This window comes from Antechinus flavipes, chromosome 3 (assembly GCF_016432865.1).
Source record: "Antechinus flavipes isolate AdamAnt ecotype Samford, QLD, Australia chromosome 3, AdamAnt_v2, whole genome shotgun sequence".
NCBI classification, from domain to species: domain Eukaryota; kingdom Metazoa; phylum Chordata; class Mammalia; order Dasyuromorphia; family Dasyuridae; genus Antechinus; species Antechinus flavipes.
In genome coordinates, this window is record NC_067400.1 from 400,488,004 (window position 1) to 400,776,361 (window position 288,358).

At 32.8% G+C, this 288,358-nt stretch overlaps 2 protein-coding genes across 4 annotated transcripts; both read right to left on the bottom strand.

The window, feature by feature from the left end:
• Window positions 1–1,632: 1,632 nt before the first annotated feature.
• FAM171B (family with sequence similarity 171 member B) lies at window positions 1,633–90,488 on the bottom strand. 2 transcript variants are annotated; one of them, XM_051986055.1, is made up of 9 exons: window positions 89,891–90,488; window positions 89,547–89,735; window positions 25,526–25,759; window positions 22,434–22,526; window positions 18,830–18,988; window positions 14,749–14,919; window positions 11,858–11,974; window positions 6,848–6,971; window positions 1,633–6,524 (listed from the first exon to the last, which is right to left on the bottom strand). In XM_051986055.1, exons 1-9 carry the CDS (start codon window positions 90,057–90,059, stop codon window positions 5,171–5,173), a joined length of 2,610 nt encoding a protein of 869 aa, XP_051842015.1. In that variant the 5' UTR covers window positions 90,060–90,488; the 3' UTR covers window positions 1,633–5,170. The 2 variants fall into 2 exon arrangements, with proteins under 2 accessions (XP_051842015.1, XP_051842016.1); XM_051986056.1 differs by having other exon boundaries at window positions 89,547–89,983.
• A 21,141-nt stretch (window positions 90,489–111,629) lies between these two features.
• On the bottom strand, window positions 111,630–239,850 carry ITGAV (integrin subunit alpha V). Of its 2 annotated transcripts, XM_051986060.1 has the most exons (30): window positions 237,929–238,551; window positions 219,563–219,690; window positions 192,572–192,663; window positions 184,441–184,555; window positions 177,890–177,951; window positions 174,614–174,659; window positions 169,729–169,854; window positions 165,976–166,020; window positions 164,378–164,421; window positions 164,234–164,290; window positions 161,733–161,785; window positions 161,099–161,301; window positions 152,590–152,781; window positions 150,600–150,645; window positions 149,627–149,734; window positions 146,799–146,857; window positions 145,421–145,575; window positions 143,428–143,565; window positions 142,653–142,720; window positions 141,476–141,623; window positions 140,886–140,978; window positions 122,704–122,783; window positions 122,155–122,235; window positions 121,413–121,518; window positions 120,558–120,716; window positions 118,786–118,899; window positions 116,315–116,428; window positions 116,106–116,213; window positions 115,147–115,269; window positions 111,630–114,661 (listed from the first exon to the last, which is right to left on the bottom strand). In XM_051986060.1, the coding sequence occupies exons 1-30, from the start codon at window positions 238,156–238,158 to the stop codon at window positions 114,566–114,568; spliced, it is 3,189 nt and encodes a 1,062-aa protein (XP_051842020.1). In that variant the 5' UTR covers window positions 238,159–238,551; the 3' UTR covers window positions 111,630–114,565. The 2 variants fall into 2 exon arrangements, with proteins under 2 accessions (XP_051842020.1, XP_051842021.1); XM_051986061.1 differs by lacking the exons at window positions 111,630–114,661; window positions 115,147–115,269; window positions 116,106–116,213; window positions 116,315–116,428 and adding an exon at window positions 117,262–117,480 and having other exon boundaries at window positions 237,929–239,850.
• Between the last annotated feature and the right edge of the window lie 48,508 nt (window positions 239,851–288,358).

The following is a 288,358-nucleotide window of genomic DNA, read 5'->3' on the forward strand; positions in this document are numbered from 1 at the left end:
GAGTCATTATAAAAACAAGTTCATGGGCTCTAGCCTAAGAACACCTGCTTTCATGCATTTTTCATGTTACTGGATCAGAAATCTCACTTTTTATTTTCAGATTAAGTCTGAATAGAATGATTCCTATTAGGAAACGCCCAATAGGGACTTCAAGTAACTATGTAATTTACCATAGTTTCAATTTATTTTAAACAAAAGCTAGTTAGCATTTGACTAGCTTACAACTCAATTTATTTTAGATTTGACCAAACTTCATGGCCATGATCCAGGATTTTATGGTAATTTGGATAGTCAATAGAGGCAATGTCTACATATGTGATACAAGCTTACTTAGAAAACTATTCCAATTAAAGCCTTCAGCTGAACAGATTAGTTGAATCTCCCTGTGTGAAAAGATCATTAAGAATGCCTGACCTTCTGTGCCCAAAGGGCTATAAATAAATTCATGCGCATCCTTTGATTTAACAACACCATTACTAGGCATGAATACTAAAAGAGACTTTTTAAAAAAGTAAATGACCTATATGTGCAAAAAATATTCATATTAGCTCTCTTCTCAGGATGAAAAAAGAAGGAAATTGAGAGGATGCCCATCAATTGAGGAATGGCTCAATAAACTATGGTATGTATTTGTAGTGGAATATTGGTATTCTATGGGAAATGATGAACACAGGATCATCTCAGGGAAAAAAAAACCTGGAAAGTTTTCCATAAACTCAAGTGAAGTGAAATGTACTGTATACAAAACAATAGCAATGTTATGGGGGTTAACAACTATAAATGATTTTGCTATTCTCAGCAGTACAATCATCCACAACTATTCTGAAGTTTTTATGATGAAAAATCCTATCCATACCCTAAAAAGGAACTGATTGTGCCTGAATACAGATTGAAGCATTGTTTCTTTTTCTCTCTCTCTTTTTAATTTAATTTGTCTTGAGGATTTTTATTTTCATTAGGATGGGAGATCGATATTTTCTTTCACAACTTGACTTTATGGAAATAATTTACATAACTATATTTGTGATGTAGATGGGGATAAGGGTGAGAACTTAGAACTCAAAAATTTTAAAAAGAAAAGAAATATTTTTTTTTGTTTTGAATGTAATTGGGGGAAATAATAAATAAATTTTTTTAAAAGAATACCTTCCAAGTAAAACTTTGGTGACTGGTTGGACTGAAAGTTATAGTTACAATGATTTTTGAGTTACTGTGTACATAAGCATACACTTAGTCAATATAATCATTTGGTCTTTGGTCTGAAGAAGTTCAGAAAATAAGAGTCAAATTTCATCATTTAACTTTTGACTCTCTTAAGCAATGATATTTCATCTAATATGCTACCAATCTTTAATTTTGATATATTCCTAGTGAATGAATCTACTTTTCCAATCCCTATAATCTAAAAGCAATGATCAAGTTATAAAATGTAAATTTTGACGAAGAAAAAATGCAGAAGAATCAAATTTATTTAATAAGGATAACAAGTATATAAAAGTACAAAGTATATTTTACTTTTTAGGGAATGGTGAAAACAGAATAGATCAGAAATAATGGTAGGTATTTGTAATGAAGAAGGTGGAAATTCCCTTCATTTATTATGAGGTAATGTAAAAGAAAATGATGCATTACTAATTTTTTCATGTTATTTTATTATCTTTAATGAACTGCTTGACATTTTACAAATCTTCAATTACCAGTTTACTATCAATACAATATTATTTATAATAAATACACTGAAATGTGAAAAGACACTTCTGATAAAAATACAAAAGATAGAAACACTTAGAAAGTAGGATTCATAACATCAGTACCAGGTCTGAAATAGAAGGACAGTGAAACCTTTTTTTTTTTTTTTGACATGGGTGTAGTTGACCAAACTTTTATTATATGATTTTTTTATTATATGACACAGGCTTTTATTATATGATACAATTATGATGGGTCAAATAAAGGGACCCATGATATGTCCTGATCTTTGTAATAATGAGCCATATTGTAAGAGAGTTCCATCACACAAAATGTTTTGAAAATGATTGCCAAAGCAAGGAACTATTTTTTTTCTGAGATTTTGGTAAGCTTCATCATGCTTTATTGTGCATTAAAAAGGGCCTAATTCCCCATTCTACTTCAAAAATGTTGTAAAAATATATTTTATAAAGGCTCAAGATCATAATATGTATCAAAACAATACATATTGCTGTGCTTATTAAGTGGATCCATCAGTTAATTGAGGGATAGTTTATTTGTTAAAGATATATCTGAAGTATGTACAAATGTTCAAGAAATGTTAATAGTGTGTGACCAAAATTAATAACTCCCTGGAGATTTTCCATTTAAAATATTGAGAAAGTTTTAAGTATCATATGTGGGATTGACATTTTGTCATTTGAAGAAAGGGTAGATGGCTTCAGGTTTGTCTTTTTTTCTTTTATTTTGTTTTTTAACAGGAGAGTATGTATTGCTTTCAAATGAAAGCTTATAATGTCTTTATCATTAAAATGAATATATCACCAAGATCTTTAACAAAAATAAGCTGCCAAAATTTAAACCCAGAACAAAATGGGCAGGGTACCTTTAAGAAAAAAAAAGAAAGAAAGAAAGAAAATGCATCTCCAAAACAGATAGCCTTTCAAGAAAGGTCCTTGACTTTTTATCCTCCTTGCCCTTACAAACAAATGAACAATCTGAATGATAGTCTGCCTGGTGTGTCCTTTCAAAAAACTCAGGTCCTGAGTTAAGTTCACCCAGACAGCATTATATTGATACTTTGTTGCTAAAATGGAAAATTAGGTTTTTTTGTGTAAAAAAGGGAAAAATAATTCTGCTCAAATGATTGAATAGATGCAATTTTATGTATAATTTTAAACTTCATTCCAATATGAACAATCTGTCAACATTTATTAGATCAGAAAAAAATAAGCACAGAGAGTACAAGAAAGGGGAGTTAAATATTACCTACATGGAAAATTCACTGTTCCAACATGAAACATTAGATTTTGTCTTTTTTAAAAATTAGCTTTAAAAAAAAGAAAGAAAATTTCCAGTTGAGTGATGATATTTTGGCTAACAGAAAAAACAAATGCATTTTTTAAAATTTTGTTGTGTTCTTCTGATAAAATGTATTTATATTAAAGGCACTTCAGCATAGTATTAACTCCTTGACCTTTTTTCATGCTATAATCATTTAAGTTACTTGAATGCATCTTCCAAATCAGTGACAAATGATGAACATTCACTAGTTGTAGATGTTAGTCTAGTTTAAGTCTAAAACTTAAGTTTAAGGATTATCCAAGGCAATTAACACTTGAACTGGATGAAACAGTATCTATGATAAAAACCGATTCCACATGTTTTCTAAGAGCTTTGTTATTCAGGAAAATATATCAAAATAAAATTGTTATCAGAAAGTTGGTCAAAAGTGGAGATAAATCTGGAAATGTATCATCTTGGGACATGAGTTAATGTCACCCATTTCATTTAAGTCCTTATCCATTCTGCCATATTTTTATTTTGTTGGATTGTCTAGTCCATTCATATTTAAAGTTATAGCATCAGACCTCTGTTATCCTTCATTGATTTCCTTAGCATTGCTTTTATTTTATTTTTTTTAATTTCCCTTCCTTATTTTGTCACAAATTCAATGCTGGGTTGTTTCTCTATTTGCTCTAATGTTAACTGACATGATTTAGAACCAAGAAGTCAACAAAATTTGAGTTTTTTGTTATCTTAGAGAAAAGGAGATTCCAGATATTTTATTATCTCAGGAAATTTTAAAAAAGATCAATTTATGGTACTTAACATGGATTATCTAATTTTATGATGGCTGAGAACTGAATTAAAAGATAGCTTGGGCAAGCTACAAAACAGTTGTTCTATCATACTGCAGCATAAATCCTTCAAATAATGAAAGGCATTTTGATATGACACTTCTAAAATGGAGACATCATTTCAAAAATATTTTGGACTTCTGATGATTCAGAATGAAAATTCCTCCACTATTGTGAAATTTTTAAACACATTTGATGAATATCAACTAAATGTTTTGAATACATAACTAATATGTTAAGGATATTTTTAGAGTATATGGAAAACAGCATAATTTTTTCTGCTAGCCAAGACACAATATCCCACTCTGAGAAAATTAGTTTTTCCACAGTATTTCAAAAGATTATTTTCTTCTTTTAAATAAAAATTTCTAAGTTGAATTTCTTGTGTTCATGAAAAGCTTTTCATTGATTGAGACTATAACTTGACTATCTCATGATGGCTGAGTTTGAAGGAGTTTAAATAATACATTCTTTCAGAAACTCATTTTTATCATTGAGGAAATAAACATAGTAAAAGAAAACTTAACTTGAAATTGCTTGGAAAGAAACTCAATTTGGAAAAGAAATTCCATTTGAAACTGCTTGGGGGAAAGAAAACTCCTTGACATTTACCTCAATTCACTCATCAAGAGAAAAAGAGAAAGAATAATCATAATTGTTATTTTCAATTATCAAAATACAGGGCATTTCCCTCTCTAAGCAGATTCTACCAAGTAATCACTGATCCAACTTAGGTGAATTAGGGGTGGGATTAGTTTGAGGAATGATACACTATACATAGTGTTAATCACACTAAAGAAAATTATGTCTCACTTTTAAACTCTAGAATAATATCAGTCCAAAACATCTATCATTATATTTCAAAGCATAGGCAGAGAACAAGGTGATAGGGCTGTGGGCATTTTACAAGAAAGCAATGATTGCAGATGGAAATATTTTTAAATATTATGGATAGTAATTCCAGGCAAGGGTAACATTTTGGGAATCACTTAAGGAGCACACATTTGTCAGTCTAAGCAGAATGCCTGCAATATGAATACATTGAGGCTATTTTATAATTTGAACTTCCTCAAACTCATCACTAACAAAAGAAAACAATCAGAAAGTAAAAGATATTGGCAACAAAGCTTTCCTCAGTGCTTTTTTTTCTGAGTAGGAAATTAATATTGTACATTTTACATCTGTTACTCCTTTAAAATCATAGCTTCAGTTCTTACCTTGAACTATATATGTTACTAACAAATAGCTCAGCCTCATTTGCTCTTTACAGAAATCACATTCCATTTAACAAGAGTTAAGATAACTCTGTAGCTATCAGGTAAAGTGATAATCTTAATGGGTTAATTTATGGAAATAAGTGGTCTTTCCTCTCTCTTCTTCCAGATATTAGTTTTACTATCTTTTTTTGCCAATGGGGTTCTGCCTCTTTTTTTAGTAGGGGACATACTGGCTTCCAAATCTTCAGCTATGTTTTTTCTTCTTGGTGATTCTTCCATAGGCTGCTCCATGATTGTCCCACTCCCTCCATCTAGAATGTGCCTTAAAGCTGGATCCTCAGGAGAGCAAACAGTGGTTCCACTTTCACTGCTGCTGAGATCTAAATCTTCTAAATAAAGAATCTTAGGTTGATGCATGCTTTTGATGAATGTTTTCTCCCTCTCAAGTTTTCGATTAGAGTGATGCTCATTCATGTCAACTCCAGAGTCTAGACTGGTGTCATTACTTTGTGTTCTTCTTCCCTTTTTCAGATCTATAAAGGAATGCCTCACTTGAGCAATTGGCTTCCCGTCCAGAGAAACAAACCAGGCTCTGGGATGTGGTGAGGGCTTTCCTTTGGACAATTCTAATAGTGTCTGTTCTGAAATGCCTTGAAGTTCTGATGAAAATGGAGTCATTACAACAGCTTCATTCAATGTCCCTGGAACAGAGACTGATTCTAATAAACTATTAGAATATCTACTCCAGTCTGAAGTTTGGGAAGGTAAGCTTTGTTGAACTTCAGGTGTCACTTTTTCCTCTCTTGTGGCAGGGGGCTGCAAATGAGAATGTACTGGCATTTTGGGTAATGTCTGGGTATAGTTTTCTCGGTTTACTGGCTCCATCAGTTGGCCATAGACTACCTGTCCCTTTCTTGGCAAAGTAGCTGACTTAGCAGAATGTATCTGTTCTGGAGAATGAAAAAGGTCAGATGTTTGAAGGATAGCTATTGGCTGGCTGTAGATATGCATCAATTGTTCGGGTATATGAGAAAGCCCATATAGTTCTTCATTTACTGAAATATACCTGTTTTGTTCTTGAATATCACCTGTAGATGGAGAAACATTACTATTATTGCGTTTTGGTTGTACAGTCTGTCTGGATGTAGCATTGTGCTCTAAAGACTGACTTGAGTTTCTTGAATGACTTTTCTGATTGGCTGCCAAAAATGAAACTTCTTCATTGTAGATTTTAAAACTGTCCCGAGTTTTCACTGTAGAGACTTTGTCTTCAGGTTCTAACTTTATAGAATCCATTTTGCGAGGACTGTATGGAGAATTCTTAGAGTGGTACAACTGTAATCTGTCCTCAACTTTTAATGAACCCTTCACTGAACTTGCATGGTTTATGTGACTTGTTGATGTGGTCTGGTCTTTCTTAAGAACCTCAAGTCTAGTGGCATTTCTTTCCCTTTTATGTGATCCACCACATTTATCCCTATTTTGAGAGAAAACACAAATAATTGTTTAGAAGTACTCAAGTAAAAAAATCTGCTATTTAAATAAGAATCTTCAAAATAAGATATTTAGAAAATAATGAGTCATATTTGAATTATACAAATTTTATATTTTTTAAAAAATCACATATTAAAAAAGCAATGTCTTCATTATGCTTCTATTTTGCCAAAGGTCTACATTTACTGATATACTAAACATGTTGAAAGTAAAACAGGTAATTTAAAAAGTTTAAAAAGAATTATTGAAAATTATGTTTTTCTGAGTGTTTATTAATGCTCTCACATTAATCAATTTTATTCTTACCTGCAATAACAAAGAAGAACAGCAAAAAAGCCAATTAGAATGATGACTGTACCTCCCAATATGGCTGTGAGAAATACAGTGTGGTAGGCAGTGATATCCTTGGAAACTTCACTTACAAATGAACCTAAAATATTTAACACAAATATACACATGTAAAAATAATTTTAACAAAATATAATTCATCCAGTGCCAAGTTTTTCTCAATTAGACCATCTCCTATGACCTTAAACATTCCTTATATAAAGTTTCTCATCTAACTTTCTGTTTAATCTTTTACTATCTCATTTTTTCACAATTTTTAAGAAATAATAAAATAACACATTGACATATGTGTGTCAGTATAAGAATTACACTAATGTTATATTTAACATATTATAAAAATTAAATTAAAATATTATTCACTGAGTCAGATCATAACAGGAATTCTCTATTCAGAGCCCCAATAAATGCCATTTCACTAAGGGTTATAAATAACTCAGCCATACAGTAATCTTTTGAAAGGAAATGAACAACAATATGAATTGCTTTACTCTTCAAGGCTTCTGATCAAATATGGTCTAGTTGGTGAAATTGTGAATACATCCAACCATTCTGGAGGGCAATTTGGAGATATGCTCAAAAAGTTATCAAACTGTGCATACCCTTTGATCCAGCAGTATTACTACTGGGCTTATATCCCAAAGAGATCATAAAGAAGGGAAAGGGACCTGTATGTGCACGAATGTTTGTGGTAGCCCTCTTTGTAGTGGCCAGAAACTGGAAATTGAGTAAATACCCATCAATTGGAGAATGGCTGAATAAATTGTGGTATATGAATATTATGGAATGTTATTGTTCGGTAAGAAATGACCAAGAGGATGATTTCAGAAAGGCCTGGAGAGACTTACACGAACTGATGCTGAGTGAAATGAGCAGGGCCAAGAGATCATTATATACTTCAACAATAATACTATATGATGATCAATTCTGTTGGACCTGACCATCTTCAGCAATAGATGAACCAAATCAGTTCCAATGGAGCAGTAATGAACTAAACCAGTTACACCCAGCAAAAGAACTCTGGGAGATGATTATGAACCATTACATTGAATTCCAAATCCCTATATTTTTGCCTGCTGGCATTTTGGATTTCCTACACAGGCTAATTGTACAATATTTCAGAGTCTGATTCTTTTTGTACAGCAAAATAACGGTTTGGTCATGTATACTTATTTTGTATTTAATTTATATACTTTAATATATTTAACATCTACTAGTCATCCTGCCATCTAAGGGAGGAGGTGGGGGGAAAGAGGGGAAAAATTGGAACAAAAGGTTTGGCAATTGTCAATGCTGTAAAATTACCCATGCATATGACTTGTAAATAAAAGCTATTAAACAAAAAAGAATAATTACTCAGTACTCAAGTACTAACCAAGTTTGAGAAAGTCAACATTATCACCACATAAATCAATCAGTATTTATTTATTAAGCACCTACTATTTGCTTCATAGTGGAAGGCAGAAATTAATAAGCATTTATTAAGCATCTAGTATTTGTCATGCCTTAAGTTCTTTACCAATATTATCTCATTTTATCTTCACAACAACCCTGATAACTAAGTGCTATTATGATCCCCATCTTATAAATGTGGAAACTATGGCAGAGAAAAGTTAAGTGACTTGCCCAGGGTAACACAGGTAGTGTCTGAAACTGAACTGGAACTCAGCTCTTCCTGATTCCAGAACTAGCACCTTACCTGCTATCAATTAGCTGTCATCAATGTTTATCCAAACCAAGTAAAGACATATAAACTCCTCTGTACTGAAAATACTTACCCAAGTCAAGTGTAATAGAAAAATGGATTTCTTTATTAATAAGCAAAATATAGGGGGAGGAATGGAGAAATATGACATTCATGAGGCATTCACCTCTTGGCTCTCCTCCACCTGTGTTCTTAATTACAAAATTGAGGTAGTGACTTAATTTTTTTACATAATATGAAGGCTAACTATTCATCTACATAGAATCCCTAGCCCATTTAAGGAACTGATTTAACCCAAAATCTGGGATAAGAAAGCAGTGATCAGAAACTGTGTGATAAAAAGGGAAAAATAGACAAAACAAAGGGAATAACATATAAAGAAAGAAGAGAAGTAAGCATGTAGAAAAATGAAAATATATTTTATATTTACACCAGTCAGGTCCAATCCTTAGAAAGGAGAAAACTGGTCTATCTTCATTCAGGACTTAATAAATTTATTTATTTCTTAAAATTACATTTTTCCTTTAAAAAGACTACTTACCCTTGATATTATTTTAATCTATTTATTATGCTTAACACTTATTTTCAGTTTCAAGAAAATTTCTAATTTTGATAAAAGACAGATTTTGAGACAACTGACTTTTTCCCCCTCTCATGCTAGTTTATTTTTTTTTATTTTTTTATTATAGCTTTTTATTTACTAGATATATGCATGGGTAATTTTTCAGTATTAACAATTGCAAAACCTTTTGTTCCAATTTTTCCCCTCCTTTCCCCACCTTCTCCCCCCGATGGCAGGTTGATCAATACATGTTAAATATGTTTTAGTATAAGTTAAATACAATATATGTATACATGTCCATACAGTTATTTTGCTATACAAAAAGAATCAGACTTTGAAATAGTGTACAATTAACTCAAGAAGGAAATAAAAAATGCAGGTAGACAAAAATAGAGGGATTGGGAATTCCATGTAGTGGTTCACATTCATTTCCCAGAGTTCTTTCGCTGGGTGTAGCTGGTTCAATTCATAACTGCTCTATTGGAACTGATTTGGTTCATCTCATTGTTAAAGAGGGCCACGTCCATCAGAAATGATCATCATATAGTATTGTTGTTGAAATATATAATGGTTTCCTGGTCCTGCTCATTTCACTCAGTATCAGTTCATGTAAGTCTCTCTGACCTTTCTGAAATCATCTTGCTGGTCATTTCTTACAGAACAATAATATTCCATAATATTTATATACCACAATTTATTCAGCCATTCTCCAATTGATAGGCATCCACTCAGTTTCTGGCCACTACAAAGAGGGCAAGGCAACTGGCTTTTAAACCATTGGCTCAAATATAACTAAAGTGATGCTGAATGTATGAGCATTTCTATTAATACCAGAATTATTTTTAATTCAGTTATTAGAGTGTTAAAAGTATATGCACTGCAATATATATTGTTAGAACTAGTCAAGACCTTAAATATCACTTAGTTAAAACCTCTCCTTTCACAAAGAAAGAAAGGGCCATGAAAACACTGGCAGATTTCACAAGGTTATTCATCTGTTTAGTAGTTTAGCCAAGGCCAGACTTCAGCTTTCATTACTCTTCAAAGTCCCTTTCATTAGATTGTGCTAAATGTGGAATTAAAATAGAATAAAATAGTGGCGGGGAAAGCCTCAATTTGAGAGTCAGCATTCACATTTAGACTCTGACACCTACCAGCTGTATGACATTGAGCAAATCAGGTCACTCCTCTAGGCCTCTACATTCTGACAACTGTAAAATTAAGTAATTGGACTCAATGATTTCTGAGGTCTCTTACAAGTCTCAATCCTAGGGAGATGGGTTAAATATCCTCTTACTATGTAGTAAGTGCATATATAATATGTGCATTTGATAAACGCTTATTGAACTGTTGAACAGAAATGACTTTTCAAGTGACAAGTCAATATGAATGAATTGCTTTTATGTTTTTGCTTTTATGAATACTTTCAATTCCCACAAAATCATCTTACAGGGGATAAGCTGAAAGCTACATTTAAAAGTGAATACTAAAATAGAACTTTCACCTGCTTCAGAATACTGTATCTTCCATAATTTATAACCTCATCTTCTTTAAGTTGATTATTGTAAATCTGTTTTTAGTTAGTGTCATATTTGCCTATAAACCTTGCCTATTCCTCATGGTATTTGAATTAAAAATTAAATGTCTTGGATCTAAAATAGTAATAAAATCAAATGAAATATTAATTACTCTTTTCATCAAAATTTTATTACATTAGCAAATCAGGATTTGTGTATGGTCAGACAGCTGGGAAGACTCCATATTATTTTGCATAAATAAATACCAAAGACAATCACCTCCTGGGTTTGTATCAAATAGCTTTTTAAAAATGCTGACTTCAAATGATGAAAAGAAAAATTATCTCTTTTGATCACATTAGATTAATGGACAAATATCAACAATTGGGCTGATAACTGTTGGCCTCACAAAATAGTTTTTATTTTCTTTTGTTTTTTAGAAGAAATCAGATCTCCGCTATAATAAGCTGAATCTTTTATCTTGGTGTTTTTTCTGACTTATTCTTTTTATTGGAAAGAATGTCAATATAAGTAAGGGGAAAAATAAAACAGAATTTTTATTAAAAAAATTTATTGAAGACCCAGGAAAAGCCCTCTACTAACATATTATAAAATAATTATTTAGTGGAATACTTTAGAGATAAATTTAAAATCTTGGGTTTTTTTCTAATCTTAGCAATTTTAAATTTTGTTGTACTCTTTTTCATTACACAAGCAAATCTGAATGTGAGAAGGAATTTTTGTTTTTACTTTAAAACTCATAACTAAGTGAAATCTTCTTAAGACAGATGTTACAAAAGACTGACCAAAAGTAGAACAGGCTGCCTTAGGAGATTCAAGTGCCCCATTATTGGAGTCTTTCAAGCAGAGTTTGTATTATTATATTAATAATAATACAATTATTCAAAATAATGTTGAGGTCAGAGAGGTAGTTAAACCCAAGACAGAACTCAGGTCTACTTCAATTCAATGTCCTTTCCTCTAAATTCCAATGATTTTTTTTTAATGTGTAACTACACTGAGTATATTAAGTCAGATTATGTTCAAACTAAGATAATATTTGTTTTATCTGGATTCAAACAACTAATTTTTAGATTGCTTTATTCACGGTCAAGGAACAACCAACATGAACAAGTATAAAAATGATTTGTTAGCACTGAATTTCTCTTTGCTTTTTAAAGTATTACCTCTGCTTCCAGGAAGTGGTGCTGCAATCCAGTAGCCTAAATGTGGAGCCATATATGTCCACACTAAATGGTCATTAAATTTCTTGACCATTCCCAAGCCACGATTTGCCCAAGCACCTGGGAAAAAAAAACAAAACAAATAAACTATAGTTAGGTAGGAGCCTGATACAGAGCCTTTTACTTTTAAAGTATCTTTATAAAAATAATAGTTACACATATTTTAGAGTTGGTAGAACAAATATCTGAGATTAAATGTCATTTCAATATATCAAAACAGTTTTTTCAGAGTATTCTAAAAAATTCGAATTATACAACATGAATTTGGGAGGATTACCTCTAATTTGAAGCATTTATTCTTGGATAGATGAGATACTGACGCTTTGGGGAAAAGCTATGCTTTTTTAGCTATGCCCAAGAAGAATCCTATTCAATATCTAAATAGCATTTAAATTAGACCTATTTAGATGTCAGAAGGTTATAGATGCAGAGCTAATGTAGTTCAATGTGATGACCGCGTATTTAAAAACAGCTGGAGTCAGGAATTCAGGTTAGGGGAAAATCTTCGATTTTTATTCTTTGTGGAGGTGAAAAAGGATCGAGATCACAATGTGAGCAGCTGTGACAAGAAGCCAGCCAGCAGAGGTGAAAGGGGATCGCGATAGCAATGTGGGCAGCTGCAACAAGACACCAGCTAGCAGTCTCTTCCACCTCTCTCTCTCTGCCCCTCTGCTTCCACTCACCAAAATCATCATTTCCTATACAACACATCAGGACTTGCACAAAGAGTGGGGGGGGGCATTCTTTTTCCAAGCATATATATTAATAGAGTATGGTCCAATTACTATTTAGCCTCAAGTGCTTGGGACCTCAGTGCATCAACTTGAGCTTCAGCCCATTATAGTTCAACACTCTCATTTTACAAAAGATGAAACTCAGACACAGAGAGGTTAAATGACTTGCTCAAGGGGTTATAGAACTTGAAAGTATCTGAGACTGACTTTGAACTCAGGTATTTCTGACTCCAGTTTCTATGTTCACACATAAATGTTATTTATACACACCTGTCAGACTGGTTAGAATGACAGGGAAAGATAATGCGGAATGTTGGAAGGGATGTGGGAAAACAGGGACACTAATACATTGTTGGTGGAATTGTAAACACATCCAGCCATTCTGGAGAGCAACTTGGATCTATGCTCAAAAAGTTATCAAACTGTGCATACCCTTTGATCCAGCAGTGCTACTACTGGGCTTTTATCCCAAAGAGATACTAAAGAAGGGAAAGGGACCTGTATGTGCACAAATGTTTGTGGCAGCCCTTTTTGTCGTGGCCAGAAACTGGAAACTGAGTAGATGCCCATCAATTGGAGAATGGCTAAATAAATTATGGTATATGAATAATATGAAATATTATTGTTCGGTAAGAAACAACCAACAGGATGATTTCAGAAAGGCCTGGAGAGACTTACAGGAACTGATGCTGAGTGAAACAAGTAGGGCCAGGAGATCATTATATACTTCAACAACAATACTATATGATGACCAATTTTGATGGACCTGGACATCCTCAGCAATGAGATGAACCAAACCAGTTCCAATGGAGCAGTAATGAACTGAACCAGCTACGCCCAGCGAAAGAACTCTGGGAGATGATAAGAACCACTACACAGAATTCCCAATCCCTCTATTTTTGCCTGCCTGCATTTTAGATTTCCTTCACAGGCTAATTGTACAATATTTCAGAGTTCAATTCTTTTTGTACAGCAAAATAACGGTTTGATCATGTATATTTATTGTGTATCTAATTTATACTTTAATATATTTAACATCTACTGGTCATCCTGCCATCTAGGGGAAGGGGTGGGGGGAGAGGAGGGGAAAAATTGGAACAAAAAGTTTGGCAACTGTCAATGCTGTAAAATTACCCATACATATAACCTGTAAATAAAAGGCTATTAAAAAAAGAGACAAAAAAAAAAACCAACCAAATATATGTATGGGTTTTAAATAGAAAAAAATGTCATTTAATCATTTATGTTTAATTGTGGGTTTACATCTGTGGTTTTTGAAGATCTCAATAAACAATCCCTTGATGTCTTATAGGTGATGATTTGCTTCCTTGCTATGTTTTGTATATGTAGATAGATATATATATATATATCTATCTACATATACATATATATGTACATTTTATATATATATATATATATATATATATATATATATATGTATGTCATACATATATAAAACATTGTAAATATTTGTTTAAAGAGCCTAAATTTATTATTTTGCTTCATTCTGGTAATAAAATAAAGTACATATCTTTCTAAGCCCATTGATATCCAGTGGGGTTTTGCTGTATTAAAAGGGAGAGACAGAGACAGAGAGAGGTATATATATATATATATATATATATATATATATGCATATTTTTCTCCATAAATATCAGTGATAGAAGGAGACAGAGATTTAGTAAATTTTTTTGGGGGGGAGACAGATGTTGGAAATAAAATTTTTCTTAGATGTCATGTTATGTATTAACAACATTTAGCAAAAACTAAATGCTCAATAAATAGCTGTTTTTTTAAAATTAACAATTTGCTAACGATTTACAAAGCACTATACAAACAAAAAAAAATCTTATTTTTATATATTGAAATTTTTTTATATACTGAAATACTTTTATATATGCTTATATATTTTATATACTGAAATATTTATATATTTTATATACTGAAGTATTTTATTTTATATATTGAATACTATATTTTATATACTGAAAAATGATAAAATGTATATTATTACTGAAGTGTTATGCTATAAGCTATAACCTAATCTGTTTTAAAAGACATTTAGTGCTTCATATTTCTTAGCCTGTAGAGTCCACTTACCCGTTTTCATATCAAATGTCCAAGCAGGTAGAGCATCCCCTGACTTTGCAGTGGTTGGGTCTAGGAGGGGGAGAGTAATTTGAATGGAGCCATCCACATTTACTTCTTTTCCACCAGAGTATATATTCACACATATTGCAGCAAGAGGAGTCAATTCAATACTTTTAAAACCTAAAAACAGAAGACCTTTTTTTCTTACTTGGAGTATCAAACATTTAATGTTAAAGGCAATATGGAAAAGCAAAGCTAAGAACCAAGATATCAAATCCTTCTAATTTGTCAAAAGTTTTGTTTTTATTCCCAGTAAGTTCATACAAACCCAACTTTTATCCTTGCATTACAAGGACAAGTTTGCATAATATTTGATGATTTGAAATTAAAATGTTAAATTGCTAAATTCAGTAATTAACAAAAAAAATGGGCTATATTTGAAACCTGGTGAACCTCTCCTGATAGACTGCATCTTTTGATTATTTTACTACCCATAGAACTGATATTGTTATGTACTAAGATTTTAAATTTGAAAAAAGGGATTAATAGGACATTTGCCAATATACTAATGACATTCAACTGTGTTAGAAGTTTTTCCATATTTTATCATAATGAGACCTTTTAAAATATTGGAAGATACATATTACTTCTACACAATCAGTAGAAAATGAGTTTTCCTTCATTATTTCCCTTTAATCATTCACACTGTCAAACAGAATAACACCACATATGTCAAACATTAAAAATAAATTATGTGATATGATTCTTGAAAAAGAGAAAGTTTTCAAGTACCTGCACAGAGATGTTTACTCAGAAGCCCTTTATTCCAAAAATTCATTTATATTGAACAAAAATTAACTTTCCCACAATCAGAATTCTCAATCTTAAACAGTAAAAATCACAGAAAACATATACAAAATATTATTTATAGTTTTTCAACATAAAATAATGCATTTTCCTTTTTAGCTCAACTCTTACCTCTTTGGCTCAAAAAGGGAGCCAAAATAACACTATTTAGATCATGAAGTTTTGAATGTTTATAACACTCACAATCATCTATGACAAAAATACCAATCACGATTCAGAAAAAGAATCAACAAAGTAATGAACTAAATTTGGGTTTTAAAATGATAAATTAAAACAAATATAAAATACTATATAGCCTACTGGATTATGCATTTTAGTATTTGGTGAAGTCAGGTATCTAGCTCTAGGATTTTCTTTTTTTCTTTTTTTTTTTTTCTTTATTAGCTATATCTAGAAGTAGTTTAATGCTCTCCCTGAAGCATAGTTTAGGGAGACTGCCTTACCACAACTCTCAGATTATATGAACCTAAAGAAGAGGCAGATAGAAATAGAATGTAGGAGGGGAAATGAGACATGAGTAGTAGGTACACAAAGTGGAAAGAAGTGAAAACAAAGAAAGCCTGCATATCTAGTAATATGACTCTGGTATCTTTACCTCCTTCAGATCCCTTCAGATATATACCATTTTCTCAATTTCCTGAAGACTGTATTATCTCCAACACTAATTTCTTTATTTCACTAATTTACTTCGTCTATACATATACTTTAACCATCTTTATTCTTTAGTGCCATTGTTAGTGACATATTTGAGCTTAAGTTTGATGGAATATTATCCTTGGTAATAAAAAAGTTTGTTATTTTAGCCTTTGCTAAGCTTTTCCATTTTTCTTCTTTTGTTCTTTATCAGTTTTTTGTCTTCAATGTCTTTGAGATGATTCTGCTTAGTTGAATCTATACAAACTTACTTGTTTTTATTTGCTTTATGAGATGATACTTTTCATAATTATTTATTTTCCTTTATAAAATTTTAAGCTTATGTTGCAAACCAGTGTTTCCTTTAACTGACATCTCTCTGTATGCAAGATAATCAAGTATTTGATTTCTTTTAGTTAGGAGAAGTGTATACTGCAATTTATTCTAAAATATTACAACCCATTAATCTCAAGTACATATTAAAAAAAACATTTTAACTGCCGTATGAGATTTGGGTGAAGTTATTTCTATAGATCTACCGTCTCAACAATGCTATTTACCCCATCAAATTAGGCTGCAACCCATTTCTGTCTTTTTATCCTATGCAATTCCTGATCATGTACTTACATAAAATTTTACCAAAAGGTTGAAGGCCTTCATGAAAGTATTTTTTTTTTTTGCGTAATGCAAATTTACATAAAGTAAGAACTATCTACTCCTTTAAGACAGATGCTGCTAACTCTTGTATGATCCTGATTATGGCTCCAAAATATTAGAATTGCTTCTGGTTGCTTATAATATTTTCTCTTTGATTTAGGAACTCTGGAATTTGGACACAATATTCCTAGAAGTTTTCATTTGGGAATCCCTTTTGGAAGTGATCAGTGGATTCCTTCAATATCTATTTTACCTTCTGGATGTAAGACATCGGGAATATTTTCTTTGATAATTTCTTGAAATATGATCTCTTTTTTATTATGGCTTTCAGATAGTTTAATCATTTTTCCAGGAAGATATTTCATATTTTCTTCTATTTTTTTCTTTTTATTGTTTCTTGATGTCTCATGGAATCATCTAATGTTTCCATTTACCCAATTATATTTATTTTTATTTTATTTTATTTTTTTTTTGCTGAGACAATTGGGGTTAAGTGACTTGCCAAGAGTAACACTGCCAGGAAGTGTTAAGTGACTGATGTCAGATTTGAACTCAAGTCTTCCTGACTTCAGGGCTGGTGCTATACCAACTCCCTCCAATTATAATTTTTAAAGAATTATTTTCTTTAGTGAGCTTTTGTATCTATTTTTTCCATTCAGGCAATTCTGCTTTTTAAGGAGTTCTTTTCTTCAGTGAATTTTTGGGCCTTTTTTTTTTTAACTATTAGGCCAATTCTGATTTTTATGGTATTATTTTATTCAGCATTCTAAATTTCCTGCCTATTTCTTGATTTTTGAATTCTGTGGTTGGACATTGTGATTACTGCTCTCCTGATCTGCATTCTGATCGTTACCAGGAAGATCTTGATACCCTGCAGCCAAAAATACTAGTGCTGCTTTTGACTGCAAAACTGAGCAGGTAGCTTACTCTTCTGGACAAGTATTACTCCTTTGGAACTGAAACCAGGGCCTCTACTCCCTTGTGCCCAAACACAAGTGATCTTCTGCACACCAAAATTGTAATTCAGAACTGTTTATAGGCAATAAAGTGCCAATTAGCTCCAGCTCTATTTGGGACCAGCAAAAGGTAACCTGTAATATCTAACATCTTGCTGTCTCTGGATTGCAGATGTTGCTGCTGCCTTCTCCAAGGCCTGTGCTGGGATACTGCAACTGTGTCTGTTCCAGGCAGGCCTCCAACCTAGTATCACAGGCCTCCCCTGCTGACATTCTTAGTTATGTTAGGCTGGAAAATCGTCCCACCTCAATCTTTTGTTATTTCTACTACTTCAAAATTTGATCTGAAGAGTGTTATTTTAAAGTTGTTTAGAGGGGAATGTTGGGAGAATTCAATTGGGCTGCTGCTTATACTCTGCCATTTTAGTCTGCTAAGAGTGTTTTAATATTTGGGAGGTATGATTATTCTATTCATCTGTTATCTCTCATTTGTAGTATAAAACCAACCCATATTCCTTTCCAGTCATGCATTTTTTCTAACGATTTTTATATAGAATTTCCTTGGTACAAATTATAATTGGAAATGTGTTACAGCTTGCTTATAGCCACTAAGTACAGATTAGAATCTAAGCAGTGATGTCTGAGAAGTAAAAGATGAGAATAAAAAGAGAAAAAAAGATATATTTTCTTTCTTAAGGTACTCTTTGGGCATCAAAAAACACTGGAATTGAAATTCGCATTAATTTCAAATGGAATTATAGCAAGTACTATAGGAAACCAATTGTACTTTTAGATAAAAAGGAAGGTTGACAGAGACATCTTGATAATAGATATGGGATTCAAGAATATATGAATTGCTCAACTTCAAATGTATACCTAAGCATATCTCTGCATTTACTTAAAAAGTATAAGTAATTTACTTATATCTTTATAATACATTTAAATCCAATTACAATACTAAAAAGAACACTGAATACCTGATTTATTAAGAAGAATTCCTGTTGTGTAAAGAAAGTTGTCTACTTTCAGAAACTGTTGTAGCACTGTAAGATAGCCCGTGACATTATTAATATGATGGCTGCTGGGAAGTTTAATTAAACCCTTTGGAAACTGCACACTTGGTTGAGATTTGGCATCTGGGGAAAAAATTAATTTAGCAAACAATAAAATTAACAAAATAAACCATTGAGTTAGAAACAAATGTAGAACAATGACATAGATTAGTGTTTATATTATGAATCACTCTTCTCCAAAATTTCTTTTCTTCTTTATTATTCTTATTAATTAGGAAAAGCAATAGCAAATGCCTTCTAAAAATGGAAAAACAATCTTTCCTAATTCCTAATTCAATCCAACTCTATGTATCAATGCTTTCTGTGGTAAATGAACATAACTTGTAGTTTGGGAGTAGATGTACCAAGTATTAGAATTTCATCAATGTTGAGAACTCACAATGTGAAAACAAACTTTTTCCCATGTAGATTGTCAGTTGGTTTCTAGCTTACAGTCTTAGAAAATTGCCAGGAAGCACTGAGAAATGAAATGGCTTGTCTATGGTCCCAGAACTAATATATGTTAAAGGCAGTTTTTGAATCCAGGTTATTTGACTCCTCAAGTGACTCCCTCTCCCTCACCACATATTGCCTCTGTGTCTTATACTTATGACCTATAAATGATTACTCTTTCATTGACTTTTCTCAATCTCAGGTTGCTTCACTCCAGAAGCTTTATTTTTCTTTGGAAGCAATAGGGTATATCGAAGAGAAGGCTGGTCTTGGAATTAGGGAGACCTAATTCTGCATTTGACACATTAGATATGTGACCATGGCTAAGTCACTTAATTTCTCAGAGGTCTAGTTAATTGGCTAAAAATATCCATAACAAGAAAATCACCCATTTGTAGTGGTGAAGGGAAGTTCCCAGATTGTGTAATTGCTTTGATAAAACCACAGGCCCAGATTCAAACAAACCCCTAAACCTATAAAAATACCCAATTATATACATATGTGTGTGTGTGTATGTATAGATAGATAGATAGACACATGATGATAGATAGATAGATAGATGATTTTCTAAAACTATAAACTACAGACAAATTGACAATCTGCTTGGAAGGAGTTTTCACAATGAGTTTTCAGTGTTGATGAAATATCAATGCTTGCCCCAACCATGCCCAAACTGAAAGTTACCTTTATTTATTCTAGAAAGCACTAATATATGCACAATATATATATTAAAGGGAAGTATAAAACACATTGGAAGATAGCCTAAAGACATTTGGTCTGCCCAATGTAGTTAATCTAGCCAGAAAAAAAAAGTGTATTTGTATTGAAGAGTTATATATTTGTCATATGTATTTTTTTTATCTCTGATAAAAACAATAATCATTTTCATACTCAAATAATGACTAAGAAAGCAATTGGCTTACCTCACAAAGCAAAAACAAAGAGCTTTAAGAATCCTGCATGAAAAGCTAAATAATCAGGATAAGTAAGCATACATTTTTTATTTTATTTTAATTTTTTTAATATTTTATTTTATTTTATTTAATAATAACTTTATATTGACAGAATCCATGCCAGGGTAATTTTTTTTACAACATTATCCCTTGCACTCATTTCTAAGCATACATTTTTTAAAAGAAGATACTCTCCTATTTCTTGATAATGCCTGGCCTACATATCTTATAACAATTTCAAAATTCAATTTAGAAATACTTGTTTGGAACTCAGAACAAAGTTTACGCTGGAGACAGTATAACACGTGGGTTTTAAGTTTTTAAGAAAGTTCATAAAAGATTTTAACTCACAAATAGATTGGGCAAATAATTAATATTGCTATAGGAGATAAATACCATTTACCATATTGTTTCTATATGCAAACTCATTCTGATATGTACTATGGGACCTTAGCAACAGCTAAGTTTAGCAGTAGAAGAAGAGACTTTGTCTCCTTGCATAAGTTATAATATGGGCATGGGATCCTAATGACCTATAGTCAGGAAAGAATAAAAAAAGAAAGAAAAGAGTTTAGACATCACTAACATCAACAATGGGGGTGTCCCAAACTTTTAGAAAAATTAAAGGAGACTTCCAACTAGTTCTTCACATAATCAAGAGAATCATTTGAGGGTATGGCATTCCTAAGTAAAATATTTTAAAGACAGCATATGCCTCACTCAATGGTAATGGGAGATAATTTACATAGGAAAAATATCCATTTTGCTATTTAGAATATGAAAAAAGTTACGAAAAATATCTAAAAGCTTTTAACTTTTATGCTGAATTCTACTGTATGGCTAACTTGTATATAAGTTATTCCTCTCCTTTTTTTATTAAAATGAACATTTTATTTTAATAATATGGTATTTTCCCAATTATATGAAAAGATGGTTTTCAACTTTCACTTTTGTAAGATTCTGAATTCCAAATTTTCTTCTCTCTACTGCCATCCCCAAAACAGCATGTAATTTGATATAGGGAATATGTGTGCATTCATTTTTAACATATCTCTATGAGACATGTGAGGAGGAAAAATCAGAATAAAAAGAAAAAAAAAACCAAAAGAAAGAAAAAACAAAAGAAAAAAGAGTGAAAATAGTATGTTTCAATCCACATTTTCTCCATAGTTCTCTCTCTGGATGAGGATGGCATTTTCCATCCAAAGTTTACTAAAACTGCCTGAGATCACTGAATTGCTAAGAAGAGCTAAGTCTATCATAGCTGATCATCACACACTCTTGCTGTTGCTGTGTACAATATTTTCTGGTTCTGTTTACTTCACTCAACATCATTGCATGTAAGTTTTTTTCAGGTTCTTATGAAATCATTCTGTTCATCATTACTTATAGAACAATAGTATTCTATCACATTCATATACCATAACTTCTTCAGCCATTCCCGAATTCATGGGCTTCCATTCATTTTCCAATCTATATATTAAAGGGAAGTATAAAACACATTGGAAGATAGCCTAAAGACATTTGGTCTGCCCAATGTAGTTAATCTAGCCAAAAAAAAGTGTATTTGTATTGAAGAGTTATATATTTGTCATATGTATTTTTTTATCTCTGATAAAAACAATAATCATTTTCATACTCAAATAATGACTAAGAAAGCAATTGGCTTACCTCACAAAGCAAAAACAATGAGCTTTAAGAATCCTGCACGAAAAGCTAAATAATCAGGATAAGTAAGCATACTTTTTTATTTTTTTAATATTTTATTTTATTTAATAATAACTTTATATTGACAATATTGACAAATTGTTCATATCTTTTGACTATTTATCAACTGAGAAATATAAGTCATTCCTCTTAATCCTTCACCTGAACATTTGACACCTTAGGAATGGAGCCAATTTCAACTAACCACTTAATATTTATCTCACATATCATGAAATGTACACTATCATTGGAATATAGATTTTTAAATGAAGAAATATCTGTAAATATGTCTAATACTAATTTTATCTATTCTGTTTACTGGTTTCCTAGATCTAATTAATTTAGTTTATTAATAAAGAATTTTAATTGCATAATAATAAGCATATTACATAAAAATTGAGGCATATTGTACTTACCAGATGATTTTCCAGTAACTAAAACAGTATCTTCAAATAGCCATATATTAGCTTGACTTTGAGGGAACAGTGAAAGTGTCACTGATGAATATACTGTGAAATGTAACACATTTAATATATTTTATTAAGTGAGAAAGTTGCAATATATTTAGTTCTGTTCCAACAGCTCTGAAAAGTGTTGAACAGATCAAGTGTATGACAAGAAAGTCAGACAACTGTAAAGTAAGGAAAAACAAGAATGCAAAATATGATGAATGGAGGCAAAAAAGGAAGATGAAGGCAAAGAAACAAATGAAAATTAATATCATGGCAATATTTACTAAAATTTGGTAGTTTATTTTCTATGGTATGTAAACTTATTCAAAAGTATTTAAGGCATATTATTTGAAATAAGATTTCCTTGTGTGGAATAGATAAGGGACTAGACTTGAAACATGAAAACTGATTTCAAACTCTATACTTCAGACACTAATTAAATATGTAATTCTGGGCACTTAATTTACTCTCTCTACATCTCAGAATCTTTAACTGTTAAAAAAAATGGGATTGGACTGAAAGGTCTGGAAGGTCCAAGAAGAACAAAATTTAATTAATTTTGCACATAATAATCCTACAAGTACTTGAAGGTAGCTATCTATTATGCTCCACCTAATTCTTTCCAACCCATTCTTGCTATTAATTTTCCTATGGCATTTATCATTCTAAATACCCTCTTATGGATAATATCAGATTGTCAATATTCTTCCTAAAATATGGGACCCACAATACTCTATTTTTCCTAATCCACAAACCATATACCAGCACTCTGAATTCTGTTTCTATCGATACATCTTTATTAGGTGGGTGCTATTATCATATCCATTTTACAGTTTAAGAAATATAGATTAAGTGATTTGCTTTGAGTCACACAACTAGCAGATGTTTAAGATAATTTTAATTCAGGTCTTCCTGATTCCAGGCCTGCATCTTATCCACTGTATCATTTAGCTGTCTAAGCTATCCAAGTTATAGATATATTGAAATATCTACAACAACAACAAAAAAAGTTAGTCTCTTCAAGGTGACTTCAACTTTTTCTTTGGATTATCAAACCAGTTCTGAAATAATTTAGCCCACATATTTGGTTTGTCCACAAGGATAGCTCAGAAAATTATGTATAATATTCTGCTGAAATCTAGATATACTATGTCTCTGGAATTCCACTGACAAGTCTAGTATCCTTATCAAAAATAGAAATGACATTAGTCATGACTGAAATATTCTTGATCACCTCTTTAGAACATAGATTAAGAAATAGGAGGGAATTTAGGGGTCATCAAGTCTAATCCCATTTTTTTTTCACAGATGATGTAATGGAGTCCCAGAGAGATTACGTGACTTGTCCAGAGTCACAAAGTGAGAAAGTGATTGATATGGGATTATAGGAACTCTTCCTGATTCTAAGTTCAGCACTTTATTTGCTACCCCAACATGTTGGCTTTTTAGAGTTCACATAAATTATTTTTAGTCTGTAACACACAAGTTTATCAGTTAATTATATACATCTATTTTCTAATTATTTAAATTTTATTAATTATATCTCAACAAAACTCTGTGGTATTTATGGTCAATGTGAAGTCCTACACAGCTTTTGAATCTTAAATTCTGTCTGGTATAGTGTTTGGCCAAAGGCAGGTTTTCAAAATTGCTTTCTCCTACTCAATATCTGTTTCTTGTCCTGGTTGTTGCTGAGATAAAATGCAGCTTCTTTAACCTAAGTGGTTTGGCTTTTGTTTCAAAATCTTCTGAAATGAAAATGTAATTAAAATTTAAGTTAGGTAGTATGGTTTTTGTTTTAAAAGAATTTAGAAATAGCAATATTTCTGGCCCTATCCACTCAGAGTACAGTCATAAGAAAGAAAGAAAGCTTTCTTAGTGTGTTAATACTTATCTCAGCAGCCAGAATAATTATGTCAAATTAATAAACAACTTTATTTCATTATATTTATTTTTTACTTACTATATGACTACCATGAATCAAGTATTATAAAGTAAAAAAGATGATTATAGAATGTTTCTTATGTTCTTGTATGTATACATGCATTGTTTCCCTATTGTCTCTGCCACTGGAAAGTAACTTCCTTGAAAAACATGGGTGTTTTTTTTTTCTCCTTTTTTTATATACCTAGTGCTTAGCAGAGTACCTAGTATACAGCAGTGCTTAACAAATGCTTCTTGAATTGACTTTAAGGATCTTACACTCTAGTTGGAGGGGAAAAAACATAATTTTTATGAAACAATAATTGGAAATTTAAGAGTAAGCATATGGATTTTACTTATTATTTCACATGTTTCTAATCTCTCTAATGAAGAAAATCAACAGATGCAATTTATCACCTTTGTAACTTGTAATCTTAGAGAGTCGCCTACAGTTTTGAGTAGGTGAGTAACTAGTATTCAATATCACACAGCTGATTTCTGTTAGAGATAGAATTCAAACCTATGGGGTTTTTTTTCTTAATTCTCTATTATATCACAATTACTCATAATCAATCAAAAACAATATATAATTACACCCTACATTGTGTGGTACAGACTATAAATAATGAAGGAGTTTAGAGCAGATAGAAATAGATCAAGACAGGTTAGAGCACTGAGAGAAAACTTGATAGAAAAGAGAGACAAATGAACAAGGCTTTAAAGAATGAGAACAAATATATATATATGTAGGTTGAGAAGAACTGTCAGGCATTTGTACATTGTTTTTAAACAATTTTATCAATAACTTTTACCATATGTGCCCATGAATAGAAATTACTATTTATTGCCCCTATATGGACAATATTTTAAAATATCTACTTTCTCGTAATTAGCACCTACAACTGGCAAGTTTATGTGAACTTAATTGAAAGAGTTTTTAATGTCTTTTCAAAATAGCATTTAAATAAAACCGCAATAGAGGTTTTGCTCTTGTTTTACTTTAGACTGATAGTCAGTCCTGAGCTATTTAGGCTAATTCTTTGGCGTTGTATTCAGTTGACAAGAAGAGATGGCTTTCCAAAAAAAAAAAAAAGGGGGGGGGAGCTAATTAATAATATTCTTAAATGGCTTACTTGGCATTTTTCTGGTCTTCCAGGGTAATGGTGTTAATAAATAACCATCTTTGTAAGCGGTGATAGTCAAGCTGACACCTAATTTATAGGGAACTTTTATTAACACTGCTCCATTGTTTCCAGTTACAGTAGAATTTGTCTTTGTGTAGTTCACATACACTTCTACAATTGCTTGGCGTAGATACTGACGACTGATGATATCATTCACATGGACTTTCAGCAAAAATAGAGATACTAAAAGGAAAAGAGAAGTTAAATGTTAATATTGAAGTTTGTTCTATTCTGCAACATATGTGTTATAAAATACTATCCATAATTATTTCTTGGATTAGCATAAACATTAATTTTGGGGATTTGAAATGTTTCTTCCTGTGTCTGTTCATAATATATATTTCTTTCCACCTAACAAAAAAATTTGTCAAAACTGGAATTTCTTTTCAAAAGAGAAGAAAAAGTAATATGGAGAGAATGATATTTTCTCTCCAAAAACATGCAATTTTACAATATTTCAATGAACTTCATAAAACTGAGTCAAGTTAATTCCAATTTTTGCCAACAAAAAATAGGACATATTTTCACAGAAACTCATTTATTTTTGTAGTCTTAAAAATATCATTTGGTAACATTTTTCATAACATTAAAAGAAATTTTCTGAGTTAAGAAATCTAAGACTGTTGGCCTATGGTATAAAGGTAAGCACTGACTAATGCCAATGAATTGTGTTAAAGTGATTTGAATATTTGGGTGGATTGAAGTTATGGCCTTAATTCTTTTTTGGGTTTTCATCAGTACAACCAGTCTAGTCTACACTAACATTTTGGATAGCATTTCCTCTTATTTTCAGGCTAATAAAAAGAATCAGGGCAGGGTCTTTCAAACTTGCTGCTTCACATCTTCATTAAGAGAGGAGATGATTAAATTGATGAGTTTATTTTGCCTGTTGAAATATCTATTAGAATAACTGATGATGTGATTTATATCAATAAAATATTTAGGGTAGCTAAATTTTAATAAAAATTTGAAAACGGGTTTTCTTGGTCAGAGGAAACCATGAAAGATTATCTAATAGTATTAATGAAAAAAATCATTTCAAGTAGAAATTGGCTAGGGTACTCATAAATATGTCACTATGATATGGAAGCATCTCAATCTGAGTTTGTACATTCTTAATCTGAGATTCATAAGCTTTTTTTTTTAATTTTCTAATCAGCTTTCTTTTTTTAATAACTTTTTATTGATAGAACCCATGCCAGAGTAATTTTTTTTACAACATTATCCCTTGCACTCACTTCTGTTCCAATTTCCTCCTTCCCTCCCTCCACCCCCACCCCAGATGGCAAGTAGTCCTATACATGTTAAATAGGTTACAGTATATCCTAGATACAATATATGTGTGCACAACCAAACAGTTTTCTTGTTGCACAGGGAGAATTGGATTCAGAAGGTGTATATATAACCTGAGAAGAAAAACAAAAATGCAAGCAGTTTATATTCATTTCCCACTGTTCTTTGGGTGTAGCTGCTTCTGTCAATCCTTGATCAATTGAAACTGAGTTAGATCTCTTTGTCGAAGAAATCCACTTCCATCAGAATACATCCTCATACAGTATCGTTGTTGAGATATTATAATGATCGCCTGGTTCTGCTCATTTCACTTAGCATCAGTTCATGTAAGTCTCGCCAGTCCTCTCTGTATTCATCCTGCTGGTCATTTCTTACAGAACAATAATATTCCATAACATTCATATACCACAATTTATTTAACCATTCTCCGATTGATGGGCATCCATTCATGTTCTAGCTTCTAGCCACTACAAACAGGGCTGCCACAAATATTTTGGTACATACAGGTCCCTTTCCCTTCTTTAGTATCTCTTTGGGGTACAAGCCCAGTAGAAACACTGCTGGATCAAAGGGTATGCACAGTTTGATAACTTTTTGAGCATAGCTCCAAATTGCTCTCCAGAATGGCTGGATGTGTTCACAATTCCACCAACAATGTATCAGTATCCCTGTTTTCCCACATCCCCTCCAACATTCCGCATTATCTTTCCCTGTCATTCTAGCTAATCTGACAAGTGTGTAGTGGTATCTCAGAATTGTCTTAATTTGCATTTCTCTGATTAATAATGACTTGGAGCATATTTTCATATGGCTATAAATAGTTTTAATTTCTTCATCTGAGAATTGTCTGTTCATATCCTTTGACCATTTATCTATTGGAGAATGGCTTGATTTCTTATAAATGAGAGTCAAATCTCTACATATTTTGGAAATGAGGCCTTTATCAGAACCTTTGGCCATAAAAATGTTTTCCCAGTTTATTGTTTCCCTTCTAATCTTGTCACATTAGTTTTGTTTGTACAAAAACTTTTCAATTTGATATAATCAAAATTTTCTATTTTGTGGACAATAGTGATCTCTAGTTCTTCTTTGGTCATAAATTCCTTCCTCTTCCACAGGTCTGAGAGGTAAACTATCTTATGCTCTTCCAATTTATTTATAATCTCATTCTTTATGCCTAGGTCATGAACCCATGTTGACCTTATCTTGGTGTACAGTGTTAAGTGTGGGTCAATGCCTAGTTTCTGCCATACTAATTTCCAATTTTCCCAGCAATTTTGCTGGGAAATAATGCATTCTTATCCCCAAAACTGGGGTCTTTGAGTTTGTCAAACACTAGATTATTAAAGTTATTGACTATGTTGTCCTGTGAACCTAACCTATTCCATTGATCAACTAGTCTATTTCTTAGCCAATACCAAATGGTTTTGGTAATAGCTACTTTATAATATAATTTTAAATCTGATATAGGTAGGCCACCTTCATTTGATATTTTTTTCATTAATTCCCTTGAAATTCTCGGCCTTTTGTTTTTCCATATGAACTTTGTTGTTATTTTTTCTAGGTCATTTTGGGAGTCTGATTGGTATAGCACTAAATAAATAGATTAGTTTAGGTAGTATTGTCATCTTTATTATATTTGCTCACCCAATCCAAGAGCATTTAATATTTTTCCAGTTGGTTAGATCAGGCTTAATTTGTGTGGAAAGTGTTTTGTACTTTTGCTCATAAAGTTTCAGATTTTCCCTTGGCAGATAGATTCCTAAATATTTTATACAATCAGTAGTTACTTTAAATGGAATTTCTCTTTGTAACTCTAACTGTCGGGTTTTGTTAGTGATGTATAAGAATACTGATGACTTATATGGGTTTATTTTGTATCCTGCATAAGCTTTTTTTTTTAATTGTAATTATGTTCCAATGTGACTGTTTTTCCTTGTAAGCTCCCACATTTTACCTTATGCACTTTAAAACAATGTTCTGAAAAGATGTGCATAAGCATCTACCAATGAGATCAACAAAAGATTAGGGACTCCAGGTGTTAGAGAAGGAACACTAGACTTCGTCAGAAGTCATAATAGAAGTCCCTACATAGGATAATACAATTAGTATCAATTCAAGTAGAAATAAAACTTAAATCTTCATTACTAAGACTAATCTTTATTTAGGTGTCTAAATCTATTGAGTTGCAGGTATTTTGATTTAATACAATTATGGACAATTTCAATAATTAATTATGCTTTCTGGCTCAAAAGGAGCAAAATCATTCTTTTCAAAATGTATCTTAGCAACAAAGCTAAGTTTGCTTTTTTTTAAATTAGAAAAAAGTTTCACATTATTTAAAAAATATATATTTCATGAGCCTGGAAATAAGCTTCAGGGGGAATTTGATACCTTTAATTATTAGAAAAACTATTATGTGGAAGAAGGCTAGACTTACTCTGTTTTGTCCTAACAGAACAGAACTAGTTAACAGTTGCAAAGAGGCAAATTCAGATTCATTCAGAAAAAAATTTTTAAAATATCCTTGAAAACAGAGTTGTCCAAAAGAGGAATGCAATGTTTAGAGAAATAACATATCCTCAAGCAGAAGCTGGATGATCACTTAATAGAGTATGCTATACTGAGGGTTCTTTCCTATATGAATTGGTTTGCTGTTGAGATCTATTTCAACTATCAAATTTTCTGATTGTGTAAGCAGTTGAGATTTTATACTGACTGCTTATATTACAAGAGCTCACATTTAGCTGTCACCTTATAAATTATTTTCAGTGCAAAAACTATTTGAGGCATATGACATAAGTATCATTATTCCAATTTGTGAAGATCAAGAAGTTAAATCTCAGAAGTCTTATGGTTTATTCTTAGTAGTTTTTATCTATACTATTAAAATGTAAAATCCTTGTGAATAGATATTGTTTCATTCATTATACTTAAGTCCTTAGCCTAGCAAAGTAGCTGACATAGAGTAGATACTCAATAAATACATATTGATTGATTATATACACTTCATAAATAGCAAGAAGATGATCTCAATTTCCAACAAAATTCAGGGTTTTTTCCCTTACATCATGCTGTCTTACTAATGATAATGGTATAAGAGTAAAATGACTTCTTTCCCCTCTCCACCTTTAAAACCACAAGATAAAGACATTATTAACTATTTTAATCAAGGAATAACTTGCTGATACATTTTAAGTTAATTTTACTTATTTTAAATATTTTGTGGGCATAAAATATTTTTTAATTATAAGAGAATTGTTGTTTTTAATGAAAAAAAAAATATATCTTCCTGTCCTGCAGAAGATATGTCAGATATGTCAGCAAGTTTGTAAGAAAAGCCAAGCTCTTATTTTTTTTTTCATGGAGAAAAGAAAATGTTACATAAAACAACATCTCTATATGCCCATAGGAAAAAAAAACACATTATAGAGTCACAAAATGTTTAATATCATGCATAAAAGCCTGCTAAGTGCATGATAAGTGGTTCATTTAACAGAGTACCAAACCTGGAGTTAAGAAGACTCCCCTTACTGAGTTCAGATCTGACTTCAGACACTGACTAATTGTGTGTAACCCTGGGCAAGAAACTAACCCTATTTGCCTCAGTTTCCTCCTCTGTAAAATGAGCTGAAGAAATGGCAAACAATTCCAGTATCTTTGCCCAGAAAACCCCAAATAGGGTCCAAAAGAGTCAGACATGATAGAAATAACTTAACAACAAAAATAAAAGCCTGTGCTTTTTGAATCAAGTAAAACAATGAATCTTAGTTACAAAGTAAATTCAGAAAAAAAAAAAAAACAGATCATAGAGGATCCATAATCTGCACAGTCAGACCTTTACAATGAGGTTTATTGTTATACTTCTGGAAGCTATCCAGATATTCTGAGCATATCAAGCACACCTACTCCAAAACAAATATAAAAATTGCTGTGTAGAGTCAGATAAAAATGATCCTTGTCCTCCAGTTTATTATAATGGATAATCAAGATAGGATTATAACTGATTAATCTAAATAGGTCTTATGTATGAAAGATCATTACAATTTTACTATTTTGTGATGAGAAAAGATACCTATGAAAGAATTTGGAAAAGGTAAAGCTACAGAGCCTTATAAGCTCTCAATTCTATCTATTCTTCAAATAACTTGATCTTTTAAAAAAAATTGTCATTCAAAAACTGCTGGGAAAATTGAAATTAGTATGGCAGAAACTAGGCATTGACTTACACTTAATACTGTACACCCAAATGGGTTCATGATCTCAGTATAAATAATGAAATTATTTAAATTAGAAGAACATAGGATAGTTTACCTTTCAGACCTGTGGAGGATGAAGGAAGACCAAAGAAGAACTAGACATCATTATTGATCACAAAATAGAAAATTTTGATTACATAAAGTTAAAAAGGTTTTGTACAAACAAAACTAATGCAGACAAGTTTAGAAGGGAAGCAATAAACTGGGAAAACATTTTTACAGTTAAAGGTTCTGATAAAGGCTTCATTTCCAAAATATATAGAAAATTGACTCTTATTTATAAGAAATCAAGCCATTCTCCAATTGATAAATGATTAAAGGATATAAACAGACCATTTCCAGTTGAAGAAATGGAAACTTTTTAGCCATATGAAAAGATGATCCAAATCATTATTGATCAGAGAATTAAGACAACTTTGAGATACCATTACACACCTCTCAGATTGGCTAGGATGACAAGAAAAGATAATGAATGCTGGAGGGGATGTGGGAAAACTGGGCCACTGATACATTGTTAATGAAATTGTGAATGCATCCAACCATTCTGGAAAGCAATTTGGAACTATGCTCAAAAAGTTATCAAACTGTGCATATTCTTTGTTCCAGCAATATTATTACTGGGCATTTATCCCAAAGAGATCTTGAAGAAGAGAAAGGGATCTGTATGTGCAAAAATATTTGTGGCAGCCCTTTTTGTAGTGGCATGAAACTGGAAATTGAATGGATGCCCATCATTTGGAGAATGGTTGGGTAAATTGTGGTATATGAATGTTATGGAATATTATTGTTCTGTAAGAAATGACCAGCAGGATGATTTCAGAAAGTCATAGAAAGATTTATATGAACTGATGCTGAGTGAGATGAGCAGAACTAGGAAATCATTATATACATCAACAACAATACCATATGATGATCAATTCCGATGGAAGAGTCTCTATTCAACAATGAGATGAATCAAATCAGTTCCAGTTGTTCAATGAAGAGAACCAGCTACACCCAGTGAAAGAACTATGGGAAATGAGTGTGAACCACAACATAGCATTTCCACTTCTTCTGGTTTTGTCTGCTTGCATTTTGTTTTCCTTCTCGAGTTATTTTTACCTTATTTCTAAATCTGATTTTTCTTGTGCAGCAAGATAACCATATAAACATGTATACATATTTTGCATTTAACATATACTTTAACATATTTAACATGTATCGGTCTACCCGCCATCTAGGGGAGAGAGTAGGGGGGAAGGAGGGGAAAAACTAGAACAGAAGGTTTTGCAAGGGTCAATGCTGAAAAATTACCCATGCATATGTCTTGTAAATAAAAATCTATAATAAAAAAATAAAGAAAAAAATGTCATTAACTTGACATAATACAATTGGTTCATAATAAAATGACATCAAATTTATAACAATTTTAAAATGCAATAACATTCTTTAAATCACTATTTTAGTATTTTAAAAGTCAGTTTTAAAAACAAAGGCAATATTATGAGCTTATTCAGAACAAAACTTTTAAATAGCAACTATTTGTCCAATAAGTCATTTCAAAAGATTACTCCTAATGGAATTTTAATTTTTAACTTTAATCAACAAGAGAGAAACAATGAAAGAATATAAGCTGATGGGGCTATAAACTAAATGTATTCAAGAAAACTCATTCATTATAAGTAACATACATATTTATTATATGTTTGTTATAGTTTTCCTTTCATTTTTAGGCTTAAATATATTTTTCAGTAGACATAGGAAGAAATATATCCAAAAAATTTAAAAAAGAAAATGCAATTTTTTTTAGAAAGTACTATACACAATGAATTAATTTCAATGTATAATATAAGAACCAAATGGCACCACATCTAAAGTCTTAAAGGAAAAGATAAAGGAAGAAAAGAAATAGACAACAAAATTTTAATAGTAGAAAACTTCAGTGTTCCACTATCAACTCCAATTAATCTAATCAAAAAAAATTTAATAAGATAAGGAAATGAATACAATTTAAGAAAAATTAAATACAATAGATCTCTGGTGGTAGAATTCTATTAAAATAAAAGGAGCATACATATTCTTCAGCTGTACTTGGCCCCTTTACAAAAATTTTCCATGAGTGGAACATAAAAACATCACAAACTAATAGAGAAAAACAACAACAAAAATTAAATACAAACTTGATAATATATAATATATTATAATAATATATATAATATAATATAATATAATAATAATATAAAAGATATATTCACAAGAGAGCTACTAAAACAAGGGTTAAAAGTTAACTGGAGACCAAATAATTTAAGGCTAAAGAATTGGTAAATCAAAGAATAAAACATAGGGAGAGCAGATTTTAATTTTAAAAGTCAATATTATTTTGTTTGGCTGTAACCCAAATTTGATATGTTTTCTCATTGATGTTATCATCTTTAATTAATTAAAATAAATTAATCTAGGAGTTGTTTTATGTATGCATGTGTGTACATATTTATGTGTGTGTGTATACACACACACACACACATAAATATATACACACACAGATAAGCCTAATTTGATTTAAAAAGAAATAAGAGCAAACCAGGTTACCAATGTCAAAAATGCAAAAGGAAATTTTACAAAAAATGAAGAAATAAAATTGTTAGAAACTATTTTGCCCCTATATGCCAATAAAACCAACAAAACAAATGAATATTTATAAAAACAAAAATTGTTGATATTACCAGAACAAAATATAAATAATTTAAACAACACAATCTTAAGAAAATGAATTGAAAAATCTGTAAATGAACTTTCAAAGAAAAAACCCCAAGGCAAAATGGCATTAAAATAAATTATAGCAAACAATCAAAGAACAATTAATTTCAATATTACACATAGTGTTAATAAGAGAGAAAGGCATCCTATCAAATTCTTTCTATGACATAAATATGATCTTGATATGTAAATCATGGAAAAATTTTTTCCAGGTAAAACATGATTTATCTGAAGCATTCTTGCTGGATTTAACTTTTCTTTTTTTTAATTATCAAAGTTTTTATTTTCAAAACATATGCATGAATAGTTTTTCAACATTGACCCTTGCAAAACTTTGTGTTCCAATTTTCTTCTCGTACCCTCATCTCCTCCCCTAGATGACAAATAATCTAATATATGTTAAATATGGTAAAAATATATGTTAAATCTAATATATGCATACATACTTATACAATTATCTTGCTGCACAAGAAAAGTCAGATTAAAAGGAACAAAATGAGAAAGAAAATAAAATGCAAGCAAAAAAACCCCAGAAAGTATGAAAATGCTGTTGTGATTCACACTTAGTTCCCACAGTCCTCTTTCTGGGTGCAGATGGCTCTCTTCATCACAACATCATTCGAATTGGCTTGAATCATCTTGAATCATCTCATTGTTGAAAAGAGCCATACCATGGACAATTAAAAAAAAAAAACAAAGAAAGTTATAGACAAATAACCCTAATGAGCATCAATGCAAAAAAATTAAATAAAATTAGCCAAGAGACTACAGAACTTTTCACAAAGATTATACTCTATTACTAGTCCAGTTTAACATCAATAAACAGGGTTGGCTCAATATTAGGAAAATCATCTACATAATTTATCATATTAATAATAATGATCAAAATCATAATATATCAACAAATGTAGAAGAAAAGCTTTAGACAAAATAAAGCACCATTTTCTCTTTTAGAAAACTCTAGAAACAAAGCAATAATGGATTTTTTTTCCTTTATATGATAAGTAGTATTTATAATAAAATAACAGGGGGACAGCAAGGAAATGTTATCTTATCACTATGTGGTATAGTACTAGAAAAGTTAACTATAATAGTAAGAAAGGAAAAATAAAAAAGTAATACCTAAGCACAAACAAAGAAGAAACAAAATTTGCTTTTATACATGATATGCTTGATATTTAAGAGAATACTAGAAGGCCAACTAAAAATTAAACAATAATTTTAGTAAAGTTGTAAAGGTGTAAAATAAATCCATATAAATCATCATTTTCATAGTATAACAAAAACCAGCAGAGGCTTTAAGAAAAGAAGTTTGCTTTTAAAATAACTGTAGAATATATTAAACTCTTGAGAGATTATCTTGGGAGATCAAGAAAACACAGGAACTATATGAATTTGACAAGTACAAAACAAAATTTATGATAATAAAAAAGTCCTAAAAAGTTGGAGAAATGTTTGAAGACAGGTCAAATTGATAAAATAGAAGTGAATACTTATCAAATTAATTTTTTTATTCAGTGCAATACCAATTACGCTACCAAAAAATTACTCTGTAGAATTAGAACTACTTTGTAGAACTAGAAAAAATAACAATCCATTTAAAGAAGTAGAAGAGCAAGAATCTTAAGGGAAATAATGGGGAGAAGTTAGAAAGTAGGAGGCCTAGAAATTTCAGATCATAACTATAATACAAAGTAGGAAACATCAGAATGATTTGGTGCTGGTTAAAAAAAAAATAGGAGGCCAAAAAGTGGAAGAAAGTAGATATTCAGCATATAGTTCAATTGCCCTAGTAAATTAGTGATTGATGACCTAAAGGTCAAAGTTACTGATGTCACTATTAGACAAACACTGACAAAACAGTGATCTGGAAGAAAGATGGTTAAGATCAACATCTCACACCATTTCCTATCATAATCTCCAAATGAATTGATGATCTAGATGTAAAAATCAATTCATAAACAAATTAAAAGAATAAAAAATGAATTATGTTACAGAGTTATTGTGAAGACTGAGTTAGTACCTTGGATACCTTAAAATCAGCCAGAGTCAGGATAAGCAAAAGTCCTTGGTCTTTATTCTTGGTCTTTAAGGGTAGAAGTGAACTGGATAGACACAGGATCTCCACGACCTCTCCTCTTCATCTCCTGCCCAAAAAATGACCCTAGCTAGTCTTACTCTACCCCCTAGTCCCTCCAACAATTCTTTGTATACACCAATTATTGAGTCAGCACAGAATAGTGGGAAAGGCCATTTTCCAAACATATGCTTATAGAGTATTGTCCAATTGGTAATTAGACTTAAGTGCTCGGTTGTCTGACCTCAGTGCATCAACTCAAGAGTTTCAGACCTTAACAAGTTATGAATTAGGGAAGAGTTCATGAATAGATAAGTAACAGAGAAGATCAAAGAAGATTTTAAAAGACTATTTTGTTGCAGAAAATTAAGTTTTTTGAGACTTTCAGGGATGGAACCAAGATGGTGAAATGAAGTCAAGAAGCTGCTTGAGCTCTACCTTTTCCTCTTTAAAATCACATGCAATCAAGTCTCTGAAAAGACTCTGACTGAGTGAAAAAAATTTTCCAATTCAAGATATATTGGAAAAACTTCAAGAATGGTCAGTCTTACTGGGGTGAAAAGGGTGTTCAGTTCAACTCAGACAGACGCTGGGAAAGCCAGTGAGAGGATCTTAAAATTCGCAACTGAAACCCTTGATCCTGGCTCAGTAGAGAAGCATATCAGTGGGGCAGCCTCCAGTTCCATTTCAGAAGGTAAACTCTGGAAAACCAGACTGTTTTATGAAAAGAGCAGGCAAAGCTATTCCCTGAAGCCCCTTGGCTCCAAGCCAAGGCTCAGAGCTACACAAGAAGCTTGGGACAATGCCCCATTTTATTCCAGGAGCAGAGCTTGATCATAAAAGTAGAAAAAGAGGAAATAGCAAAAGAAAAGAAAATGAACAAGAAACAGAACAGAACTTTGATAACAGAAAGCTACTATGGTGATAGGGAAGACGAAAACACAAATTCAGAGAACAAAATGTCCAAAAAGGAAATCTCATAGAGTGATATGAATTGGTCTCAAGCCCAAAGAAGTTCTTGGTATTGCTCATAAAAGACTTTAAAAGGCAAATAAGAGTGACCAAAAAAAAAAATTCAAAAAAAATGAGAGCTGTGCAAGAGAAGGAATATGAGTCCTTAAAAAAAATACAATTGGCCAAGTTGAAAAAAAAATCCACTGAAGAAAACAATATCTCCAAAAGTAGAATTAACCAAATGGAAAAAGAGATACAAAAGCTAATTGAAGAAAACCATACATTAAAAACTAGAATGGGGCAAATAGAACCTAAGGACTCTATGAGACATGAAGAATCAAACTAAAAAGAATGAAAAACATGGAAGAAAATGTGTAATACCTTATTAGGCAAATAGCTGACCTGGAAAATAGATCCAGATGAGATAATTTGAAAATTCTTGCTTTACTTGAAGACCATGACCAAAATAAGAGCCTAGATAGCATTCTTCAAGAGAACATCAAGGAATACTGCCCCAATATTCTAAAAACAAAGTGGGAAATAAGCATTGAAAGAATCCAAGACAAGAGAAGACAAGAAAGAATCCAAGCTGCCAGACAAAAGTCATTCAAATACAGAAACAACAGTCAGGAATACCCAGGATCCATCTGGAAGCTTCTACAATAAAGGATCAGAGGGCCTGGAATATCATATTCCTAAAGGCAAAGGAACTGAGGTCACAAACAAAAATTAACTACCTAGCAAGACTGAATATCATCTTTCAAAGGAGGAGATGGAGTTTCAATTAAATTGATAGTTATAAGTGTAGAATCAAAGAGTTTCTTTAATTTATATTTCTCTAGTTCTTAATGGTTTGTGGTTATTAATGATTTTTCATATCACTATAGATAGCTTAGATTTCTTTCTCTGAGCACTGGCTTTTGATGTTCTTTGGCCACTTATCAGTTGAGGAATGACTAATAAATTTGAATGTATTCCTTTTATGTTTTGAAAAAGAAACCTGCATCAGAAGAAATTGTTGTGAAAATATTTTTTGAACATATAAAGTCCTTTTTATTTTCCTTGATATCTTTGGAGTAGTGGAATTTTGGGTCAGAGAGTACAAATAGTTTTATAGTTGTTTTATATATTTTATATAGTTTTTATAATTATTGGAATATATTTCCAAATTGCTCTCCAGAATGGTTCATAGCTTCACCAATAATGTGTCAGTATTCCTATTTTTACATCCCCTCTAGTACTTGTCATTTTTCTTTTATGTCATCTTAGTCAATTTGATGAATGTGAGATAGTACTTCAGAGTTCTTTAATTTACATTTCTCTAATCAACAATAATTTAAATGAGTTTTCAAATGATTATTTATAGCTTTGAATTTTCCTCTGAAAACTATTCATATCCTTGGATAATTTGTCAATTGAGGAATAGCTTTTATTCTTCTTCTTTTTTTTAAGACTGGTAAAAGCAGTTTATTATTAGCACTGAGAAGTCAGCCTTTGCTATGCATGAATAGAAAGACTGAATTCCTTGGTGGCAAGATCCCAACAAAGAAGTAAACTTTCTAGCAGAGAAATCCCGACAGAGAGGTATAAAGTCTTGTTAGGGAAATAGGTAAGAAAGATAAAGAAAGGGTAATGCTGAAAGAGAATATCATTCCAGCAGGCAGAGGGTTGCTGCTATGCATGGCAAGGCATGTTAGGTCCTCTGCCAAATAGCTTTTATTCTTAACAAATTAAGTTGTTTCCTCTATATTTTAGAAATGGAAATATACAGGAAAATTGCTACAAATATTTTTTCTTGCTTTCATGTTTTTCTTCTAATTTTGACGACATTGGTTTTGTTTATGCAAAAACTTTAATTTATGTGATAAAAATTCCCCAATATCTCTATTTCTTGTTTGGTTATACACTTTCCTTATTCATAGACTCAGGGAATTTCTTCCATGCTCCACTAATTTGCTCATGACTTCATTCTTTATGTTTAAATCATGTACCCATTTTGATGTTGATCTATATCAAATTTCTAACAAACTACTTTCCAGTTTTCCTAGCAGTTTTTGTCAAATAGTGATTTCCCCCGCTCTCAAATAATTTGGATCTTTGGACTTATCAAAAATTAGGTTGCTATGGTAATTTGCCTATATATATTGTGTACCATATTTGATCTACTGATCAACAATTCTTTTTCTTATTCAGTACCAAATTGTTTTGATGATTATAGTTTTGTAATTTAACATGAATTCTGGAACAGCCAGACCCATTACTTACCATTATTTCTTACTGATTCCCCTGATATGTTTAGCCTTTTGTTTATTCAGATAAACTTGATTATTTTTTTCTAGTTGTATAGAGTAATTCTTTGGTAGACTGATAGTGCACTGAATAAGTAAATTAATTTAGATGATATTGTCATTTTTATGATAATGGGTTACTGTATTCATTAACAATATTTTCCCAGTTATTTAGATGTTTTCATTTGTTTGAAAAGTGTTTTGTGCCTACATTCATATAATTCCTGATTATTTCTATTTCGCCAACAAATAGATTCCCAGGTATTTTGTGAAGTCTGAAATAATTTTAAATAATTTTTGCTAACTTTCGTTGTTAAAATATCAACATGTTGATGCTTTGTGTGAGTTTATTTTATATTCTGCAACTGTACTCAAGTTATTAATTATTTAAACTAGTTTTTTAATTGACTCTCTAGGGTTTTCTAAGTAAACCATCATATCATTTATAGAAAATGTGACTTATCACTGCCTATGATTATTACCTACTTTTCTTGCTTTATTGCTATAGTTACTCTCCTAATAATTTTGAATAATAATAGAAATAATGGACACATTTGCTTATTGGCAAAGCTTCTACATTATCCCTGTAACAAATAATGCTTACTCTTTGCTTTAGATAGATACTATTTGCCATATTAGAAAAAGCTCCATTTATTTTTATTCTTCCCAATGCTTTTGGCAGCAATGTGTATTGTATTTTGCCAAAAACCCTTTCTATATCTATTGAAATCAATATATGATTTTGTTGTTGTCAATTATGCTTATATTTTTCTTAATATGAAACCAGTTCTGCCTTGCTAATATAAATACATCCTTGTCACACTGTATGATCTTTGGGATATTATTGTAATCTTCTTTACAGTATTTTATTTTTAAAGTTTACATCAATATTCTTTAGGAAACTAATTTATGGTTTTCTTTCTCTCTTTTTCTCCCTTTTGTTTAACTACTACAACCAAATTTGTGCCATAGAGGAAAAATTGGTAGTAGTCTTTCTTTGGCTATTTGGAATTAATCATTCTTTAAATGTTTGGTAGAATTCATTGGAGATTTTTTTTGTTAGTTAGTGAATTAATAATTTGTTTTATTTCCTTTTCTAAGATAATATTTTAGTATGATATTTCTTATTCTGTTTATCTGGATAATTCATGTTTTTCTAAATATTCATGCATCTTATTTAATACATGATAGTATATAGTTGGGAAAATAATATCCAATAGTTGATTTTATTTCATCTTCATTTCTTGTACATTTATACTTTTTCATTTTTGAAACTGATAATTTGGTTTTTGTCTTACTTTTAAAAATCAAATTAGCCCATTGTTTGTCTATTTTACTACTTTTTCCAGAAAACCAGCTCTCAATTTTATTAGTACAATTTAAAAAAATTTTTCTTTTATATTAAGCTCTTATTTGATTTTCAGGATTTGTGCTTTGGTGTTTAATTGGGGAAAGGAAGTTAATTTGCTGTTTTTCTTGTTTTCTTTTTAACTGCATGGCCAAATTCATTGAACTGATCTTTCACTAATGTAAGCATTTAGCAATATATACATTACCTTACATATATCTCTGGCTAAATTCCACAAATTGGGGTACATTGTTTCACTGTTATTATTATCTTTAAATGAGATTATTGATTTAAAGGGAAATTTGTTTTTTGATCCACTCATGAATAAGGATTGGGTTGTTTAGTGTAGAATTTTAAATTTCTGCTTCAAAGATGTATAACTTAATGTAATTTTTTTTTGCATTATGTTCAGAAAAATTTGCATCTAACATTTCTGCTTCTCTGAATTTTTTTGTGAGATTTTTATGCCTTAATACATGTCCAGTTTTGGGGAAGGTTCCTTGAACAACTGAGAAACAGATAAATTCCTTTCTATTAATATTCAACATTCTCCAGAGGTTTTTGATAGCTAACTTTCTAAAATCCTATTCATCTTCTCAACTTCTTCATTGTTTATTTTATGATTAGATTCATCTAGTCCTGAGAGGGATAGATTTAAGTCTCCCCTCTAGCATAATTTTGGGCAACTAAAGCACAATGGGTAGAGTGGTGGGCCTGAAATTAGGAAGACTCATCTTCCCGAGTTCAAATTTGACCTCAAACATAACTAGTTGTATGACCTTGAATAAATCACTTAATTCTATTTGTCTCAGTTCCTCATCTGTAAAATAATCTGAAGAAGAAAATTGCAAACCACTACAGTATTTTAGCCAAAAAAATCCCAAATGGATCTATTTACTATATTCACCCTACCCCTTCATTTCCCTTTCCATTGTATAAACTCTTTATTGCATGACTCATTTCTGTATCATGTAATTCATAGATTTCTTGGCTAGGAAAAAAAAATCTCACTATGCTTTTGAGGCAGCTCAGTGCTTCAGAATCTAACTAGTTCTATGTCTCTGGGCAAGTCACTTAACCTCTATTTGTTTCAGTTTTCTTATGTATAAATGGGGACAATAAATATAACCTTACTATTCAGAGTCATTATAAGGATCAAATGAGATAAGTGTAAAGCATTTAGTATAGTGTTGGCCTCATTATAAGCACTTCATGGATGTTAGCTATTATTATTATATTATATTCTTGGAATTCTCATTCAGAATTCAATTTAATCCATTTTTTTAAAGGTTGTTGTGGAAGTGATTTGAAGGTTATCTGTAGCCAGATTGGTAAGTTCTAACCTCACCCTCAACTTCACCTTCCAATATCAGTATTTTTTTTCAAAAAACAGCTTATACTATCCTCAATCATAAAATAAGTACTGATTCATTTTAGTTAATGGTGCTAAATGAGTATGTTCAATATCTTATAAAATTACAATTTTCTTTCACTATGGGCTATTGTTGTTATAAATAAACTGATCACAACACCATAAGCTAAAAACATAAGGTTCCAGTGCTGTTTGGGTCACTTTGCTTACCCTACCCTATGACCACACCCTAATACCAGTCAAGCCCTTCTTAAATAAAAAAGTACAAGAGAGTATGGATGGAGCAATATAACTAATAAAACAGCTCACATAATCAATCTTGATCCTGTAGATTATATAATGAAATATTTTCCTCCTATCATGGTATGTGGCACATAGTGATTACTTAATAATCTTGTTTATTAGCTTAACTCCTACCAGAAGACAAGACAAAAACCACTAGGCATAATACTGCATCCACTGGGAGATGCAGCCATCTTATCAATTCTTTGTCTTTTACTGATTTTCTTCAGTACTATACAAGGCAAGATTTCATGTAGTTGAGGGAAGGGTAAATTTTTAGTGTAATTTTTTAGAAAGATGTAAACAAAAACATATTAAAAGATGTGAAAGTCAGTTACCCCAAATCAAACTATCACTTTGTCCTATGATAAAAATCTATAATTATTTAATTCTGATGGATGCATGTAAATGAAATATTTTGAAACCCAAATGAAAATAATACATCTCAGTTACTTGAAATGGCTTTTTAGCATTCAACTGCATTAAAAAAAAAAAAAAAAACTTTGCCCTAGTTCTAAATAAAAGTGAGAAGTGTAGTGTTAGAAGTATTACATAACACAGCAATCATGGAGACCCACTTAGAAAACTTCTAAGCAAAAGAATTCTTTTTACAATTGAAGCAGCTTCTACGCTTTCAAAAACTGAACATGTGCAGAATATAATGCCCACTGAAAGATATAGTTTCCCATTTTAACTAGAATTATATGAAGTATATTGTCTCGTGTGGTCTCCAATCACCCCATTATCAGCTTGTTAGATGGATGTTCTTTCTTCTCTTCTATCTACAATAAGCAAAGAGAGATGTAGGGAATTCAGGGAATTATGAAAAATATCATAAGATTTATATAAACAGTCACCCTCTCTCAGTTACCTCAGGAAAGTTCAATTTCAGGAAATATCAAATCCAGTGGGGAGAGAAAGACTTTAGGATAAATTCAAATAGATAAGTCGAGTCATCTTAAGCATCCTTTCCAGATGTAAAATCATCTTATTAGTCTATATATAGAAAAAAATGCATTAACTTGCATTCCATGTAATTACAACATTTGTTTTAAGAGGAAAACATTTTTCCCTGAAATTTTTTGTAAAGTGTAAAACTTTAAAATATAATAAATGTCTAAAATGTATATAAAACATCTTTAAAAATGAATTGGGAGTAGATTAATGCTTAGAGGCAATGGTGATCAAATAAACAACTTATAAAGCCCTGCATGAACTGGTCCCATTCTACTTTTTCAGTTTTTTTACAACTTACAGTTTCCTTATCCTCATACTCTTCAATCTAGTATCACTGGTCTCCTGACTGTGCTTTGCACATGACACTCCCTATTTTAACTCCAAATGTTTTCACACTTGTAGAACACTTATCATCCAAGCCTGGAAATAATTCTTGATATCTTGCCTTCTGAGTTCCCTGGTTTCCTTTAAGTCTCAGCTCAAGTTTCATCTTTTACAAGGAGAAATTCCTGATGCCCCATAATGCTACTGCCTTCCTTCATTATCTATTATTTATCTGATATATGTTTTCTTGTTATATAGATATTTGCATGTTGTCTCCCCATTGCATGATAAGCTACTTGAAAGTAGAGACTGGATTCAAATCTTTCTTTGACACAAACTATGTGATTATGAGCAACTTTTTTAATGGACTCTAGATTGTTCTTTAAGTGTACTAAGCAATGCTATAGGACTATATAACAGATAAATATTGACTTACAAATTTTGAGGGGAAATTTGTCTTTAATAGGGATTCCCCACCCAAAAGGAAGTCACAGGTTCATCTAGACCCCTATTTCCACTCAGTCTCCTCCAAAAAGTTAATAAGGGCTGACTACTGAGACATAAAGTTTTTGGGATCTGTGTCAGTTTTTAGTACAAATATCAATGAGAAATGGAGGAATAAATAGGATGTGTTTATATAATAACAAATAATATAATCTATATAAATATTTTCTGATATCAAGTTTAAATTTCCCTCTTTTCAATCCTGGACCAAACGGAAAAGTTCAAATACCTTTTCTATATCACAGCCCATCAAATTTATGAAATACAGGTCTATTTCCTCTAACAATATCATTACAAAATTCTCCACAGAATTTTACTCCAGTGCTTCAAAGTGACAGCTGTTCAATTATTTGAAATTCTGCTATCATGTTTTCCCCAAGTATTATCTTCTCCTGGAAAAATTTGCCCATCTGTTTAAGTTCTGTACATGTGAGTAGGACAGACAGAAGCTAATTTAACAGGAATCCAAAGCCCTACTTATTTTTCTTTCCCTTTTTCTTTCTTTTCTTATTCTGTTTCCCCTTATTTTTAGGTTCTTAAAAATCATCTTCAATAACTTTCTAAAAATTCTCCCAAAATACAAAAGAACTCTATTATACTTATTTTAGACATGTCTTAGTAGAGCTGCTATGTACATAGGGTCTCTTATTTTAGACTCTCAAAAAAAAGATATTGATGTAGAGCTAATTTTCTGATAGATCTTAGATAAGTCACTTGATTTGGCTAGTTCTCATGTTCATTAGTGAAAGAAAAGATTAACCTATATTATTTATAAAGTTTTCTTCTAGTTTTATAATTCTATGAGAAAAAAATACAAAATTAAAACACTTTATTTAAAAAATAAAAAATCTAAATGTTTAAATATCATAATCTTAAATTTTATTATTGTTTCTGAAAGTAAAATGTTAAGTAAAACAATTAAGTGATCCTAGAAAATAATATGTACAATTTAGCCAGCAATCATTCTCACAAGTCAATATTTGTAAAAGATGAAACATACATTTCATTAGGGAACATAAAAGTTCAACAAAATCATTTTAAAGCTTGACAAGAAAGGAAATGAGATACAGAAACTACATTAAAACTGATTAAACCTAATTCAATTATGTAAAAGTAAGTACCATATATACTCGAGTATAAGCCGAGTTTTTCTGCCCAACTTTTGGGCAGAAAATCCCCTCCTCGGCTTATACTCGAGTCACTAGATAAAACATGTGTAAATATCCCTTTTAATGCCCTCCTGCTGTGTAGTATACAGCGCGAGTGCCAACTGTGATACTACAGGGCTGGCCGTTGCTACGGTGATGTGGCTGTTCCTGTAGTATCACAGTTGGTAACTGGACTGTACACTAATGCTGGCAACCGCTCTATATACGTATACCGGCACCCACTCTCCTCCTCTGCGGGCACCGGTGCACTACCTAAACCTACTGATATAATAAGTTTTCCCAGATTTTTGGGTTAAAATTAGGGGCCTTGGCTGATATTCGGGTCGGCTTATACTCGCGTATATACGGTATGTAGTTTTCTCTTGGAATTACTCATCCCCAAAATAATTACAAAATTAGTGAATCATTCTTGTATTGGCATTCAGTTGTGAATGTGATTTTAAAAATTAGTTAAGCAGAATATTCAGTTATAGAATATTCTAATTCCGAGGTGTCAAATATGAGAATACCCACAACACTCCTAAGTGAAACTGGAATGAGGTTAAAATGTAGTTGGTATTAGTTTAACAAAATAAAATAAACTGTAGATAAAATTGTATTTCAAAATATGTGGCCCACAGGGATCCTTAGGTACAAAGCAGCCCCTCATTTCTGTTTGAATTTGGCACCATTGTACCAGTTAACTATGTGTTCTAATTAATTGAATGTAAGAAATGCTTTTTGTTTCAACTTTTGTCATTTTTTTTTATATAATATGGTAGGGTAGGCTTGTAATAGGATGGAAAGGATATGTGTGTATTATAGTTTGAGGCTCGGAGATCTCAAGCTTACTGGGCAATCAGACTAAATCTGGACTAACATGGTAAGGAAAAGGGGAGCATTTTGCCCAAAATGGGAGGAAAAAGCTCATATAAAAAGCAGATTAAAGTTTCTGTGCACATCAGAGTGCAAAGAGCCCATAAATCCCTGTAGCTTGATTTAGATAAGGATAAAGAGATAGTTTTTTTTAAGTGAAAAAAGTGCTAATTTGTCATCTCTGTCTCTTCTTTCCTTCCCTCCCTCCTTCCTCCCTCTCTTCTTCTTCTTTCTTCTTCTTCTTCTATTCTTCTATTTTTTCTTCTTCTATTCTTCAATTTTTCTTCTTCTATTCTTCTTCTATTTCTTATTCTTCTATTTTTCTTCTTCTATTCTTCTCCTCCTCCTCCTCCTCCTCCTCCTCTTCCTCTTCCTTCTCATCCTCCTCTTCCTCCTTCTTTTTCTTCTTCTTCTCTCTCTCTCTCCTCTAATACACAGAAAATTGAGTTATTTCACTTTAAGAAGTATATACAGTGAACATAATTTAATATTTGTTTGATAACTGTATAAATATGCATACATATATTGGATTTAAGATATCTTTTAACATATTTAACATATATTCTGTTATGGGCCAGAACTTGAAACAAAGTGCTAAATAAATGGAATTGAGGAGACAATGGTTGAATCTAGTTTAGCACTGATTTAATCCTACAACAAATAATGGTTTCCTAGTGATACAATGATTGATGTATACATACTTAGTGTGGAACATATAAGGAGGAGCTGTCAGGGCTAGAAAGGACAAGGGTATTAGAAGCTCTCGGAGGCTGAGACAGAGACAGATTCATTCTATCTTCCACTTTTATTATGGCTGGAGGCTCAAGCAGAAACCTTCGGAGTTTGGGAGATTCAGAAGCCAGAGAAGGCAGGCCTCTCAGAACCAAGGAGAGAGATAGGCCTCCAGAAAAACTAGCTGAGCCCCAAGTGAAGGAGACAAGACTTTGAAGGAGACAATAAAAGATTTGGGCTTTAATCCCTGGCTGCACTTGTGATTATTGAACTGAAATGAAGGCTGCCTCCAGAAACCCCCCAAGAAACCTGCTCTCAGAGAATATTGCATTTTAGAGAAGAATATTATAATATTGGATTACCTGCCATCTAGGGGAGGGAGTGGGGAGAAGAAGGGGAAAATTTGGAACAGAAGATTTTGCAAGGGTCAATACTGAAAGATTACCCATGCATATGTTTTGTAAATAAAAAGCTATAATAAAATAAAATTTAAAAAAACATTTCTTTAATAAAACTCAGCTAATTGCATATATGATGAATGCACAATAAATGATTCTAATTAGATGTACAAAAACTGAGCTATAATAAAACAATATAATGATAATAAATGATATTATTTCACTATGTCAAATATATTATGTCCTAGGACATATGTTAGAACATAATTTTTCAATGAATGTATTTTAAAATTACATAGTAAGTTTGTTTTCTTGACATTTGTCTTTTTAACCACCAAAAAAAGCTGGGAAAAAATATCCGATTGATTCAGAGTGCTAACTGGTGGTATTCTCTGGTTAATAGATTTTAATGTGCTCAAGTATTTTTATCTATATAAAGATTAGTGTCCAGGTTAGGCTGCTAGCTTTTCAAATGTGACTACTGAACCTGAGAAAGTATTAAAATTTCTCCAAAGTTTACTCTTTTGTTTCTGACATTAATTGTCAGATTAGTTTAGATTTAAAAAAAAGTTTTATGATGTGTTAAGAGCCTCAAAGAAAGACAACAATTAAATGAAGTTAGCTTAGCAATAAAAATAACAGCATAGGCACAATGAATTAATTTGCTGACTCAAAGTAGATATTAGTCAGGTAAACTTTATAAAAAATTTAAAATAAAATTCAGATATTCATATAGAAATAATACTTGCTTATTATATAGAAAGCCCCCTACCCATTCTCTTTGCAGACAAAATATATTTAAATCAATGAAGTAAAAATGGAAATCATTTAGAAGCAGCCAGACATGCTTCAGCATGTTTTCTGGAAACTATCAGCAATATTGCTCTTCAGCACTTCAGTTAAGCAGTTCAGACTATCCTGCTGTGAAAGTATTGGGGGATTTAAAATGAATAAGCCACCATCATTTTCTCTGGGCTTTTCAGACTCCTTTGGAAAATGCCAGTTTTTATCTGAAATCTAAGTAGAGATCTGAAGGGTACACTGACTCATAAGCACACAAATCACCCAGAATGAGGACATCAGTAACCCAAAAACACAGAGCATACAACCCCTCAGTAGGGTGTTTAATTTATGCAAACATTATGAAATCAAGTTTAATGCCAAGGCTATATTTTTTTTTCATTTTTTAAAAAATAACTTTTTTATTGATAGAACCCATGCCAGGGTAATTTTTTACAGTATTATCCCTTGCACCCACATATAAATTGAGTACTTAATTATAATAAGATGTTAATAGAAGTACATGACTTGGGGCCAGGAGGACCTGGGTTCAAGTTCTACCTCTAATTTTAACTACTGGCAAATTGATTTAGCCTTTCAGTATCCCCCAGGAAGCTTGATATGGCAGGGGTTCCTAACCTTTTTTTTTTTTTTTTCTGTCATGGACGCCTTTGACAATCTTGTGAAATCTATAAATCTCTTCTAGAAATGTTTCTTTTTAAATAACTCAAGTAAATGCTAAATTTCAGATAAAGGTTAGAAAAAATTAAAATGTCATTATGTGAAAAAAATGTTCTTGAATTTTTTGACATCTGTCAATAGATCAGTTAGAGATACCATGGACTAAAGGTTAAGAAGTTCTGGAAAACTTTCTTGACTCAAGGGAAAAGGTTTCTGCTTAGGCATTTTGCTCATTCCCCAAAATTTACATATCTAAACACCATTCAATTTCCATATATGTAAAACATTTCTTGGGAAGCCCTTACTCAAAGATTTTGATCAAAATATTTTGGAACACATATATTTATAAGCTCAAAACTTTTAAAAAGAAGTTACTTGTTTTTTTTTTTTCTTTCTTGATTTGTTTGTTTGTTTTTGAATGGGCTCATCAATAACTTGAGACAGCAATTTGGATCCAGGAAATGAGGGAACACAACAGGTACTGCTTAAAGTTACATACCCTTGTCTTTATTTAGGTCTAGTATTCTCCTTACACAGCCATAAATTCACTTCATAATTAAGATACAGTATTCCTATTACTATATATATGATATATCCTATATCACATATCACAACAACCCTTTCAGGATTTGTTATTCAAATCAATCTACCTACTCCTCAAAGTTCAATAGTGAAAGCCTAAGGCAGGAAGGAAAAAAAAACTGATTTAACAGGTGCAAAGATCTGGCCTTAGAAATTCAATCCATCCTTTTATTTCACAGGTGAGAAAGCAGTTCAAAAGAAGTGAAGTGATTCTTCCTACCTCCCCCCCCTTCCCCCCGCAGATAACTAGTTCTAGGTATCTAATCTAACCTTTCTGATTCCAAGTCCAGTGCCCTTTCTTCTTTTTAATATAACTGAATCTCTTGTTTTAAGACAAGATATTTGTGGCATCTTAATGATCACAGAATGTATTTTAGAGCTATTGTGTAGCTGTCTATAACACAGATTTTTGATCAAATAAACAGCAATATGTTATAGTGTAGAAATATTAAACTCCCCTAGCAAGGATCCCAAGTGCAGTCCAAAACAGAGTAAAATGTAACTGGTGATTGTTTAACAAAATAAGTGTAGCTACAATATAGATAAGGTTAAGTTGTAATTTTCTAAGTCAAAATACAACCAAGAAAGATCTGTTTCTATTTGTTTGACACCGCTGTTGAGACAGCTAGAACACCAGACCTAAATCAAATCCTACTTTAAATACTTAGTAGTTGTACAATCTTGAGCAAATGTCTTAATCTTTCAGTCTCGATTTCCTCATCTGCAATAATAATTGCCCCAATTCACAAGATTGTCTGAGAATCAACTGATGTAATGTTTACAAAGAACAAAGAGCTAGTGTTAAATTCCATGTTCAGCAATACATAGTAAAATCTAATTCAACTTTATCCTATTTCCCCTCCATAGGAATAAGGCTGTCAAAAATCTTTGCCAAACATTTAAGATGCTTCTACTAATTTTCTTTTATTCCCACTCAATCTTTTAATGACAGCTTAAATAGCTACTTAAATTACCCTTATGTATTGTAATGAGAAATTCAGAGGATTGTAGCAGGAAGTGTTGAGGCAGCTGGTGGTGTAGAGGATAATAGTGAACTGTTAGTCAGACCTAAATTCATATCCTATATCACAAAATCATCTCCATAGGCAAGCCACCATCTCTTCAGATTAGGTTTCCTCAATAACACCTCAAGGTTGTTGTGTATTGCATAATATAGACAAAGTGCTATATTAATACTAAAGTAATAATAAAAATTTAATCTTATGTGAAAATCATATTCCAATCTTATTCCAGAATAGATCTAATCAATATCCTAATCAGCAATATTTCTGTAAAATGATATAGTCTTATTAAAAAAAAAAAACTTCTACAAAGGCCTATCACCTACACCTTTGAGATAATTATAAAATAGAGAAGTAAACACATATACACACACATACACACACACACACACACACACACACACACACACACACACATTCTACCAAGACTATGCAAAAAGACATGAATAAAGGTCTATGAAAGAAGAAGGAGTTTAAAAACAGATCTGTTTTTCTCAAAAGGGAAAAAAAGTCACCCTTTAAAAGACAAGCTACCCAAAGGACTCCAAGCAGTTTTAGTTAGCCTATTTGGTAAGCCAAACTCATTCTGGGAAATGTTAAGATTTTGAACAAACAAGAAAGAATATTAAAGACTACTATTTCCAATATGCTTCTTAAAAGCTAAATTGCCTTCTCAATAAAATAAAAGGTATCAATTTGTGAAAACTTAATGTTGGAATCTGAGTAACTTGATTGTTTTAAGCTTTCAAATGCATCTTTCTTGTTTTGTTTGTTCTAATGACTACATTCTTTCTACATTATTTTAAAAGAAAACAGTAATTTTCTTGTACAAGGAATGATAATACCTGTCACTTACTACAAAAATTCATGGATTCTGGGAGAATCAAAAAAGAAAGTAGAGGAAATAAACAGAAATCAAGGCTTACTTAATGGGATTTTTAAATACTGAATTATCTTCCTTCTCTCTCATCTCCCTACCAGCTGCTAAAGTAAAAAAATGGCTTACAATAAGTAAGACTTATGTACTCACTTAATAAAAGTTAAATCACACACTTTTTGATTATATTACTCACTAATATACATATTTACATCATTTCTTGGTACCAAAAACATTCTCATTGTAGCCCAAAACAATATATTTATCTGAATGTTAAATTCTGTCCTAAGGTTTTTGTTTTAATTCAGATACCCATGCATTCCACAATGAAAATTATACTCCTTTTGATCTTTGCAAAGAACTAAACAAGAAATTAGTTAGGGAGAATAGATTACCATTGGGAGAGCTACGGAAAAAAAGATACTATAAATCTTGCCATATACTAGATAATATAACTGAGTAAATGAGAAGTACCAATTATATGTCAAGCACTGTGCTAGACATTATAAACATAATAGTTAAATCAATGGCACATATTATCCTGATTTTTTAATCTATCTCTCTAAGTGTTCCTTATTTAGCTTTTCATCTGGCTTTTCTGATATTTCTTATCTTTTAAAACTGATGCCCAGTACATACTTACATGTATACTCACATGTATATAAGAATATTCTCTCTCACTCTCTACCACTGCCCATTAGATAACATGATTTCCTATAGAGACTGAATAGTCCCTAATACATACTTGCTGGTTGATTGATAAGTTCAAGCCTGGTAGACAGTTCTGGCATGTGAACTTTGTCATTACTGATGTGATCCCCATTGGTGCAACTGGAAGAATTATGCAAGATTTTAAATTTTCATGTCCTTTAAAAAAGATTTCTTTATTAATTACAGTATAATAGCACTCTATCTTAACAATGGTTATCTAGTTTAGCATGGTGCTTAATAGTCTCTAGTTCAGTAATGTACTTAGTACTTAATATAGTTCTCCAAGATTCACATTTATGATAATGTAATTATAAGAAAACATATAAGCTTGGACAAACTCAGCCAGATGCAGAGCCAGAGAAGACAAGCAGACTGGAGGTCAGAGCTCAGGCCCTAAGCAAAGAAACTAGATTGTGAAGGAGATAATAAAGGATTTGGACTTTAACACCTGACTGTTCTTGTGGTGATTAATCTGCTGAAAGGAAGGCTGCTCCAAGACCTCCAGAAAACAAATAAAAAACACTACATTTTGGTGCCCAATGTGGGGCTAAGGACCTACATCTGTGACTCAGAAATTAGGGTAAGTACAAAAATAGACAAGAAGGAAATTTTGTTAAGGACTAAAGTATTGTTTCTGCAGAAATGGGACAAATGTTTAGAAAGAAGCCTTTTCCACCTCAAGGAAAATGTGTAGAAAGTTTAGTTAAACTCATAAAAAAACTAAGGTTTGATTGTAACTTGTATGTAGATCACTGAACTCTTTGAAATATTAAAATACACATCTCCTTGATTCTGTAAGGAAAAAGAATTAGATCCAGATGAGTGGAAATTAATAGGAGAGCAACTGTGTGAATACTACAATGACAATGGTCCTAATTTGCTTCCTAAAGAAACATTTTATACATACAATTTAATACAATTGGCTTTAAGGAATTATATAATTATTATAATAAGGAAAAAGAAGAAAGTGCAGGAGGAGGAGGATACTGACAAACTAGGTGAAAAGCATAAAGAATTAGACAAGAATGGAGTTAAATACAATTCTGATGAAATTAAGGAATGTGGTGCTTCACAGCAGGAGCCATTAGGGCATTGCCCATCCCCTGACCTATCTCCCTCAATTAACCCTTCATGGGTGGAGGGAGAAGGAGGAGGAGGAGGGGCAGTGACACCATCAGCACCACCCATACAGGAGCTTTGTCCATCCCCTATGACAAGATTACAAAAGGCACTAGTTAAAGCTAAAAAAAAAAAAAAAAAAAAAAAAAAAAGATAAGATATATCTGATTTAAAAATAAATGCATACTCTGTGATTGAAGAATTTGATTCTTCAGGTCAAGTCAGGAGAAGATACACTCCTTTTGATCTGGAAATTATCAAAGACTTTAAAAAGGGTTGCACTTTTTTATGAGGCTACATCATCTTATGTTAAATTGTTATTAGAAAATTTGGCTTATGAAATTTTAACCTCTAGTGATTGGAAATCTATAGCAAGGACATGTTTAGAACCTAGACAAAACTTGTGGCTTTTGGAGTACAGTGAGCTATGTAGAATATAAGCTCAATGAAATAGGCAAACTGGAGTTAATATAAAAATCATCTTTGACCAACTAGCAGGTAAAGGTCAGTGTGTAGACACTTCAGTACAGATTAATTACCCTTTGCTAACATATGAGCAAATTGCTGCTGCTGCTATCAAAGCATGGGACACCTTCCCAGTAATAGATAGAGGGCAAGCCTTCACAAAAATAGAGCAAGGTCCAAATGAACCCTTTGCTCATTTTGTGGGACATCTGCAAACAGCTGTCATATAAACTATTGGAGAAAATGCAGCTACAGGAATTATGATAAGACAACTTGCTAAAGAAAATGCTAATGAGGTTTGTAGAAGAATTATTCTGGGACTACACAAAGATGTTCCTTTAGAGGAAATCATAAGATGCTGTGCTACATTGGGCACAAATGCCTTTAATACTCAGGCTGTGATGCAGAACATGGGAAGACAGGGTCTCTCTTGGCAAGGGACTTCCAGAGAAACTCGTCAACACTTTCAGTGTGGCAAAGTAGGGCACCTGAAAGCTCAATGTAGACATAGAGACAGAGTGAGAAGTCAGGATGAGAGAACAAGACCCAAAACTCTATATACAAAATGCAACACGGGCTTTCACTGGGCCTCAGACTGTATATTGATCCAGAGAAATGAGAGGCAGGGTCCAGCTCCAAGACCTCAAACTAAAAACAGGTAGGCCATGATGGCAGCGGAGTTTACACTCAGAGTGTCTTTAGAATTTCAGTACTCTGATATGACCAATTAGCCAAAAAATAATATGAGGAAGAAAGGGATTACATGATCAATCAGCCAAAAAGCAATCAGATGGCAGAAAGGGATTACAACTGGGAAGAATACAGGCTTTTTAACCCAACAGAAGGGCAGTGTCCAGTGCAAGCAGCTTCAATGTAATTGCCAGGAGATCCAGAAAGTGGTGAATGGAAGGGACTAGAGAGGTTAACGGCTGGGGAGAGAGGGTTTGCTTGTATTTCTACAGATGGAAAAGGAATCAGATGGGTGCCAATGAGCACCTGGAGAGAGAGACAGAAAAAGAGAAAAAATCTCAACACAAAGGAGAAGACCTAAGAAACATCTGATACTGAAAGAGCATGGCTAATAATGAGACTGTCACAAAACTTCAAAACCAGCAGGAATCATTGGATTTCCTGAGATGAAAAATTGTTTATAAAACTATTGAGGGACTTCAAAATCTGCAGGAATCTTTGGCATATGATAAGACTGATACAGGACTTTAAAATCTGTAGGAATCATTGGATTCTCTGACACATGAAGTAATGGACAATAGAGTTGTTTTGGACTATTTCTAGGACTTATGGTTATGTATAATTGCTCATGTTGATTCATGTTGTTTGTTTGTAGTATCTCCCATGTTGATGGAATTATATATAACTGTTTCAAGTGAGACTCTTCAGAAACCGGCTAATCTGGTTTGATTCCCCATTTTCCTTTAGTTTTCATCTCCCTTCCTGAGATGCCAGGGAGGGAGTGATCACCTCCTTTATTTTTGGTGTTTTCACCCCTTTTTTGAGAAGTCAGGGAAGGTGTGATCACCTCCTTTTTGGGGTTCTCACCTCTTTGAGAAGCCAGGGAGGGTGTGACCACCTTATGTTCTAAAACAAAAGAAAGTGGGAGATGTTATGGGCCAAAACTCTGAAACAAGGATTCTTACAAGGTATTAAGTCAATGGAATTGATGATACATTGGTTATCTAGTTTAGCATGGTTATTGATAGTTCTCTAAACTCAGTATGATTGATTTAATCTTACAACAAATAATGGTTTCCTAGTGATATAATGATTAGTTTATACTCAGTGTAGAGCATATAAGCTGGGACTCAGAGCCAGAGAGAGACGACCTAGAGCCAGATTCATTCATTTCATCTCATACCACCATGAGGGCTGGCCTCCTGCACTTCCCCCACTGAAACCAAGACTCCAGAAGCCCTTTCTGAAACCAAGACTCCAGAAGCCCTTTAAGAAAGCTAGTCTGGTCCCCAGGCAAGGAAATAAACTGTGAAGGAAATAATAAAGGATTTGGACTTTAACACCTGACTATTCTCATGGTGATTACTCTACTGAAAGGAAGACTGCTCCAAGACCTCCAGAAAACCAAATGAGAACATTACAAAAGTCCCCATAGGGAATCTCCTAACATACTAGGCACCCTTTTCTAAAGTTCTTGACATTGTGGGACTACCTATAAAGCACATAGTTCTTCCACTGATCTCTCATTTTCTCTATATAACATTGTTTTCTACTCTTATATGCTAGATTTTTATATGATGCTAACTCTGTATAAGAACCTCTTTATGTCATGCATACTTCTTCATTGATAATATGCTGCAATTCATTCCTAGAATATGTGTCCATCAAGTGTAGATATCTGAGTGACTAAAATATGGCACTATACAATATCTAGTCCCTCAGGACTAATAATAGAATAATGATTTTTTTAAGATAAACTTTTGTTTCAGGAAGAAATTTGGGGTCACTAAAAGCTTTGTACAACTTCCCAAAGATAATCTGCTTTCCTTCCCTTAGTCAAACCTAGGTTTAGTTCATTCCCCATCCTTAGCCAGTTGAAAATAAATGCACTGACAGACCAGCTCTATGGACTAGCCATCTACCATCATTTTATAATCAGGAAAATAGGAATTCAACTTAAGTTCAATTCTTTTGAATGATTATGGATCTCATTTAGGGTATTCTGTAGAATTTCAGGGCTTTATTCAATTAGCAGAATATCATTTGCTAATAGGAAGATCAGGAGAACGTCATCATTTGCAAAGAATGCCTCTTGCATTTGAACATTCTCTATTACAATAGAAAATACCTTTGTCAAACACATATCTCCCTGTATCATGCCTACCTTAATAGTAATATTTAGAGAACTATTACATACTATTTTATTTAGAACTCTGTGGTTAGATCTTTCAAGGAATCATTTGTGATTTTAATATATTCATGGAATACATCTTGTTAAGATAGTCTTTAATGCAACATTTTGTTTGACCAAATAAAATGTTTTAAAGAAATAATCAACAAACAATAACAGAGTGGAATGCTAAGTTCAATTATAATTATAAAGATGAAGTATGCTATACAATATCATTTGCAAAAAGTTTTCCTGTTCTATTTTCATGCCTTAATCAAGAATACCCTTGGGGTTTATTTTCCTCAAAAGATTCAATAGAGATGGAAAAGAAGGAATGTATGTCAGAAACTGCTGGTATTATTTTAATTTCTTGAGTTCTTCCTCTTTCAAATATGTGAAGAAAATTGTACCATCATGGTTCTCTTTTGTGTATGCTTGCTTTAGATAAATTGCTCTTAGTTTTATGTTAAGCTTTCTCTCATTGTCTGTACAAAGAAGGGTTTTATCTATAATCCATAAGCTTTTTTGCCCATGCTTTTTTCCCTGAATTATCTGTAACATAAGCATAAGACTTCTCTTTACATTCTAAGTATTTTACCTCTCTTTTTTCTGACTCTGAACCATACTTTCCAACTTATTTTTCATCATCTTTCCTTACGTATACATTTGAATTGTTATAAAATATTACAATATAGCTTGATTTAAAGGCTATATTGATGTTTCCCTAAAAGTGCTCTATATACATTTTCTATAATAGATGGTGATGCATGGGATATAATTATCTTCATGGTGGTCCCTTGATAAATGCTCCTCATAGGCAGTGAAATATAAGGTGACTGGCTACACCATTAAATAATGATTTTTGTATACATGGAAAAAAAATAATAGGTGTGAAATTGAAAATTGATACCCCACTTCATTTTATATCAAATAATAATTATTGATCAAAAATAGTATATCATCAGAACAGTTAGGTGGCACAGTGAATAGAGCATAAGCCCTGAAGTCAGGAGGACCTGAGTTCAAAACAGATCTCAGTCACTTAACACTTCCTAGCTGTGTGACCCTGGGCAAGTCACTTAACCCTAATTACCTCAGCAAAAATAAAAAAGAGAGAAAATAGTATATAATCACTGGAATCAGTACTTGTGGATTATAGCTTGTATAGCTTTAGTAGTAGAGTTGATAAGAGTTTAACTTTCCTATTTCTCCAGGTTTTACTTGAACTCAATCTGTTTTACCTGAATAGGAAGAGGAGGGAAATGGAGAATGAGTCTACCTGAAATGTTCTGTCTGATTATAAACCTAGCACTAAACCACTTTGTTATAGATAGTAACCTGAAATAGGACTTTCCATTGAATGTTGTGCAACTCTGTGTTTTCTCCATTATCATGGTTTTGGAGATCTACTCTTGTGAGTCAGGTCAAATGTAAGCCTGCCCTTTACCTCTATAAGCCCACACTTACCTCTAAGATAGATCAATTATAGTTTATAGTTTAATGTATTAAAAAAAAGGCTACTCTGAGCATCAAAAGCATTCTTGACTGTAAGAAGAGTAATAGACCCCATGTATTGGCAATTGCTAGCCTTGCTAATAAATTGATCATGTTCAAATTGTGCTTCCATTTCTCTATATCATAGATCTTACTACCACATAGGCAAGTTTTTTATTTGTTTCTCCAAGGAAATTTTCCAATTAGCGACAATTTCCTTCTGTCTTCTGCTTTCCTTTATAGAAACAATATCAAGATTAGAAAGAACCAGTTCTTATAGGAATATACCTACTCAGTAACCTATATTTTTAAAAAAATCCTTAAAAACAAGGTTCTCACATATGCAAAAAATGTTTGTGGTAGCCCTTTTTGTAGTGGCAAGAAACTGGAAACTGAATGAATGCCCATCAATTGGAGACTGGCTATACAAATTATGGTGTATGAATGTTATGGAATATTATTGTTCTGTAAGAAATGACCAGAAACAGATTTTCAAAGAGGCCTGAGAAGCTTAACATGAATTGATGCTAAGTGAAATGGGCAGAACTGGGAGATCATTATACACAGCAACAATAGGACCATATACAATGATGAATTCTAATGGACATGGCTCTCTTCAACAAGATGGTTCAAACCAATTCCAATTGTTCAATAATGAAGAGCGCCATCTACAAACAAAGAGAGGACTGTGGGAATTGAGTGTGGACCACAACATAGCATATTCACTCTTCCTGTGATTGTTTGCTTGCATTTTGTTTTCTTTCCCAATTTTTTTCCTTCTTGATCTGATTTTTCTTGTGCCACAAGATAACTGTATAAATATGTATACATATATTGGATTTAACATATATTTTAACATACTTAACATGTATTGGACTATCTAGCATCTAGGAGAGGGGATAATTTGGAATAGAAGGCTTTGCAAAGGTCAATATTAAAAATTTATCCATGCATATGTTTTGTAAATAAAAAGCTTTAACAAAAAAGAATATCATATATAAAATAACAAGAGCTAAATTAATGATTATAGAGCATCTAAAATTTTTGTGATTACTGGCATTCTCCACCTTCTATCCATCCACTAATTCTGTCACTCTCATTGCAGAGTCATTAGGAAATCATGCTGACTGAATTCACTATAAATTTGTGTTCCATAATCTCAAATGGACCTTCACTAATTCAGCGAAATCCTTTTACAATTTATTATATTGACTCTCCCACATATCACAATATCTTTCACAAATTTCTTTAAACCTCCCATGGCTTTCCCTCCACCTACCCTCCAAATACATTGTCTCAAATTTTACTTGCTGAGAGCTTCCTTCTCTCCCTCCTTCCTCATTTCACATCACATAGATACCTTCTGCTGCTATTTCCTACATGTCTATCTCAATGAAGAAGATAGCTTTCTACATACATGCATAAGTGACAGTTTTCTATTCCATATTATCTAGCAGATTGTCCCCCTTTTCTCTGACTACTGATTATCATGTCTCCTCCATCCTCAAGAAACACCCACTAGATCCATCCATCATCATTTGCTATAATATCATATTTCTCCTCCTTTTTGTGGTTAAGCTTCTAGAGAAAGTTGTCTATTATCAGTGTTTCCACTTCCTCTTCCTTTCACACTCTTCTTAATTCTTTATAATCTATTTTAAACTCATCATACAACTCAGATTGCTCTCTCCAAAATTGCTTATGATCTCTTAATTGCTAAATATAATAAAGCTTTCTAAATTCTCATTCTTTGAGAACTGTCTTCAGACTTTGACACTATTAATCACCATCTTCTCCTTGATATTCTCTTCTCTTTAGGTTTTCATGACTTCCCTCTATTGATTCTATCTAATTTATCTCATACATTTATTATTTGTAAACAGTTGTTCTTAAATTGTCTTCCCACTAGATTGTGAACTCCTTGAAAGAAGAGACTGGTTTTGGTTTTGTTTGTGAATTCTGCTTTCTTTGTATTCTGAGAATTTAATATAGTTGCTAGTATACTATACAACTATAGTTAATATACTATAGTTGCGTAGTATTAAGCACTTAAATCCTTGTGGAATGACTGAAGTTTTTTTTTTTTTTAATCCCAAGGATTGCTATAAAGTCAATTTATTGACGATGATCTTTAGAAAGTATCTTCAGTCTGTTGATGGAACAATAATAAAAATCTTTCTAAAATACAAAAACTATCCAGAACTTACTTCCCTGACCTAGACTTAAAGAATTCAGTTAATCAAACAAGTGTTTATGGAGACATAAATGCAGTGTTTCTATGAAAATATTCTCATTTCATTTGTTAATTCAGCACCATCAAATTTTTAGTGACTGCTTGTAATCCACAAGATATGCTCCTTTAGGATATCTCCTCTGCATTATTCATCTTTGTAACTCCTCACCCTCAATTTGTCAGGTTCCCTGAACAGCACATTCTCTTCTACAAAATAAACCAATGAGTAGACAAAGAATACATGAATGCTAGGTACTGGTAATATAAAGAAACACAGTCCTTATCTCCAAGAGGCTTTCATTATTTTTAATAGTATTTTATTTTTCCAAATACATCCAAAGATAATTTTCAACATTCATCTTTGCAAACTTTTGTGTTCCAAATTTTTCTCTCATCCTCCCCCTTCTCCAAGACAGCAAGCAATCCAATATAGGTTAAACATGGGTAATTCTTTTTTTTATATATAACTTTTTATACAGAACATACACATGGTAATTTTTTACATTATCCCTTGCACTCACTTCTGTTCCGACTTTTCCCTTCCCTCCCTCTAGATGGCAGGCAGTCTTATACATGTTAAATATGTTAAAGTATATCCTAGATACAATATATGTGTGTGGAACCATACAATTCTCTTGTTACACAAGAAGAGTTGGATTCAGAAGGTAAAAATAACCTGAGAAGAAAAACAAAAATGCAAGTAGTCCACATTCATTTCCCAATGTTCCTTCTCTGAGTGTAGCTGATTCTGTCCATCATTGATCAACTGGAACTGAATTAGATCTTCTCTTTGTCAAAAATATGCACTTCCATCAGAATACATCCTCATACAGTATTGTTGTTGAAATGTATAATGATCTCCAGGTTCTGCTCATTTGACTCAGCATTAGTTCATCTAAGTCTCTCCAGGCCTCTTTGTATTTATCCTGCTGGTCATTTTTTACAGAACAATAATATCCCATAACATTCATATACCACCAATTTACCCAACCATTGTCCAAATGATAGGCATCCATCCATTTTCCAGTTTCTAGCCACTACAAAAAGGGCTGCCACAAACATTTTGGCACATACAGATCCCTTTCCCTTCTTTAGTATCTCTTTGGGATATAAGCCCAGTAATAACACTGCTGGATCAAAGGATATGCACAGGTTGATAACTTTTGGGGCATAATTCTAGATTATTCTCCAGAATGGTTGGATTCATTCACAACTCCACCAACAATGTGTCAGGGTCCCAGTTTTCCTGCATCCCTTCCAACATTCATCATTATTTTTTCCTGTCATCTTAGCCAATCTGACAGGTGAGTAGTGGTATCTCAGAGTTGTCTTAATTTGCATTTCTCTGATCAATAGTGATTTAGAACACCCTTTCATATGAATGGAAATAGTTTCAATTTCATCATCTGAAAACTGTCTGTTCATGTCCTTTGACCATTTATCAACTGGAGAATGGCTTGATTTCTTATAAGTTAGAATCAATTCTCTCTATATTTTGGAAATGAGGCCTTCATCAGAAGCTTTAACTGTAAAAAATGTTTTCCCAGCTTGTTGCTTCCCTTCTAATCTTGTTTGCATTAGTTTTGTTTGTACAAAGGCTTTTTAATTTGATATAATCAAAATTTTCTATTTTATGATCAATAATGATCTCTAGTTCTTCATTGGTCACAAATCACTTCCTCTCCTCCACAATTCTGAGAGGTAAACTATCCTATGTTCCGCTAATTTATTTATAATCTCATTCTTTATGCCTAAATCATGGACCCATTTTGATCTTATTTTGGTGTATGGTGTTAAGTATGGGTCCATGCCTAATTTCTGCCATATTAATTTCCAGTTTTCCCAGCAGTTTTTGTCAGATAGTGAATTCCTATCCCAAAGTTGGGATCTTTGTGTTTGTAAAACACTAGATTGCTATAGTTATTGACTATTTTGTCCTGTAAAACTAATCTATTCCACTAATCAACTAATCTGTTTCTTAGCCAATACCAAATGGTTGTGGTGACCGCTGCTTTATAATAAAGTTTTAGACCAGGTACAGCTAGGCCACCTTCATTAGATTTTTTTTTTATTAATTCCCTTGAAATTCTTGACCTTTTGTTCTTCCATATCAATTTTGTTGTTATTTTATCTAGGTCATTAAAATAGTTTCTTGGGAGTCTGATTGGTATAGCACTAAATAAATAGAATAATTTAGGGAGTATTGTCATCTTTATTATATTCACTCAGCCTATCCAAGAGCACTTAGTATTTTTCCACTTGCTTAGATCTGACTTTATTTGTGTGGAAAGTGTTTTGTAATTTTGCTCATATAATTCCTGACTTTAGGTAGATTCCCAAATATTTTATTTTATTTTATTTTTATGACAGTTATTTTGAATGGAATTTCTCTTTGTATTTCTTGCTGTTGAATTTTGTTGGTGATGTATAAAAAGGCTGAGAATTTATGTGGATTTATTTTGTATCCTTCAATTTTGCTAAAGTTGTGAATTATTTCTAATAGCTTTTTAGTAGATTATCTGGGGTTTTCTAATGATACCATCATACCATCTGCAAAGATGATGGTTTCCTCACCTACTCTAATTCCTTTAATCTCTTTCTCAACTCTTATTGCCAAGACTAGCATTTCTAATACAATTGAATAATAATGGTGATAGTGGGCAAGCTTGTTTCACTCCTGATCTTACTGAGAATGGTCCTGTTTATCCCCATTCCATATATTGCTTACTGACAGTTTTAAATATATGCTCTTGACTATTTTAAGGAAAAGTCTATTTATTCCTATACCAAGTGTTTTTATTAGAAATGGATGTTAGATTTTATCAAATGCTTTTTTCTGCATCTATTGAGATGATTATATGGTTTTTTGTTAATTTGGTTATTGACATAGTCAATTATGCTAATAGGTTTCCTAATATTGAACCAGCCCTGCATTCCTAGTTTAAATCCTACTTGGTCATAGTGTATTATCCTGGGGATGATTTTCTGCAATCTTTTTGCTAATATTTTATTTGAGATTTTAGCATCAATATTCATTAGGGAGATTGGTCTATACATTTTTCTCTGTTTTCAACCTACTTGGTTTAGGTATCAGTGCCATGTCTGTGTCATAAAAGGAATTTGGTAGGACTCATTCAATCCCTATTTTTTCAAATAGTTTATATAGCATTGGAATTCATTGTTCTTTAAATGTTTGGTAGAATTCACATGTAAATCCATCTGGTCCTGGGGGGGTTTTCTTAGGGAGCTGATTAAAAGCTTCTATTTCTTTTTCTAAGATGGAACTGTTTAACCAATTTACTTCTTCCTCTGTTAATCTGGGCAAGCTATATTTTTGAAGGTATTCTTCCATTTCATTTAAGTTATTGAATTTATTGGCATAAAGTTGGACAAAGTAACTCCTAATTATTGCTCTAATTTCCTCTTCATTAGTGGTGAGTTCTCCCTTTTCATTTTTAAGACTAACAATTTGATTTTCCTCATTCCTTTTTAAATCAGAAATACTAAGAGTTTATCTATTTTGTTGGTTTTTCATAGAACTAACTCTTAGTTTTATTAATTAATTCAACAGGTTTTTTTTTTTACTTTCAATTTTATTAATCTCTCTTTTTATTTTTAGAATTTCAAGTTTAGTGTTTGATTGGGGGTTTTTAATTTGTTCCTTTTCTAGCATTTTTAGTTGCAAACCTAGTCCCATGAATAGCCTTTTAATAGTGGCTTTTTTCTCTTTCTCTATTTTATGCAAGTAGGCCTCTAGAGATAATTCCCCTTATTACCGCTTTGGCTGCACCCCACACATTTTGGTATGATGTCTTATTATTGTCATTTTATTTGGTGATGTTATTAATTATGTCTGTGATTTGCTGTTTCATCCAATCATTCTTTAGTATAAGATTATTTAGTTTCCAATTATGTTTTGGTCTATTTTCCCCTGGTTTTTTATTGAATGTAATTTTCATCGCATCATGATCTGAAAAGAATACCTTTACTATTTCTGCCTTTCTGCATTTGAATTTAAGGTTTTTATATACTAATATATGATCAATTTTTGTATAGGTTCCATGAATTGCCGAGAAGAAAGTGTATTCCTTTCTGTCTCCATCTAGATTTCTCCAAAGAGCTATCATATCTAACTTTTCTAGAATTCTATTTACCTCTTTGACTTCTTTCTTATTTATTTTTTGGTTTGATTTATCTAATTCTGAGAGTGCAAGGTTTAGATCTCCCACTATTATAATTTTGCTGTCTATTTCTTGTTGCAGCTCTCTTAATTTCTCTTTGTACATATATGTTTAATATTGATATTGCTTCATTATCCATGCTACCCTTTAGCAAGACATAGTGCCCTTCCTTATCTCTTTTAATTAGATCAATTTTTGCTTTTGCTTGATCTGAGATCAGGCTGGCTACCCCTGCTTTTCTAACTTCACCTGAAGCATAGTAAATTCTGCTCCAACCTTTTACTTTTACTCTGTATGTATTGCTCTGCTTCAAGTGTGTTTCCTGTAAACAACATATTATAGGACTCTGACTTTTAATCCAGTCTGCTAACCATTTCCTTTTTATGGGGAAGTTTACCCCATTCACATTTATGGTTAAAATTACTAATTCTGTATTACTTGCCATCTTGTTAACCCTTGCTTATGCTTTTCTCCTTTCTTTCCCCCTTATCCCCTCCCCAGTATTGAACTTGTGAGCACCACTTGTTTCTCACAGCCCTCCCTTTTTATTATCTCTCCTCTACTTTAGAGTTCCTCCCCCTTTCTTACCCCTTTTATTCACAGTTCTGTATTTCCTTCTGCCTCACTTACTCCTTCCCTTTTCACTTTCTCCCTCCCACTTTTCAATGCAATAGGAGAAGTTTCATTGCAAATTGAATATGTTTTGTTAGAATTCTTACAAGATGCAAAGTCAGTGGAATTGAGGAGATAATGGTTAAATCTAATTTAGCATTGATTTAATCCTACAACAAATAATGGTTTCCTAGTGATGTAATATTGGAGTATACTGTGTGCAGTATATAATCAAGAAGCTCTCAGGGCCAAAGGGCACTCTGGAAGATTGAGAAGCCAAGATTCAATTGGGCAGAATGAAGGAAGACAGAGAAGAGGTGGCAGGCTGTCCTATGGAGAACACTGAAACCAAGATCCGGAAGGCCTCCAGAAAGCCAGCAGTGCTCCAAGTGAAGGAAAGAGAAAATAAAGGACTTGGACTTTAACCCCTGGGTGCATTTGAGGTGATTATTACATGGAACTAAAACTAAGGCAGCCTCCAGAAGCCCCCCCAAGAAATCTGCTCCCAGAGAACAAATATATTTTAGAGAAAAGAACATTACAATGTTTAATATTTTTCTCTTTAAGCCAATTGATAAGAGTGAAATACACAGTGTTTATCCCCCTCCCTTCTTTTTCTCAGATATAATAGGTTTCCTTGCCTCTTTGTGAGATGTAATACCCCCACTTTACCCTTTTTCTAGGACAATTTCCTTTCCACCTCCAGTTTCTAGAACAAATTATACACGCGTTCTTTTTATATCTTTATAACATATAGTTCCCAAGATTTCTTTTTACTTTTTTAGGTTTCTCTTGAGTCCTATATTTGAAGATCAAACTTTTTATTTAGTCTGGATTTTTCATCAGAAATAGATGAAATTCACCTATTTCACTGAATGTCCATCTTCTTCCCTGGGAAAAAAATGCTCATTTTGGCTGGGTAAGTTATTCTTGGATGCATATCAACTTCCTTAGCTTTTTGGAATATCAGATTCCAGGCCCTTAAATCCTTTAATGGGGATGCTTCTAGATCCTCAGTAATCCATATTTGGCTCCTCTATATTTGAATTGATTTTTTCTAGCAGCTTGTAGTATTTTTCCTTGGAATTTAGCCACTATGTTTCTTGGAGTTTTGATTTTAGGGTCCCTTTCAGTAGGTGATTGTGAATTATTTCAATGTCTATTTTACCCTCTGTTTCTATTACATCTGGGCAGTTCTCTTTGATAATTTCCTGGAAAATAGTATGCAAGCTCTTTTTTTCATCATATTTTTCAGGAAGTCCAATAATTCTCAGATTCTCTCTCCTAGATCTATTTTCCAGGTCTGTTGTTTTCCCAATAAGGTATTTGACATTTTTTTCCATTGTTTCTTTCTTTCTTTCTTTTTTTTTTTTTTTTTTTTTTTTTTTTTTTTGCTTGATTGATTCTTGGTGTGTCCTTGAGTCATTCAATTCCATTTGTTCAATTCTGATTTTTAATGAATTATTTTCTTCATTTACTTTTTAATATCTTTTTCTAATTGTCGAATTGAGTTTTTAAGTGAGTTGTTTTGTTCTATGGAATTTTTTTTTCATTTCACCAATTTTATTTTTCCAATTCACTGATTCTGTTTTCCTTGCAATTGTTTACCTTTTCCAATTCACTAATTCTATTTTTCAAGGATTTCATTTCCTTATCCACTCTATCTTTTAATGACTTATCCAAACCCTCTTGCCAAGCTTCCCTTTCCTTTTCCCGTTTTTCTTCTAGCTCTCTTGTGAGACCCTTTTTAAGTTTTTCTATGAGAGTCTTGTGTGTTGAGGACCAGATCTTATCACCTTTTGGGGATTCATCTGGAGACAATCTGTTTTTAGTCTCCTCGGGGTTAAAACTCTGCTCTCAAAAAAAAAAAAAAAGCAAGACAACAACAACAACAATAACAACCAAAAAAAACAAAAAACAAACAAACAAAAAAAAAACCTCTGCTCTCTATCCATATAGAAGCTATCGATAGAGCCCGTTTTGATTTTTTGCTCATTTTGTCAAAGAACAATCAGCAAACTAAAAAAAAAAAAATTGCAGTCTGCTTTTTTTGAGGGGTGGAGGGGCTGAATGATTTTACCAAGCTTCCTCTACAGACTTCAGGGAGCAGCAATGAGGCACTAGCAGGAAAGCAATGGTTGCACTGTGTCTGCACTCTGAGACTGAGAGCATGCTGAGACGCTCTGGGTGGGTATGGTATTTATAGCTTCTCTGCTGATCTACTGGCTTGCTGCCAGGGCAAATTATCCATACTATGGTAAAGTTCTCCCTGCAGAAATGGCTGAGCTCACTCCCCATCCCCTTCAGTTCTGTTCTATGTGAGCTGCCTTCTGTACTCTCACTGTCTGCTGCTCTGCTGCTGCCTGCCTTCAGTCTGTGCCTGATCTAATCATCCCCGCCCATGAGCAAAAACAGACCTTTTCTGGTGAATTTCAAGCATATCTTCTGTTGGTAATTATTTGTGGGTTTTTTCAGTCAAGCACTAATTCCAAAGCCTTGTTATGAAAAAATTTTCTGAGAACAAGACGGAGCTTAAATAGAATAGAATAGACGGAGCTGTGTCCTCTCCCCATCTTGGCCGGAAGATGGATGATTCTTTTAAACATATTTCTAATTCTTTAAAAAACATATATCCATATTCATCATATTGCACAAGAAAAATCAGATCAAAAGGGGGAAAAAAACTATGAGGAAAAAAAACCAAGCAAACAACAACAAAAAGGTGAAAATACTATGTTTTGATACATATTTTGTCTCCATAGTTCTCTCTTGGGATGCAAATGGCACTTTCCCATCACAAGTCTATTGGAATTATCTTGAATCATTTTGTTGAAAAGAGCCAAATCTACCACAGTTATCATAACATAATCTTGTTACTGTGTACAATGTTGTTTTGGTTCTGCTCACTTCATTTAGCATCAGTTCATGTAAGTCTTTCAGACTTTTCTGAAATCAGACTACTCATCATTTTTCATAGAACAATAATAGTTCACAACCTTTATAAACCATAACTAATTCAACCATTCCCCAGCTGATGAGGATCCACTCAATTTCCAGTTTCTTATCATTACAAAAAGGCTGCTATAAACATTTTTGCAAATTTTTCCCTCTTTTATGATCTCTTGGGATACAGACTCAGTGGAGACACTTCTGGAACAAAGGATATATATAGTTTTGTGGCCCTTTGCTTCTGGTTCCAAATTACCATTCAGAATAGTTAGATCATTTCACAACTCCAACAACAATGAATTAGTGTCCCAGTTTCCCACATTCCTTCCAACCTTTATCATTATCTTTTCCTGTCTTCTCAGCCAATCTGAGAGGTGTGAAGTAGTAAGGAGGCTTCCATTCCAATTAAAAGATAACATATACACATATATAGGCATATATTTTGGTAATGTATACAGAGCGGGGAGGGAGGGGGAGATATATAAAATACCAGCTTCAATAACTTTTCTCATAAAGATTATAAATAATGATTCTGTAGTTTTAAAAGATTTTGGAATATTGAGCAGTGACAATTTAACATCTGGTCCTGAGTCTTTAAAAGAAGGCTTATGGTATAACTGTTATTCTAGAAAGGCTATTAACTGTCATTGTTTAGGAGAAACTAACATGATTGAAAGAAAGAAACTTTTTTTAAATGTATTAAAATGCATAGATAAAACAGATGGAACTATGAACTCTTGTGAAGAAAAGTTATTTAAAAAATTCTTGTATAGTCTTTAAGGTGATTAGAAAATTTTAACTGATAATTGGAGAGTCACCTGTCATTATTATAGAAACACTGGGACAAAATGAAAGAACTATTTCCTGAGAGAAGTGCATTGAGTTCTTATATTATGAACTAATAAGAAGAGGATTCTTGAGACACTTTGGCTATAATCTTGAGAGAGGAGTGTTGAGACTGTATCCAACTGCATCCATCAGTAGCAGTGACTTTTTCATATAACTTAAGACTTTATGTTATTATTTATTTTACTATTCAAAAATTGAATAGGCAGTAACTTTGTTATATTTTTAAAACTAAGAAATCAGGAATTTGGGTAGGCATATACAAAAGTTAAGAACTGCTTAAGAGAAAAATATTAATTCAACTTATTAAATATATTTAATAAACTGGAATGGGAACTAATAGCTAATTGATTGATAGGAAAGATGGAATTTTATTCAGAAAATATCCATTTATGCTCCAGAGGATGAGAATTAATATAATAATGATTCAAGTAAATTGTTAGAAGGTAATTACTCCACCTAGGCTGCATAAAAAGTTATGGTCAATTCAAAACTCTATCAAGGGCAATGGGCTAAATTCCAAATAACTAATAAAGACTTTAAATGATATCAAAGTTTAGAAAGGGTTCAGTGATGCTTGAAAGGATTGAAGAAGAATTCATGGACAAGTTAGAGTTTAACTTGAACTCAAAATGAAAAGAAGGAAACAAGAATTTAAGTACTACTATAGGCCAGGCACTATGTTCAAGTATTTTATGAGTATTATTTCATTTGATTCCCACAACTCAGTGTAAGTGTTTTCCCCATTTTGCAGTTGGAGAAAGTGATACATATAGAAATTAAGTGATTTGCCCAGGATCACATAGCCAGCTTTGTGTGAGGCCATATTAATACTCAAATCTTACTAACTCCAAACCCAACGTTCTATCCCATTGTGCCATCTATCTGCAGTGGGAAAAGGCTGAATTCAAATAATCAGAGAGAGTGAGGAAAGGCATTACAAAATCACAGAATCTCAGAGTAGAACAGGTTTCTCCAAGATCTCTAAGACATCTCTTAAACAAACAGTCTCTCTATATTATCTGCAAGCTAGTTGTCAACCAGTCTTTGATGAAAGATCTTTGTTAAGAAGAGACCATTATTTATTCCAAGGTAAGTCATTATTCTACCATTGGTCAGCTTGAATAGGTAAATCATTTTACACTGAGATGAAATCATGTCTTTATAGCTTTCAAGTATTGCTTCTAGTTATTTCATCTGGAACAAAAAAAAAAACTGTAATTACTCTTTCACATTACATTCCATCATATACTTAAGAAATCTATATTGTCCACAGAAGATACTTAAGATATGTATAACATACATGTGCATGCATGTACACACACACATACACACACAAAGAATGTCAGTTCCATGAATCCAGGAACTGACATTTTATATCTCTGTAGCTCTAATACTGAGCATATGCTGGGTTCTTAAGCTACTTTATGATAGGAAAATGTGTTATACTTTTCTTTGTATTACACTTCCCTACTACCTTGTGGGATTCTGTGGGCATGGGTCATTTCTTTTTGTCTTTGTATCCTAAGAATCTAACAGTATCTGGCACAAATTAGGTACATATTGAGTGTTTGCTGATTGATTAATTCTTAATAAATAATACTGGGATAAGAACAACTTTAATTAAATTTCTAGTATGTATTAAATACTGTGCTAGGTACTTTAGGAAAATAGAAAGTTGAGGTAAGACGCCATCTCTGATTAGAATAAAACTTATAGTAGCACAAAATATAATATAAAGAATACAATTTGAAACTCATATTTGAGGGGTACAGAAAAATGGTATTTATGAGAGATTTACTGGAAAGAAATATTTATTATGAAGCATAGAAGGAAGTATCAACTAGGGGGGAAAGTTTAATTTAAGAGAAGATATATTAATCAGAGGAGAAAACAATATGCAATTTCTATTTTCAAGGGAAAATATTTCAGACAGGAGGAACCAAAATAAAATAAAAGGAGGAACCAAAAGATATAATGAAGCAAAAATTGATAGAATTTGGTAACTGATTAGATATGGGGAAGAAGGAAAAAGAGGAAGTAAGAATTGTCTAAGATATGAAGCCTGAATACTATTTTCTGATTTGGAGAAATTGGTTAAATATTTATTTATCTTGCCTCCTCAGGATTTTCCATAATGAGTTGTTCAAGTTATTCTATCACAGTGAAATATTGCATAAGCAAATATATTAAAAATAGAGCTAAAGATAAATATGCTCTTTCAAATTCTGGCCCTACATGATAAATGTTACTTTTTTTTTCTTTGTAAAATGAAAGGGTCAACCTAGATGATCTCTAAAATCTCTTAAATCTATGATCCCTTCTTGGTTCAATATCTAGGCTCCCAATCCTAACCTTCCCACTCTGGAAAGACTGTCAAGAACTACCTCTGTTAAAGCAGGAATACAAGAGGAAAAAGGAAATGGAAGACAGAACCAAGAAGACCAAAATATATCTGAAATATAGCATAGATAGTATCCTTTTTTGAAATATCAGCAATCAGAGCCAAGATGGCAGCATAAGAGCAGGAATTCACCTTAAATCTGTCAAATTCCTCCCCAACTTCAAAGTATAGTCTCAAAATAAATTGTGGGGTAGCAGAACCAACAATATTATGAGGTAAAACAAATTCTCAGCTCAAGGCAACTTAGAAAATTTGAAAGGAAAGATATGTTTCACTGAGGTAAGAGTAGAGTGTGATCTAGCTTAAATCTTGTCCAAGAAAGACTGCATCAGGCCTTTGAGAGTGCTGGATTCTGGAGCAAACATTAACTATTCAGAAAGAGATTATAGGGGATCTTTTTTCTGAAATTAGAAGAAAGACTTGTTTCATTGATACATATTTCTGGGTCATAGTCTCAAGGCAAAAAGGAGTACCACCACACTAGATTATAAAGTCACAAAGGAGATAGGCCTCTGGTTACAGTTTCAGGGAGGAAAAGAGTGCTTGTGAACATTCATAAATCAGAGAACAAGCCAGGAGAGCAATGGCCATATCACCTAGAAAGAAATAAAAACTTACAGAGGCTCAGAACTAATTCTAAAAACAGCAAGAGAAAAAGTCTGAAGCTTTCCAACATAGGAACAGAACCTAATTTTAACATAAAGTTAAAAGTCAAAAATAGACTGGAAAATGAGCAAAAAACTAAAACTAAAAAAAGAACTGAAGATAGAAAGTCATCATATTAACAGGGAAGAGCAAAACAAAAATTCAGAAGACAAAGTCAAACAGCTATATGCAGCACTTCAAAGAAAAATATGAATTGATTTCAGGTATCAAAAAACTCAAATAAGAGAGCTAGAGGAAAAATTGTGAGAAAAGGGATGCAAGAATGAGAGTAATGTAAGAAAACCATGGGAAGAGTTTATAACTTAGTAAAGGAGACACAAAAAATACTGAAGATACATTATAAAGCAAAACAGGCAAATGGGGCACAAACAGCCAATGAAGAGAAGAAATCTTTAAAAAGCAGAATTGACCAAATAGGAAAAGAACATATATCCTTTATATAGAAGAAAATAATCCTTTAAAAATTATAATTGGGCTGTTGGGAGCTAATGACTCCATGAGACATACATAAAGCAAAATCAAAAGAATGGAAAAAAATGGAAGAAAATATGAAATACCACACTGAAAATAGATCCCAGAGGAAGAAATTATAAATTTTTGGACTACCTAAAATACAATATCAAAGAAAGAACTCAGATATAATATTTCAGGAAATTGTTAAGGAAAACTACCTTGACATCCTAGAACCAAAAGGCCAAATTGAAATTGAAAGAAACCATCATTAATGTCCTGAAAGAGATCTCAAAATTAAAATTTCCAGAAATATTATAGCCAAACTCCAGCACTCCCAAGTCAGGAAGAAAATATTGTAAGCAGGCAAAAAAAAATAATTTAAATATCATGGAGCTACAGTTAGAATAATACAAGATTTGTCAGCTTTTACATTAAAGGATTAGAGGGCCTGGAATATGAGATTCGAGAAGGCAAAGGTATTGGAATTACAAACACGATTTACCTATATAACAAAGCTGAGTCTAATTCTTCAGGAATTAAAAAAAAAGATATTTAATTAAATAGAGGACTTTCAAGCATTCCTTTTGAAAAAAATAAAGCTGGAAAGAAAATTTAACTTCTAAATACAAGACTCCATAGAAGCTAAAAAGGAAAACAGGAAAGAGAAATCATACATGATTTGATAAAGTTAAACTTTACATTCCCAGATGAGGGGATAATATGTGTCACTTCTAAGAACTCTATCATTATTAGCAGTTTAAAGGAGTACACATAAAGAAAAGTCACATGAGTGAATTGACTATGATGATGTAATATCTTAAAAAAAATAAAATGGGAAAAGAGAATATACAAATGTGTTCTAAGAGAAGGGAGAGGTAGAATGAGATAAATTATCTCATATATTTCTGTATTCTAATTCTAATCATTAGACTGCACAATGAAAAGCTATATCAAAGAATAATTTATTATTTTTCAAAAGCTACCTTATTTTGCAAGGAAACCTGGGAAAGTTTACTTTGGTGCAACTACATTTTGAAGAATAGTCTAAATTAAAATATCTTGGCCCCAATCACATCAAAGTAAGAATTAATCACTGGTTTGTGGTAGACAATGGGAGTGAATGATTTCAAAGGGGTGGGGAGTAGCTCAGTATGTTTGTAGAATTTGCTGTTTGGAAAGATAGCTGACACAGATGAGAATAGAATGAAAGTTTATATGAGACATCAAATAACAGTTGGTCTGCGTTGTGTTCAAAATAGTTTCTTTTCTTTCTTTCTTTTTTTTTTTTAACAAATTGTGTTTAGGCTTAAAATTCAAGGAAACTGGAAATTCAGACAAAAAATTTCCTATAGTTAAGAATTATATATTGCTATAAGTACCACTAACATAACAAAAAGTGACATACATATGAGTGGGCACTCAAGTGATTTATCAATATGGACAACTAAGTCTGAAAAACACAACTTCAATTGTTCTACTAGACACAGATTTTACTGCTGGGACCTCACTCAGAGCTCTGGAGAAATTTATATATACAAGGAATTTTTGTAATTTTAAGCTTATTAATACAAGGTGTCTCAAAAATCTTGGTGTAGTTTTTAAGCTTACAAAAGTTTAAAGTATTACTTGTTGTTAGTAAAAACACTGAATTGATTTGTCATTTCCTTCTCTAGCTCATTTTATATAAGCCAGAGAACAGAGGCAAACAGGTTTAAAGTCACACAGCTAAGGCCAGTTATGAACTCAGGAAAATAGGTCTTCCTGACTCTGGGCTGAGAATTCTATCCACTGCATCACCTAAATGTCCCAAGAGAAAAAAAATTTTTTGAATCACTACTTTTCAGGTATGTCTAACTCTTTGTGATTTCATAATTGGGTTTTCTTGGCAAAAATATTAAAGTGGTTTGCTATTTCCTTCTCTATCTTGTTTTACAGAAGAGGAAACTGAGGTAAGTAGAGTTAGTGCCTATCCAAGATTATAGAGCAAGTATCTGAGATGGATTTGAACTCAGGTCTTCCTAACTCCAGTCCTGGTACTCTCCTTGAGAAGTCTTAATATTTATTATTTTTTTTTCTTTCATGTTACAATGCTCCCAAGTTCAAATTCAATCTCAGATACTAGAGATCTCTAATATCTCTCCCAGCATTTTTGCCAAGAAAATCAACGATATAGCATAAATTTAAATATTATTTAGTATAAGATGCTTTCTTATTTTAATATTTATTATTGATTTTATACTCAGAATAATATTCTGAGGAGAGTACAGAAGGTAATATTATTACTATCACATGTTACATACAAGGAAGCTGAGATCCAAAGAGATAAAGTCTTGCAGTTAGTGCAGTTAGTCAAATATCAGAGCCAGAACTCTCATCTTCTATCCACTGATGTTCTGCTGTTATTGTTGGCATACTTCTCTTACTGTTTCATGTGAAAATCAGAGAAGGAAAAAAAAACTGAGAGTCAATCAATGAAAATTCATTAATATTTGCTGCTCTATCCTGTCAGAGAAAGGAAAGAGGGAGGGAGGGAAGGAAGGAAGGAAGGAAGGAAGGAAGGAAGGAAGGAAGGAAGGAAGGAAGGAAGGAAGGAAGGAAGGAAGGAAGGAAGGAAAGAAGAAAAAGAGAGAGGGAAAGAAGGAGGGAGGAAGGAAGAAAAAGAGGAAGAGAGGGAGGGAGGGAGGGAGAGAGGGAAGGAAGAGAAAGAAAGGAAAAAAGAAAGAGAGAAAAAGGAAGGAAGAAAGGAAGGAAGGAAAGAAGAAAGAAAGAAAGAAATATGGAAGGAAAGGAGGGAAGAGGGAAGAGGGAAGAACTGATGGCTGTAGCTATTATTTTCCAAAAAGCAACCTGCCCCTAATGTAAGATATTTAAAAGGAGCAATTTTATACATTTTTATGTCTTATAAGTTTTATTTCAAAATACCAGGAACTCTGCAATTTTTTGTTGTTGGTGCTGCTGCTGTTGCTTTTAAATGAACTATATATTTTGAGATCTAGCACAAAATGCCTACTAAATATTAAAAGTATGGATTTCTTAGGTTCAAAATATTTAATGGATGTTAATGCTACATAAGGTATAAGCAAAAATGCATTACTGGAATAGCAAATTGGGATAGAGATGATAAGGCTAATAAATTGGGTTGCTGTTATTTGTCTTTGAGACGTCAGAATCTATTAGAGTGAAAATCAATTCCCCAACTGGAATTTCAAAAAAGTAGTGGTGGTGGAAGGGGAATATCCTGAAATAATAATAGCGTCCTCCCTAGAAAGCACAGCAGTTTTCATAAAAAACTCTTAACCTACCATGGCCCAAGAACAAAGGAATCCTTCATTCTACTATTTGAAACCAGATTTACAAAGATTTATTTTTTAAACAATAAAGAAAATTAAAATCTTCATTGAACTTTAAATGGAATTTTATTTCTGAAAGTCTAGATGGCTAAGATTTTGCAGAGTAGAGAGCACAGGAACAGTGTCAAAAGGGGAGATTAAATTAGAAATTAAAATCAAATCCAGATGATGCTGACTCAAAGATGTTAAAATCCCTAAGCTGTTTCTGTAGAACTGCTAGTGTTCTATATGCACTAAAGAAATGGCTTGGGATATATAATCTTCTCTAGAGACTGTTAAGAATCAGACTATATCCTCCCACCCCATCTGCTCAGGGTGACATTTATGTTACTATGTGGGAACACAGCATCTTACTTTCAGCTGCTGTTATTTATGGCACCTGAAATCTATTACATTATTGGATGAGTTGACTGCCAGAGGATCCTAGGGAAATTGGTTCAAGTACAGGAAAGCTTAGAAATTTCTGATATCATCTGAGGGTAACATGCATATGGAATAACTCAAGCCTTTTACCAAAAAGCATCTTTTACTTATTGACCTACTTTTGAAAACTCATAAGAAATTCATTTTTAAAAATCACAAGAAAAATTTAAAGAGTGACTGACCTTGTAAGTATCATCATCTCAATTCTAAAGTTTCCACAGTCAATCCTAATTTTTTTAATCTTTTGGGTCAAGTCCTTTACACAGTTGTCACAAAATCCACAGCTTCCCAAGTGACTACATTACACAATTTTTATCATTCTAGCATAAATGTTTGTAACCTATATTAATTTTGTTGTCCCCTTCCCCAATCTATCATTTATCTTCTGTTTGTCTTGAGATAGATTTTCATTTCACGGTATTATTTTTACTGACAAATAAACAGGAGCACTCAAACACTGTAATAGAGAAAAGGAGGAGGGAAAATATCTCTATGTAAGTAGTTTCCCTGCCCCTATAGACCTATCAGATTACTTTGTTCTATCTCATAATTCACAGTAAGTTACATTACCTCAATCTCTGTTCTTTGATGTCTCCAATGTATTCTCCTACAACTGCCCAGATCAAATGACTTAACAATTTGTGATTTCTTCTTTCCTATCTAAGCTACTTGTGGAATTGAGGCAATTTATATATTTATATATTTATATAATTTATATATTTCTAGCTATTTTTATCAAATAGTGAATTCTTGTCCCAAAAGCTTGGATCATTTGATTTATCAAATTCTAGATTACTATTATCATTTATTACTGTACATTGTGCACCTGATATATTGCATTGATGAAACATTCTATTTCTTATCCAACGTATATTATTTTGATAATGACAACTTTGTAATATAGTTTGAAATCTGGTACTCTTCCTTTCTTCACATTTATTTTCATTGATTCCCCTGCTATTCTTGACTTTTTGTACTTCAAGATGGATTTTGTTATGATTTATTCCAGATCTACAGAATAATTCTATAAAAATTTGATTGGTGCTGAATGAATCAATTAATTTAGGTAGAATTATCATTTTGTTATATCAGCCTACCTCAAATAAGTTCTTTATATTCAAATGTTGAAAATGAGACCTTTATTAAAGAAACTTGGTGTAAAGTTGTTGTTGTTGTTGTTGATTTTTTTGCAATTACTTTTTGCCCTTCTAATTTTAGCTACAGTTATCCTTTCACATTATGTTTCCCTCATTGTGGTTTTAATATATTATGGACTGGCATAAGAAATTAAATGGGAATTTTTGGAAGCTTTGTAGTAGTTGAAGATGTTACATAAAGGCCAAGAGATAACACAAAAAGTTTAGAAACCTATAAAAGTTTAGAATTGTAGAGCTTTTAGAATATACTTTGAGTATTTTAAAATAAAAGTATGTACTTTTAAAGTTAGACCATAAAGACCATCTAGACTCAAATAAAAGGCAAAGACAAAGTCTCAGTAAGAGTAAAATCACAAAACATACCAGCAAACTTTTTAAACCTCATTTCCCAACTATACATAATTTAAAAGATGTGGCTGGAATCAAATCTTTTCTTCATCAGTCTGGGGAAAACCAGAGTATAGGAACTCCTTCCTCCTGTACAGATAGGTAATGATTTCAAACTATATTACAAAGTTGTCATTATCAAAATAATATACGTTGGATAAGAAATAGAATGTTTCATCAATGCAATGTATCAGGTGCACAATGTACAGTAATAAATGATAATAGTAATCTAGAATTTGATAAATCAAATGATCCAAGCTTTTGGGACAAGAATTCACTATTTGATAAAAATAGCTAGAAAACTGGAAAACAGTCTGGCAGAAACTAGACAGAGACCAACATTTCACACAGAATACCAATATAAGCTCAAAATGGATACATGATTTAGACATGAAGGGTGATACTATAAGCAAATTGGGGGAGAATGGAAAAATTTGCCTCTTAAATCTATAGATATGGAAAGAATATATGACCAAACAAGAGACAGAAAGGATCACAGGAGGTAAAATGTATAATTTTGATTACATAAAATTAAAAAGATTTTATGCAAGCAAAATCAGTGTGGCCCAAACTAGAAGGAAAGCAAGAAACTGGGGAGGGCAGGATGGGTACTGAGAAGGGGAGATATTCACCAATTGAAAATAGTCAAAAGGATATAAAAAGGCAGTTTTCAGAAGCAGGAATCTCAGCTCTCAATAGTCATATAAAATGCTCTAAATTACTAATAATTAGATAAATAAAAATTTTAAAAACTCTGAGTTACCATATCATACCCAAGGTGAGATTGGCTAAAGAGAAAGAAAAGGAAAATAACAAGCACTCGAGCGGATGTGGCAAAATAGATTCACTAATGTACTGTTGGCAAAGTTGTGAACTTGTCCAACCATTTTAGAGAACAATATGAAACAACGTCTGTCTTTTGACTCAGTAATACCACTATGAAGTCTATACCCCAAAGAGATCAAAGATAAAGGAAAAAGATCCTATATGTACCAAAAGGATGCCCATCAATTGGGGAATTATATGAACACACTACAATGCTATAAAAAATGATGAGGAAGCTTGTTTCATTAAAATCTGTTAGACATATATGAACTTATCCATAACAGTATATACAGTAACAGAAATACTGTAAGGATTATTAACTGTAAAAACTCAGCTACCCTGATTGATACAGTGATCCAAGAAAATTCCAAAGGACTTATGACAAAAAATACCATCCACCTCTAATGAGAAAAATGATAAAGTCTAAGTGTCTATTAAAGCATTTGGTTTACACATTATTTTTTTTTTGCTTTTTTGACAATATGGCTAATATAGAAATATGTTTTATATGTCTTTAATGTATAATGGGGTATCACTGATTGCTTTTTCAAGGAGTGGGAAGAGAGAGAGAAAGAGAGAGAGAGAGAGAATATGAAGTTCAGATTTTTTTAAAAAAATAATGTTTAAAAATGTAATTTTGAAATGTTTTTAAAATAAAATACAATTTAATAATGAGAATAAAGAAAAAAAATAAAGAATAAAGAAAGAAATTAAATTTGTAAAAACAAGAGTTATTCTTGAATTCAAAAATGACCAATTGAAAAATGCTCTAAAGGTAAACAGGAAAAGCGAACAAACACTTTTTGTCTACTACATACTAAGTTCTGTACTAAAAGCATTAAAATATTATCTGACTTGAAATAATCACGCAATTGTTTTAGTAAAACTCCATGCTCTCAATAGTCACATTTAAAATTCTTCAAGTCCCTAATAATTAGACAAATAAAAATTAAAGCAACTCTGAGATTCTATGTCATATCTATGATTGTCAATGATGACAAAGAAGAAAGTGATAAATATTAGAGGAGCTGTATGAAAATTGGCATACTAATGCATTATAGATGAAGTGTGAATTCACCTAGACATTCTGGAAAACATTCCAAACTGCACTCAAAAACACAATACCTTGGACATAGCCTTTGATCCAGTGTTTTAATTCTAAGAAGCATATACTGCATACAGCTTAAGAAAAAAGGTACCCATATGTACAAACATATTTATGGTAGTTCCTTTCATAATAGCAAAGCTAGAAAATAACTGCATGAAATTGTCCACCTACCAGGGAATGACTAAAAAATTCATCACATATGAATGTAATTATTGAGCCATAAAAATGATAAAATGAACACTTTAAGAGGAAACTGAGAAGACATTTGAAATGATGCAGAATCAAATGAGCAAAATCTGTAAAACAATTCATAAATTGACAGTATAAAGGAAAACAATTTTGAAAGTCTTTAGAAATCTGATGGATGAAATGTCAAACAAAAATTCCAGAGTACTGATGATGAAACATTCTAACAGAGAAGAAATGGATTAAAAATGCAAAATCCAAAATATATTTTAATAATGATCAATGAGGAAATCTGCTTCATTTGATTATATATACTAGACATGAGGGTTTTTTTCTGTTTCTCACTTGTGTCAAAATAGGTGGAAGAGAAATAAATGCATGTTGAATGCAATAATAAGAGAATGTTTTTTAAACACATCCATATTTAGAGACAATTCTACCCATTAGTTATGATGACTAATTCTTCCCAGAAAAAAATTACCCTTCACTGTATCATTTTACTTTAAATTCATACTCTCTTAAAATTGCCTCAGACTCCATTTTACTCAAGCAAATAAAATTATAGCAGCATATTAAGAGATTCCAAAGTTCACGATTATTTAACAATACAGGAGTACATTTTGACAATTTAACTCTTACCTTCTTCTAGAATATTAAGCAAGGCTCAGTGAAGCATCAAAAGGAAGAAAACCAGAATTTTGCCAGACAGAAAATATAAAGTGTTCTGTTCACATCCTAACTACAATTAACCATCATCTTTCCCTCTTCCAAGTTCAAGTATTCCTTGCTTAATCTAATAGGGGGGAGAAAAAAACAAAGTTTGGGGATAACAATTGATCAAATTCCCTCCCTCCTTTTATAAAGCAGAAATTTGAAAGAAATTTCATCATCCTCAATTATTACTAAACCTCGAAGTTATTGTTCTTTACCCAGGGACATTGCACATGTTCCCATAAATTTTGTCTTGGACTTGAAGCTGCCAATCAACTGATCTTGTTTGATAATTTAAGGTTAGTTATTTATAGAGTTAAATTAATGTTCTACATTTTAGGAGATTATTTTCTTTTAAAAATTCTCTAAAATAAAATGTTTTTTTTTTTCCTCACGGAATCTTGATAATAAATGGTGACTATGATGACAAAATATTGGCATAAGTCTGTCACTTGAAGATTGTGTTTTATGGGACAGCAAGATGGCAAAGTGGATAGAGCATCAGCCCTAAAGTCAGGAGCACCTGAGTTCATTCAAATCTACCCTCAGACACTTAACACTTCCCAGCTGTGTTGTCCTGGGCGAGTCACTTAACCCCAATTGCCTCAGGAAAAAACATTTTACTCTAATACTTCATAGTGGAAGAAGGCAAGTGGTCCTAGATTCATAACAAATGGTTAACTCTTTTAGAAAGATTATGAGTATAATATCAACAAGTCATATCTGTATTGTGATTTCCAACATAAGTACAATGACATTATCACTAGTAAGTTACCATTTGATGAGGAATTCTTTGGGCGTGGCAATATACCACAAGCTATGGAGAGATAACTAATAGACATGTTCTACTGCTGTCTTCATTCTTAGATAACAACTCAAGAAAGTCCATAGCATATTTAATCCCTTTCCCTTTATTTTAGAGGACATGGACAAGAGTCACACAAGACAAAACAAGTAAGAATGAACTCTGATCTATATTACTGAAGGGAAGAATACCACATCAATAAAGTCATAGACTTACTGAAGAATATATATGAATGGATGGAATAAGATTTTATTGAGTACCTATTATATGCTAGGCACTGTGCTAACTGCTTTATAAATATTTCATTTGATTTTAACATCATGAATAAAAAACATCTTTAAATTGCTCAAATTTCTATAGGGATAAGTGAAATAATCATGTATTATCAAATTTGAGAGGTTCAAAAGGAAGAAATAAAGTGCAGGACCTTTTTTAAAGCATAAGTCATCAAAATAAATTTGATTCATTTTTTGTAACGACTGAAAGTTATTTCCTAATTACTTAGTATAGTATCTTATGTGAAATGACAATTAAATTCATTCACTCCAGGACCTAAAGGAAGGCATTTATAACAAATACATATTATCAACTACTATGTAAAAATAATTCCTAGTTACTATTACCAAAAAAGAAAAAGACATATGTATTTAAATAGCATAAACTCTAATATATCAATGTAGCCTAGGCCATATGTGAATAATATTATGTGAATAATATTATGTGCATATTTGTATTTATGCATATATACGTATATAGTATGTACATTTACATATATGTATGTATAGAAAGTTGCAGATTTGCCAATACAATTCCAGTATACAAAAAGAATCCTTATCATTATCAGATAGAGATAGTTTAGAGAAAACCTACATTTTTTATAAGCCAAATAATCACAGCATTTTCCTACAAATCTTGAAGGCCTATAAACAGGAATTATTATGCCAGAGCACTTATTTTAACAATACCTGATGGAAAACACTATAAATATTTTCTACCTCAAAGAATCTGGGCAAAAGTAGGTTTAAATAATTAGCCAAAGTTATGCAATTAGTAATAATGTTGATGGTGTCTGAACCTCAGGAAAATCTTAATAGAGAAACAACTCTCTTATTCAGATAGGATGACATTTTGTTGTGAAAACATTTGATAGGGGCAGATTGAAAACATTGAAAACTAATTATGAAAAAGGGTGTATCTCAAATTTAACAAGTCCTCACAGGTTTTTCCAATGTATTTTTTTTCTTAAGTGTATGAAAAGTTTATGATACAATTGCTGGTGACAAGTAATGATGATGGCTTTCTGCATGTTAGTCTTGGGAAAGAGGGAAGTGGTGATAACATTAAAAATCATCACAAATAGCAGTGTAGAATAATGGAAGGAATACTGACAAAAGTCAGGAGCCTCATAGATTTAGTCTCTGGCTTTAACATTATCCTCTTGATTAAGTCAATTATCTGTTAAGTAGAATAATAATGCTTACACTAATTTCACAGGGTTGTTGGAAAGAATATATAATCTAAAATGCTATATAAATGTGAGGTTTTTAATTTATCAGAATACCCATCTTAAATCTTTTATGCTTGGGACAAAGTATTTATTCATAATTTTACTTGTTTTATAATTTTGTAATCACATAAGGATTGATTGATGCGCTGTCACACATACTTCATTTATTTTGTTGTTTTTCAACTAATTTTAAGCTAAATACATACATATGTATATATATATATATATATATATATATAATCAGTTTTGATTTCTATAAATTCCAGACTTAGAAATAAGATTTCTCTGCAAAGTTGCTTCAGTTCTACTAGCATATGTTAAATGCTTGTTATGTACAAGATATTATGTTAGACTTAGGGATAATAAGACCAACAAAAGTGACTATTGAATATACACTCCTATATTTGGATAATATGGAGAGGGGTGTATATGCATATTTGTATAAACACAGAGAGAAATATGTATATATAATATATATTGAATTACCAAAGAAAATTTGTGACCACCGCTTTAGCACCCAGGATACTTCAGAATCAGCCGGAGTCAGGATAAGCAAAAGTCCTTGGTCTTTATTCTTGGTCTTTAGACGCAGGATTGAACAAGATGGAAGCAGAATCTCCGCAACTGCCTTCTCTCTCGTCTACCACCAAAGAGTGTGACTCTGGCTAGTCTTACTCCACCCCCTAGTCCCTTCTACAATCCTCTGTATACACTAATCATCGCGCCAGCACAGAATAGTGGGAAGGACCATTTTCCAAGCATATGCCCATACAGTATTGTCCAATCAGTAGTCAGCCTCAAGTGCTCGGCAGTTCTGACTTCAATGCATTGCCGCAATAGTTTCAGCCCTCTACAAAAATTGAATATGTGAAAATTAAAAATTAAAATGAAGTCACTATTTAAATTACAACATATGAAAATATTTTTTCCACAATGTACTAATGAAATGTATAATCAACAGTATAACACATGTAATTTTCAAGACTATCTTATTATAGTGCTAGATATAAAGAAGTTAGAAGTATGAGACACCATAGAGATCATCTAATCTAACCTTCTTTTATGGCTAAGGAAAATGAGGCTCAAGGAAGCAACAGAATTTTCCAAAGGTTACACAGGGAGTCAACAGTCAAGCTAATATTAGAATCCACAATGTCTGATTCTAAATACAGGTTTTCTCTTATACTATGCTGCCTCACCATTCCTAGGTTATTCTCCTTATATCTGAGGAATGAAGAAAACACCTCTAACAAAACTTCTCCAAATTGTCTTGACTTATTTCTTCCTCTACTTCCTTTGAATATTCTGGGTGATCTGAGAGAATAGAATGTAATTGTGGCAAATTCAACCAGCCCCAAAGCTGAACCTGGCTACCTCTTTATTTCTAGCAAAAGTTAGCATAATTATACAATTAGGGCTCTGTAAATTGGAAAAAACAAATTCATCTTAATAAGCAAGTATTCATTACTAGCTAGGTGAAAAATAATGTAATAATGTTTGTTAAAATAGTCCTCTTCCCTCCTTGGAGGAGAGAGATACATGACATACACAAATAACTGTAACACAAAATAACATATTTTAAACATATTAAAGAGATTCAAAGAAAATACTACCTATGTTCCAAGAGGGAAAATTATTTTTTGATTAAGAAGAAGAAAAAAGTTTCTTGGAACTTACAGAATTTGATTTATTCTTTTACAGAACGACTAGGAACTGAAATAAAATTGACAATTCTAACAATAAGGAAGAAAAAATTGGAAGCATAGGGACCAGCAAAAGTAAAGGCAGTGAAAAAGTGGAAATACAACTTACAAATTTGACAATAATATGGAGTATGTGAAAAGAAATATTATTTTAAGTAATGTGAAAGAAGAAATGACAGTGCTTTATATCTGATCTAAAAAGAGTAAGGTGTACAATTCCGTATCTTATTTGCTCCTCTTCTTACAGGAAAGGCAAGTCATCATAGCATGACTAAAAGTAGTAATGCTATTTTAAGATAGTATCATGCAATAGAAACTAAGTTTTTACTATGGAAAATTTAAGTATTCACAAACTATTTACAATTTATACATAATTCATTTCCAATATTACAACCATTTTTTTTTACTTTACCATTCTTTTATTTCTCAATATTTTAAACGTGTAATGAATCATGAATATTTATAGTGTCATTGTTTTCATGAAAACTAACCAGTGACACTAACTATAAACTAAGTTGCTAATTTTTCCACTATAGATAAAAACCTAAGACTGCTATTCATCACTTATTGATCCCCAATTCTATTTCCCCTTTCCTTCTTTATTCTGCCTAGAAGTGATCCAGTTTTTAGCTGGATACCCCTTGAAACAATAACAATATCAGGACTTCTTAACCTAGCATTCACACTCATTCATAATCAGTAGGCATGATGTAATAGAAAGAATCAAAATCTCTCATAAGAGAAATGGAAATTAAAATTCAGCAAATTAGCAGCTGATAAAACATAGACATGAATACATTAATATTCTGTGAATTTTTAAGTAGTCTAGAAACAATCTGACAGGATAACAAGCAAGTATCTCAAATGTCTGTACTCTAGCAAGTCCAGGGTACATAATCGGCAGTTAATAAAGTTTTATTATTATTCATTTTCTACATACCTGAATCCTTACTTTTGATCCAGAGATCCCTTGGCTAGACATATAACCCAATAAGACTAAAGGTAAAAAGATACAATATATTCCAAAATATTTGTAGCAGCACTTTTTATAGTAGCAAAAAAAAAAATTGATCAAAACAACCAACCAAATAACAAACCAAAAACCCTGGGAAAATGTCCATTGATTAATAAGTGGATAAACAAAATTTGGTACAATAATCTAATGGAATATTACTTCATTGAATGCAATAATGCATATGAAGAATAGACAAAGTTCTAGAAAGTTTTATATGAGCTCATAAAAATGAAGTAATCAAAATCATGAAAATAATATATGTGAAAATTACAAGAAAGGAAATAAAATAACAACAATAAAAACAAAACATGGAATAATTAAAACGACTGATCTTGGTTCAGAAGAAGAGATTATAAGACTACTCCTCCCTTCCTTCTTTTGAAGATTTAGGAAACTGTGGAGTATATTTGATTAATATGTTAATTTTGCTGAACTGATTTTCTGTCTTTTTCTTTTTATTCTTTGTTATAATAGTAGGGAATGGGAAGAGGTCTACAATCCATTCTCAACATTCTTGTATTTAATTTTCATGACTTCCAGAATTATCATGATTTTATTAGTAATGTCATTTTCACTTTCTCATAAAAAGAAACAAGTTTGCACAAGTTTGTAGAACTGCTGGTAGTCTAACAGGCTTCACTGCGCTTGCTCATCCTATTGTTGTAAAGCGCTCCCTATATATTCATGTCACATTTTCATTATTGCCTTTAAAACTCAAAGTTTTGTCTTGAAATTGTGCCTTCAGAAGGTAAATAAGCTCTTTGGGTTCAAAGGCCATCTGTGAAAAGTCAGTGAAGTAGCTTGATGAGAAAATAAAGATATTAAGCAAACTTCATGCTGAAATGTCTGCAGCTGCTATTACTACAATTTTGGTGTTTTAAAAAAATCAATAATTGGCTTTGTGAAAAAAAGGAAAGTTACCTGTGCTACTGGACATTTCATGTGTTATAAAGAATGAAAATTTTCTTTAATTAATGGATTTTTTTTAAAAATAAGATGTTAGCACAAAAAAGATCACAGAATTCTAGAGAATTGCTAGAAAGAAAAATGTTTTGCAAGTTACCAATTTTATTTCGTGGGTTATTTCATGGTTACTGTATTAAGGAAAGTACATGTTATCAGAATTAATGTCATTGTTACTATATTGGGTAAAGTGCATGTTATCATAATTAATGTTTTATTAAGAATTATCTGCAGTAAAGTATATTTTCAACTATCTCCATTGAAAGATTAGAATTTGGGGTTGTTGCAATAACCTGACCTTCTATTTTCCATAGATTCACCATGTCGATATCCCCATTTTTTACTTTCACACCACTTGTTGCGTTGATAGTTGAGGACTGATTATATTGAGAAGTAATATAAAAACAAGATATGAATTTTTTTTAAAAAAAAATCAGGTATTTTATAGCTGGAAAGATCCTTAGAAATAATCTATTCTATCTATCTCATTTTATGTGTAAAAAAATCTGAAGTCAAGACAAGCAAAGTTACTTACTAACGAAGTAGTAGAGTAAACCTAGAACCTGGGTCTCCTATATCCAAGCCCAATATTCTAGGCTTCCATGGCTTCCATGCCATCAAAGATGAAGGCTTAGGGTTGGGTTTTGGCTCTGTCAAAATTGGATAAATAACCTTGGACAAATCATTAACATCTCTGAGTTCAGTTTCTTCCATTTATACCATTCAGATAATAATAGATTTCTTAACTCAAAAAGAAAATTATGAGAATCAAATGAAATAATATATGTGAAATATTTATACATCATGAAAGTATTATGAAAATATTAAGCTATCACTCTTAGCTATCTTTCTAATATTATCCTTAATTATTCTTGCTCACTTACTGTTTACTCTGCCCAAATGAACTTATTATCCCATCATTTCCTATTTCTTTGTCTTTACTCAAGCTTTTCCTTAGACTGAAAATGTCCTGCTTTCTGTATGCTCTACCTTTATTTATTGAGATCTTACCTAGTTTCCAAACCCAGCTCAAAGGTGCTTCTTCCACAAAGCCTCCTCTGATCCTTTCAGATTGAAATGCTCTCTCTTGGAACTCATCTGATTTCATAATATTTTTTTTTATCTTCTAATGTATTAGTTATACCTTATTTTACATTTCATCTGTATGTGATCTTATCAATCCTATTAACACAAAAAGTTACTTGAGTACAGGAAATCTGGTTTAGCTATTGTCCACAAAGGGAATGAGTAAATGAACAAAAACAAACCAAAAAAATCAGATTAAAATTCAAATATTAGCATATTGTGGTAAAGTGAGGAAGGTCAAACAAAGCTGCAGATCTGTGAGTCACTTACAAAGAAACTAATGAATGAACTTGGCCATAGTTATCAATAAGATTTTGATTTTTTTTCTGCCTTATGTATAGCTATTAGCTAAAACTACAGATTCAAGATTTATAAGCTTTCTTCATAACTACCCCATATAAATATTTTCTTAGCTTTTGAAAAGAAAAAAAATTATTATTTTTTTTTACCACACAATATCATTCAAAAATACTTAGCATTTAAAAGTTATTACTAAAGTCAGGAGCCATACTTTCAATTATCTTAAGAAACATTAGATACCGCAAATATATTAAGCATAACGATAGCGATAATGTTTTCAAAGTAACAGTAGAGCCTTTATTTTTCCCCCAGAGGATTGTGATGGGGTTCTGTGATTCTATATTCCTATTATTAAGAAAGACATGAGTTGAATTACCCTTTGTTCACCACTGATTTAGAATTCTAGGGTGAAAAAAGAGAACCCTCTGGATACAACCACATAGGCCCTGACATCAATCTGCTGAACAGTTATTACTTTCCTTGTGCCTAATAATTCTAATCTTTAAATAAGATGCACTAATAATGTTATGGGGTTGCTAGTGATGTTTTCCCAAATATATTTTTTCTAGTGAGTCCTTACCAAAATACTTTTAAAAAATTTTAAATATGCACAGTAAAAATATGGAAATTTTAATAGTTGTTTATAAAATAAGCTAGAATAGTGAAAATCTACTTAGTTTTTTAACTACTACATAATTCTCCCTCTCCAAAAAAAGATAATTTATGGACAAAAAATGTCAATAATCAGTTCTTCATTCACAGACTCGGCTTTTTATTTTAAAGAGTTTTTAAATCTATTTCTCTTCAAAAAGCATTTCTGCATAGCGATCATATTTCTATCTTAAGACTCTTCAATTTTGTGATTAATGTTTCCCCAGAATATCTTTTCATTTGCTTTGATATCCCAGATACAAAGGTATCTCCTGGAAAAGGAGTATGGAAAATTCTATTAAACACATTTCTTTCAAGACATTTTAATTCATAATATAGTGGTTTTTAAAAATTAGATTTTTTGAGGCACTGTTACTATACTTTATGGAAAATTTTAAGGTTGTTTCATTCTATGCACAGAACTTTAACAAATTAAATCAGATGTTTCATTATTTTCAGATAGTAAACCTGAATGGTGTCCTTTGAGCATTCTTTCAAAACAGGACCGTTTTTCTATCTCTTTGAAACCTTAATTTTCTCATTTTCAACACCATTTATGAGGCAACAGAAAGAATAATACAAACCATCATCAACATCATCACCAACAAACCCCCACTGTAACACAATTCCTAACAGTTTCCATAGAAAATCAAGTCTAGCAAGACAGCATTGCAGCAATCGAAAAGTAAGGGGGTTGGGAGGGAAACGTGTTATTGCTAAAGGCGATTTTACTCCCGGCTTACAAGAGAGCATTAATGGATGTAAAAATAGTGAGAACCATAATCCCCTTAACTTCAAAACAGAAAAGTAACCCTCTTTCCCCATCTCCATCAAGAGAATGTTCATTTAAGTTCCCCTTATAAGTAAGAAAGATTGGCCTATACAGCTTTAAATTTAAGGCTCTGTTTTAGCTGGGAATGGGACAGAAGGGAGAATATTTTGCAATGTTTCTTTGCCTCTAGGATAGTAAAACACAGGATTTAGAAAGTCTGTGTGCGTCAGAATGGGAGAGGAGAATTCATTCTTGAGAGGCAGCGAGAATTTGGGAATAGAGGAGGGTGGGGGAAAATTTGGTTAAGGCAGCTATCCTCCCCCGCACCCCAAGACTGCAGCGCAATGCGTTTATCTTTCTCAACCACAGGGGAAGATCAGGGATGTGAACAAGCCAAAAAAAAAAAAAAAAAAAAAAAAGAACAAGAATAAGAAAGGGAAACTGGGAAATGGGGCGATGGATACAGAGCTGACTGATAAGCGTCCTGAATAAAGCTGAAGGAAGGCCACAGAAGAAAACCCAACACTCAAGACCCTACCTGAACTAGATAGGGTAGAGGATGCTCCGGGCACCTCTGGCCTGTCCTCCTCCTCCTCCTCCCGCTGCTGTTGTTGCTGCTGCTGCTGCCGCTGTTGCTGCTGCTGGATCAGGCTTAAGTCAGAGCGGCTGGGCTCTGCTCTAGAGGCTGCAGGGACAAGCCGCCCTTTCAGCAGCACTGCGGCCAGACCTAGAAGAAGAGTGAAGGGAAAGCTCCCGCAAATCCTCGACATGGCGAAAAGCCAGAGGGCAGCGAAGGCATATTGCGACAGAGAACAGCTCTCTGGGTGGAGCCGGTAGTGGCAGCGACAGCGGCCCGGCTGCCCGCTCCCCCACCTCACTGACCTGCAGACACTCGGAAGCCCGCTCTCACACACATACACAGGCACTCACACACCGAGGGAGAGAAACACAAACACACAAACCAAGACACGCGCACCACGGATCGGGAGAGGAGGAGGAAGCTGGAAGGGAAGAGGAGGGGAGGGGAGCAGAATGCTCGGAGCTCTGCCATGTGATGGAGGAGGGTGAAGATGGGAAGGTGAAGGAGGAGGAGGGCTGCTGCATCCTAAAGAACCAACGGGGGTTGGGATTGGTTGTTAGTTCTGAGGGACTAAGTAGGGAGATCCCAGTAAATATTTGCTATGACTATACTTTATTTATTTGGCTATTGTTTAAAAAACAAACAAGTTTTTGCCTATAAGAGTTATCCTTGGAACTGGAAAAGGCCCAGTGTCTCACTCACTTAAAAACAACACTAACAAAACTATTCCCCGACTTACAGGACAGAGAAAAGATGGACTGGGTTACACCACCATCATCACCACACCCCTATCCCCATCGCAAGAATGGTACAAATTCGTGCGATTTAAAAACCTCGTCCTAATCCGGTTGCTGGGTAACTAGCTCTAACTAGACTTAATATTCTTTTTTTCAAAGATCCCCATCCCAGACCCTACCATCTACCTTTAAAACATCTTTTTTTCTTCTTCTTTCTATTTTCTACTGGAGAAAAGGACAGCGGGAGCGGGGTAAAAGGAACGAAGCCCCACCATCTTCTATTTCACAACCTAGACGTTATCCTCGGGTTTTGAGCCAAGCCTTCTCAGAACTTTTTCAGTAGTCAAACAAGAAGCATTTATTAAGGGCCTATAATGTCCCAGACAATGTGCTAGGATACAAAGGGGAGGGGGGGAGGCATGGTCCTTGTTTTCAAGAACTTCATTGGGGTACATTTGCACATGTAAGTAAATTTAAAATATAAACAAAGAAAAAATTTCTGGATTAGGGGATGAAGAAGAGTAAACTGCAATAACTGAAGCAAGTAAGCCCTCGTGTAAAGAATGACAAACTGAACCGTTAAGAAAGCTAGGGATTCTTTGAGATTCGATAACGATAAACTTCAAGTGGAGAGAAAGAGATTTATGTTTGGACAACACTATGTCTTTTTAGGTTTAAATTGCAAAAGCTGAGACCCAGCATAAAGGGCATTACTTTAAGGTTTATGCAGCTGACTATTAGAACAGTGGGTCCCTTAGGATACTTATAAACGGGCCAGAGGAAAAACCCATCTGCCTGACTTGCTATAAATCCCCAAGGAGGAGCATTCTTTGAAGAGTTCAATCATGCATATTCTGGACATAAAACGATCATATTTTAGCTGCAGTGTGATTATAGCAGAGGCTAGTGGAAGTAGAGGACATTTATTTATTGGAAGGTAGATTAGATTCAGTTATTGTCATTTATTATGCCCAAACAAAAGAAAATAAAAACCTGTCTCTTTAATAATGATGGATGAAATGTGAGAATAGATGGAATATATATATATATACATATATATGTATATATATACATATATATATATAATATATGTATATATTTAGTTTAAATAATCCTTGAAAGGAAGTTTCATTTGAGAACAGTGAGGACTAGGTATTATATTAATTGCTTTGTCAGGAAAAATACAGACTAGCTATACCAGGCCAGTATTAAATTTGAAGCTTTGTGGTTAATTAACTATTAGGTTCCCATTCACTATATCATTTCTTTCCTGCCACCTCTATTTTTGCAGAATATACTTAGCACCAACTGCTTTAAAATCAAACTCTTGCCTCTTTCCTGAGGGTTGAACATGGCCCATGTTTTGGTGAAACTCGTTGGCAAAATGCTCTTTCTTTCCAATAGTATAATTTTCTTCCTTTTTGATGTGGTAATGAACTTATTTATTCCTGAGTGAAATACCAACCTACACTGTCACTATTAGTTCCTGAACAAATAGCCCAAGGAAATATAGTTGGCTTCAGCAGGTTTACTAAATTTAAACTAAATTATTAAATTTACTTTCAAGAGCTTAAATAATATTGTCATTGAGAATCCAGATAAGGCTGAATAGAAAATAGAGTCCAATGAAAGATTGGGAAGGGATGAATTGTGAAGGAAACGAGACCACAAAATACTTTTGGTGAGCTGATGTTGCCTGTCACTTATATAAGTAAATGAATGAAATTGGGCATCATTGGTTTCATCACAGCTTTGTTTCCTGTGTGTAAGCAGGAGGTATTTGGAAAAGGGAGGAGGGGAGAAGAGGATAAAGAGCTGAGCTGGTATATATACCTAGTGCAGCAAACCCTTATTACTCATACCAAGCTGGTTGTGTTGCTATTTCTTCCAAGTTACCTCTGCTCCTGGAGAGAAGAGAGGAAGAGGAAATGATTCCAAAATACTAACTGGCAGATCAGAAAAAAGAATAGCCAAGAAGATGTATGCATTTCTCTCTGTGTAGTGTCTACTTCTTGTTTAATTACATTGGCATTCTGTTTTAACAGTGGATTAATTCAGGAACTTCCCTCTCACCCTCCGCTTCAGTTTTCACCCCTTATCTGTAACATCACCTAGGCATCAGCATGTAGTAAATTCATATTATGGGCATATTTTGAGGTAAATAAAGTTGTACTATTCAAGAGGTAGCTGTAGTAGAAGAAAAAATAGAGTTTTCTGAGTGAATAGACATGTTTAAGTTTGAGCTTTGATATTTGCTATTTAATTTGGCTCAGGTCACTCTGTATCTTAGAGCCTTCTTTTCCTCATCTGGCATGCAAAGGATATTTGATTTCTTTATCATGAAAGTGGAACTCAAATACTACTTTATATATGAGACTTCCTAATACCATCAGTTTAGCTTTCTGTTGACTTTTTTAAATTTAAATGCAAAAAGAGAATTTTTTCATATACACACAATTGTATAAATGAAATTGTAAATCTCCATTTTATACTAGTTATCTTTGTTTTAAGTCTGCAAAAACATATATAGTCATGAACTGTGTTTCCTAACTACACTTCCAAGTACAGAATTACTATGAACTTGGAGTCTTTTACATCTGTTTTTAATGTTTAATGTTTATAGATATAATTGAGAGATACTACAATGGTCTAAGATTTGATGAAACCAGCACAATGTAATGTGCAAACATGAACATATAGCAAATCCCTTTTCATTTTGGATTCTAAATTAGATTTCCATTACATCAGGAAAAATATTTGTCAATCATACAGCTATATATTGTATGCCTGGCCTGAAAATTAAATATTTTTAATTATTCATACTAATTATTCATAATATAAATATAAAATAATATATAATATAAATATATAAAATTTATAATAATTTAATTAGAGGATGATCCTCTAATCTTGTTATATCTTCCCAGAAATTTTGTAAAATTTTGATGTTCACATGAGAAACAACTTGAAGAAGAGCCTTTAAATCAGTGTTTTATTCTACTAAATCTAACGGGAATTTTTGTTGCTGTTGCTGAACAATAAGCACAATGGAAACTTCCATCCTCTACATTTTTTAGGGAATTGTGTGATGGTTAAAAAATTGTTATATTGTGTTATATTACTTATGAAAGTCTGAATCATTCATTCTTATTCCTTCAAAAAGGAAATCCTTGGTTGAAGCATATCTTAATTATTCTAATAAAAGTTTATAGATAGGAAAGTAGATACATATGTCATGTTAATGTTTTCTGTCACTTCTTTAAAGTCTCTATAGATATCTTTTATTTTTAAATCACAATCATTTATGGAAATAATTACTTACTACCAACTCCTTGCAACAAAGACAAACATTTAAGCAAAACCAGATATTACATGATAATTACATCTGACAAGTTGGCTTTAATAGCCTAATATTTATGTGCTGTGAAGAGGGGTATAGTTTATCAATAGTTTTAGATCTTCTTTGATTTTCTAGCTTTTCAGAAAAGCTTCCTTCCTTTTTATTTAGATTATTGTAATCAATGTGTATATTTTTTTTTGGTTTTGCTTATTTCATTCTTCAATGAAAATCAGTTCATACAATACTTCCATGCTTGATAGAAATACACATACTTAATGGAATGAATGATCCAACAAAAATATCTAATAAATAGAAAACAAACAGATAGGAAGATAGGAGAATAATTTCATAATGAAGGAATAATAGGTAAATAAATTACTTGGCAATGTAAAGAATTTACAAGACACTTATCACAGTCACAGAGGATGCCCTTCATTGACTTGAAATTAATTAATCAAATTAATCAATTTGCATTAATCAAAATAATTAAGCAAGGCTAAATAAAATATAATTAAGCAATGTCTTTTGAGTGAAGTGGACTTTTAAGGTCAGAGTGAAGAGGGGGAGGGAAGTAAGGGTGAGTTCTAAGAGATTAGGAAGGAACCAGAAAAGGGCTTAGTTGAGAACAAACTCACTTGCTTATGTGAGCAGGTACATTGTAAGAATAGTTACATCAAAAAGTTGAGTCAGCTTTAGATATTCTAATTAGGACTATCTCAGGAATTGATCTATCTCTGTATGTGACATTGGAAACAGGATAGGTGGACTAAAGTTCTGATAATGTAGGCAGGATGAACTGATTGAAGTGCTTGTTCCATTTCAACATGAAACCATTGGGTTTTCAATTAAAAGGTTGCTGGTAACCTTAGGAAGGGAATTTCAGTTGAGTGTGTAAATTTAGAGACATTTATACTCCAAATGTTCATATGAACTATTTGTACCCAACCTTTGTACCCCAACCTTTGGTACATATTTGGTTTTCTGAGCTCATATTGGTTTGATCAGCCCATCTATGAACATACTCTATCTTGACCCCCCAACATAGTCATGTTATTTTGGTCCTCTTTAAGATCAAGGGACAATGATTACATTCATAACGTTGAGCTAAATTTCAAAAGGACTTCACATATGACAAGAAATTTGAAAAGGTAAATGTAAAAATATGTACTTGGTTTGCTCAATGCTTCCCATTGAATTATTCTTTAGACTTTTTCATTGTCTCTAGAAACTTAACTTCTTGCAAGATCAAATTCATTCTGAAATTTGCATCTCCTCAGTATTTTCTGTCCCTAGAGTATCGCCTTTCTTCTGATGAAGAGAGCAGAGGATGAACATCACTCTTCCCAGATTTTCTATTTAAGGACTTGCCAGGACAAACACCTCATCATTGTGTGCCTAATTGCAGCACTTCACCACGCCCAAAAGTTAATACGCTTCTTCCCCTCTCTTCTGATTTTCATATATATATATATATTATATATATATATATATATTATATATATATATATATATATATATATATATTTATTTATTTAATTCATTGATGTGTTCCATTAGATCGTGAATTTTTTGAGAGCAAGAACTATCTTTTGGCTTTGGGAGCTGTGTGGAAAATGGATTAGAGAGGGAAGGCAAGACTTAAAGATCAGAAAGTGTTTATGATATTCCAGGTGAATAGTAATGAGGGTCTAAAATAAAATGATGACCATCTGAGTTGAGAAAAGGGTCTAGAAAAGTTGTACCAGGAGAATCAATATGATTAGATAGCTAAATGGATATGTGGGATGAGCAAGAGTGAAATATAAAGATGACAACACAGTTGTTAACCTGAATGATTAAAATGATATAGAAATAGGGAAGTTGAGAAGAGAAGTTTGTAGGAGGAAGAGAATGAGTTCTATTTGAAATGCCCAGAGATAATTAGTGAGATGAGATTGAAGTTCATATGAGATAACTAGGAATGGATGTATAGAGAAGTCATTTTCATAGGCATAACAAATGAACCCATGGAAACTGATGGAATCACCAAGAGAGAATGCAGAAGAAATGAGCACCTGGGGCAGAATTTTGGGGTAAATCCCCAATAAGGGGGAGGACATAATAATCAATTAAAGAGATCAGAAAGGAATAGGCAGTCTAGTAGAGGGAGAACTAAGAAAGAAAGAGAGACACAGAGAGAAATAGAGACAGAATGTGTAATATCATAATCACTCAGAGAGGAAAGAATTTCCAGGATCAAAGGTGGTCACAACGCAAAAGACTGAAAAGATCAAGAAAGATAAGCACTGGGAAAAGAGATGAGTTGACAATGAAGAGATCTTGGGGAAGTATGGAGAGATCACTTTCAGTTGAGTAATGCAATTGGACAAACAAATTGCAAAAGTAGAAAAATAAAGAAAAAGGAGGAAGCAGTGACAAGGAGTGTGAATATCTTATTTTCCCCTGGAAAACAACCATAAAAATTATGAGTTATATAGGATGATAGTTTGAAGGAATGATATAGGATTTGGTGTAAGATGATTGAGAAAAGAAATTAGATCCACTTCTGTGGGAGTATAATAGAGAATCATTTAGGGAAGAGAGAAGAACTGGCTACTGCAATGAAGGCCCAGTCAGTATTTAGATAACATAATTTGTAACAGTTGGCATCATTATGATTCATCCTCCAAAGCCATTTAATCACATTTAAATAAGAAAGGAAATAAAACTCCCCTTTAATGTAATCAAATACTCAAGATAATGATATATTTAAAATTTTTATATAAGCATTTGCTATTGGCAAAAAAGCATCATAAATACTCATCACAGCAAGTACATGAAAAATAAAAATATATCACAATCTACATATAAACCTAGGCCAGATTTATATGAGTAGGAGAAGAGGGAATTCAGGGCTAGAATTTAGTAAGACACAAACTGCATTAAGAAGAAATCAAGGGAGTTAAGTGTAGAGGACAGTGCAACATTGAACTAGCAAATTCAAGATGAGGAAAGTAGAAGAGTAATCTGAGTAAGGATGAAAATCTGGAAAATTACTGAAAAATGGAAGAACTGAAGATTATAGTAAGGATGAAGAATAGGTCTAGAGGTAGTGGACATAATTAAAGATGGGATCACAAAATATTATAGTTATTAAAAGGAATTTCACATTCTCAGTAATGGAGTGTAATACTCATTGATAATATTGAGCTCAACCATATTGTGATCCTTGTACAGTCTTTGTACAGACACAGGACTCCACCCCCATTACAGACCAGTAGCAAGATCAAGCTCTCAGAGATGGCCAGCATAAAAATCCCTTCCCTGAGGCCTGCCAGTAGTGAAGACTCACCTCCTTAGTAAGCCAGCAATGACACCTGCACCTGGAGCAGACCAGGAAAGAGGATACTCTTCTCCCCTTCCAGTACAAGTCATTAGATTAGCACAAAAAAAAAAAAAAATCATAACACATGCATATGTCATATCACAGCAAGAAAGTGAAAAATAAAAATATATCACAATCTACATATAAATCTACGCCAGATTCATATGAGTAGAAGAGAGAATTCAGGGCTAGAATTTAGTAAGACACAATCTGCATTAAGAAGAAATCAAGGTGTGGCAGCCCTGTTTGTAGTGGCTAGAAACTGGAAAATGAATGGATGCCCATCAATTGGAGAATGGCTGGGTAAATTGTGGTGTATGAATGTTATGGAATATTATTGCTCTGTAAGGAATGACCAGCGGGATGAATGCAGAGAGGCTTGGAGAGACCTACATGGACTGATGCTGGGTGAGATGAGCAGAACCAGGAGATCATTATACACTTCGACAACAATATTGTATGAGGATGTATTCTGATGGAAGTGGATTTCTATGACAAAGAGACCTAACTGAGTTTCAATGGATAAATGATGGACAGAAACAGCTACACCCAAAGAAGGAACACTGGGAAACGAATGTGAACTATTTGCATTTTTGATTTTCTTCCCGAGTTATTTTTGTCTTCTGAATCCAATTCTCCCTGTGCAACAGGAGAACTGTTTGGTTCTGCAAATATGTATTGTATCTAGGATATACTGCAACATATTTAACATATATAGGACTGCTTGCCATCTTGGGGGGGGTGGAGGGAGGGAGGGGAAAAAAACGTAACATAAGCGAGTGCAAGGGATAATGTTGTAAAAAATTACCCTGGCATGGATTCTGTCAATACAAAGTTATTATTAATTAAAATAAATTAAAATAAAAAAAAAAGAAGAAGAAATCAAGGGAGTTAAGACCCAATAAAAGATAGTAACAATGTCCCAAAGCCCAACACAAGTCCACTGAGACAGAACAGGAGTAGAAACCAACTCTTAAATAAAAGTACAAAGTCATAAAATAGGTAGAAAAAATGAACAACAATAAAAAAAAAAAACATGAATATAGACAATGACTATAATGGCAGGGAGTATCAAGGCACAAACATAGAAGAAGACAACAATGTCAATATGGCTACATGTAAAACATCAAAGGAAAATGTAAATAAGTTTCAACCCCCCCCCCAAAAAAAAAAAACCCTTTTGGAAGAGTTTAAAGGGAATTTCAAAAAGTAAATAAGAGAAATAGAAGGGAAAATGGGGAAAAGAAATGAGAGTCAAAAGGAGTAAAAAACTTGATAAAAGAGAAATTAACTCTAAAAATAGAATTTTTTTCCTAGCTCCATAAAATATTTTTGGCAACTTGATAAGTATGATATTGAATAAGTCAACTAATTTAGGTATAATTGTTATTTTTATTATATTCGCTTAGTCTACCCATAAGTAATTGATATTTTTCCAGTTATTTAGATCTGATTTGATTTGTGTGAAAAGTGTTTTGTAACTGTATTCATATAGTTTATGATTTTTTTCTTGGCAAATAGAATCCCAATATTTTATATTATCTATATTTTTAAATGGAATTTCTATTTTTATCTCTTGCTTTTGAGCTTTGTTGGTAATATATAGTTGTCTATCCTTTATTTTCAAAGATAACCATGACGTCAGGGAGGTGATGCCATAACATTCAAATAAATTGGATTTGAGTGAGAGAAAGCTGTGCAAGGTCATTTGCCTCACTTTCCCCTCTGGAATCATCTGGGTCTAATGACAAGATATAGATCAAGATGTGTGCTGATGAAGTGGGAGACCTTGGCCTTTTTAAGCTAAGGATTTCAACAAGTCTTAGTTTGACTGAGGTCACACCTATTCAGTGATGAAGACAAGGTAGCATTTGAGGCAAAGAATCTCCTCTTTCACCTAGTCCAAAAAAATCTAAATAAATAAATGAACTACAACCTCTGTGGTAATATATAGAAATGCTAATGATTTATGTGGGTTCACTTTATATCCTACAACTTTGCTAAAATGATTAATTGTTTCAAATAGTTTTTAATTCTTTAAGTTCTTTAAGTATACCATCATATTATCAGCAAAGAATAATAGTTTTGTTTCCTCAATTCCTATTTTAATTGCTTCACTTTCTTTTTCTTCTCTTATTAAAAAGCTAATATTTATAGTACAATCCTAAATAACAGATAATGGACATCTTTGTCTTACCTCTGATGTTAACGGAAATGCTTCTAATTTATCCCTATTACATATAATGTTTACAGTTGGTCTTAGATAGATGCTACTTATTATAATAAAAGCTCCATTTATTTCTGTACTCAGATGTTTTTAATAGTAATGGGTGCTATATTTTGTCAAAAGTTTTTTCAGCATCTATTAAGATTTTCATATGATTTCTATAGGTTTTGTTATTGTTATGGTTAATTATGCTGATAGTTTTTCTAATATTAAACCCATTTGGTTCTTCCTGATTTATATGTAAGTAGCAATTTTGTCATGAAAGGAATTTTATAGGACTCCTTTGCCAATTTTTCCACATAGTTTATAAAGTATTGGAATTAATTGTTCTTTAAATGTAATTTAATTCATTTGTAAATCCATATGGCCCTGGAGATTTTTTCCTTAGGAAGTTGATTGATGGTTTGTTCAATTTCTTTTTCTAAGATGCAGTTACTTAAGTATTTTATTTCCTCGTCTGTTAATCTGGGCAGTTTAAATTTTTGTAAGTATTCACATTTTTCATTCAGATTGTCAGATTTATTGGCAAAATAATTCCTAATTATTACTTCAATTTCTTTTTCATTATTCGTGTGAATTCATCTTTTTCATTTTTGACAGTAGTAATTTGATTTTCTTCTTTTTAAAAATCAAATTAACCAAAAGTTTATCTATTTTTTTTTGCATTTTTCCCATAATATCAGATTTTGGTTTTATTAGTTCAATAGTTTTCTTATTTTTAAATTTGTTAATCTCTTCTTGGTTTTTCAGAATTTCTTTTTTGGTATGTAATCAAAGATTTTTAATTTATTCTTTTTATAGCATTTTTAGTTGTATGCATAATTTATTGATCTGCTTTTTCTTAATTTTCTTCATGTAAGCATTTAGAGATATAAAAATTCCCCTAAGTATTGCTTTAGCAGCATCCCACAAATTATTGTATGTCTTATTATTATCATTCTTTTTGATGAAATTAGTTTTTATGATTTATTGATTGGCCATGGCTCTTTATTACATGTAATTTTATTGCATCACTATCTGAAAAAAATGCACTTAATATTTCTGCCTTTATGCATTTGATTGTGAAATTTTTATTCCCTAATAAAATGGTCAATTTTTATGTAGTTTCCATTTACTACTGAGGAAAGAAAAAAGGTATATTACTTTCTATCCCTATTCAATTTTCTCCAGAACCCTAGCATAGCTAATTTTTCTAAATTTCTATTCACTTCCTTAACTTCTTTCTTGTTTATTTTATGGTATATTTATCTAGTTCTGAGATGGGGAGGTTGAGGTTCCCCAATAGTAAAGTCTTGCTTTCTATTTCTTCCTGCAATTTACCTATCACCTCCTCTAAGGATTTGGATGCTATTCTAGTTGGTGCATACATGTTTTATATTGATATTACTTTGTTGTCTATGGCACCAAGATGTGGTTTCCTTCATTGTCTCTTTTAATTAGATCTATTTTTGCTTTTGCTTTGTCTGAGGTCAGGATTGCTACAATTGCTTTTTTTTTTTTTTTTTTTTACTTCAGCTGAAGCAAAATATATTCTGCTTCAGCCTTTTAACTTTACTCAGTCTGTGTCTTTCTGCTTCAAGTGTATTTCTTGTAAACAACATATTGTAGAATTCTGTTTTTTTAATCCACTCTGCTGTCTGCTTCTATTTTATTGGAGAATTCATCCCATTCATATTTATATCTTTGCTAATTGTATTTTTCTCCATCCTTTTTGCTTGTTTCTCTCTGTCTCTGTCTCTGTGTCTATGTCTATCTCTGTCGGTTTGTCTCTGTCTCTGTGTGTGTGTCTCTCTCTGAGTGTGTCTCTCTCTCTCTGTTTCTGTGTGCGTGTGTGTTTCTCTCTCTCCCTTTTCATCCTGTCCATGTTCACAAGTATTTTGTTTTCCTCTGGCCTCCCTTCTATTAGCACCTCCTTTTCTTTTTTCCTTCTCTTCCTACTTTCCTATAAGATAAGATATATTTCTTTACCCAAATGAGTATGTATATTATTTCTTCTTTGAGCCAAATATGATGAGAGCAAGATTCAAACAATGCTTACCCTTCCCTTATTTATTCTTATTCCCTTATTGTAATAAATCTTTCATGTTTTTTCGTGTGATGAATTTGCCCCAATATGCCTCCCTCTTTCCTTTTCCTCTCAATACAATCCTTTTTTCTCCTCATTTTTTCCCATCACATCAAAATAAATTTTTACCCACACTCTCTTCTCCCAATGTCCTCCTTCTAATTGCCCAAATATACCATTCTTAAAAGTGACAGTGTACAAAAGAAAATCTACAAGGAAGCAAAAAAAAAAGATAGACGTTATGAATACAATATCTTCTATTATTACATATGCTTTCTTGAAGCATCTTTTTTACATCTTTTTAATCCTCCCTGATGTTCTGCTATGTGCTTAACAATGTTTTCTTTTTCTGCCTTTCTTTTTCTATTTTGTTTTTTATATTGCATCTAAGTTTTAAATAAAAAAATACAAAAAAGAAAAATTGATGTGAACTGACCATCTTTCCCTGTAAGGAAGAAGTCCAAATCCTGTAACTATAGGATAAGGTAAAATCATAGTCTATTATTAATCCATCCATCCTGTCTCCAATCTAGTCAACATCTTAAAAGACATTCACAACAACTAGTGAGACAACCTAAAGGAAACTTAGCTTTCCCAGACTATCTTATTACCATAAGTTAAGACAATCATAAGGTAAACTCTATCAAACATAATTACATACCAAAAAGAAGTCAACTTTCCCAGATTGTCTTGATTGGCGTATTTTTAGACAACCAGGAACTGGAGTGTCAGGTGCATTCCATCTAGCTCTTTGACCCTTCTTCTTGATTTCTGAGCCTTTATACCTGGGAAATCCCAAGGCTATATTTCCTCTATAAAAGATCTGCTTAAGATGAAGATCGTTGCTAAATTCTATTCAGATTAAATCCACTGTGAAGTACACTTTTTCTCTCCCTTATAGTGCTTTTTCCTTTAATGGTGTCTTTCTCCTTACTTTGATTGACTCTGGTCAGTCTAATTATATGCTCTCCCAACTTTATTTTGTATCTGTCATTCCTAATGCCAATTTTATCTCTTATTTTGTCTGTAACTCATCTCTTATATAAACTTTCTTCTTAGCAAAGAGAATGGCCATTGTAAATTTGTCACATGTTTATTTTGAACTAGTTATTGCTATCCTGAGCTCGTCAAAAACCACTTTGGAATTTCTCAAAAAAAGTTTATATATCATCACTAATCTTATTGAATATCATGTTGGTTTTTTTTTCTGTTTATGTTTCTTGTTGTTTTTGCTTCTTTTGAGTCTTGTATTTAAAGATCAAATTTTCAGGTCAGTTTTGGCTTTTCTTCAGAAAAGCTTGAAAATTCCCTATTTTGAGGTTATTCAAAGAAATTCCAATAGACTTGTGATGGAAAGAGCCAACTGCATCCAAAAAGAGAGAACTATGAGATTAAATATGGAACAAAGCATAGTATTTTCACCTTTTTGTGGGGTGGTGTTATTTGCTTGTTTTTTTTCCCTTTCTCATGTTTTTCCCCATTTTGATCTAATTTTTCTCCAGCAGCATGATGAATTTGGAAATATGTTTAGAAGAATTACACTTATAGTGGATTGCTCGCTGTCTAGGGAAAGGGAAAGAAGGGGAGAGTGAGAGAAAAAATTGGAACACAAAGTTTTGCAAAGGTGAATGTTATGAACTATCATTTTATGTAGTTAAAAATAAAAAAGTTATCATAAAAATTTCCTATTTTGTTGAATATCCATCTTTTATTTTGAAAGGTTATGCTCAATTATTTTGCTGGGTAAGTGATTTTTGAATGTATTCTAACTTCCTTTGTCTTCTAGAATGCCATATTCCAAGCCCTCTAGCCATTTAATGAAGAAACTTCTAAATCCTGGATAATTCTGACTGTGGCTTCTTGATATTGGATTTTTTTTTTCTGGCTGCTTGCAATATTTTTTCTTGACCTTGATAACTCTAGAATTTGACTATGGAATTTCTTAGAATTTTCATTTTGGGATCTCTTTCAGGAGTTAATCAGTGGATTATTTCAATTATTATTTTACCCTCAAATTCTAGGATATGAGGGCAGTTTTCTTGAAAGTATCATGCCTTTGATAATGCCTTTCAGGTAAACCAATTATTCTTAAATTCTCTGTCCTGGATCGATTTTCCAGATTAGTTGTTTTTTATGTCACATTGCAAACAAGTTATATTTGCTAATATATGGCAGCTTACTTATCCTCTCCACAGTTCTCAATTGTTCTTAAGATCGGGGGCAAAACCAAGATAGTGAAGAGAAGACAGGAAATTGCCTGAGCATAAATGGTATCTCAGTATAGCATATGTGCACATAGATAAGCATTTAATAAGGAACTTTTTGATCATATGATCAGAAAAGGAAAGAGGTCAATAACATAGAAAGAACAATTATCCAGGCAACTAGGTGGTGTAGTGGGTAGAGCACTAGCACTGAGGTCAGGAGGATCTGATTTCAAATCTGCTCTCAGATACTTAACACTTCCTAGTTATGTGACCTACCTATGGGCACGTCACTTAACCACAATTGCCTCGGGCGGGGGGGGGGGAGAAAAAACAAACAAACACCATCAGAAGAATAATTTTAGTATTAAAATCCTTAATTAGGATCCTGAATTATCTATTCTGTTTTTCTGGTTTCAGAATTTAATAACTTTCAATGAGGTTGAAGTGAGGAGGTTGTGTCAGTATGAATGCATATAATAAAAAAAGGCAGAAAGTTCCTGCCATGTTTAGAACTATCTTGGACTTTTTGGGAAAGGAATAGACTTTCTAAAAATGATCTTATTGAACCCACAGAGTTAGATAATATAACTAATAAAGGGTAATTTTTATATAATTATTAGTTATGGTTCTCTTTGAGAATGATGGACAAAGAATAACAATATAATCTTAACTGATGGGGCATTGCCTTAGTCAAACTGAGACCTGTTAAAAACCTTAGCTTAAAAAACATCCATGGCCATCTCTAGTGTTCCAGATCTACATCTTGCCACTGGACCCAGATGGCTCTAGAGAAAAAAGGTTGGAAACTTTGTATAGCTGGCCCTCATTTAAATTCTGTTCACTTGCATGTCATGGCAAAAGTTCCCTGTTGTCATGGTACTTTTCAAAAAAGAAGGACAAACGACACTATGTGCTAGGCACTATGTTAAGCACTTTACAATTATTATCTCATTTGATCCTCATAACAAAACTGAGGTGTTCTGTTATTTATCCCATTTTACAGGTGAAAAACTGAGGAAAACAGAGGTGAAGTGACTTATGACAAAATTTGAACTAAAGTTTTCCTGTCTCTAGGCCCAATGCTTTATTCACCTAAAAAGATAAATAAGAGATGAATTCATTACATTCTCAGTGCAGAGCAGTGTCTTTTGCATCTTCCTACCTATCGAGTTAAAGTGGAGAAGGTCACAAAAACAAATATCTGGAACAGGTGACTGGATGAGTGTAAATTGTTCAATCAGTTTGGCTTATACGTTTGAAAACAAAGGACAACAAAAATGATGGAAGAATTAGGAAAATATAGGTTCTTATTCAAGTCTTAGTAAATTTCTTTATTTTTCTAAATGAGATTCTGTCATAAATGATTCATCCTATTTTGTTATAGGTCATATGTTTAATTTTAAAGCATTTTTTCCTCATTTTTTAATGTATATGTGTATCCAATAGTCAATGACTGTGCTTATTCTTTGATTCAGTGTTTCTACTGAATTTGTATCCAAAAGAGATCATAAAAGAGGGAAAAAGATCTACTTGTGAAAAAATGTTTGTGGCAGCTATTTTTGTAGTAGTAAGGAATTGGAAAATGAGTGAATACCCATCAGCTGGGGAAGGGCAGAATAAGGGTTGATATATAAATGTTATGAAATATTATTGTTTTATAAGAAATACTGGGCAGGCTGATTTCAAAAAATCTGGAAAGACTTACATGAACTGATGCTGAGTGAGTGAGAAGAACCAAGAGAACTTTGGACACAACAATAACAAGATTATGTGATGATCAACTGTGATGGACTTGGCTATTCAATAAATAAGGTGATTCAAGGTAATTCCATAGACTTGTGATGGAAAGTGTCATCTCCACACAGAGAGAGAATTATGGAGACTAAATGTGGATCAAGGCATAGAATTTTCACCTTTCTGTTGGTTTTTTTTTCCCCTTTTGATCTGATTTTTCTTATCCAGCATGATGAAGATGGAAATATGTCTAGATGAGCCACACACATTTGGAACACAGGGATTTGCAGGGGTGAATGTTGAAAACTATCTTTGCATGTATTAGGAAAAATAAAATGATACTAAAATGAGATGTGTATCACAACATATCATTGTGAATTATGTTATCCATTACTTGGCTGCAAATCATTTGAGGGTAGGGACCATGTTTTAGCTAACCTTTATTTCCTTTAAGATTTGGTTCAGTGACACATGGGTTTTCTTTATTGTAGTTTGAAATTCCATTTATTTGGTGAAGTAAATTTTTTTTTCATTATGAATATATTCTTTCTAACATCCTTAGGTGTATACAAAAAAAGGATTTTTTTAAAGGAAATAACAGCTATTACTATTTGGCTTTGTAATCAGATATTCAATAACAAGTTTGCAGTTAGGTGATGCAATGAATAGTCCTACAATCAGGAAGATCCGCACTTAAATTTGGTTGAAGATGTATAGTAATTACGTGATCCTGAGCAAGTCACTTAACCTGTTTGCCTCAGTTTCCTCATCTGTAAAATGAGTTAATAGTACTTGCCTTCCAAGATTGTGGTGAAGACCAAATAAGGTTATTGAAAAGCTAAGTGCCTGGAACAAAGTATCACATAATTGTTTAGCTATTAATTAACCAGATCTTTTGACTAGAACCCAAGAGATTGGCATTTGAGTTTCATTTGACTAAGTATTTACCTATGGAACCTTAGGAATGTTATTTCATCTCTTAGGGCCTCTACTTACATAAAATTAAGGATCCAAATAATCTGTAATCCCTTTTAGCTCTAAAGTTCTAGGAGTCTATGAAACCAAATAAATAATGCACTCAGAAGGAACAAAGATTGAACCTATCCCACCATATGGTGATAATATATATATATATAAATGCAAAAAAACTCACATAATTGCAAAAAACCCACAAAAAACAAATAAAATTGATGTGATTCTACCTACTTAGAAATTATAGGATTTGGAATTTCAAGGGGTTTTATAAGTTATCCACTCAAATGCCTTTGTTTGTAAAATAAAGTAGCCCAAAGCAGTGAAGTAATTTGATCACATTTATTGTTTACTAAATAGCTAAATTGAAATTTGATCACTGGTGCTCTGACTTCAAATCCAGCATTCTTTTTACAGTAACCAAATTAAATTTATTGTAGTTGATTGTAATTTGATATACAATCTTAATTTTAGCATTCCCAATATCCCTGATGATGAAGATGTCTATTCTAGAGATCATATAGATTTTTTATTCCTTGTTTTCTAAATAGTATAGTTCTCCAGTACAGGCAAGATTTTATTTATTATGTTCATGGGATTCAAGAAAATAAATGAATAAACATAGCTATCTTCTAGGCTTAATTTTAGCCAGAACAGCTACATAACAGCTATGAATGATAATGTGGTTTTAGGCAATGTTAGCAAATGTAATTCATGCATAATTCACTGAAAGAAATTCCAATGATAAAAGAAAATAATCCATTGAACATCAATGGAAAGAAAAAGACAGGTAATTTAATAGACTGTGTTTAATCTCCTTTGAATTTATATACCCTGTTTGCATACATACAAAGTAATTTTATTTTAAAACCCACCTAATCTCACAATTTTAAATAAAATTGTATTTCTGCTATTTTGTTAGTCATTTCTTGATTTTATTTTGTCTTTTTTCACTTCCCCAATATTGGTTTCTCTAAATTAAGAGAATAATTAATAGACCAGAAACAATGTTAATAAGAAAATCTTGGTTGCTCGTGGCACCCAGTCTACTTTCAGGTTTAATATAAGCTTCACTAATGATCAAAAAACCGAAACAAACCAAAAAACCAAAAAAATAAACCACTTCATCTGCAAAATGAGAGGGTTGGATTAACTGCAATCCACCTTTAAATTCAATGAAGGGAAGAAGAGACAGGGAGGATAAGCACATTCTTCAGCATTATGATCTCAGGCTGTTTCCCCCCACCCTGGGAAATACTAAGTTCTTGTATACAGTTGATACATAATTGTTTATCCTTTTTCTTTATAAAAAAAATTAGGATATTCACTTAAAGGCTACCTAGATGTAATGACCGTGTTAGCACTCTGGATACTTTAGAATCAGCCGGAGTCAGGATAAGCAAAAGTCCTTGATCTTTATTCTTTGTCAAAGGGAGAGGAGAGAGAATGGACACAGGAATCTCCTCTTTTTTTCTACCGCCGGAGGTTGCCTCGCTTGTCCTCCTCCACCCTTTAAATCCTTCTCCCAATGTGTCTGTCCACCAACAAATCCAGCCAGCACAGAATGGTGAGGTGGGACATTTTCCAAGCAAATGCTAATAGAGTGTTGTCCAATTGGTAATTAACCTTAAGTGCTTTCTTGTCCAAATCTCAGTGCATTAACTCAAAGAGTTTCAGCCCTTTACATCTAAAGTATCTAGTAAAATATTATACTAATGAATTTGTCATGAGAAAATACATATGTATCCTTTTGCTTTCTTTAATATTTAAAACTATATAATATATAGGAAATGAACATCAGTGAATCAATCAAAAGATATTTATTAAGTACTTCCTATGTGCCAGACACTATGCTAAACAACTGGGAAACAAGACAAGGATAGTTCCTATCCTTGAGGAATTAGATGCGAAAAATTAGTTACAAAAGGGAGAAAATGAGTTATTAAAATCAAATTTTCTATTGCCTGTATTTTAACTAGGCAATTGATTTTTATAATCTTTTTGCTGTTGTCAGCTATGTGGAACAGTGGATAGAATGATACACTTTGGAATTAGGAAGACCTAACTTCCAATCTGGTCACGTGATCATAGTTTCAATCTTTGTTCCTTCTGAGTATAATCCTTTATTTGCTTCAATTTCCTCATCTATAAAATGTAGATAATCTAAAGCACCTACATCTCAAGATTGTTGTGAGAATCAAATGAAATAATAATTGTCTGGCACAGAGTAAGCACTGTGTTGTTTCATCATCACCACCACCATCATTATTATCATCATTACCTGAGTTTGAATCATGTCTCATGTGTGTGACCCCCAGTCAAGTAACTTATCTTTTAATTTCCTCAATTATAAAATGGGTATAGCAATATTATTTATTTCACAGGGTTACTGTGAGAATCAAATGAGTTAACATATGCAAAATGATGCAAACCTTAAAGAATTCTATAAATGTTAACCATAACAATTTAAGGTTTACAAAGTGCTTTGCACATACCATCTCAAATTCTATTTTTGGATTTTTTTTTTACAGCTGAAGATCTTAGACTTTTTTTCCTGAGCCTTTAGACAAGAGAAAAATACCTTGGGAGTCAGTTTGAAATTAAAGGATTTTATTTTATTTTTAAAGTTTCACACACAAGCCACTGAAAGTCTTTATATATTTGAATTATCACTAATAAAGTTCATAATTTGGGGAAGAGCAAGACAATTGAACTTTGTTACCTAAAAAGCATATTAGACTAATTGTCATTTTTCAAGAATTTCTACTGCTTTCTATTTTTGTGCTTTGGAGAAGATAAATAATTAACCTTTAGTCTAAGGCTTACACTTCTAACTGAGATAAAGAAAAAAATTTGATTTAAAGAGATAGGAATAAAATTGTAAATGTGGCTGTTTTAATGTTTTCTTATTATTCCACTGTCTCTTGAAATCATTATCAAATTCTTGCATTTTGATTCAACTTTATAAATTCTCAAGAACTGCTGAAGACATCTGAACTGTCAATCAAACAAGGCAAAATGAAAATACTTTTTTTTTCAACTATCATTGAATAGTTAACATTAATGGGCAGATAGGTAGTATAATGGATGGAGCACCAAAACCATGGTGAGGAAGACATATAAATTTGTAAGATTTATAAATATGGCCTCAGACACTTACTAACCATGTGATCCTAGGTAATTTACTTAACCCTGTTTGCCTCAGTTTCTTATCTGTAAAAATGAGCTGGAGGTAGAAATATCAAACCATTCCAGTATCTCTGACCCCAAGAAAACCCCAAATGGAATCATGAAGAGCTGGACACCACTGAAACAATTATAGCAACGAAAACTGAGACTTACTATACTTAAAAAAAAACTGAATTAATCTGTGCTAATGAAAATGGCATTTTGAAATTGTACTATACCATTTAAAGTTCGCAACTTTTATAGAAGTTCGCGAGCAGCACACTATTACAGCTTTAGCAGTACAGATGCATCAAATTCTTACTCAAAAAAAAAAAAATCAAAGCATTTGGTTTTGTATGTAGAGGTATTTTATTGCAAAGTTCTCAGGACCCAAAATGGATTTTTACAATAGGATTTACTCAAGTACACCATCATTAAACATCTTAAAATATATTTGGGGAAAAAAAATCAGGGTTCATTTCAACAAATAAACCTTATCACAAAGGTGGAAGAGGATCTCTGAGATAAAATGAATTTAAGAAACATATCACAATAGCCACAATGTAAGTTAATATCAGTAATCATTTTTCCAAACATAGCACTATAACTCATAGACCTCTTATCAGTATATTTTACTTTTATTAGAATAAATTGATATGATTGTTTTGTTAATTCCATGCTTTTTAAATTATAAATATTTCATCAATGAATATATTTCAAAAATTCCAAGGATAAGTTGATTTTTCTTTAATCTTCTATTATTGAACAGCTGGGGGAAGAGAGGAAGTTTAATAACTTTTTTTGTAGTAACAATGTAAATGCTATATATATATATATATATATATATATATATATTATATATATATATATATATATATATATATATATATATATATATTTCTTTAAAATTTAGAGGTAACTGTCTAGTTTTCCAAATAACCAATCTTACTCTTAAAGGTCAGTATGATATTGACTTTTAAAATCCTTATATATTTTACTTAATTTCTAAGGATTATTGTTATTTCCATGAATAATGATTTTATAAGAATATATTTTAAGATTATATGGTTTTTGTTTTATTTTTTTCTTCTCTTTATGGCCACAAAGTTACCATTTAGTGAATTACTGATGGCTCATTGTGTCAAAAGAACAGTGAAAATATAAAGACCAAGAGCAGAAGTGGCATCATATGCCCTGCCCAATCTTATTGTATAGTTACTATAGTTATACTTTGCAAACAGTTTGCAGAGCACTGTATCAATTTTTATCTAACTCAAATCACTGAGTTAGAAAATGAAAAATTTTATTTTCATGCCATACCCAATATGGGTTGTCAGAGTAACTAAACAAAGAAAATTGCTTTCTATAGTTTTTATGTATCAATTCAATTTGATACATGTATTTTCTAAGACGCCATAAGATGCTTTAAAACCACATAGAACTAATTATGCTCTTCTTTAACAGGTAAAACTTCCACTGAAACTAAAGGAATGTTATTTTTCCCTTTTAAGTAAATAAAAGATCTTTACTTTGTCAAAGATTATAGACTTCTAGGCTTATGGCTCCTATTTGTCAGGATATAAGTTATTAAGTAGTATAGCATTTTCTTTTTAATGCATTAGGTTGGTTAGAAATGATACCTAAATGCAGTCTAAAATCAACTTTCTGAATGGAACAAAAGCAAAGTTCTTTTGCCTTATAAGAACAGCAGAATCAGACTGTCAAAAGCACAATCTTTTATTAGATTAGAACTATTAAATTAATAATAACTTTGGAATTACCCAAGCCTTGTTAAATTGTTATATTGCACTTGAGAATAAAAAGTAAAAGATTCAGTACCTATCCCCCAAAATTTCAGTACCTAGTAAATACTCTTCATGTTGGAAGTCTACAAAGTCTTACTCCAAACCACGTCACCAATGAAAACATGTACTACAAAAACATGAATGAATCAGGCTTCTTCATTCTAGTATAAAATTTTCAATTCTGTTTCTTTTCCAAGAGAAAAGATTTTAATTTTAATTTTAAAAATTACCACAGGTAACATATTACTTTTATACTAGGTGGCAGTGTTGATGATGATTGGTTACCAAGGAGTATGATGCCAAAAAGTAAAAAAGAAAATAAAAAAGACATCTGATAATAACCTCTTAGCATTAAGTTTTGTACCTTTTGAAGAAACACCAACCGACACCAATTGGATTTGTGAAAACCAGCAACACAGTGCTTATCACTGCCATCAAACTTATTTTTAATTAGTTGGATAATTTTTAAAAATATATTTCAGAATTTTCTCAATTCTGGAAGTCTAACTTTCTGATCACACATTTTCTCTGAAAGTAAATATTACCTTAATCAGCATGATTACATTAATTTCAAAATTGAGGAAAAACTGATTCTTTTTTTAAAATGGCTATTAAGGTTTTTGTTTTTATGTTTTAAATGTCCCTAGAACATCACCAAAATTAAACCCTTAACAACTTTAAAAAAAAATAAAGGAAAAAGGAAAGGAAGGGGTAACACTAGTAGCACTATCAGTAAAAGTTTCTTATAAAAAACAAATTTTAAGCAAATATTTATACTTAAACTTTTAGGTCATACTAACTGTACCTTTATTGCCAATTAAGATTTTTAAACTCATTTTTATGCTATCTCTAAGAATCAAATTATAAGGCGTATATCTAAAATTGTAAATTACTCATTAACAAAGTAGCAATTTTTTTGGCAATACAGATATACATAGAGTGGATTGTTACAGGGAAAACTATATACATTCACATCATACTTTGGAATAAAAACCAATATTTTCATTCTTTTTCAACATTTGCTTCAGAAAGAGAAATCTATAAGTTATACATTTAAAAAAATTAGATTTGGCATTTCTTCACCTTTTTCATGAGTCACATTTATAGTTCTGGATATATTTCTTTTTTTTTTTTTTTTTTTACTACTATCTCCAGTGTTAATGGATCACTCAATCTTTGCTTCTATAATATTACAATATGCTTAAATTATAAGTACAGGCCAAGAAGAGAACAGATTGCAACATGTTTAATTTTAAAATTTCTGTGACTTTAAATGATGAGTGTATATTGCCACATAAAAGATTCAGTAGCAGTAAATAGTATCAATTATGAAAATGGCTAAAGTGACTGTTTGAGGGGTATCAGTAAAATTCAAGGTAGCTACATAGTGACAAGGCCTTAGGATATTTATCACAAATAATTTCTCTACAAAATATCAAGTTCATTCACAATATAAAATATTTACTGTACATGTAAGATCCCTTTTAAAATTGTTGGCAAAAAGCACTGCTCCAAAAATACATTTGATTTTAAATTCTTTTGCCAAATAATATGCTTATTAAAATTACATAAAGAACTTCACTAAGCAAATAATTTGTATAACCTCACCTATATGTATTTCTATTTTGTGAATATAGCCCAACATTATTTCATGTACAAAGAATTATTCAACAAAAAAAAGGAAATACTTTTGAGGCTTCCTATAACACTTAAAAGGGGGAAATGATACTTGATTTAAAAAAGAGAAATATTTAACACTGCATAATGAAGACCAAACTTTACAAATGGTGTTCAATTTTCTTAATCCTAATTGTGTCATCATAATGTCCTTATATAGGGCAATAGCAAAGTCAGAATCAGCTGATGATAAATATCATGTTCAGACCCTAAAACATGGTGAACATCAAAATCTCACTCTTGAAGAGTCACCACCTTAGGGATTGGAGAAAAAAAAAAGTTTCCTGCATACATAACTATCATTAAAATGCCTGGGAAATTAGCCTTACTTTTGTTTTTGTATGAGGATTTTAAAAAATTGCTTTCATAAACTATTACAGATTAGGAAAAACTGAAGGTTGTTTTATAACTAATCTTGACTCTAGGAAAACATTTTGTATTAATAATGTCTTACTCCAAAAATAAACTCACTGGTGAGCTCGGGTGGAGTGTGGGGTTGATTCTGTTTTACAAATAAACATTTCTGCTAAGGAGGGAAGAGCAAATTCAAACAAAGTAAACTCATTTCCATTTATCTGGAGGGTTTTTTTTTTTTCTGTAAGTTAGTTTCAAAATATAAATGAAAATGTAATTTAAGAAAAACAATCTCAAATTACAAAATTGACTGAACACAGTGAATAATAATAACAATAAGCAGCTACATCAACAATGAATATCTTTTCATTCATATTATTTTCACTTGTAATAGCCTGTTATTACTTCCTAAAAGTTGGTTAAAATGAAGTACCCAAATTACTTGCTCAGGAGCACATCTAATTTATTTAATTATAAAAATGGGAATAAAATTAATTTTGGAATGATGTTACTTTATAGTTTTCAGGAAAATGATTTTAATGTAGTTATTAAAATTCAATTACTATTTTAAAACATTTACAGTTAAACATGTAATGTTTTGCATGACTACAGATTGACTAAAGTGCTTGTCCTTCAGACAAAAACTTTTTTAAAAAATTAAAATGTAATTAAAAACAGAAGGCTCAGACATTTTTAGTGATTCTGACCATTATGTTTATAACTAGGCCATTTATAGTCTTTAGAAACATGACTGATGGAGTCATATAGAGTCACAAAAAGTAGTAAAATGAATTCAAATAATCTTGTAAGCCAAAGTCCACTAAGTTGTATGCATCCATTAGTAGCTTGAAAATCACCTGTAGTGTAATACTAATTAACAGTATGAATCTGTACAGAAGAATTGGATGCAAAGGCCCAAATAAATTCTTGTCTTAAAGAAAAAAACAAAAAATAAAACCATTGTAAGAAACAGTAACTACAAAAGCTGCTGGTTTTAAGATTTTCATTAAAACCATGTGCAATTCAAGAAATATCAGTCTGATGTGCATCAAACAAGGAATAGTCTCTTGAAATATGATTATCAAAATCACTAAATGATATTTATGATTTCCCCACATATCAGCATGTACATTATTAGTTGGATTAGAAACGTGGTTAATACAAGAGATGGTTCACACATATTGTCTCATTTTGTTGTTGGGTTATTCATCTATGCCAAAGGGTGTGATCAGCAGTGCAGTCATGGAGTGTTTATTCCTCTTGAGAGAAATTGAAATCCATAATGAATTTGGCAATTCTAAAGTTTAGTTGCATAAATTAAAAGCTGTTAAGCATCTGAAGTCCCTTCACCATTTTCATGAGGCTGAAGCTGTTCTCTTTCCTGTTCTTCTTGAGGAGGCCTGACCCGTTTAAAAAAACCCATCTATAATTTAAAGAAAAACCAAAATCACTGCCAAAATCAAAAAAAGCATTAAAAAAATTTCAAATGGACATATATTTGTTTTTTTTTTAAAACAATACTCTATTTATTGAATTCTTGTACTCTCATCTGCTTGTCTTGGCTTCAAGTTCTGAATAAAATCCTACTTTCTGAAAAATACTTTTAGAAAAAGCATTTCATCATCTCCCTTAAAGTTAGTTTTTTTCCCTTTCTGATTATATCAAATTTCTCCCCATCATTAGACTATGAATTATTTAAAAACACAGGCCTTTTTTGTTTGTTTATTTGTTTGTTTTCACGTATCCTCAGCACGTATCATTGAGCGCCTGGCATATTGGAAAAATTTTAAAATGCTTTTTGACTCATTTACTGACATTTAAATTATGTGACTTTTGCCTCATTAAAATGTCATCCTTATAGATTTTTCCCTTCCCACCTGCAACCCCTCCATAATATGTATTACTTACCCTGTACATTACAAAGACTAGAACAGCCAATAATAATAATCCAGCTAGAACTGCTAAAATGATCACCCATAAAGGCACTGGCATGGGTGATGGTTGAATACCCCAGGTAATATTAGTGGTAACCTATTAGGAAAAAAAATACAACAAATATAAGAAAATAATGGCATAAAAATTGCTTAAAGCTTTTCAATATATGAAGTGTGTTGGAAGTGATAGAAAGACCTCTGTATACCGACAGAATATACAGTCTTTTCTCTTTGGAGAAGGGTTTAAGACCTAAACAGGCATTTTCTTGGACTTAAACCACATCAAGTTATTTAATCTCTCTGAATCTACTTTTCCTTTTAAAAAATTGATATGATAATACTTGAATCATCTATTTCATAGGTTTATTTAAGGTGGAGAAGATCCTTTGTAAAGTATAAATATAAATTATTAAAATTAGAAATAGATTCAATGTGATTTTTCTCCTTCAACAGAGACTAGTAGCCTAGGAAAGAAATAGACTAGGCTTAGTGAGCAACTTGTAGAAATATCTAACAGTTTCACTACAGAACCACATGTACCCACACAGTTCCCAACTTTTTAAATCATCTTTAAAAGAGGTCCCAGGCACTTGTAAAAGTTGGTTTTATGTTGTTATATGGCTCTATATCACTTTAATTGGAAACTTAAAATGTCAAAGTATTTGCTACATAATTGTCTGCTACTATTGAAGCATCTGATCTCTAGTCCACATAATTTTGTTCACAAAAATATAAACTATAATAAAACATTACTCTAAAGTAGGAAAGGATGATCAAGTAAAGAGTCAAGCTTTTGTACTTGGAGGTAGGAAAAAATAACCAAAGCCCTCATACATATTATTGGAATTGGTCAACATAATTTCTCATTTAAAACAGTTCTTCTGCCATTTAGATTGTGTACATTGACTTCACATTTCTATACAAATTACTTACTAATGTAGAGTTGTGGATGTCATCAATTGGGAGATTCTTATAGGGGAATTCGATGACATTGAATGAAGCTGATGACTTCAGGGAGTATGAATGATTCTGATTTTCTTTCTATAGGGAAAATATTATTGAGATAATATCTTAGTTGTCAGACAATTTTTGTTTGAAAAAAATATATGTAGGATCAACATGAAGATGTTTTCTTTACTCACATTCATAAATGTCTCAGTCCACAACAGAGACTTTACATACAGTATCACACTCTTTCCCCTATCAAGGCGACCAACATGGCAGACAATCTTCAAACATTCAGCAGTTCCACATCCCTGCCAAGAACAGAGTTATTGAACTTTCAAGAAAACATCACTTTGAGCATCGTGCAAAAAAAACAAATTATTTAAAATTCTGAAAATTAAGGATTAAAATTTACATATAGAATAAATCCTATTATAATGAACTTGAAAAATAATTCCTATATGTACATATGTGCTTTTGCACATATGAGAGATAGTGGAACATCACTTAAACTAAAAACTTTGTTGTCTTTCCACATTAGGATGAAAGCTTCTTGGAGTCAGGTACTATCTTTGTGTTTTTGTTTCTGCTTCTGGGCTTAGTACAGTGCATAGCATATATTAACTGTTTAATAAATACTTATTGACTTGTTGGCTTAATCTCCTTGACAACTTTTCCTAAAAGTGGTTTTCATTACTTTAAAAAGAGATAGCAACCTGGGGGAGAGTGGGAGAGAAGAAGGTGTTTTCCAGATTATCATAGGTTTGTATACATGGTCCAATATCACTTATATTCTTATCAATGAATTGCGTTAAAATCTGTCATCTCTATTCAAATATATAGTTGGGGTAAAGCATGGAGGAACAGTGATATTACTAAGGGACAAAAAAATCAAGATTTCAAAAGAGTTTGACAGGACTCAAAATGATAAGCTGAAAAATAATATGATAAAATTTATTTTCTTAATAATATCACATACACACATATAGGTTTTTTTAAAATTTTACATGAGAATAAAGAAGATGTGACAACAGAAGTTCATGTAATGTTGTGGTTACATACAACAAGTTAAATATGCTTCAATATTATAATATACATATTAATAGAATTATAAATTTCAGATTGAGTGAAGTATGGATAACATTTTCTATATTCTATATGGAAACATTTATGGAATACTATGTCCAATTCTGGATGCCACAATTTAAGAGGGACATTGCCAAACAAGTATAGTGATAATGAATGATTAAAGAAATTTAAAGTGTTTAGAATGGAAAAGAGGAGATTTACAAGAAATGACATTTGAGATGTCATACAGAACAGGGGTCAGAATTTTTCTTCTTTGATCCAAAAGGAAGAGTTCCTTCAAAGCATAAAAAAAACCCTTTTTAATAACAAGAATTGCCTATAAATTGAATGGATTTATTGAAAAGAAGTTAAGTTTACCCATCACTGGAAATGTCCAAACAAGTTGGTTAGCCAGTTATTCGTTACAGAATCATTACTAAACATATGGGAAGCTGGGTTTAATTTATCGCCCACAGATACACCTTTAGGATGCAGCATGATATAGTAGAAAGAACATTGAATTTGGAGTCACAAAATATGACATGAACTTGAGTATGTTATTTATTAAAATGAGGGGATACACTAGATGACATCTTGGGTGCCTTCCAGATCTAATTTGTTATGATAGTGCGATCTGATGAATTTTTTTTCCAACTTTATAGATAAAACACATCATTGATGTTATAATCTTGTAGGCTAACTTAAAACAAGTCAAATTGGGATCACGGAATGATTATCAATTAGAGCTGACAGGATCTAATAAGCTATAGAGCCAAAAATTCCTGCTACATATAAGGGGGAGCTATTGGACAATAGTAGAGAAACTAGTATAAAATCCATATATTATAGATAACTAAGTGGAAAGAGGAAAAATGCCATAATGTTAGACACATTTTGTTTACAAATTTTGCCAACAAAAATATAGTTAATATTTGAATACCAAGGAGAGTTAGAACAGGAAAAAATGTGAGAATTGTCATAGTAACATTAATATAGGCACTTAGGAGTTATAGTGGGTATGGGTCAGGGATATGTACAGTCTTATATTTATATTAAGGCTTTACTTGATGAGATAAAGATGGTGAATAGAGTGAGATCTGAGCAAAATTTGTGTAATGGGCCAAATTCATTCTTTACCTACTTTTTGTGATTTCTCCTATTATATTTGCCCCCACCACCTAATACCCTCCTGCTACCCTCTAACTGTTTTTCAATAAGTCTTCCACTGAAATAAGCTACTTCAAAGAAAAACTATAGCCAGGAGAGTGGCCAAAAAGGAGTGTAAGAAAAGGAATATGGAATATGTGTTATAATAGTCTAGAAATGTTATTTTATCAGAAAAGTTAATTTATTTGATTGGCTACCAGGAAAATAGAAGGACCTGATAGTATTTATGACCATATTGAGAGAAGGAGCTGTCTTTGCCTAATTTTATATGCCTAGCACTTATCACAATGCCTTGCATGTAGCAGATGCTTAATAAATATTTGCTGAGTGAATATTATATTTATACATTTGCTCACAACTGCTAAATATCTGTTTTCTTTGGAATTATTTTTCGAGAGTAAAAATGAGTCAGCAAAGTTCCAAAAGTACTTACCAAAGTGTGTACATCTGCTTCATTGTGTGGTATATCCCGTCTACTGATGTGATGACTGCGGTCACCTTGTCCTAAATTTGTTTCATTTTTGTCATCTATCTGAGGAGCTGAAATCTAGGATTACATTATTAATAGTGATGAGAAATTGTGGTAATTGATGATATTTTATATTTAAATTTTGACACAGTAACTAAGGTTAGTAAGATCCCTTCCAGGTCTAAATAAAATCCATAATCCCATAATTCTATACAAAGGATCCCAGAAAAGATTAACAATTGGTAAACAAAAAATAGTGTCACATCATATTGTGACAAAAAATTTACTACTAGATACATGGCAAAAAAAAAATTCAGGAAAGAAAATAAAGAATATGGATGTACTATGCCTATAAAGATATCCTATAAGGGCTTTGCTGCAAGTAGTGGTACCTATCTGATATTACTGCTACCAAAAAGCTGAGAATGGTATATTGTTATGGGAGCCATCTGCTAGTGGCTGCTGGGGATCTAATTCTAACCAGCACAATAGACTGTGTCATGTGAGAGGACAATGATACAAGGAGATGGAGAGGCAATTGTAGTGAAAATCTCTAAACCTCTCTATTCCATTCTCAATAGACAATATATAAAAGTTGTTTTGGTTTTTTTTTTTTTTTTTTAAGTACAGAAAGGTTACAGCGTGAATCAAAGAGGTTTCTAGAGTTAGCCAGTTATACTCAGAAAGTGAGATAAAGATTACCAAAACATATATTTCTTTAATGTGACATGATTCACAGCTGTGGTGGAGGCCTTTTGAGAACTGAGCTGCCCCTTAAAGGTACAGTTCCCTTGAACATTTTTATAGACTTTCTCAGTTCCACACTTAAGTGTGGTCCTCAACATTATATCATTTGAGCTAGGGAGTTAAGAGTTTCAGTAGGGCTAAAGTTTATCATACCAAGTATGGCATAATAAGGTGAACCTCAGGTAGCAGAAGGCCACTAAACCACCTAGAGAAAACCAAATTGGCTCAGATCAGAAATGGAGCAGGTCAAAGAGTCCAGATTGTTGATTAGTATTGGGATCAGGCCCATGAATACTGTTCATGATTAAGCCTAGATGAGATTAGGAGAATCCAGACTTTAATAATAATAATGATGATGACAATGATGAATAATGTCCACTGAAGAGAAATAGATCATTCACTGAATCTTTCTTTTTTCATTATGATTAGAAAAAAATATAAACTTCTGGAATACCCAATAAAGGTTAGAACTTTCATACTGCAAACATATATTACATCTGGACTCATCTTAAGAGCCCTTTTCTTCTTTCTTTCCTTCAATCTGCTTTTCAGGATACCCTATAATAACTTGCTATTAGTTTAAATCAAAACAAAATTCTTCTAAGTCACCAAAAGTCAACATTGCCAAGAGCTCATTTTTATATTTTATCCAAAAGACACAGAATCCCTGACATCATACTAAGGCTCTGGATCAGTCCTAGCATATGTGGTGGGAAACAAGCCACAGACTGAGTCATTGACAAATACTTCTTGAGGCACCCTAGACAATCTGTAAAAGTATGGCTCCCTTGAGTTTTCTTAAGTCCAACTTTACTCAATTTATGAGAACAAACAACCCAACCCAGAATATCAAAGGCAAACAAAACTAGTTTTACTGAGTTTGTTGGTACATTAAAATGTGTTATTTTACCTTCATTTCCTCTATGTAATTATAAAGAGATATAGAAAAATTCCATTCTAATCAAGAAAAATTGAATTAAAAAAATTACCTTAATTTTTAATGGATTAATCTCCATATCTGAAGTACAGTTCATTGGTCCATCAACTTCATAGTGAAGGATATATAGCAAAGTATTGTTGTTATACTTGTAAGGCCAATGAAGATTTAGTATTGCCTTGCTGAATGAACTTGGACCATTGTTTCTCAGCTAATGAAAGAAAAACAATTAAATGTTACTGCTAAAGATGTCCTCTCCTATCCATCTTAAGATTAGCATTTTAACAAATACTTTGAATACTATTAAAAAGAATAAAGGCAGAATTTTCTTGATGATTTCAAAACCATAGTATTAATCTAGTCATATAGATGACTAATATCATTTAAAAATTCAACACTATTTGTGAAAACTTTTAAGAACTTTTTGGTTTTGTGGTTTTAGGGAGAGAAAGTTCGGACCTGCATTTTCATTGTTATAAGGATCACTTGTGGAGGTAATGCCCCTTACCAATACACATCAGCAAGTGTTCTGCATGAATCTTAGTGTTTCTGGAACATTTGCCAGAAGTCAAAGAATTAGTATTTGTTAAAAGTGAGACTAAAACTCAGGTTTTCCTGATTCCAAGTTCAGCTCTACACTATACTATGATGACTAAAATAAAATAAAATGGTTTAAAATGATATCTTTTAAAAACCATTTATAAAATCATATATAACTACTTCAACTACTAGAAAATGAAATGATTAATAAATCTAAGGATTCTGTGAATATTAAGTTTAAAGTGAACATGACAAATACATGAAACTGAACAGTAATGAAAAAGTTATTTTTTATTTCCCTACTGGCTAAAAGTAATATTAATTACCAATACTGATGACATTTTAAGGTGACTATATAATTGCAAACCTCATAGATGTGTTGCACAGCAGGCCCAACATCCTCTTCAGTCTGTGGATTCTCCTTATGCTCCCAGTTTGGAATAGGAAGAAAGACATGATCAGGGCTTGAGACTCTAAATAATGACCAAAGAAAATTCAAACTTCCCATGAATATGAGGATCATACCATTACTGTTTTTTTTAAGACTATCCTAATATTTTCAAAGAATAAAAAGGCCTTTCTCAAATCCTTTCTTCCCCCATTTCTATTGCGTGTACCTTTGCTCTAAGATTATATTCTATGCACACTGTATGTTTTCTCTACATGATAATTTGTACATTATCTCTATCATTAAATGGTAACCTCCCTGAGGGTAAAGTCTGGTTTATGTTTTTCTATGTCTTCTCAGAATTTAGCACTGTGTGTCACATACAATGTTTAATAAGAGCTTATTGGCAGAGAGATGAAAAAAAATGAAAGAATCACACAAAACTGCATTTATAAAAAATGTGAAACTAATATAAATTGGTAAATAATTTTAATAGAATAAACACATCATACTTGTGGCTGTTATGTTAGTGTCTGCCATTTTCCAAAACAGTGACTAAACACTCTTAGCATCTAAACATTCTAAAATTAACATATGTCATCTTAGGTCTGATTCTTTTGAGGGCTTCAACACAGAGGCCATTAGAATATCATCTCATGGAATAGGGTTAACATCTAATGTGAAAGCAAATATAGGGTTTATATTTTTTTAAATTACTGACCCTCTTATCTCAACAGCAGCAGAAATGGCAAGGTCAACTTGGTAAGATATCACTGGACTCATTTTATCATACAGATTAGAGCTAAAAAGAAAAAAAGAAAAGAAGCAGTTAGGCATTGAATTCGACATATATAAATTCTCAGTGACATATGTTCTGAAAACACTTATTAAAAATGAACATATTTCAAACAGCCAAAAAAATGTGTAAAGGATACCTGTGATTTCTAAATATATCATAACTATAAAAAACAATTAATTCCAACATTTTTCAAAAATTAAAAATAAACTCTTTCTAAACTTCTCCTTAAAGTCTATAATATAGTTCTCTATTAGTTAAATTAATGCATATTAATATGTATGTTTAATTAAATTTAGTCCCACAGAAAATTTATTCCCATTAGTTAGATTATATCTTCATTTATGTTAAAACCAAGACAATACCTATATTCTCATTTCTATACAAAATTAAGTATGTTAAATTTAATGATTTTATCACATTTTCTATGAAAACTATTAGGCATATACAAAGACGCTCCTATTATTTTCATACCTCTGGATTTGTAAATCAAATTTCACAGAAGTATCTATCTCTGACTGTTGATGCACACTAAAACGAAGACCAGCTAAAAGCTAGGGAGGCAGAAAAAAAAGATAAGATATAAAGATGAGTTAGCACCTAATTATTAAAATTTGCTACCAAATATAATTTTTTATGTTTATATTTTTATAGTTTTTTATGTTTTATATATCAACCAACTTAAATTTTTAAAAATTTGGCAATGTATTTGCTGGGAGAAAAAAGTTCCTCTTTATTACCATTCCATGGAAACCTCCTAATAATGAAAACAAACCAAACTGATGAACACTGATATTCTCTTGCAGTATATGCCAAATTCAACCTCATCAATTCAAAATCTGAATTTGAAAATAGGTTTGCTTTATCAGCCAATAATATTCAAGAATATTTTCTTTTTAAAATTCATATTATTGAGGGGGCAGAGACAAGATGAAAAAGAGAAGACATATCTTTACTTGAGCTCTCCTGGATGTTCTTCAGATCAATATCAAATCAAGTCTCTGAACTGGTTTGGAGTGACAGAATCCACAAATATTTGGAATGTAATAAATTTCTAGCAGAAAATATTTTGGAAGAACTTCAGAAGAGGTCTGTTTCAATCAGGCATGGGGAGGTGCCCAAGTGCAGTTGCAGAGCAGAGACCCAGGGCAGTGTGGGTTCTGCCAACCGGGTAATCTATCAAGAAGACTCTACAATAGTGTTGGCTAGTCTGTGTTATTAGAAGTTAGTTAGTAGTTAGTACATCAGCAGATTAGCTGTGAGACACCCAACACAAATACAAGAGGCAAATAGTGAGCCTCTGAACGCCAGAATAAGGTGGGGACTTGACCACACCTACCCAGCATAGTCACTGTCACTTGTAGAGGAAGCTTGGACAATCTCCCATTTACTCTAAAAGCAGACCTCAACCTTTTTTTTTTTTTTTAATGAGCAAAAAGGCAAAAAGACAAAAAAACAAAACAAAACAAAACAAAAAAAAAACAAACAAAAAAAAAAAAAAAAACCTCTGACCATAGATTGTTTTTATGGAGAAAGAGAAGGACAGACTTCAAACTCTGAGGACATTAAACGCAAATCATCTCCAGATGAAACCCCAAAGGGAGATATGAATTGGTTCCCATCTCACAAGTCTCTCTTGGAAGGATTCAAAAAGGATCTTAAAAGAGAGTTTGGCAGGGGTGGGGGAGGAGGGAAGAGCAAAGGAAATAAGAACACTACAGGAAAATTTGGAAAAGGAAACAGGAATTATTTGAAGAAAACTGCTTACAAAATAGATTTAGTAAAATGAAAAAAAAAAAACATATAACTCCTTAAAAATAGATTTGACAAAATGGAAAAAGAAAACAACTCCCTGAAAAATAGAATTTGTGAAATGGAAAAAAAAAATTCATTGAACAAAAAAACTCATTTAAAAATTTAATTGGCCAAATACAAAAGGAGCTAAAAATGGTAACTGAAAAAAATCACTAAAAATAAGAATTGAACAAATGGAAATGAATGACTCAATGAAACATCAAGAATCAGTCAAACAAAACCAAAAATAATGAAAAAATAAAATGCATGTTATTTTCTCATCTTCCCACTATTATATTCATGCTTTGAAAAAAACGTAAGAATTTATAACACCTGATGTCTTATCTACAGTGGTTCTAGGTTTCATTACTGTAGGCATTCTCTCCTCCTTTCAGATCATAACCCATCCACACCTGTTCATCTTACCCAAGTTTTCAGCTTCTCTGTGCTACTCCATAGATGCTTTCTTCAGAATATTTTTAATATTATGGGTGCCAGTGCAAGAAATCATAAACATTCATTAAATGCCTACTATATAACAGGCATCATTCTAAACAGTAGAGCTTTTGGACCACCCATCTCCTGTTATCTGTTTCTTGTTATATGAGGATCTCATTTTCTGTGTTGATTTTATATTTCTTGAATAATAGACTTTACTGTCAAGAATGATATTCTTCTTGAATATAAGGTTATTGTTGATAGTCAGTTGCAACCTATTCACACACAAGTTTTTCCAAAAAAGTTTGGATCACTTGTAACTTTTATTCTTAGAGAAGTGTTTCAAGATTCACAATGATAAATACATCCACAGAATAGGTCATTGGATAAGTAAATAAATATGTTATTTATTAATATAAATAGTTTCTGTGCTAAGTAAGCACTGGGCCTGCAAGGACCTCATAGAGTAGAAAATATTTGAACTACTTACATACAAAATATGTTGTCTGTTGTCTGTTGTCTGTTGAGGAAGCTTGGTAACCCCTCATTGCCCCAAAGCAGACTGCAACTTTTTTTGTTGTTGTTGTTAAAATGAGTAAAAAGCCAAAGCGGGCTCTAACTATAGATAGCTTCTATACTGAAAGAGAGCACATTTCAAACCCTGATGAGATTAAAAACAGTTTGTCTCTAGATGAAAACCCAAAGGTGGATATGATCTGATCTCCACTACATAAGGCTCTCATAGAAGAAATTAAAAAGGCTCTTAAAAGAGAACTAGAAGAAAAATGGGGAAAGGAAAGGGGAGCTTTGCAAGAGGGTCTGGCATATAAGGCATGTAACTCATTAAAAGATAGAATGGAAAAAGAAAACAACTCCCTAAAAAACATAATTTGTGAATTAGAAAAAGAAAATAACTCCTTAAAAAATAAAATTGGCAAAATGGAAAAAAAAATCCATAGAACAAAACAACTCATTTGAACTCAATTGGACAATTACAAAAATAAATTTAAAAAGTAAATGAAGAAAATACTTTGTAATGTTCTCTCTAAAATGTAATGTTCCCTGTTGAGGTTTTCTTGGGGTTTCTGGGAGCAGCCTTCGTTTCACTTCAATAACCACCACAAGTGCAGCCAGGTGTTAAAGTCCAAATCCTTCACTGTCTCTTTCAAAGTCTTGTCTCCTTTCCTGGGGCCTGGTTAGCTTTCTTAGAGGCCTATCTCTCTCCTTGGTTCCAAGAGCTTGAGCTCCTACCTCCTTCTCTGCCCTCTGAATCTCTCCAAATCCAAAGGTTTGTGCTTCAGTCTCAAGCCACCACAAAGGTGGATGATGGACTGAATCTGTCTTAGCCTCCAAGAGCTTCTAGTGCACTTATCTCTTCTGGCCCTGAGAGCTTCTTGCTTATATGCTCCACACTAAGTATACACCAATCATTATATCACTGGGAAACCATTATTTCTTGTAGGATTAAATCAGTGCTAAACTAGATTTATCCATTGTCTCCTCCATTCCACTTAGTACCCTGTTTCAAGTTCTGGTCCATAACATCTCCTTGTACGATTAAATCAATCATATTGAACCATGCTAAATTAGATAACTATTGTCTCTATCAATTCCACTGACTTAATATCTTGTAAGAATTCTTTGTTTCAAGTTCAGAGTTTTGGCCTATAACAATAATTCATTAAAAATCAGAATTGAACAAATGGAAAAGAATAACTCGAGGAGACACCAAGAATCAGTCAAGCAAAACCAAAAAAAAAAGAAAAAAAAAGAAAAAAAAAAGAAAAAGAAAAAGAAAAAAATTTTAAATATCTACTTAGGAAAACAATAGACCTAGAAAATAGATCTAGGATAAATAATCTAAGGATTACTGGACTCCCTGAAAATCATGATAAAAAAGGAGCCTAAACACTATTTTTCAGGAAATCATCAAAAAGAATTGCCTAGAAAGAGAAGGTAAAATAGACATTGAAAGAATTCATCTATCACCTACTGAAAGAGATCCCAAAATCAAAACTCCAAGAAATATTGTGTCTAAATTCCAGAACTATCAGACCAAGGAAAAATACTACAAGCAGACAGAAAAAAACAATTCAAATACCAAGGAGCCACAATAAGGATTACTCAGGATCTACCAGTGTCCACATTAAAGGATCAAAGGGCCTGGAATCTGATATTCTGAAAGGCAAAGGAACTTGGTATATGCAGCCAAGAATAACTTACCCAGACAAAATGAGCATTTTCTTCCAAGGAAGAAGATGGAAATTCAATGACATAGGTGAATTCCATTTATTTCTGATAAAAAAAAATCAGAGCTAAACAAAAAGTTTGACTTCCAAATATAGGACTCAAGAGAAGCATGAAAAGGTAAAAAGAACTCTTGAGAACTGTATTTCTGTTATGAGTATACATAAAGAATACATGTATAATTGGGTTTTATTATTATAATATAAAAAAGGATCTAAAGGTGAAAAGGAAATTGTACCACAAAAAGAGGAAAGTGAAGGTTCTACATCTCACAAACAGGCAAAGGAAACCTATTATATCTTAGGGGAAAGAAAGGAGGGGAATGAACATCTTGTGAATCTTAACTCTCATCAGAATTGGCTCAAAGAGAAAATATTAGACATATATGGTTTACAGAGAGACTTCTCTCACTCATTGAAAAGTGTGAGGGAAAAGTGAAAAGGGAAGGGGTGGGCTAAATAGAAAGGAATATAGAAATTGTAAGGCAAAGGTTTAAGAAAAGGATAGGGACTCAGAGGGAGGGAGAGATCTTAAAGAGGCAGGACTGTGTGAGGCAAGTAGTGGTCATAAGTAAAACACTGGGGAGAAGAGAAAGGGGAAAAGGAAAGATAAAAGTATAATTTGGGGTTATAAGATGGCAGAAAATACAAAATTAGTAGTTTTAACTGTAAATGTGAATGGAGTGAACTCTCCCATAAAATGTAAGTAGATAGCAGAATGGATTGAAAGCCAGAATCCTACAATATGTTGCTTACAAAAAAACATATTTAAAGCAGAGCAATATATACAGAGTAAAGATAAAAGGCTGGAGCAGAATCTATTATGCTTCAGGTGAAATAAAAAAAAAAGCAGGGGTAGCTATCCTGATCTCATATCAAGCAAAAGCAAAAATTGATCTAATTAAAAGAGATAAGGAAGAAAACTATATCTTGCTAAAAGGTATCATGGATAATGAAGAAATATTAAAATTAAACACATATGCATTAAGTGGTGTAGCATCTAAATTCCTAAAGGAGAAGTTAAGAGAGTTGCAAGAAGAAACAGACAGCAAAACTATAATAATGGAATATCTCAACTTCACATTCTCAGAACTAGATAAATCAAACCACAAAATAAATAAAAAAGAAGTAAAAGAGGTAAATAGAATACTAGAAAAAATAGTTATGATAGGTCTTTGGAGAAAACTGAATGGAGACAGAAAAGAGTACATTTTCTTCTCAGCAGCTCATGGAAACTATGCAAAAATTGACCATATATTAGGATATAAAGACCTTAAAATCAAATGCAGAAAGGCAGAAATAGTAAATCAGAATATTTCAGATCATGATGCAATAAAAATTACATTCAATAAAGGGCTAGGGAAAAACAGACCAAAAAGAAATTAGAAACTAAATAATCTCATCTTAAAGAATGAATGGGTGAAACAGCAAGTCATGAATACAATCAATAATTTTATCCAAGAGATGATAATAATAAGATAACTTACCAAAATTTGTGGGATGCAGGCAAAGTGGTAATAAGGGGAAATTTTCTATTTCTAGATACTTACTTGCATAAAATAGATAAAAAGAAGATCAATGACTTGGGTTTGCAACTTAAAAAGCTAGAAAAAGAACAAATTTAAAACCCCCAATCAAGTACCAAACTTAAAATTCTAAAAATAAAAAGAGAGATCAATAAAACTGAAACTAAAAACACTTCTGAATTGATAAATAAAACTGAATTGGTCTTATGAAAAAAAAAACAACAAAATAGATAAATCTTTGGTTAATTTAATTAGGAAAAGGAAAAAGGAAAATCAAATTGTTAGTCTCAAAAATAAAAATGGAGAATCTTTTTATCATCAACCAATGAAGAGGAAACTAGAGCAAGTATCAAGAGTAATTTTGCCCAACTTTATGCCAATTAATTTGACAACCTAAGTGAAAAGGAGGAATACCTACAAAAATATATATTGCCCAGATTAATAGAAGAGGAAATATATTACTTAAATAGTCCCATTTTAGAAAAAGAAATAGAACAAGCTATTAATCAACTTTCTAAGAAAAAATCCCCAGGACAAGATGGATTTACATGTGAATTCTACCAAACATTTAAAAAATAATTATTTTCAATAGTATATAAACGATTTGAAAAAATAGGGAATCAAGGACTCCTACAAAATGCCTTTTATGACACAGACATGGTATGAATATCTGAACCAGGCAAGATGAAAACAGAGAAAAAATTATAAAGCAATCTCCCTAATGAATATTGATGCAAAAATCTTAAATAAATTATTAGAAAAATTGACCATATTAATAACCAAATTAAGAAAAACCATAGGATTATCTCAATAGAAGCAGAAAAAGCATTTGACAAAATCCAACAGCCATTCCTATTAAAAACACTTGAGAATATAGCAATAAATGGACTTTTCCTAAAAATATCCTTTAGCATCTATTTAAAACCATCAGCAAGCATCATATGTAATGGGGATAAACTAGAACTATTCCCAATAAGATCAGGGGTGAAAAAAAGGTTGCCCACTATCACCACTGCTATTCAATATTCTATTTGAAATACGAGTCTTGGCAATAAGAGGAGAAAAGGAGATTAAAGGAATTAGAGTAAGTAATGAGGAAACCGAATTATCAATCTTTGAAGATGATATGATAGTATACTTAGAGAACCGAAGAGAATCAACTAAAAAGCAATTAGAAATAATTCACAACTTTAGCAAAGTTGCAGGATACAAAATAAATCCACATATATCATCAGTATTCTTATACATCACTAACAAAATCCAGCAGCAAGAAATAATTCCATTTAAAGAGAAATTCCATTTAAAATAACTGTGGATAATATACAATATTTGGGAATTTATCTTCCAAGAGAAAGTCAGGAACTATATCAGCAAAACTGCAAAACATTTTCCACACAAAATAATTGGAAAAATACTAAGTGCTCTTGGATAGGTCAAGCAAATATAATAAAGATAACAATAATACCAAAACTAATCTATTTATTTAGTGCTATACCAATCAAACTCCCAAGAAACTATTTTACTGAACTAGAAAATATAACAACAAAATTAATCTGGAAGAACAAAAAGTCAAGAATTTCAAAGGAATTAATGAAGAGGAAAGCAAAATGTACGTGGCCTAGCTGTACCTGATGTAAAACTGTATTATAAAGCAGCAGTCACCAAAACCATTTGGTACTGGCTAAGAAATAGATTAGTTGATCAGTGAAATAGGTTAGGTTCACAGGACAAAATAGTCAATAACTTTAATAATGTAGTGTTTGACAAACCCAAAGACCCCAGCTTTTGGGATAAACATTCACTATTTGACAAAAACTGCTGGGAAAATTGGAAACTACTATGGCAGAAATTAGGCATTGACCCACACTTAATACTGTATACCAAGATAAGATCAAAATGTGTTCATGATCTAGGAATAAAGAATAAGATTATAAGTAAATTTGAAGATCATAGGATAAATTACCTCTCAGACCTGTGGAAGAGGAAGGAATTTATGACCAAAGAAGAACTAGAGATCACTATTGATCACAAAATAGAAAATTTTGATTATATCAAATTAAAAAGATTTTGTACAAACAAAACTAATGCAGAAAAGATTAGCAATAAACTGGGAAAACATTTTTACAGTCAAAGGTTCTGATAAAGGCCTCATTTCCAAAATATGTAGAGAATTGACTCTAATTTATAAGAAATCAAGCCATTCTCCAATTGATAAATGGTCAAAAGATATGAACAAACAATTTTCAGATGAAGAAATTGAAACTACTTGTAGTCACATGAAAAGGTACTCCAAATCACTATTGATCAGAGAAAGGCAAATTAAGACAACTCTGAGATACCACTATATAGCTCTCAGATTGGCTAAGATGACTGGAAAAGATAATGATGAATGTTGGAAGGGATGTGGGAAAACTCAGACACTGATGCATTGTTGGTGGACTTGTGAATGGATCCAACCATTCTAGAGAGCAATTTGGAATTATGCTCAAAAAGTTGTCAAACTGTGCATACCCTTTGTTCCAGAAGTGTTACTACTGGGCTTATTTCCCAAAGGAAGAAAGGAGGAAAAGGGACCCACATGTGCAAAAATGTTTGTGGCAGCCCTTTTTGTAGTGGCTAGAAACTGGAAATTGAGTAGATGCCCATCAATTGGAGAATGAATGAATAAATTGTGGTATATGAATGTTATGGAATATTACTGTTCTGTAAGAAATGACCAGCAGGATGAATACAGAGAGACCTGGAGAGACTTAAATGAATGATGCTAAGTGAAATGAGCAGAACTAGGAGATCATTATACACTTCAACAACAATACTATTTGAGGATCAATTCTTATGGAAGTGGCTATCTTCAACAATGAGAGGATACAAATCAGTTCCAATTAATCCATAATGAACTGCGAAAACATTTTTACAGTCAAAGATTCTGATAAAGGCCTCATTTCCAAAATATATAGAGAATTGACTCTAATTTGTAAGAAATCAAGCCATTCTCCAATTGATAAATGGTCAGAGGCTATGAACAGACAATTTTTAGATGAAGAAATGAAAACTATTTTTAGCCATACCCAGTGGAAGAACACTGGGAAATGAGTGTGGATCACAATATAGCATTTACACTCTTTCTGTTAACTGTTTGCTTGCATTTTTTTTTCTTCTCAGGTTATTTTCACCTTCTTTCTAAATCCGATTTTTCTTGTGCAGCAAGATAACTCTGTGTGTGTGTGTGTGTGTGTGTGTGTGTGTGTGTGTGTGTACACATATATTGTATTTAACATATATTTTAACATATTTACCATGTATGGGACTATCTGCCATCTAGGGGAGGGTTTGGAGGGAAGTTCATTCACTGGGTATAGCTGGTTCTCTTCATTTTTGAACAAATGGAACTGATTAGGTTCATCTCATTGTTGAAGAGAGCCACTTGCATCAGAATTTATCCTCATATAGTATTGTTGTTGAAGTGTATAATGATCTCCTGCTTCTGCTTATCTCACTCAGCATCAGTTCATGTAAGTCTCTCCAGGCCTTCCTGAAACCATCCTGCTGGTCATTTCTTACAGAACAATAATATTCCATAAGATTCATATACTACAACTTATTCAGCTATTCTCCAATTGATGGGCATCCACTCAGTTTCCAGTTTCTAGCTACTACAAAAAGGGCAGCCACAAATATTTTTGCACATGTTGGCCCCTTTCCCCTCTTTAAGATCTCTTTGGAATATAAGCACAGCAGTAACACTGCTGGATCAAAGGGTATGCACATTTTGATAACTTTTTGGGCATAGTTCCAAATCACTTCCAGAATGGCTGGATATATTCACAATTTCATCAACAATGTATCAGTGTTCCAGTTTTCCCACATCTCCTCGAACATTCTGCTATCTTTCTCTGTAATTCTAGCTAATCTGACAGGTGTGTAGTGGTATCTCAGAGTTGTCTTAATTTGCATTTCTCTGATTAATAATTGTGATGATTTTCTTCTTTATTATAATATAATGGTTCTCTCTGTGAGCAGGTTTCTTGGGGAGATTTTCTGGAGGCAGCCTTAGTTTCAGTCAAAGGTTATAATCACCCAAATGCAGCCAACTGGTAAAAATGCAAATGTTTATTTTCTCCTTTCAAAATAGCCCTGTTAGTTGAGGTCTATCTCTCTGCTTGATTCTAAAAGCTCTTGCAGCTTTGTCCTTTGCTTCTGCCTCTGCTTTCTTCAGCCTCCAACCAGCCAAGTGGAAAATGGAATGAATCTCTTGCCTCTGAGAGAGGGCTTTTGGCTCTCGATCTCCCAGAGTGCTCTGTGTCTGTCCCAGCATGCTCCTCTCCAATCTAATTCAGCTGAACTCTCTCCAAGAGCCTCTGTCTGTTTCTTATATATGAGAGTGGGATTGTGGGATATCTCCCAGCGTGCTCTCTGGCCCTAAGAGCTTCAAGGTAGGTGTGAATACAGATATCTCATACTAAGCACTGAAATCTCCCAAACGTGTGAACTCCAATGAGTAAAAGTGTGAACACAAGCATTGTATCAATTAGTTCTACTTAGTACCTTGTTTCAGGTTCTGAGCCAAAACATCTTCTTGTAAGATCAGATCAATAATCTATCAACTCTAATGAGTTAGCAGTTTGTAAAGATTCCAACAAATAATGACTTGGAGCATCTTTTCATATGGCTTGAAATAGTTTCAATTTTTTTGTCTGAGAATTGTCTGTTCATATCCTTTGACCATTTATCAATTGGAGAATGGCTTGATTTCTTATAAATTAGAGTCAATTCTCTATGTATTTTGGAAATGAGGCCTTTATCAGAACCTTTGACTGTAAAAATGTTTTCCCAGTTTATTGATTCCCTTCTAATCTTGTATGCATTAGTTTTGTTTGTACAAAAACTTTTCAATTTGATATAATCAAAATTTTCTGTGTTGTGATCAATAATGATCTCTAGTTCTTCTTTGGTCATAAATTCCTCCCTCTTCCACAGGTCTGAGAGGTAAACTATGCTATGTTCTTTAATTTATTTATAATCTCATTCTTTATGCCTAGATCATGAACCCATTTTGACCTTGTCTTGGTGTACAGTATTAAGTGTGGGTCAATGCCTAGTTTCTGCCATACTAATTTCCAATTTTCCCAGCAGTTTTTGTCAAATAGTGAATGCTTATCCCAAAAGCTGGGGTCTTTGGTTTTGTCAAGCAGTAGATTATTAATCTAGTTATTGACTATTTTGTCCTGTGAACCTAACCTATTTCACTAATCAACTAATCTATTTCTTAGCCAATGGCAAATGGTTTTGGTGACTGCTGCTTTATAATGTAGTTTTAGATCTGGTACAGCTAGGCCACCTTTATTGTTTTTTCATTAGTTCCCTTGAAAGTCTTGACCTTTTGTTCTTCCATATGAATTTTGTTGTTATTTTTTCTAGGTCAGTAAAATAGTTTTTTGGGAGTCTGATTGGTATAGCACTAAATAAATAGAATAGTTTAGGGAGTATTGTCATCTATATTATATTCGCTCAACCTATCCAAGAGCACTTAATATTTTTCCAATTTCTTAGATCTGACTTTATTTGTGTGGAAAGTGTTTTGTAGTTTTACTCATATAATTCTTGACTTTCCCTTGGCAGATAGATTCCCAAATATTTTATCCTATCAGCAGTTACGTTAAATGGAATTTCTCTTTGTATCTCTAGCTGTTGGATTTTGTTAGTGATATATAAGAATGCTGGTGATTTATATGGATTTATTTTGTATCCTACAACTTTGCTAAAGTTGTGGATTATTTCTAATAGCTTTTTAATTGATTCTCTAGGATTCTCTAAATATACCATCATATCATCATATTACCTACTCTAATTCCTTTAATCTCTTTCTCAACTCTTATTGCCAAAGCTAGCATTTCTAATACAATATTGAATAATAATGGTGATAGTAGGCAATCTTGTTTTACTCCTGATCTTATTTGGAATAGTTTCAGTTTATCTCCATTACATATGATGCTTACTGACGGTTTTAAATAGGTGCTATTGACGATTTTAAGAAAAGTCCACTTATTCCTATACTCTCAAGTGTTTTTTAAAAGTAATGGATGTTGAATTCAAATAGATATCAAATGCTTTTTCTGCATCTATTGAGATGATCATATGGTTTTTGTTAATTTGGTTATTGATACAGTCAAGTAGGCTAATAGTTTTCCTAATACTGAACCAGCCCTGTATTCCTGTTATAAATCCTACTTGGTCATTGTGTATTATCCTGGAGATGATTTTCTGTAATCTTTTTGCTAATACTTTATTTGAGATTTTTGCATCAATATTCATTAGGAAGATTGGTCTATAATTTTCTTTCTCTGTTTTCAACCTATCTGGTTAAGGTATCAGTACCATGTTTGTGTCATAAAAGGAATGTGGTAGGATTCCTTCATTCTCTATTTGTCCAAATAGTTTATATAGTATTGGAGATAATTGTTCTTTAAATGTTTGGTAGAATGCACATGTAAGTCCATCTGGTCCTGGGAATTTTTTCTTTGGAAGTTGATTAATAGCTTATTCTATTTCTTTTTCTGAAATGGGACTATTTAAACAATTTATTTCCTCCTCTGTTAATCTGGGCAGCCTATATTTTTGAAGGTAGTTATCCATTTCACTTAGGTTATCAAATTTATTGGCATAAAGTTGGGCAAAGCAATTCCTAATTATTGCTTTAATTTCCTCTTCATTGATGGAATGTTCTCCCTTTTCATTTTTAAGACTAACAATTTGATTTTCCTCTTTCCTTTACCAAACCTTTACCAAAGGTTTATCTATTTTATTGTTTTTTTTTTAATAAATCAACTCAGTTTTATTTATTAATTCAATAGTTTGTTTTTTTTTTACTTTCAATATTATTAATTTCTCCTTTTGATTTCAGAATTTCAAATTTAGTATTTGATTGAGGGTTTTTAATTTGGTCTTTTTCTAGCTTTTTAAGTTGCAAGCCCAATTCATTGATCTTCTCTTTCCATATTTTATTCAAGGAAGCCTCTAAAGATATAAAATTTCCCCTTATTAACACTTTGGCTGCATCCCACAAATTTTGGTATGATGTCTCATCATTGTCATTTTCTTGGGTGAAATTATTAATTGTGTCAATAATTTGCTGTTTCACCCAATCATTCTTTAAGCTGAAATTATTTAGTTTCCAATTACTTTTTAGTCTATTTACCTCTTGCTTTTTGTTGAATGTAGTTTTTATTGCATTATGATCTGAAAAGAATGCATTTACTATTTCTGCCTTCCTGCATTTAATTTTGAAGGCTTTATGTCCTAATATATGGTCAATTTTTGTATAGGTTCCATGAACTGCTGAGAAGAAAGTATACTCCTTTCTGTCTCTATTCAGTATTCTCCAAAGATCTATCATACCTAACTTTTTAAATACATTGTTTATCTCTTTAATTTCTTTCTTATTTGTTTTGTGGTTTGATTTATCTAATTCTGAGAGTGCAAGGTTGAAATCTCCCACTATTATAGTTTTGCTGTCTATTTCTTCTTATAACTCTCCTAACTTCTCCTTTAGGAAGTTAGATGCTATACACTTGGTGCATGTATGTTTAGTATTGATATTGCTTCATTATCTATGCTACCCTTTAGCTTCCTTCCTTATCCCTTTTAATTTGATCAATTTTTGCTTTTTCTTGATATGAGATAAGGATGGCTACCCCTGCTTTTTTTTAATTTCATCTGAAGCATAATAGATTCTACTCCAGTCTTTTACTTTTATTCTGTATGTATCACCCTGCTTTAAATGTGTTTCCTATAAACAACATATTGTAGGATTCTGGCTTTTGATCCAGTCTGCTATCTGCCTCTGCTTTATGGGAGAATTCATCTCATTCACATTTATGTTTAAAACTACTAATTCTGTATTTCCTGCCATCTTATTATCCCCAGATTATACTTTTATTTTTCTTTTCCCTCTTACCCCCCTCCTCAGTATTAAACTTATGGGAACCACTTGCCTCACACAGCTCTCCCTCTTTAGAATCCCTCCCACCCGCTTTGAGTCCCTCCCCCTTTCTTATATCTTTCCCTTATTTTTTTTCTATATTCCTTCTTTTTAGCCTACTCTTTTCCTTTTCCTTTTTCCTCTCCAACTTTTTAATGAGGTGAGAGAAGTTTCTCTATAAACCAATTATATCTAATATTTTCTCTCTGAGGCAAATCTGATGAGAGTAAGATTCGCACAATGCTCCTTCCCCTCCCTTAATTTCCTCAGATATGATAGGTTTCCTTTGCCTCTTCATGAGATATTATTTCCTTCTTTTTACCTCCACTTTTCCCTTTTTTATGACACAATCTTTCTTCTAATTCTCTTTTTAAAAATATTATTAACAGTAAAATCAAATTATACATATGTTCTGTATGTATGCCTGTAACAGAAATACAGTTCTCAAGAGTTCTTTTTATCTTTTTATGCTTCTCTTGAGTCCTATATTTGGAAATAAAATTTTTTGTTTAGCTCTGGTTTTTTTCATTAGAAATAAATGGAATTCATCTGTTTTAATGACTGTCCATCTTCTTCCCTGAAGAAAATGCTTAGCTTAGTTGGATAGTTTATTCTTGGATGCATTCCAAGTTCTTTTGCCTTTCGGAATATCAGATTCCAGGCCCTTCGATCCTTTAATGTGGAAGCTGCTAGATCCTGAATGATCCTTATTGTGGTTCCTCGGTATTTTAATTGTTTTTCTCTGGCTGCTTGTAATATTTTTTCCTTAGTCTGATAGTCTGAAATTTAGCCACAATATTCCTTGGAGTTTTTATTTTGACGTCTCTTTCAGAAGGTGTTTGATGAATTCTTTCAATGTTTGTTTTACCTTCTGGTTCTATTATATTTGGGCAGTACTCTTTGTTGATTTACTCAAAAATAGTGTGTAGGCTCTTTTTTTTTTTTTCATCTTGACTTTCAGGGAGCCCAATAAACCTTAGATAATCTCTCCTAGATCTATTTTCCAGGTCTGTTGTTTTTCCAAGTAGATATATAACTTTTTTCTTTTTTTCTTTTTCTTTTTTTTTTTGGTTTTGCTTGACTGATTCTTGATGTCTCAATGAATCATTTACATTTGTTAAGTTCTGATTTTTAACGAATTGTTTTCTTCATTAACTTTTTTCACTTCTTTTTGTGAATGTCCAATTGACTTTTTAAATGAGTTGTTTTGCTCTATGGAAATTTTTTTCCATTTCACTATTTTTTTTAATGTGTTATTTTCTTTTTCCAATTCACATTTCAGGAAGTTGTTTTCTTTTTCCACTTTATCAAACCTTTCTTTTAATGAATTATATGCCTTTTTCATACTCTCTTGCAGAGCTTCTTTCCTTTCCCCATTTTTCTTCTAGCTCTCTTTTAAGATCTTTTCTAATTTCTTTTAGGAGAGCCTTGTGTCACGGGAACCAAATTCTTTCCTCCTTTGGGATTTTGTCTGAAAAATGTCTGCTTTTAGTCTCCTCAGGGTTGGAAATCTGCTCTCTTTCTGTATAGAAGCTATCTATAGTTAGAGCTTGCTTTGCTTTTTTGCTCATTTTTAAAAAATCCCTTGGGGTCTGCCTTCAGGGCAGGCCTCTGCAGAACAGGGACAGATGTACAGTAGCTGTCCTGCAAATGGGCTACAAAGAGCAGCTGAGCTGTAGAAGTGTGAGTGCCCTGAGACAAGCCCCACAACAGAAGTATGACTGCCCTGGACAGAGGCCCACTGTCCAGAAGTGTGACTGCCCTTGGCAAAGCCCCATGCTGTGGAACGTGGCTGTGCAACTATGCAGTGGTCATGATGAGTCACTCTTGGTGTTGGGTGGGTGTGGCCAGGTTTTGTGAAACTGATGTTTTGGGGTACACTGTACCTTTTGCATTTGTGTAACTTCTCTGCTGATCTACTGCTTTGCAACCAAAGCAGAGTAGCCAATGTGGGGTAGAGTCCTCCCTGCAAATTCTCCTCCCACAAAGACTGCACCCCTCCCACTCAGCATGCCTTAGCCTCTGTGTTCTGCCTCTTTGCCTGTGCTGACCTCCTCCTGCCTGATCAAGACAGACCTTTTCTGATGATCTTCCAGATTATCTTCTGCTGGTAATTTGTTGTACTCCCAATATTCATAGATTCTACCAGTCAAGCACTATTTCAGAGGCTGAATATGGTAATCAGTAGTAAGGGTAGAAAGGAGCTCAGAATGAAGCCTCTTCACCATCTTGGCTCCACTCCTCCCAGCCTCAGACTCTTAACATGTCCTAGCTGTGTGACCCTGGATAAGTCACTTAACCCCAATTGCCTTAGCAAGGAAAAAAAATAAGCTACTAGTTTATTGAACACAGAGATAACATGGTTATCTTGAGCTTTAGGAACATGGAAGATGATTAAGAATGGGACAAAATCTGAAGCAGGGAGATGAACCAGAATTAACTGCAATAAGCCCAGCATGAAAAAGTAAGATCCCATACCAAAGCAGTAATTATGTGAGTAGAATGAAAGAGATATACAGGAGAGTGGCTATGAAGGTTAAAAACAAAACAAAACAAAAAACCCAAGACTTGAAAAGAGTTTATATGTGTGGGGTGAATGTAAAAAAATCAAAGAAGATAATTAAGTTTATAAAATAACCGTTTGATGACTATGTGATTACTGGTTAGCCAAATGAAGAAATGAAGTTACCTATCATTGCCAGGTTTAATCTGTTATAAAGTATGTGATGTGAACAATGAAACAGAAAAAGGATTTCCTAAAGACAGTGTCCCAGAAGTTTCTATTTTCAAATGAAGCTTGTAAATGCAATCTAAACTTACTCAAAAGTTATTGGGCTAACAATTCATGAAAGACAATTAACCCTACAAGCCAAACTAAGACATTTGGTTAAAACATCAGTCTACTCAATTAATACTTCAACTGATTGTTGTCCATACAGCTGGAACATGCACTGAAAAATGACCTGTATATTAGACTCAGAAATGAATAAGAAGGAGAGTAAGCTGGAATGCATTTAAAAAACTGGGGTTTGGGGGCAGCTAGGTGGCACAGTAGATAGACTACCAGCCCTGAATTTATGAGCATCTGAGTTCAAGTCTGGTGAAAGAAAAAAAGAAAGAGAGAGAGAAAAAAAGAGTGGGGGGGGAGGGGAGGGGGGAGGAAGCGAGGAAGGGAGGGAGGGAGATAAGGAAAGAGAAAGAAAGAAAGAAAGAAAGAAAGAAAGAAAGAAAGAAAGAAAGAAAGAAAAAAAGAAAGAAAGAAAGAAAGAAAGAAAGAAAGAAAGAAAGAAAGAAAGAAAGAAAGAAAGAAAGTAAGAAAGAGAGGGAAGGAAGGAGGAAGAGAAGGAAGGAAGGAAGAAAAGAGGGAGGGAACAAGGAGGAAAAGAGGGAAGGAAGAAGGGAGGGATGAAAGGAAGGAGGAAGGGAGGGATGGAGGGAAAGAAGGAAGGAAGGAAGGAAGGGAGAGATGGAGGAAGAAACATAATATCCCCACAATCAAGATACTACTAGCATTTGTTGGAATAAGTTTTGGGAGATACATGCATTAACTTAAATGTTCTACCTTCTCTTCATTACAGTGAAGCAAAGAAAGAAAAATGCATAAGTACTATATCGTAGGAATGATGCTAAGTATTGGGATAAAAACACAATAAAAAAGAAAGACAATTCCTGCCATAAAGGAGCTTACACTTCAAATATGTGAAAACAACACACATGGGGTGTTGGGACAGGGACAGGGAAGATATGAAGACACTGACTTGAAGCTTGAAGTCATGATTTTAAAGTCAGGAAACTGAAAATCAGAAGCAGAGCCAGGTCAGGAAAGAAGATAAGTTCCAAGGGAAACTCACCAATGGGAGAAATAGTAGCAGAATTTTCAAGTGTAAAGCATGAAAGTACTAATTCTGGTCTCAAATAAGCAAAATTCAGCCAATAAAAAAGATTGAAATAAAAACATATTTAAAGAGATAATCTTTGATTCAATTGTGTTAGGAATTTCTTCTCCTTATGCATATTGCAACCCACTAGAGATCCTTGAGACACTGAGGAGTTAAATGATTTGTCCAGGCTCATACTGCTAGTAAATATCAGTTTTAGGACTTGAAGGTGGCACCTCTGAGACATATTAGCTAGGCAATATTTCTCTTCATTTTCCATCAGTTGATCTGCTTGGTTTCTATTCCAAGAACATCATATCTTCCCCAGGATAAGCCCATTACCTGAAATCTAATCATCATGGAGAGTGATTCCTTTCTGACATTCAATAACTTCTAAGTACCCTCAGCTGCCTCTCTATTCTGATTGGAGGGATGAGAAGCAGAGAAATAAACTCCTCTTAAAGTCTTCCTTTAGGAGACCCAGAACTTTCTAACTATGTTATTTTTTTTTATCATATTTCCTACTTAGTTTCAAATCCACTACCCCTTCCCAAACCTCCTATGTGCCTAGCACTGTGCCTGACACATAGCAGATACTTAATAAATCTTTAGTGACTATTATTGATAGACTTCAGGATCCTATTTACTATGCCAAGTTACTTTTCAGACATTCAGAAAATATTCTCTTGTTGTCAACTGTGATATTGACAAAAATGTTCTGCTCCCTCTTCAGCAAAAATAAATAAATAAATAATGTTAAACTGCAAATTAATAGAATTTAACTAGGTTGTCTTACTTTAGTTCCAGCTTTCATGGGATTTCCAAGGTCACATACTACTTGCCGTGTTTGATTCTCTGTCTTAAATGCACAGGACAGCCTTGATAAAGTCTACAATAAGACAAAGAGATTGAAAAGACACAATATTCAATATAAACACAGGCCACAAATTCTTTGAAGAACTTTACACTTAAATATTAAAGTTTTTAATTAATTTTCAAATTAATATTTAATGGAAAAAAACTAACATATATTCCTGTTGCACATGAATGGAATATTATAAGTCTAAGTTCTTTACAGAAGTCAGAAATATTTATTTAACTATTAATACAGAATGTGATAGAAAAGCTTGCTTGGTTCAGATATTGTGTTAAGTGGTCAAGTGCTTCTGCAAGATGTCAAAAATTGCATAACATTTCAGGATTGTGGACTGCTGGGCTTGAAGACAATTGTAATAGATAAGACACTTGACATTCTAGAAATATGTCCTTGGATAAAATAGGCATTGTATCTCTACAACTGCACTATGAGCATTAACTCAGAAATGTTAATCAGGCTTATCAGTGCATTTCAATGATTAAAAAGGAATTCTAGATTTAGACGCTTACCTCACTGTTACGGACACCACCTATGAAATCTGCCTGGGGAGGAATGGACACAATAAGCTCAGCCTCATAGGCTCCTTCCCCTAAATTCTGGGCATTAACAATCAGTGTCAGAGGGTTGTCATCACCAATATAGATCTTCTTTTGATCACTAGAAATGAATACAAATCCAGGTAGTAAATGAGAAGAACATGGTAAAACCAAGTCCATGGAGTAATCATTTCAAAAATGATTTGAGATGGTTTAAGAAAATTTGCATTTCAACAGAACAAGAATGTTATATAATGAATAGAAATATTAGTACTTTCCCCCATAATCAAATAAAATAACAAAGAAAATACTGATAAATCACCTCTTATGAGACTTTTAGCAATAATTCCTCTCTTTCCTTTTGTTCAAAAGCTTATTCTTAACCTTACCATTTTTAAAAAACACATTATATGATGTATACATTGTTCCTTCTGTTTTCAGTTGATTACAAAATATTTTAATTATATGACTGAAAAGAATAATTGGGGGGGGGGAGAAGGGAAGAGAGGTTATGATTATTTGTTTCCATCCAGGATTGGACAATCAAACATATATATAGTTAAGTGTTAAGGGCCATGCTTAGGTGAAGGGACAGGTCAATTCTCTGAGAGTCTACACAGCTGTGAATCATAACATCTGAAGGAGTTGCAAAGCAGCCTTTACTGACACAGGTATTGCTTGTGGACTGGGAATGAAATAAATTGGAGGTAGAGGGAAAAGGAAAGAGGTCAGACAATGCAACTGCCTTTCAGTCTCCTTGTATCATCATCATCCTCTTACATGAAGAGGTCTACTCTCCAGGTGTTAAACCTTCAGCAGCCATGGGCAAGTGGCTCCCATATTACAACAGTTAAGTGATCACACTATCAGTGAATCTGTAGCCTACTACAAATAAATTAGATATTTTTCTAAGTCAGGTGGAAGAGAATTCTGATTTTTTTAAACCACAAACTACTTTTATTTATGAATCTCTAAGATAGTTATAATAATTATTTTATATAAGCATATTAATTTTTATTATCTCTAATATATTAAGATCATGGAACTCTCAAATTACAATGAAGAAAAGTAATCTTTTATCAAAATTACTTCTTAAGAAATAGTTTCTTGATATTTATTGATTATGTATTTACATAGCTATAAAATTTACCTATGTACAGAAACTTCCAGTTTGGGTTTACAGACATTGTCTTCACCACAGTCCAATAAAATGTGAGCCTAAAAAAAAATAATGTTCAATTTATATATTTGAACAAATGTCACTATTTATATCTTTCTCTGGCATGTGCTTATAGTACAGTGGTAAGTCTGGGTAAATTATAGTGTCTATAAAATAAAGTACAAATAGGAAAAGACAGAAATATTTGATAAGCAAGCAAATAGTAAATTATTCTAAAATTATTCAAAACATTTCTTGAAAAATCTTTTAAATAACTGTCAAAAATCATGGGAGAAAAAACCCTTCCAAATAATAGCACCTTCAACATGATTAAACACACTAACAGTACTGAGTAAGAATATTTTGGGAAGATCTTATCAAAGCCAAATTGCTATCAAGAAATTTCCTTCTTTCAATTCCTTCTGTCAATAATTTTCCTTCGTTCATCTACAATTCATATATTTCCCTTATCGCTTTCCTTTTAAAAATTATTTTTCTTTTTATCATAAACCTTTATTATCAACAAACATGCATTTCAATATACAAACTAGAAAAAAGTTTGTTAGAGAAACTGAGTTTCTTTTACATAGTTTTTTTTCTTTTTTTTCTCAAGGAACACATACAGCATTTACACACATATATGCACACAAGCATATACATACACATATTTGCCCTAGTCTGTTTTGATCTGGTTTATAAAAAATAAAATGAAATTAATGTGTGCTTTAAAAAAAAGCCTTAAAAAAAGGTTGAACAAATATAGTACCTGTCGACTAATATTGGCAGGAGTGAACTGATTAAGAATGGGTTGCAATCCAGTCATATCAGCTGCAGTCTTGTAATCTAATCGGTATTCCATAAAAATAGTAATTGGAGTAAGCTTGTCTCTAAATTCAGATTCATCCTGGAAATGAAAATGACTATGATGAGTGGCAAAATATCCCCAACATCTAAAGCAAAATCCTACAGATGCACACTTCATTTACTTTTCATTTGTTTCTAACTATCTTATCATCACTTGTTTCTATATTCCAAAAACAAAAGCCAGAGAAATTCTGAATGTTCGACAAAAATTTGTTAAGCATCCACTATGTGCCAGACATTGACTAGGGACATAAAGGTAAAGGGAAAAAAAAATGGTCCCTGCTCTCTAGAAGCTTACATACAGTCTAATGAGAAAACATGCCAACAATTATGTCCGAACAAGATATACAAAGGACAAATTAGAGATAACCTCAGAAGGACGCTAGTATTAAGGGGATTCAGCAGGAAAGATTAGTTGCAGAAAGTGTGATTCTAGTTGAGACCTGAAAGAAGTCAAGAAAGTAAGGAGACAAGAGATGAGATGGGCAAACTTCTGGTATGAGTTGTTCTAGCCAGTGAAAATACCAAGAATCAGGAGATGGGATATCTTGTGTACTGTCACTGGTTCACAGTGTGTGAAAGGAATCAAAGTATAACAAAAATTGAAAGATAAAAGGTATAAAGAGTGTAAAAGCTAAACAGGATTTTACATTTGATTTTGGAGATAATCTGGAAGTATGCAAGTTTATTGAATGGGGGGGGATGATATAAGCTAACTCATGCTTTAGGACAATAGATTTGACAGCTGCATGAAGGATGAATCAAGATACAGAGTTGAGGCTTGAAGACTACTTCAACAGTACAGGCAAAGTGATGAAAGCTTTCATCAAGATAGTAATAGCATCAGGAACAAAATTGCTAGATTTGGGGCAGATGGTGCAGTGGATAGAGAACCAGTCCTGAAGTCAGGGGACCCAAGTTCATATTCAGTTTCACATGGTTAATACTTGTTCTGTGATTCTGGCCAAGTTACTTGACCCCCAATTGCCTCAAAAAAAATAAAAAAAAAAGCTAGACTTAAGTCAGGAAGTCCTGGGAGCAAATTCAGCCTTAGATAAGAGCTACATGACCCTGGGCAAGTCACTTTCATTGTTGCCTCAGTTTCTTTAACTGTCAAAATGGGGGTGATAATAGCTCCTTCCTCATAGAGTGATTATAAGGCTCAAGTATGATGATATCTCTAAAATATTTCACTTAATAACTAGCACATACTAGTAGCTTAATAAATGTATATTTCCTCCCTCAGTCCTTGTTTCAGTTAGAGATCATCAAAACAAAGGCCGAATGGTAACTTGTTGGGGATATTATTAGAAGGCATTATTCGTTAGATGTGAGTTGGGTAAAATAGTTCTCCAAATTTCTTCTAGCTCTGAGATTTCTGGCATTCTAGAAAGAGTAAGATGCCCAGAAAGAACAACTTCATTTAATAACAATAATAGCTAGCATTTATATAGCACCTATTATATAATCAGAAGGGAAAATACTCAGTAAATAGTCCTACCTTCAGTTTATTTTCTTTTTTAAAAAATTATTGCAATATGAAAAAATCTCAAAACTTATCATTTAAATAAAGAGATCAGAAAGTAAAACAAGAAGATAATACAGGTAAAATCATTGTTGTTGTTTTCCTTAGTTTTCAAAGAGGACCATGACATCAGGAAAGTGATACCATAACAAGCAAGTGAACTGGATGTGTGAGAGAGAACTGTGCAGAATCACCACCCTCATTCTCTCCTCCAGAGCCAATGGGGTCCAGTGGTAAGATATAGGGCAGGATGACTGGAGATGGCTACAAAGTATTTTGTAACATATAACATCTATAAGATATTGTTACATACTAAGAACAATGATATAAATCTTTTTGTTGTTGTTGTTTTGCTTTGTTTTGTTTTTACCCGTAGATATGCTGTAAGCTCCTCACACTGCATTTGACCACCTTTTGAAATACTCATGTTCTTTGAGTGTCCAGGTGATTTGTTATGGAGAAATAGGGCTCTCCTAATGGCTCCTTTTTGCTTCAGTTTATCTAAAAGAAGTTCAACCTGGAAATCTATGAAAGTCAACAAATAAAACATATTTTAAAAAGTAGCAGTCATTTTATACAGAAAATTTCTCATTTAATGATATACATAATTTTCTCTGGATTTCCCAGTAAACAGAATCCTTTTTTCTTTTAAAGTAAAAATTGCCTTCAAATTCCACAAAATAATAATATTCTAGATAGACAACAAACATTCTAAGTTTTAGTGAAATTAAATCTTTAACACTTCATATATTAACATAGTTTTGTTTTTTATTAGATCTCTGATTTTATCAAAGAAGAGAGATACTAAAGTTCTTCCTAAGGCAATTTGTAGTTTGAGAGTTGGCTGGGGTCCTAAGAGATTAAGTGGTTTGCTCAAGGTCATATAGGCAGTGTTTGCTAGAGATGGAAGCTGAACCCAAGTTTTCCTGACTCTCTTTTTACTATTCCATGTTGCCCATTTAGAACAAACTACTACTCCCTAGCCCCAAACCTTTCAAAGTGTTGCAGCAAACCAATTTCTTATATAAGTCAGGAAAATATTGATCACACAATTTGACTGTTCAACATCAAAAAAAAAAAAAAAAAAAAAAGACCAGCAATGTAAAAGAGATGCCAAGTTTTTTTTTTTTTTTTTTTTTGATCCAAACATGAAGGAGGAAGTTCTTGATAGAAGTAACAGAATAAGTTTCAGAAGTGAGTCTTCTATCACTAACACTGACAAAACTCATTTATTAACTTTAATAAATATTTATCTGATGTTACATATATTAAAAAGCTCAAAACTAAGTTGACTATGGTACTGAATTATTTAGCTATAGCATACTCTTACATTCTTTCAATTTAAATGAATGAAAATAATTTTTGAGAATATTGGGAAGAAGTGATCATTCAAAAAAAATCACAAAAGTTATCACTAAGCAGTATGACATAAGTTATATCTCTAATTTTTTTTTAACATGGTCAAAACATTTCCAGTTTTCAATAAAAGGAGATGTGTTAGGTTTATGGTAAAGCTTGAGTTTCACAAGCCCCCAAGATATTCTATTCTGCCTCAGGGTTTCTAGGGGCCATTAATACAAAAACAGGTGTTTAAACAAGAGGGATTTATAGGAAATTTAATGTAAAGAAATGCCTTTGTAGAAAGTTTCTCTAAATTGTACAAACAGCTAATTTAGTACTTATCAATTATAAAATACTCTATGACCCAAAGAGCAAACACAGTAATTTTCCCTTGCAGCACAACTTACTCAGCTTCTCCGGAAGCCTTCCTTTGCCATCAGCCTTTAAGCAGAATCTCACATTAAAACTGTGGGGAAATGAAAATTATAAGTGCTTTCATCCAATGAAGAGCTCGACATATTCTTTTTCAGTATCTATATCTCACAATTCTAATCCCCAATTTATATTATAAAATTTTAACTGACACCTTTATATATGTCCTGAAATTAACTTTAAAAAGTAAAATGTAAAATAATAATCCTTTCTAATTCAAACTCTTCCTATTGCCAATTGTCTATTTTGTTCCCCTTTTATCTTTAAAAAAAAAAAACAGAACAACTCATTTAAATCTCCTTAATAAAAGCATAGAGAACTCATAAAATGAGTACATTTTCTGAGGGGTATTATTACTATTATTAATAATAATAGCAAGTGTTTATATAATGCTTTAAAATTTGATACTTTACTTTACAATTATCATCTCCTTTTACCCTCACAACAATCCTGGGAAGTAGGTGCTATTATTATCCCTATTTTACATGTGAGTAAACTGAGGCAGAGAAGTTAAAGACCTTGGCCCAAATTACAGAGACAGTAAGTGTATGAAGCTGAATCCAGCACTCCACTGACCCTCTAGCTACCCTGTATTTAACAATATCAATTATTATTTTATAGTCACTTCTTGGTCTTCCTATAAGGCAGGAGTTCTTAATTTTTTGTCTTAGATTCCTTAGGCAGTTTGGTGAAACCTACTGACCTCTTTTCAGAAAAAAAAAATGTTTATAAATATTTTTAAAAATTGGGGATTTTAAAGAAAATTTATATTGAAATGAAGATATAATTTTTCTTCCATCTGGGATTACATAATACACCCCTCCCAAAAGTCTCTACATGGACCACACGTGAATAACTCCTGCTCTCCAGATTTTAATACAATTGGTTTAAAATGATTGTACATGTTTAACCTATATCAAATCACTTGCTGTCTGGGAGAAGGGGGAAATAAAGGAAGAAGAGAGGCAAAATTTGGTACTCAAAGTTGTACAAAAATGAATGGTGAAAACTATCTTTACATTTAACAACAACAACAAAAAAAATACCATTCAGGAAGAAACAAGTAAAATTAAATAAAATTAAAAAAAAAAAAGAACAGGAAGAAACTGAAGCCTAAAACACATGGCTAGGCTTAAAAACACCTAGGTACTTGTGGAAAATGATACTAAAAATGTTCTAGTTCATCAATCTTGTTACTTGTTCTACTTCTGAGTCATTGTAGACTGAACCCTTAACCTCACTTTCTAACCCTGTCTCCCATCATTACTGTGTTTTGGGTTGGTTTGCTTTTTTTAATCTCATTTATACTTCAGACATTATCTTCCATCTCAACTCCCAATCCCCCTCCTGACATTAGCTTCATTATACTACAACTGTGTTCCCTGACTGTGGTAACAGCTACAAACTGTTCTTCCCTCCAAAAAGGAGGCATTTCACTAAGCATCAATTGCCACCGACTCAGCCATAGCCCTTGACAAGCCCAGCTAAACTGTTTCAGTTTAACAAAGGGATGCAACAGAATATCTCTTAAATAGCAAGCTACCCAAGAGCACTTAAATACATGTTTATAATCATCAGTTACTTGATAGGCTGATGAACACTGTGCAGCTTCCTGGGAGTAGAGGAAGACAAAAGATACTTAAATGTGTTTGGAGCCAATGCCAACTAAAGATAACCAAAGATGAATATGAAGAAATTCTAAAATGATAATGTAAATCAAGGAGGATGATGTGATTCTATTTACAAAAAAAAAAAAAAAAAACTGTATTTTCACAAAATTCTTCAGTGACACTTTCATATAGTATAATGTAATAAGGTGGGGTTTTTTCCCTTAATATTTCTGTATAATTTCAAATCATCTATTTTTAAATCATTTCTTAATTCATGTGGTGTTTTTTTCCAATGGATATCAGAAACATAAGGAAAATCTAAGAATCATGATAGAGATGTAAAATGCTTAGCATAGTGCCTGGCACATCATAAGATCTATATAAATGTTATGTTATATTATTTATTTGAGGTAACAAAAAGAAGCTGTATCTCCCAAGATACATTAAGTGCTTCTTTAAAAAGATGATTTCAACCCAGGATATTTAATTATTACTTAGTATTTTAAGTTGGAAAGGGAACATAAGTAACTCAAATGCACTCAACATTTAGAGGATTTATATAAAAACAAAAATCAAATTTTATGATTTTATTGCTTGTTTCCTCTTTCTTTGGTCTGGACCTGTTATTTCATTAATATAAGAGGCACCAAGTATAGAAAATCCATCCATTAATGCAAACTAGCAACTTCTGGGAAACTTTTAGTCTTAAAGATTTTCTAGGACGCTGAAATCTTAAGTGAATGGTCCCTGGTAACATAACTGGCATGTGCCAAATATGCCTTTAATTACAGCTGCCAGGGAGGCTTATTTCTCAAGCTAAGAAGTTAAGTCAAGGTGGGCATTCACTGAATTATCTGCACTAAGTTTGACATCAATATGTTGAGCCCCCAGAAGGAAAGAGCTACCAAGTTGCTTAAAGAAAGGCAAACCAGATCAAGTTGGAAATGGATCAAATCAAATCAAAACATTTATGTCAATCAATAGAAGAATCAGATATATGAATTCAAGAGCTTTTGTATCATTTTCTTTGGAGATTACTTCTTTGGTCATATTATAGAACCGAAATAAAATTATACATAAAACATGTTTTATATTTTCTTTCCCTTATTCTTTCATTTAACTATTTTAACACATTTACCATCCTAATGAATTAACTATCATATTAATGCTTTTTATTAAACAAACATTCTTACCAGGAAACTTTGACATCTGTGCCAGGGAGTGGACAGGTCTTATTATCTTGATTTAGAATAGTGGGGTAAACTTCTAGGCCTGCATTTACAGTGATAACTGGTCTGGCTCTGTGGTGATGATGGTTGTGTTTTAAGGGGGAAAAAAAGAAAATAAGATAAATTGAGAGAAACTTTTAAATTTTATCTAGTTTGAAACACAGATGCATATGGATTATATTTCTTAAATGTGCTTAGTTCAGGGTGTCTTGTCTCCAAACAGGAGTCAAAGAGTTGGGATCTATAAACATCAATTTTTTCATAATACCCAAATTAAGATTATCCATATCACAAATCAAGAAGATCTAATTTTACAGCCTGGTTTACTAGGTATATGTAAACATAATCTCCTACCCCCCCAAAATGTAGTTACTAAGTAATACAAATGGAAAATATTAATAGAGCAGAATAGATATGGAAAAGTTTTTCTGATGACATCTTAAGACAATTCCATATGTTGAAGTACAGATGCATCAAAAATGTCCTAAATTGCAAAAGGAAAAAAAAATAGTTATGACATTAAAAATCATAGTATACAGCAACAGAATAGGAACATGGATGATTTTATTACTTAATTTCTCTAATAGGACTATTTACATTAGAACTACTTGAAATTTATTTCTTGCTTTTGCAGAAATATTTTTAATGCTATAACCAAATACAGAGATAAAAACAGAAATAAACCAATGTAAAAGTTTTGAAAAGAAAAAAGTAAAGGTCTGAACTGAATGACTTTTAAAAAATTTATAAGCCATAATTTTATTTATTATAAATACATCAGAATAACTAACAGCTGCAATGAAATAATGGATATCAAGTATTATCATTTATTTCCTCAGAGTTAAGCTGGAGTTCATGTATTACTAGGTATTTAGTTAGAGAATTGTCAAATGACTCTGGATCATCCTCTAAAAGAGGCTCCAGAAGACCTGCTCACCTATATAAAACAGCTCGGTCCACACCAAAAGCACCTACAATTAAATCTACAAAAGAATAAAACCAAGTTATTTATAAATTATGTTACTAATTAAAAAGAAAAAATGTCTGGCTAAAATTATTGTCAGATCATTCAAATTTATACTTCTGCACAACTTTATTCATTTCTTATTCCTGTACTCATAAAATAAGAACTCTGAAATTCTTACTTTTTTTTTCCACCAATGATGTCTTAACATTTATTTAAAAGGCAAATGGGGAAAACATAGAAGATTTAAATAATTTATCACAAAGTTTAACTTCTAGACTACAGCTTAAATTTACATCCTAGATAATTTTTTTTAAAAAATTCACATACAGCTTTAATAAGATCCTATAGGGATTGGATGATATAGAAAGGAAAGATATTGCTATCTGTGGTTTTCACCATATCATCATATCAAAGACTCTGACTCAAAGGAAAAAATAATTCACCTGTATGTATAACCTATTCTAGGAAACAAATTTCTAAGCAAGATTTTCATTATGAACTGTTATACTAGCTAGGTCCCTCACTTTATGTATTAAGAGATCAATTAATTTCCAATTCCTTAGTTATCTTACCAAAATCATGATTTTTAGCATTCAATAATGCATTTATTTTTAAAAACTAAACAAACATCAATAAAAATGGCTTTTTTCCATATAATTAAGTACCTGAGAAACACTAGGTGGCAAAATGAATACAGCATTGGATTTGGAGTCAAGAAGACTTGAGTTCAAATTTAGCCTTAAACATTTGCTAGCTGTGTGACCCTGGGCAAAACACTTCACCTCTGTCTATCTTGGTTTCCTCATCTGTAAAAAGGGAATAATAATAGTATTTAAATCTAAAGGTTATAGTGGGATCAAATGAGATAATATTTGCAAAAAAAAATGCCTTGCAAACTTTAAAAATGTTATGCAAACACTAGTAATAGTAATAATTACAATCATATTGGTTGGTTATTGTTCTTTGCTCTCAAAGAGGACCAAAATAACATCACTACTTTGTAGTCAAAGTACAACTGTGGCTAATCAGACGTATATGAGCTTGGAAAGTTCTACCATTATAACCATAACAAAAAGGGAAAAATTTACATGAAATTTCATATTTCTTTTAGGTACAGCTTGCTTTCCTTTTTAAAAATATCATAAATTCATTCTGTAGCTTTCAAAGCTTTCCTTATATATGCTTTTCTCTGTCCTTCCTTCTGATCTTTTTCTTAATATATATATATATTATAAAACAATTACATTCTTTTCTTTCTTTTTTGTTTTTAGGTGTAAACTATATATATTATATAAACTATATACATTACTAAGCTTAATTTACTTTAATTGTTTAAGTGGAATAAACTCAGAAAATTATTGAAGAACATTAAATTCTCCATTATATACATAAAAAAGACATGCTCTTCTGTTGCAGTTCTAGGTGGGAAAAAATTAAAGTTGTATAGTTAATTAGAATTAGGGAAAATATATATATATATATATATATATATAATTCTATTTGAATATCTCCTAATTATATGTTTTGTATATACATATATTAAGAGTTCTGTGTAGGTATATACATTTATATATGTATATATATAACTGCATATATGTGTATAAGATAATTTGATCTGTTTCCATAAACATACATTTTTAGAGTTGGAAAAGTCTTTAGAGAATATTGAATGCAATCTCCTTACTTTGCAAGTATAGAAACCGAGGCAAAGAAAGTTGAAATGTTTTGCCCAAAGCCATTTGACTAGTTAGTAATAAGACTGAGGCTAAAACCCAGGTACCCGGACTTTCAGGAATTTTTTCAAACCACATATATCATTATTGCTCTTCACAAAAATCACATGGAAATCAGTTCAATGTAATCACTTGACATTTCATTTTTACTATAAATCAAAATAGAAAACACTGATTCTACAGCTGATGTCACATATGTGTGCATGCTGTTTTAAAAGAATGCCCACCTGGGTATCCATTTTGATCTATATCTGTGGCTCCTTTCAATGAGTACCCAAAGCTTGGTGGCATGGCCCGAGCAGCCCACTGTCCTTCAAGGATTTGAGATGGTGCTGAATTTAAGCCTGTGGCTCTTCCATTGTAGATATAAACAATTCCTCGTTTGTCTTCTCCCCCATAAGGGGCAGCAATTGCAACATCTGTGAATAAAAAAGGAAGACAAGAAAGTTTGAGCATCTGCAAGAAAAAAAGTTATGGATAGCCATAAACCACTCTGGTAGATAAATACAACATTGAACTTGAGTGGAGCATATGCTTATTCAAAGTTGATGCTTCAGTTCAAATGAAAACAAACCATATCCCTCAAGCATCTTGTTGGTTTCTTGATAATAGAGATCAATCTGGCCCAGAAAAATGTTTCAACAGGATATACTTATGGAAAGGAGATAATTCTGAGGTACAGAGGTATTTTCTAGCTTTTCTAATTTGAAGCATCATAATATTTGCAATTAAAGCCTGATTTCAGCAATTAGAAACTCTTCTCTTTGGAAGTTAGGAAAGAACAAGGAATGAGATTGGCACAAAAGGCTTTCAAGCTAAAGATTGAACCTAAAACTAAATCCCACAGACAGGAACTCCCAGGAACCTCTCCAGAATTTTAGTATATTCTTTCTTTTTAAATTAATTTTAATTAAATAATAATTATCATATATTAACTTTCCTTCATAAAATGTTAAGTTCTTTGAAGGCAACAACTATTTCTACACACCTTGCATCTAACACAATGTCTTACATATAGAAAATGCTTAATACTCATCAAATCGGATATGACGATTCATCATCAATATGACAGGTTCTATGTATTAACTTGATCTTTTCTAGGTCAATTTCTGTACAAAATCAAGAAACAGCCAGCTATATTGGTGGTCTCCTGAAGCTTTCCTAGAATCATCATTATCCTTCTTACATTAACTTATGATAGTGTTTAGGCTTATGAATTGTTACATAGATATGTTAATGAACCTGAACTCCTAGGCACTCTATCTTATTCATGTAACTAATGATATTTCTATTTCTTAATTTCATTACAAACCAGATCAACATTAACATAACATGGGATGGACTGATGCTAAGTGAGATGAGCAGAACCAGGAGATTATTATACACTTCGACAACGATATTGTATGAGGATGTATTCTGATGGAAGTGGATTTCTCTGACAAAGAGACTTAACTGAGTTTCATTGGAGAAATGATGGACAGAAACAGCTACACCCAAAGAAGGAATACTGGGAAATGAATGTGAACTATTTGCATTTTTGATTTTCTTCCCGAGTTATTTTTACCTTCTGAATCCAATTCTCCCTGTGCAGCGGGAGAACTGTTCGGTTCTGCAAATATGTATTGTATCTAGGATATACTGCAACATATTTAACATATATAGGACTGCTTGCCATCTTGGGGGGGGGGGGAGGAGGGAGGGAGGGGAAAAAACGAAACATAAGTGATTGCAAGGGATAATGTCGTGTAAAAATTATCCTGGCATGGATTCTGTCAATACAAAGTTATTACTAAATAAAATAAAATTAAAAAATAAAAAAATAAAAAAAAATAACATGGGAGATAATTTCTTAAAACAAATATGCCTTATAAAAGCATCGTCTATATAATATTGAATATCCAACTCAAAGGGAGTCACAGTTATGGTTAGATTAGTCATATAACTAAAAACTAATTTAAAATGCATACCTTTAAGCTTGCTCACAAAATTTTAATGTGTTTAGGATTTCATCAGATTTAATAGCATTTTCTTTAACATTTATAATAGCAATTCACAGTCAAGATCTCAACATATTGCTAAAATTTTATCATGTAAAAACTACTTGCAGAAGTTACAGAACAGAGTTCTGTTACAGAGTTACAGAATAATTAAGTAGATTAAAGAAGGAGGATTACATTGATTCACATAAAAAAGGAAATTTCATTTCCTTAAGATGCTGCTTTGTGCTTTAAGTTTTGTGCATATTTCCAACCATCTTAATATGAAAGACACTAGGATGATATTCTACTTGAAGCAATTTCTATTATGAATTCAACATTAAGAAATGTCATAATGGATCAGACTAAATCATTCCAATACGTTAGCTCTAGCAATGATATTAAGGAGTATTCTGAGAGACCATGATTCTTCTGGATAATGTTAACCTCCAAAGATTAGAAATGCTTTCTTTAATATGCAATTCTGGAGCTATCATGCATAATAAAATGTAAAATTTCACTGAATCTATGCATTTCTTTCTAATAGATAATTTATTAGCCATTAACACAAACACGTTCTTTCCTCATTTGTCCAATAAATGTCTTTTTTTTAAGTTTCAGTAACAACCATATCTTTAAAATTGTTCTCTTATATATGTGTATGTGTGTGTGTGTTCTTTTATACATATTATTCTCTTATAAAGATAACTGGATATTAAATTTAGATAATTTCTTGCAATTGCAATTATACAAACAGGAGTCCATATCCATTCTATTGTGATTTTATATATATTTATCATATCTTTCTTTCTTTCTTTCTTTTTCTTTTTTTGCTAATCTTGAGTTCTAGTGCTGCTGTTGCTGTACTTAAGGCTTTCTTCACAAGAGAAATTCATTTATCTTCTTTATCCCTTTCTTGGGAATTTTGATTACAATTGCATTATCATATTCTCAGATATAAACATTGTGCTTTTGTACAAAGGTAGAAAACTGATGCATGCTTTGTTTTTAGTGTCCTTCCTTAATAATCAAATCCCACATCTATGTCTTGTTTAGCAGCAGCAGATTGGTCTACTATCTCCAACTATCAATCTATATCTTATCCTTGATACATGTGAGCAGTTCATCATTTCATAAATTCAGTTTTGATAACTTTCTCTAAAAGTGTTAGGAAAATACAATCCATAAAGTCACTCTTCCCTAATACAAGACTTCTAAATTCCAAATTTCTTATCTTCCTCTACTCTGAATACTTTTAATTATGAGTTCTATTGGTCCTATTGTCTTATTTCTTAAATCTGCTCTAAACAATTCTATTTAATTTATGCTAAACTTTCACAGTGGTGAAATCTTTGATACTATATTTTAAGGAGGAAAATTTACTTCTGACTAGTTTTGTCCAGCTACTAATTTATTAGGATAACTTTGAATACTAAACATCAAACAAACAACTTTCCTTCAAGGTATAATACAAGCAGGAGAGGGAAGGGAAGGAAGATTCTTTTTCCTTTCCTAAAAGTCCTGAACTATGCAGACTGATTGTACTTTTGACTTCTTTAGATTTTAAAATGTAATAGTTTATGAATATTGTTTTTCTGAATATTGATAGATTACAGGAAGGACTGGATAAATGAATTCATCATTAGGTATCTAAACAAATATTTCACTGTTACTATTATTGTTAATAAAAAAAATGTCCTCCTTTACCTTTATTCCTTTATGAATTGATAGATATCCTTGAACTATTTTCTAAAGCATAATGTTTGGGGTTTTGTCTGTTTTGTTGTTGTTTTTGTTTAAGTTACTAGTTTCTTACATATTGTCTCATTCTTGGTGTAGGGACAAAAATGTTGTTAATGTGCCTAATGCAATTCAACTCAATAAACCTTTATTAAATTGCCCATTAGATATAAAGAAATATGGTAGGCACTTGGGATATACAAAACGAAACTGTTCTTGACCTCAAGGAGCTTACATTCTGCTGGATTTCTTCCAGTACAATCAGGATTGTAGTTTTCGGACTAGCTCTCTGGAGGATCTCGGGACCAGCCTTGGTCTTAGTGGAGGAATAAAGTAGGCAGGAGAGTCACCAGGATGGCCAAAGATAGAATGTTTCTTCTAGTCTTCTCAGTCCTTAAATACCTCAGTATGATTACATCATTACATCACACTAATATGTGCAAACTAGAGAATCATTATCTCATCAATCACACTGAGTAGGTGCTAACTATAAGCACCCTGCTGTTAAGTATACCTTGCTGCAAGTAGAACACAGGTCGTCACACCCTCCCTGACTCCTCAGAAAGGGAGGTGGGAACCAAAGGGAAATAGGGAGCCAAACCAGATATTGTCAGTGATATCCTCTGAGCTGAAGGGTCTTATACCTTCCAGAGTTCTCCTACTATCTGCGGCCCTCTACATCTCCTGCTTTCTTTGGTTTTAGTTAAAACAGGTATACATAAATCCATCAACATGGGAGGTATTACACAAGCATATAGTAATATAACAAACAATATGAATCAGTATGAGATTATAAAAGATTTCCATAAGTCCTAGAAGAAGGGTATATAAATAACTATCGCAAATACACCTCTTTCAGCAGCTAAGAGGTAGTCCAAAACCAATCTACTGTCCATTATTTCATGTCAGGGAATCCAATGATTCCTGCTGGTTTTAAAGTCCTGCATCAGTCTTATTAACATTTTTTTTTTTTACATTCATGAGTCAATTGCCATAACTGTCATGCTCTTTCAGTGGTAGACACAGTTAGCAATGGAACCACCCAATGATTCTTGGGTCTTCTCCTTCATTTCAAAGGTCTTCTCCATCTCTCTCCAATGGTCAACGTGATTACAGTCTATTGGCACCCAAATGATTCCTTCTCTATCTGTAAAGATATAAGCAAACCCTCTCCCCCAAGCAATTACCTATCTGGTGCCCCTTCCATTCATCATTTTCTGGATCTCTCCACATCACTTGGCGATTATTTAAAGATAGTGGATTATTTAAAGATAGTGGAGCTGCTCACACTGGACACTGCCTTTGTTCTAGTTGTGCTGGGAGGTTCACCCACTCTATCACATTGTCTCCTTGATGAAGGACTGCTGTGGGTGCCTCTTTTGTAACAAAAACTGATATTTCCAAGGGTTTCTGAGTGACTCTTTCAACCACATTGGATAAAGCCAATTCAATTTCTCTCAAAGCCTCTTGAGCTTCTTTTGTAAGCTGGTGTGATGAGTTTAAAGCAGTGTCTCCCATTAAAATGTCATATAATGATTGTAATTGGTAGGTAGTTAAGTCTAACACTGCACGCATCCATTGGATATTTCCTATCAGTTTTTGAAAGTCATTGAGGTGCTCAACTTCTCTGTTCTTAAAGAAAGTTTTTGTACTGTAGCACCTTAGGATATACTTCATATCCTAAATATTGAAAAAAAGCATGTCTTTCAATTTTTTCTGGAGATATATGCAATTTATAGTTCTTTAATGTTTCTATGGTCCTTTGTTGACATGCTTCTAACATTTACTACTCAGGTACACACCCCAAGATATCATCCATGTAATGTAATAACATAACTTTTAGAAATGCTTTTCTTACTGGAGTAAGAACAGCAGCAACATACATTTGGCATGTAATAGGGCTATTTTTCATTCCCTGTGGCAAAACTGTCCATTCATATCTTTTACAAGGTTCAGCTAAATATTGGGCACTAAAAAGGCAAATCTTTTCATATCCTCCTTGTCTAGAGGGATAAAACAATCCTTAATGTCTATAACTCCAGAGGCAATTCTTTCTAAGCTAGAAGTCCTCAAACTACAGCCCGCAGGCCAGATGTGGCAGCTGAGGATGTTTATCCCCCTCACCCAGGGCTATGAAGTTTCTTTGTTTAAAGGCCCACAAAACAAAATTTTTGTTTTTACTATAGTCCAGTCCTCCAACAGTCTGAGGGACAGTGAATTGGCCCCCTATTTTAAAAGTTTGAGGACCCCTGCTCTAAGCAATTGAGTAGGAGATGAGAGTCCAGGCTGAAGAATTCCCATAGTTTCCATCTGTTCATTTACTTTTCTTAAAACAATCAACATCCTCCATTTTCTAGATTTCTTTTTTTACAACAAATGCAGGCGAATTCCAAGGACTTAAGAGAAGGTTGTAAGTGTCCTTGGTCAAGTTGCTCTTGTACTACATCTAATAAGGCCTGATTTCTTCACTAGTTAAAGGCCACTATTCTACCCACACCGGTGTATCAGATTTCCATTGGATAGGAACAGGTGGAAGGGTTGGCAGGCCTTCAACAGCAGCCCTGCCTAAAATGGCAAAGTACTCATTTGTAATCCTAATTGTTGTAAGATGTCTCTTCCCCACAGATTGATGGAGATTTTTTTCAACTACAAAAGGAATAAAAACTCCTGTTTCATCTTCAAATATCCATCTCAAAGGGGTAGCACTAACTTCGGCTGCTATTGATCCTCCTATGCCAGATATATAGGTGTTTGCCTTAATCTTTGGCCAGTGATTGGGCAGTTGGCACCTCTAATGACTGTATGATCTGTACCCATGTCTACCAACCCTTTCAATGGTATGACACTTATATAGATAGTGAGCATAGGATGTCAGCTGTAACAGCTGCAGTCCAAAGTTAAGTGTCTGAGGCCAGATTTGAACTCAGGTCCTGCTGACTTCAGGGCTGGTGCTCTATCCACCATACCACCTAGCTGCTCCTTGAGAAAATTAGGGTTAAGTGACTTGCCCAGGATCACAAGTGGAAGTGTTAAGTGTCTGAGGTCATATTTGAACTCAGGTCCTCCTGACATCAGGGCTGGTGCTCTATCCACTATGCCACCTAGCTGCCCTGCCAAAATGTTGTGTCCTTCTGGAGGTCCCTGTTCAGACACCAAAATGTAGTGTCCGGACTAGTTCTCTGGAGGATCTTGGGACCAGCCTTGGTCTTAGTGAAGGGGTGAAGGAAGCAGAAGAGCCACTAAGATGGTCAAAGGTAGAGTGTCTCTTCCAGTCTTTTCAGCCCTTAAATATCTCAGTATGATTACATCATTACAGCACACTAAGTATGTGGGAACTACAGAACCATTTATCTCATCAATCACACTGAGTATGTGCTGACTATAAGCACCCTCCTGTAAATATCCTTTGCTTTACATAGAACACCGGTAGTCATGCCCACCTTGACTTCTCAGGAAAAGGCGTAAACACCAAAGGGAGGTGATCACTCTCTCCCTGACTTTTCAGGAAGGGGGATGGGCACCAAAGGGAAATGGAGAGCCAAACCAGATATTGTCAGGGGGTTTCCTCTGGACTGAAGGGTCTTATACCTTACCCAGAGTTCCCCCACTATCTGCAGCCTCTATACAGGATGAAAATGCTGCTGCTTATTGTTTTTCAGTAATTTCAATTGTGTCTGACTCTTTGTGACTTCATTTGGATATTAGAATGCTTTGCCATTTCCTTCTCCAGTGGATCTATTCTGTTAGACCAGGGGTCCTCAAACTTTTTAAATAGAGGGCTAGTTCACTGTCCCTCAGACTTTTGGAGGGCCAGACTTAGTAAAAACTTTGTTTTGTGGGCCTTTAAATAAAGAAACTTCATAGCCCTGGTGAAGGGGATAAATATCCTCAGCTGCCAAATCTGGCCTGCGGGCAGTAGTTTGAGGACCCCTGTGTTAGACTATCAGAATTTAAGTGACTTGACCAAGGTCACACAGTTAGGAAATATCTGAAGCTGGATTTTAATTCAAGCCTTCCTAATTCTACACCCAATGCTTCATACACCGAGCCATCGGCTGCCTCCAGCTATTCATTCTCTTTAGGGGGGGAAGCAAAGAATTTTACTATATGTTTTTGCTAAAGAGAAAAATTAAGAGAGAAGTCAATTTAAAAAAATATTTCAAGAGCTGTCACGTTGAATAAAGAGTAAAGTTGTTCTATTTGGTTCCAGAAAACAGAATCAAGAGCAATGAGTGGAAGTTATTACAGAGCAAAAAACTTTGGCTTTATATCAGTGAAATGATTATAGGATCACATATTTAGAGATGGAAGTGACTTTAGAAATGATTTAGTCCAGCTTTTTCATGAGGGATGAAGTACTGGGATATTAAGTGATTGGCTAAGGATCATACGAAGTGTCTAAGGCAGGATTTGAATTCAGTTCTTCCCAACTCTAAATCCAGTTCTATTATATCATCTATTTACTTGAAATTAGAACTATCCAAAAGTGTAATAGATTCTCATAATAAGTAATGGATTTTCCATCCTTGGGAGTCTTCAGCAGAGCCAAATTGGCCATTTTTTTTTTTGGGGGGGGGGGATATGTAACATTAGAGACTCTGAGCCTAGGAAATTTTTCATTTTCTGCTAACTCAGCACAAGAGGGCACTATAGCTTAGTAGAATATTTATTCCATACTTTTTGCAGAGGACATTAATAATAGTAGCATTAAGCCCAACAACAAGTCCACAAACTACAGTATAGGAAGTATGTTTACTGATGACAACAATAATGTTACCAATGAATTAATCTGATAACATATTCCTAAGGGAAGATGACAATTCAAGAGAGTGACTTTTTAAAGTAGATAACTTAGAAGAAGATGTATATTTTTTCTGTAGTTTGTTTTTATCTAATATAATTCACTAAAGTTGTACTTTTTCTTTGCAAAGAAAACATCAACTACCATATCTAAGAGCTCTATAACTCTGTGGCTAAGCATGGCAAGTCAATAGCCAACAGTTCATGAATGATGTCTTACCATTGAAGCCATCCTGGTCAAGATCTCCCAGAGGGGCAATAGCACTGCCAAATCTGGCAAATATCTCAAATCCATTCAGCTTAATGATCTGAAATCCTCCTGAAGCTTGCTGCAGGCACATGGAGACTTGACCCACTTCCTGAAGTTTGCCATCAGATCCACGATCCATGAAGAGAGGGGCTCCAATAAACACATCTGCATAACTGTAAAGAATAATCTTTCAATATGCAGAAAATCTTGCATATCCCTATCAATAACCAATTTTCTACTTGTCACTAACTTATTGCATCCTTTTTGCATCTCTCACAACAATGATCTCTAGGGTGATCATTTGATGTTTGTGTCTGCCTTCAAGTTTGTGTTGCATCTGCAAACAATTCGTATAATGACTTCATTCTTTGATACTAGAAAGATTAACAGAAAGCAAACGATCTGTCTCTAATTAAGATTATAAATTGTGACCATCTTAAACATTTTTAAGATGAAGTATGTTTTACAGCGATGAAGGAGATAAAAGTATATACAGAAGAGGGTAGAAAAAAGACTTTAAATCAGTTTATTTAGACTTAATAAAATTGTTCATAAACAATGAAAGGAACTGTTTTGGGAAACATTTTTTAAAAGAAAAACTTACTCATCCCCATTAATGTCAGTGGCAGCTACAGAAAATCCAAAATATGCAGCCATCTGGATAACAAGATGAAAATGTATTAAAATTCCATCTAACATAGTTTATAGATGCCATTTTTGTCTTTTATTTTTCAAACAGAAAAAAGTATTTTCAAATATCTTCAAATCTTCAACCCCCTTCACTATTATTATCATTTAAAAAATCAACAATTTGGAATAAAGTACTTATTTGTTTTCCTTAATTTTGTGATAGTGAGAATGTGAGAATTCTAAATGAACTTCATTTAAATGTCTCTAAGGTTCTTCCAAAGGCCATCACATCCTATCATCAAAAATTACCATGAAACAACATCTATGGTAGATTTTGTTCATGCATGATATTCTTCCCTTTTACTCAAACGCTCACATATACTTCTTTTTAGTTGAATTGTAGAAGCTGGCATTTCTCACACAAAAAATAAACTTCTAGTAAAAAAAGTGGCAATGGCTACTTATTAGAAAATTTTAAAATGAATGAAAAGGATTTTTTAATTGCTATTTTAAATAAATTGTCTTTTGAAGAGAGGTGAAAATTTTGGTCCTCCTTATCAATGATTTTACTAGTTATTTTACAATTATATCATAATTAGACTCAATCCAGTGACATTCTCCCCCAAACCCACAGAAAGGGGATGTTAATTCCAAATTCCATTTAGATTGTTATAAAGCTAATGTCAACAGTATTTAATATGGTGACATTCTCAGTGGCCAAGAATATATTTATCTAATCTAAAATTTATTACTGTTTTAATGATAATTAATAATTTAATGACAATTGATGAATTTTCCCTATTTTCTTTTAGATTTTGTGATAATGCTATTATCTTAATTTTCTTCCTACCTATCTCAGCTCTCCTCAGTCTCCTTTGCTGAATCTTTATCAATGGCATGTCTATTAAATTTAAATATTACCCAAGATTCTGTCCTGTACCCTCTCCTCTTTTATCCATGTTACCTCTTCTGGTGAGTCCATCAACTTAATGAATTCAATTATCATCTCTATGTAAATGATTCTTACATCTATATACAGCATTAGTCTCCCTCTTATTTTCTAGTTCTAACTGTATAGTGTTAGTGTCATTACTGATGATGCCGATAGTTTACATTTCTCTACAACATATTATGGCACTGTGTTAAACACTTTATAAATATCATCTCATTTAATTCTCACAACAATCCTAGTGGTAGGGGCTATTATTACTCTCATTTTACAGACAAATAAATAAAGATTAAGTAAGTTGACTAAGGCTACATAGTTTCTGATGTCAGTTTTGAACTCCAGACTTCCTGATTCAAGGCCCAGCACTTTATGCATTGTGCTCCCAAGCTGCCGACTTATTGGATATTTATAGGTATCTCAAACTTCTCCCCAAACTTCCTCTTCTGAATTTCCCTATTACTATCGAGAGTACTATCATTCTATCAGTCACCCAGGCTCATAATATCAGTGTCATCCTTGACTGCTCATTCTCATATGCCCAATATATCTAAACAGTTGCCAACTCTTGTAATTTCTGCTTTCACAATCTCACATATGAACATTCCCCTTTCTCTACTCAAATAGTGACCCCTCCTGTTCAGCTCTTTGTCACTTCTCACCTAGAATACTCAATGTCCCCTAGTAATGAAATTCTTTGCCTTCTCACCCCCAACTTGTAGAATTTCTAGCTTCCTTCAAAATTAAGCTCATACACTTACCTTTTGGGGAAGGTCGTAATCTAAGTGTATGTATCTTTTATTTACCTAATAAGTTACATGTTATCTCCCTTATTAAAATTTAAGTTCCTTGAAGTCAGGAAATATTCTTGCCTTTCTTTATTTTCTCAATCTTTAAACAGCATGGGACACATAGTAAGCACTTAATGCTTGATGACTGAATCTTTAATAAATGTTAAAGGATTTATTCTTAAATTATTTGAATAATTATTGATTAAATTTTTTGTTTTATTTTGCTATTTTTTCTTTTAAAATTATTTAATTTGTTAATTCTGCAATGTATGTAATACAAATTGTTTCAAAATATCTTATATGGGAAGGGGAAATTTGATACTTTAAAATTTCTTTTGAATGAAATAAAAAGTTGTGTTTTAAACAACAGACAAAAAAGGGTGTATGTATTATGCAATGAACAAATAACATATTGTTCTAGATATGTATAAATGTATACTAAATTATCTCTATCAAGGCTCAAAAATTTTGCTACATAACAAATCAAGAAAATGATATTTTCCCACCATAGATACAAAAGGGTCTTCTGAAACTATTTTGATATAAAAAAAATAATAAGCTTTAACTGTCAAATATAGAATACTATACACTCATTATAAAAGTTGGAAACATACTTTTAGATCACACAACATGTTTTATATATGTGTGTGATTTTCATAATATGTATTTATACATATATACATATATTTATAGTATATTTAATATACATAAAATACAAAGCAATTTTAAGAGGCTTACCTGTTCTCCAGTAAAATTATACAAAGAAGACATATTTTTTCCATCATAAATATAAACCTGTTTAGGGTAAATGAAATTTCATGAAAATATGGTTTTAAAAATATTTTAAATTAGCCTAATTTCTATAAAGAACAATTTTCCTACCATTCCCAATGTCCTTGCAGCTCTTGGGACTCCAGAAACAAAGTCTGAAAAAAAAATGCAATTACTTTAATTACCGAAATGAGTAAAATTAAGTTTATGGTTAGTAGAAATCTGAATACTAAGAAATATTTTTACTTTGTTGTATTTTTTGGTAAACAGAAAAAGAAAATTAATATTGATATCTGATTTCTTGCTGTGGTTAAGGAGTCATATTCGAAGTAAAATCAAGGATTAGTAAAGTACACAACCAAATCTTTCTAAAACTCCTGAAAATAATTAGTGCATACTTCCTTGTCTTCGTAGGATCTAACTGAAGAGATAAGAAAGAAATACAATACATTAGGCTAAGGCAAAGTATTTGTACTTGAATATAAAATAATAAAGAGAAAATTGAGTAGAGAAATGCTGGGCAGATAGTATTCCAAATAAAGTAGAGTTAATAATTCAAGACTTTATAGAATAAATGTGAAGGAAGACTGAAGGGGATTAAGAGGCAAAGTTTAGGAGAAAGAAAAGGTATTACAAATATTTGAGGGAAAGAGTATATATGTAAAGATGTGTGTGGAGGGCAGGAATTAATAATTAACTTACAATTTTAAGAAAGTTAACCTACAAGAGAAGAATGTATGTGGAAATAGTATAATGGCTAACATTATGGAAAGGCTTAAAGTATCTAGCTGATTTAACTGTTAGGTTGCAAACAGGAGTAGAGCACTGGTAGATAAGCATAGTAGCCACCATGCAAAAAATTATTGCCAATTGTATTTTAAAAAATAAAAAAAGTTAGAAATTTGCATTAGGTTGGCAAACCTTTCATCTTTTAGGTAATCTGTATGAAGAGATTTGGGGAGGGGGCAATTTATAGAGTGAAAGTATGTCCCACTTCAATTGCAAGGGGCTCACTGTCTAGATTTTTCCCAAGAGAAGAACTCTCTAAACTAGATGTATGTCTATATTTGTTTTCTTTCAGGTTCTAAAATTCAGAAACCATCAGGGGAGAACATGTCTGCCCATCTCTTCTCCAAATATTTGGTAGTATGTAGCAGGGAATAATGACATTCCTACCTGGCAAAGGGTATCTAGTGAATTCTTAGTCTATAATAAAAAGGTCTTTCAGAATTAGTTTTGATGCATTTCTGACATAGTACTTGTTTGGAAATGATTACCCATCACTAAAAAAGCAGATTTTGAGAATCTAAACATAATAAATTTTAGGTGCATGCGCACGCCGCGCACGCGCGTGTGTGTATGTGTTTCTGTCAGCTGGAGATATACCACTTAAAATGTTAAACAAAGTAGTTTATATTTAAAGTCCTGGACAACAATGCCACCATAAATTCCTAAAGGTAGTAACATTATTTGAGCCTAAAGAGGCTTAAGAATTATTGTTTTGAGGGAAGACTAAAGAAAAATAAACTTAGCCTACATTTTTAAAAGCCTAGAATTACCTTCAATATACTAAAATGTATATTCTTTCATTATTTCATTGCATAATCATGATGTTTCTAAACCTATTTTCACCTCCACAATCTTTAGCCATCATGTATTCTGACAGATTAACGATTTTAATTATATATATATTTTTTAAAGCATCATACCTTCTATGCCATCATCATTGAAGTCCCCAACAGCCACAGAGTAGCCTAAACAGAAAACCAAATATAACAAACTATAAGATTTTCTGGGATTTTAATATAACTTTTAAAAATTATCTAAGTTCACTAATAAACTAATGTTTTTAATCCAATCAAAACAACTAAATGTATATTATGTATGTGTGTTTTTATGTAGGAAACATGAATTTAAGTAAGAGTAACTGCACTAAATACTTCAATAAAATGTACCTATTAGAACAACATATTATCGAACCACCTTAATTTTATCTATATAGCTTAAGCTGCAAGACCAAATTTATTGATCCTGACATAGGAAAGGGAATCACAGAGCTAAAATGTCAGATTTTCCATGATGCATACATTATTGGTTTTATCTTTTCATGTTCTTATATAGCTTTTTAAAGAATGTAAATTATGAGAGAGAATCTGATTCTATGTGTATGCTCCACTTCAAAACAAAAATTCTCTAACTTTTAAAAGGGAAAATATCTTAGTCAAAAAAAAAGAATAGATGAATATTAACTTTGCGTGGAATGAAGACACTTTATTACTTATTGGTTTAAAGATGCAATTTGCTAAAATGTACCAAGGACTACTAAGGCTGTAAAATATAATGTATTCCATACAGTGTTTTAAAAATTCATATTGGATGTCATTTCTAACAGTCCAAGACTTCATACAAGAAAACAAAGCAGAATTTAGTCCTCTTCTTATTGTGTAGTTATTGGTACATGGTAAGCACTTAAATGCTTGGTTAATATTTTAAATAATAATAATAATAACATCTAGCAATTGCAAAATCCCACATACAAAGTATTTACAAATATCATCTCACTTAATCCTTACAAAAATCCAGGAACATAGGTGCTATTATTCTCCCATCTCATAGATGAAGAAATGGAGGTAGACAGAAGTTAAATGGCTTACTAAGGGTCACATAGCCTCTATGTGTTGAAACCAAATTTGAACTCAGGTTTTCCTGACTATGGGTTCAATGTTCTATCCACTGTACCATTTAGCTGCCTTTGTTACAGTTATTAAAGGTTTGTCTCTACCAAAGGACATTAGCTCATCAGAACTCTAATGAACACACACATTCACATACATGCATTTGCATATATATATATATGTATATATGTGTGTGTGTATGTATACAACACACACAGAGCCAAGAAAAATACAGATCTTCTTAAGCTAATGGCAAATTAGTATTATTTTTATTTCATTTCATAAACATTATGCTTATTTATTTAATAATTATTAACACTTATTTCATAAGCATCATTTATATTTCACATTTCTATAATATAGTTTCTAAACTGTTATAACACCAAAATTAAAAATAAATAGAATAGAAAAAAAAATTTAAGCCAATATAATGTGAAAATCTGAGATGAAGGTAATCTCCACAATATCAATACTAAAATTTAATCAGTATTAAAAGAAATCTGATGAAAAAGTAGCAGCTCATATTTATGTTGTGCTTTTCAGGATATTTTTCTAATAATTCTGTGAGGTAGATAGTAAAAATATTATTGATTCTTTTTATACAGATAGAGAGGCCGAATCTTAGAGAGTTTAAATAGCTTATCCAAGGTCAAACAGCACTCTGTGTTCTTCACTGATCAAAAAATTTTCACAAATACATTAATAGTAATAATTAGTCATGTTGTACCCTCAAGTTATAAAATAATTATAGTTAGACCAAGTAATGCCATGGCTTTGATACTTACTTCTCACTGTCTATGTGATGTTACTTAAATCATTTAAGACTCCATGAGCCTCAGTTTCCTTATTCATAAAATTGGGGGGTAGGGGGGAAGAGATTAGATGATCAACAAGGTTCATTCCAGCTTTAGCTCCTATGATTTCCATTTTATAAAATGAGAAAATTGGAAGGAGAGAACAGCATCTTATTGTAGAGAGGGCATTGGACTTGAAGCCAGGTAAGATGCTAGCTAAAATTTCATCTCAGAAACTTACTAGCTATATAACCCTGGTTAAGCAACTTAATCTTACTGTGCCTTAGTTTCCTCATCTATAAAGTATTAGCAATTGGACATGATACCATATAAAGTTCCTTCTAGGTTTGAATCTATGATCTCATGATTTACCTATGGCCAAATAGCTTCTGTAACAGATTTTAAACTAAGTTATCTACTTACTCCAAGACCAAGGCTCTTTTCATCTTGTCATGCTATCTCTCAGTTCAATAGTAAAAAAAAAAAAAAATTGAATATTTTATATAGCATTAATAAATAACCTAGAAGAGAATGAAGTGATTTTTTTCTTCAAAATGATTCTATTTGATAGGCAAACAATTTATGAATGAAAGATAGAGATTGACAGATACACACTGACACAAAGAGCAAAAGAGCAATTGCATAAGATGAATGATTTTGGTTACATTAAATTAAAAAGGATTTTTACAAATAAAACAAATGTAGCCAAGATCATAAGAAAAACAGAAAATCAAAGGGAATCTTTTATAAATAATTTCTCACATAAAGGTCTCATATCTAAAATATATGAAGAACTTTGTCAGATCTATAGGAATGAGTCATTTTCCAATTAATAAATGGTCAAAGGATATAAACAGGCAATTTTCCAATGAAGAAATAAAAATGATCTATAGTCATGTGAAAAAAATGCTCTAAATCATTATTGGTTAGATAAATGCAAAATAAAACAACTCTAACTGGAATAAAACATTGGCTAAAATGATTGAGAGGGAAAGTGCCGATGTTGGAGAAAACATGGATAAACTGGGACACTAATTCATTGGTACTGGAATTGTGAACTTATCTATCCATTTTGGAAAGCAATCTAGAATTGGGTCAAAAGAGTTATTAAACCACCTATACCCTTTGACACAACAATACTACTTTAAGTCTTTTCTCAAAGATAATTAAGGAAAAGGGAAAAGAATCTAGTTGTTCTAAAATGTTTTATAGGAACTTTCTGTATAGCGACAAAGAACTAAATTTCAAGGATGGCCATTAATTGGAAAATGGCTGAACAAATAATGGTATATGATTGTGGTAGAATACAATTATGCTGTAAGAAATGATGAGTTCCATAAACTTAGAAGAACCAAATAAGCAAAACCAAAAGAATACTGAATACAATAACAGCAACATTTCTTTAAGAATGACTTTAAGGGGCAGCTAGATGGCACAGTGGGTAGAACACCAGCCCTGAAGTCAGAAGGACCTGACTTCAAATCTGACCTCAGATACTTAACACTTCTAGCTGTGTGATCCTGGGCAAGTCACTTAATCCCAATTGTCCCAGCTAAAAGCAAACAAACAAACAAAAGAAAAAAAACAGAATGACTTTGAGCAAATAAGTTATTTTGATTATTATAAATACTCAACGATAAAGGACATAGAAAAAATGCTATCTGCACTAAGAGAAATGATAAATAAAAGTACGAATAGCATAATTATCTATCTGTAAATATGTACACACACACACACATACACACACACACACACCTATTTATCTAATAGTAGCTATATCAAGGATTTTGGGGAGGAAAGAAAAAAAAGAAGGAAAAAAGAAATTTACATAATTGTATATTTAAAAAGAAAGGAATAGCAAGTTGTACATAAATTTATTTTCATGTGCAAACATCTTTTATATTATAATATCCTATGAAAATGTTTGTTTTATTCCACAAATTAAAAATAAAACAAATTTTGAAAAATTAGGTTATGTATTTAGAATACTTACCTAGGTAGCTGTCATCAAAAACAGCCTGAGCTGTCCGAGTTGCTAACTGGTTATTATATTTGATGCTATATACATGGGGGTCATATTTAGACACAATTTCTGCCACTTGATCAGAAATGAGTTGACCTGGGGGAGGAGGAAGAAAGAACATTGTGACTTTCCAATAGAATTTTACTTATGAATCTTAAAAAAAAAAAAAAGGAGGGAGGAGGGTTACCTATTTTTTTTTCTAATGCTACCATTAGATGATAATTTGTAACAGTACTTGGAATCCCTAAGTAAGAATCCTACTATTAACTTCTCAATTACTCACATTAAGGGAAAAAAAAAAAAAAAAAAAAAAAAACTTGAATTACTTTTAATTCTACCTATCAATGTCTGAGCAGTTTCATGAAGATAAATTAGGTATTTAAGGAATTATATGGACTTGTTCTGCTTCAGAATAACACTGGCATTTAAGGAAAGGGATATGGAATTCTTCAGGCTATTCTTCTATAATTATAATCAAAATCTTTAAAACTTAAAAAAGAACGTAGGATTTTGTTGTAGTTGTTGTTGGTGGTGATGGGGCAGAAATTTCCATAATGCCAGTCAATTCCAAAAAGTTCTCACTAAATGATTTTACTTGATTTTACTAAATGATTATATGCATAACCTCAAAAGGTAGTGAAAATATTACTATTACTATTATTATTTTCTGTCAGAAGAGCTCTGGCTCTAGGTTACTCCATGGAACCCAAGCCAAGTCCATATGAGTACAAACAAGTACAACAAAACCATATATGTATGTATGTATTTTTGTATAGGCACTTGATTTCTTAAAGAGTCAGCACCTAGAAACACCAGTAATTTCTCCATTTGTTTAATGTCAAAAGAAGTTATACAATTTATAGAGTTAATTTTTTTGTGTCTGTCTAATCAAGCTATGTAACCATAACATATGATACAACAAAGAGATGAAAGATAGCAAACACATTTATTACCATTTTCATTTATCACCATTTTATCATCCTGTGTTCTAGTAAGCCTCTCCCAAACTTTTACTGCTAATGACTTCCAAGTATTAATGATTTCCTTTTTATCCAGTATATATACAGTTTCTATTTATTTATTTGCTTGTTGTTTCCTCCATTAGAAAGTGAGTTCCTTAACAGGGACATTAATACATTGTTGGTGGAATTGTGAACATATCCAGCCATTCTGGAGAGCACTTTGGAGCTATGCTCAAAAAGTTATCAAGCTGTGCATACCCTTTGACCCAGCAGTGTTTCTACTGGGCCTATATCCCACAGAAATCTTAAAGAAGGGAAAGGGACCTGTATGTGCAAGAATGTTTGTGGCAGCCCTCTTTGTAGTGGCCAGAAATTGGAAACTGAGTGGATGCCCATGGAGAATGGCTGAATGAATTGTGGTATATGAATATTATGGAATATTATTGTTTGGTAAGAAATTATCAACAGGATGATATCAGAAAGGCCTGGAGAAACTCACATGAACTGATGCTGAGTGAAATGAGTAGGATCTGTACAATAAATAGATCATTGTATACTTCAACAACTATACTATTGAGATGAACCAAATCAGTTCCAATAGAGCAGTAATGAATTGAACCAGTTACACTCAGTGAAAGAACTCTGGGAGATGATTATGAACCACTACATAGAATTCCCATTCCCCTCTATTTTTGTCCACCTGCATTTTTTTTTATTTCCTTCACAGGCTTATTGTACACTATTTCAAAGTCTGATTCTTTTTGTACAGCAAAATAACTGTTTGGACATGTATACTTATATTGTATTTAATTTATACTTTAACATATATTGGTCAACCTGCCTTCTGAGGAAGGGGGTGGAGGGAAGGAGGGGAAAAATTGGAACAAAAGGTTTAGCAATTGTCAATGCTGTAAAATTACCCATACATATAACTTGTAAATAAAAAGCTATTAAAAAAAATAAAATGAGTTCCTTGAGGGCAGGTATTATCTTTCATTTCTTTCTTTCTTTCTTTTTAATCTATGGAATTTAGCAGTATGACTAGCACATGGTAGATACTTAAATGTTTACTGACTGATTTTCATAACAGAGCTCAAATCTTAATTGTCATATATTTTCCTATTACATCTACAATTAAGTCTGCTAATTTTTTTGAAGCACCAGTGACTTTCTTTCTTTTTACTAAAGTATTTTCTCATTCACAGAGTGAATTTTTGAAATTATCATTAAATCTTAGCCTCCATGTCATTTCTACTGCTGTTCCTAATAATAATAAAAACTTCACTGAACATTACATCAACAGTTGAGAAATCTCCTGAGTCCTCAGCATAGTTTAGATTTATAATGGGCAGAAAAGCACCTACAGACATCATTCAAATACTCACATTGTATTTATAAAACTTCAAACAAAATAATCCATCTAAGTTGATTTATTAAATATATCACCAGTTACTTCACACACATACAAAAAAGAAACAATTAATAAATAACTCTGATGGATAAATGCAAAATCTATCTTCCTGACAGTGTTTTGGCTCACAGGCATAACCATGTGACATTTCCTTCTCTCCCACAGCATGCCAGTCTGTTCATGTAGGCAGACAGAATGGAGGTGGGGGGAAAAGGGAGAAAGGAATGAATTTTTTAAAAAACTCATGTAGAAAGCTCAGAGATTTGTTAACAATTTCAGTAAATTTTAAAAATTCAAATCAAAATATGATAGTGTGGTTGGTTTTCTCTAGTAATTATTACCTGATTTGCATGTTTCATCTCTTTTCCACCCATTTATTTTCCTCATTTTTTTATTCCATTTTTCCTCTTCTCTTTCAATTTATATATTCTTTATTCTCCTTTATCTATAAAGTCTGAACCTATGATTGTCACTAGGAAACATCTGAGACTAGCATAAAAAAGGGTGGGGTGTTAAAAATGACTTGGAAAATGAAATAGGAAAGTTAAGTTGCCTATTCGTTTTACTTTTTAACCATTTTACATGGATTCTATTTCTGTTTTGTTTTACTAATAGTGAATTCACCTAATGGTAAAAGCTATAGATTCTTTAAATAGTATTTTTAAAAAAGAAACCACACAGCCCCATTTGATTAAGGAATAGCTAAAAAATTCTGATAATTAATATAATGAAAAGGAAGAATTCCAAAGAAGAATAGGAAAACTCATGTGAATTGATACAAAGTAAAATAAGCAGTTCCAGGAAAATAATGACTATAACATAATGTAAATGAAAAAACACAACAGCAGAAAAAGAAACTGGACATTGTTGGAATCTTTACAAACTGCTAATTCATTAGAGTTGATGTTTTGGGCCAGAACCTGAAACAAGGTAGTAAGTAGAACTAATTGATACAATGCTTGTGTTCACACCTTTACTCATTGGAGTTCACAAGTATGGGAGATTCACAAAGTAAACTTTGTAACTTTGTGAATTCACACCTCCCTTGAAGCTCTTAGGACCAGAGAGCACTCTGGGAGAAAACCCACAATCCTTCTCTCTCGTATCCCACAATTCCTCTCTCTCATATAAAAGATACAGACAGAGGCTCTTGGACAGATTTCAGTGGAATTACGCCAGAAGCCCTCTCTCTGAGGCAAGAGAGATCTATTCCATTTTCCACTTGGCTGGCTGGGCTGAAGGACAAACCTTTAGATTTGGAGACATTCGGAGGGAGCTCTTGGAACCAAGCAGAGAGATAGGCCTTTAAGAATCTAGCTATCCTGGCCCAAAGAAAGAGACAAGACTTGGAAGGAGAAATAAACATTTGCATTTTTACCAACTGGCTGCATTTGGGGTAATTATTGATCTGAACTGAAACTAAGGCTGCCTCCAGAAAACCTCGAGAAACCTTCTCCCCCAGAGAGAACCATCATCTTATATTATATTTAAAAGAAGAAAATCACCACAGGACATTGTACAATTAGTAATCCACCCAGGCTCCAAAGAAGAGACTTTAAAAAGCACCTCCCTCCTTTTCTTTTATTTGGAAAGATGGGTAGACTATGGATGTAGAACACAGCATATACTGCCAGACTCAGTTGATGGATTGATCAGTTTTGTTGAAGTGTTTCCCTTACCCCAACTTTTCCCCCCTTATTCTTTGCTACAGGAAATAGCTTATTGGGAAAGGGAGGAGAAGGAAGATAATATTCATATATAAAGGTGACATACTGTAATGGGCTGAGGCTTGAGTTGATGCACTGAGGTCCCAAGCACGTGAGGCTAAATAGTAATTGGACCATAATCTATTAATATATAAGCTTGGAGAAAGAATGGCCCCGCCCACTCTTTGTGCAAGTCCTGATGTGTTGTATAGGAAATGACAATTTTGGTGGGTGGAGGCAGGGGAGTGGAAAAGGAAGGGGAAGGAGAGACTGCTGGCTGGCATCTTGTCACAGCTGCTCACATTGCCATTGCGATGGCTCTTCAGCTCAGGTCTCCCTCTGCTAGCTGGCTTCCTGTCGCAGCTGCCCATATTGCTATCGCAATGTTTCTTGCCCATATTGCTATCCTTTTTCACCTCTTCACTTCAATAAAGATTGAAGATTTTTCCCTTAACCTGAATTCCTGACTCTGGCTGATTTTAAATACGCGATCATCACAACATACAAATAAAGACATCTATAATAATTTTAAGAGATCATGCAAGACAGTTCAAGAAAGCAGATACTTCTCTTGTTTATGTTTTCTCTTCCTCAGTGAACACTACATTTGATTTTAATGATTAATAAATAAAGTTTTCATTTTAAATAGCATTTTTTCATTTTCAAATAGAGAATATTTTAATACAAAAAATTGAAAAAATTTTGAAAAGACATTTTTAAGACAAAATAGGTTAGCAAAAATCAGTATCAGATAGTGAATAATTTAATTTACTTACCTTGCCAATAAAAACTGCCAGGACCTCCCAGAAGTACTCTGTCTGCCTGAGGGGGAAATGATGCAGAAAAAAAATTCTTTTAAAGGTTATATGTTTCAAATTAAAATAATAAAATATCGAGTAAATTAATGTTAAAATTAAAATTAATTCTACTCAGGTTGGATAACTGTCATTTTTACTAAGATATATTTTAAGAACAAAAAGGGAAGTAAAAATTAAACTCTCTTAACTCAATATCATTTGGCCTATTACTTTTCCCACCATGTCAAATATGGCATATCAAGTATATATGTCAAAATAAATATGGATCCTGTTAACTTGACTGTATCTGCTATTCTAACATAGGGGTTTTCTATTATTAAACTTAGATTATCAAGTCTGTGACTACAGAGGCACATTTCCCATCCTGATGATTATCAAAGGATCTTCATGCTTCACTGGAGGGAAACTCTTGTTGGTACCTATAGTAACAATCTGACAAAATTAGAGGAGAAACTAAAGAGCACATTTTTTTCAGAGTTGATTGTGGATAATCTATTGTGAAATTTCCTAGTCCTATTCTGTGGCTATTACAAATCACAGAAAATTAATTGAGTGTTTTAGACATAAAGTACTTACTTGTTTCAGCCTAAGATTTAAAAAAAAAAATGTGTGTGTGTGTGTGTGTGTGTGTGTGTGTGTGTGTGTGTGTGTGTGTGTGTAAACTAGGGGACAAATCCATCCCTAAATTCCAAATTATTTCAAGTTTAAATATATCACCACTGCATGACCAGATGATATTGGCAATGTTAATGTCTAAATGGTTCCCAATTAAAAATTTGTGAAGTTTGGCTTTAGAAATTATTTTTAAAAACTAAATTGAGCATTAGAGTTATTGTATTATGAAGTAAGAATATTTCTGGTTATTGTAGTGCTATAAACATAAAAATACATTAATCTCTTAAATGTAATTATTTTACTATAGTTAAAATTATTCACTTTATATAGAAATCTTATAGTTTGGATCATGAATATCACATTGGCATATGAAGTGAATAGAGAATGAATTATTTAAGTAATTAATTTGGGCAAATAGTATAAAAACTTCGTAAATGAAATGCAAATAAAAGGATAAGAACAAGATAATAATACTTTATTACATTTTTTATAAATGATCATGACACTGTGGTGTCTATTGTTTTAATTAATTTCACTTATCATAGCTTCTCTTTCCCCACAGTCTATAAAAAGGTCATTATCCTGCTTATTTGGTTTTTAATCAATATGTTCCCGGGTTATCTAGAGCATTAATTACTGCACTGGAATTTATTAAAAAAAAAAAAAAAAACACTTGAAAATTTGACAAAGAGAGAAGAGAAAATATATAAATAAAAAACATTTACGAAAAGTCTCTTTTTTGCTTTTTTTTTTTTTTTTTTTTGGTCTGGTTCTATAGAAATGTCCTGGTGAAGAACTCCCTGTACCAAAATAAATCAGCAATTATTCTGTAATTCATCACCTTAGAGCATTGCCTCAAACAATAAAATTAAATGGTTTGCATAGAGTGATATAGTGCACGCATACACACACACACACACACACACACACACACACACACACATAAATATGTGCATGCATACATATATATGCATACTTGTGTGTGTGTGTGTGTGTGTGTGTGTGTGTGTGTGTGTGTATACACATATCATGGTTTCAATCCAAGTTTTACTAAATCTAAGTCAGGTACTCTATCAACTACATTAAAAAAGTTACCCCTTCCCCAAATTAAAATATTTGAGAATTTAAAGTTTTAGAAAAAGATGAAATAACAGAATTGTAGAATTAGATAAATGTCAGACTTTTTGATAGAGGATTAGAGCATCTGTAAGTTATATGTAGAGATCCAGGATTTAGCCATTTCTGTTTGCCTGAGCTGGAGTAAAAGAGTTGCTCATGATTGAGAAGATGAGAAAACTAGGAGAATAAGGCATTTGAGGGAACCATCAATATGAATGCTGAAGCCTTTAATAAAATCGTAGGAGTTGGTAAGGAGAGAAAGATTGTGAGTCAAGTTTTAAACTCCTTGACATAGGAGGAAGAATGACTTTGGGGTTGATAGACAATAGCTACTGTGTTCCACATGAATGAAAATGATTAATAGATTGATTTTAAAGAAGAAAATGTTGCTAAGTGATGGCAACAAATAGAGAATATCAAAACTGGCAATGAGAGCAAGAAATATTCTGATTCTCTGACTAGGACCAATGTGTCATGGAGTATGAGAAGAAATCCAACTAGAAATGGAAAAGATGACCAGGATGGAAGGTCATTTAGATGAAACCAGGTCTCAAACATATAAAGGTTAAATTATTTTGATTATAATATATATTTTTCACTTGGTACTAAAAGACTCTCAAAGTCAACATAGTGTAATTAACAAATAATCAACCCATGGGATTTGGAATCTTTTACCTGGTTTCAAATCCTAGGCTGAAGATTGACTCTGTGATTATGAACAAGTCATTACACATCTCTTAGCCTTAATTTCCTACAAAATTAGGTATTTGGATTAGATGACCCAAGAGGCTTTACCAACTCTAAATCTATGCTCTTATAAGATGTCCCATAATAGATGACAAAAATCACAATTCACTGTATTCTGTTCTAATCATACCTTATTTATGCATTAACAAAATTACCAATAAAACCCCCACCAAAATAAAATTTGACTTGAATTTTTTAAAAATAATTTGTAATTCAACTGTTAATTTGTATAGTAATAATCACCTATCAGTTTCTGAGGAATTTATTCTCTAGGAAAACTTGTTCCATTTCTTCTTTTCCTCTCCTATAGCTTACTTATTTTACTGCTTATTATTACTATTTCTAAAAAGGGAAGAAAGAGAAAGAAATAAATTGAAATTCAGATTTGTATATTTTGATATTTAACCATTTTAATAATAATATAATAACAATAGTATCACTTAACTACTACTTCTTGGAGCTATGATTTTTGACAGTGTAAGTACGCCTCCCTATTTTATGACTTTGTAGATAGTCTTCAACAGTTGTGGCCAAAATAGCCTTGGTCAATGCCTTGATCAAAATATTCCTATACCTCTTTTCCTATAATATAATAATAGCTTAAAGAATTGATGATAGCTAAAGTTAAAGCAATTGAACAATTGTGCATTTCAATTATCCATATTATGTCTAATCTTATCCATTGTCATAGATAATAAAGCAGTAAGGTAGATTTTAATTTGATCTAATATTGAATAGGGACTAATAACTTACTTTTGTAAAATCAATGCTGAAGCCTCCTTGACAAAATCCCTGTCCATCAGCATCAATATTTTCTAGAGAAAAAAAAAGTTACATAAATCATAAGAAAAACAGCTCAGCCACAGTGAGAGGGTGAATGATCTGTTAAGGTATCCCAGGAAAGACAATAGGCATCAAAATTTTTAGAGCTTTATTATTGATAAGAAAAACAAAGAACCACATGGACCAATCAATCAAGAACAGGAATGAAAAAAAGCTATGATTCTTAATCCTCCCCTTTCCTATCTCACCCCCTAATTTTATTGTGTCACTTGTAAGAATTATGTCAACATTTAATCATCATAAATGCCAGAAAAGAAGTACTTAAAATTCAATTATATTTTCATATTTCTTGTGAAAAAGTTCCAAGATATACATCTAAAAGCTTATTAACCATCCAGAAAGACCATACACTTAAGTGGTTTGGAGTTTCAAGAGATGATCATCCAGTATGCAAATGAATAACCTCTGAATAGTTCAATGTAAAATAAGACTTAAACAAAATGAGTTCTGAGGGGCTAATGAGGGGCTACTTTTTATAATTAAATACTTCCATGGGACTATAGATCTAAAGCATGAAAGTCTGTAGATTTATAAACCTCAGAGACTATCTATTCTTCTCCCCTCACATTTTACTAAGGAAGAACCTGAAGCTCTGGAAGGTTAAGTGATTTTAAATCATTATATCTCCCTCAGTGTTTTGCAATATCTAACACATAGTAGGTGCCCAATTAAGTATCTGTTGAATTAAAAAATATAATTTTCTGATGTCTTTTCTGTCTTATACCAAAGAAAAAAAATTTCAGTAAAAACTCTGTTTACTAAAAGATCTTTATAAATAAAATAATTTTAGTAAAAATTGTTTAGCACGGTACCTGAAACATACTAGGTACTATATAAATGTTTATTCCCTTTCCTTCCCATTTCCTTTTCTTCCTTAATAGCAATGTATTTCAATAATAAATAAATAACATTTTTGCTGTAATATACTGTGTTTATATTTGAGAAACCAAAACCTCTTCTTCCCTTCCTCTCCCTTCCCTCTCCCCCCCCCCCCCCGAGGCAATTCGGGTTAAATGACTTAGGCAGGGTCACATAGCTAGGAAGTATTAAGTATTTGAGACCAGATTTGAACTCAGCTCCTCCTGACTTCAGGGCTGGTGCTCTATCCACTACATTATCTAGCTGCCCCACCTCATATGTTTTTAATACTTGAATCTTAAAAATCTTAAACACTCTTGACAATATAACTTTAAATATATGGTATTTTATTCAAGATATATTCTAAATTTTTTTAAAATGTTCCGAGATTCCTAATTCATTTTTAATATTAGTGATCTACTTCAATATTATTCATTTTAGTAATAAAGAGCATAATACTACTACTAATTTAAAATTTTTTTCTGACCAAAATGAACTAAGAAAAACATGGATTTCTAGAGTTTCCAGAACATGGTGAATCATTCTAAGGAATTTTGTTCTGACCTCAAGTCAACCATTGTATATCCTTTGTTGCAGTTGCATCAGGAGACTATTTTAGTCTATTTATGAAGACATTCTGCCCTGATTATTGAACTATACAATAATCGGCAGTGTTTGTATGATCTGCACTTTCAAAAAAAAACCCCAACACTTTCTTTTTCAAATTTGGCAGGTGCATATTAAACAAGAATACATATTTTTCAACATTTTAAAGGACTTTATTTTTATTCTTGAACTTTGTATATATATTTTAAGGTTTTCTGAATTGAATTCTACTCAAGATTAATATTCAATTTTTTCTTTATTATTTCACTAAAGTGGCATCAACATATTTTTGAGTCCCTACACAATGTAATAATCAAGGAAATGAACAACCACTTCAAAGGACACTGATGAGGTAATTTCTAAATAAATCCTAATACATCAGAAAAGGCTTAGAGGAAAGAAAAAAGAATTGTTTGTAAGAATGGAGCTGGAAAAATAATATTTTAAGTGTGTTTCAAGACTCAAGTCACCAAACCTGATCTATATAGAAGGGGATAATCTATATCTGACCCATACCTCTCCTTACCTCCAGTCCTTTCACCATAGCTCCTTACTGAATAATAGAATGGTCTCTGAGGCCATATAGTCTAATTCCCCCAACGTATGTACATTTAGTTTTAACTTAACATTAATCTTTACAGAGGGAAAAATCATCCCAAAGTAGACAGACCATTCTATTCTGGAATAGCTCTACTTGCTTGAAGTTTTTATTTCACTAACCCCTAAAATTCAACCTGTTTAAAACTGAATTTGTCATCTTTTTCTTTTAAACTTTCTCTTAGTGTTTTCACTAATATCTCAGTTACACAGAATCACAATCTCAAGATCATATTTCAATTTTTTTTTTTACTCTTGTTACCAGTCATTGATAATTTGCCTTTTCCTGTTGATTAAACTTCTAAGACATCTCTTCCATCTAATACTTTCTTTGCATTCATTTTGCCATCAATACGGTTTGGGAAAGTGAGATTGAGCCCCTCTTTCTATTCTCTCCTTCTTTAATCATTCATCCATACAGTTAACAAAATAATCTTCCTAAGGCAATCTGACCACATCATTCCCCCTTTCAGAAATCCAACTAGTTTTTATGTTAGAGGATAAACTACATGTTTTTATGCCTGACATTTCTGAACTTCTATGATCTGCTACCAATCTTTCTAATCTAAATTCATATTAATGTCCTCAAAACAACCTACATTTTAGCCACAGAGAGGAAAAAGGTTGACCAAAATCACATAGGTGGTCATTAAAAGAACCGACATTAGAACCCAGAGTCCCTTACATTCTTCTTATACTTCATATTATAATTCTTTTGTTCATTATAGATGAAAATATAGAATTAGTCTCCACTTTTGGCCCCAGGGATTGAGTCCTACTGGAAGGTATCATTTAAAGTCATACAGGTCAGAGAAAAACAGTTTTGCATTTACTTTCAGTTGTGGTATTTTTTTAATTTGGAGGTTAAATATATTATCAAAAACTCAACTCTTAATTGGCTTTACTTTTTTCTTTTTTTCAAAAAAAGTTTTCCTTCATCACCATTCTATCTTAAGAGACTACCTTCATGATACTCAAATAAAAAAAAGAGATAGAGAAATATGAAGGTCACCTTCAAAAGTCATTTTCATTCATCCATTCAACAAATGTTCCTTGAGAATCTACAGTGGACATGTGAAAGTCTAGGCAATTTCCTTCTACTAAATCTCCATTATCTCTGGTCCCTTTTAAAATTGAAACATGTGCTTTACCAAGAAAATTTTCTATGATTTGACATTCTCCCTTATGTTAAAAAAATAATAAGGCCAGGCAATGGATGCTTGTATATAAACTGAAATACAGTCTACGATCATTCGTCATGATGGAAAATAACATTCATGTATAAATAATCTGTTGTGATACCTCATTTTTGTAGTATCAAGAACTCAGATGTATATATGAGAATGTTTCAGAAAATTGAAGATTACTCTTTTCAGCACTAGAGCATCTTTCTTTTAACTTTTAGATGGAAGATTTCCATCTAAATTTAAATTTATTAAACTCCCTTAGCTTCTTAAGCAGAGAAAACCGAACATAATTTAACTTTTTTATAACATTCACCAATATTCCAAACATTAAATATTAGTATAAGGGACAGAAGACTGGACTTGGAATCAGGAAAATCTGAACAAGATTATGTGATGAGGATTGTGGATACTGAAGGTGGATCACAACATAGTATTTTCATCTCTTTTTTTTGTTGTTTGCTTTGTTTTCTTTCTCATTTGATTTTTCTTATGCAGCATAATTGTGGAAATATATATAGAAGAATTGCACATTTAACATATATTGGACTACTTTTGTCTGGGGGGATATAATAAGAGAAGGAGAAAAATCTGAAACACAAGATTTTGTAAAGGTGAATGGTAAAACTATATCTGCACATATTTGGAAAAATAATTCCAATTCTTAATCTGATATTAGGTATGCTTTCATGGGTGAGACATTTAATAACCAGGAACCTCAGTTAACTCACTTAAAACTAGGATAATAATAAAAGTACTGATTTCACAGGTTTGTTATGAGGATCAAATTAAATATTGTAGGTAAGATAGTTTTAGACCATAAAATACATTACAAATGACAAATAGGATGATGTTGATGATGATGATGCTTTTATGAATAACTGGGGTGTACAGATTTTTTTTGCCCCTACATTAACTAACTCCCAATTACTATATGTTTTAAAGTTCATATATTTCCTTTTTACATTTTTTTTTGCTTGTGTCTAAATAAGCTGCCCCTCCTCGAAGTCACTGATGTGCCTGATCCTATAGGGTTCTTCTAATTTCCTATTTCTAATATGCTACTGACTTAAGACAAGAAATAAAGATTATAGGAATTATGATAACAATTTACAACAGAGGCTGTAAAGTAGTAAAGAGCATGGCCCTAAAACACAGATTGGCTAATTTTCAATCTGAAAGGCCTTTTTATATTAATTCAGATTCACTCTGAATCTCTGAAGTTAGTGGAAAATGGACTTCTGGATAATGATTTGCTGTATCTTAAACTTATCAATCCCAGAAGATTCGAAACATAAAATGAAAGAACAATGACTAAATTTAACACTTGGGCTGGGAAAGGGAACAGACCTATAATTTCATTAATAATAGAGAATTTCTGGATAAGGAAATTCCCTTTACCAATGCATGCTTGCATTTCTTCTGCAACTTCTAGGCTTAGAGAGTGAACTAGTTCACTGAAAAGTGAAGTGATCCACCCAGAATCACACAGCTAGTATTTATCAGAGATGGGACCTGAACACAGGTCTTTCTGGCTTTAAGAACAGCTCTCTGTTGCCTCCCCCAAATCTCTACAAATAAGGTAACTCTATAGCCTATATTCACTTCAAAAAAGAACTAGAAAAGAGCCAGAAAGATGAACACAAAACTTAAAATTTGAAAACTGAAGTTTAAAAAAATTGACCTTGAAACACAATTTATCCACCTTAAATCTTAAGGCCTCATTCTGTGATATATTCTCTGATTTCCTAATTGAGATATCTCAGTTAGGAAAGTAACATTTTTATCACATTTAGAAAATGTGATAAATGATGGAAGAAGATACCAGTTTCTTCCTCATGAAAAAAGCTGAGCAGAGTAGTTGCTCTCTATTAGAAAAAGAACAAAACAAAGTAGATTAGAAGACAGATCAATAGATCGGGGGGAACAATTAACAATAATAACAGTTAGCATTTATATAGTGCTTCCTATGTGGTAGCAACTGTGCTAAGTTCTCTACAATTGTTATTTCATTTGATCCTCACAAAAATTCTGGGAAAGATACTATTATTATTATTCCTATTTTACAGTTAAAATACATAGCTAATAAATATAAGTCCAGATTGGAAGTAAGGTCTTCCTGATGTCAGACTCAATGTTATTCCCTCCCTCAAGACAGGGCCTCTTAGAAGGTTCTGACATGTGAATATAAATTGAATTCATATTTCAAGTTAGCATCAGAAAACTAATGACAAAAATTTCATCCAATAGCTATTATTTTGCTATTAAAATATATGCTGGGCTTTGAATATTCCTTTGGATCATTGTATCAGAAGAGTCCCACAGTAAGAAGAATATCACAGTTGAACCTACAAGTCTTAGTCCTACACATGACTTACAAGTGTGACAGTGGGCAAGCCTGTTTCCTTCTCTGTAAAAACAAGTACTACTAATTAAACTACCTTATAGGGCTTTTGCCCAGAAAATATTCTTCACAGATGCAGAATTATAAGTCATTTGTAATTTATAGCCTCAAAGAGTTGCTTTGGGGGCACTAAAAATGACTTGACTAGGGTTACATCACAAGGTAGTATCAAGGGAAGATGCATGTACCCAAGTCCTAAAGCTGGAACTCCCAACTACTATAACATGCTAGCTACCAGAAATGTGGTAATGGTTGTAAGAGCTAACCAATATTCACTTCATATATTTAACATAAAAGGGCAAATTGAAATTATGAGACTTTCTGTATAATGATAATTACAGATATGATTCCAAGGTCCCTAATTATATGAACTACTATTCTAGAACAGTTTCTTAAACTGTGGGTAACAACCCCGTATGGAGTCATGTAATTGAATGGGGAGGTGTGTGAAATTAAGACATTATCAGAAAATTTTTAATTTGTATACCTATTTTATATACCTATATACCCCAAGATCACATAAAAATTTCTTGAACACAAAGAATTCACAAGTGGAAAAGTTTTAAGAAATCCTGTTCTAGAGAGTAAGAATAAGATCTTCTTGAGAAAGCCAGACAGATTTGTCCACTGAATCCAGAGAATGATAGGATTATATTTATATACAGACCTTTTGACCTCACAGGAAAACATATTCAGCCACAATCTTTATACCAAATTCATTGTGAGCAAATATGCAAATTCTCACAAAATAAATTTCACATCCCTTTCTAAAAAATTGTTGCAAAGTATAAGAGAAGATTTTCTTCACATACTTGATCGACAAGGAGCATACTCAACAGTCTTTGTTCCATCTTGTAGAAAGCATGTTCCAACAGGTTCTCTCTCTTGTTTCAGTTCAGTCCTCCAATGATATAATGGAGCACAGGCCTGAAGCCAAAAAAAAAAAAAAAGAAAAAAAGAAAAAGAAAAAGTAATAGAACCGGTAAATATTAGTTTTATACACTATTAAATACACTATTTAAAATCAAGCAGGCAAAGCCACAATAAAGCTTAAACAATTTAGAATCACAATGAATACATGAGAATATAATAAATAAATGTCTGTAGAATATAGAAAGATTGAAAATAAGTACCTTTCTCACATCCTATTGAAAGGGATATAAATTAGACAAATAAGTATTACTTTAAAGAAGTTAACAGAAGTCATTTCCAAAAAAATTGTTCATTTTTTTTGCTCAAATGTTGAATTGAATTACAGACTAATTAATTTTTTCCTGTGAAATCTCTTTTATTTTTATTTTCAATAGTATTTTATTTTTCCAAATATATGCACATATAGTTTTACCATTCACTTTTACAAAACCTTGTGTTTCAGATTTTTCTTGCCTTTGAAGTCAGAAAGAGCAGAATTCAAGTCTGTTACTGACACATGCTGGCTGTGTGACTCTGAGAGAGCCTCTCTACTTTTAATTAGCTTAAAGACTAGAAATTACAAATAAATTGTCAGTCTTCATTAATGGAGAGAGTTTCTATGCCAGGATTTCCTTACACCAATAAATCTCATTCAAAAGGGAAAAAAATTAACATGGGGAAAACAGCTCTGTTAGCCATCAAGTTGAATAAGCAATGGGGTTGAAATTTAAGTAAGAAATGGAACTTCAGTAAAGACAGAAAACTGAACTACAGCTTTTACCTAAATAGATGTTTTTGTATCCTAGTAGAAATGAAGCCTTGGCAAAAAAGAACCTTAAACCATATATATGTAAGGTAATATAACAAATATAATTGAAAGGAAGAAAAAAACATATTAGGAGTTTATCAATAGGGAATGTGGTATAGAAAGACTATAAAAATTAAAGATTCATTCACCTAAATATATATGTTAAAATTTACTACTGCTACCAATATTGAATTACTTTCTTTTCTCCTGTTGAACATAGGGTAGAAATACTTTCTTGAGATGACAGTTTTGATGAATTATTAAATAGTTTATTTTGTTTGTTAGGGAAAAAAAGAAATTTTCTTTAAAATAAACTTGAATTTCCTGACAATAACATTTTTTTTAAATTGAGGTATTAGAAATGCAAAGAAGGATCAGTGTTATTTTAAAGACATTAAAGAATTCCTCTCCTTTTCTATTCTTTTATTAGAGATGCTTTTTGTTTCTTACAATTCATTGATTTACAATGTATCCCATTCTTCCTCAATAGTCTTGCTTTACCCCTGTATTTGCTGAAAAGTTTTATTTTTTTTCCTTTACAACTAATTCTTGCCTTTCATTTTAGATATATACATTTTATCATATTTTAAATGACACTCTCATGTTTTACATTGTTTTATTTTCATGACTGAGTATTAAACTTGATCAAAGACTTTTTAAAAAATCCATCTTCATATAATTATGTGATTTGGGCTATTATCTGAATATCATAATGAGAACTGTTGTAATTGTTCAAACATATTTTTATCCCTTGACAAAACTTCAATGTGGTAATAATGAATAACTCTTTGATATGTTGCTATAGTTTTTTTTTTTCTTGACCTATTAAGGACCATGCCTAAGTGAAGGGGCAGGTCAATTCTCCGAGAGCCTCTACATCTGTGGATCATAGCAAGGCAGCCTTTACTGGCACAGGTATTGCTTGTGGATGGGGAATGAAATAAACTGGGGACAGAGGGAAGAGGAGAGCAGTCAGACAATGTAACTGTCTCTCAGTGGGAAGATCAAACAACAGCAACTGCCTCTCAGTCTCCTTGTATCATCATCATACTCTCACATAAAAAGATCCATTCTATAGGTCTGAGTTAGACCTTCAGCAGCCACTGCCAGGTGGCTTCCATATCACAACATTGATCTTTATTCAAAACTTCTGTATCAGTATTTGTTTCATTAAAAAAAATGTTGAATATTTTCTGAGTTTTTGAGAGCCTCTTGACTAAAACAGGAATTAATTGCTCTTTAAACGTTTGATAGAATTTACTTATAAATCTATGTGGAAAAGTGATTTTTCCTCCTCTTTGGAACTTTTAATTTGGAACTTAGACATTAAAAAATGTCTTTTTTAGTATTATTTCCTGGGATTGTATTGTTTAAGATCTCTATTCCATGTGATAAGGTCTAGATTTAGGGAACCAAAATCAGATTAGGGTTTCTGGTGGTCAGGGAGGTGAGGATAAAGAGAGGATAATACTGAAAAAGAATATTATTCCAGCAGGCAGATCTATAGAAAATGGAGTTTTGCACTGAAAATGGAGTTCTCAGTGGACAGAAGGTCCTGGAAGCAAAGGGAGCTGCCAAGGTCCATCTGCAAAGACTTTGGTTGATGGAAGCTTGTGATATTGGGTGTCTTTGTGGGGGTTGGGAAAGCCCAAGCAGATCAGAACCAGTGAGGCTGGGAGAGCCCAAGTTGGCTCAGATCCAGCGGGGGCTGGGACAAGCCCGGATCTTCTATTGGAATTCAAAGGGATGCTTTTTGACCAGGATTTGTAATTGAATCATAGGCTCTGGCATTCTGGAAAGACAACTTGTCTGGGGAGGATATGCCTCAGCCAAGAAGGGCGAAGAATCTGAAGGGAATCACAGATCAGTAGGAAATACAGTTTCTTAAAGGGACCACAACCTGCTTCACATGTTTAGTAATTTGGATATTTTATATTTTCAAGGTAACAATTCTTTGTTTTACTACAATAGTTTTGAATAGTAGATTCTCAAAATTCTTTTCATTTTCTGTAAATAATGCTTGTTCTTTTAAAAATTTTTCTTGGTGATTTGGTTTCCTTCTCTTTTGTCAGGTTAATAATATGTTTATTAATTGCACTGTCTTTTCAAAGAACCAGCTTTTCTCTCCTTTCATATCAACTAGGCAATTTTAGTATAGGACTTATAGAGTACATTAAAATGTTACAAATATGTGATAACAATGCAATATAATTATACCAATATACTAGTATAGTATATTACAAACAACATTTTCAATTTGGAGTTTTGTTTTTTGGGGGCTTTTTTGTTTCCCTAAAAAAGGCATATTAAATTTGTCCAATGGCAAGCTATTCAAAGAAAGCCAGAGCAAATTATTTGAAAAAAATGCAACATGGTAAAAAGGTAAATAAAAATAAACCACAGAATGAGTGATGATATAAGGCTGTCAGAAGACTAGTTTTGAATTACTTTTAAATTTTAAAAGGCATGTATCATATCTGTGCTGCTCTTTTCTAATGGCAATACAAGTCTATTTAAAGGCAGATTGGCACTTTGTTCATACAAAACACATAGATTAAGAAAGGGATCAGTGAAGAAGTAATAGAAGGAAGAATAGTATCTTGAAAAATAAAAGTGATACATAATACCACTATTCTCTGCTGTGGTCAGACCAAATTTACATTTTTACATAGCATTAATTACTTTTTAGAAAGGAGAGGAACAAAGTGGAGTATATAAAAAGGAGAGTGAGCAGCATGGCAAGGGAACTGAAAACCTTTTATGGTATTATACCTCTGAAAACCATATTTACAATTGTATTGTTTGCTTACTCATTTCACTCATGTCCAACTCTTCATTTGGGGTTTTAATGACAAAGATACTAGAGTGTTTTGTCATTTTCTTTTCCAACTCATTTTTACAGATGAGAAACTGAGGCAAACAGGGTTATATGACTTACCCAGTATCATACAACTAGTAAATGTTTGAGGCCAGATTGGAAATTGAAAAGATGAGTCTTTTTTACTTCAGTCCCACTGTCCTATCCACTGCACTATGTAGCTGCCCCTAAAAATAATATAGTGGCAATGTTTAACTGGGAGAAGAGAAGGTTTAGGGGCAACATAATGGCTTGGTGTAAATGTGTAAGAGGCTGCCCTATATAGGAGGAATTCTTGATTCTCTGGAAGGTATATTAAGCATCTAACCTGGTAACTAACTTTAGCTATCTTAAATTTAAGAAAAGAATAAATAATAATGAGTAGAAAATGAAAAATAGAAGATATATAAGGAAAACTTTCTAATGATTAGAGTTGTTTAAAAGTGAGAAGAGCTTCCTCAGAAAGCAGTGAATTCCCCATATTTGGAGTTCTTCAAGCAAAGGAGAGATAGATGATCACAGCCAAGGACACTGTAAAGGGTTTTGCTATTTTAAGTATGGACCAGATGACCTCGGAGGTTCGTTCCAACTTTGAGATTCCATAAATTTATCAAACTAGCAGGTGAAGAAAGAAGAGGATTGAAAGAATTTTTGTAGTTCCTGAACAAAGACTGAAAAAAGTTTAAGATAGCTAAATTTAGATACAGAGTGGATGCTTACTATGCCTTCCTGGAACAGTAAAGATGCGACTAATTTTGTTACAAATAATACTTTTGCAAGTAATTGTAATTTTTTTAGAGGCCTAAAGATGTTCAGGATTCTGTTTAACCATGCTAAAAAATTTTCATGATTTCTTCCCAACCATATTAACTGTCATAGTTATAAAGAACTGAATGACAGTACACACCAGTAGAAAATAGTTAGTTGACATTCTTGTGAAAAATTTTTCTTGATTAGATATATTTTGTCTCCTTATTCCAAGCTACCAAACCCCATGTTACTAAACAGATCATTAGAGGGTGTGTGTGTGTTATGTGTGTGTTAATATATAGACATAAATGCAAAGATATAGATATGGACAGATAAGCTATCATAACTTCATTGAGTTGGAAGGGTTGTTAAAATAATCTAGTCCAATTCTCTCTCTACACAAATGAGAAAACTGAGATCTATAAAAGGCTATGGGAAGACCTGAGATTTGAATCCAGGCCTCCTGATTCCTTGTCTGAAGTTCCTTCCATTTGCTTTGCTACTTACCTTTTTAATAAAAATCTTTCACAAAAAGAGGGGGAAGGAGTGAACCACAATTTTCTTTTATTACTCTTTTGATAAAAGGTAGTAGTTAGATCAATTTAATGTTTGAAATTTTTTTTTAATTTTAATGGCTCCCCAAACTTTTCTTCAGTCTATAGCAAACCTCACTTCCAAACTCCACTGATGTCAATAAGAGTACTTACTATCCATGCAAGGCAACCAGTTTCAAAACCTCATTGAGATCTTTAACTTCTCCCTCTTACCCACCTAACATCTTCAATCTGTTGCCAAATCTTTACATTTGTATCTCTATAACACCTCTCACATTCATCTCTTCTCTCTACATTTACGTGGATATCACTTCAAGTTCAGGCCTCCATCACCTTTCAGCTGAATGACTATCAAAGCTTCCTATTTGGTCCACTATACCTAAAGTTTATAAATATTTCCATACATCCCCCCACACTGATAAATAAATTTTCCTTTATCTAATTATGTAATTTCCCTATTCAATAAACCCTAAAATAAAATATAAACTCCTCTGTTTGGCATTTAAATTATCTTCATAACTTGGCCCCTTCTTATCTTTCCAGTTCTTACACAATCCTACACAATCCTAGATTTCATGCATACTATGATATAGTCATACTGGAATATTTGCTGTACTATACCTATACTTCTGCAAATCCCTTTCAACAGTGGCTGTCTCTCATACATAAAATGTACTTTTTCATCTTTAGAATTTGGAATTTCTAGCTTCCTTCAAGAATTAGTCCAACTACCACCTTTTAATGAAGACTTTTTGACCCATTGCCCCCCCTTCCCCATTCTAGTGTACTTCCAAACAAAATCAAGGCACTTGCTCAGATTCACATGGCTAGTGTTATAGTCCAGAGTCTCTGATCCTAGGCCCACAACTGTAAATACGGCATCACCTAGCTGTCTTACATACTATGTAGATATGTAGATAATATATAAATATTGTCTTTTTGTTATAATATAAGCTGCTTTGAAGACAGGAATTATTTCAATTTTATCTTTGTATTCCTAGGAGTTAGCACAGTGCTTGGCACATAATGAAGATTCAATAAATGCTTGTTGATTGACTGAAATTGTACTTCCAAATACCTGAGGCCATATGTGCAGATATGATAGATTAGTAGAATCATTTTTTATTAAAGCTTTTTATTTTCAAAATATATGCATAGATAATTTTCAACATTCACCCTTGCAAAACCTTGTATTCCAAATTTTTCCCCTTTCTTCCTTCTGCTCCCTCTCCTAGATGACAAGTAATCCAATATATTAAACATGTGCAATTCTTCTATATGTATTTTCACAATTATCATGCTGCACAATAAAAATCAAATCAAAAAAATTAAAAATTAGAAGAAAAATAAAATGAAAGCAAACAATAAAAAAGTGAAAATACTAAATTGTGTTCCAATTCAATTCTCTTTCTGAATTCAAATGGCTCTCTCCATCACAAGTCCATTGAATTGGTCTGAATCATCTCATTACTGAAAAGAGCCACATCTCAGCTCTCTTTGTAGTGGCCAGAAACTGGAAACTGAGTGAAATGAACAGGATCAGAAGATCATTATATATTTCAACAACAGTACTATATGATGATCAATTCTGATGGACCTGGTCCTCTTCAACAATGAGATGAACCAAATCAGTTCCAATAGAGCAGTAATGAATTGAACCAGCTACACCCAGCTAAAGAACTCTGGGAGATGACTATGAACCATGACATAGAATTCCCATTTCCTCTATTTTTGTCCACCTGCATTTTTGATTTCCTACACAGGCTAATTGTACACTATTTCAAAGTCCAATTCTTTTTGTACAGCAAAATAACTATGGATATGTATACACATATTGTATTTAACTTATGCTTTAACATATTTAACATGTATTGGTCAACCTACCATCTGGGGGAGGAGATGGGAGGAAAAAGGGGAAAAATTGGAACAAAAGGTTTTGCAACTGTCAATGCTGAAAAATTACCCATGCATATATCTTGTAAATAAAAAGTTCTAACAAATATATATATACACATACACACACACACACACACACACACACATACACATATACACACATTTATAATGTATATAAAAAAAGAAAGAAAGGAAAGAACCACATCTGTCAGAACTGATCATCGTATACTCTTACTGTTCCTGTATACAATGTTTTTCTTGACCTATTCCCTTCACTTAGCATCAGTTCATGAAAGTCTCTTCAGGTCTCTCTGAAGTTATCCTGCTGATCATTTCTTATAGAACAAAAAAATTCGATAACATTTATATATAACTTATTCAGCCATTCTCCAACTGATGAGCAACCATTAAATTTCCAGCTCCTTGCCAAGTAGTATCATTTTAAATAAACTAAGTTCAGATATGCATCTTGTATGAACTGGCTTTATTTTCTTCATTAGATTATAATTTTCCATAGCAAACAAAAAAGAGCCCTATTTATTACACCGCTCTTTATAAAATGAGTCTTTAATGAAAATTGTTCCTTAATCAAAAATTTGTTCATATTTCACATACTTTCATTCCACCTTGGATCACATTATTAAGCTAAAAACTACATTTTTACATATCTTATTATCAGCTAAATCTGAAGTTTATACAAACATATAAAAAATTCCAAGGGGAAATTAGTAATGATATTAATATTAATAGATAACAACAATTACCATTTAGATAACACTTTTTGCCAAGAGATTCAAAATTATTATTTTATCTTCATAACAACACTAGGAAGTAGATACTATTACTATCCCATTTTACAAAGAAAAAAACCAAGATTGAGAGGGACTAAGTGACTTTGCAGTTTCATAAATAAGTATCTGAAAGATCTAACCTTTGATCTTTCTGAATCCATGTCTAGCACTTTTCCTGTATGCCACTTAACTGTCTCCTGATGATCAGAGAAGCAAAATAAATAAATGAAACTTTTAAGTTCCTTTTAAGTCATTATCTGGTTGCATTTACATATTTGGGGCATAAAAAAGTTATTTTTAGAGTTTGCACATGAGATTTTCTTAACTAACTGAACTACCTAATTAACAAACTATTAAATTGTCTAAAGAACTTACCAAAATTTTATCCTGTTTAGATCTCACAGACGCCCCAAACCACTGGTGAGACTTAAATTCCAATGGATCATTCGTGGCATAATCTCTATTGCCTAAAGAAGAAAAATGGGAGAAAGAAACCCTTAACATTATTTTTAAATAATATAGCAACTTTTTATGATTATGGTTGATCAAATATTTTGACAGAGACATAAACACATTCATTAACAATTTTTAAAGACTGGATTCAGATTATTAAAATATAATCTCTTAACACGATTAATAGTAAACATCATTTAGTCTATCTTTGAATGGAAGGTGAGAAAATTGTGAGAATTGAGTAAACCAAACTGACTCCATCTTATGACTCAATTCTGGATCTAACTCAGTTGTCTTTCTATTAAATTATAGGTCTAATCTAATTTCTGTTTTATGAGGAAAACTTTATTTAATTATGGAAATTATGAGAAAATCTTATTACACTGTTTGAATCTAACCTGGCTGGGAAAGCTGGACCATTTCTACTTGTTGCTTGGAGGCCTGTAAGTTAGGGCCTAGATTTTGCTGACCAGAAATCCATTCAAATACAAAGAATAATGCAAGGAATTTTCTCACAATTAAACATCCCACATGTTTTATGTGAAAATTAGCTCCATACTGGTCCAGTTATTATTTTCACATTCTATTGGTGAATATAGACTTTTGTGGGGAGTGGAACACTTCATTTTTTAATTTCAAGGAATTGAACAAATTTACTTTCCCCAACTCAGAAAGTCCCTAATCTTTCTTCTAATTGGAAATCGGATTGCCTAATTAATTATACATCCTGCTTTATAACCTCATTATTGTTTTTTTTTAATGAATAAAAATCTGTCTCCTCCTGTATTCAGGATCCAGTGCCATGCTAAAGAAGCCTAGTCCAGATTTATTATACAATTGGCATGCACTACTTAATAAATCTATATGCTCAGAAATGCAAATCTTTGTTTCCTTAGTTACTTCAGATTTCACTCACTACCAAAGGTACTTAAGAATTCTCCAATGCCTATTTCCCCATTATAAACATCAATTTTCCCTATGTTGTATTTGTGCAGAAGTGGTAGTAGTCTAGAGAACCTAGATAATCAATCAACAAGAATGCCTACAATAAGCCTAGAAGTTTTATTCAAGAATGATTTCCATTACAAATGACAAAAAATAAAATTAATATTAACCTCTTGTAACATTGCTACCAGGAGAAAAGGCTAACATTCACACTAGTAGTTATATTTTTTAAGAAACATGACTTCATCAATATATCCAACTTAAATTCTGACAAGTCCAAATCAGTATAAGATTGAGCTATGCAAACAGAAAACTTCTATTATGTAAAATTATTTTTTAATGACAAACCATAAAATTAGATGATAAAAATAGGGAAACATACACACACAAAATAAGCTTTTTATACCTAAAGCATTTGATTTAGTAAAACAGAATTGTGCTTTTTAGACTCTTTTACAACAAAGTGTTTCCCATACACACACTAAAGCCACTCAAGATTCCTTAGAAGTTATACAAAAGAAATAACCCTGTTCAGTGACCCTGTGATAATGTACATCAGGCAAAAGGGAAAATATGGAGATATAGGCTTGCCAATGGAGGGAAAACTGGATTGGAAGAGATTTGGCCGAATCCAAGTAGAATTTCTGAGGATGGTGATGATATCCCTAGAAATCTTTTTTTTTTCTTCCCAGATACTATTGTGTGATTGTATCAAGCCTCAGAACACCGCAGAATCTCCTGGAAGAGATCCATGATTTCTCTAAGATATTTGGCCTGATCAACTATATAGGAAAGACCAAATGGATTAAGAATGTTTATTGACCAGATTTCAGGATGCATTTGGATGATCAACTTATAAAACGTGTCCATCAGTATGTAAATCTGGGATAAATGATACAAACAAATGATGGATTGGGTCCAGAGTTAGATAGGAAGAGAGTGGATTTTGGGGAAAATTGAAAGTTCCTTCGCTCAATTACCAAGGAAAGAAAAGATTAATTTTGTTAATATCAGCATTATATTGAAGAATAAAACTGCTATGAAAAAGAACATACATGGTGCAGTAGAGAAATACATGGTGACTGTGAGGAGTCTGCAAAATAAAATCAATAAGGAACCATGAACGACAGGAATAAAAGATATAATCAAATAATCACATAAATATGAAAAGAAAATAGACTGGTTATATAGCAAAAGAGAGGGATGACAGGTGAGCAGCCAAAAACCTTGGTTGGCATCACTGAGATGTCAGAAGAAAATGATAGAGATACCCAACATATTGGGTGGATGCTGCTAGTGAACCTCTGAGAAGGAATAGATAAGTCACACAGAATGTGCAGGTTTAGAATGAATTGAAATCCACATCATTGGAGGGAACTTTTGAATCGATGAGATCACAGATCAATTTCAGTATGACCATATGCTTATAGATATATTTTTCCATATACATAATTATTCTGACTAGTTGGTCAAAACTAACTATAAACTATGAATGCCCTAACAAACCTATAAAGGTCCTCAAAAGTTAGAAATCAAATCTTATTGCTATAAAAATCTCTGTATAACAAAAGATTTTAACTCATAGATGATGGCTAACTTAAATAGCCATATTTACCATGATGCATTCTAGTACAACTTAATTTAACTAGTCCATTGTTTAAAATATTTTAATATTTAATTATAATATAATACCCTCAAGGTGACACTGCAAACCTAATTTTAAAAATACTTGTTATGCAAATTGCAAAATTAACATAAAACATAAAACTTTTATCATTTTTTCTGAAATCTTTTTCCCTGACACTATGTGTAGGTTGCGCTCTCTCTCTCTCTCTCTCTCTCTCTCTCTCTCTCTCTCTCTCGCTCTCTTGCTCTCTCTCTCGCTCTCTTGCTCTCTCTCTCGCTCTCTTGCTCTCTCTCTCTCTCTCTCTCTCTCTCTCTCTCTATCCCTCCCTCCTCCCCTTCATTACCCCCTCCCCTCTATGAATAATATAATATGAAAAAGAACATGATATAATGAAAAGAGCAGTTAATTAGGAGTTAGAAAATTTTAATTTTAGTCTTGCGTCTTCCATTAGCCACCTTGTAATTTTATATAAGTACATCAACAATTCTGGACCTTAGCTATTTGTAAAATGAGGAGGTTGGATATCCTCTCAGAGTCATGCCAACTATAATGCTAACTATTCTGTGATCCATATGTTCCTTGGCCATAACTCAAATTAAATGCCAAGGTCAAAATAAGGGGGAGAGAATAAGCCATGCTATGTTCTTTTTGCACATATTTTTCTCCCCTGCAGATTAGATTCCAAAATTGTAGAATTCAGCTGAATAACCTTGAAACCAAAAAGTTAAACTCTGGTGCCACTCCAAGAGATGTCACAATCACATGAGTTGTTGATTCCTCAACTCTCTGACCTTACAGTAACAGAGTTGTAATTGTTGTTTGTCCTTTATTCTTGAAGAGGACCAGTGACATCAAGAAAATAATATCTTTACTTACAAATGAATTGAATTTAAGTAAAGGAGGGCTGTGCAAAGTCACCAGTCTTACTCTCTCTTTCACAGCCATCCACATCCAGTGGCAAGATATAGATCAGAACAACTGGAGATGACCCAAGATGTGGAGGAAGATCTTATCCTTTTTAAGCTAAAGTCTTTCCCAGATCTCAGTTTCTCTGAGGCAATGCTCATTCAGTTGTTAAGGATAGGTTAAAAATGAGGCGAAATGGCCTCTTTTAGTTTCTTAAAAAAATAATCAATCTGGGATGTGACTCTTTCCAACAATGAGATGATTGATGCCAGTTCCAATGATCTTATGATGAAGAGAGCTATCTACACCCAGAGAGAGGGCTGTAGGAACTGAGTGTGGATCACAACAAAACATTCTCACTCTTTTTGTTGTTTGCTTGCATTTTGTTTTTGTTTTGTTTCTGTTTGTTGCTGAATAAGTTGTGGTATATGAATGTTATGGAATATTATTGTTCTGTAAGAAATGACCAGCAGGATGATTTCAGAAAGACCTGGAGAGAATTACATGAACTGATGCTAACTGAAATGAGCAGAACCAGGACATCATTATACATGGCAACAACAAGATTATATGATGATCAATTTTGATGCACATGGCTCTCTTCAAAAATGAGATGATTTAAACCAATTCCATTTGTTCAGTGATAAAGAAAGCTAATTACACCCAGAGAGAGAACCGTGGGAACAGAGTGTGGATGACAACATAGCATTCTCACTCTGTTGATATTTGCTACCTTAAGAGGTATCTGTTACTATTATTCCTTGGATGAATTTATTTATTTTGATACATTATTTTGGTTGAAATACAAGACAAAAAATCCAATATTGTATAGCTAAGTAGTTAGAAAAGAGAGGAGTATTTTATTACATAAATAATGTTTTCATACTATAATGAAAATAGTTTTGACTTTGAGGACAGCCTAAAAGAGTCTTGGAAACCCCAAATGTTTTGAAAATTGCCATTTTACAGTTTCTTGGTCACCTTCTTATTTGACAAATAAAGAAATTAAGGCCCCAAAGCATGAATAAAACACTGGAAGAGTTCAAATTTGTATTTGAACTCAAACACTTTGTAGTTGTATGACCTGAGTTAGTCACTAAACCTGTTTGCCTCAGTTTCCTCAACTGTACCTGGGAATAATAGGAACAGGTACATCCTAAAGTTGCCATGACAATAAAAAAAGGTAACTTTTGTAAAGGTTTTGACACAGTGTCTGATACATAGTAGATATTATATAAATGTTATTGTTATTACACAACAAATTTAATGTAGAAACAGATAAGAAAATTCAGGTATCTTCTATTAAACCAGATATTTGTCTTTTAGTCAAAGAACATTTGTGCTAAGAATTAGGAATAAAAATCAAGTAGAAAAAAATAAGAATCTTACATTTCAATAGGGAAGAAAATATATAAAGGCAAACTGAAATGTGAGGGTAAGGAGAGGGGGAGAAGGGAGAGAAGACAGGTACCCAGTATGAGAGAATGAGAGTAAAAATATTAAGTACAGTCAGGAGAATAATGAGACAATGCTGGTCTAGGCACCTTCCTTAAATGGAGGTTCTGGAAGGAATTATCCAATCAGAAGGAAAGACCCCAAAGGACAGAGGACATTTCCAATAAATTCCAAGACTAACGTGAAGATGCTAACAATGAAGAGTTGAGACATGTAACAGAAAGTCTGATTTGCAACGTGGAAAGGAATGACCAAATGCCTAGCCTGTATTGCTTCCTTAAATAGAAATTTTGAGAAAAGCTATCTAATCAGATGGAGATACTACAGGAGCAAAAATATTACAGAGATTTGATAATATTTAAAGCAATATCATTCTTCTCAATAAATTGTTTTTTATTTGAAAAATCATTATTTATTTAAATGATACTATGAGTTGATCATTATTTTAAATGAAAAATATTTTACAGTTTATCAGTTTTAATTTCTAATATATGATATGAACCACAATATTCGTTGGAGTCTTCAATCATTTTTACTCTTTTGGTCCTGAAATCAAAATTTTAGAATCTCTTCTCTAAAGAGTCTATAATTGATCTTAGATCTACTGATCATTAGACCTACTGATGATTTTAAGTAGTATAATATTCTATAAGAAGTGCATGAGTAGATATATTTCTTCTCAGTTTAAGAAAAACAGAAAATAATTGTCATTGCTCCATTTCCCATACACAGTCAACTTAGATGTTATTTTTTGAAGAGTGACAAATGTAGCAATCTAAATTAAATTGAAATCACATGCAGTTTATGATATAGTCACATTTGTAACCACAGTAAAATTTTTCTCACAATCAGCTGATGTAATCATCAGGGTATGCAAAATGCCCATGTAGAGAGACAAAAAGCAAAATATATTCCTGGTATGGAATCTGTTTTCTGGGACTTTCTCTCACTAGGTTTTTTTATGCCAAGTTTGGCCAAAATATGCCACCAATATGGAATCCTTCTGGGATTTTTTTTTTTTTTGCCTAGATGTTATGCCATGCTTGGCCTCATGGGACAGACCCAAATTGGCATAATTCTAGAGGAAATTCTCAAAACACACAGAGCTGATCTAAGTCACTCATATCTTTTTTTTAAGTTTTAATATTAGTTCTGAGTAAAAATTATAAGTTACTCAGTTTTAAGTAATTCTTTCAGTTTCACTTATAAGTAATCATGCACACTGATTTATTTTCCTATTGAAAATGTATTATCACTGTACCATGTGCTTTGAAAATAAGGTAGTTGCTAGATGCATAATTGGTGCTTAATGATGTGTTGGACAAGCAAAGAAGCACAAATATTTTATTATGCTACTTCTCCTCAAAGTTGGCATATGACTCTTGTCTCTTGGCCATAACATCTACCTCAGTGAGACCCTCGTGAATGATCATGCTATGGCTGACAGTTGTCTTTTGAACTTCAGCTACTTCCATTACAGAGTATAACTGCTTGGGTTAGGATGACGACAGTGGGAATGAAAAAGAGGGAATAATATATATTCTTATAAAGAAAGGCAACTGGATATGGAAGGTGAGAATAATACAAATCAAGAATGTTTGAGCAAATGAGTTGGAGGGAAAGATTACTTATTTGGCTTTTGATATGCTGCTTAGTACTCCTAGCAAGCCAGGTCTATGATATAGTATAAAGAATAGCAGATCTGGAATCAGAAAACAAGTTCAAATCTTGGTTCCATCCTAGATAGCTCTGTTGACCTTTTCTGCTAAGTCTACCTGAACCACAGTTTCCTCATATGCAAAGTGAGAAGATTGGACAAGATAACTTTCAAGTTTCCTTTCAGCTATAAAGCTATGACCTTATCATCTAAGAGCTATCTATTGGACATTAGCTATCTAGGAAAGACCGAAACTCTAGAAAAAAGAGTAGATAAGAGTCATTTACAGATTTGGAAGTCTACAAACTATAACCTCCCTGAATTATAGTAGAAGTTATAGAAATAAATTACTTATTTTCAATGAAAGAAGTATTGAAATAGGATAAAAAGATCCAAGGACAATACTTATTCCACTAAAGCATGTGCATACTGATATGTTGGACTCTGCTATACTCACTGTAAAATTTCATCACAAAATTCAATTCTGAACTAAAAGGCATATATTAACCTTGTAGGTAAAGACTGGAAAACTGTTGAACTAAATTCAAGAAAGATTTGAGATTGAGGGAACACTAAAGCCTATAGATGATGGTCCATCCAAACCCAAAATCTACTAACTACAATAATCTTGGAAGAATTTAACTTTGAGCAAAACTTTAGTAAATAAGAATTGCAGTGAAGTGGGAAAAGTCAGTCTAAGTTATTAATTGCACATTATAAAGCTAGAAGAGATATTTATAAGGCAAAACACCAACTTCCTAGGAAGCGGATCCAAAATGTCAGAGTAAAGACAGAGATTCTCTGAGCTCTTTCTCTAAACTACTCAACTGTACCTGGGAATGATAGGAACAGGTACATCCTAAAGTTGCTACGAAGATAAAAAAAAAGATACATTTAAATACATTTAAATAACATCTCTAAAGAAATTTTAGAGTGTCAAAATCCCCAAAAGACAGTGATACAATTTTCCAGCCAAAGACAACTTAGAAGGTCATCAGGAAAGATCTGTTGCACCAGGGTGAGAGTGCATTTTAGAACAAGCTGTTCCAGCACAGTTCCAGCACAAGGCCAGTAACAGACCTTGGGAACTTCTGAATCAGTGATAGCAGTCGCAATTTCCAGATCGCTCTGTCCACAGACACCAAAAACAACTTAGAACGTCAGCAAGAAAGATTTGTCACACTAGAGTGAGAAGGGAACATAACCCAATCCAGGCTATGCCAGAACAGCCCCAGCATACCAGGAGCAGGACTTGGGAGCCACTGGATCAGTGCTGGGGATGACAGCAATCGCAGCAGTAGCTTTCACACCTATAGATGGTAAGGAAGCTGGACAGCTCGTCAGAAGACTGTAGGAATCTCTTTACTAGCATTGAGACAGGAGTCTGTTGTTTTGCCCATATTCCAATCCAGGATGCAATTCTGGCTTATAATAAAAGCTTAAAGAGGATTTTAAAAATCAAGTAAGGGAGGTAATGGAAAAATTAAGAAGAGAAATAAGAGTGATACAAAAAGAAATGCTAAGAGCCAATGAGGAGAATACTAAAAAGCAAAGTTGGGCCAAATAGAAAAAGAGAGTACAAAAACTCATTGAGGAAAATAATTCCTTTAAAATTAGAAATGAGCAAATGGAAAACTAATGACTTCATGAAAAAATCAAGAAACAATTAAGCAAAACCAAAGGAAAAGCAACTCATTGGAAAAGCAACTAACCTAGGAAATAGATTCAGAGAGATAATTTAATAATTACTGGGCTACCCAAAAGCCATGATCAAAAAAAGAGCCTAGACATCATCTTTCAAGAAATTATCAAGGAAAACTGTCCTGACCTTCTAGAACAAGAAATTAAAATAGAAAGGGAAAGATCATCTTCTGAAAGAAATCCCAAGATAAACACTCCCAGGAATATTATAGCCAAATTCTCGAACTCTCAGATTAAGGAGCAAATTTTGCAAGCACTCAGGAAGAAATCATTCAAATATACTGGAGCCACAGTCAGGATAATACAAGATTTAGCAGCTTCTATAGTAAAGAACTGGAGAACTTGGAATATGATATTCTGGACAACAAAGGAGCTAGGCTCACAACCAAGAATTATGTACCTATCAAAATTAAATATCAGGGAGATAATGAGTATTCAGTGAAATAAAAGACTTCCAGTCATTCTTGATGAAAAGATCAAAGCTAAATAGAAAATGTGACTTTCAAATACAAGATTCAGGAGAAACATAAGGGGCTAATCAGGAAAGGGAAATCATAAGAAACTTAATATAGTTAATCTGTTTATATTCCTACATGGGAGTATGATACTTGTAACTCATAGGAATTTTCTAATTATTAGGATAGTTAGAAGTAAATATTGACAGAAGGCACAGGTGTGAATTAAATATGAAAAGATAATATCTAAAAAAATTAAAATTAAGAGGTAAAGGAGAAATGTATTGGGAGAAAGTGAAAGGGAGAGGTGAAGTGTAAATTATCTGCCATAAAAGAGACAAGAAAAAATATTTTTAATGAAAGAGAAGAGAAGGAAAGAAGAGGGAGTCAGTGAATCTTGTTTTGATCAGAACTGGCTCAAAGAATGAATAACGTACACACTCAATTGGGTATAGAAATCTATTTTACCCTGTAGGAAAGTAGAAGGGGAAGGGGATATGAAAAGGAAAGAGGATGATAGAAGAGAATGCATATTGGGGGAGAGGATAGTCAGAAGCAAAACACTTTTGAGGAAAGAGAGTGAAAAGAGAGAATAAAATAAACAGAGAAACAGCAAAGGTAATTGTGAAAAGAATGTTGAAGCAAGTTTTTCTGATAAAGGCCTCATTTCTTAAACATAGGGAACTGAGCCATATTTATTTTTTAAAAATCGTAAATAAGAGCATTCCCCAATTGTTAAATGATCAAAAGATATAAACAGTTTTCAGATGAAGAAATCAAGCTATTTACAGCCATGTGAAAAATATGTTGATGAATTTGCAAACTGATTCAACCATTCCATAGAGCACTTGGAAATATGCCCAAAGGGCCATGCAAACCTAGCAGTGCCACTACTAGATTTGTATTCCGAGAGATTTTTTTTTTTAAAAGAAAGGGACCTCTGTGTACAAAAAAAATATTTACAGCAGTTCTTTTCAGGGAACAAAGAAATGGAAACTGAGGGGATGCCCATCAACTGAGAAATGGATGAATAAAGTGTAATATGTAATTATGATGGCATGCTGTGCTAAGAAATGATGAGAAGGGTATTCTCAAAAAACCTGTAAAGACTTCCATGTACTGATACAAAGTGAAATGTACTATGCACAAAGTAACAGCACCATTGTAAAATGATTAGCTGTGAATGATTTCACCATATTTGCAATACAATGACCCAAGAAAACTCTGAAGGACTTATGATGCAAAATATTATCCATACCCAGAGAAAGAACTAACTGCATCTGAATACAGACTGAAGCATACTTTTTTAAACTCAATTTATCTTGAGGGTTTTTCTTGGTGGGGGGGGGGGGACAAGAGGATCTATGTTTTCTTTGTTTTCTGAAAAGGTTTTGCATAACTTCGCATGTGCTACATGTATGTGGAGAATGGAAAGGAAAGAAGAGAGACAATCTGGAACTCAAAGTTTTAAAAACATGTTAAAATTATTGTACATCTAATTGGAAAAAAGTAAAATATTAAATTACACATACACACACTCATGAGCAATCCTCACCCTCTACCCCCATCCTCAGTTTGCAGATCAGGAAGAACCTGAAAGAAATTGAATGATTTGTTCCAGAACAAAGAATATTGGCAGAGCCAAGTTTAGCACATGTTTTTCCTAAGCCCAACATTCTTTCCACTATATTACACTGATATTTCAATCAGTAAGGCCTGAATGATAAACTATTCCTCAAGAAATAATCATATCATTTTCTTGTCTATACAACATAACAAATTAGGATTGCAATTCATTCATTCATTCATCTAGCAATAACTGACCATTTTATGGTAAGTTGCTCCTACCAAGCACTGTGTACAAGAGATAAAAGATGATTAAGATTTCTGTCCTACCTATATGTGCCAAAATGTTTGTAGCAGCCCTATTTGTAGTGGCTAGAAACTGGAAAATGAATGGATGCCCATCAATTGGAGAATGGCTGGGTAAATTGTGGTATATGAATGTTATGGAATATTATTGTTCTGTAAGAAATGACCAGCAGGATGAATACAGAGAGGACTGGCGAGACTTACATGAACTGATGCTAAGTGAAATGAGCAGAACCAGGAGATCAGTATACACTTCGACAACAATATTGTATGAGGACATATTTTGATGGAAGGGGATTTCTTTGACAAAGAGACCTAACTGAGTTTCAATTGATAAATGACGGACAGAAGCAGCTACACCCAAAGAAAGAACACTGGGAAACGAATGTGAACTATCTGCATTTTTGTTTTTCTTCCCGGGTTATTTATACCTTCTGAATCCAATCCTCCCTATGCAACAAGAGAACTGTTCGGTTCTGCAAACATATATTGTATCTAGGATATACTGCAACATATCCAACATATAAAGGACTGCTTGCCATCTAGGGGAGGGGGTGGAGGGAGGGAGGGGAAAAAAATCAGAACAGAAACGAGTGCAAGGGATAATATTGTAAAAAAAATTACCCTGGCATGGATTCTGTCAATATAAAGTTATTATTAAATAAAAATTTTAAAAAAAAAGATTTCTGTCCTAGATGGCCTTACAGAGCCTTAAAGTCATAGGTGACCTAAGACATGCAATAACTGTAATAAATGATGTTAAGGTTTGCAAAACACTTTACATGTGTTATTTCATTTGATTTCTGACAACAACCCTGAGAGGTAGGTTTTATTTCTGTTTCCATTTTATAGTTCGGGAAACTGAGACAAAAAGAGTTTAACTGATTTGCCCAAGGTCACACAGTAAGTATTCAAGGTGGGATTCAACTTTATCTCTTCTTGATTTCAAGTTCATTATGCCAAGAATAATCCATTTGTATGACAGATGTGAAGTGACCCATTACTAGGGGTATATGCCAAAAATGTCAATTAAAAAAAAACAAAACATTTAATTGGTTTAAAATGAGACTACTTCCAGAAGTAGAGTGATTTAAACAACCCTCCCAGAAACTGGTTTACAGTTGTTAAACTAGAATTATTTACTAGAGAGAAGTGGTTCCTAACCATATGTAAACTTTGGCTCTGTCCCTGTCCAAATCAAGAGAAATTAAAAAAGAAGAGATTTTACATTGCTACCAAAGTCTATGATTATATCTGTGATAATTGCAATGAGTTAGATTTTCCCAGTGCTTAAATTTCATTCTAGTGGTAAATGACAATTTACCTGAGATAGAAATAAAAAGGTAATTTGACTTAAGTCTATGCCCATTTCACTCTAAGCTGAATCATTGTTCATTATTCAGTTTTGGCTATGGGGATTTTTTTGATTTGGGACTAGTAGGTACTTACCTCTAGAAATAACCAAAATTTCTTCTAACAATAGATGACCTCAGGTCAATTCAGTAATACAGGGGCTGGGTCAACAGAAACAATTGCCCCAGACTATTTTGGATGTGTGTTTTAGCCAACTTGGTAAATGTAGTGAACCAGTCATTAAACTCTACTCCCCATTTGCAAATTATATTTCTCAGAATACGGACTCCTGTTTCTACAAATGAAGCATCTAGAAAATTTTTATTAGAATTACAACTTTAAGAGTCTAAGTGTAATTTAAAATTACAATTTAAAAAATGACGTTGGACACTCACAGCAGTTTTACCTTAGGGCTAGAGACATAAGTAATGATATTAATAGAATCTTAACTACTGTCCTACCCCCAATAATTCTGTCACTCTACCTCTTGGACTTCATTAGAACAAATGGGCCTTTTCCTTAATCTAATCACAGGGATTTTTGCTATGCATTTAATAGTACTGAAAAATAATTGGAGACTATCCAATTTTCCTGCTCTGTTCAATTCTCCTGTTTTTTTTCTTACTTTCCAACTGAATAAAAATCCTCATTTCATTCTTCTGGGTTGCCCCTTTCCCTTAAAAAGGAAGTCCAATGTATTGGTCAACCTGACATCTGGTTGGGGATGGGAGGAAGGAAGGGAAAAATTGGAACAAAAGGTTTGGCAATTGTCAATGCTGTAAAATCACCCATGCATATAACTTGTAAAAAAAAGCTATAATTAAAAAAAAAAGAAAGAAAGAAAGAAAAAGGGACGTCCACAGGGTGCATCATCCCTTACTCTAAGTAAACACTCCAAATAAATGTTCATGCTTGATTTGGAGATGGTTTGAACCTGAATTCTTTAAGAGACAATATCAAAGCTCACACCTCAGTATCCCAACATCTTTGGCATATCCCAACAATATGATATGAGTTCAGTACTTAGCATCTTTGGGAGTATGGAGGAAGGTGGCATTTACAGATCCATGATTTCATTGGCAAAAAAAAAATTTCTGGTATAACTCCCTCAATTGATACAAATTAGCCACCATCTATAATTTATGGTCTTGAAGAAGCTTATGGGCACTAAAAGGGAGACTTGCTTTTGGTCACAGAAATAGGATGTGTCATAAGAAGATCTCGAACCCAGGTTTTGTTACCTCTATATAGTAGGTACTTAAACAATATTTGTTCAAGTGTTGAATTGAATTGAATTCACTCACACTTCCCCCATATAATGGAACACCCATTTCCAAATTCAACAGTCTCCAAGAGTTTCTAGCTCTATTTTCAGATCCATAGCAATATGCCAACATTTACTAGTATATCATTTAGTGCATTGAAACAATTTTTAATATAGTCCAAAAAAGAAATGCTATTTTAAGGGATTATAAAAAATGTTTATTAATTTGAATTTTAAAAGTTTGTCTAATAGAAAGCTCTAACTGTTCTACAATATTTTACTCAAAGTACTTGGCTACAGAGTTTGTGATTATGACTTTAAAAACAGAGCCTTAAATATTTTGTCATCATTGGCTTGAAAAGACTACAAATATATTCCTCCATTCTATATTACGCCTAAACAGATGAAGGAATTTTTTCCTAACATGATGAAAATAGAAGAAATACAACATGAATTGGTTCTTGGAAAAATTTATACCAAATTACCATCCCTAGGGAACAAAGTGAGGTAACCTTAAATATCTATGGGGTGAATGGAGTTTATGAGCTAATATTACTTGAGTACATACAATTTAAGACACTTGCACAAAAATGCAATCTCCTCTTCTACCTTTTCATAGAGAAGCCTCTTGAGAAACAGTAGCAGAATTATGATTCAGTGGAATAGGGGTGGTCTTTTCTGCCCTCTGGATTAATCAAAACAAAAAAAATGCTACTTTCTAGAAGCTCAAATACAGATCTAAAGATTTTCACACTCACTCTGAAACTATCAAATTGTCAATAATGTCAAATGTAAATGACTATCATTCAACCAAAAGTCAAGAATTAGATTACTTGCATAATATTAACATTCCATCTATGGTAAAATTCAGAGTGAATTTTATTCTTATTTGAAAAGTTGAACAATTCTGTTTAGTCTTTCCTATAATTCAAGTCCAATTCAAGTCTCAGCTCCTCCCTGAAGCTATCCTTCATTTTTCTACATTATATCAACCTCTTTATTGTTTAATTTCTATGGTACCCAGACAGATAGTGAGAGAATCATAAAATCAAAGATTTAGATCTAGAAGCAACATAAAAGCTCATTTAATCCAATGATTAGAGAATGAGTTCTCTAAATGAGAAGATAGAGAACAAGAGAAGTTAAAGGCAAGAATAGAAATAAGATTCCAATCCAGGTCCTCAGACTTCAAATACAGTTTTCCTACTATATCAGCATGAAATACTTCCTCCCATTTCTATTGTACTCATCTCATTTACTCCTTTCACCATTTATTCACCTGTTTTGAGTATTCTTTCTCTAGGATGTATATTCTAACAAATTTTTATCCAAGCATATTTGTACTGCCCAATTCTTCCTATAATCACCACTGGTCTCATCATATAAAGTATTTTTGTGAGAGTTTCTCTGTGCATTCACATCATAATCCTCTGAATTGTGTTCTCTTGAGAAGAAATAACTGAACAAAAGAAAGAAAAAAAGAAAAATAGTAGGTCACTGAAAGAAAACTTCATGCCAGCGTACTGGACCTGGCATCCACACAAAGCTCTTCATTGTTTGAAAGATTCACTCATTTTGAAAGAGAGAACCAAAAGATGTAAAAGAAATAGAAGGTAATGGTCTCTCTATTCTTTCCAATTCACTCTGATAAGAGTTTTAAAAATCGAATATTTAGGAAATATAAAGCCTTTTACACCTAATAAATCTGTAAGCATATCCCTATGTCAAATTTAGACATCCATATCAAATAGTTTATGACAGATAAGAAAAATCTGGAAAATGAATTTTTTCCAATAAAATACATGGGAAAAACCTTTGGTTTGTGAGGTTTTTCTATCTTTTTCTTTCAAATCCTAATATCAGCAATTTTTCCATAGCTGTTTTAAATAGATTTCTCCCATTCTCCAATGCATGAAAAGGAAAAGGATAGGGGGAACATTCTTGAGATTTTTTTTTAATAATAGGTATAGTAATGAGAACTGACAAAAAATGATCTTGTGGAAAATTAAATAACACCACTTTGTATCACTTCTGATACAAAAAAAGAAAAAAAAAGAAAAACTGTTGACAGAGAAACCTAAGATTTAATTAACTATGGAGTTAGGGACAATTGACTTCATACTTTAAAAGAAAAAATTAACTAGATTTTAGAATTCATTGACAGATAATACTGATTAAATGCTGGATTGAGATATGTGAACTAAGCTGAATTATTAAAACATTATGCTGTGTGATTCTGGCTAGCACAGTACTGAAAAACAATCATAACAGCTTAGGCTTTTAAAGGAAGAAATATATTTATCTACAACTCAGAGGCTAAAATTTCTTATTCTTTTCCAAGGTTTGTACAAAGAATATCTTGGGGAGTGCAAAGTAACTGTAAACTAAATGAAACTTCAAAGTAAGTAGGAAAGTACTACAAGAGTTAATAATGTAATCTTCTGTTTGGAGGTCATAAGTATTGTTAAAAAATTTTGGTTTCCTTTTATTACTACATAATGCATGCATGTGTACAATCTCAAAGACTTCAGCCAATGCTGAGATGATCTGGGTCACTGGCCACATTTTTTGCTTAGGGAAAAAAAAGAGACATGGCTTTTTAAAACAACACCATTCTCTAATTCTCCAGCAAAAGAAAACAGATACTTCATAACATTCATACTAAATGTGGTTCGTGTTTAGTACCTTTAACTACATGTCATAATCATTTTTTAGATATTTTCTTTTAATGTTTTTCTTCTAAAAGCATTTTCTTAATGTAATTTATTTCTCTAAGAAGAAACTAAGTTACTATTAAAACCAAAACCGTTTGTTCTCAGCACTTCTCTGAAAAATATTTTATCTTGCACATATATCATTTCACTACAATTTGAGATAAGTGAAAATTAAACAATATTGGATTTATTCACTTTCCTTACTGCAATGAATTCAAAACAATCTCTTTCTCCCTGCAAGTCCCTCCATCAATTTCCTAATCATCCTGTCTCTGAAAAGAACATAAAAAGGGCTATAACTCCAGAGTAAAGTTATCCATTGACAAGGACTTAGTGTATCAATTCTTTTGAATTTTGAAACAAAGCTGTGAAAAACTCTTACTAGCAAAAAGCAGAATACTAGTAAAGCTCAACTAGAGCTTTCAATCTTTATGAAAGATTTTATAGTATAAATGACTAAGCTTATTGTCCTTTTTTATTCTAAGGATCAAGAATTTTTTTTTTCATTTGGCAGATCATCTTAATGAAAATTTGGATTCCAAAATGTAATTATGGTAATAATTTTCTCAAATAAAATGCCAATATTATTTGATTTTCAAATTTCTTAATTTTGTTTATTTAATGAATATAATGATAAATAAGATGTTATCAGATCAAGTGAACAAACAGATATTAATCACTTTCCACATATCAGATTTGTGCAAAAGTTCTGGGAATATAAATATATAAAAAAAAGAAGAGTCTGCTCTCAAGGCACTAACTTCTCAGGTGGAAAAGATCACATATAAAAGAAAGCTAAAAGGGGGCTGGATAGGGAATTGAGAAGGAAGTTCAGAGAAGTAGGAATAAAGAATGATAAGGAAAAAATGAGTGAACATGACTTATAGGCGGCACTTTCTCTAAATGCAGATTGCTTAAGGTAGAAACCAGAGTAAAGTCCTGCAGGTGCAGAGATCTTTCTGCAGGGTGAGAAGTCCACAAAGACAGAAGGAACTTTCATGGTGATAAAACAGCTGCAACATTTTGGTTGGGAGGGCACCCACACATGCGCATGTGTGCGCACGTGCACACACACACACACACACACACACACAATTTGATAAACTCTATATTTTCAAACCACAACAAAGATAGTATCAACCTCATTCAGGTTTCTTATCTGGTCTTCTAAGAGACATGTTAGAAGTTCAGCAGGTTAATAACTATTTTCATCCAAATACTCCCATTATTCCTCATTATTAAGTAATAATCCTGGGACTTATCCCTAGACTAATCTTACAATTATTATTGATTCCAGAAAAATTGCAAAGTCAAAATACCCTAGAATTGTTGTTTAAAAGGAATCAGAACGCTTTAAGAATTTTTATTAATCACATAAAATCTCTGGTTGAACTAGAAGTTCAAAATGTGATAGAGTTTATGATCATACTGTTGGGGATTTTCCAGGGAGCAAAAAGAAGGCAGTGATAAATAATAGATATTCTCAAGAAACTAGACAACTGATTGGCATAGTAGTTAAAGCACTGGGCATGGATTCAGGAAGACTCAAGTTAAAATCTAGCCTTAGATATTTACTACTTGTGTGACCCTGAGCAAGTCATTTAATTCCAATTGCCTCAGTTTCTCAATTGTAAAATAAGCTGGAGAAGCAAATGGCAAACCATTCAAGTATTTTTGCCAAGAAAACCCCAAATGAGGTCACAAAGAGTTGGACATGACTGAAATGAATGAACCTCATAATAAGCCACAAGAAAACTAGGGGAAGACTACCAGCATATTGAATGAACACATTGTGATGGACTTACAGAAAGGCATGGACAAAAGTCATATATATAGATAAATTCTCTTATGAGCTACATTGGCCGAAGAAAAAACAAGAGTTCTTAAATCATGTGTTTCAATTTAGAGCTAGAAGTGCAATGGCATAGGAGAAAGAGTCAGACAATCCTACTTTTTAGCCTTTCTTTAAATTTCCCAGATATTTGAGACCTAATTTGAACTCAGGTTCTCCTGACTCTAAGACTAGTGTAAAGATTGAGTAAACACTCAATATAAATAGGCAATAATATGTTCTTTTACTTTTATATTCATAAAAAGATGCTATTAGTCTCTGCTCTGATATCCTATTTACTGTACAAATATTTCCAAGTTAGAAAGTGTTACTGGCTTTGAAGTTCACATCCTGAATCATTTTTTCTATAACAGTGAACAGCCCATCATAGCTTTCAAGCTTTTACAATTGTAAGTCAAAAATAATGATCTTTCTATAATCACTAGTATTTTGGATTATTCATTGCTATAGGAAAGGAAAACAGTATAAGTTTTTATCTATGTAAAAGACATATATGCTCTTAGAAATAAGGGAACTAAAATCCACAGTGCTTATAGCTTGATGTTTATGTTTCTAATTTTTAAATATGCTTTAGTTTTAGTAACTTTAGTTCATACATCCTGAAGCATTAAAATTGCTCACGCTTATCACTGGATTCTTCCCAAGCATTACACTTCCCAAGACATCATTCTCTTGGTTGATTTGTCAATTGTGTCACAAGCCAGATTCCCAAGGAATGATATTTAAAAAGTAGACCATTAAAGGAATGAAAAGCATTAATGTTCCTCATATTATTAAAAATCATACTTAAGGTCTTTCAAAATAGGCAACTCTGGAACAAGTATCTCTTAACAAGGATATACAAGATGAATACTTCCCTAAATATTTATATTAAAAGGATTTGTAAAAATCTTCTTAGTTGGCTGAAAGTAAACTTGTCTTCAGCTTTAAAATTAAATTAATATAATAATACAAATTAATTAATAGCACAAGTAAATTAGGAGAATATAGAAAAATGCACCTTCCAGGTCTGTGGATAAGATAAGAGTTTATGATCAAACAAGAGTTGAGACTTTTATGGAAAATAAAATGGATAATTTTGATCACATAAAATTAAAAGATTCTGCACAAATAAAACTAATGCAGCCAAAATTAGAAGAACAGAAAATTGGAAAAGTGTTTTATAGCAAGTCTTTTTAACAAAGACCTAATATGTTAAATATACAGGGAACTGAGTTACTAAGAACCATCTGCTCACTGATAAATGGTCAAAACATAAGTGCAGGCTGTTTTCAGAAGAAAGCTATCAAGAGTTACATTTTAAAATGTTCCAAATCACAATTAATTAAAGAAATACAAATTAAAACAACTCTGAGGTATCATTTCACACCTATCAGATTAGTGAACATGACAGAAAAATGAAAAATGATAAATTCTGGAAGAGTTGTAGAAAAATACACTAATACAGTGCTGGTAGAATTGTCAACTTCTCCTACCATTATGGATAATAATTTCAAACTATGCTTAAAGGGCCCTGAAATATCTCTACTATGTCTGTACCCAACAGAGATCAAAGAAAAGCAAAGGACCTATATGTACAAAAACATTACAGTAGTTCTTTTTACAGGGTAAAGTATTAGAAACTTAGGCTATCTCTATCAATTAGGGAACAGCTAAACAGTATGTAATTGTGATGGAATACTACTGTACTATAAGAAATGACAAGCAGGATACTTTTGGAAAAACCTGGAAAGACTTATATGACCTGCTGCAAAGTGAAGTGAGCAGAACCAAGAGAATGTTGTAGATTGTAACAGCAATATTGTAATGATGATCAACTGTGAAAGACATAACTACTCTGCTCAAGTCAGAGATCTAAGACAATCCCAAAGGACTCATGATGAAAAAATGTTATCTATCTCCAAAAAGAGAACTGGTGAACTCTGAGTGCATATTGAAGGATTTTTCCCTCTTTATTTTTCTTGCTGGTTTTGTTTTATTTTGTTTTTCCAACATTGCCAATCTGGAAATATGATTTTGCATGACTCCAGATATATAATTGATATCATATTGCTTGCCTTCCAATGGGTGGGGAAAGAGCAGACAGAAGGAACTAAAAATGTTTCAAAATCAATATTAAAAATAAATTTTAAAAATGAAGGGGAAAATTTAAAAAAAAATGGAGCCCAGAGTTTACACAGATGGATTTGGATGGTCATCAAATGAATGCATTTCTTTAGAGAAAAAGATAGCATTATTATGTCATTGTGGAGTAGAGAGCCTGTGACTTAGAGAGGATCATATTTTTGCCTTTTTTTATATCTTCAGTGTTTAATACAGTTTTTGAAACAATGCTTGATGATGAATTAAATGACTGACCACAGAGTTGTAGTGCCAAGGAAGAAAGAAAACAGTACCCTTAGTCCTTTTTTGGTAAAAACTTTTTTTTCAGTCCATTTCACATAACTGAAAACCTATATAAACCTCTCATATAAAAAAACTCCCTTTGATATCAAATCAACTCTTCCTTGATATCATTTCCCTCTCTGGAATGGTAGCAGATCAACAAAGAAATTCAGAATTATATTGGAAATAAGAAATTATAGCAAAAAGAAAATCATTCCATGTAGTCCTTCCTCCTTGCCATTCAAACTATTATTATGCAAATCTTTGATGGATTTGGTTATAGATATAATTGTTGTTTTGTTGTTGTTTTTAAAGAACCCTACTGCTCAAATTTTTCTCTAAATCTAGAGTCAACATTTTTTGTATTTAGCATTCCTTTTAGGGCTATCTAGTGAAACACCTGGACCCATTTTCAGAATAATTTTTAATGAGCAACTGAAAGAAATGTTAATGAAGTTAATGAAAATGAAAATGTAATTTTTTTGTTATCCATATTAAAAAATCTCCAAAATCTTTTTAAAAGTCTGTAGACCCAAAGTCAAGAAAGCTTATCATAAATAATAACATATATGCTAATGAAAATATTAGAAGAGAAAATAAAAAAGAAACACAAAAATATCAGTCAAGAATATTTTAGTGATTTATAACTTGGAAAAGTAAAAAAAAAAAAACACACAAAAACTTCTATCACTGAAATGATTGACTACTAATTGGTCTGACTCATCTTTCTTTCCTACGTGATTAGTTATATTTTAAAAATCAAATAGTCAAAATTTGAGATTTTCCTAGAAATCTAGTTTTGAGGGCATGATCACTAGATTGGGAGATTGAAAAGCTGTTTTCCAGACAAGGCCCCAACACTAATTGCTTCTGAGACAATTAGAAAGTCAATGTTTCTTCATGGGCTTAGGGTTTCTTATCTGTGAAAAGCAGGCATTACATTATTCTCCTGTTCTTTTCTATATTCTACTGAAGAAATCCAGCATGTTATAAGAAGAGTAAAAGTAGTAAAAGTAGTCTTATCTCTTCCTTCTTTGAAGGAATCTAGGTCTGAATCTGTGCCTACACCATATGATTTGAGAGGCCAACACACATGCAAAAAATCTCACAAAGATATCTTTAAATCCCATAATTTGCATCATTCATTAAGAATCCTTTAAATATTCATGTATTCTAATATATAAAATTATAGCACCCATGCCTTGGGGCAATACTGGTTTAGAGTTATAAGACAGTTTGCCAAATTACAGAAAGATGGCAGAAGATTACAAATAAGATCGCTTCTCTCCAAAAATCCCAACAGAAACAAACAAATAAAAAAAGGGTAAGGGTGGGGAGGTGGGGAGAGTGGCAGAAGCCATCAGAAAGTTTCTAATGCGTTCCAGTCATGCCAGATCATCCCAGATATATGCAGGTGAAACTAGAAAGAAGCTAACAAACATGTGGAACAGATTTGCCAGGATTCCAAATCATCATCAATTACAGTGGAACTTCTGAGTACAGACTCTTAACAACGCAATACCTGAAAAGCCACATGAGAAAGTAGAAACAATATTTAAGATTATAAAGTCACTAAGAACTTCTAGGCCTCAGGAAATGAACACACAAGAAATCTGTACCACAGGTGAAACAATAAGAAACAAAGTACAAGTTGAACTATATCTGAGAAACCATAAATTACTTCTAATTCATTGTCATGAATGAAATTTAACAAAAATATAAACTGAGCCAATTCTCTGAGCACAATATCATTTATTACCTGATATAAAGGACAGTTGTGATAGAAAGTGTAATGACAAAGTTCCAAGCATGATCAATCATTGCTAACTATCACTATTAGTTAGGCTAACAGTATCTAATAAATTGAATCTTTTTTTTTTTTCAATGACCAAAGGTCCAGAGTGAGGAACAATAGGGCTTTTTAAACTTAGGTCTTCCTTTTCATAGACCTGAAAGTGTCATTTGAGCTGCCCCAGACAAAGGCAAAGTAATCTCAATTGGTAGCCATTTTAATGGGGAGGTAGGTTAAAAGTGCTCAGTTACTCCCAATTACTTCCTCCTCTGGGGAGGAAGTGGGAATTAATTCCCCAGGTGATATGATTAGTTTGCTTCTGGGGAAAGTGGTCTGGACTTCAGAGATAGTTGATTATGATTATTATCTGACACTTAAATAGTGGTTGCATTATAAGACCCATCTAGAAAACTTTGGCTAGAAAAACAAAAGCCTTATTCTTGTTTAACCTATCTATGTAGACCAAATCACCTTTAACTTTGATTGGAAAGCAAGGACAGGAATGGTTCTGCTTGTAAGATAAATAAAATTAAGGGTCCCACTTGGAAGAGATCCACCCAAAGCTGGTTAATTAGCAGATGATCACAGAGTAATATTGGTTTTTAAATAATATAGCATTATTTACGTACAATACAATTTAAGTATTAATTTTTTTCAACCTCAAGGTACTGAGAGAAAAGCTCTTAAGTAAAAACAAAATAGTGTTCATATAGGCATTCTTTATGGCTGAAAAGATTATAGAGGTGATCACAGTCTAAGAAGAATCAAAACTGCAGATGACCCAAAGAATAATCAAGAGCTTAATTCTGTGGTGAGCATTAAAATATGTACACATAAAACAACATATAATATCATCCAGTTAAACATATATTTATGTTCAGAACTGAGGTGAATCGTTCATGAAAGGAAGGAAAAAATAACCAATGGTCAGCTTTCATACTACAATGGTATTTATAGAATGTCAGAAGACCTAGAAAAGTTTTCAAAATTGAGGCAGACCTTCTATTGAAAATTATGGCATGACATGGACAATAATCACATAGAATGAGAAACTATGAATGGATTAGAGTCTGTACTAGAAAAAGTACTCACACTGATAAGTCCCCAAGTCCATTGTAGTCAGGTTAAATTACCTGAGAGAGAAGATAACAGTCAGCTAACACATTAATACAACTTTTTTTTCTGATTAATCCACTGCCACCTATGTCCCAAAAGTATTGGGACACACAAGATATAAGTTCTGGTGAAAGGGAAAAGGAAAGGGAAAAGAAAAGGGAAGACTTGAAATATGAAATATGAGGTATTATAGTGAAGAACCCTAAAAAGATAGAGGTTAAAGGACACCAAAAGTAGTAATCAATAAGTAATGATTTTATGAAGAAAACTCATGGAATAAATGATTGAGTGAATGAATATAGCATGAAATAATCTGTTCCCTTCACAATACCCATGGTCTCCTTTTTCTTCTGATTGTACTGCTCTAATTTGTCCATTTTACTTTTGCCTTATCCATTGTCTATTTTCCACTATTGATTGCTCCATTATTTAGTTCTTTTTCCTTTTTTTTCTTTCCATTATTTATTTCCCCCTTTTGTCTCTTATCCAATTCAAATCTCATTATGGAATGTGCATGAACTTGTCAGAGGAAAGGGATATTACAGTTAATATAAAATAGAAACTACCAAAAAATACTATTCAAATGGAAAAGGGGAGGGGAAGACATAAAATTTTTACTTCAATATATATATGAAGGAAAACTACTTTGGTCTGAATACACTTATCTTTATTTTTATATTTTAAATGCTTGTTGATGAGTGGACGCCTATCAGTTGGAGAATAGCTGAATAAGTTATGGTATATGAATATTATGGAATATTATTGTTCTATAAGAAATGATTAGTAGGATGATTTCAGAAAGGCCTGGAGAGACTTACATGAACTGATGCTAAGTGAAATAAGCAGAACCAAGACATCATTGTACATAGCAACAACAAGATTACACAATGATCAATTCTGATGCATGTGGCTCTTTTCAACAACGAGATGATTCAGACCAGTTCCAATGGCTTGTGATGAAGAGAATCATCTACATAGAGAGAGAACTGTGGGAACTAAGTGTGGATCACAATAGAATTTTCACTCTGTTGTTGTTTGCTTGTATTTTATTTTCTTTCTTATTTTTTTTCTTCTGATTTGATTTTTCTTGTGCAAGATAACTGTATAAATATGTATGCTTATATTGGATTTAACATATATTTTACCATGTTTAACATATATTGGATTACTTACCACCTAGGGGAGGGGATGGGGAGGAAGAGGAGGGGAATTTGAACATAAGGTTTTGCAAGGGTTAATGTTGAAAAATTATCCATGCATATTTTTGAAAATAAAAAGCTTTAATAAAAAATGCTTATTGGTTTATTCAGACCTACTTTTATCAGACAAAAAAATGAAAAAACGTAACAATTCTTAAAATTCAAATAAGGTCCCTGAAATCAGGGTGGGAAAAAATATTTACTCAGTTTACCTTTTTAAAAATTCAAGAAACTATGTTATGTATTGTCTTAAAACAAAAACACCAAATACATTTTCCTTGAGCATCAGTGCATGGCAATATGCTCACACAAGCAGTGGGAAAATGGCTTAGTCATGATTTATACTTAAGTCTAACATCTGGGTACATGTAAACATTCAAAGGATAAACTAATCCTTAAACTGTTGTTCAGCACAACAGATGTACATTCTTTACTGCTAATGTATAGTTTCTTTTCCCTTCCTTCAAAATACTGATGCTGACAAGTCCCATTTCATCTTTCACATCACTCTAACAGTTTTCTGACTCCTTTGCCTTGTTAAAAATTGCATATCAGCTTATATGCAGATCTTTTTTTAATAATACAAGGGGAAAAAATTAAATAGAAACATTCTTCTATATCATAAATAGAATGTCTTAAGGTCTAAATGGAATAAAATAGCATATCTAGTTTTTATACATTTTCCCCACTTCTCTTCAATAAATTATAAATTCTTAGAGGTCAGAAACTAGTCTCTGAAAACTGTTTAGATAAAAATCATTATGTAATAACTAGCTATACTCAAAGTTTCAAAATTTCTGATTATACATTTAGTTGGTTCTGCATGCTTACTTGATTTTTTCTTTCTTTTTTCCCCCCAGAGGAAAGGACAAAATTAATCCTTTCTAAATCAAGGGTTCTTAGGATCATTTAACTTTTTTAAAAAACATTTTTATAACTATTCTGACAGAATTGTTTTCCCTTATAATTCTAGACATTTTATTTTATACATTTAAAAAAATATTACTCTGAGAAGTAGTCCTTATGCTTTATGATACTGTCAAAACACGAATAAAAACTATTTTTCAAATGCACTTAATCCTGCTTGCCAACAGGTTCAGAACTTAACAAATAACATTCATTTGCTGAAACTACACTTTAAAAATATAACATAAAGAAAATAAAATATGATTGTTTCCAGATTCATTGAATTTTGAGTTAGCTAAATGCACACTGGGCCAAATGCCTGAAAGAACACTCTCTATGTTGCCATGTGCTGCACTGTAATCTCTGAAATTAAATAAATAAACATATCTGAACAAGTCCAGCCTGCCAAAACGGAATTATGGTATATTTCATTTTAAAAGTATACAACTATTCTTCTGGCTAACAGACTTGCTCTGACACGTAACATTCTGAATCACAGGTGTTTTCCCATTTGTTGTAAAACTGAAGTAATCACCTACACTTGGGTTTTTCCAAATGTTAGCCTAAGGCAAGATAAGAAAAAAAAAAAAAAGGATTTAATATAGATGCATTTAGAGAGAGGAAAGTATACTGTTTTCCACTAACCCATGGCAAAATTAGAGAAAAATGATTTTATGGCCAAGCACACAAGCAAATAGAAAAGAAATATTAATTAGTAACATATGGTACACATATATTAACTTAATAACAATATTGACTCTGAATCACAATCTTCTGAAAGACAGAATTCTCTTTAATATGATCCTTTCTAGCTTCTAAAATTCTAATTCATACATACAAAGAATTTTGGAGCTAGAAAGAATCAACTTAAAATTAAAATATGGGTTATGTTTTATTTATTTACTCTTTTGTAAAAACAATAATCTATTAAATCCTATTGTAGACTTTGACAACTAATTACTACAATTCCAATTTATACAAAACTATGCCTCATAGAAATATCATAATATTTGTTTGAGATTCATGAAAACTTTCTAATATATGTGCATACAGAATCCTACATATATGTTTGTGCATATGTTTCCCTTTCATCAAAGGTTGTTGCTTACAAGTGCTAAGTAAAAGTAGAATTTGAGCTTTACTACTGATCATTTTTCTATTCTTCTTCCCTAACCTAATGGAACAATGATGGCACTAAGCTTTGTCCCAGTGGATTGTACTCTAATGTTATGAAAACAACAAAATTCCAATTTCCCAGAAAATTTTGGATTGGAATAAGGACATACATTTTTGAAGCCTTAAAAGTTTTCTTTTTTAATCCTCAAAATATTCTTGAGTTTAAAAAAAAAAGATGTCTAACTGGTTTTGATAGCACAAAACAAAGCTTTGAAATTTTCATACTTGTTGGGACTCAGTTCTTACTAGAAGTTGATGAAAGAATACTTTAAATTAGCAGACACAGGATCCAAAATAATGTTTTGTTCTGCCTACAGAGTAACTCATTGATCAGAATAGAGACCAAATTATCACCAGCTAAATATTTAAAACAACATTGTATATTTTCTGGAAAAGGAGAAAAATATATTTTAATGGAATTGAAAATTCAGAAACGTTCAAGGGAGGATCCCACTTACAGGAAGTAATCTTTCAATTTAATTGCTAAAACCTAACAGCTGAAATACATTAAGTGAAGGGTCAATTATTTCATATTTACCTGTTGAGTCAAATTCCACTGGCTTGCACATTCGATTAGAAGACCAGCTGCACTTGAGCACTTGTCCTCCTTCTACAATGCCTGGTTGAGTAGTGTTTGCTTTAGGAGCTCCAACAAGAAGGAACATCCTATACAAAAAAAAAAAAAAAAAAAAAAAAGATTTAAGATTTGACATCACATAAATTAAAATAAAGCTTTCTATTCTTTTGACATCTTTATTAAATATCAGACACTGAATGATCACAATGTGATACATGCTATTTGTTATCCAGTTCTTTAGTCTTGTCAGTTCTACATGACTCCATGGACCCTTTATCCATGGGATTTTCTTGGCAAAAATATTGGAATGGCTTGCCATTTCCTTATCCAGTTTGTACCCATTGCACAAATGAGAAATTGAGGCAAATAGGAATTAAGTGACACAGCTCATAAGTATGTGATTTTAATTCTGAAGTTTAATTTTACAGAGATAACAATGCTTTTAATTAGTAATATCATGATCGATTAATCTAGTTTTAAAAAATGTGTTTTTAAGCAGTGGTACTCTAATTCAATAAAGATTCACAATAGAATCCAAGAAATCCTTCATTTGTTGAGTACCCACTGTATTCAGAGCACCTTAATGAAATTAAATATCACCAAGAAATATTCACTTTTAAAATTTTTGGTGGTTAACTTACCTGAAAACTTTGAAGAGCTAGAACTACACAAAATAATTCATCTAGAGTAAAAAAAGGTCAAGAATCTCAACAGAAATAATGAGATCTCAAGATCTCAAAAGATCTCAAACTATACTGCAAAGTAGTAATTATCAAAATAATTATTTTGTGATTGAGTAGCTTTTTGGTCATGTCTGATTCTATGACTCCATTTGGGGTTTTCGTGGCAAGGATACAGGAGTAATTTGCCATTTCCTTCTCCAGATTATTTGACAGATGAGGAACTGAACCAAGCAGGGTCAAGTGATTTTCCAGGGTTACACAGCTAGCAAATGTTTTAGGCAGGATTTGAATTCACAAAGAGGAGTCTTCCTGACTCCATCCTCTGTACTCTATCCACTGTACCACTTAGTTGTCCAAAAATGGTTTGGTACTAGTTAAAAAAGAAATATTGATCAGTGGAACAAATTACGTATACAACACGCAAAAGCAAAACAGAACAACAACTTTATAGCCTAGTGTGGGATAAATCCTCAAATCTCATCATTATTTAACTGAAAAAGTTGTAAAACAGGACATTAATTTGACAGAAATTAGATTCAAATCAGCACCTCACACCATATACTAAGATAAGCTTCAAATGGATGCCTGACCCCAAAACAAAAGGTCACATGTTAAACAAATTAAAAGAGTGAGCAAGCAGTTTCCTTTGAGATCTTTAGATGAGGCAAGAGTTCATGACCCAACAAGGGATAAAAATTAGTCACAAAAGATTACACTTTCAATTCTGATTACATAAAATTATAAAAGTATTTGTATAAACAACTTACAGTACAGCTAAGATTGGAAAGGAAACAATTAACTATTAAAATATATTTTTTAATTTAAAGAGAAACAAACATTGAACTAGAAAGATTTTTTGCAACAAATTCTCTAATAAAATTCTCATTTTCAACAGATTCAAATTTATAAGATTAAGAACTAATCTCCCAGTTGATAAATGGCCAAAATAATATATTTTCAAAGGAAGAAATACAAAATTTTTATGCATGTGAAAAAAGTTCCAAAACATTAATAATTTAGAAAAATAGAAAATAAAGCAACTCTGAAGTTTAACCTAAAACCCAGGAGATAAGTATTTGACAAAATACAGAAAACGAAAATGCTGACAGGAACTAAAGAAAAATAGGTACATCAATGCACTGTAGTCAAAGGTATTACAATAGCACCATTTTTAGTGCTATTTGGAATTTTGTTCTATGTTTAAACTTATATATTTACTTATAGTAGCTTTTTTGATGGCAAAGAATTGGAAACTATGGAGGTGCTCATCTCAGGGGAATGGCTAAATTCATTATAGTATATTAATCTAGTGGAATATGATTATTCTGTAAGAAATGATGAACAGTTTAAAGAAATTGGAAAAGATTTGCATGAACTGATCCAATATGAAGTAAGCACAACCAAGAGAATACTTTATATATTTAAATACAGAACAACGTTGTAAAACTAAAGAATTTTGAATGACTTCAGAATTCTGATCAATGTCATAGATTTCAGAGGATATTCAATTAAAGAGAATGCTATACATTTCAGAAAAAAAAAAATTTGATGGACTAAATAAGCAGAATGGTATGCCTTTTTAGCCATGACCAAAATGGGAATTTATTTGGCCTGACTACCATATGTGACAAAGACTTTTTTCTTTATTTTTTAGGAGGAAGAAGAAAAAGTTTTTTTAAATGTTTGTCAATTGAAAAAAATAATCTAAAGTATTAAAATTGATATAAAATTTGGAACTGGTATAAGGAATACATATATCTGAACTTGTGATTTCATCTGTATGAAGCACTCCATAAACAGAAATGTCTCCATTGAACCAGAGTAATGCATTTGTAATTGTCACATAGAGCACTGTCAAGTTAAGTAATATGCCCAAAAGTCAAATATGCAGACTGAATCAAAACAAGTCTTCTTGACTCCAAGACAGACCTTCTAGCTACCTCTTATTTACAATTTTTTTTTATCTGAATTTGATCAACCTAAATTGGAGTGTCTATTTAACTGAAATTTTCATAGGGAAAGTCTACTTTTTAAACTCCTAAAAAATGAAGTAAACAAATCATTTGAGTTTTTCTAGCAAAGTTAGAATATATAGTCATTTAAAATATGGAGGATCTAAACAAACCAGAATCAACTCAATTCTATTAATATTCATCTCTTTTAAATGCATCCACTGTGGGCAGAATTTGTTTAAAAAAAAAATAACCTAGAACATTTAATAGCTACTTGTATGAATCATTAGGTTACTGGAAATCTTCTGAGTTTGAACTTACCTCCTACACTCAAATTCCTACTCTACTCATCTTAAAATGGACAAAAATAGAAAGAAAAAAAGGCAAAGCCACTAACCAAATCCCAGCTCAGTTTTTGAGTTTTGTGCAATTATATTAAAACTTAAAGACTTTCTCATCAGGATAAAAATGTTGAATCTGGAGAGTTATGGTGTAAGAACAGATCCTTTCCCAGAACCAGGCTTCCATCTTGGTCAATTCCACACCATTTCATCACCATGTTTATATTTGGCAACATTCATCTCTCCTCTCCTCCCACCACCGCAACCTCAGACTCTGATAGGTAATTTCTCTTTTTTTTTTGCCTAGATCCATGCCTCCATGTCACTTCCTAGCCATCTTTATACTATATTGTGACCATTCCTCTTTCTAGATCTCGTTTTTGGGTTTTCTCCTAAACTTCTACTTCTGAAACCTATGACCAATATGATGTTTGAAAGCCAGAGGATCTCTCAAACCTCTCCAAAATAAGAATTATACACAAAAGAAAAACTGCTTCAGTTATACATGGTTTGAGGATGTAAGGATATAACAACTAGAAGTGGTAGTAGTAAGAAAGACTAATTCCTAATGTGCTTGCCTAGCTTTCACTCCCTCTACCATCTGCCAGGCTCTGAGGGGACAAAATTTCTACAACAGAACTAAATTCTGTCCTTTTTTTATTCTCTTCCAATGCACAGAGTCAGAGATAGAAAAAAGTAAGAAGCTTGCTCCACCAAGGACTGTAATTCAGCAGCATGGTATGCCGTAGTAATGTTCAGACAGAAAACTAAACAGAATCAGTAGGAAAGTGTAGCAGGGTGTTAGTATATGAGGTGATCCCCCCCCAAAAAAAAAGTATATGAGGTGACCCTACTTGGCCTGAAGGAAATGGGACTAACTTCCTGTTGAGGTCAGTTCTCTCTCTTAGAACAGAAACTAGGCCAGGGAAAAGTGAAAAGCCTAGGAAAGGAGGAGGCTTAGATATCTTTAAGATCCATCACTACAGAAAATGGTTCTCAAAGAGAAAAAAAAAAATCAGGAATTCAGTGATAGGAAAACAAAAGAGAAAAAAAAGACTGAAATTATCAAAGATATCAGAACAAATATCAATTAAAAACCTTGAACACATGCAGATAAATCAACAGGGAAGATCTGAACAGCAGAAGGACATATGACTCCTAAATCAGCTAAACAAAAAATATATCTAAATAAATAAATATACCTTTAAAATTAATCAATATTTGATAAGACAGAGAGGACTTTATGGATTCTCAAAGGAGCATGGAACCACAGCAGGAAATTACTGAATACTTCATCAAGAGAGGAATCAGAATTATGAAATCAAAATACATGGCCTTCACAGCAGAAATAATCAGCAAAATATAAAAAATTTGAATTCCCAGTGCCAAATCACATCAAAGAAACAAGGGAATTAATAATTCAATGAAATGCAAATTTAAAGAAGTAAAGAATGATCAAGAAGAGGGAAGGGAAAAGCAATAATCTTACAAGAAAACTGGTCTTTATAAAAGCAAAACATTGATTTCAAAGACTCGATTCACATGAAACAACTTAAGAATAGGTCCCACAAAAGGACAAAGTCCAAAAAAAAATCATAATGCAAGAAAATTGCCCAGAATTTTGAACAGAAGGTGTAGGGAAGGGAGTGATAACAGAAATAATTGATAGATTGCCTCCAGGGGAAAACAAAAGGAAGAAGAAGAAAGAATGTATTTTTTGCTTGCTTGCTTCTATTTGTATTCCTATTTATCACTTATTACAGTGCCTGACACATAGTAGGTACTTAATAAATGCGCTTTCTAGTGAAAAGCTATGTGATGTTAGAAAAATCACTTAACTTCTCTGGAATTCAATATCATCCTCTGTAAAAATGAGAGGTTTAGTATTTATGATTTCTTAGTTCCCCCTCTAGTTCTAGATCCTATAATCTCAAAATGAATAACCCAGCACATTTACATAAATGGTTTCTTGACTAACTGTGCCTGAAACAGAATGAGATAAACTGAGTGAAGACCTCTAATGGGAATGTGGCTTCAATCTAGGCCTTAATTGTGACTTGAGACAAGTTGACCTATAGCTAAAAAGCTGCAGGTGTTCCATTGTCTTGGATTGTTTGACCATTTCCCCTCCTGTTCCAGCACCTCTTAATTAGTATTTAAGTACTTAATGGATAAAAAGTTTGTTATTTACTAATATTCTTTTGTTTCTGGGATAGATTTCCCAATTTAGGGTATAAGTCTGGACTCCCCCAGACAGTGAGAGAAAAGGTCAGAAGTGGGGGTGGGGGCTTCTGATTAGGGTCTATAAGACCTTGTGTTTTATAGTTTGCACTCTGCACTGTTCTACTGACACCTTGTCTGTTGGGAGTTGCTTTTTCTTGTGAAATCGTAATAAATCTTTTTTTTTTTTTTTTTTTTTTTTTTTGCTTTTTATCTTGAGTCTCTGATTTTAATTTGGATAAAGGTTTCTGTCCTACAAAGTTTGGGGCATCATCTGGGATATTTCCTATGCGTCAGGGGTCTCTCCCACACCAAATCTTTGGACAAGCATTCTCTAGAAAGTTTTCCGGTGGTCCTTAGACTTGGCTCGGTAACTCCTCCTCCGACTTGAGTAACTTCCCAAAGAGAGAATTTATCCAAGAGAAAGCAAAAACAGAAGTGGGCTAGCAAAGACAGAGGATTAATCTGTCTCAGGAGATAAGCCAAATGAGAAAAGTTTGAAAAGAAGATAAGATACTGTGAACTTTGGGAAAGTAACAACCCAGATAGGGCAAACAACTGGTGGGGAGGAAAGAGACTCTTAAGTGGTTAAGAAGACTTTTCTTTTGCAAGAATTGATGAACTGATTGGGTGATTGGGAATGGGATCAGGAGAATTTAGGAGGTTAAAGTCCATAAAAGATTCCCTTTTCCCTTTGATATTGGGAAATTCTAACCTGTTTGAGTCTGTAAGAGTTCTCCCATTTTCCCTTGGCAAGATTGGGTGAGTCCTCCATCACAATCTAAGTTAACTGGTTCTAAAAACCTATTTAATATCCCAGGAAGATAACCCTTTAGAAAGAATTGGGATGAAGTACCAAAATGTATATGGAATTAAATACTGTTGTTTCCTTTGGGCAGGTGCCCCATGCTAAGGAATTGTCAATCCCCCAAAATCTAGAAATAAATTCAAAGGAGCCTTCAATAGCCAGTCATCAGACTCTGGCTTCTGCTCCAGAACCTCCCTCCTCAATTCCTTCCCAAGGTAGGGCCAAGAATGGGAGCTTGATTAATTTAGAAAAGTTTGTTTTTCTGTGTGTAAGAGCCTGTGTTGGGGTTCAATCATGTGAAGAATTCACAATAGACATTCTCTCTGGCAAAAGACAGATTTATTTGGAGGAACAGGTTACAGACAAAATGAATAGATGGTTAATGTGAAAAAGAGTTGGGAAAGCATATGAAAGACAAGTTCCTCAGTGGAACTCACAATTTCCCAGTAGAAAGGGAGTACCCCAAGAGGTTGAGATATGCCATTAGCTGGCAGGTTAAATTCTGAAAAAAATACTAAAAAAGTTATTTAGCTGTAGAAGGGAAAAGATTGGGAAGCATAGTGGAGTTAGGGGCCTCATGGCACAGGAGAAGGGAAAAAACACCACAAAGCAGAATGCTTCAGTGGGTTGATACAAAGGAAAGTAGAAACCATGAAATTTAACTTCAGGGACATGACTGGGATTTCCATGGGGGAAAGATTGAACAACCTGGAGAGGGAGGAACAGTTAGACCTGGAGTATTAAAAGGAAGAGGATGGACCCCAGTAGAGAAAAAAAAGACAAATCAATTCCAGAAGGATTACAGATTAGAGAATGAGAACAAGAGTTGAGGAAATATATCAAGAATGGTGTGAGAGGACTTCAGAGGTTAATGAATAAAGAGTGACTGAATGAAATAAGCTGAATGAAGACCTTTCATGGGAATGTGGCTTTGACCAGTGTCCTAATTGTGACTTGAGACTTTGCAGTAACAAATTTAGCTATAGCTAAAAAGCTACAAGTATTGGATTGTCTTGAATGAATATTTTTCCTCCTACTCACCCATTTCTTAATTAGCATTTAAGTACTTAATGGGTAAATAGTTTGATGTTTACTAGTATTCTTTTGTTTCTGGGTTAATTTCTACCCTTAGGGTAGACACCCCCCCTATAGGGAAAAAAGCTCAAAAGGGGAGAGTGGGAGCTTTTGGTTAGGATATGTAAAATCTAGTGTTTTTGCGGTTTGCACTTTGTACTCCTCTACTGACACCTTGTCTGTTGGGAGTTGCCCTTTGTCAGAGATCTTAATACTTTTTTTTTTTTTTTTTTTTGCTTTTTACCTTGAGAGTAATTTGGATAACGGTCACTTTCCCACACAAAACTAGTCTAGAAAACAGTTCTTAATAGTGTTACTATTTCCCACATCCTTCATAGGATGAATATCAGTGGATCATTCAAAAGGGAAATTAGAGACCATCTGGTTCAGCATTATCTTTCTAAAGAGGAGAAATCTGAGACAAAGGCAGGTTGTGATCTGTCCAAGGTCATGGGGAAATAAGCAGCAGCTAAGAAAATTGAATTCAAATCCTCTAACTCCAAATCTAACACTTTTCATATTTCATTCACATGGTACTTATCCTGGTTTAGGCTCTCATCACCTGTCACCTGAACTGTTATCAATATATCTAATTGGTCTCCTTCCCTCCACTTTCTCCCCATTCTAATCTATCTTTCAGACAGCTACCAATGTGATATTCCTAAAATATCATTCTGACCATGTATTCTGCTCTAAAAGTTCTAGGGGCTCCTATCTGTCTCTAGGGTCAAATTCAAATTCTTTTGTTTGGCATTTAAAGCTTTTTACAATCTGGATTTAACTTAATTTTCTAGGTTTATTACCTATCATTTCCCTTCAAATCCTCCATGTTCAGCTCTTGCTATACTTATAACATACCATTCCATTTCCCATCTCCACTCCTTTGTATAAGTTGTCTCCCTTACTTCTTTCCTTTCCATCTTCTTATCTCCATGTGCTAGAATCCCTTGCTCAATTCAAATATCAGTTCAAGCCCAACTTTCTTTTACATGAAATTTTTTATATGTTGTGTCCTTCAAATTGAATTTAAGCTCTTTGAGGAAGGAACTATTTTATCATCTTTGTTTCTCCAGTGCTATGACAATTCCTGGCAATTATAAATGCTTCTTGGTTTACTGATTGATTTTCCCAGGTACTCGTGTTCTGTCTGAAGCATAACATTTGTATCATTGAGTAATTAAAAGTCATAATTTGGATAAATATTTTTTCTTCACCCAACAGATAAGAAATTTGATCACAATAATCTTAAAACTTCCACACTGTCTAAAAAAAAAATGTTAACTATATTTTTTAAGACTAGAAAAGGAATCTATTTTAACTAATTAGTTTGCCACAGCTAATTTTTTAATTGGATCATTCTTGCATTAATGAAGTGGACGTTTATAGTAATATCTATGTACACCTAAAAATTATTTTTAGAGTTTTTCATACTGTAGAAAAAGAAAAGTTTATATCCAGATGTTTGCCCTTGAGTTCTTCTTAACAAAACAAATAATATGTAAGGCAAATAGTTCAACTGAATAAATTTCTACCTTTATTTTTACATGGCAGTTCCAGGTGACCCTAAAATAGTCATATTTAAACAATTTCATAGTGTTACTGCAAAATATGCAACCAAAGGAGAGCAAAATATAAATAGTTAAACACAATTTTTTTTAGCATCTAAATAATCTTCAAGTGGCTGAATTTACATAAGGCATCTTTAAAGAGTTTCTTTAAACTTAGTTTTAGTTTTGTTTGTTTGTTTTTTATTTGCTATTATATATCAGAAAAACAAGCATCAAAAATAGGATAGTTATTAGGAAACCAAGAGTTCATCAAAGACAATGATGAAAGAGCTCAAGAAGGGATATTATCCAGATGAAAACAAAACTTCTGACCACATGAACTACTTACATGCTAGGATAGGTTATTATTGTTGCTTTTTAGCATCCGTCATGCGTATTACAAGCATGAAATTATGATAATTAGGTTACAAATATGAATGTTCATTAACATTTTCCCGAAGTCCTTTACGCACAGCCTCATGTCCTATTTAGCTGCCAAAGGAAATGATGGAATCTAGCTAAAAATAGAATGACTTAATAAAATGTTGGAACATTATCGATTTCCAAAACCCAAGCGGTAAAAACACTGACAAAGAATGTTCATTGGCACCAAAAGCCACCCAGACCTTTTGACAAGACATTTTGATTTAGGGTTCATGAAAAGATTTTTTAAAAGAGTTTACCACAAGCTAAGAAGGGAAAGAATGGATGGAAAAATGAAATAACTGACAAGTATTCAAGAATCAAAAAAGATAGGAAAAAATACAGGACAAAAAGAGAAGGAAATCTCAATTCAAAGCTAAATGAAAAAGATGAACAAACAATAACCATTAAAGAACCCAGTACTAAAAGTACAAATATTCTTTGGACAATAGTGATGTGTGAGGGAAATGAGAAATACTAAAGCAAAACAGATTACCAAAACCTGTGTTTGTTAAATGTTCCAGAAAATCAAATACAAATTTAATGGAATTTAGGTATAAGGTGCACTCCTTACAATGTCCAAAGAATTTTTTTTTTATTTTGAAATTCATTTATTGAAGAGATAAGTAGTTGTAAAACATAGACAATTAAAGGTCCAAGTCCTTTGTTTCCCCATTCCATTCAGTAAATAGACTAAAATATAAGAAATTACAAACATATCTAAGTTAAAAGACTCCTTAAAATTATCAAGATAATTAATTTCATGTAATTTAAAAAACAAAACTCGAAGATATTTTAAGTGTGTTCTAGAAGCAAAGATCAGTCATGAATATCTTAACCTACCAATATCCTGCTCCACCACCTAAGAAAGAAAACTACATACAAGCAGGCAAGTTAAATCAGAGTGACTTAAGACCCATGAATTGGCACAACAAAAGTTTAAATAAAAAATCTGCAACTGTAGCATTTTTCAATGAAAAAATTAAGGATCAGGAAGTCTGAGTTTGTATGAATTCTGCCATCACAACTTGCTTGTTAACTCTGTATAAGTCACATACATTTATGTATGTATTTGTCAATCAATAGTCTGGTTATAGATACCCTAATAGGTAAAATGAGATAGTAGTAGAAATGTTCCAGTTAAAAGTTTCCTAATGATTTTTAATAACAAAAGCAATAATATCAATATCCTCTGAAAAAATAGGAAATTACAAATGCTAAAAAGTTGCTGAGCCAAGAGACTTTTTGTGTATGGTCTTCCTAAAAGGCCAGTAATGACTAGGTTGAAAAGCAAATAGGATTTGAATAATCAACCATAAAGTATTCATAAGAATCAATGGTGAGGATTTGGCATGTAGATGTTAGGTATAACAAAGATAGTTTCCTGTGGCAGCAAAAATGACAGAAGCCCCTACTCACCTCTTTTCCTCACAACCAGCTTTACTTCCCTTTTATATATCTATGTACTCACCATTATGCTTTATGACTAGTACCATTGTCAAGATTCTTGGTAACAGAATTTGAGTGTGCAAAAAATTAATAGGATGCCTTTCTACTCAGTTTCTTTTCCTTCTTTAAATGCAAAGCCTTTAGGAATGTGATGACCACATTTTTCAAACTCTGCAAGTAAACAAAATTCAATAGTGGCACATCTGAGATAAAGCACGTTTGAATTGTTTATCCGATGCTATATAACCAATAAAACTAGTAAAGATCAACATCTTTTTAAAAAGCAGAATAATCATGTACATGTCTGAAGACACAATGCAAAGAAAAGGAAAGGAAGCCAAAAGTTAGGCAATCTCAGACTTGCTTTCTAACTCCCACACCCTATGACCCAATCAAACTGGCCTTCTCACCCATCTCCTGTCTTGTGTCTTTTTCCTGGATATGCTCCATGCTTTTTCCAATTACATTTCTTAGAATCTCTAGTTTTCTACATATTCAAGCATTGCCTTCTACATGATGCTTTTTCTGATCCTTTCACTTGTTAGAATCAAACCCCAACTTATTTTGTATCTATGGGCTTCCATATATAGATGGAGAGAGAGAGAGAAGGAAAGAGGAAGGGGAGGAAGGGGAGGGGGGGACAGAAAGGGGGAGAAAGGAAGAAAGGAGGGAAGACAGAGGGGGGAAAGAAGAGGGGAGAGAGAGAGATAAAAAGAGGGAGGCAGAGAAGAAGAGAGGGGGAAGAAAGAGAGGGAGGGAGGGGGGAGGAAGAGAGGGAGAGGGAAAAAGAGAGCGAGAGAGAGAGAGAGAGAGAGAGAGAGAGAGAGAGAGAGAGAGAGAGAGAGAGAGAGAGAGTGTTAGAGGCAGAGACAGAAACACAGAGAGAGAAAGAGAGAGGTTTTCTCCCCCAAGTGATAATGAAATTCCTTGAGGGCAGAGAATATTGAACTTTTGAATTTCTATTTCTAGTGCATGTGATGACTCAACACATTTTAAGGTGTTTAATAAAAATTTGTGGACTGACTAAAGATCTCTGTGAAATCTTGTCAATTTGGATACTTCATATAACAACAGAAATTAAGATCCCGCTGGGATTCAGTGAACCATTTTAGGGCTTACTAACATTTTAATTTTTATCAATTAGTGCCTTGTGGATTCTCTCTGAATTTAACTGGGTAGATCCCTGGACAACATAGTCGCATAGCTTATCAAAGAGTCTGTATTTGAAATTTCTACAGATTGACAGGAACTGAGAGAAATTATATTCAGAAGCCAGGGTCATCTCCATATTAGTGAAACACCATAGTAGAATTTCAATGTAGAACCAAAAAAGGTATTAACTAAAAAAGAACAGCAAATTTAACTTACTATGTGCCAGGCACTGTGCTAAGAGCTGAGGATACAAAAAAAGGCAAAAACAGTCACTGCCTTTAAGAAGATCACACAGACAATGTGCAAACACCTATATGCAGTCAGTATCATGTTAAAGGAACAGACAGACACATATGCTATACTTGTACTTTATCTTTTCATATAAAATGCTCTATAAATTTTGGAGTTTAACCAGTAGCAACTGTCAGTGAAAACCATCTAAGTAAATTTGCTTTATGGAGGATCATAAGTATACAAGATATCCCCACATACCATAATACAGAATAAACAAAAACAAGACTAGAACAGCACCAAATCAATAAAAGTATTTACTTTGAACCTCTCCTAAAAAAGGTCATTTACAAACATATATAAAACAGTGTGGAATAATGGAAAGAGCACAGGAAGTAAAGTTGGAATATGTGGCTTTAAATCTCAACTAGAACAACTGTGTGATCTTTGGCAAGTCATTTAATTTCTCTATGCTTCCATTTCCTATTCTATAAAATGAGAGAGGGTTGGACTAGATGGCTTTTGTGGTTCTTCCCAGTTCTAGATTTATAACAACATGCCAGGTTTGAGTTTTCCCTTTTTATAGGTTATTTAGGCAGGGGAATTAATTGCATGTTTTATGCTTCAGTGAACAATGGCATTTTAGGAAAAATATGACTTTAAAGAAACTTAATGCTTTTATATCCCATATAATCAAGAAGAATATTTGAAAGCTGTTTGAAGTACATTTAGATTATCATAAGTTTGGTCACAAGGAAAAGAAGCCAACAAAATTATTCTTTGAAACTAAAGTCAAACAAGTGTTTATTCTAGAATGAAAATTATCAAGTACATAATAGAATACCTAAATAAAGATTTTCCTCTCAAGTCTTTTCATTTCTCTACATATATCTGACACCAGTCCTTTTTATAGCAGAGGAACACATGTATTCACACTCAGTTTCAACCTTTATTTCTTCAAAATGCAAATTAATGCTGGTCTAAATCATCCTGGGAGCTGCATCAGGACTCTCATAGGCAGCATTTTCACATTTGGAGAATGTAGTATTTATATGGTTCCAATTTTGTGCCAAATAGTGTGCTAAGTGCTTTACAAATCTCTCATTTGATTCTCACAACCACCCCACAATGTGATATCAATGTGGATACTTCATATACGAAAAGAAATTAAGATCCCTCTGGGATTCAGTGAATCGTTTTAAGGCTTTCTATGACTTAATATTTATCAGTTAATGCCTTGTCTTCTAGTGGATTCTCTCTAAATTTAACTGGGTAGGTCCTTGGACAAGATAGTCCCGTATCCTATCAAAGGGTCTGTATTTGAAATTGCAAATGGTGATGACGTCCCTATTTTATAGTTGAGGCAATCAAAGCAAACAAAAATTAAGTGATTTGTCCAAAATCATATTTGTTAAGTGTCAGAGGCTAAAACTGAACTCGGGTCTTTTGGCTCCTATCTATTGAACAACTTAGGTGCCTCAAATGCTATTTAGCATTTCCCAGGAGAAAATTACCATATTTGTTATTCTCTCTTGTATGCCTCTAGTCCTTTCCAATTCGAAGTTGATCATAAATAGGAAGATTTCTAAGCCTTAGAGGCCTTCAAGGCTTTATGAATATTAGACATGGAAAAAATACCCTATAAGATAGCTACTTTAGACCAGAAACTAAATTTACTAAGGGGCCTACACTGCCAAATTCTCTATACTGCTAATTCTCTAATTAGACTATATGATGCATCAAGCCTAGGGAATGAATAGTGTAATTGTCCCTGTGAAATGATATTTAGCAATATTTACCAATAGATTTTGTAGGAAATTAAAGATTTAAAAGAAATAGGGTACTCTAACCTACAAACTATATAACATACACAAAAGATTTATGCAAAGAACTGACTCACACTTCATCTTTCCAAGCTCCCAGAAGTCACACAATTTTTTATATCCTCAAGATGGCTCCAACAACTATATTTTTAAACCTATAATTTAATATCATATAAAAATGTGAACCCATGATACTTGGCTTACTTTATAATTTGATTGTAGTCCAAATATAAATTGATTTGGACTATGGATAAATAAGCATAAACCAGGACTTCAAATAAAAAATTCACAAAATAAATGTTATCAACCAAGTTATTGTCCTTAACCCATTCCAATACTTATAGGATGTGAAAGTGACCCTGGGTTCTTCAACATTATTACTAGTGGAATAAACTGTTAGTAGGTCCTACTAAGCTAGAAAGATTGGAAGTGACAGACAGTATGTAATGTCCAAGGGCTTGGTTAGCTAAATAATAAGAGCTTCTTCATCTAAAAGTTAGCCAACTGGGTCGGATTTTTTTTTTAACAATGCCTAAATTTTAGGAAATTTTAAAATTTAAAATTGATATTGATAAATATCACCTGTTCTCTTTTTATCACAGCTTAATGAATAAATTATATACTTGCTACACCATGATATGAAGTAAAGCTTAGCTTCATGAATTAATATTGTAGGAAACTTTCACCTAACACAGATGGCAACTGCTCACTAATTTCAGTCTCATGATTGCCTGGAGCACTGAGAGGTTTAGTACCTGGATCATGATCATACAGCTAATACATATCTGAGTCCAGATTTCAAGTTTTACAGTCTCCAAGTCCTCTCTATGAAGTAAACAATCATTTGTTGTTGTGTGGTCTTGATGAGCTAGTATGAGATTTTCTTGACAATGACACTATGGGGTGTTTATTCAATGGATTAGGCAAACTGAGATTAGATGATTTATCTAGCTAGTCAGTACCTGAGGCCAGATTTGAACTCAGCCTGTTAAACATTGCCTCAAATAACCACTGCTTAATAGAAACATAATATGAAACATACTTAGATGAGAACACTGCATATGGAATCAGAGAACCTAAGTTTGAACTAACTCTGCTACTAACTTGCACAATAAACATGAGGTTTCAACCATAGTTTCACATTAAATTAAGAATTATTCTAAATGGTCCAACAGACCTTTCCACTTACAGATGCAATGAACATTTGACTTGTATTATATACTTTTGTTTGACTACTTAAATAACATGATAGAGACTAAATTAAACCCAGTGTCCTTTAGGTGGTGTTTCTTTTCCCTTACTTGACAGTAAATCATAAGAATATAGAGTGGAATTCTTCTTCTTGGGCTCAAGAAATTATCAGAACTTTTTCCCATTTCCTCAAAGTGAACTTTTCTCAAGTTTACTCTCCAAATTCTTTAAGATGATCAAGCACCCAGGATTGCTTATCTATTGCCATGCTATAGGTCATATATTTAGAAAGAAAGTAAAGAAAATATGAAGAAAAGAAAAAACTGTTCTAGTGTACTATAATGTAATAATAAATTAGTCAATCGAGAACTCTTAATTGAGCATTGTCCAAAATGAAGTATTGGGGTTAAATATATGCATATCTATCTATGTATACATATACACATACAGATAGATATTCCTTTCTCATTTATTTTTGATTCAAAACATCTATGATTTTATAATACTATCAACTTTTTAATTAGGCTTATTGAAGCACTAAGTGGGAGATTTGAATAGTATTTTTTTTTTATTTCCACAGTTTGCTATGTAGCCATCCCCTACAAAGAATATGATTAGTAAATTTTAGAATTAGTGGCCCTTACAAGCCAAATATCCAAATATTAGACAAGTTTGGCACTATTTATTAATCTATCAAATGTCATAAACTTTAAAGAAAATGAAATATATGCTGATTTCATTTACAATTCCTTTCATCAATATTTTTCAATTTTATCACTATTTCTATAAATTACAATTTTATATCAGAATCTATTTTCTAGATCTATAAGATTTTAAAATTTTCTTTTTCTTTATGTTCTGTCAAAAGTTTTCATATTAATAGTTATATTTTCCACTTCCATGACCACATCTTATAAAAATAACATCACTAGTATCATTCCCAAACACAAAAGTTTTGTAGAGAACAATTCTGTGACCTGCCCAGTAGTAAAAATAGACAGTAGCAGAGCTTAGGTTAAAATTTAGTATTAAGCATTAGGATCAGGATTATATTAACTTTTAATTTCTTAACTAATCCAGTCTATCTTCTTTTTGAAGACAAAAAAACTCGAAGGAATCCATAGATCCTCTTTCTCCTATTCCTACCTTTAGTGGATACATTTTAGTTCATGTTAATAGTTTTTAGACTATCCTAGAAAAAGTTTATTTATTTAGTAAATTTATAAAAGTACTAACCATATTCTGCAGCATCCCTCTGCTAACTCAATGAAAAAGCATTTTTTTAAACTTCACTATCTGAATAGTAAATTAAGAAATATTTTTATTATTATTTGTGGAAATATATTATTTTATGATGATTTTTTCCTTTCTCAAAACTTGTAATATGTGTATTTACACTGATGTTTACAAAGTGGTCCAAGTCACTAACATTCTTTATTATTTGATCCTCACAACATTCCAATTTTAGAGATGTCAATTGTTAAAAATATATCAAATTCAAATTCACACCACTACTGAAGATATATTTAGTAGCTTTACTATTTTAACTTTAAGTCATAGCTTTAAAATTGGAAAGGAGGCTTAAAGATCCTTGAATCCATGTGGCAAGTAGTATATTTCAACAGGTAAGAATCAAAATATTTGGACATCTTATTGTCATTGCTGCCAACAAGTCAACATTGCTAGATTTCAAATGGGAATAAAAGTTTTCAAAAGCTCATAAAATCTCATATCTTTCCAAGGATAAAATAAGCGTTATTGAATTTTTACTAATTCACAGGATCTGCCAGAAAATTAGCAATATAATATTTGCAAAATACTCCAGTAGGTAAGAAAATTTGGTTCTGACTTAATGAGTGTTCACAATGCAGTTATTAGATAGCTGGGTACTTTCCAAATTCTTGGAATTTCTATGCAAAGTGAATTTTAGAGGAGCCTTTTAACAGCAATAAAACATCAGACCATTAAGAAATAAATATGAAAATATTCTTGACATCAAAATAAGAGGCAAAGATGAATAATATTGAATGGAGAGAAAGTGAAAACAAAGAATACAAACATTTCACAATTTAGCCCAAGTCATTTGTATTACTTTACAAAGTTAACCTGTTTTCTAAAGTAAAACAAATCAAAACAAAAAACAATTTAAACCCAAAACACGAGTGTTTTTTTTCTGTTCTTTAAGAAAACAAAAACAAAACAAAAACCTAGATAGTTCAGAATACCTGTATGTAAATAGATTGCTTATTTTTAAAATGACATTCAATGGAATGTCTAAGTGTGACACTTAGAAGTAGTGTTTTGTTTGCTTTTTAATAATGTGATGAACAATGGAAAAAATCCTTAATGGTTATGTTACGGTAAAATATGCACATCATCATCAAACCAGGTACAAACCTATAATAAAATATGCCTATTCTCAAGCCTGTTATTTTGTTATCTCTTGCAAATGAAAATGAAATATGAATATTCCATTGAAACAGTATAAGTAAAGGAGAGAAAACAAAGAATGGACATAAAATGTCTGATGTAATTATCAAGTTTCAGAAAGACTCCAAAGCAGTTATTTGTTTTATGAATTGGATTTAAGGATTTAAAGGATGATAAAATGTGTGTCCTTATAAAATCATGCTTCCACTCGAATCTCCAAGGCTTATTTTCCCAACAAATAGTAAGTATGTGAAAAAGAAACAGTTTTCTTTTTTAATTAAATGCTGATAATAATTGCTACACCGCCTAAAATCTCACGTCACGAAGAATTTAGAACAGTTGAAGCAGAATCAACTTCTCAAACCACGGAAGATTCAAGTAAATTCCAAGAGAGAGAAAACCTAACAAGTACCCACATTCTTTCAAAACAACGATTCCAAATTGAGTATTCAATACATCTGCCCAACCACAAATCTGCAAAGCCTGGAAGTTCTAGAGATAAGACACGACATACTAAGAGTAACAATGTAGCTGTTGTTAGACTTCTGACTGTGTGGGAGAGGGATGGAAAAGAGAAATAATCCAGAAAAAAAAAAAAAAAAAAAAAAAAACCCTGGCAAGGAAAAAAAAAAGGGGGGGGGAAGAGCACGAAACCCCCGATCTTGGGGGAACAGTAAAGGAAAGGGATGGATGGAATGTTAGAGAAGTGAAAAAGAAGAGGTTGAGTGTGAAGGTTACCCCAGTCCCTACAACTGGCAGAAGGGGCGCGGAGTAAGAGACGAAGTAAACTCTTTGTTGGACTTTCACTTTTTTCAAGTGTAAAAATTGGGACTAGGAGGTCTAACCTGAATTTACCTCCCATCCCCCTTAATGGGGGACGCTCTCAACAACCTCTAACAATCGGGATAGGATTCGCAGACCTGCTTAGAACCTACGACAAAATGCGCAGAAAGAAGGGAGGAAAAAAGCAAGGAAGAATCCTAGGTAAACTGTGGCCACTTACGAGGAAGGGTCTGGAGCGAAGAAATCCACCGCAAAGCCGAAGTAACTTCCCTCTGGACCGGAATACTCGGCCGGACTATCCACATCCAGGTTGAAAGCGCCGCAGAGATGTGGCAGGGGCGGCAATAGCAGCAGGAGGAGGCCCGAGAGAAGGTGGAAGCGGCCGCCCCGGAGGTGGAGAAGCAGAAGCGGCAGTCGCCGCCGCCGTCTCCTACCCAGCCAAGGGGCCATCTCTGAAGCGCGCGGCTCAGCGCCCGTCTTAGCGCCCCAGTCACTTCTTTCTCGGTCGCAGCTACTCCGCGCCCACCGGCTCCCCTGCTGCAAGTTAGCGGAGATGAAGTTTTCCTGTCGCCCCAATCGCGGAAAGGAGGGAAGAGGACAGAGCTGGCTGTAGTGTCCACTAAGGAGAGGGGTTCTCCCAGTTGGGGACGATTTTCCCTGGAGATCGCTGCGTGAGTTGGGGCTTAAACCGGCCCACCACTCCCGTCCTTTCGCCCTCCCACAGCTCCTCCCCTTAATCCAGTTTCTTTCGGCTTCCAATCGGTTTTAGTTGGGTGCTTAACTTTCTGCTGCTGGCAGGGCACTGACCTGGGAACAGAGGGACATCCCAGCCCCAGTGCAACTTGAGCTGGGAAGAATAGGCGGAGAAGGGAGAGGAGGAGGAGCTGATGGCTCGGGGGCGGTGGAGATGTCGGAGAGAAGGAGGAAGTAGAGGAGGGTGGGAAGGCAGCCATCCGACTGGCAAGAGCCCTGCAAACTTCCGTGCCGTGCGGTGGCTGCTCTCTAACCCGGCAGAGCTTTGGCTGGGACACTCCAAACTAGCTCGGCCTTCGTCTGTTGCACGGCTGTCAAAGAAGGAACTGGAAACAGCATGGGAGAGGAGAACGGCTGTTTATTCTCACTAAAGAGTCCGCAAGAAAGAGCTTGGGGAAGGGAGGATGTGCTGAAGAGGAGAGTTGGGAGGACGAGTTGATCCCAATGAACACATTTACCCCTGGTATTTAAGATCTGAGGATGGTCATCCACTCTCTGGATTTTCTGCACCTTGAGAGCACAAATGTTGTGATGAGAAGAAACTCACAAAACCCATTTTAGGTATTTAGTGTTTAAATCTGGAGTTTACTACAATAAAGAGAACTTGAATAAAACAAACAAAAGCTAGCAGTTGCAAAGTGTGACTGATAACCTAGATTTTATCACAAGGAATTAATTATGCCTTCCCAGCCAACATTAGATCCTATCAATTTAAACTATTTACGTTATTTTTTCATAAGTAGCCTGGTGATCATCAGTATGCTTCAACAAAGATACAAGGCTTTAAAAAGAAAAAAGAAAAAAAAAAAAAAAAAACGAACCTTTGAGAGACTCCAGCTCACCATATTTGCCCAGAGGTTATGTTACCCAAGATCATTCTGGTGATAAAATCATTCAAGCCTACATCACAGAATCATACATCAAAAGTGGATGGTCCTCAGAGACCACCTAATGCCACCCCTTCAATTTAAAAAGAAGAAAACTCAATTGAAAAAGAAGACCCAGGGTTGTTGTGACTTGTCCAAAGTCAGACAGATAAATATCAGACATGGATTAAATCCAGACTCTCTCACATTCGAGCCAGTGATCTTTCCATATCATCACCCAGTGAACTTTCAAATGTAGCATTCCTTTCATTTTAAACGATCGGCAAAAATGTATTGTTTCTGTGTACCAGCAACTGTGGGAGATGTTAATCCCTAGACAAAAATAAAACAGTCCCTTCTCTGAAGGAATTTACCAAAGCTCTGCCTACTTAGGAAGAAGCCAGGAACCTGAAGGGAGGTGTTCAAGGCATTTGCAAGTCCCCGTGGGTTTGCTTCTCCTAATAAAGCATCATGTAGACATTTTTTGGCAAAGGCAGTTAAATGACAAATCACTCCTCCCCCACCCCCCAATCAATGTGCAGTTTCTTACAACTACATAGAGTTCATGTAACAGGGTGGAGGAAAAATGACATGAATGTAGAGTACACATGATTGTGAACTATACATGAAGGGAAAAACATGTAACAATGCAACTCACAACTCCCAAACTTCAGTCTTGTTTATCTTTCCTTTTTCCAAAGTTTTTTGTTTGTTTGTTTCATTTTGTTTTTGTCATTGTTGTTTCAGTCATATTGGACTCTATGATTCGATCATATGACCCTCTGTCCAAGGGGTTTTCTTGGCAAAAATACTGTAGTGGTTTTCCATTTCCTTCTCCAGTGCCAAATAGAGGCTGACTTCCAATATCACACAGCTAGGAAGTTTCCAAAGTTTACTCATAAAATTAACTACAAGATAGGATATCTATGATATTCAGGTGATTCCTTTACTCATTAGGGCTATTTTTTGTAGGGAACAATTCTCTGTTAGGCATTGGGGGAGGAGGGATTTGTAAGGACTTCGTATAGAATATGGTACTTGCTGAGAATTGAAGGATATTAGGGTTTGAAGAGGTTGAGAGAATGTGTGTATTCTAAGCAGAGGAGATAACTTTCTCAAAGCATAAAGAGAAGTGATAAGAACATTTGTATGAGGTAACACCAGTTTTAGATGGACCATCAGGAAGATAGATTGGATATATATTGTGATGGCTTCAAATGACAAAAGAGTTAATGTTTTTTGCTGGCCACTAGAATTTAATGAGCAAGAGAATGACATGGTCAGATCCAAACTTCTAGAAAACCATTTTTCAAGCTGTATAACAAGAGATCAGTTAGGAAAGACACTGGAGGCAGGAAAACAGATTATTATAAAGCTTTTACAAAATTCAGGCAAGAGTAGAAGAGGATAAACTAGGATGTGTGTGTAAATAGAAAGGTGATGGATGCCATGCTTACCATGAAATATTTTGGTATAAAAATGAATTTTTCAGTAATAATTTCCTAAATTATATTATATATGTATATCAAATACTGGTTTTAAAATGGCTGTCATCAAGAACCATTTTAGAAAAAAAAGATGTGAATACTGTTAACATGTAATAGTATATCTCTAGCTATAGCTTGACATCCTAAGTTTATAATTATGTAGTCACATCCCTTCCTAATCTATTCCCAGCCCACCTTTCCAAACTTGCTACACATAGTTTCCTTTCTGCACTATATAGTCTGGCCAAATAGGTCTACTTACTGTTCCTCACATACAACATTCCACCTCTTTTACCATAAATTTATACAGATTGCCTTCAATGTCTGTAATGGATCCCTCTTCACTCCTGCCTCATGAAATAATATGTTCCCTTCAAAACTCAAGTAGAGAGCTGTTGTTTACATGATACCTTTACTGATACCCCAAAATGCCATGTATTTACTTTGTTTGATTTTGTAATTAGTTGTGTATATATTGTTTTCCCCAATGGTATGGAAGCTCTGTGAGGTCAGGGACTGATTTGTTTTTTGTTTGTTTCTATACTCATCAGAACACTAGACTGAGAATTAGGAAAAACTCATCATCCTGAGTTCAAATCTGTTCTTAGACACTTACTAATTATGTGACCTTGGGTAAGTCACTTAACCCTATTTTCTCACCTGTAAAAAGAGGTGGCAATGGAAAAAGCAGTATCTTTGTCAAGAAAATCCCATATGGGGTCAGGAAGAGTGGAACACAGTTTAAAAACAACATTTCCCCACCTGGCATATACTAAGAACTTAATAATGTTGATTTTGAATATTATCTGTGTGTCTAGCTGGATAGTCATTATTGTAATTCAGTATTAGAAAAACTTTCTAATTTTAAGCTCATAGAGTAAATATATTAGAAAGCTTATTCACTAGTGAAATGGGATCTTTCAATATAGTAATAAATCATAGGTTTTGCTAAGACCACTTAATAGTGTTCATCAAAATCAAAATCATATTGCCATTCATTAGTATACTGCTACCTTTCCAGTGTTATATTTTGTGTGACCAAAGCTCCAGCTAAACTGGGGAACATAATGTTTTCCATTCATGCCTTGCCCCTGTACATTTAAAGTCAATGTCCCTCTGCCTGATATTCCCTTACTCATCCTCCTTTCATTTCTTCCACTTGAAAATCCTGCCCATCCTCTAAAGTCAAGTTAAAATACTACTTCTTTTTGAAAGCTTTTTCTAATTTTTCTTCCACTTGAACACCTTGCTAAGCTGATAACAATATATCCACTCCCTGAATTTCACACAACATTTTGCACAGATTGTATATAAGGTACTGTCTCTTTGTAGATGGGTTACAGATACTGATCATGTGTTATTCTGTAGGAGACTGACTTAAGCTACATCTTCTACAATTCCCAATGCAGTAGTCATCAACTCCCAATAATCACATATAAACCTGACCCTAAAAATGATGAGGTTACATAGAATGAAATTGATCTGTATCATCCAACTATGCACCAATATCCTGATACTCTTCTTTAGCAGTTCAAAGAAGAAGGGGTGACACTATCAAATGGCATTCTCCTACTGAATGCTATTAAATTTAGTATCAAATTTCATGGAAACCACCATTGCAACTCACAGAAATACTCATTACTAACAGACTTTTCTTTCCAGAGTTGTTCCATAAAGTAGCTTTCTTGGATTATAGCAAAAAATCACAAGTACTATTAACCTTCCAAAAAAGAACCGAGAAGACATCAGTAATTGTTAATCATATACCTTTTCTTTCATCTCTAAAAAACTCAATGCAAAAAAAAAAAGTTGTGTGTGAAGTATATCCTTTATGAAACTATAATGATTTTCTATAACCTATCTCATCTTCAGTCATGCAATTAACCAAGGATAAATATTATAGAATTTATAACACTATAGAATTGGTATTGAGTACCAAAAAAGAAGAAAAATGGCTAGGTTAAACAGAAAGATTTGATCTCTATTCTGTTTTTCATAATTTAATTATCATCTATAACATTCCTTGATAGAGACAACTACAGAGATACATTATTCTTTGATTTTCTAAGGAGTGAAATTTTGCATAAACCAAAAGATAGACCTTTTTAAGCTTTTAAATTGTTTTCTTTTTTTCTAGGTTATACATGTACATTAATTTTTAAAAATATTCATTTATATATCATGTTCGGAGAAAAAAAAAGTAAGAACAGAAGGGAAAAACCATGACAGAGAAAAAAAATAGAAGAAAAAGAAAAAAAGTGAATCAGAACATAGACATTTGCCAAAGGTATAAAACGCTTCATGAAAGATGTCCTGTGCAAAGCTTCAGTGGAAGAGGCATTCCCTATATGGGATAAAGATGTCCTGTGGTGTTCTCTTCTTTAAATTATAATGGTTCTCTCTGGGAGCAGGTTTCTTGGGGAGGTTTTCTGGAGGAATCCTTAGTTTCGGTTCAGAGTAATAATCACTCCAAATGCAGCCAGGTGTTAAAGTAGTTCTTTATTGTTTCTTCCAAAATAGCCCAGTTAGCTTTCTTTGGTTCCAAGAGTTCTTGTTGCTAGCTCCAGCTTCTCTCTGAATCTTGGTTCTGCCCAACTGCAGATTAGCTTCTCAGTCTCCTGAACTGAATTCTCACTCTGTCAATCTTCAGAAGTGACTTCTGGCTCTAGCTCAACTCCAACTCGTGGCTTCTTCTGAACTGACGCTCCTCCCCTCTGAATCTTTTCAAATGAACTGTACTGACTGAGCTCAGCTGTTTTTATGCTCCCTCAAAGATTGACTCCTCCTCTGAGAGTGGGATTATGGGAGGTGTGAATTCACAAAGTTACAAAGTTAACTTTGTGTATCTCCCGTACTTGTGAACTCCAATGTGTGATTTCTAATGTGCAAACTCTTAAAGGTGAAAACCCAAGCACATAGCATTGCTTCCATCAATTCTACTTAGTACCTTGTTTCAAGTTCTGGCCCATAACATTTTGTAAGGATTCCAACAATGTCCAAAAGATTCTATTTGCCAATTACATCATGACATCAAACCCTGGGAGAATAAGGAAACAAATCAATGAAATCTAATGAAGATAACAAGAACAACAATGGAAATGGAAAGAATGACACACCAAAAAAAAAAAAAAAATCCAAAGTAAACTTGACAAAATTATAAAGACAGGTGGATCTCACTTAACATCTTTTTACTTCAGTTTCTCATCTGTAAAATGGGGATAATAATATTTATCTCCTAGAATTTTTGTGAGAATAAGGTAATATTTGTAAAGTGCTTTACAGACTTACAGCAAATTCTAACAATTATTATGATTAAATAGTCCACGTATATTAGTCTTGTCTCTCCAAGTTTTAAATTCTTTATAGTTAGAACATTATCTGAATATTATCTAATCATTTTTAATTCAGAGTATGTAAAAAAAATAAGTATTTGTTGAGTAGATAGATACACAAATGTTTTAAACACATTAACATGAGCTATTTGCCACATTTCTCAGCATAGATCACATATGTATAGAAATTAAGTGTATATATATGTGTATATATGCATATGTATGTATGTATTCTACACATACACACACACACACACACACATATGCTAGAGATTGGACTTATGATTTCAGTGATTTGAGCTCCTGTAGGACTCCCTGTACCGATGCAGGCCAGCACTACTCTGCAATTTAAAGTCTCAGAAAGTTATCTAGAAATTGAGAAATTAAATAATTTCCCCCAGATTCATAGTGAGTCTCTCTTCACTAGGCCACACTGCCTCCCCCTTTCTGCTTCACTTCTCTCTCTTCTCCTATTTTATCTTTTGATAGGGTATTTCTTCATTTGTAAGATTCTTTTACATATCCCTGAGACATTTTTTCAGCTTTATAACTATGATCATTCTAAAATATACTTGACTTTCTATGTTTCTACTGAAGAATTTATTGTCATCAGTTAAGATATACATTTTCATTATAATATTTGAACATTTATAAGAACTGGCATCAGAAGCTCTAATTATTTTCACAAAGTAGTGATTACTTTTCTACATTGTATGTACAATTACAATATGTGGTTTTACAAAATGCTATCTAAACAATCTAGAAAAGTTTGTTTTAGTTTCCATAGTAACTGTTAATTAACTTCCTGACTTGTACATGTAAATTCTCAATAATATTCTCACGTTTCTAGATGTAATTCTATTAAAAAGTTAGAGAGAATTTTTAAATCCAATATAGAAAAGCAGCATGATGGTGTAAGAATATCACTGCATTTGAAGTCAGAGAATTTTGCTTTAAAACCCAAATCTATTTACTATATGTAACCTCTGATAAGTCATTTAAAATCTCTGGGACTTAATTTCCTCAGGCATAAAATGGAGGAAGGAAAAATGGAATAGATATCTAAAATTTCATACAGCTCTAATCTGTGATTTCAGAATAGTAAATGTGTGTGTATGTTTATATATATGGGAGCTGCCAGATGGTGCAGTAGGTAAGAGTACCAGCCCTGGACTTGGGAGGAACTGAATTCAAATCCAGCCTCATTCATTTAACATTTACTAGCTGTGTGACTTTGGGCAAGGCACTTACCTCCAATTGCCTCACAAAAAGTATATTAAATGTAATACAAATGAAAATTTTTTTAAATACACATATATATTATATAGATATAAAACATGCAACTTGATATACATATGTTATACACATGCATACATCATGAAGTGTTGAGCCTGCACCTCTAACAACTTCATGAGACAGGTAGAATTTATCACTATAGAGCTCTTACTTGGAGATGATGAAACAAAACCTTTATTAGTACTAAACAGGAAGAATAGATGACTCAAAGAGAGATCTTTCAAAGCAAATGACTTATCTGTTTCTATTTCTTTTCTTCCTTACTGTAAATTCTGTCCAAAATATTCAAGCTTATCTGTAGAACTATAGGGGAAGAAGTCTGTCTTTCACCCTATTTTGAAGATCAATATTGAATTGCAAGTATATAAGAACTTAAAGATTTGTATGAGTTTAAGCATGACTGAACCTAGACTTTGAGTTCCTAGCTGCTTCTTTGTTTTGTTTTGTTTTGTTGTTGTTGTTTGTTGTTTCTTTTCTGAATTTAAGTAATAGAATTGCCAGGGGTGTGCTGGAGTCAGCTCTAAGGATTGTTACATTTTCTTCTGTAAGAATTTAAACCTTTGAAATTGGCAACATTACATATCTGGGCTTGACTTGATGTTTTGTTGTTTGTCTAGACTTAAACTGATTGGGAGAAATGCATTTTAGTCTTAAAATTGTCTTGTGGAGATATTTACTTTTTTCCTAGAGAGATGGCCATTAAACATTACCAGCATACTCTTGGAACAAATGCTTCCAAGATGAGATTTCCAGTGTTAGGCAACAATGAAATTTGAAAGGTTTTATATCTTTATTTGGAGCTGACTACTAACAAAAGGAGTTTCTGCATCAGGGAGGCTAAATACCACCAAGGAGTGACTCATGCCTGGACTTGCCAGAAGGTAGAAAGAGGCAAGGTAAAATATAAAATTCCTACTTAGCAGTTCCTCAAACTTCATCATATGTTGATATTTAAATCATCAACCCCATGAGAGAGTTACATTACTAATGCTGCTTATTTTAGTTCTTCTTAATGTTTCTTTGTATGTCTTTTATATTTAGCATTTCTTTTATATGGAAGAATTAAGTAACATCCTACACTTCATCTATATTATACATTAATTATCCTTATAATTCTGCTTTGGCGAGGACTGATCCAAAATCTAAGATTTTAAATAAATTTCCCTGGAACTATGAGCTAGTCATTTAAATAGGCAAAAAAGTGACCTCTCCTTGGAGATTAGATTTCCTGAGGTTTGAACTCTATCCACAAATGCTTAGATCCAGAGCAAGAGGACCTTGAAAGAGAGAGTGTATGACATGCCCAACTCCCGCTCCCTGTGTTCAACAGCAAAATGTTTATTGTTAAACTGTTCTATAGATTAAAAGCTTGCTTTTTAAAGAGAAAAGGCATATTTGTCTATATATTCCAATTATATAAAGTTTTCTGGAAGTCCCATTGAACTCAAGCATTGTCCTTCCAAATGCATCCCTTGTCTTCCTCCCCACTCCTCTAATGCCTTGCAATGAATAATCTCAAATGATCTCAAATCTCAAATGGCATAATTCTTTGACAGTCTCCAAAATGAGAGAGCCCAGAGCTATCACATCCGGCAGGTATGGAGATTGAAATTTCCATCCACTTACAAAGTAGTACAAATTAAACAAACAAACAATGATACAAAGCTTATAAAGATTACTATCCACTTAATCCTTCTTAGCTCCTCCAAACCAAGCAAAGAAAAAAAGGAAATAAAAACAAACTTCCCCTCTCAGACAGAAAAGCTATAGTCCCAGAGGAATCCCTGGGACTCTCCCCACAGGAATTAGGTATCTAAATTTCAACAAAGTCTTCCCCCTCATCCTCATATGAAAAACCAAAATATCCTGGGTAAATATATACATATATATATTTCATGGTCCCTAAAATATATAGGGTAATTCCTTACTTTTTCCCTATTTGATCCCCTGACAGTGCAAACGTCACTGTTTGTGTTTGTGGGGGATTTTTTTTTTATTGGTGTCTCTGAAACTCACAGGACACTCTATTTCTCTGTATTTTCATAAATACAGAGAATAGTCCGAACTCATCTGTTGATAGTGTAAGGAGACAGTTCAGAAAGCACATAAATACACTCAGATGAGCCCCAAATAACAAGGAGGAGGAGAAAGCAGGAAGAAATGGAAGATGATAATGACATAGCTCTAGGACTAGAGCTCAATCTAATGGACCACCAAGTTGCCAGGGTTGATTAGAATCAGTCCATCTGACTAGATGAACTAGACAAGAACCAGAATCACTAGGGGGCTGAAAATTTTCACCTTCACCCTCTTCCCTAAAGGGTTCTTCTCAACGCTCCACTATCATGTTCAAACTGGGTTCTAATATGGGAGTGCCTGTTCTCTAAAGAGGGGGATCAGGCTCTTCTCATTGTCTTTGACTTTTTACATCCCTCAACCTGGACCCTTGTTGAAAAAAAAAAAGTTAGGTCTTACTCTTTTGTGTCAAGTTTTGCAAGCAGAGGTCCCGCATCCATTTTTTTCTGAGAGATAAATACAAAAGCAACCAAAGGAGCACAATATCCCTCTTAGTCAAATCCCTTGTTTTGGAACTATATTTTCCCTCCCCTTCTCCCCCCACCATCTTTCCAAATTAAATGATCTCCACATGAATAGAGGACAGTAATCCCCCTCTCCCAAGCATAGACCTTATTTTCAATGTATTTTATATCTAACTTGTTTTCCTCCTAACAAAATGTTAGCTCTAACAAGTCAAGGAATGTTTCATTTTCTTTTTATATCCACAGAACTTTGCCCATAAAAGTTACCTAATAAATCCATCTACGATATTGGATGAATGAATATGCATCAAAAGTATCTTGAGCTCATTCTTCAACAAATTAGCTAGATATGAAATGGTGAGAGTACAGGGTATCACACAGCTATACATGCGCCAGTGGACACATTAATAACCACTTTGCATACATGCTTATATATCTTCAAGAAAGAATATCATGAAAAAACATAAACTCAAAAGATTTGTGCTTGCCAAAATTATAAACCATTGCCCTCAATAAAGACTTGTTAAAAGGTTAAATGGAAAAGTTGTTCTTTATATAAGGGAACCCTTACTTTTGGGGATTACAATATAAGAAACAGAATGTTGGAGTTGGAATTGGGAAACTAAATGGAGTCCTCACCATAGGCCCTAGTAACTGTGTGTTGTAAGGATGTCACTTAGTTTATGAAATCCTATATTTTTTTATCTTTCCTTACAGGGTTGTCTTAGGACACTGTAGATAAATTAATTATTATGGATCATGTTTTAACATTTTATTTTCTATTGACTAGCTCTACCTATCAAGAAATTTTCAATTAAATCAGTAATTCCACAAGCAAACGATGAATCTTTTTTTTTCCCTAATGTATAAAGCAAGCCTAGATTGGAGTTTTAGTCAGATTAAAATGTTGAATTATCCTTCTCAGGTTGTTAGAAGATTTAGCAATGCTGAATAAAAGAAAATAGATAAATACCTTAGAGAATTAAAGTCTCTGGTTAGAGAGCTCCAGTGGCCTCATATACTTAATGCAGTGTTTGTCTGGCACTCTGGAAGAAAACATAGTCCAGTATTAAGTCAGCATCATCTCACATTTTATTGTTTATTTGTCTTTAAGTCTAACACAAAATGAATTAAACATAGTTTAGTTCCAACCTTCTAGGCAAAGATCTAATCCTACACTTAGCTCACTTTAATAAAAACACCCAGAATGTTGAGTGAATGAATAAGCATCACTTTTCTGCAAATTAGCCAAATATAAAAAGAATAGATGTGGATCTTGGATTATCATAAATTCTGATCAGATCCTGATGAAAATAACATAGTAACATTTATTCCTGAGGACATTATTTCCTTAGCTCTTGATTCTCTATATATGGACCAGTACTCTAGCACTGAGTTAGGTTGAAAGTTCAAACAATATATGAAGGGTACTGAGGGAATATCAGGAAAGAGGGAGACTAGTCAAGGAGAAATTATGCAAGAGATAAGAATACAAAAAAAGCTCCTTCTTCAGCATGTGTAAAAAATAAAAAGAGGAAGGATAGAAATTGTGCACAGTAAATGAAATGACTTAGAATCTAACTTTACAAAACTATTACAAGAAATAAATAAAGAGCTTCCAGTTGTTTAAAATGGAGATGATCTGTTTCAAATGATAATGGTGGCAATGAATATCATTATGGAAAACAAAATTCTTCCCAGAGTTGATTGTCTTCATTGCATTGCTTATTACTAGACTACATAAAGAAAAAGATGTGCCTTATATTTCCGAAATGATCTAAATAGTGATCTTAATAACTATTCATATATACCCATGTAAAATGTAGTGTTGCATGTTTATATATACACATATATGTATTGCACATATTAATATATGTGTGCATTTGTGTGTTTGTATATGTGTGAATAATGCCTCCAGAATCTTAGAGCCTACATATGCCTACACACATGTATTTGCATATATTTGTGTGTATATGTATATAATTGTATATCAAAAATGAAAGATAACATAACGTGTTTGATAGATCACTCAATTTGGAGTAACAAAGACCCGAATTTAAATTCTTCTTCAGAGACTAACTAGATATGTAAAAAGTCATGTAACCTCACTTAGCTTCAGGGATAATATTAGCACCAACCTACCCAGAGTTATTATGGGCATCAAATAAACATGTAAAATATTTTGTATATTTTAGAGTATCAACTAAATATTAATCATTATTATTATTAGCTATAAAAATGACTATTTGGGAGCCATCCTTGATTCTTTCTTCTCTTTTCCCCCATTCAATTAGTTAGCAAATTTTAGAGATTTCACACCTACATTCACACTGGCACTTATGGCCTCCTACTTGGTCTCCCTGATTCCAATATCTGCTCTATCCAATGTATTCTCTGCACAACTGAATTTATATTCCTAAAACATACATCCAATCATGTCATTCCTCAGCTCAAAAATCTTTTGTGCCTCCCTCTTGGCTCTCAGGTAAATCAGAACAAAAGACAATGGAATAATCTTAGCCTGGAATTTAAATTCTGTTAAAATCTGGCTCTCCTTTCATTTAGCTCTTCTTCCTCCTTTTCTAGTCATAATGTCCTACTAATGTTCTTCTATATATGACATTCATTTCCCACTTTACATAAATGGTTCTCCCTGTCTGGAATGTACTACCTGCTTAGCTCTATAAATTTGAATTCCAAGCTTTCTTCAGAACCCAATTCAGATGTTCCCTTCCTCGTGGGCCATTCCTGATCAACAATCATAAAATCACCATTCTAGAACTGGATTTATATATTCCTTTGTTTTATGCTTCCAGTGAATGTAAGCTACTTGAAAAAGAGTATATTCTGTTTTTGTTTTTGAATTCATAGCACCCAATAGATGTCATATAAATATATCTTTACACATATATAAATACAAATAGGTACACACGTACACACACACACACACACTCAAACACACACGTTTGGCGGATTGAATTTGATCCAAATGGCATAGTGGATAATATCCTGGACCTAGAGTCAGGAAAACCTGAGTTCATATACAGTCTCAGACATTTACTGAGTGCAAATTTCTGAAGTGCAAATCACTTAACATCTGTTTGCCTCAGTTTCTTCATCCAAATAAGGATAATAATAGCACCTATCTCCCAAAATTGTTGTGAGGATCAAAAGATAATTATTGTCTAGAGACCATTACTGATCACAAAATAGAAAATTTTGATTACATCAAATTAAAAAGCCTTTGTACAAACAAAACTAATGCAAACAAGATTAGAAGGGAAGCAACAAACTGGGAAAACATCTTCATAGTTAAAGGTTCTGATAAAGGCCTCATTTCCAAAATATATAGAGAACTGACTCAAATTTATAAGAAATCAAGCCATTCTCCAATTGATAAGTGGTCAAAGGATATGAACAGACAATTTTCAGAGGATGAAATTGAAACTATTACCACTCATATGAAAGAGTGTTCCAAATCATTATTGATCAGAGAAATGCAAATTAAGACAACTCTGAGATACCACTACACACCTGTCAGATTGGCTAAGATGACAGGAAAAAATAATGATGAATGTTGGCGGGGATGCGGGAAAACTGGGACACTAATGCATTGTTGGTGGAGTTGTGAATGAATCCAACCATTCTGGAGAGCAATCTGGAATTATGCCCAAAAAGTTATCAAATTGTGCATATCCTTTGACCCAGCAGTGTTTTTATTGGGCTTTTATCCCAAAGAAATACTAAAGAAGGGAAAGGGACCTGTATGTGCCAAAATGTTTGTGGCATCTCTATTTGTAGTGGCTAGAAACTGGAAAATGAATGGATGCCCATCAATTGGAGAATGGCTGGGTAAATTGTGGTATATGAATGTTATGGAATATTATTGTTCTGTAAGAAATGACCAGCAGGATGAATACAGAGAGGACTGGCGAGACTTACATGAACTGATGCTAAGTGAAATGAGTAGAACCAGGAGATCAGTATACACTTCGACAAGGATATTGTATGAGGACATATTTTGATGGAAGTGGATTTCTTTGACAAAGAGACCTAACTGAGTTTCAATTGATAAATGACGGACAAAAGCAGCTACACCCAAAGAAAGAACACTGGGAAACGAATGTGAACTATCTGCATTTTTGTTTTTCTTCCCGGGTTATTTATACCTTCTGAATCCAATTCTCCCTATGCAACAAGAGAACTGTTCAGTTCTGCAAACATATATTGTATCTAGGATATACTGCAACATATCCAACATATAAAGGACTGCTTGCCATCTAGGGGAGGAGGTGGAGAGAGGGAGGGGAAAAAAAATCGGAACAGAAACGAGTGCAAGGGATAATGTTATAAAAAAAAATTACCCTGGCATGGATTCTGTCAATATAAAGTAATTATTAAATAAAAATTTTTAAAAAAAGAGATAATTATTGTAAAGGACTTGGCAAAATGCCTGGCACAGAGTAAGCACTATTTAAATATTATATTGTTGTTGTTGTTATCATTATAACTGATTTTCACACAGCCTACTATTTTATGCTTATTATGTCAAAAAATCTGTGATCTTACTGATGTAGTAATGCTATCTAGTGAAACATTACAGCTCATTCATACTTTTTTATACTGTAAAATTTGTTTATTTTCGACATAAATCCACTACAGAGAATCAAAAGTGCTAGGGAGGGGCCTATATAAAAATATAAATTGGGATTACAAAATAGATTATTTCCTCAAATAAAATTTATTCAGCTACCTGGACAATTTACATTCATTTCCAAAGAAATACTAACTTCTCTGCCTTTAAAAAAAAACACACACATTTGAAAAAAAAATAAAAAGCACATTTGAAAGTATATTTATTGAGATTTTAAAAAGAAGTTTTAAAAAATTATTAAAATGATACCATGTGTAATATTAATTTACATTTAATTATAAGAGTTTGTGATATTTTTGTGAGTCTGTATACTTCTGATTGTCTAAAGCAAATTCAGTTGATAGAAATGCAAACACCTATAACGAGAGAATAAAAGATATGCTTCATAAAAACCAAATGAATTGTAAAGAAGAAATATGAGATTTCTTGCTTTTCCAAATAGAGTATGAGGTCCAGGAAGGAGAAGCAACAAGAAGGAGAGAACTATGCAAATTTCTTTCCTATTGCTTGCTTGTTTTTCTAATATGGTAAACTTTTCAGCTTGATTTATTCCTTCCACCCAGCATGTTATCGTGTACTCTAGTCACAGTGCTAATTTATGAGTCAATTTTTTCTTTGACAACATATTAATGTCATAAACACGAGGTTATGATCAAGTGGAATGAGGATGTGGTACATGACTGAAAAATACCTTAAAGATGGGAAATACTGAAAACATGATTAAGTGGATTTTTTTACTTAAATTGTTCCTTTCTACAAAACCAAAACAATTACAATTTACATTTTTGTTTATGTACTTTAAATTTTGTTTTTGCATACCTGCTATAAAATTAATGTTTTGGGAGGGGAAGTAAATTGATATTTATTGAGAAATTTTCAACATGCTTCTTATATGCTTACATTACCTTCTTCTTTCCCATGACTTTTCACTATGCTTTTTCTCTATACTATAACTATCATTCTCATTGCTTCTACAGCACCTCTATCTTTTCGTGAAAATGATAATTGTATAAATTCACTAAAAATGATAATAAAAAAGAACTAATTTGAGTTTCATCTTTTATTTCTCTTTTGGTGTTAATGTTTGGTCAAATTCTGAAAAGATGATGAAGAGAAACAAAGAACCTCAATAACCAAACTACTAGTAATCACCTATTGAAGAACAATAACTTAGACAATATAGTATTTTATATCACTCAAAAGATTCATGGCCAAAAGAGATAAATTAGGCAAACATTATCATTACAGATAAGAAAACAGAGAGGGAGGCTAATGAAAAACCAGACCTAGACTTAAAATCTTCTGGCTCCTATTCCAATATTCTTTCTACTCTACCAGGCTGAATTATCATAAATTGACTACTGTTCATTGCATATCATCATGAAAATTGAAGCCAATTTTAAAAATTAAGAAATGAATTAAGGAAATATTATTAATTATCACTTATTGGGTAAAGTGATTTATACTTTCATAAAAAGTCAGATGTGCTATTAGAAAATGATAAATTTCTTTCATATACCTCAAAACCTGAATAGCAGGCATAAAAAAGTTTAAAATGAATATTAGGGGGAAATATGACATTAGGCCACCCAGCTCACATATGAAAGATGTTATACAGATAACTAAACCACTGGAACCTCATTTTTAAAACATGAGTATTAATAATGTATAAAAACAACAATAGAATTAATTTTAAAAAGAAAGAAAGAAAAGAGAAAGAGAAAGGAAGGAAGGAAAGAAAGAAAAAAAAAGAATTTACTATTTAAGTGTATTTCTTTGAACAGTTTTGAAGTACTTTTAAAGTAATATTTCTTTGCATAAAAGCTAAATTTTGAAAGAAACCTCAGAAGTCATCTGAACTTGACCAAAAATTCCCCCTACAATAAACTGACAAGGAATCATCCAGCTTTTACATAAAGATCTCTAGTAATGGGTAAATATTACCTCACACAACAGCCCATTCCACTTTGAAATAGTCTTAATAGTTAGGAATCTTTACATCTTCATTGGTGGTTCATTCAGCTTTTTCCTTTTTCTTTCTTTTTTTAATCAAATTCACTAACGGTTTTTTCTCTCACAAAAGCAGCTCCCAAATTATTAGTTTATTTTTTAATTTTAATTTTTATTAATCTCTCTTTTGATTTTTAGAATTTCTGTTTTTGCTTTTCATTGGGGGTTATTAATTTCTTCTTCCTCTAGTGTTTTTAGTTGCATACTCAATTCATTATTAGCCTATTCTTTCTCTCTTTTGTTGATGTAAGCATTCAGAAATATCAAATTCCTCCCTAAGTGCTGTTTTAGAAAAGTTGAATATGAAAAACCACTGAAGAAAAATGAGTGGGAATGGAAAGGAATATGCTTTATTTTTTTCTCAGCTACACATCACACTTTCACAAAAATTGACTCTATAACAAGGCATAAAAACCTCGCAACCAAATGTAGGAAAGCCCTATTTTGGATCATAATACAATAAAAAAAAACTGCATTTAATAAAGGGTGTAGAAGCATAGATTAAACTTAATTGGAAATTAAATAATCTAATCCTAAAAAATGATCAGGCCAAAGAACAAATCATAGAAATAGTTAATAATTTCATTAAAGAAAATCACAATGAGACATATCTAACTTTTCTAAAATTCTATTCATCTCCTTTTCGTCGTTCTTATTTATTTTATGCTTAGATTCATGTAATTCTGAAAGGGGAAAGTTGAAGTCTCTCACTAATATAGTTTTACTGTCTGGAGCATTCTTCTTATAAAGCATTTAACTTTTTCTTTAAGAATTTAGATGCTGTGCCATTTGATGCATATATGTTTAGTATTGATACTACATCATTGTCAATGGTACCTTTTAGCAAAATATAGTTTTTCTGGTTATTTATTTTAATTATATCTATTTCTGCCTTTACCTTTCTAAGATCAAGAGTGTTACCCCTGACTTTTTTTTTTACTTCAGCTGAAACATCATGAATTCTGCTTCATCCTTTTACTGTTACTCCGTGTGTGTGTGTGTGTGTGTGTGTGTGTGTGTGTGTGTGTGTGCCTCTGCTTCAAACATTTCTTGAAAACAATATATTTTAGGATTCTTCTTTTAATCCATTTATCTATCTGTTTCTGTTTTATTGGTGACTTCATTCTATTCATTTTCGGTTATGATTTCTAACTGTGTAGTTCCCTTCATCCTATTTTTCCTTTGTTAATCTTTCTTTTTCTCTCTCCTTTCTCCATGTTCTTCCTCAAAAGTCTATTTTATTTCTAACTTCTTTATAGTCTGCTTCCCTTACTCTGTCTTTCCTTTTTTCACCTCCTCTCTTTCTTTTATTCCCTTCCCCTTGCACTTCTCTGTTAGGTAAGATCTATCCCCATATTCATGTGAGTGTTTATTTATATTCTTCCCTCTTTGAACCAGTTCAAGAAGACTGAGATTTAAGTGTTGATGACTCCACCTTTACCATTTCCCTCTCCACTTCCTCTTCTTTTTGTGAGATGATTTCCCCCATTTTACATTTTCCTTCTCTCTCCTCCCATTCTATCCCTATTTCTCACCTCTCCATTTTTAAAAGATCATCCCAGCATACATGCCATCTAAATAGATTCCTTCTAACTGTTCTAATGATATTAAAGTTCTTTAGTGTTGTATGTATCATTTCAGTTTTGCTGGATGCTATTCTTGGTTATAATTCTAAATCCTTTGCCTTCCAGAGGATCATATTCCAAGCTTTCTGTTTCCTTTTCATTTGTGATACACATTAAATCTCGTGTGCTCCTGATTATGGTTCCGTAGTATTTGAAAGGTTGGGGATTTTTTGGTGGGAGGTGGTTTTTTGTTTGTTTGTTTGTTTGTTTAATAGCTGCATTCAATATTTTCTCCTTGACCAGGGCTCTCTGGAATTTGGGTGTAATATTCCTGAGAATTTTAATTTTAAGGTTTCTTTCAAGAGATAATCAGAATAATCTTTCAATTTTAATTTTTTTTCTCTCATTTTAAGATATTGGAACAGTCTTTCATGCTTTATTGAAATATGATGTCTAGATTCTCTCTTTTTTTCATCATTCCATAATTTCAGAACTCTTTAATTATATCAAACTACTTCCTAGGTAGTTGTTTATCCAGTGAGATATTTCATATTTTCTTCCTTTGTTTTCCATTCCTTTGGCTTTGTTTTTATAGATTCTTTACATCTCAAAGTGTCAGTTTCCATTTCATAATTCTGATTTTTAAGGAATTATTATCTCCAGTGAGTTTTTGTAAATATTTCCCTGTTTGACCAATTTTATTTTTCCCAAAGTGTTATTTTCTCAATATTTTTGGCCTTCTCTTTCAATCTGCTAATTCTCTTTTCATAATTTTCTTCCATCACTTATTTCTTTCCCCAATTTTTCCTCTATCATTTTAATTTTATTTTTAAAATTGCTTTTACTTTATATGTTCCAGAAATTATTGTTGGGTTTATATCCATTCTGTGATTTTCCTTTGAAGCTTTGTTTGTAGCTCCTTTCATGTTGTTGTCTTTTGAATATTTGACTTGATATGGTCAGGTTCATCATGTTGTTTTTTGTTCATTTTCCCAGCCTATTTCTTGAATTTGAACTTTATGTAAAAGTTGGACTTTGCTCAATTTGGAAGTGGAAGGGAATTGGAAATTGTTCTAAACTTCAGGCTTTTTGTGTGTAATTGTATTTAGAGCTACTTCTGAGGCCTATGGTTTTTGTTTCTGCCAAAGTGTTGTGATCTGAGATCCAAGAGAGTTAGTGCTGACTATAGAGTCAAGGATGTACGAAGTTTGAATCTTGTTTCTGATTTTTTCTGTCTGTATCACCATGGAAAATTGCTTAACTTCTCTGATCCTATCTTTCATATCTGTAAAATGAGGATAACAATCCCTTTAGTCCTGGTATCACAAAATTGTTATGAGGACTATGCAAAACACTTTGGGAGTCTTAAAGAACTATGTAAATGGGGCAGCCAGGTGCACAGCAGAAAGAGAATTAGTCCTAGAGTCAGAAGAACCTGAGTTCAAATATGGCCTTAGACACATACTAGCTATGTGACCCTGGGCAGGTCACTTATCCCCAATTACTTCTGATAAACAAAAAAGAATTATGTAAGTGTTGATTGTCATTTTCTCTTTGCTTAATCATCCCCAATTTTTTCAACCAATCATTATTTGGCATGGTGTCTAGTTTTCACACTATCTGGGGCATCTTTATCTGTCTTGCTGTATCACTTACTTGTTCTTGAAAATTCACTGATATCCTTTGAGATAAAATACAGTCATTTTTTTTTTCCTTCTTTAAAGTCCTTCACAATCTGGATCCAGTCTATTTGTCTAGACTTATTTGACATTATTCCTTTTTCCTCCTCATAATAGTCTGTGCTAAAGCCAAATTGGCCTTCTAGCTGCACCCCAAACATAACATTGTAACTTTCAATTGTTAGACTATTTGAACAAACTTTCCCTAAAAGCTGGAATGTTCTCACTCCTGCCTCCTCTCTTCTGCCTATTTCTCTTCAAGATGCAATTCACTTTCTGCTTGATTCCCTCAATTGTTAATGTTCTCCACAAAATAAAGTTACTTTGTACTTATTTCCTATCTATTTTGTGTTTACTCATCTGGATACTTATTATTTTCACTGAATATAATGTAAATTCCTTGAGGACATAGACAATTTGGTTTTTGTCTTTTGCCCAGGCTAGCATGTGAAGCTTTAAAAAAAATTACTGCTTGAATGGAATTGAATTGGCTTTTAAGCTAAGGTACTGAGATAAGGGAAAGATTATACTAAAATTGGAGTATTCTGTAAAAAGCCTAATAAAGTGTTATTTGAGCTGGTCTTTGCAGAAAATTTATTTATGCATCTATTTTTTAATGTAAGTTTATATATTGATTAATTTTTTAATTCATCCTACTTTTCAAAAGGTTTGTTATCTTACAAATCTTAGTAGGATTTTTTTTAAAGCACAATTTAAAATCATAAACACACTAAATTGTAGAATTGAGAGGGGTATTAAAGTTCACCTAGTCCAAATCCTATCTGATATATTATCCATTTGACTCATTATATAATGCTAATTATATAAAGACATCACAAATCTAGAGTAGCAAAGAAATCTATCTAAGCCATTAAATGCAATCTATAAGGCAATTTATTTTGCTTAAAACTATCCATATTTTTGCAAGAATTTTCTTTTTTTTTTTTGATGGATGAGGATTAGAGGGGAGAAAACAGATTTCTGTTAAGAAAATAAAATTTTAAAAAGCCAATTTCAAACAAAAAACAAAAAAGTTAAACAGATTAAAATATATCAGAAAATAAATTACATGAATGATTTCTCTGACTAAAGACAACTACCTCACCTTATATAAGATCTCCCAACTCATACAAGGTAAAATACCCTGAGCTAACAATCTGATTCTAAAGTTGGAAATAATAATATGCTTGAGGCATTGACTCTTCTACTTATTAAATTTTTCTCCCAATATTTCTCTTTCTCAAGGGCCACACCATAAAAAAGCCTAAAATATATATGATCTCTTTTGAAGTCAGAAACAAGAAAAACTTACCTTTCCTAAGCTCTGACCAACTACACTTTAAATAGAAGCAGTGTTAAATAATCATTCTTTCTATTAGTTAGAATACAAATTCCCAGGACTGAATCGCAGGTTATATTTATACAATCTTATATAAATATGTCATCTCTTTTTTCGCCAGCACATAATAGAGTTAACCCCCTAACTAGACTGTAAATTCCTTAATTATAAAACTATCATAATATCCTTTCATATTCCCCATAGCTTCTAACATAGTTATGAATATATTAGAGCTGCTCAATAGAACTCTGCTAATTAATTACTCAGCATATGAACATGTATAACATTAAGTAATCATAGTTATTTATTATGATCAGATGGATGAATTATATCAGTCACTTTATTAATAATGTTTATTCCCCTGAGAATGGAGGTTGAGAAGCCCAGAAAGACAAAATATTCAGCTATAGAGCAGTCAAAAATAATTACCACCTTATCTAGTTTTTGAAAACTTTTTGAGATTTTTTTTTGATCTGGTATAATGTTACTTGGGATTTCCCTATAAGTGATGGAACATACATAAGTTATATTTATCACAAAAACGTCTTCGGAAAGCCCAAGGTTCCCATGAAACACAGTTACAAGCTCCTTTTTGATTGAAGGCAGAAATTCTGCTTTTAAAGAGTTAATCTTTATGTCTCTAATAACATATGAAAGTCTCAAAATTTTGTGAAATCATAAAAGAAGAATCATGGAAATGTTTCTTTATTCTCAAAGCAGTCATTACAGCTACTTAGAGATCTTTAATTTGGGGTTAAAGACTTGAAGTGGTAATGTCTCTAATGCATGCTATCAAATTGGGCATATTTCTCAGTGTAGTACTTATGGCATGGAAAAGAAAAGTGATTAGATTAGGAGATGAGAAATGATGCATATATTTGAATTCTTTCTACAAAAAGTTAAATTAGAAACTTAAGAGACTTAGCTATAGATAACCAAACGCTTGTGGTATATATAAGTTTAGTAACCATATACTGTTGTGATCTAGTTCAGATGGATCTGAATCGGTCCCTGTTCGGGCGCCAAAATGTGGTGAACTTTTTCTTCTCAAGACACAGCCAGGTGATAAAAGTTCAGATCTTTTATTATCCCAATATAGCCCGGTTAGCTTAGAGGCCTATCTCTCTGCTTGGTTCCAAGAGCTCTCTCCAAATGTCTTTAAATCCAAAGGTCTGGTCCTTCAGCCTCTGCCTCTGCTTTCTTCAGCCTCCAGCCAGCTCCAGTCTTCATGTCATTCTGGTGAAATCTCGACTTGTAGCGTCTTCCTCTCCCGAGCACTCTCCGACTGGCCCATTGGCCTATTTATGCTCCTTCCAGAGAGAGGGATTATGGGTAGTTCTACTTAGTACCTTGTTTCAGGTTCTGCCCAAAACATCTTTTTGTAAGATTAGATCAACTCTAACTACTTAGCAGTTAGTAAGGATTCCAACATCTCCCCCTTTCTTTTGTTTTAAAACATAGGGGGTTCCTGAGGGGGTACACATAAATCCATCAATATAGGCCAGAACTTTGTAACAGATATACATGGTATACATAAATCCATCAATATGGGAGGCATTATACATAATTTACATAAGCACATAGCAATATAACACAGGCTAGTAGTAATGTAACAAATAACATGAATCATCCTGAAAATTTACACATGTCCATAAGTCCTAGAAACAGTCCAATAGGATTCCATTGTCCATTAGTTCATGTGCCAGGAATCCAATAGTTCCTGTAAGCTCTGAAGTACTGCAAAAAGTCTCATCAACAATTTTTCATCTCAGGGAATCCAGTGATTCTTGCTGGTTTTTCAGGAACTGAAAGCTGAAGATTTTAAAGTTCTTTTGACAGTCTCATTGTTAGCCTTTTCCACCTGTGGAAATATAAGCAGATCCTCTTCCCCAAGCAATTAACCTATTTAATTCTCTTCTATTTACCAAGTTTGGGATTTCTCCTCATCATCTGGTAATTACATTGGAGTTGTTTGCATTGGATATTGTCTTGTTGTCTTAAAAAGCCTGTATTCTTCCCAACTGTAATCCTGATTGCTTTTCTGTTGGTTGATGACATCAGAGTTCTGAATTTCTAAAGTCTCTCTGGGTGTGACCTCAGCTGCTATCATGCCCCACCTGTCCTTTGATTGATACTTTAGAGCTGGGCCTTGCCTCTCATTCCTCTGGGTCAATATACATTTAGAGGCCCAATGAAAGCCTCGGTTACATTTTGGACATGGGGTTTTGGGTTTTCTCTCACCCTGTCTTCTCACTCTATCTCCATATCTACAATGAGCTCTCAAATGTCCAACTTTTCCGCAATGAAAACATCGACGAGTTTCTCTAGAATTCCTCTGCCAAGAAGGACCTTGTCTTTCCATGTTCATCATAGTCTGGGCATAATAAGCATTTGTGCCCACTGTGGCACAGCATCTTATGATTTCTTCTAAAGGAGCATTTTTGTCTAGCCCCCATATAATTCTCTTGCAAACCTCATTGGCATTTTCCTTAGCCAAATGTTTAGTCATTATTTCTGTTGCTGCATTGTCTCCAATGGTTCTTATTACAGCTGTTTGTAAATGTCCCACAAAATCTGCAAAAGGTTCATTGGGACCTTGCTCTATTTTTGTGAAAGCATTATTTCCATCTTTCTGTCCAGGGAGAGAATTCCAAGCTTTTATTGCAGCCTTAGAAATTTGCTCATACACTGTTATGGGATAATAAATCTGTTCTGAACTCTCTGCATACTGACCTTCTCCAGTTAGTTGGTCAAAAGCAACTTGTACAATAGCTCCTGTTTGCCTATTGCATTGGGCTTGAATCCTACATAATTCATGAAACTCCGAAAGCCACAATAAATTTTGTCCCGGTTCTAGACAAGTTTTTGTTATGGATTTCCAGTCATTCGGGGTTAGGATTTCATAAGACAAATTATCTAGTAACATCTTCACATAAGATGATGTAGCCCCATAAAGAGTGCAACTCTTTTTCAAATCTTTAATTTTTTCCAAATTAAAAGGAGTGTATCTTCTCCTTTTTTGACCTGAGGAGTTGAGCTCTTCAATCACAGGATATGCATTTATAAAATCAGATATATCTTCTCCTTCATTTTTTGCTTTAATCAAATTCTGCTTTACAGGAGAAGCTGACTGTGTTTCTGTCTCTCTCCCTCCCCCTTGTTCCACCCATGAAGGGTTAATTGCAGGGGGAGGGTCATGAGATGTGGAATCACCTAATTCCTCCTGCTGTGAAGTATCATACTCAGAATTGTAATTAACTCCATTCTCATCTGATTTGTCCTCCTTTTCACCTAGTAAAGTTGGCAATTCTTCCTCCTGTACTTTCCTTTTCATCATTCTATCACTTAAATAACTTCTTATAGCCAATTGTATTACATTATATGTATTAATTATTGAGTTAGGCCCATTTTTATCATAGAATTGACAAAGATCCTCTCCAACCAATTTCCATTCATTTAGATCTAATTCCTTATCAAGAGAGAAACAAGGACATATGTCCTTTATAGTTTGTAAAAATTCAGTGATTTGCTGTAAACTTATAATTAAACCTTGGCTTTTCATAATTTTGACAATGCTCTCTAAACATTTTCCTTGAACAGAAACAGGCTGTTTTCTAAATATCTGTCCCATCTTAGCTGAAATTCTACTTTAACTCTTTTAACAAAATTTCTTTGTTGTACTCACTCTAATTTCTGGGTTGAAGAGTCTTTTCCACTGGATCAGGATCAGAGGCTTTTCCACTTGAATCAGGATCGTAGCTTTTCCACTGAAATCCACTGAGGGGTCTGTCAGCCCCACGTTCAGGGCGCCAAAATGTTGTGATCTAGTTCAGATGGATCTGAATCGGTCCCTGTTCGGGCGCCAAAATGTGGTGAACTTTTTCTTCTCAAGACACAGCCAGGTGATAAAAGTTCAGATCTTTTATTATCCCAATATAGCCCGGTTAGCTTAGAGGCCTATCTCTCTGCTTGGTTCCAAGAGCTCTCTCCAAATGTCTTTAAATCCAAAGGTCTGGTCCTTCAGCCTCTGCCTCTGCTTTCTTCAGCCTCCAGCCAGCTCCAGTCTTCATGTCATTCTGGTGAAATCTCGACTTGTAGCGTCTTCCTCTCCAGAACTCTCCGACTGGCCCATTGGCCTATTTATGCTCCTTCCAGAGAGAGGGATTATGGGTAGTTCTACTTAGTACCTTGTTTCAGGTTCTGCCCAAAACATCTTTTTGTAAGATTAGATCAACTCTAACTACTTAGCAGTTAGTAAGGATTCCAACAATATACAGCTAAAAATAACTAATTGAACAACTAGCTACTAGTTGGATTGGGTTTTTTTTTTTAGTGTTTTTTCTATAAGTCATGAATCTTTTAAAACAATTGCATGGAACAATCTTAAATTTCCAATATTTGATATGTAGTCTGTAATACTTTTCTACTAGTTATCATTTTGTATAAATTTAGAAATGATTAATTATTAACTATGATCCAAACCTATTTTTATTTTATATTTTTCATATGGAATTCACAAACTACATCATTAGAAAGAAATAATAAAGGCCCATTTAGTGAAGGTTCAAAGAGTAAAATACATAAACATATTTTTTTCTTGGAAAAGAAACATGCTAATAACAAAAAAATCAAATGGTTAATAATGAAATATCCAGTCAGGAGTATGTCTAACATACATAATTGTAACTCTTCTAGATCCTTAGATAATTTCAGTAATAAAAAAAAAAATCAACATCCCACAGCCAACCTGGTAATGATATGCCTCTCCAAACACAATATGGTCTTTGGACAACATACAACCCATCACTAGACCCATTCTTGAAGCTTTTGCAGGTTGGTTAGACTTGTCAGAGCTTGCATTTCAGTGCCATAACCTTTGAGAATTCAGGTTTGTCTCCATGCTGCAATGAGGTATTGAGGGAGGAGTTTTTGTGGTGGATATATTTAATGTTTTAAAATTCACACCTTTTCTTTTAGTTAAATAAGTTCAAGATGTAAGTAGTTATTGAGCATTTTGTAGTCTGTGGGTTATATAGTACTTAATTAAATTTTCTACATTTAAAAAAAGTTATCTATAAACCAAAACTGAAAAGTAATTTATAAGAAATCAAGTGAAAACAGTATTGTTATAAAGAATTCTGCAATACAAACTATTACATGTGTCACCTGTAGCTCATCTGTACTCCATAGCTCTGAGTTTACATACATTAGGCTAAATGTTGAAAGTTTCTTAATACCTGTATCTATTCCCATCCAGGACTGAGTCACACAATCTGTATGAATCACCATGCTAAAGAAGAATGAGATTTGGCTTTGTTCTTTCACAATATGACTTTGTGCCTCATTGTGTCTCCTCACATCTTCCCTCTGATTCTTGGATTCATAGTTTTCTATGATATTCAACTCTCTCTTTCCTCTATGGCTCTCCATTATTGTTTCTTCCAATACATACTTTTAAACCTGTCTGCTATTTAGTGTTGCTTCAATCTGACTTTGATGTTTTGCTATTGTCACTGACACTGCCAGTGATGCTATCATTCTGACTGTCATAGGCTTACCCTTGTTTGTCTTCCTCAGAGGAAGTGTTACACTTGTGATAGTGATCAACATATCTCTAAGTTACTTAATAAATGTATGGTTCTTTTCTTAGTAAATTCTATGCCCCCATAATAGTCAGCATGTAAAAGAGCTCTTCAGTCAGGATGGCTTATCTCAGGAGATAAGTAACATACTGCCACATGGCCAGGAGCTGTTGGTGAATCTTCCTGAACTTGTCACAATTCTTTATTAGTTATAATAATTGTGTGACCATGTAAATTATGGATGTATGATAGTAGATAAAGGTGGACTGGAGGAAATTCAAGGAACTACAAAGAGTCTAGCAGAAGCTATATCATACCAAAGAGAAACATCTGAAGAAATCCAGAAAAAAAGTTCTTAGAGCTAAAAATTAATTCTGTGCTCCCACATAAGTCTTAATGCTGAAGAGAATGCTTGCTTTTCTTTTTGTATCTCTTCACCAATCAGTTTTTTTTGTTATTTTGCTAAGGCAATTGGAGTTAAGTGACTTGCCCAAGGTCACAATAGTGTTAAGTGGCTGAGATCAGATTTGAACTCAGGTCCTCTTGACTTCAGGACTGGTGCTCTATTCACTGCACCATCTAGCTGCCCCTGCTCACCAATCACAATACAGGCATTGTTTGCCACATGCCCTGGCATGACCAAAGTCAATCTAATGCAGTAAATCCAACCAAATCTAGTTTTGAACAGTAGGATAACAAAGAAAACTTGCAACTCAACAAACAACTTCTACAATATAGCAGACCTAAAAGGGAAGATTTCTTTGGAAATCCAAGTCGAAGCATCAGTATTTATGAGGGAATTGATTTCAATGGAAAAATTAAACTGGATAATTAAAATATTAATAAATTTAAAAGTAAACAGTTAAGAAATACAAATGTTGAAACAATTACTAGAGGAAATGATGTTCAAGGTCTAAAAATATCTATGGAAACATCTAATATTGGCACAAAATAAATCAAGCAAAGATCAACAAATCTAGAAAGTTACAAAATTGAAAAAGCAAGCAGTATATGCAAGGTTTGGAAGACAAAGCAAAAATTACTATATCAGATTAATGGGAATTCTAGAAATATTGAAAGAGAATAAAAACTAGACTGCAGTCAATGGCATAGTTAGCAAAGTGTTTCCACAATGGATCAGATTAGGCATACTTTTTAGGGGAAATATATGGCATATTAGTGGGAAGAAATGCTGATTCATTAATTCAAATGAAATATCATGACTAAAAATACTTTTCAAGTATAAACACATAAACAGATATTACATTTGAAGAAGTTACTTATGGAGTAACATAAGACATCAAAAACAAAGAAAGAAAAATGTCAGCATATATAAAAATCTTTAGAAATTGAATTGACTGTCAAAAATAAGATATTCTATTGTGAACACATCCAGCCATTCTGGAGAGCAATTTGGAACTATGCTCAAAAAGTTATCAAACTGTGCATACCCTTTGATCCAGCAGTGTCTCTACTGGGCTTATACTCCAAAGAGATACTAAAGAAGGGAAAGGGACTTGTATGTGCCAAAATGTTTGTGGCAGCCCTGTTTGTAGTGGCTAGAAACTGGGAAATGAATGGATGCCCATCAATTGGAGAATGGTTGAGTAAATTGTGGTATATGAACGTTATGGAATATTATTGTTCTGTAAGGAATGACCAGCAGGATGAATACAGAGAGGACTGGCGAGACTTACATGAACTGATGCTAAGTGAAATGAACAGAACCAGGAGATCATTATATACCTCAACAATGATACTGTTTGAGGATGTATTCTGATGGAAGTGGATCTCTTCGATAAAGAGAGCTAATTCAGTTTCAATTGATCAAAGATGGGCAGAAGCAGCTATACCCAAAGAAAGAACACTGGGAGATGAATATAAACTGCTTGCATTTTTGATTTTCCTCCCGGATTATTTATACCTTCTGAATTCAATTCTCCCTGTGCAACAAGAAAACTGTTCGGTTCTGCAAACATATATTGTATCCAGGATATACTGTAACCTATTCAACATGTAAAGGACTGCTTGCCATCTGGGGGAGGGGATGAAGGAAGGGAGGGGAAAAATCGGAACAGAAGTGAATGCAAGGGATAAGGCTGTAAAAAATCACCCTGGCATGAGTTCTATCAATAAAAAGTTATTAAAATAATAACATATTCTATAAACATGATCATAATGTCTGAAAACAAAATAATTTATTTCAAACATGACCTAGAATAATTTAACAAAAATCTACATCTAAAGAGGTGATTACAAGCAATGCAAGAAACAAAACAAACTGACTAAACATCAAATAATTAAAACAAATAATATACACTAAGCCTACTATTATATTTACTTACAATTAATTTAAACATAGATGTAACAATGGTATATAATATTTCTTATTAACCAAATAATAAAATTAAAGTTTGGAGTGTGTGTGTGTTATGATCAGCAAAAAGATTTTTTAAAATGCCCAAAATATCCAGATATGCTATTTAAGTAGGCTTTGACAACAATAACAACAATAAAATAAGAAGAGAAATGGAAATAAGTTGGCAGTTCCAAAGGCAAAGTTCCTCTATTTAGATGATAAAAAGGACTTAAACATCAATGAAGTATCAAAATTAATAGTTATCTTAGACATAAAATCCTTTTGGAAGAAAAGAAATGTAACTTCTTTCTTTTATTAGTTTTACTCATTGGAATAGTTATAAAAGACTAAAGACTGTATTCTTTCTATATCACCAATAAAAATAAGCAGAAAATACTTTTTTAAAAAATCAAATTTAGTATGTATAACATTAAATGTTAATGTTTCTAAGTCTCCTCTTAAAAGAGAAAAGCTTACTGAATAAAAATGAGCATACTTGGAAACTAAGGATTTCAGTTTCAAAAAAATATATAGACACCAAAATATTTGTGTATGTGTATATGTGTGTGCATGTGTGTATGCATATGTGTGTGTGCGTATGTGGGAGCTGTGTGTGTGGGTGTGTGGGTGTGTGTATATGTGTTTGCTCATGCTACCAAGGAACTGCAAACAAAGTGGATGCCTTTTATTTTGGGATGCCAAATTGTGGTTCATGAATATAATGAAAAGCGTGATGAATTGAGACAAGTATAGAAAGACTTAAATGGCCTGATGAAAAATGACAGAAAAGCAGTATAAATAATGATTACAATGATCATTAAATGATCTAAAAAGAACAGCATTTTAAAAAATTGAAACTAAATGTTGTGAAAATATAATGAACAAAGAAGATATATGTCCTCAAAGAAGATATATGAGAAGAGACTTATTCTTGATCCTTTGGAAATATCTCAGTTCCTAGTTCTAGAACATTTATTATAATGTTTTATTTTTTTTCAATGAGTTTTACTAATTTTTTCCCTCTCCATCCTCTTTTATTAATTTGAAAAATATTGTTACAAAGGATTGCTCTCTCTGATAGAGGAAATGAACGCATATAGGAGAAAATTTAAGTATTGTAAAAATAAAAGAAAACAATAAAAATCTTTTTAAAAAAGAAAATATGGTGCAGCTAGATGGCACAGTGGATAGAGTGCTAGGCTTGGAATGAGGAAGATCATCTTCCTGAGTTTAAGTCCAGTCACAGATGTGTACTAGTTGTGTAACCCTGGGCAAGTCATTTAATCTTTTTTCTCAGTTTCCTAATATGTAAAATGGAATAGTGAGGGAAATGGAAAACTATTCCACCATCTTTACCAAGAAAAACCAAATGATGTCACAATGAATCATACATAACTGAAATAATTGAATAACATGTCCATATGGGTTGCCTAAATTCATAAACACTGCTCACAGGTTGTTATGGGCCAGAACTCTGAACTTGAAACAAGGATTCTTACAAGGTATTAACTTAAGTGGAATTGATGAGACAATGGTTATCTAGTTTAGCTTGGTGCTTAATAGTTCTCAAAGTTCAGTATGATTGATTTAATCTTACAACAAATAATGGTTTCCTAGTGATCTAATGATTGGTTTATACTCATTGTAGACCATATAAGCTAGGAGCCTCAGCCAGGTTCATTCAGAGAGAGCTAGGGAAGACAAGCAGACAGGAGGCTGAAGCACAAGCCCTTGGACTCAGATTCATTCATCCCATCTCACACCCTTTGGTGGCAGGCTCTCCTCCTTTGTTTCTCCACTGAAACCAAGACTCTGGAAGGCCTTTAAGAAAGCTAACTGGACCCCAGGAAAGGAGACAAGACTTTGAAAGAGATAATGAAGGACCTGGCTACTTTTGTGGTGATTGCTCTCCTGACATGAAGACTGCTCCCCGAAACCCACAGAAACCCCAAGAAAACCGAACCAAAGAATATTACAACAGGTGACATGGATAGATATTTGTGAAATCTAGCTCATCTCTTTCCAGAGGAAACCATAATTTCTGCCTCACAGGGATCAGGAAAAGAGTTGTAACTAGGCACTTGCTCCTTTAACTATCTTCAAGAATGGTAACATAGAATTATAGCTATTGTCTACTGGTATGTCTAGTTCAGAAGAGCCATTTCTGTGGTTGCTCTAAAGGGGAATAATAGCCTTAAGCTTATGTCCATTGGCTTGGTCTCTTTCCACCAAATGTTGGTCATGGATAAATCCATCACACATTGCAAAGAGTAAATAAATTAATTTATCTAAGCAAACAGAAATTGGAGAAATTATACAGATTTTTAAAAATCTTTTTTTAAATCTTTTATTTTATTTTATAATAACTTTATATTGACAGAATCCATGCCAGGGTAATTTTTTTACATTATCCCTTAAGTGGATCTCTTCGATAAAGAGAGCTAATTCAGTTTCAATTGATCAAAGATGGGCAGAAGCAGCTATACCCAAAGAAAGAACACTGGGAGATGAATATAAACTGCTTGCATTTTTGTTTTTCTTCCCAGATTATTTATACCTTCTGAATTCAATTCTCCCTGTGCAACAAGAAAACTGTTGGGTTCTGCACACATATATTGTATCCAGGATATACTGTAACCTATTCAACATGTAAAAGACTGCTTGCCATCTGGGGGAGGGGGTGGAGGGAGGGAGGGGAAAAATCAGAACAGAAGTGAGTGCAAGGGATAATGTTTTTTTTTTAATAATAACTTTTTATTGATAGAACTCATGCCAGGGTAATTTTTTATAGCATTATCCCTTGCATTCACTTCTGTTCCGATTTTTCCCCTCCCTCCCTCCACCCTCTCCCCTAGATGGCAAGCAGTCCTATATATGTTAAATATGTTGCAGTATATCCTAGATACAATATATGTTTGCAGAACCGAACAGTTCTCTTGTTGCACAGGGAGAATTGGATTCAGAAGAGAGAGAAATAACCCCGGGAAGAAAAACAAAATTGCAAATAGTTCACATTCATTTCCCAGTGTTCTTTCTTTGGATGTAGCTGCTTCTGTCCATCATTTATCAGAAATTATACAGATTAATAATGAAAAAAAGACATGTAAGGAAAAGCTATCATGGGTCACTATTCTCTCTACTAATGAAGAGTCTTATGCAAATGTTTCAGAATTGAACTTGATCTACCAGAATATACTAGGAAATACAAAAATGTGAATAAGATCTTCATCTGGAAACAAGCTATCTCAGCTCAAATAAGAGAAACACAATTCTTATGCAATGGGAATGTCTCCAAAGTTTCTAAGAAAGGAAGCAGAAAATCAAACAACACAGCTTCCTCTATATGTCTGCAGCTTCGAAAATCATTTCCTTTTCAAATAGGTCCCTCTCTGCATCCCATAATACCACATATAATTCTTCTCTAAGAAGCTCTGGGAACAATTTCATTTCTCACAAAGATCTATAGCTTCAAATTCTCTGTATTAGTTAAAAGTCATATTTTCCTCCACAGACTCAACAGCCTACAAAAAGTTACAGACTTAGTTGGAAACCCAATAACATAAAAACATTGTCAAAGTGCTGGATATTTTGATGTATACATTATGCAAGGAGAGGGGATAGATAATCAGCAAATTCATTAGTCAGATATACTGTGAATAATCTGAATTATGATAATTTATTACTTTATATAAGGCTTTATACATTGAATAGAAGTTATCTATTAGTGTGGAAGTAAAACATGTTTATGAAAGTAAAAATATGTTATCATTTACTTATGGCCACTAATTATTTTTTAAAAAGATGAAAATCATAAAGCAATATTCATCTTAAAAAATATAGGCTAGACTTTAATGAATTTTTGTTGAACTTTTTCCTGTTGTAATATTTAAAAATCTTCTATGATATACAAATATATATGTAAAATTTCCTTTTTTGAACTTTCTATAAATATTTGCCAAATAAACAAAAAGTTGATAACTCAGAAAAATGCATTTTAAAAATTTCTTAAAGTTAGTTTCTCTAGTATCTAGCCTCACTCAGACTGTTTCCACAAAAATGGAGTTTTAGCAATTGGTAGTAAATATTTGAACACATATCGATTGTCTCTGTCCATATGAAATAGAGAATTTCATTTTATTCTGAAGGAAATAATACCAAGTATTCCTTACTACCAAGAAATACTACCAAGAAATACAAAGAATGCTGTGAAAAGTTGCACAGGCTTAAGAGCACCCATTTTATATTCTCTCATCATTACAACTATCAGAACTCAATTCCCACTGTGTCAGGAACTGTTAGAAAAACAAGAGTATTTCGATAATCCATAGGTTCAGAAATAAAGGAAGGGAAGCAATTGTGAAAATAGGAACAGTTTAAGAGAAATGACTGAGGAAAAGTACACTAGAACATAAGAAAGGAGTAAAGAATGAAAACTAGGACAAGGTCAAGAAATAGGACAAGGCCTATTTCAAAATCTTACTGGGGTGGTCTGTGGATTGGGATGGAAAAAAATGTACATTTATTTACCCTAATGTTTTGCTGAAATTTAGTATTTCCTTCAGTTACAAATATAGGCAACAAATCACACTACAATTAACAGTACATGTGACTTTGTTACCAATGAAATTTTTTTTAATATAATATTAATTTGTGTATATTTTGAAAATTTTATTTTTGCTCATCACTATTTCTAAATTATGTAGTTATTAGATCTGTCATTAGATACAATGATGGGGCAGCTGAGGAGTGCAGTGATTACAGCACTGGGCCTGGAGTTAGGAAGACCTAAATTCAAATTCAGCCTTCTATACTTACTAGCTGAGTGGGCCCTGGACAAGTCATTTAACCCTATTTGCTTCAATTCCCTCATCTGTAAAATGAGAAGAGAAAACAATAATCCCAGCTTTCATTATGTCATTATGTTATATCATATAAAGGAGAGTCACTTTAAGAAGAAACTTCCACTTTTTAAAAATGAAATATTTTCTTAAAAATCAGTAAAAGTGAGCATGGCAGTGTCTTTTATTCTCTATACCACTCAATCATTATGTAGCCACATAGATTTAGTCTATGGTAGAAAATAGTTTATAGAAGATTGTTCCTTCCTAGCATTATCTTATTTCAATATCTGGATTGCAAGCATCTCAAATTCAACACATCTGAAATGGGTAGAATATCTTTTCCTTTTTTTCCCACATAATTTGACTGTTTATTAGTAGTTCAGTCTCATGTTCAAATCTTCAACACTATATTTAATCCTTTCCTATTACACAGCTCATATTTAATTAGTCAAGTCCTATATATTGTAACTCCATAAACTTTCTTGAATCTATTCCTTTCACATTCCTTTCTCTCCCCCCCATCATTATCCTACTATAGTCTAAGCCCTCATCACTACTTACTTAAGCTTTTGTAATAACCTTCTAACACTTTTGCCTAGATAATTAACAAGCTTTCTTATGGATGGATATTCCATTCAATTCAATAGCCCTACAGGTTACTATAATGGATGTTGAGGATTCAAAGATAGAAATAAAATAATCTCTGTCTTCTAGGAGTTTACATTCTTTTGGAAGGAAATATATGCAGAATGTACAAAGTAGTTTACTGGTAGAGGCAGTTCTAATGGGAAAGGCAATTTTTTTTGGTTTTATTTTTTTAACAATTGAGTGTTCTAGAGATGCGATGAGAAGGTTAAGAGTGTGATAAAAAAAATGGGAAAGATATGAGTGGCATGGTTATATTTGAAAAATCTGGTAATGGTGTCCAAGGGAAGGAAACTTTGACCTAATCAGATTTTGGTTCAGAATCACAGGCATTCTGAATGGAACCATATGGCAGCAGACTATCATTACTTTCACAGTAGTGAAATGTTTATTTTCAAGAGGTAGAAAGTAAGAGGTGAGAAGGAAGCATTTATTAAACAATTACTATGTACCCATCATTGTGCTAAATACTTTACAAATATTGTTTCATTCGTTTCTTACAATAGCCCTGTAAGAGAGATATTATTATCTTCATTTTTCAGTTGAGGAACTAAGGCAAACAGAAACTGGGGATACAAAGAAAGGCAAAAAACAGTTCCTGTTGTCAAAGAGCTCACAGACAAAATTTAATAGTGCTAAACAGAAAGCCCTGCATTTAGGATTAAATTAGGTTTATATAAGTACTCAATTGCAGTAGCATGATTAGAGAGCAATTTATCTGAAAAAGATCTGGAAGTTCTAATTGATTACAAGCTCAGAATAAGTCAACAGTGGATTATCATATATATGCTCTGGAAACAAGCACAGCAGTGGATTATATATATATTTAAAAGCTACTCTTAGTTTGATAATGATCTATTCTGCATTCATCTGCATTAACAGAGTCATGATCTCCAGAGTAAGGGAAATATTCATTCATCCTGTAGTTTGTCTTAGTCAGACTGTATCTGGATTATTGTATTTGGTCTGTGTGCTGTATTTTACGAAGGGTATTGATAAATTAGAAAATAAAATTGATAAATGCAGGAAAGGGCAACAAGAGTGGTGAGGGTCCTTGGAATGATGCTAATGCAGATTGATTGAAGAAAGTAGAGATATCTAGTATTTTTCTTAAAAAAGAGATTTAGGAAGAACATGAGAACATTCTCTAAACATGTGAAAAGTTGTGAGAGGAAGAAGGATTCAATTTTTACTTGTCCACTGACAGCATAATGAAGAATATTGGGTAGAGTTGAAAAAAGACAAATTTAGAATTGATAAAAAGGGGGAATAAAACTGGAACTATACAAAACTGGAATGTGTCTTAATTAGTTAATAGTAGGTACTCTCTCATTCAATAAAAGACTGATCTTCACATGGACATTAACAAACACACACAGAATATACACATGTATATTTGTTATGGACACACAGAGATTATACACATACATATATGCTGTAAATTGGATTCTTGCTCAGACATGTCAGACTAAATTGTCATGGATGTGCTTTTCAACTGAGATGCTATGACTATGATATTTAATAAAAAATCATTAATGAAAAGGGTAGTGAAAAAATATTAGAAATGATTTGATGGGAAAATATGTATAAAAATCTCATAAAGAATGGGCATGTGATCATATCAATGGATTGAGTACCTACCCCAGAAATCATGAGGCTTTCAACATGTCAGAGTAAATGGATGAGAGAAATCCTTGAAATTTGAAATTACAAAAACTGGCCTAAGATAATTTTAATCATTGTTTTCAACTCCTATATATTTGCACCAAATCATAATTTTAAACTGTTAAACAGACCTCAGAATTAAAATCTCTCTCCTAATCTGGTTTACTGTTCTATGATCCGCTAATTTATAATAGTTCATCCTCAAGAAAATCGAAAGAAGCCAGGTAACCCATTAAAAAATGAATAATTGGACCCAGAGTGCAACATTAATTCAATTTCAGATGATTTGAGTCAAATATATCAATAGTTTCTTAAAAACAGAAAAGTCAACTCATAAGCAAGGACTAGGATAATAGTTTTGCCTAAGATTGCACAGTGAGTCAGTGATGCTTAGGGCAGAAATCCAGTCCACACCCAACTCTCTGCTCCAAGTATTAACCACTATCTTTAGAAACTATATTAAATATCTTAGAGTTCAAAAACCTATTTAAATGTTTAGTTGGAAAACTGTGCCTAAAGAGCTGAGTCAGCTCTGAGAAGTAGAAAAGGATCTCATAAAAGAAAGAGCCCTAAAAATGATCTCCTTTCTCCTTTAAACCAGTAAAATAAAGCATGAGATCGAGCTCTTAAATTTACCTAGCTGCTTCAAATTATAGTATGTAATGTCTTTTGTCCTACTTCAACTTCTCTTTGGTATGTCTGGGGTGTGTGGTGTGTGTGTGTGTGTGTGTGTGTGTGTGTGTGTGTGTGTGTGTGTGTCTGTATCTACTTTTCTTCTGTTTTGGTTTAGGCTAAAGAACATGTTAGGCAAGTCTCTTATTATCCTGAGTCAGCAAGTAAACTTCCCATGACTCTGCTGGTGGGATGAATCACCAGTCCAATTTACCGGAAGTCACAAAGTCATTACTGTCTGGGCTGAATATTTAAGACCATTAGAGTCAATCCGTCTAGACAGTTCAGGGTGTAGCTACATAATATCCATTTTTGGTATTATATCCCCTTAAACTGAGAGACACTAAGAGGGGGCATATTTGAATCTCCTAGTCATTTACCTTTTCTTAGAAGCCTAAACTTTGTTTCCTTTGTTGTTGTTGTTGTTGTTGTTTATTTGTTTGTTTTTTTTTACTGGGAGTTAGTACAAGAAGACAGGTTATGCCTTCATCCTTTCAATAATGAGATAATTATTTGTTTGATGGATTAAATAAAAACAGATAAAATTAATTCCATCAAAGAGGGAAAGTTCTCAGATTACTGGAAAATGCTTTCATGTTAATTATTACCCTTTAGCTGGGAGACAAAAAGTTGTGTTTGTTTCTTTAATCTGAATAGGCATTGTTAAAGTACAGATTTCAGTGAAGGTGTTGCCATTATAAAAGTTATCAGATGATTGTATTTTCTAAAAATATGCCCATTTTCTCACCTATAAAATTGTACTTATTAAATGAAGATGATGTAGAAGCAATATGGCATAATAGAGAGCTGTCCTCAAAACCAAGAAGACCTAGGTGCTGCTTGTGACTGTGTGATCCTGAGCAAGTTATTAAAACTGTTCTAGGAAACTTTTTAACACTGTAACTTTCAGAAAAGATATGTCTCTGCATTAGAGAGGGATTTTTGTTACCTAGTAGTTCCCTACACAAGTGAAACCACAAATCTCTCATCCTATTAAGTGAGAAAGGTGGTGTATTTAAACCTTAAACTATTTAACGATCATCTAATTTTGAAATGTTATTATTACAAATGTTGGAAACTATGTTTCCCAACTTTCTGTAATAGAACTAGTTTCAGTAGGAACACAAATTCAACTCTCAGTTAGTTTATGTGACCAGAATTTACATTCTTCTTTGCTGAGACCTGGCGAAGGTAAAGAAAGGTATGTGATGAAGGGGAGGGTGGAGGGGTGGGGGTGGGGGGAAACACGCAAAAAAAAAAAATTCTTTTCAATCTGGTTGCAATGTCTTTAAATAATCATCCTTTTTTCCACAAAAGGGCTAAAATGACTTCCTAGATGTTGGGGAGAATTTGGCATGGGATTAATGTAGATTTGAATAAACTCCTTTGTTTTTATTGAATTAAGGTGAGGCAAGGTAGTGATTATAAGAATGTTCTATTTTCACTAGCCTCTCTATTTTAACTTCATTACACATTGATCATTAATATTACTCTCCCCCGCTCCTTCTAACCATATCCCTGCTTCATTATTTGTTTTTCCAATTGCTTCTTTATCTGGTATCCCTTTGTTTTTTTCTTCTACTCCCTTAATTATTTGGTTTTCCAAATCCTTTTCTGCCAGAAATGTTTTATTTTGAGTAAGGTTTTTTGTTGTTGTTTACTTGTTTTTTTTTTAAAGATATTCTCTATTTCTATTTGGAACTTTTTGTCTTCTCTTTATCTATTTGGATCTACCTCTAGTCTCTGTTTTTTCCCACATTTTCCAGTCTATTCTGTGCCTCTATATGCTAGAGCCTGTGGCAATACTCTGGGCTTAAATTTTCCTTCTTTTCCACTCTAGATATCTATTTTCTAACATGCCAAAGGAGCAAAATCCAAAATAAAAACAAATACATACATAGATACATATATAAACATATATCTTTACATATATAGAGATATATATTTACAAATGGTAAATTTGACCATTATTCTACATCCATTATATCATCAAAACCCCTATGAATTAGCTGTCATTATTTAAGTACTTTATATATGAAGAAATAAATTTAAAGAGGTTAAACTTTTGATATTGTCCAGGTTTGTCCCAAGGATAAACTGAGATAATTTTTTTTTCTCCCTGAAGCAATTGGGTTGAGTGACTTGCTCAGGGTCATACAGCTAGGAAGTGTTAAGTGTCTGAGGTCAAATTTGAACCCAGGCCCTCCTGACTTCAGAATTGGTGATAATATTTTTAAAGTACTTAGCAACATGCCTGGCACATAGCAGGTCTTATATAAATGTTTTTTATGCTTTATTTTTTCTTCATTTATTCTTTAAGTGCTTTCGTTCTCTTTGGAAATTAAAAAAAAGATACATATATATATATATTAGATCGTTTGTGGTCTTTCTGAAATGATGATTTCTCTTTAGAAATGTTTCTCTTCATTCTTTACTAAAATCATGAGAGTTTGATTTTCTTTTCTTTTTTTTTTAAACTAAGAAAATAGAGGCTTAGAAAAATAAAGTTGCCCAGTCACACAGGTAACAAATAGATCTATAGAAAAATACTGATTCATTTGAGAGAATAAACATTAATGTTTTCTTTCATTAAACTTTTTTTTCTCTGTTCGTTTATTACAGAACATCAGCAAATAAATGTTAAGAACAAAAATGTCCACAGCACAGAAACACTTATTGATCTTTGGGTCAAGAAGAGGATAATTTAAGAGAAAAGGGAAACATCTGTTTTTGATTCACTCTTGAAAGAAACTGACTGAAATTCAATAAAAATTGAACTGTGAATTTGTAGAATTATATGGCAGTTTTTAAATAGCAAGTTGTGGCATAATGAATGCAGTATATAAAAGCCTGTGGCTTCTAGCCTACTTATGAGATATTTGTTTGTTTTTACACTGAGGTGGTGTAAAGTACTGTTATTTGCCACTGGTCAATGGACTGGAACTATCATTATGGCCAAAAAGAAAAAATGAGCTGTTTCCTCTGCAAAAGGACAACATAGTTAAGGAAATACTCAGACAAAACTATTTTTGTGAATGATGTACCAGATTGTCTCTTGCTTGAGTTAAGCATATCTTAAAGGAAATATATACCCTAACTCAGTGAATGCCTTTCAACTTTTCAATTTTCAGTTGTGTGACAAAAATAACACAACAAAAACATAGACACATGAAACAACAGATCATTTTTCAGGAAATATTCAAATAGTATAAATTTTATCCATGATTCCCAGTTTCATGGTTGACAATTTCAGATATCAGGAATTTGAAATGATAAATATCTTTTGTGAAAAGAAGAAGAAAATTTGGATTGGCTCTATGATCAGTTCTATTTAAGAAGGAGATATGTATTGCATTCAACTTCCAAGATTATCTTATATCTACCGTGTAATTCTCCAACTTCATAATTTCTTTGCATTTCCAGAAATAAGATGAAATAATGAGCAGTACTCTATAAACTGTACATAAGGTACCTTGTTTACATATCATAACAACTTGAGAAGAACAATTTAAGATCTCTTGGTGCCTTCAGAATTTTTGGAACAAAAAAAGAAAGGAATGTAAGTTTCAGTGATTTTTATAGATGCATACATATAACTTCATTGCTCTCAAGAGAGTAATACAGCTGCTAAAACACCAAAATAGAAAATGCTATTAGATAAAAAAGATATTATTTAAAACAACAACAACTATTCCTATGTCCTGGCAATGGCCCATGGCAGACAATATTATTACTACCAATTTCCTACCCCATACAAACCCAAACAATAAACACTTTTAAAAAAAATTTTATCCATATGAAGGCTATTTTCTATCATTATTTCATTGACTAGTAGAAGTGGAAGAAATATGAAAAATCATACAGTCTAACATTTTCATTTTATAGATGAGGAAAGTAAGGCTCAGAGAAGTGAAAAGATTTACTTAAGATCATAAAGAAAAAGAATGGCAAATCTAGACCTTGAGTTTAGGTTTTTTTTACTCCAAGTCTGGTTTCTTTCCATTGTGTTAAACTATCTAAATTTAGTTTAGTTTAATTCAACTCAAATTAATTCATCAAGAACTGGCTGTGACTAAAAAAATTGGCCTTAGTGTCATAAGGTTCTTGGTTTAAGTCTTACTTTTGGCATGTAATTAATGCAAGACCCTGGACACAACTTATAACATTCTAGTACTCCAGGCAACTCTGTCTCTAAGTCTAAATTTCATAATTCTTGAGGGAGTTTCCTTAGCAGGAAGCTTTTTACATTAAGTAAGTCATAGGTCAAAAAAAAGTGTTGGAAATAGTATATTTCCAACAGTAGTTACTCTTCAATTCCCCTGAGCAAGAATCAGGGAGTAATTATATTTCCCTTGAAAAGAAAAATACAAACACTCAAATCACTGACCAAAAAAAAAAAAAAAAAAAGTAACAATAACAACAACTACTCCAGCAGTTAGAAGAAGAGAAAGCAAGGATTTTCTTTTAGATGTATATATCTTGAATTTATATCTGTATATAAAAGATATATTGCTAATAGTGGCTATTCATTATTATTAGATAGTTTTTTCTTTTTCTTTTAAATAGTATTTAAAAAAATAAAAAACAAATATCATTTTATTTTTTAATTACATATAAAGACAATTTTTAACATTCATTTAAATTTTTTTGAATTCCAAATTTTCTCTCTCCTCTCCCCTCTTCCCTCCTAAAATGGGAATCAATTTGTTACAGATTATATATGTGTAGTCATGAAAAATATTTTTTCATATCAGTAATGCTGTAAAAGAAAAAAAAACAGACCAAAAAGCAAGAAAAAAGCCATGAAAAAGATTTTTTTAAAGTGAAAATAATATGCTTGGAATTGCATTCAGAATCCATCAGTTATTTCTCTGGATGTGGAGAGCATTTTTCATTGTGAATTCTTTGGAATGGTCTTGGATCATTGCATTGCTGAGAAGAGCTAAGTCTATCATAGTTGATCATTGTACAACATTATTCTTACTGTGTACAATGTTCTCTTGGTTCTGTTCACCTTACATAAGTTCATGTAAGTCTTTCAAGTTTTTTCTGAAATCCAACTATTTGTCATTTATTATAGGATAATAGTATTCTCTTACATTCACATACCACAACTTTTTTAGTTATTCCCCAATTGATGGGGAATTTCCATTTCTTTCCATTACAAAAAGAACTGCTATAAATATTGTATATCTAAGTCCTTTTCCACTTTTTATAATGTCTTTGGGATCTTGTATGGTACTACTGGATCAAAGAGTATATACAGTTTGATTGCCCTTTGGACATAGTTCCAAATTGTTCTCCAATATGGTTGAATCTCTTTACAACAATGCATTAGGGTCCCAATTTCCTTACAACCTCTCTAACATTTATCATTTTTATTTTGTGTCTTACTAATCAAATTAATAGGTACTAATAGTATCTCAAAGTTGTTTTAATTTACATTTTTCGAATCAATAATGATTTAAAGCATTTTAATGTGACTATAGATAGTTTTGATTTCTTTATCTGAAAATTGCTTGTTCCTATCCATTGACCATTTATCACTTGGGGAAATGACATATCCTTATAAATTTGACTCAATTCTCTATATAGTGAGATCAGAATATCATTTTTAAAAGGAATAAATGTGGTAAACATTCATGGCAGGTCTGCCAGATCTATTGATTCTTTATTTATACTATCTCCTTTCTTTTCCAAGCTCTCCTTAGATAAGTATAGCTTTTGAAACTAACGGTTTCTCCAAAGATAGATACCAATGCTTCTTAATAGTTTACCTTTCTATGTTGAAACTATTTTAAGCTATAATTAGGAAAAAAAGAAATCCGAAAACATTCTGTTAGGAAGGAGAAAGCTTTAAAGTACTGATTTTTTTTTTTGCAAGACTGAGATCTCTGGCTAGACACTCAGACCCCTAAGAGAGTTATATCAATTTTATAATCTCCCAGGGGAAAAAAAAATTCTTATATAAGGGCTTTCCCTGGGGAATTAGTCATCAGAGTCTATGAGTGGCTAATAAATCAGGCTGACATTGAGCTGGGACATCCATCTTCCCAAATTCAGTTTAAGAGAAAAAGTCACTCCAAAAAGAGAATTACCAAGTGGCTAGGGACAAAAAAAAACAAAAAACAAAACAAAACAAAACAAAAAAAAAAAAAAAAAACAGACCAAAAAGCAAGAAAAAAGCCATGAAAAAGATTTTTTTAAAGTGAAAATAATATGCTTGGAATTGCATTCAGAATCCATCAGTTATTTCTCTGGATGTGGAGAGCATTTTTCATTGTGAATTCTTTGGAATGGTCTTGGATCATTGCATTGCTGAGAAGAGCTAAGTCTATCATAGTTGATCATTGTACAACATTATTCTTACTGTGTACAATGTTCTCTTGGTTCTGTTCACCTTACATAAGTTCATGTAAGTCTTTCAAGTTTTTTCTGAAATCCAACTATTTGTCATTTATTATAGCATAATAGTATTCTATTACATTCACATACCACAACTTTTTTAGTTATTCCCCAATTGATGGGGAATTTCCATTTCTTTCCATTACAAAAAGAACTGCTATAAATATTGTATATCTAAGTCCTTTTCCACTTTTTATAATGTCTTTGGGATCTTGTATGGTACTACTGGATCAAAGAGTATATACAGTTTGATTGCCCTTTGGACATAGTTCCAAATTGTTCTCCAATATGGTTGAATCTCTTTACAACAATGCATTAGGGTCCCAATTTCCTTACAACCTCTCTAACATTTATCATTTTTATTTTGTGTCTTACTAATCAAATTAATAGGTACTAATAGTATCTCAAAGTTGTTTTAATTTACATTTTTCGAATCAATAATGATTTAAAGCATTTTAATGTGACTATAGATAGTTTTGATTTCTTTATCTGAAAATTGCTTGTTCCTATCCATTGACCATTTATCACTTGGGGAAATGACATATCCTTATAAATTTGACTCAATTCTCTATATAGTGAGATCAGAATATCATTTTTAAAAGGAATAAATGTGGTAAACATTCATGGCAGGTCTGCCAGATCTATTGATTCTTTATTTATACTATCTCCTTTCTTTTCCAAGCTCTCCTTAGATAAGTATAGCTTTTGAAACTAACGGTTTCTCCAAAGATAGATACCAATGCTTCTTAATAGTTTTCCTTTCTATGTTGAAACTATTTTAAGCTATAATTAGGAAAAAAAGAAATCCGAAAACATTCTGTTAGGAAGGAGAAAGCTTTAAAGTGCTGATTTTTTTTTTTTTTGCAAGACTGAGATCTCTGGCTAGGCACTCAGACCCCTAAGAGAGTTATATCAATTTTATAATCTCCCAGGGGAAAAAAAAAATTCTTATATAAGGGCTTTCCCTGGGGAATTAGTCATCAGAGTCTATGAGTGGCTAATAAATCAGGCTGACATTGAGCTGGGACATCCATCTTCCCAAATTCAGTTTAAGAGAAAAAGTCACTCCAAAAAGAGAATTACCAAGTGGCTAGGGACAAAAAAAAACAAAAAACAAAACAAAACAAAACAAAAAAAAAAAAACCCAAGGGAAAGATTAGCCTAATCTATAAAAGGATGACCCTGAGGGAGATGATGACTCACCTTGCTGCTCTAGTTCAGTAGAACACCAACACTGCTAGATAGATTTAGAATCTAAAGAAATCTCAAAGGTCACCTACAACATAATTGATTAACTGCATTTTATTTTGAACTCCTACCAGTTAGTTATGTAATTTCTAGAAATAAAATAACTAACAAGCATTTATTATATTTTTCTACATTAAAGATACTATATTAGGTGCCAGGGATATATTGACAAAAATGTCCTTGCTCATAAGAAGCTTATATTCTGTTAATATGTTCAGTATAAACAGATTTCACTAAAATGAAACTATTTGAATTTCCTGTGACATTCAGTAGAACCAAATTTGCTATAAATCAAACTTCTTCCTGATTTAATGGGACAAGAATCATGGCTTTTTGTCTTTTCATTATCTCTCTAAAGATTTACTACAATGTTTTTCACATAGTTGGTAATTAATAGGAAATGGAGAATTGATTTAGACTTGAATTCTCTCCAACCTATCTTTTTATTTATTTATTGCCATTTTGTATCCAATACTTGAAATGTTACTCCTGCCTTTATAACTTTGTCCCAGCTATTTTCTATTCTCTAAAATGTTCCTGCTTCTCATCTGTACCTTTAGGTTCCTCAGTGCTCAACTCAAGTTTTACCTTCTCCAGTGGAGTCCCCTGGTTGCAAGTGATTTACTCACTCCCTACCAAATGACTGTTTATTTGTTATATTTGCTAAACATATATATTAGTTAACAGGATGTCTATCCCCTCTCCTAGCCCATCCCCATTCGAATATAAACAGGAGATGATCAACTGTGACATATGACTTCCTTTTCAGCAGTTCAATGATCCAAGGCAATCCCAATAATCTTTGGGTGGAAAACTCCATCTGTATCTAGAGAGAGAGAAAACTAAAAAGACTGAATTAAATCAACACATGCTATGTTCACTTTTTCTTCTTTTTCTTCTGTTTTCTTTTTCTCTTGTGATTTTTCCCTTTTATTCTGGTTTTTCTTTCCCAACATGATTTGTAAGGAATTATGTTTTTTTTTTTTAATGACTGTACATGTATTAAAAAATATATTGTTTTTACATATAACTTGAGAAAATAAAAATAAATAATAAAAATAAAAAGGAAAAAGAATATAGGCAGGAACTGTTTCACTTTTGCATTTGTATCCCAAATTTCTAGCACAGTGACTGATACCTAGTAGGTGCTTAATAAATGCTTGTTGATTGATTGACTTCACTTTGACTATTAGCTTTCCTGGCTATCTATAGGCCCTGAATTAGATAAAGGATATTTAATATGAGGTGTTTCTTAGCTCTATCAATTCACCTTGTGAGCCAGAGCTAATAATATTTTATCTGCTGTAATGCTTTCCCTGATATTTGATATCTAGAGTTTTATATGCTTTTCTTATTGTGATCATTGTTATTGTTTAATTGTTTCAGTCTTGTCTGAAATTTAGGGTTTTCTTGGCAAAGATACTAGAATAGTTTTCCATTTCCTTCTCCAGCTCATTTTACGGATGAGGAAATTGAGGTAAACAGGGTAAAGTGACTTGCCCAAGAATCACTCAGCTAGTAAGTGTCTGAGACCATATTTAAACTGGGGACTTGCTGACTCTAGGCCCTCTGTGTTATCCACTGCACCACCTAGCTTCCTCTGTTTTAATAATACCTTATGTTTATATGGCGCTTTAAGGTTTTCAAAGCAAATATTATCTCGTTTGACCTTCAAAAGACCTCCTGAGATAGGCATTGTCTCTTTCTATGTCTAAAGCAGTTCATTCAGGTGTGACTTTTTTTTAGATGCAAGACATGATTAGCTAACAGTTGAACTAATAGTGCTACTTAACTAGTGCCTGAGATACAGTAAGCTTTTAACAGATATTTATTTACTGACTGAATATTTTTTGCTATAGAATATGTGCATTTATATACATACCTATAAATAGCAATATCTTTGTGCATTGAAAATTTATGCCACCCTTCCCTTTAGAATATGAACTAGCATTTCACAAATAAAATCCTAAAGAAAAAAATTATAAACACTTCTATGTGGCTTTGGATTCTTCTTGAGAAGATAACAAGACTATTCTCCTGGCACTTTAAAGATAATTGGAATTTATGCCTTTAAAAAAAATTATTATTTAACTGTTAACTGTTCCCTTTTTGTTTCCATCTCTAAAATCAGGATATAAAGTCTTCCCTTCTTTTCCCAGTAATATTTTCATAGGTAAATTTTAATTTGGTTCTAGATAACCCTGTGATATGTGGAGCCATAGATGAGATATTCCATATCATCCCTTGTTAGCTAATAGTGAATAAATCAGGTACGTTCTATTCTTATATTCATTCCCCTCAAGTAAACACTGCACTCTAGATCTAGATGTAGCAATATCAGCTAAAACTTTGATCCCCACCAGTCGCCATCTTGGAATGCCCCAAAAGGAAGGATTATCTCTAAAGCATCAATAATAATTTCATTCTTTATCCCCAAAAGGAAAGTTGAAAAACTATCTTTGGAACTGGCCTTGCATCCTATTATGGGGACCTGCCATACCATCTCCCCCATTTTCAGACAGATTGGAAGGCCCTCCATATAACATTCCTATCTATTGTTGTTTGTAAAGAATCTCCTTTGATAAATCTATTTGGGAAATGTAAATCTTATTCATGTTTCCTTTTCCCCTTCATAATGCAGACATTTGAGTGAACATATTTGAAGAAATATTTATCTCCAAATGAGAGAACTAAAATGTATAAGGAAGACACATCAATTTTTTCCCTCATTTTAAAACTTCTGGAACTCAAGGAGCCCTGTGCCAAATGTTGTAGTGAGGCACCCTAATTTATCCTGTGGCTGCTGAACAGCCATCTGCTGTCTTTGATGTTCAGGGATGCTAGATGCCTTTATAATGCTGCTATCTCTCTTAAAATTAGCTTGGAGATTTTATCTGAACATAACCTTCTTTAGGAAGCTTTGTTTGGGTGCCAGCCTAGACAAACATTTATTAAGTGCCTCCTTAGGCACTATGTTAGATGCTGGGAATACAAGACAAAAACCAGTCTCTTTCTCCAAGAACCTTATATTATACTTTATGGAAGTAACATATATAGAAATGAGGAAGGACAAAATATGTATGAAGTAACTTGCTTTAGGTTGGAGCAGGAGAAAGAAGACCTAACAACTAAAGGGATCAGGAGAGACCTTGATTAGGAAGTGACACTTCCATTGAATCTTCAAGACATTGATTCCAACTTTACAATATCTATTGTCTCATTCACTTAAGCATTGTCTCAGTCAACTAAGATGACATTTCTTCCAGGCTTTCTTCTTTCCTTATGCAATTCTTTTCCATGTTTTTTCCTCTGTCCAGAAAGGAGAATTTACCCTAACTGCCAAGATTTCTACATTCTACTTTTCTCTTTGCATTTTGTGAATAGTGGAAGCACAGATGCTGTCCATCCCTTGCTCTTTTCACATGAGTAATCCACCATCTTTTCTAATCGCACATTTTCCCTTAATTATAAAAGTCATTGGTGAAAATATGATGCAGTGTATTTGGGTTAGCAACAGTGAATAGTGAAGATGACATTGCTTATAGTTACATGGGGTGGCTACAAATAAACAAGCTATTTGTTCTGAGGGAGAAGGCTTGGAAAAAATTTTTGGGATGTGGCAGACTTGTTTATTTCACAATATTGGGTTTACAGGAAATTATAATTACACTTATGATAAGTGTTCTCATCATCACACAGTATTATAGCTACCCAAGCCCTTATGTAATGAGATCTCTGACTGAAAGGAAAGAATATTGCTCTTTTTGTATAATTCCATGTTACATTCTAAAATTATTTGAGCCAATGTATTGTTCATTGCAATACATGCTAACATTGAACTTGATCACTTTTATGATCTTTGCCAGTTTGATGGGCGGTATTTGAGAATTGTTTGAATGTATATTTCTCTGATGATTAGCAATGTGGACCACTTTTTGATGTAGGTTTTGATGTAGAGTGAAAAGGGAGTCCTGGAGCTGAGAGTGGGCTCAAAGCCTATCTTTGGCATGTCCTAGCTATGTGACCTTGTGCAAGTCAGTTAATCTCTTGGCATTCTCAAAGAGTTGAGAAAGCACCATCATGCATTGATGCAAGGAGTTTCTCATTCAACACACAGCCAGATATTCCCTTTTACTGCCCCCCTCCCAACTAATGACTTTTATGAACAAGTAATGGTAATTTAAAATATTTTTCGTACACATAAATTTTTTGCTAATTAAAACAATAAAACAGGAGTGGTCAGCATTTTTGGAATTGTACTTATTTGGCATTTAGTTATATAAACTTTGGTTTTGCACTCAAAGTTCTGGGCTTATGTGGACCAGGTTCAATCTTGGGTCCCCCAAATCCCCAAATCATTCTCTTTGATGAGGCCCTGAGCCTAGTTTCTTTGGGAACTTCAGAATTTACATTATGTATAGATTTCCAGAGATGTGAGCAAAGAAGCCATAATTTCCATGCAAAAATGTGTGGTAACAACACATATTGGGTGAGAGGGGTGGGGGGTTGGGGGATTAGATGATACAGTGAATAGAGCATTAGCCCTAGAGTCAGGAGTACCTGAGTTCAAATCTGACCTCAGACACTTATTAGTTATGTGACCTGGAGCAAGTCACAATTCCTTCTAAACACATACACATATCCCAATGCCTATTGAATGTGGAATAACTTTTATTTCACTTCACATAAAGAATGCAAAAGAAATAATAAATAATGCAATAACTTTCCTTTCCTTTGGTAAATACCACTTATAATTATAGTGCCAATAACAATAACAACTACTATTTAGATTGCACTTTAAGGTTTACAGAACCCTTTGTCAATATTATGTCATTTCAAATTCACAGTGTTATACCATTTAATCCTTGCAATGATCCCTCTGAAGTCAATGATATTATTCACATTTTAGATATGAAAAAATGAGGCGAAGAGTTTAAGTGACTAGCTATAATTAATAAGTAAGCTAAGATTCAAACAGATTTGCTTGGTTCCAAGGCCAGCACTCTAGCCTCTCCATCCTTCAAAAACCACACTAGAGATGGAAACATTTCTCCAGGTTTAATGTACTCAGGTTTACCTTTGTGGAGGGTTGAAGTAAAATTGGGGTTCCTTAGAGAGACTGCCTCTCCATTGCAAGTATGGGAGCTCAGGATCACTTGCGAATCTGCCATTTCTCCCAGCTATTCCCATCTCTTGATCCTGAAGTTTCTGCCATAGCCTCTCCATTTCTACCATCTTCAGCTGATGTAAGATTAAGCAGTGAGAAATGTGCAGAAGATTAGGCTTCATTTCTCTAGGAACTTCTATCAGCTTTAAAATTCCTGATTTTTAAACTTTTTTGGATCTTTTTCTCTGACTGCCCAAGTGACTTTTGGAAGATCAACTTGTCTCAATTTTATTGTCTAAGTATTAAAGTGTAGCAAAATCGCGGGGGAGGGGAAGTGGAAGAGATAACAGAACCATTGTTAAATTTTCAGGGTAAACATTTACATCGCAGAAATTGTGGATTGTAGAGTTGAGACTTAAGAAAGTATTGATTATGCAGGTCATACTTAAAAATGTGTCTTATGTTGTCAGAGAGCTGTTTGGTAAAAGTTTACCAGCATATCTTTGGATCAAATACACTATTGCCTGAGCAATCAAAGCACTTCCTATGCTGAGATTTAATCACTTCACAGAAATGTACAGACATATTAAGGAGACATAATCAGA

Coding starts and splice junctions, on each gene's coding strand:
- FAM171B (XM_051986055.1), bottom strand. CDS start 90,059: ATGGCAGAGCTCCGAGCATTCTGCTCCCCTCCCCTCCTCTTCCCTTCC. Junction 25,760..89,546: donor CTCTACCCTATCTAGTTCAG/GTAGGGTCTTGA, acceptor TTTTCCTTTTAG/TATCTCTATTTTTGCTGAAA. Junction 18,989..22,433: donor AGTTACTGGAAAATCATCTG/GTAAGTACAATA, acceptor TTTTTTCCCCAG/ATGCCAAATCTCAACCAAGT.
- ITGAV (XM_051986060.1), bottom strand. CDS start 238,158: ATGGCCCCTTGGCTGGGTAGGAGACGGCGGCGGCGACTGCCGCTTCTG. Junction 219,691..237,928: donor TTCGCTCCAGACCCTTCCTC/GTAAGTGGCCAC, acceptor TTTTTTGTATAG/GATGTTCCTTCTTGTTGGAG. Junction 161,786..164,233: donor ATAATTTTACTGGAGAACAG/GTAAGCCTCTTA, acceptor CTTGTTATCCAG/ATGGCTGCATATTTTGGATT.